Source organism: Pyrus communis, chromosome 8 (genome assembly GCF_963583255.1).
Source record: "Pyrus communis chromosome 8, drPyrComm1.1, whole genome shotgun sequence".
NCBI lineage: Eukaryota > Viridiplantae > Streptophyta > Magnoliopsida > Rosales > Rosaceae > Pyrus > Pyrus communis.
In genome coordinates this window covers 26,856,502-27,144,859 of record NC_084810.1, presented here as the reverse complement: position 1 = coordinate 27,144,859, position 288,358 = coordinate 26,856,502, and the positions used below count along the sequence as shown (strand labels likewise).

General features: G+C 36.2%; 16 protein-coding genes, 2 long non-coding RNA genes, 3 other non-coding genes and 4 pseudogenes across 41 annotated transcripts; 11 read left to right on the top strand and 14 right to left on the bottom strand.

The window, feature by feature from the left end:
- Positions 1-741: 741 nt before the first annotated feature.
- On the bottom strand, positions 742-813 carry TRNAG-UCC (transfer RNA glycine (anticodon UCC)). Its single transcript has one exon. It is a non-coding gene; the product is annotated as a tRNA-Gly (tRNA).
- A 1,165-nt stretch (positions 814-1,978) lies between these two features.
- LOC137741960 (probable polyamine transporter At3g13620) lies at positions 1,979-3,506 on the top strand. The gene has a single exon (XM_068481666.1). The coding sequence runs from the start codon at positions 2,012-2,014 to the stop codon at positions 3,440-3,442; it is 1,431 nt and encodes a 476-aa protein (XP_068337767.1). The 5' UTR covers positions 1,979-2,011; the 3' UTR covers positions 3,443-3,506.
- A 536-nt stretch (positions 3,507-4,042) lies between these two features.
- Positions 4,043-5,741, bottom strand: LOC137741961 (probable polyamine transporter At3g13620). Its single transcript, XM_068481667.1, has one exon. It carries the CDS (start codon positions 5,670-5,672, stop codon positions 4,293-4,295), a length of 1,380 nt encoding a protein of 459 aa, XP_068337768.1. The 5' UTR covers positions 5,673-5,741; the 3' UTR covers positions 4,043-4,292.
- A 2,633-nt stretch (positions 5,742-8,374) lies between these two features.
- Positions 8,375-8,446, bottom strand: TRNAG-UCC (transfer RNA glycine (anticodon UCC)). Its single transcript has one exon. It is a non-coding gene; the product is annotated as a tRNA-Gly (tRNA).
- A 1,018-nt stretch (positions 8,447-9,464) lies between these two features.
- Positions 9,465-11,698, top strand: LOC137743775 (phytoene synthase 2, chloroplastic-like; annotated as a pseudogene).
- Positions 11,699-12,099: 401 nt separating this feature from the next.
- On the bottom strand, positions 12,100-12,171 carry TRNAG-UCC (transfer RNA glycine (anticodon UCC)). Its single transcript has one exon. It is a non-coding gene; the product is annotated as a tRNA-Gly (tRNA).
- A 992-nt stretch (positions 12,172-13,163) lies between these two features.
- On the top strand, positions 13,164-14,219 carry LOC137743260 (uncharacterized). Its single transcript, XM_068483130.1, has 2 exons — positions 13,164-13,335; positions 13,570-14,219. Exons 1-2 carry the CDS (start codon positions 13,164-13,166, stop codon positions 14,217-14,219), a joined length of 822 nt encoding a protein of 273 aa, XP_068339231.1.
- Positions 14,220-15,582: 1,363 nt separating this feature from the next.
- On the bottom strand, positions 15,583-18,476 carry LOC137743902 (uncharacterized). Of its 2 annotated transcripts, XR_011069545.1 has the most exons (6): positions 18,339-18,467; positions 17,241-17,310; positions 17,103-17,142; positions 16,358-16,424; positions 16,203-16,283; positions 15,583-15,772 (listed from the first exon to the last, which is right to left on the bottom strand). It is a non-coding gene; the product is annotated as an uncharacterized lncRNA (long non-coding RNA). The 2 variants fall into 2 exon arrangements; XR_011069544.1 differs by lacking the exon at positions 17,241-17,310 and having other exon boundaries at positions 15,584-15,772; positions 18,339-18,476.
- A 1,190-nt stretch (positions 18,477-19,666) lies between these two features.
- LOC137743258 (phytoene synthase 2, chloroplastic-like) lies at positions 19,667-22,073 on the top strand. Its single transcript, XM_068483129.1, has 6 exons — positions 19,667-19,997; positions 20,159-20,209; positions 20,486-20,658; positions 20,756-20,991; positions 21,148-21,340; positions 21,897-22,073. Exons 1-6 carry the CDS (start codon positions 19,667-19,669, stop codon positions 22,071-22,073), a joined length of 1,161 nt encoding a protein of 386 aa, XP_068339230.1.
- Positions 22,074-22,839: 766 nt separating this feature from the next.
- LOC137741653 (serine/threonine-protein phosphatase PP2A catalytic subunit) lies at positions 22,840-27,999 on the bottom strand. 2 transcript variants are annotated; one of them, XR_011069322.1, is made up of 12 exons: positions 27,729-27,999; positions 26,519-26,575; positions 26,304-26,387; positions 26,057-26,128; positions 25,396-25,467; positions 25,160-25,200; positions 24,522-24,588; positions 23,944-24,135; positions 23,734-23,823; positions 23,544-23,651; positions 23,211-23,342; positions 22,840-23,128 (listed from the first exon to the last, which is right to left on the bottom strand). XR_011069322.1 is itself a non-coding variant. In XM_068481346.1 (11 exons), the coding sequence occupies exons 1-11, from the start codon at positions 27,813-27,815 to the stop codon at positions 23,277-23,279; spliced, it is 936 nt and encodes a 311-aa protein (XP_068337447.1). In that variant the 5' UTR covers positions 27,816-27,999; the 3' UTR covers positions 22,840-23,276. The 2 variants fall into 2 exon arrangements, 1 of the variants encoding a protein (XP_068337447.1); XM_068481346.1 differs by having other exon boundaries at positions 22,840-23,342.
- A 4,567-nt stretch (positions 28,000-32,566) lies between these two features.
- Positions 32,567-37,854, top strand: LOC137742564 (DEAD-box ATP-dependent RNA helicase 37-like). Its single transcript, XM_068482469.1, has 7 exons — positions 32,567-32,702; positions 33,085-33,980; positions 34,068-34,151; positions 35,085-35,327; positions 35,455-35,622; positions 35,802-35,915; positions 36,695-37,854. Exons 2-7 carry the CDS (start codon positions 33,231-33,233, stop codon positions 37,193-37,195), a joined length of 1,860 nt encoding a protein of 619 aa, XP_068338570.1. The 5' UTR covers positions 32,567-32,702; positions 33,085-33,230; the 3' UTR covers positions 37,196-37,854.
- Positions 37,855-39,800: 1,946 nt separating this feature from the next.
- LOC137742433 (F-box/kelch-repeat protein At1g55270-like) lies at positions 39,801-43,455 on the top strand. The gene is made up of 2 exons (XM_068482299.1): positions 39,801-40,152; positions 41,833-43,455. The coding sequence occupies exons 1-2, from the start codon at positions 40,090-40,092 to the stop codon at positions 43,081-43,083; spliced, it is 1,314 nt and encodes a 437-aa protein (XP_068338400.1). The 5' UTR covers positions 39,801-40,089; the 3' UTR covers positions 43,084-43,455.
- Positions 43,456-49,212: 5,757 nt separating this feature from the next.
- On the bottom strand, positions 49,213-52,094 carry LOC137742119 (uncharacterized protein At5g01610-like). Its single transcript, XM_068481876.1, has 2 exons — positions 51,453-52,094; positions 49,213-49,577 (listed from the first exon to the last, which is right to left on the bottom strand). The coding sequence occupies exons 1-2, from the start codon at positions 51,945-51,947 to the stop codon at positions 49,533-49,535; spliced, it is 540 nt and encodes a 179-aa protein (XP_068337977.1). The 5' UTR covers positions 51,948-52,094; the 3' UTR covers positions 49,213-49,532.
- Positions 52,095-53,715: 1,621 nt separating this feature from the next.
- On the bottom strand, positions 53,716-55,632 carry LOC137742292 (non-specific lipid transfer protein GPI-anchored 6-like). Of its 3 annotated transcripts, none has more exons than XM_068482121.1 (4): positions 55,179-55,629; positions 54,960-55,061; positions 54,657-54,832; positions 53,716-54,111 (listed from the first exon to the last, which is right to left on the bottom strand). In XM_068482121.1, exons 1-3 carry the CDS (start codon positions 55,519-55,521, stop codon positions 54,696-54,698), a joined length of 582 nt encoding a protein of 193 aa, XP_068338222.1. In that variant the 5' UTR covers positions 55,522-55,629; the 3' UTR covers positions 53,716-54,111; positions 54,657-54,695. The 3 variants fall into 3 exon arrangements, 2 of the variants coding, with proteins under 2 accessions (XP_068338222.1, XP_068338223.1); XR_011069379.1 differs by having other exon boundaries at positions 53,933-54,111; positions 54,657-54,816; positions 55,179-55,632; XM_068482122.1 differs by lacking the exon at positions 53,716-54,111 and having other exon boundaries at positions 54,636-54,816; positions 55,179-55,632.
- A 2,500-nt stretch (positions 55,633-58,132) lies between these two features.
- On the top strand, positions 58,133-60,855 carry LOC137742517 (uncharacterized). Of its 3 annotated transcripts, XR_011069415.1 has the most exons (4): positions 58,133-58,733; positions 59,031-59,145; positions 59,507-59,878; positions 60,148-60,855. XR_011069415.1 is itself a non-coding variant. In XM_068482405.1 (3 exons), exons 1-3 carry the CDS (start codon positions 58,376-58,378, stop codon positions 59,598-59,600), a joined length of 567 nt encoding a protein of 188 aa, XP_068338506.1. In that variant the 5' UTR covers positions 58,133-58,375; the 3' UTR covers positions 59,601-60,131. The 3 variants fall into 3 exon arrangements, 1 of the variants encoding a protein (XP_068338506.1); XR_011069416.1 differs by lacking the exon at positions 59,031-59,145; XM_068482405.1 differs by lacking the exon at positions 60,148-60,855 and having other exon boundaries at positions 59,507-60,131.
- Positions 60,856-61,450: 595 nt separating this feature from the next.
- On the top strand, positions 61,451-63,734 carry LOC137743257 (protein transport protein SEC31-like; annotated as a pseudogene).
- A 1,017-nt stretch (positions 63,735-64,751) lies between these two features.
- On the bottom strand, positions 64,752-70,275 carry LOC137741877 (putative disease resistance RPP13-like protein 1). The gene is made up of 4 exons (XM_068481578.1): positions 70,086-70,275; positions 69,826-69,964; positions 65,247-69,563; positions 64,752-65,028 (listed from the first exon to the last, which is right to left on the bottom strand). Exon 3 carries the CDS (start codon positions 69,497-69,499, stop codon positions 65,255-65,257), a length of 4,245 nt encoding a protein of 1,414 aa, XP_068337679.1. The 5' UTR covers positions 69,500-69,563; positions 69,826-69,964; positions 70,086-70,275; the 3' UTR covers positions 64,752-65,028; positions 65,247-65,254.
- Positions 70,276-74,666: 4,391 nt separating this feature from the next.
- On the bottom strand, positions 74,667-81,596 carry LOC137742223 (uncharacterized). 15 transcript variants are annotated; one of them, XM_068482025.1, is made up of 17 exons: positions 81,306-81,596; positions 81,143-81,198; positions 80,484-80,592; positions 80,346-80,413; positions 80,198-80,257; positions 79,585-79,657; positions 79,457-79,504; positions 79,216-79,337; positions 78,523-78,665; positions 78,312-78,376; positions 78,150-78,212; positions 77,479-77,519; positions 77,298-77,390; positions 76,995-77,125; positions 76,324-76,457; positions 76,021-76,193; positions 74,667-75,111 (listed from the first exon to the last, which is right to left on the bottom strand). In XM_068482025.1, exons 1-6 carry the CDS (start codon positions 81,364-81,366, stop codon positions 79,586-79,588), a joined length of 426 nt encoding a protein of 141 aa, XP_068338126.1. In that variant the 5' UTR covers positions 81,367-81,596; the 3' UTR covers positions 74,667-75,111; positions 76,021-76,193; positions 76,324-76,457; positions 76,995-77,125; positions 77,298-77,390; positions 77,479-77,519; positions 78,150-78,212; positions 78,312-78,376; positions 78,523-78,665; positions 79,216-79,337; positions 79,457-79,504; position 79,585. The 15 variants fall into 15 exon arrangements, with proteins under 15 accessions (XP_068338126.1, XP_068338121.1, XP_068338123.1 ...); XM_068482020.1 differs by having other exon boundaries at positions 76,995-77,092; XM_068482022.1 differs by having other exon boundaries at positions 76,021-76,177; positions 76,995-77,092.
- A 16,020-nt stretch (positions 81,597-97,616) lies between these two features.
- LOC137743770 (uncharacterized) lies at positions 97,617-98,939 on the bottom strand. Its single transcript, XM_068483711.1, has one exon. It carries the CDS (start codon positions 98,736-98,738, stop codon positions 97,788-97,790), a length of 951 nt encoding a protein of 316 aa, XP_068339812.1. The 5' UTR covers positions 98,739-98,939; the 3' UTR covers positions 97,617-97,787.
- A 6,892-nt stretch (positions 98,940-105,831) lies between these two features.
- On the top strand, positions 105,832-106,685 carry LOC137742553 (dirigent protein 22-like). Its single transcript, XM_068482455.1, has one exon. The coding sequence runs from the start codon at positions 105,878-105,880 to the stop codon at positions 106,457-106,459; it is 582 nt and encodes a 193-aa protein (XP_068338556.1). The 5' UTR covers positions 105,832-105,877; the 3' UTR covers positions 106,460-106,685.
- A 2,639-nt stretch (positions 106,686-109,324) lies between these two features.
- Positions 109,325-110,108, top strand: LOC137743542 (dirigent protein 22-like). The gene has a single exon (XM_068483457.1). It carries the CDS (start codon positions 109,353-109,355, stop codon positions 109,935-109,937), a length of 585 nt encoding a protein of 194 aa, XP_068339558.1. The 5' UTR covers positions 109,325-109,352; the 3' UTR covers positions 109,938-110,108.
- A 16,908-nt stretch (positions 110,109-127,016) lies between these two features.
- Positions 127,017-133,834, bottom strand: LOC137742238 (DNA (cytosine-5)-methyltransferase CMT3-like). Its single transcript, XM_068482053.1, has 21 exons — positions 132,981-133,834; positions 132,091-132,125; positions 131,866-131,956; positions 130,995-131,102; positions 130,750-130,866; positions 130,571-130,670; positions 130,267-130,466; positions 130,099-130,164; positions 129,720-130,007; positions 129,528-129,586; positions 129,353-129,419; positions 128,913-129,242; positions 128,769-128,837; positions 128,595-128,681; positions 128,414-128,501; positions 128,145-128,257; positions 127,924-128,028; positions 127,805-127,848; positions 127,651-127,720; positions 127,465-127,568; positions 127,017-127,346 (listed from the first exon to the last, which is right to left on the bottom strand). Exons 1-21 carry the CDS (start codon positions 133,740-133,742, stop codon positions 127,175-127,177), a joined length of 3,075 nt encoding a protein of 1,024 aa, XP_068338154.1. The 5' UTR covers positions 133,743-133,834; the 3' UTR covers positions 127,017-127,174.
- A 41,306-nt stretch (positions 133,835-175,140) lies between these two features.
- LOC137743256 (DNA (cytosine-5)-methyltransferase CMT3-like) lies at positions 175,141-270,914 on the bottom strand (annotated as a pseudogene).
- LOC137741677 (uncharacterized) lies at positions 178,712-179,552 on the bottom strand. The gene is made up of 3 exons (XR_011069324.1): positions 179,417-179,552; positions 179,137-179,208; positions 178,712-178,838 (listed from the first exon to the last, which is right to left on the bottom strand). It is a non-coding gene; the product is annotated as an uncharacterized lncRNA (long non-coding RNA).
- Positions 270,915-281,300: 10,386 nt separating the features above from the next.
- On the top strand, positions 281,301-281,935 carry LOC137741533 (mRNA cap guanine-N7 methyltransferase 1-like; annotated as a pseudogene).
- The last annotated feature ends 6,423 nt before the right edge of the window (positions 281,936-288,358 follow it).

The window sequence follows — 288,358 nt, the reverse complement described above, 5'->3', positions numbered from 1 at the left end:
GAGTCAGCAGCTAGTTAACTAAATTTCACGTGGCAACAAAAACTCTGATATGTAATAAAACATACAGATACAAACTCCGACCTCCTTTAACCTTCGTGTCACTCTTCTTGTACTGATAATGCAGCTTCTTTCTTGGAAATTTCTTCAGCTCCTAAACGACGAAAGTAACTTTAGATTCCTAAAATTATCTTACATATTTTTCGTGTACGAAACTGCAAGCCCCCTTCCATAAATTTAACAGATTTAAAATTGTTGATCTGAAACTTTCTCTGAGCTATCTAATGCCATCACATATACTTCTCAAACTAATTAACCATGAACTCGTCTTTTTTTGAACTTTCTCTTTGTAGTTGTTAATATGGTGTGATGACTGTGGCTCAAATTCTTGGTAAAAAAAAAAACATTAATTAGACAGTAACAATACCATCCAACTCCGACCACTGTCATCCTAACTGGTATGTTGTTTCCGAATCAATAGTGATCCCCAAAGATCGAAAATGGAGGCGGAATCAAACAGAGAGAAGGAATGGGTTTGTATGAATTGTATACTTCTCCAACTAAAGTACCAAAGGTTTGAAAGATGATGTTATTTGTAAGCAGAGATTATCTGCATATTCATATTGTTGGCGCGCGGTTCCCTTGGAATCAATTAGGTGCTTCATTTGGATGATATGGTTTATGTGAATGGTGCGTAATTCATGAACCCCGAATAAAAAATAAAAAAAATTAGAAAAAAAATAATGCGTTTGCCGGGAGTCGAACCCGGGTCTATTGCTTGGAAGGCAATTATCCTAACCTTTGGACTACAAACGCTCGGTTGTTTAGCTTACTAGATTATTATTCAAGACTGTAAAGTTTTATGACCATAATGCTTGACCCAAATAATAATTCTCTTAGAGCAAGTGGTGTTTTAAGAGATGCTGATGATAAATGGATTTTTGGGTTTTGCACCAATTTTGGGCAAATGTGAGATTCCCACTGCTAAGCAATGAGGCCTTTATTTGGGATTACAATTGCCATGGAGATTACAGATTGATAAATTATTGGTGGAATCAAAATCTACACTCACAATTCATTTGGTGCTGCAAGCTGCTGGCAATAATCATTCTTCAGTTCCTTGGCTTGTCGAGAGTTGCTTTCAAGGTCATGGTAATACGAAACTTCGACATGTCTATAGAGAAAAAAATTTGTGGCAGATAGTTTATCGACCTATAATCTTGATTTGGATTTTTAGACAACTTTTACTTTAACAATCCTCCTTCTTATTCAATAGTTTTGTTCTTGAGGATCGTCTCGAAATGTCTCTGTATAGATTTATTATTGATTAGTTTTGTTTGGGCTTTTGTGTTAGCACCGTTTTTCAACCCAAAAAAAAAAAAAAGGTTGATCCAAAGATTCAATCATGATCCTTTAGCAATTAACTCAAATCTCAACAAGAAGCAAATCATGATCCTCAAATAGCCCTATTTCGTCTAGGACCACTCCATCACCACTACACTATAAGGCCGACACCCGCAGTCTCCCTTCTGGGCCGACTTCTAACAACTTGGCCTAAAAATGGATTTCAGACCCAAAAGCTACTTTAACAAGAAATGAAGTGCCGTTCAATAATTAACAACACAATTGTCAAATGTCAAATATTTACACATTTACACATGCATATATATATATATATATATAAAGGAAAATTAATGAAAAAAGTTGAAAATTTTAAATTTTAACGATAAAAACAAAATAAAAGATAAAATAAATAATATCAGAATTGATTTTTAATATAAAAATATGATTTTTTGTTAAAAAAATAATATCATAAACATTTCGTTAAAATTCCTTATATAAGTGACCACATGATCAATGGCAATGCCCTTTCTTTGATTTTACCCAACCACTTTTCAAAATCTTGGGGTCCCCCAAGACCCACCAACAGGAGAGGAATGCCAAACCATCAAAACCCCATGTGAAATATGTGATCATTGAATCTGATTAATTCCCAACAGTTGAGAGGCTCAGCATGAGCGCCTCGGAATCTTCTCCAAGCTCCCAAATTTCCCAACCCCTTCTGGACCAACAAGAAACCGAATCACAACCCCAAATCAGCCCCAAAAACCCCAAGAAACTAGCCCTTCTCCCACTAGTCTTCCTCATCTACTTTGAAGTCTCTGGAGGTCCTTATGGTGAAGAATCAGCTGTGGGGGCAGCTGGCCCTCTCTTTGCTATCCTTGGCTTCCTCATCTTCCCCTTCATTTGGAGCATCCCTGAGGCCCTTGTCACCGCCGAGCTCTCCACCACCTTCCCCGGAAATGGCGGTTTCGTCATCTGGGCACACCAGGCATTTGGCCCCTTCTGGGGATCCCTCATGGGATCTTGGAAATTCCTCAGTGGTGTCATCAACTTAGCTTCATACCCAATTCTTTGTGTGGACTATCTCAAGCTGGTAATCCCCATTTTTGCTTCCGGCTTACCGCGATTTTTCGCCACACTTATCTCTACTTTAGTTCTATCTTTTCTCAACTACTCTGGTTTGAGCATTGTCGGATACACTGCAGTAGGTTTAGGAATTGTTTCACTTTGCCCGTTTATCTTGATGTCTTTGATTGCAATTCCAAAAATTCATCCAAGCAGATGGATCAGTTTGGGTGAAAAGGGTGTGAAAAAAGATTGGACTTTATTTATCAACACCCTATTTTGGAACTTGAATTTTTGGGACAATGCTAGTACTCTAGCCGGAGAAGTAGAGCAACCCCAAAAGCTTTTCCCAAAAGCACTTTTTTCAGCTGGGATTCTCACATGTTTGGGCTACATAATCCCTCTCCTGGCTGCAACTGGGGCTATTCCACTTGACCAAGAGAGTTGGGTTGATGGATATTTAGCTTCTGCTGGAGAAATGATTGCTGGGAAATGGTTGAAATTCTGGATTGAAATTGGTGCAGTTTTATCTATTATTGGACTTTTTGAGGCACAATTGAGCAGCAGTGCATACCAGCTTTTGGGTATGGCAAACTTGGGGTTTTTACCGAAGATTTTCGGGGCACGGTCCAAATGGTTCAACACCCCCTGGCTAGGGATTCTAATTTCAACAGTGATTGCACTTGCTGTTTCTTTCTTGGATTTCACAGACATCATATCTTCTGCAAATTTCTTGTACAGTTTGGGAATGCTGTTGGAATTCGCTTCTTTTATTTGGTTGCGAGTGAAATTTCCAGCTCTGAAGAGGCCATTCAAAGTTCCAATGGGATTGCTAGGGTTGGTGGTTATGTGCTTGATTCCATCTGTGTTTTTGGTGTATGTTTTGGCTGTCGGCACCAAAGCTGTTTATTTGGTTAGTGCATTGATGACTCTTTTTGGTGTTGGCTGGTACTTTTTGATGAATCTCAGCAAATCAAAGATGTGGTTTGAGTTCAATTTGGGGGAAAAAAAATTGGACTACGAGGAAAGAAACTAGGCTGTTTAATGTTATGATTGTGTACATCTGGTTTTCTTAAGGAAATTTTATATATGATTTTTTCTGTTCTTGGTAATTTTAACAATAGAATGGTACCAATGTTTGAGCCTTTCATCTCGTAATTCGGTATGAACATTGCTTGGTTCCTTACTTGTAAGAAGCCATTTCGCCTTAATTTGCAAATCACAAGTAGACGCATATATTGAAGTGACTCACTCAAATCACAAAATGAAGAGTTTACGCGTTTCAAACTGAGTTGTCTATAAAGAGAAAATGTTCATACGTATGCTGAAGCGACTCACTAAAACCTCAAAGAGACACACTGAAACAACTCACTAAAACCTCAAAGACAAGAGTCCTTGCAAATGTATGTCAAATTATGAGTTGTGTATATCGAGGAAATACTGTGTACTTGTAAGGAGCCGAGTATTTTTCCCACTAGTATGGCATATTGAGTTAAAATGAAGCATGAAAAACCTATGTTCATGTCAGATACGGTACCAATATGCCGTAAAAATTGTGTGAACTGTGAATCTTGTTTGAAAGCAGGCGAGAGAGTGGAATAGGGACAGAAAATTGTAGAGTTCCATGAACAGAGTGTTGTATGTTTATAATTTACTTGGGAAATTATCATAAGATCGAAACAAGTTACAGCAGCAAAACCATACAACTTCATGTCATTTGACATTTTTCTTCGATTTTAATAGAACTGAATATAAACAAATTGTACTTTGATCAATCGTATCTCGATTTCTTTATCACAAAAGAGATTCAATCACGTAAAATCTTCCCTATTCCATGCCATTCGAAATGGTTCACAACTAACAGTCTAACAAGCAATTTCTGGTTGTCATCCTTCTTCAACTTCAATAGTACTGAACACACAAAATTTCTTCGACTTGCAAAATTTCATTAAAAAGTACCATCCGATCCCCGCCACGGTCATCAAACCGCTGATCAAGTACACAGTCTTGGTAGCAATAGCCATAATGAAGACCAAAAACCCAGATGGAATCAAGCACATGATCACCAAACCTGGCATCCTCATCGGAACTCGAAAAGGCCTCTTCAATGTCGGCGACTTCCTCCTCAACCAAAGAAAAGCTGAAAATTCCAATAGCATTCCCAAACTATACAAGAAATTTGCAGATGATACAATATCTGTAAAGTTCATGAAGGAAACTCCAAGAGTGATCACTGTGGAAAGTAAAATTCCGACCCACGGGGTGTTAAACCTCTTGGACCGAAGAGCGAAAAACTTAGGCAAGAACCCTATATCCGCCATACCGAGAAGTTGGTAACCACAACTGCTTAGTTGTGCTTCAAAAAGTCCAATCCCTGATAACACTGCACCAACTTCAATCCAATACTTCAACCATTTTCCAGCGATCATTTCAGCAGCCTCGGCATGAAATCCAGAACCCCATCTAGTTTGATCCACATTAACCGAACCAATCACAGCGAAAAGTGGGAACAAGTACGCCAAGCAAGTAAAGATCACCGCCACGAAAAGAGCCACCGGAAAAGTTTTCTGGGGGTTATCTACTTCCCCAGCTAAAGTACTCACGTTGTCCCAAAAATTTAAATTCCAAAAGAGGGTGTTGAAGAACAAGTTCCAATCTTTCTTCACACCCTTCTGCCCGAGACTCAACCAACGGTGAGGATGAATCTTCGGAATGGCAATCAAACACATCAAAATAAAAGGTGAAAGCGAAGCGATAGCGAGAAGAACAGCAGCATATCCAACAATAGTTAAACCGGTATAGTTTACGAAAGAAAGAATCAGAGTTGAAACAGAGATTGCAAGATACCTAGGCCAACCGGATTCGAAAGCAGGGATTATCTTGTCCATGTAATCAATGCAAAGAACCGGAAATGCTGCGATGTTGATGACTCCGCTGAGAAACTTCCAGGTTCCCATCAAAGAGCCCCAGAAAGGGCCGAAAGCGCGGTCTGCCCAGATGACAAAACCACCATTTCCAGGGAAGGCGGTGGAGAGCTCGGCAGTGATGAGAGCTTCCGGGACACTCCAGATGAATGGGAAGATGAGGAAGCCGAGAATGGCGAAAAGGGGTCCGCCGGCTTTGACTGCAGGCTCTTCCCCATAAGGGCCACCGGCGACTTCGAAGTAGATGAGAAAGATAAGAGGGATGAGGGTGAGTTTCTTTCGGTTTGTGGCGGCGGTTGTGGTCGTTGCGGCGGTGGTGATGGGAAGGTCTTGATGAACCATTGGAGTTTTTGGAGGAGAAGGTTCCACAGTGAACTCTTGGTTTTGTGGCTCGTGTGACAGTTTGCTGAGTCAAAGTCTTCGGCCTGTATTTAACTTAAAAGAAGGTAGAGTCCTATTGGGGATCTTTTTTATTTTTTATTTTTTTGGGTCATTCAAATACGGATGCAGTTGGATTTTGATGAGACGTCAGGCACCCGTCTAGTTCGTTCAAACACACTTAGACACTTGTCTAGATTGCAATTCAGTTAAACATAAAATATATAATTTTTGTTTTTTATTATTTTTTTAATAAATTATAAGAAACTTGTTGTATGCTAAAATGAACACAAATTATATACTTGTTCCCTATATTTTCATTATATTTTAATACTTCATAATATATATGTCATTCTATTTTGTAATTTATGATGTAATTATATATATTTTAAGTATAAACAAACACTTATTTACACGATATTTAATTAAATCTGTCTAGGCCCGGTCTAGGCGCTAGACCGCAGCCCACCATCCGACTAGCGCTTAGTATTTTTTAGAATCTTGATTTATTCAGATTTAATACATGTATTCTTTTTACATTGGATAATACATGTATCTTTCTCATTAAAAACACAAATAACTAGATTTAACCGCACAAATTCTACATTTTATTAATTAAATATTAGAAGATTTACTTTCCCAGCTGAATTCTATCATTTTCACACTCTTTACTGCATAACTACAAGAACCAAGTACCGAGAGAAAGAGTTATACCTGAGCTGATTTTTAGTTTTTTTATTAAAGCGCTCAAATTTTAATTAAACTGCTTTAACTTTATCAACTGTATTATAATTAGTGCTGGATTTTTTTAATGGTTAGGTCTTTCCTCTTTACCTACTGCATCGATCACATTTTTTTTTTTTCATTTTTTTGAGTGCAGGGTAGTATAAAATAACATTTATACTTAAAAACCTATATACATCAACTCTATTGTCTGCTCATAATATATTAATAAGTGTATCAACAAATCACAAAAAAAGCTGATCGTGGTACTAAAAAATTTGCACCAAAATATTGTAGCAAATCTTATTAGGGTTGACAGTCAAAGAAGGCAGCTGCCGTTTGCATAAAAAGAAAGAAGACAGCTGATATTTTCACTGGGGAAGTAAGGTCCATATCAAATTTACGCATATAACAAAGCATGCATTTTTCATATTGTTCGTGTGGGGATTGACATGTCACATGAGCCATGAGCCTATGATAGATTGATACAAGGCCATTCGTGTATTCCATTAAAAATAAAAATACAAAGTCAATAATTCATGCAAGTTGAGAAATTAAGATATGTTTTCCTTGGCAAGTGAATGATTTGTTTTTGTATTTTTTGTGTTGGATTTAGCAAAATTTTCCGGCTATTATTGTCCTTTATAATGGCTTCTAGTTCATGGTGGTGGAGTCAATAGAAATTGGATCCCATCATGATTCACTTTGTGGGGATCTTAGGGATCATCACATCTTAATCATTCATCGTGTATCTTACGATCAGAAATTATTTAACTTTTTAATTTAAATTAAACAAAAATATAATCTGACGAAAACTGGCCGCATAATGTACAATGAACGGTTAGGATATGGAGATCCCTAGGATCCCCACAAAGTGGATATGGAGAAAATCCTCTTCCAACTCAATATCCATCTTGAATGATTGAAAAAAACTAGGAGACATAACTTTTCTTTGGATTAAAGTTTCCCTTTCTTAATGCAACTACGATTTACAAGTGGGTAGGTGGAACACAAGTAACTATTTTTATTTTCTTGTTTTGTTAAAGGAGAAATAAAGTGCAAAATCGAGAACAGTGACATATTAAGATTCATACAATCGATTTCATTTAGTAATATAAGGTTTTGTTGTTGTCGTTGAACGAGAATTCAAACTTGAATACAAAATAATAGAGCATGTTGTACCTTAACCCTAGTGTAGGATTGCAGTTCTTATTAACAAGATGAGAATACAATTCGCATGAGAAGAGCTCAGCACAAATACTGCTAATATATAAGCGAATCCCAAAATCCCGACCACAATTTGAGGCCTAATAAACTAACAACCAAAACCACTAGAACAGACTAACAACTGTTAGTTAAAGACTGACCAATACAAAGAATAAAATGAACTAATATAGTGTCATTAGATAAAATCTTAACATAAAGAGACAGAAATACTATCACGATCAACTGATCTAACTTAAACATGAAAGGGGATGTTTGAATTGTAAACCTCACACCCCAAACTTCAGAGAGAAAAAGCTAAATTCATCTTTGTATTTGAACTTGTTAGACCAAAACTGGAGATCACATTGACCAAGAAAGAAAAAAAAAAAAAAAATATATATATATATATATATATATATTTACCAGACTTGATTTGTAAGGTATTTTGATTATAAAAAAAATTCATTATATATATTTACCAATACAAGATAGAAATGTATCTTCATTTTTTTTTAACACGAAATACTATATATTATCTAATAAAAGAAAAAACATAGAAAAATTAAACAATGTGGTTGTGTTTTGTGAGTATCTTGTATTACTCGTTAAAAAAAATGACAATGGGATTTTTAATTTTTTTTGTTCCATCGCTCCTTGTTTTCTATTTTTAAACTTTTATTTTCTTTGCATCAGTAAAAAAAATAAAAAAAATAAAAAAAGTATAAATAAATAAATGATGCGTTTGCCGGGAGTCGAACCCGGGTCTATTGCTTGGAAGGCAATTATCCTAACCGTTGGACTACAAACGCCCAGATGTTGATAAATCAAGAACATATATCTATTCTTTCATATAAATTTCCAGACTTTCAGATACCATATTGGTTCTCACATCTAAAAATACTGACAAGTTCGTTAATGGCTCCTAGCTACATATTGTGCAATAATGGCACAATTTAGGGTTTATGCTAAGTGCCTAGAATGTTCTTTAAACTCTCTAAAGCCAGGTCAATGAATGTGCAAAAATATTGGTTTGACCGTTATTTTTTATATTAAAATTATATATATCATGCATGGTGAACTTCTTCCTAGTATGCAATGGACCGTCATAATCAACATGATCTTGCCAGTCGTGCGCCTTTCCTTCAACAGAACGCAAAAAACATGATATATATATATATATATATATATATATGTGTGTGTGTGTGTGTGTTGATAAGGTTAAGGTCACCTAGCAGACATTTCTCATATTTCAACCAGACCTTGCTTTGTGTAATTTAAATTGATACACTCGGAAAATGAAAATATAATGTAAGCACGTTTTCCATGTGATATAAAATAAAGACAGATCACATCAACGGCAGATTTTGTTTCACACCTGTCAAGATTTTCGTTGCTGTTTTTTATTACTACTACTATTTTGTATAATTTATTCTACCTAGTACATTGTGACAATGACCGGGTAGACAGTACGTAAGATATGTAAAATATGCAATTCAAATGAGATTCTCTCCCATTATATTTTCTCTTGTTTCCTTTCCCTTTTTCACATTTTATTTTTTGTCTTTACTTTTTTATAAAAAGTTTGATGCATATTGTTGATGTGGTTTAACTATAACTGTTTAGATAAGAGAAAAGAAAAAAAGAGATTAAAAGGACAGAGAATCTTACTATTTTCCTCACCATATAAGATTAATTTATCATATTTTTAAGTTTTTAATTAAACAGTAAAATGTCTAGAAGATGTTGTGTTCATATGTTTAAGACCCATCTCATGTTTCAATCTGTATATATTAACGACGAAGTTTTGAGAAGAAGTGTAATTGTACAATGTGCTCAATATTTTCTCTTGCAACAAAGGCATGCATGAGAGACAGCAATGGAAAATTGCCGCCCCGAAAATATATGGTCTCAGCAAGAAGGGGTGAAGTGGTAAGAGCAGCCAAGCAAATTATAAGCATGCCTGTTTTTCCGGAATTATCGATACAAGGCATTCCCTCTTTTGCTGATTTACAAGTTCAAGAAATCATTCAGAGGCAGTCTCAGACGTGTAATACGGCCACAGAAGGCGGCCGCAGAAAACCACGGTTGGAGCCTGGCTGTGTTGAAGAATCATATGAAAGATGCAGGAAGATTTGTGAAGAATATGGCAAGACGTACTATCTAGGTCCACTGTCCAACTTCATTCTTTTATTTCCCATCAAAACTTGTTAACTATATGTTGCATTACATGATCTTTGCTCGCCAATCTATTTGTCACATTTGCATGACTACTGGTGCATGGTCTTGATTCAGGCACGTTATTGATGACAGAGGAGCGCCGAAAAGCTTTATGGGTTCTCTATGATAATTAACAATTTAACTCTCTATGGTCATATATATAGTAACAAGAAGTTTTTCTCTGGACATAATAGACTATTGATATAGTGTCAATAAGCTGTTGATAAAATTTCAATAATATAAACGTCTCAAAGTATTTTCATCCTTTGTTGATATAAAAATTTATTTTTTAACAAAATCCGAAAGTCCTGCACAAAGAATTTCTATAATAAGTGATGGTGTACATATATAATTTTCAAATCAAGATGAAAGAGGAAGTTTTTATGGGTGGGGGACTCACGGTATGTCCTCAGTCGTTTGGATGTGTGCATTGTATACCGTTATTAAGAAATTAATCTCGCGTGATCCTTTTCTATAAAAACATATTTTTGGGTTATATGCAAAATAATCAACTATACGTTTAAGATCTTGCATCCACTAGAAGTCGTTAGTAGATAAATTTTTTTATTTTATTTTAAATTCTTGTCAAATCGAAATGCATGCAGCTTGGGGCAGGAGGATAGGTGACATTGTGGATGGCCCCGGTTCTGTCTACATGAGCTCGGACGTTCTTGCTATGTGGGAAGAGAGACTGCAAGACATTTTTGAAGGACGCCCGCACGACAAAATCGATATCGCACTGGCTCATACCGTTTTCAGTTTCTCCTTAGACATCAAGGTATTTAATTATCTATTAATGCTACTAATCGTGCTTGGATATTCTTTTCCAAACATGCAATTAATGTATATATTCCATTAGTTTCATAAAAATTATTTACATGATTCTACTCATATACAATATTCTTGTTTGATCATAGCCGTTTAAAGATTTGATCGAGGGAATGCGAATGGACACAAGAAAAAATTCCACTATTGGAATTTTCAAGAGCTATATTTTTACAGCTACTACGAGGGTGGAACTTTTGGCTTAATGAGTGTTCCTGTAATTGGAATTGTACCAGATTCTCTGATTCCTGTTCAAAGTGTATATGAAGGGGCAATTCATTTTGGCACTGCAAATCAACTGACCAACATCCTTAGAGACGTTGGGGAGGAGTAAGCTTCTTTAATATTCATATACATCGTGTTGAGAGTTGTCCAGCGTCGAAAAATGAAGCTTTGCCTGAGTAGTTTATATCATATTGAGCCTCTCTTATTATTGTCAATCATTTTTGGGTTGGATGCTGATGTTCTAAAACACACGTTGGTTTTAATTTCTTTACTCGCTCTATTTATCTCTCCGAGCAATGTCCCTTTTTTTGTTATTTTTTATAGTACTACGCTTGACAGAGTTTATCTTCCCCAAGACGAGCTTGCACATTTTGGGTTATCCAATAACGATATTTTTGCAAGAAAGGTAACTGATTAGTGGAGAGAGTTCATGAAAGAACAGATTCAGAGGAGGGAGTTTCTCAGCTTGACAAGGCTAGCCGTTGACTAGTATATACATATACATAACACTACAAATTTACAATGAATGTATTTGCAGCATTGCATTTGTTACTTGAATTCAAGTAACACACACACACACACACACACACACACACACACACACACACATATCGACTTCCTGTGATGATGTGCAGTACTAATTTTGCAGATATGGTCAGCGTACGTTATTGCTATATCGTGGCATCTTGGATGCTATTGAAGACAACGACTACGATAACTTCACAAGGAGAGCATATGTAAGGAGAGTCAGGAAACTTCTCATGTTACCTTTGGCTTACAAAAGATCTCTATAAAACGGAGCACCAGAACTCACATTCACATCTTGTTGAAATGGAAAGTTATATGTAAATTTGGCTTTTACGTCTCGAATTTATATATAAATCAATCATCAAGCAATTAGTGAGAAATCATATAAAAGTCCTTTTGATAAACAAGCTGAAATTATATGTCAAATTACCAGAATGTGTTTTGTGTATAATATCTGAAGAAAAAATAATATGTTTCGTGTGTATGGAGAATGAAGACATATACTCAAGTTTTTCACCTTGATCGTTCATTTCAGTTTTTAAAACTGAACTTCAAAGCAACCATGAATGTCCTTAACCAACTAAACTACAATAACCACGCATCGTTCTTTTATTCATTCACAACTTACCTTTTGTGTGCTGCTTAACTCAGAAAATAAATAAAAAAATGCGTTTGCCGGGAGTCGAACCCGGGTCTATTGCTTGGAAGGCAATTATCCTAACCGTTGGACTACAAACGCGCAGATGTTCAGTAATCTTAAAAACTTATTTTTGTATTAGTACGAACTCTAATTTGTTCTGCTACGCAACTTGCGTCGGGCTCTGAAACTGCCAGCCATGGAGTCGATTCCTTTGAGGCATGCAGTCTCTGCAACCAATCAGAGCTTTCTACTAAGAAGACAAAGTAACCCAGAGAACCAATTTCAGAGCAGCAGCCAAAGGTTTCACCTTCACACCCCAACTCGGCGTTTTCAAATTCATTCCAAACTCTCTGGTTTTCACTGTAAACAAACACCCACCAAATCCTTTTCCACTCACTGGGATTTCCTTCATTTGAAGAGAGATAAATTCTTTGTTTGGTTTCTGAGAAAACTCAGGAAAATTTGTAAATTTTGGGATTGGCTTTAATGCTTTATTTGTTTGTTTAGAAGTTAAAGACAAAAGGGTTTGAAATGTTATTAGATTTCATTAACTTGATTTTGGATTTTCTTCTGTTTTTTGGAGGCCATTTACTTGTGTGTGTTCGTTTGTGTGTGTGTGTGTGTGTGTGTGTGAGTGAGAGAGAGAGAAAGATAGAGAGAATTGAGATTAATCGGAGGATATGTATAGAATCCAATACAAATATCAAAAGTTTGAATTTTTGGATGCCTTGCCTTTGAAATCTTTGAATTTCTATACTTTTGTCAAATATGTAGCGTTAAACAAACAACATTGGGGGAGGGCCAAATGAAGCGCGGGACATTAGACGTTTCACGTATGCAACTTCTATCAAATCTTCCGTGTACTAAATTTTCCTCTTTTATTCAGATTCCAAGGGCTATGCAAAGCCTTCGCGTCTCTTGCCATCTACAGAAGTGAAAATCTGCACAGATAACTCAGTGGAAAAGCTTTTCTCGGCGATGACGGATCTCAGCCTCTATACAAGTTTAAGTTAGGTACCGCACTAGTAATGTTTATGGCTCAGGTCTCTCTGACTTGAATGCTGGAATCCTCCTTTGCGTGATAGACGAAAATGGTGACTCAATATTACAGAGGATACCGTCGAGTGTTGAGTGTCGTAACAGACCATGCTACAGATTCGAAGGATGGCGTGCTTCACTTTCAAAGAGGTTCTGTTGATCCGTTCACCTTTGAGGGAACTAAGCTTGGAAAAATTGAAGCTGTTTGGATCAGTCTTGAATCAGGTTAGACTTACTAGAATTCGTTTAGCATCCATAGGCTAAGTATAAAACGATGAATGTGCACACCGAAAATTTACTGCTAGCAGATTCACTATATGTACTCTTGTCTCTGGTGTATGCGAACTAGTTGAATTTATATAGGATCAAAAACTGATTTAGAAAACTGTCATTACGCATGTTTTACCAAATCATGCTAACAATTGTTAGACTTTCCAAAATCAGGTTAATGGCGGTTAGGAAGTGTGAGCTTGATCGTTATCTGTGGGCGCCAAAGTTCGTTGGAAGAAAAGGATGAAAATAAAATACTGGTTTTAGTTACAACTTTAAGGCTGAGGATACCTTGCTGGGGGAGGGAAGTGACAGCTCCATGGTACAACTTAGACCTTGTCACCAAGCTATCCGGGGTTGACCCCGTCACCATCTTCACCAAAAGCCTCCCTGAATCAACTCTACCTGTGAGTGGGATATCAAACGGGGAAACCATGAGAGAATACGAGGATTTGAAACTGTCTTTGCTGCTTTACGATGCCATGCTGATCTTTGTTGGTACATCAGTCGCATCCTTCTCAGCTGCGGAAAACATACGCTTTGCATTTTTAACAGGTGGGATGGGCGGCTTCTTTTATCTCCTGCTACTGCAAAGGTCGGTTGATGGATTGCCCGCTGCAGAATTGACTTCCACGAACACAGGACAGACCAACCAAACCTTCGGAGGATCTAAGGTTCCAATATTTGTCCTTGCATTGGCAATTGGTTTCACTTTACTCACAGTGAAGTATGGCTCGGGGGACGTCCCAATCGTATTCACGCCGAAAGAACTCATAGCTGGGATGATTGGATTTCTTGCATGTAAAGTTTCTGTGGTCTTGGCAGCAGTTAAGCCCTAGCCAATAAGTCTAAAGATAAACGAGTGATATATCTTCTGTGTAGACAAGATATAATGGCCTGGATCGTCTTCAACGCATGTCGTTCAAGATAACTCATACTTATCCCAGGCTGTGGGGTTAGGTTTTTTTTTGTGGGATTCGGCACCTGATTTTGGATTCGTTTGGAAATACTTTCAAAATAACTAAAAACGTTTTTTATGAAAATATTTTTTATACCAATTCTTAACAAAAATACAAGTGAATCTCGAAAAAAATACTTGAAGTGCTCATATACTTTTGGAAACCAAAAACATTTTCTCTAAAAACGATTTCATTCATTTTAAAAACACTTCTAAACGAACTATTTATGTCATCTTTTGTTAGAGACTAGTGGGAGTCGGACATGCCCAATTACTGTTTCTTATTGCCCTTTCTGCTTTGGGGGTTGTTTCTGCTTGCCTAAACCTTCATTACCCTCGACGTTGTCATTAAAGCAACAAAAATAACCGTTGTATAATTGAAAAAATCACAAACCCGTAAAAGCTTTGTAGCTCAAGTAATTAAGACATTTACTCACTCTATACATCTGAGATTCCATGTCCGAATCTCCTCCCTCCCTTGATATCTTGTTTCCGGAAGAAAAAAAAAATTGAAGTGAATGCATGTCATGTAAAAGCACGATGTCCATGTTAGTACTTTTGTCTTCATTTTTTTTTTTTAAAAGAACGATTTCCATGTTAGGATTAAGATAATAGATGAACATGCCTAGAAGATGTGTGTCATGAGTCAAAGATTGAATTTGATTATTTTATCATATTTTATTTATATGTTACTTAGTCAGCATACAATAGTGCTGCTATATATGCTTCAACCTACTTACTAATTAATCCAGAAATCTCTGGATCAACCCATGGCATCTTCCATGTGTGAATGCAGTAATATACTTTGATAATTGGACAAAAGTTTGAGTTCCAACATGTCATTTTATACATGATATTCAAGTTCCAAAAAATTTTATTCCTCTGGCAGGATATTGTCAACAAATGTGTCCCCTCCCACCCAACCACCCCTGACCCGCCTTGTAGCAAACCAAAATTTTATTAATCTGTCTCAATAGTGTCCACAAAAGTGGAGAGAACTGAAAGCGATGGAACTTCGCTCATTCTATCCTCTTAAAATATAGCGAGATTCGAAATGATAAGTTTACTCCGTGATTAATTCATCTTGTATTTTCAATTTAGACAATATTTAAAAGTTAAATTTATTTACTTCTTCATTGTATGTTGAATCCACAATTTTATCCAATCGAATCCGACCATAAACATCAAACGAGACCATAGGTCACATTTGGTGCCTAAAAATAAATTAGTTAACTCGCTAAAATTAAACGTATTGAAGTAAGAAATGAACGACAATTTATAAATTATCCAAGTTAAAAAAGTTAGATAGTTTAGTTATAAAGTATTGACATCCTATCATTTTGTGGGGAATTAAAAGGTAGATTTTTGTCATGATTAATTCATCTTCTACCTTGAACCGTCGACTCATAGCCGCTTGCAATGCCGGTGAAATTCCTAAACAAACAACAAGAAACAAAAATATTCAATACGAATATTGAATCCAAAGTGCTTAATAATTAAGTACTTCCCTCGCCGACTTTAGTTTCCACTAGAAAGTTTTGCCCGCACGTTGTTGCGGGATTAGAAATTGTGTGGAAAATTATGTTTCAAAGGTATAAACACATCAACATATATCACATCTAATTAAATTATTGCAACAACATATTGACGCACTTAATATGGAAATTCATAAACTATTTGACAATACGAAACCAAGCAATCTCTAAACATGAGAAATGGATCTTAGAAAGTATAAATTCTACCTCATATATATTAACACAATTAACAAATTCTCAATGCATGATCACAAAAAGGTATAGAAAAGTAATTCAATTTCTAAATTTCAAAAAATGGAAAAGATAAAAAAAATGGTCTAAGTTCTCACCATATTGAAAATTATGTATCGTTTTAACATGAGCTTGGGTTGATTTCAGTTACCACCATTAATAAAGCTAGTGACTTCAACCTGTGCAAGCAAACGACTGAATTAGACGCAAGCCAACTTCGATTTAACCAAATCAAAAAAGAAATCAAACTAACCTCTCTTCTTCCAATACGTAGAAGCTGTCTTTTGTTTTGCCTTTGTGAACAGTGCACTTTTCACTCTCTACACACAAAAAGAACGCACTCAAAATGCTCAACAACATTATAAAAGTTAATAAATTATACGTATAAAATACTATATATGTATTTGAACATAAAGTATAAAAATTTACTAACAGAATCAAGCTTAAATTTAACAAAAGAAGTAATTATGAATTGAAATCAAATGATATTATAGTTGTTAAAAAAAAATACCTAACCAATTTTTACAAATACCATCATAAATTGTTAAAAAAATAACAGCATTGAAAAATCTAATTACTCAAATCTGTAATTCAATTAAAACACATCACTGAAAACCCCAAGGAGAGAGGTGCATATTCCTAACCTTGCACAGTTAAAATTGCATTTTGTTTGAGGAGGAGAAAAATGGTCAAACTAATAAGTCAATACTTAAATAGGTTTACTCTGGTGTCCATTATTTTTTAACACACATATAATGCCGTATGTTTAAATCAACACTGATTCTTGCATACCTTTGGTTATATAATGTTTGGAGTTCAATGTATATATACCCAAATGGGAATTATTCTTTATCCAAAATTTAGAACAAACCAACTCATCCAAGAACGCAATGAAATTTAACTGCAACTCCAATATAATCAATGTAAATTATTATAGTGAAACAATGTGATCAAACTTAAACAAAACTCCAAATCCACCAAAAGTATAAATTTCTTACCTTGCGTACAGAGGGCTTCAGAAAACGACAACGTTCTAGCCTGGAAATAAAACCCCCAAAATCAGAAAAATGAAATTTGCACAGAATTTACAGTTCTAAACACAAAATTACCCACCCCAAATCGGCTAAAGAACTTACCCTCTAAACTCAAACAAAATCAACTCCAAACTTAATTAAATTTGTTTTCTTTTCCAAAACTTGTCTCAATCTGCAACATAATGACCAGCTTGTTACATAACTAAAGATCCAAATGATATAAGGTCTTAAAAATGGTTTATTTCGTAGGACATTAATTAGTCATGACTCGTGCTTGTGCATACGATGCCTCACTTGACTCAATAGGAACAGATAGATGCTCAAGTTTTTCTTGGTATAGATACTCATATTGTGCATAATTAGCATCACACATCATGACATTAAAATTCTAATCATGTTAGACCTATGCCATGTAGTTAAAAGCATAAATAAGCTAAACAAAAACACGAAAAATAAGTTTTACGTTTATTATTTATACATGCACTCCTCTAAACTATTTCAGGCTACATCAATTTAGTCCTCACATTCCTACAAACTGGATGACAATATATTCCCTCACGATATGGAGAACTGTTATTACAGAACTCCTACAGTGGACATTTACATGCATGTATCATCACAAAAAGAAATGGATAAGAAAAATGAAAAAAAAAATTTAAATCCACCAAAACTTGAACAAAATCAACCCCAAGGAACAACCAAATTCAACTCCAATATAATAAAACTTAAACAAAACTTTAAATTGCTTACCCCCAAAATAAAAGGCGTTCAAGTTTGAAAACAAAACCCCCAAAATAAAAAAGGGAAATTTGCAAAGAAAACTCATTTTGAAATTCAAATATACAGTTCTAAACACAGAATATTCAAATCACATAATTATCAACCCCAAATCGGCCGGAAAACTCACCAGGGAACGCAGCTTTTTCTGGGCTTAAAATTTTCTTCGAATCGGGACCAAATTCACGGTTTTTTTTTTTTTTTTTTTTTCTTTCTGATTTGAATTTCTGGGTTGTCTCCCAATCTCAAAAGTATTTCGAACCAACCAGAAAAAACCAATCGAAGTGTACAAAAACTGAATAAAAAGCTTGAGTAAGGCAGTAGTACATAGTTAAGGAAGCATGATTGCCATAAGAGATATTCAACAAAAGTAGTGTGATTGTAAACTCTACAGAAGTATCTCAACATGTAGCATCTGCATACCTTCGCTTTCTTCAAACTCCTTTCCTTAAATTCATTTTAATTTTCATCAAATTCACGAACCTATGCAAGCCAAACAGTGTTGTTGGTGCTTTCTGAGAGAGAGAAGGCAATGTTTCTGAGAGAGAAGACGAAATGGAAGCAAAAGTGGAGTTTGTTTCGAAGCAGACCCAATTCAGCTAACCTTCACAATGATCGACAAGTGGACAATGGGGGTAAACATGTAATTTCATTGTGCTGAACACAAAAAACAACGAGCCATGGTGATCAAAAGAGGGGCATTTCGGTCAAATCACATGTAATGAACAGTATTCATCAACTGAATTTTAATATATATAATTTCATACAAGATGACAACAGTTTAATCTGTTTCCTCGTTGTTTCAGTCATGCTTTATTTAATCGCTATAGGAATCTTTTTCCTTCAAAGTTAATTTCCACTTGGAGCCCCAAAATATTGAAACTGAAACATCACTCCATGACAAAACACTAAAAAATGATTCAAAAAGCTAAAAATGATTCAAAAAGCTCAAAGGAGCATCATATTTTGATATTTTCAGAAAGATTCTGTCGATGAGATTGCAGAAAGATTCTATCGATGAGATTGCAGAAGAAAACAGCCTTTGCAACAACGTTTGAGTAGATAAGCTAAAAACAACACAACACAACAGCATCTTTGTAATTCACGTCACCTCCTACACAACAAGGGTTTTGTACTCAAGTGTGTGTATTTGTTAGTTGACACCGTATAATCTACAGAAATATGCCCAAATAAAACCAGTTACAAAATTTTAATTAGAATAATGGACAATAAGCCATTCATATAACATGTTTTGGATCAAGACGGATTGGGTAAAATTCTAAAGGAAGACCCAATTCACCAAGACAGTTCACTACTTGCTACATAACATGACTTAGAGTCTTTTTTTTTTATTTGTTTAGTGCCCTCTAATTCTATTTTTAAAAATATTCTATTTCATTAGAGGGCACTAAACCAACAATAAAATAGCACTAAAACATATTTTACCGCATGTTTAGTGTCCTTATAGTGCAAACCATGACAAAAACGTTTTGGATTTTCAATTTACTACAAACAAGAAGCGTTTGGGAAGAAAGTGAGGTGAAAATGTCTTGGACTTTTAATCCAAGATTTGGCTTGTTTTACCCGTGGGCATTTTCTGCAGTACATCCAACGTCGTAAAAAATCCTAGCTACAGTGATATTACATCATGAAAGAGCGAAGGGTATCTATTTAAATGCAGAGGATGTCTTCCATTTCACATTTCTATCTTACTCTCTAGACCCTTTTGAAAAGAACTGAAAAACTTCCAAATGTGTTCCACATTTTCCTTCGCAGGAAAGACTTACATTGGAGAGAGCAATGGAAGAATTCGGTGTCGAAAATCTATGGTCACAGCAGCAAAAGCTCAAGTGATTACAGCTCCCAAGCATAGAAGCAGGCCTGTTTTTCCTCAGCTTTCAATTCAAGGCATTCCTCTTGCTGATTTACAAGTGCAAGAAGTCGTTCAAAGGCAGTCTCAGACTTATAGTGTGGACGGGGAAGGCGGCCGGAGCAGTCCGCAGTTTAACCCTAGCTTCCTTGAAGAAGCATATGAGAGGTGCAAGAACCTTTGTGCAGAATATGCCAAGACATTCTATCTAGGTTCAGCTTCATCACCCTTGTTTCTTTCTCCATCAAATTTTTTAACTGCATTCCAAAGCATTAACTTCATGATATTTTGCTTGCCACGCTACTGAATTCAAAATAATGATCAATTTTTTCATGACTATGGGATTTAATTCTGGTACACTCTCTTGGTGCAGGCACTTTACTTATGACAGAAGAACGTCAAAAGGCGATATGGGCAATCTATGGTGAGAATTCAACTCTCTATGTTCATGTAGTATCACCTGGTAGATGTTATTTAGGCCAATTGATCAAAGCAATATGTCATTTGCAATCAAGCTTGAATTCTCGTCTTGCAGATTAGATCATTTTAGAGTAGCACTTTGTTAACAAAAAAGTGGTGTTGTACAACTCAACATAATTGGAAGAAAAATCATGTTCATAAAGTTGCCACACAAGAAATCATTCTTTGTCCAAATAAATTTTGAATGATTATAATGTGATTTTTGAAAAATGAAATGCAGTTTGGTGTAGGAGGACAGATGAACTGGTGGACGGCCCGAATTCTGGCTACATGACCTCAGAAGTTCTTGATAGATGGGAACAAAGATTGGAAGACATTTTCGAAGGACGGCCTTATGACATGCTTGATGTTGCACTAACTCATACTGTTTCCAATTTCCCTTTAGACATCAAGGTGCTTATAAAATGTATCATTTAGTTCATTAAACTTATGATCATTTGGTGCTTGTCAAATTTTTCATCTCATGATCTCCCCTTCTTGTGACCAAAAGCCTTTTCGGGACATGATCGAGGGTATGCGAACAGACACAATAAAATGCCGATACCAAAATTTCCAAGAGCTCTATCTTTATTGCTACTACGTGGCAGGGACAGTCGGCCTAATGAGTGTTCCTGTAATGGGAATTGCACCAGATTCTCTGATTTCTGCACAACGTACATATGATTCTGCATTATATTTGGGCATAGGAAACCAACTCACAAACATCCTTAGAGATGTTGGAGAGGAGTAAGTTTCTTTGATATGCACTAATTGCTCATTTCTAAGTTCCTCACTGTCAAACATTAATTAGGCTAGTTGACTAGGGTAATATGTCTGATCTCTCACACACAAGTTTGAGCGCTCATCGCATTTGATCTGATTTTTTTTCTATTGTTTTTTTAGTGCAATGAGAGGGAGAGTTTATCTTCCCCAAGACGAGCTTGCACAGTTTGGGTTGTGTGATAACGATGTTTTTTCAAGAAAGGTGACTGATCAATGGAGAGCGTTCATGAAAGAACAAATTGCAAGAGCAAGGTTTTATTTCAACCTAGCAGAAGAAGGAGCTTCTCAGCTTGATAAGGCTAGCCGTTGGCCGGTATATACCTCTTTGCAAAATTTTATTAAGTGATTTTGTTCCATTACCAGCATCATTGATGTCAGGAACGAAAAAGAAAACAATCCATCGCTTGTTTGAGACTTTTTTGGAATGGCTAAAAGCGTTTTCTAACAATCAAAAGTGTTTTTGATTATATTTTGTAAAAAAACTTAAAAGTGCTTTTGTTCATAGAAGAGCTTTGTGGGTCTTAAAATTGTTAGGTGAGTCTTTAGATAGCACTTTTCGGTATTTATCTAGGAAGCACTAAGACTTTTAATTATGAATTTAAAGTGTTTCTAACATAGAACTTCTAACAAAAGTGCTGCCTACAGAAGCAATTCCAAATTGTTAGAAAACAAAACATTCTACTTCATAGGATAAATAAACTAATAGAATATTCAAATACAAACAACAATACGAATCTGTTGTTGTTGTTGTTGTCCCTTTGTTGCAGTTTTACCTGTTTATTCATCAACCATGCACGTTCTTGCCATTCATGATAGTTCAGAGATTGTCTCCCTTTTTCTTTGTCTAATTATCTGCTGTAATTTTGCAGGTATGGTCATCGTTACTGATATATCGAAACATATTGGACGCAATCGAAGACAACGATTACGATAACTTGACAAAAAGAGCATACGTAAAGAGTGCCAAGAAACTTCTCATGCTGCCTTTGGCATACACAAGATCTCTATCAACACATTTCTTTGATGTCCCAATAACAAAAACATGAAGTTATACATCAAATTACTTAGACATGTTTTGCGCGTGTTCAAGCTGTGTATAAATCGTGTACATTTTTGCTCGATATAAATTTCAGGAGACTTATAGCTCAAGCAGTTAAGAGCGTTTACTGTATGTAGGCTGTATCAATTGAAGAATTTACTTTCATAACAAAAATGCAAATAATGATTGTTGGAACTTTCTTTCTCTTTGTACCTCATCTCGATAGAATCTCTCTCGTCCAAAGCAAATGACATTAAACTTTTAGCCTCCAAATAGACTTTGGTTTTCTTGTCTAAAACAACAAACTAAGTCTCTCTCATGTCTAAAGCGAAGAATATAGTAACCAATATGCTAGAGCAAAAAGTAATATAGAATATTATCTGTACTAATAAACTGAGGCATTCTCTTGTCGAAAGAAAAGAATAGCTCATCTAAGAACTTGTTTAAATGGAGGATTTTTAGTCAAAATAGTTCCTGAAATTATCATAATTCCTCACTTTATTATATGAAAAAATTCCATTAAATTGAAGAAACCACCTCCACTTTAGTTCAAGTGGAGGGTTATGCTAACTCAAGACCGTCAATCATTTTAAATCTCAAGACCAAAGTAAGAAGTTTAACCAATCTCTGAAATCATTTTAACCGAAAAGCCTAAACTGTATTGATTGCAATATCTTTTAGCATCTATTGGAACATTGACAAAAAATAGATTCGTGTACGGGAAACCAACAAGACTACCAAATGGACTATGAAAAAAAAAATTTAAATAAACCTATTGGAACATTGAGAATTCATTGATTAAGGGAGAACTTATAAAAAATTAAAAATTAAAAAAGCACCCATCGTAGGAAGCGAGCTCATCATCCCTCTACAAAATCACCAACCCCCCAAAAATACCATCCTTCTACAGAAAAGTTAAATTTAAAAATAAAAATAAAGATTGACAAATCAGAACAGAAGATGCCACATTGTTTGCTGGAAATGGTACATATGCTGCAACAGTGTCGCCACTTCCACGGCTTCCTTTCACAGAGACTCGTGCGCCATCCAAGGAAGCCTCACCTGCCAATCCTACATGATTTTTTTCCCAAACCGACCACCACCACTGTTGTGTAATTCATAATCTTAAATTTAAAGAAGAGACCTTGACACGGAGACCTTGCAGGCAGCAGCAGCAGCAGGTAATTCAGCAACTGATTCATCAGTTTCATTATAGGAAGTAATCAGGTGTTCTTCGGGTCACATCCGGTTCTCCCCTCCTTGGAGCTGGCTCAAACTGAAATACAACATAACAAAGTTTCAAGCATTTCCATGCAATTTGTGCAGGCATGCAACTGAATAGATCACGTGAACCCATATGAATAACCATTCAGTGAACTATAACATATCACTTGTACTATTTGGCCAGCATGTGTTTGCGATAGCAGAGAGAGTTGAGGAAGAGGAAGGGGAGTTTGGAGAGAAAGTAATGACCAACCTGAATGAATGTGTGACCTTTGCAGTCATCGACTTCCAGGATGGATGCCATATTTCCACAGCGATAACAATAATTGGGTGCACTAAATATAGTGACCACTTTTTGTTCCTGCCAAAAGGTAAACAAATTAACTACACAAAACTTTCCTTCACAAAATAAACACAGCCAAAGAATGAGGATAAATACTCACATGACCCCAGTTGTATCCTTCCATGACCAGCTGATGTGCTCTAGCAATCAACTTTAAGTTATTTGTATGATTAAACTGCTCGGATATGTCCTGTTAAAAACAACAAAAAGGAAGCAAATCAGCCTACTCAGTCAGGAATCTAGAAGACCGGCCAACTGATTCAAACTATCAACCACAACAGAAAGTGAAATGAATAAATAGGTAAAGTACCTGGCCAAATGTATATCCAGCACCCCTCGGAGAGATACCCCAACCACAGCGATCATCAGGATCAGACCATAAAAGATCACACATGGGACCCTCATGAGGAACCTCTTGTACACGGTCAAAATTACGTATGTTATCGAGGGTTTCAATGGATGGAGACAGCCCTCCATGCAGGCAGAATATTTCAGATTCAACCTTCAAACAAATAAAAGAATATATGTCAATACTTGGAAACAGAACTATTCACCCACACCTAAGACTATCAACAATGGATGTATAACAAATGATGCAGGGCAGATCAATGCATCACGTGGTGGTACAAGTAATAGCTACAGTCATGCTGCAGCGCAACATGATTGACGAAGGCATTTAGAAACGGAACTAGGTACTCATGCAATTAACTGGCAGCAATGCACTAGAAGGTTGCACCCAGAAATTTTGAGGGTACTTATTTTCAATAGAAACAATAAAAAGAATGTTCATGGTCATGCAGATGGCTAACTTAAACAAAGTGCAGGCACTGGTGATATCTACAAAGACCATTTAAGCATCATAATTATGTCACGTATAGCTATACTAACCAATGCTGTGAGCGGGAAATAGTCAAATAAATCTGTAAAGATCTTCCAAACATTGGCATTACCATACCTGCAAAGCGAAAAAGAACGGGTCACTTTACAAGCTTGACCAAGACGATAAATCAGGGAATGAGAAGTGTGAAGCAGGAAGACAAAAACTAGATAACTGATCACCAGTAAATGCAAGGGCATAAACAAATAATCAAGAGCATAATAAGCATACTGAAAAACCATCACATGAATGTGAATATGATATGTGCAGATTATGTTGTAGAATAGCAATTGCAGCTGCAAATATACTAATATACATGCGTTCATGAATATGCATACCTACATTCATGCGTGTACAAATATATGAACACAATAGCTCACCGGCCACTCATACAATATCCATCGAACCTAAAAGGCAACAATGTCCACAGGTGCAATTAATGTTTTTCTTCAATTGAAGCACACTGACTTCTATATACTGACAATTTTCTAAGGAAAACTAAACATAAAGAACACCTTTACATGTATATATTTTTTAGGCCTGAGCAAAGGAAAATGAAAAATGGAGTTCTTCCAGAAGTCACAAGCCACACATAAATCTTAGTTGTATCAAAATTGACCCACAAAACAAATAATGTTTAGAAACTCACTTCCGTAGGCACTCGTCATAAAAACCATAAACTTGAGTAATCTGCATAGGGGTAACATAAAGCCACAATCAAATACCACACATGCAAGTAGTACCAAACTGATATGAACAATAATGCAATAACTAACGTAGGGAGGGTGAGTGATGCAGGAGCATCTACAAGGCTCTCCAATACTAATTGGCAATCCTAGTAGAAGCTACTGCATCAGGGAGAGAGAGACTAGAAGTTAAAAATACCTGACGGCTTTCATGGTTTCCTCTTAGGATAGTAATACGCTGATGATAACGCACCTTCAAGGCCACAAGGAGCTGAATAAAAATAATAAATAAGTTAGTATCATAAGGATATATATAAATAGTGCCAAAAGGGAAGATGAAGCATCCTCTTTTTTCCCCCAAAATTCCCATCATAAGAACATTAAGTAGTAAAGCACAATATAGCTTACACCCAATCTCATTATCTTTATGCGTACTACCCTTTTTTCAGTCTCCCCTGCTAGCAAAAAATCAAGGGATCTCACAGGTTGAGACAAATCAGGTTTCGAGTATTTTACTACCCCACCTGACCTAATCAAGTTGCAAAGCATATCAACCAAAACGGGCTCACAATAGGTTTGATATACAACCTTGGAAGCTTGCAAGCTCTAACATATGCCGGCCAAACTATTTCATTATGGCTCATGTTCAACATGTATCCAACTCTCAAAAGTAAAACTTTAAGATCTTTCATTAGGAATTGAAAATTTAATTGCCTTGATCAAAACCCTAAATAATCAAACCAAATCATTGCCCAGAGTTTCCAAAATACCTTTTATCTTAGTGCCAGAAGGAGAACCCTAAAATTCTAGCTTAACTAATTGAAAGATAAGAAGTAGAAATAAAAATACTCAATACTTACAGTCACTGTTTCAACTGAATAATAGCCACGGTCCACATAATCTCCCATAAACAAATAGTTTGTATCTGGGCACTGCAAAAAAAATTGCAACGGGAAATTAATGTTATTTTTGGAAAGTGAAACATCCAACAGAACAAACCAGAAAACTACAAATTAAGAAAGAGAAAACATCACCAATAAGTAGCAAACAATTAACAACCTTGAAGAACACATACGATAAATTAAATAGCCCAAATCAGAACAATACCTTTCCTCCAATGCGGAAAAGCTCCGCTAGATCATGGAATTGTCCATGAATATCACCACAGATAGTTACAGGGCTTTTTACAGGCTGCAATACATAAAACCCAAAATGGTTATTCATTTACCTCATGACATGCCCAAATCATTATAGGTCCAAAACCTGTATGAAACAATACAAAGAAAGAGATGAAACAGAAACTTGCAACTAAAATGGCCCACCTGGACATTGCTTTCTTCCATTAATATTTCCTTGGCCTTCTCACAGAGCACCCTTACCTATATTAAACAAACAAATTAGGATGAAAAATTATTTACATCATTGAATAAAAAGAAACTCCCAAGAAACCATAATAAAAAAAGGCCCTTTAACAAACATTAAATTGAACATGCTTGCATTTTTAATAACAAATTTCTGTTTTCTTGCTCATTAGCGCTTTCAAAAAGCGAATATTTTGGTCTTATTACATAGGCTGGTGTACCATAGAACATAGCCAATGTTCGGAAATCCAAGAAGCACCATAGCAACTCAGTTTCGAAGCTCACACTCTTATAAAGTACGCTATCAGCCTAGCATACCCACACAACCCTTCATCCATCCCCAAGAAATATCGATATGCTTACATGCACTATAAAGCATATACGCAGCCGGCAGATTATTTGGCAAATCAAAAGTTGTATAGAGTTTCCTCCAACAACGGAACGTAAACTAAGGAGGTTTAACATTACTGATTTCAGTACTGTCCAAATAAGGGAGAATTCAAGGTATCTCCTTAACAATGTATTACAATGTACACATTTAGCCAAAACCAGACTCAAATACTGCGCTCCATGAAGTCTCTGTTAATCACAACTCCGCAAAAATCTGTTGAAAGATTCAGTTTTTATGGCCTTGGACTCAGACACCCAAAATTTGTTTTTTCTGTTCACAAATCCCAAAGGCGGAAACCCGCAGTGTCACAGAAAATGGGATCTGACCACATTGCCAATACCCAATCCTAACAGCAGAACAAATCAGTATAAACACCAAGTTCATGCATTTCTTTAGAATTTTTAACCCAGTGGTAAATCCAATAAAAGATAAAAAATCCACATCAGTGAAATCAAAAAATTCATCAATGGATCCCCAAACTATATGAAATCACAGCCTTGGATCGGCCCCACACGAACCCTAATTCAGCTAAATTCAATTTACAGATCACGCACACAGTTGCAAACAAAGAAATGCACCAAATTTCTCGATCTACCCCACTCAAGCCATAACATTTCAGAACCCGATCCGTCTCATTTCCCAAAATTCAACACAAAATCTTCCCAAAAATACATTCAAACAAAAATTAAATTAAAAAGAAAAAAGAAAAGAAAAGAAAAAGAAATGGACTAAATTTAAAATTAAAATAAATAAAACTGAAAAGTTAAAGGCTTTGGTTACCTCTTGCTCGGACAAGGGCTTGCACTGCATGAGTTGAGCAATCTGCTCATCCAGATTCCCATGGGAGTTCGAAGGGACCGAATCCATCCTCTTCCTCTTCCTCTTCCTCTTCCCCCAAAACGCACCGTGTTTCGCAGATCAAGATGCCCCTCCGAAACCCTGACCCTAGATCTGCAGGAAACCCTAGATTCCTCCTCTTCTTCTTCGTTTTCTTTAAGCCACTCAGAGATAGAGAAAGAAAGAGAGAGAGAGAGAGAGGGGGGGGGGCGGTGGTGGAGAAATCAGAGGTTTTTAAGTTATTTTGAATTTTTCTTTTTTCTTTTGGTTTTTTTTATTTATTATTATTTTTTTTTGGTGTTGGGAGTTTAAAACGATAAAATAGGGAGGATGGAGTGGTACGCGCGTGGGATGATTGGACCCGTGCATGGCTTTTGCACCGGGCGTTGGAGGTTTTTGATTGGGCGGTCGTAACACTTGGTTTTAAGAGCGCGTGAGAAACAAAGGTATTTGTGTTGTTATTTGAGATTGTGGATGTAAATAATGGATCGCCAATGGTTCGATATGTTTTCTAACAAATTATGAGAGTGAGACTCTAACACTCAATTCAAATTTGTTGGTATGTATGAAATCTTGTTGACGTAGATGGCGAGTTTAATTTAAAATTAATCTGGTTAACATATTATGAATAATGTGTTGAGGAATCAATGATCGATCGAAAAAAAATACTATGGTGTTAATTATCATTGACCTTTGTTATTACAGATGACATCGAATGTTGAACAACTTAATTTTTCATTTTCAATTTTCATGCATTTTGTTTTGTTTCAGTCCTACAAATTGTAATGAAGTAGCTCATCAAATGGTTATATATGCTTTAAGCATGATATTGTACGGAAGTAGAGCTAAATGGAGGAAGACAGATTTTTTAGAGTGTCGATAATAAGGCTCGATAGACTGAAATTTTTCTTGAGAAAGGGGCTCTCTCATTGCTTACGAGTTAATCTTTGTATTTGATCTAATTTATTCTATCTAATAAGAAGAAAAAAAAAGGTTTGAGACGCATCTAGGAGTTATATGCACATACTTTGTAAATTTCATATTCAAAGGGCTAAATTTTAAGGAAAACTAATGAAAATTGTTTGAAAACTTTGAGTTTTAACGATAAGGACAAAATAATGGGTGAAGTGAATGGTACAAGGATTGACTTTTTGGTGTAAAAATATGATTTTTCGTTAAAGTAAACAAGATCGCGGGTTTTTCGTTAAAACTCTCTAAATTTTATCTCTTTACATAAACTAAGAGCACTCCCACTGTAAGAAGGCCCCCATGACAATTGACAATTGAATCCCCTCCACTGAATAGTAACTGTCTTTAATGAACAGTAATTACATTTTGCATCTCCACCCCTAAATTGAATAGTCATGGCAATAGACAATAAAATATTTTTATTTTTATTTTATAAAATAATAAAAATAATAATTTAAATTTAAATTTCGAATAAGATTTTTAACCGATCTCGTCACGCCACGTGTCATTATCCGAAAATACAATTTTTGTGAATAGATTTCAATAAAAATTTTAACCAATTTCATCACGCGACATGTCCTTACTTATTTAGAATCGTTGAAAATATTGAAATGTGGTGTAATAAAATGGTAAGGTATTTATATAAAAATATTATATATATATATATATTATATATTTTTTTTTTAAATTTTTGGAATTTTTAATTAGTTTTTAAAAAATATTAATTTAATTAATCTGGACCGTTGGATTACAAAAAATTTGAAATCCAACAGTCCAAAATAAGACACGTGGCCCACCCAAACATTTCTGATTTTTTTTTCTTTTTCTAAAAAAATTTTAACTGAAAAAACTGGATCGTTGATCTAGATATCAAATGGTCTAGATTCAAAGTGACTGAGTGGGGCTAACACGCAAGCCCCATCGTCTGAAAATATGACCGAGATGCGCCCTTGTGACATCCCACATCGCCCAGGGGAGTGATCCTTATATGTATATTCCTATCCATATCTAGTACGAGGCCTTTTGGGAGCTCACTGGCTTCGGGTTCCATCGGTACTCCGAAGTTAAGCGAGTAGCGTGTGAGAGCAATCCCATTATGGGTGACCCACTGGGAAGTTCTCGTGTGAGTTCCCATAAACAAAACCGTGAGGGTGTGCTAGGGGCCCAAAGCGAACAATATCGTGCTACGGTAGAGTTGGACGAAGGAAGTGGTCCCGTCCAGGTCAGGATGTAACAGCCCCCACGCAAGTGTGTTGCCCACGCGCTTGACGCAATTTTTTTTTTAACGTGGCTGACATCAGCCTTGCATCAGTCTCCCTCAGGCACTCGAGCCTTGGACTCTCGTCTGCTCTTTCCCACGGCCCCCCTTAGCCCAAATACCTGAATGGGTTGGAGCTAGTTTAGGAAGGGATTGGGTTGCAAATGAAGTTGGTCCCCTTGGCGTTTAACCACGCTGGACTTGCTCTAAGGAAGTCAAATTTATAATCCTCGTGGCTTGAGATGTTCAGTTGATATATTTGACTTTGAGCTCAAAATTAAGCATGAGACTTGTGACATAGATCAGGGAAGCCAAATATAAGATCCAAAACTTAAGATTTGAGTAATGCTATTTATACCATGTTTGTGTACCATATTTTCATACCATATTAGATGGCATTTGATGTGGGCAGCCACATCATTTGAATTAATCAATTTTTTAAATTTAGTTTATTATTTAATAAACTAGTTAATTAAATGATGATTGTGGTATACAAAGAGTCTTTCTCCTTCCTTTCCTTGGGTTTTGCAAATTTTTCAAATGATGTAGCTGTTTATATCAGATGCCACCTAAGATGGTATAGAAATGTGGTATAAAAACATGGTATGAATATCATTACTCCTTAAGACCTTTATGTGAAATTCAATGGCTTAACCCTAAACCCTTAAAGCAACGATGAATCTAGTCTTTCATATTTTAGAGTCCCCAGAAATTAAAGTTTTACAACACAATAAGTTTCATACATGATACATACTCCAAAGAAGGTTTTCGAGTAAGGAATGACACGCCCATAAACTCGATCCCAATCGAGATGCACTGTTTCGACGCCAAAGGTGTTTCCCTAATGTTTTAAGTTTCAAAAACAATTTCATATATATCACCAAAACACATACCAATATGAGAAATACTAACAATACAATCTAGATTTAGGGACGTATCATGATGTAAAATGACCTATTCTTTTTTAATTGAAGACTTTACTCTTCACAACTAATCCACATTGCTATTTACGAATATTGACAAATGACTGAGTTCGGTTTCATGCATTATGGTAATAGCTATTGTGATATTTGTATTAGAAATTTGAAGTGTTAGATAAGATTAGATCATGGATGGTTCTTGCGTTGGGTCTTCGAGTTCAATCTCGAGCATAAAGTTCTTTACGTCTAGTCGTAGGCGTTGGGGCTCCGTCTTGCTCGTTGGTTACTTATGGGCGCATGTCTATGAGGTCATTTGCCAGCATTAGGTCACCAAGTCCAATCCAGGGTGAGAATTGAGCTCTCATGGCACACATTGATCCCTGCGTTGTAGGTGCCATGTCTCCAAGTCCTACGCATCAGGTTAGAGGGTCGTTAGGTTTGATTCACCACCCCAAGAGTCAAATCACAGGCCACGAATCTTCGGGTCTAAATTTGTGAGAGAGAGCTAGATTTAAAGTTCGTTTGAAAATATTTGAAAATGGTTGAACACGCTTTTAGTGAAATTATTTTTTGAACTATTATTTAGTAAAAATGTAAGTAAATGTTTTCTCTAAAAATATTTTTAGTCATTTTAAAAATAATTCTAAATGAGCTTTTATATGTTCAATTTCAAGCACCAAAGTCAATCGAGTATCGATGTTAGGTGGCCGAGTCACAAGCTCCTATGCACCGGGGCGGGGTTCGAATTGTCTGAATCCCGATGCCGGATCAATTGTATTAGTTTTGGCTTAAATCATTTATTATAGTTGAATTTTGAAGTTCCCTTACCTACAACACTTAGATGAAATGACAAAAGGCCCATATGCAATTTCCAATACGCATGTAATTACAAAGATTCGCGCAAAAAATGACCAGAAATAAGGGATAAGTTGTGAGGTGAGGTGAATGAAAATAGGATTGAATTGATAGATATTAGGAATTAGGATAGATGGTGAAGATATTAAGACCTCTCATTCCAATTCACCACCAACACTCCAGCCGCAATACTTGTTGGATATTCGGCTTCTCCTTCTCTTCTCCCCTTTTATTTTCCTCCTAGTTTCAAAAATAATTAAAAAAAGCCTCCTCCTCCTTTTAAAAAAGCAATAAAATAGGAAGTAATAATTAAAAATCATTATGATATGCCACTGAATACTACAGTCTGATGATATTCTTCACTTGAAAGTGAAAGGTCTTAGGTTCGAATCTTGTGGATGACAATTTCGATACCAAATTAGGTTGCTTATTATGTGGCTTAACCAAACTCCCCTCCCCCAATATCGATGTACTAAAAAAAAATCACTATAAGATGGCTTAATAGTTGTAGACGAATTTCAAAGGCTTAATAATTGTGGACGAATTTCAAACTCGTATTTCACACGGCACGCCTTAAGTTTGATTCTTGATCCATTTTTTTTGTCAAACTTAACCCTTATGAATAACACGATAGTGGTGGTTGAAATAACTTTGTGAGTCTTTATTTCATGTGAAAGAGTAAACTGTCATTGTAAAGTTACTTCTAAAAAAAATTGAAAAATAAAAAATAAATTTTTTTATTTTTTAGAGAGAGAGAAAGGAAACGGCTTTGGGTTGAGATATTTTTGTCTGCGTGCTGCACCAACAAAACATTAGGGTTTTCTTCTCTCACAGATCTTTTTCCTTATTCTCCTTCTTCCAACCTCCCGTCGTCTTCACGTCCGCGCTACTTCTACAGGGTTTTGCATCGTACAGGTCTCTCTCTCTCCCTATCTCTCTCTATATATATTTCTCTCTCTACTGTGCATGTCAATCTCTTGCCTTGCATTAGCATCGATTCTGCGGCTCTGCTGTTTTCATTGCATTATAGATCGGGGATTGTTCGTCTCCAATTGCTTTTGATTCGGTTCTGTTTGGTTGCCGGGAAAATTTTATCAAAAGGGGAAGAGAAAGTGAGGGAAAATTTTATTAATTAGGTTGAGTGGTGAAATGGGTTTTCTTTTTTGGTGATTTTGGGTGCATTCTTGTTGGGTTGTTGGTTTTGTGTTTGGTGATTATTCCTTTTGCATATTTGAATTGATAATTCTGTAAAGTTTTTTGCTTGTTAATGTTTTCTTACTTGTGTTTACTTGTTCAGGGTTTTGTCGTCTGCGTTGATTGGACTTTGTTGGAACTGTAATTGAATTAGTGATTCAATTGGTGGAAATTTTTGAAGTGGGTTCAAAGATTATATATTTTTTAAGGCTATTTTGGAGTGATAATTTTGTCCTAGTTGTATCAACTATGCGCACTTCTTGGGCAGATTTGGCTGCAAATTCTGCAGCTGAGAATGTAGGTTCTGGCTCGTCTGGCAATGCTGGTTCAGGAAACTCTGCTGCTTCTGCTCCTAATCGATCCACCTACGTCCCCCCACATCTCCGTAACCGTCCACCTTCCTCGGACCTACCTGCTCCAAGCTACACTGGGCCTGCCAATGATCGAGGTGGCCCAGGTGCGCTCAGTGCACCTCGTTGGGGTGGTCCCAGAAATGACAACAGTCGAACTGGATATGGTGGCAATCCTGGTCGCGGTGGTGGTTGGGGAAGCAGAAGTGGTGGTTGGGATGGGAGGGCACGAGAAGTGAACCCCTTTGGAGATGATGACGAAACAGTGCAGCCGTTTAGTGAGCAAGATAACAGTGGTATTAACTTTGATGCGTATGAAGATATACCGGTTGAGACAAGTGGAGACAATGTTCCCCCTCCTGTGAATACCTTTGCAGATATTGACTTGGGTGACGCACTTAATAAAAATATTCAGAGGTGCAAATATGTGAAACCCACACCTGTGCAGCGTCATGCCATTCCTATCTCCCTTGCAGGCCGAGACTTGATGGCATGCGCCCAAACTGGTTCTGGAAAGACAGCTGCTTTCTGTTTCCCAATCATCAGTGGAATCATGAAGGGACAACCTGCACAGAGACCACCCCGCGGTGCACATACAGTCTATCCGCTTGCTCTCATTCTATCTCCTACTAGGGAGCTTTCAATTCAAGTATGTATAAAAAAATTGTTTTCTTACTTTTATATATGTCCTTGCAGGCCACATGATCAAGATTGAAAATTTCTCTTTGTATTTCAGATTCATGAGGAAGCTCGAAAATTTTCATATCAAACAGGTGTTAGGGTGGTTGTTGCGTATGGAGGAGCACCAATTAACCAGCAGGTGTGTCATCCTTTTATTTTCTTCTGTTGACTTGGTTTTTTTCCCCACGTTGGATTGGCTTTGCCCTCATGTACTGTTCTGTAATTGTTGACTTTATGTTGCTAATACATGTGAGAATGGTGTTTATATTGTCTAACTTATGAACTTTACAGTTTAGAACCTATGGTCTTATTTGCTTACAACTTTATTTACAAACTATGATTGCACCTTCTTCCTTTTTTTTTTCTTTTTTTTTTTTTCGTTTAAATGATAATTGAAAGAAATCACATGAAGTTCAATTTTGTTATGCCATATCCGAGGTAAAGTAGGAGTAGCCAAAATTGAAGGAAAGATGAGAGAAAATCGGTTACGGTGGTTTGGACACATGCAAAGAAGGCCTACTGATGCTCCGGTTAGAAGATGTGACTACGGGACAGAGGTCCAAGGCTGAAGGGGTAGAGGAAGACCTAGGAAAACTTTGGAAGAGACTCTAAGAAAAGACTTAAGAGTACTTGGATCTAACGGAGGACATGACACAGAACCAAGCGCAATGGCGTTCTAGGATTCATATAGCCGACCCCACTTAGTGGGAAAAGGCTTTGTTGTTGTTATTGTTGTATACTATGAAGGTTTCTGTTTTGCATTTTGTAGTTGGGATTATATACATGCATGAAAAATATTATAGCTTCACAGACTATGGATTTTGGACTGAACAGCGAGCTCAAGTGTTCTTTGTTGATTGTATTTTATGTTGCATTGGGTTTATATATGCATTTAAATTCAATAAGCAAAGTACTGTTTAGGCCTGCTTGGGAAATTTCTTTGTAGATATGGTTTTGGAGTTGGACTGAGACTGTTTTACTGGATCTTATTGCATCTTAATTTTTTTGTTTACTGAACCGGATTGTTATTTTTGAGATATATAGAAGATCTTGATGATGTATTTTTGGACAGCTACGGGAGCTTGAAAGAGGTGTTGATATTCTTGTCGCAACTCCTGGAAGACTGGTGGATATGCTGGAGAGAGCTAGGGTTTCGTTGCAGATGATTAGATATTTAGCCCTTGATGAGGCTGATCGAATGCTGGATATGGGTTTTGAACCACAAATAAGGAAAATTGTGCAGCAAATGGACATGCCTCCACCAGGTATGCGACAGACTATGCTATTCAGTGCCACTTTTCCGAAGGAAATACAGGTAATTTTTCTTTTTTGTGGGAAAAAGTTTATAAATGCAAGACTTTCTTCATAGTTTTTGCAGACATTTTGCAAACTAAAACAGTATCACACTTTGTGTTTCACTTGAAACTTTGTTTTGCGTGCAGAGACTGGCCTCTGATTTTCTTGCAAAGTACATCTTTCTGGCAGTTGGAAGGGTGGGTTCTAGTACTGATTTGATTGTTCAAAGGGTGGAATTTGTTCATGAATCTGATAAAAGAAGTCACCTCATGGACCTTCTTCATGCACAGAGGGCCAATGGTGCACAGGGCAAGGTATTCTGGTGGTACTTCTTTTGAACTTTTTATATGCCTTTGATATGTTTGTGGGGTTGTCATGTAGCTCTTTTCACTTAAGCTATTAAAGTGAAAACTTTTACCAATTGGAAAATCCAAATTTGTGCGGTCCTGGATCTTCTCCATCCCCCTGCTTACCTTGTTTTTTGATTTTGCAGCAAGCTCTGACATTAGTTTTTGTGGAGACAAAGAAGGGAGCTGATTCTCTTGAACATTGGCTGTGTATGAATGGTTTTCCTGCAACTACTATTCACGGTGACAGATCACAGCAGGTACATGGCTTTTGCTATCTGGTTTCTGTCATTCCAGGGGTACATGTCTTGATATACTGTTATGTATTTAACTTTAAGGGGAGTTACCTTGGTGTGGTTTTGTAATTGGTGCTATCACACCTCACTAATATGGTTGGATAATATTTATCAGACCCCGGCATCTTGTCATAGTAGAACAAACATGGACATTCTTACTCAGATTTTTTGAGTTAGTAGATTGTTCATGCTTGGGAATGTTGTGTTTATGGTTCTCCTTCCTGGACATTGAGATTCCAGTGAACATGAAGTAGCATGTTAGCTAATAATGGCAAGGTACATAACAAGTAGAGAACAAGAGGACTGTGAAATGCCTTGTTTGAATATCATCTTTTCCAGTGAACTTGGGCTTGTTGGTGTTTATAAGCATGCATTGGTCCTTTTATTTTGGTATTGATCCATGTCACATCACATTGTAGCACATGAGTTTTGGGTTTGGGACTTTTGTTGGTTTGTTGTCAAGTTCACACTGGGCAGTGATTGGAGATGCATTCTTCCTTATATATGTTGATATATGAAATATGAATTGGGTGATAAAGCGGTGTGGAAAAGCTGTTATTAGGATATACACTGTTTAAATTTTCGGCTTAGAGGCCAACTTAATAATTTATATAATCAGTTTGAGACTTAGGATTGGATGTTATGCCTGGGGCTTGAGGTCATGTAGTAGTTACATTGTTATAAGATTAATGTTTAAATTCTACCTTTTGTTTATATATTTGTTTATCTGTACTTTTGTGCAGGAAAGGGAACAAGCATTGAGGTCATTTAAAAGTGGCAATACTCCGATCTTGGTGGCTACTGATGTGGCTGCACGTGGGCTTGATATCCCTCATGTTGCGCATGTTGTCAACTTTGATCTTCCAAATGACATTGATGATTATGTCCACCGCATTGGTCGTACTGGACGAGCTGGGAAGTCTGGTTTGGCCACTGCCTTCTTTAATGAGAACAATTCGTCGCTCGCTAGGTCTTTGGCAGAATTGATGCAAGAATCAAATCAAGAAGTACCTGCTTGGCTGTCCCGGTACGCAGCTCGAGCTTCATTTGGTGGTGGGAGGAACCGTCGTTCTGGGGGAGGCCGGTTTGGTGGCCGTGACTTCCGAAGGGATTCCTCTTTCAGCAGAGGTGGCAATGATTACTATAGTGGAGGCGGTGGAGGCAGCAGTGGTGGATATGGGGGTGCTTATGGTGGGTACAGTGGAGGAGGATATGGTGCAGGGGTGGCCAGTGCGTGGGACTAACCGCTAACTCCTCAAAGCAGTTACAGTGTCTTAGGTAATGGATGCACACTTCTTTATAAGGTCATATTTTTGTTTCTGTAACGTTTGGTCTAAACAACCAATGTTTTATACTGTCGGAAACACTCATCAATGTTTGAGGGAGGGGGGACTTATCTTTGGTATTGGTGCCACAGGAATAGAAGGTTTGTGTAATGTTAGTAGGTGTCGATTTAAAAGGTGCTAACAGATTAGGGATTACTGTCATTTTAGTTTATCTAGTCTCTTATTATATACTCTGGCGCGTGAGTTTGGATGGGTTGTAGAATATGTAGCGCGAGAGGGGAGAGGGTTTCTTTTCGGCCGCATCTTTGTTTATCTCATAGGCATGTTCGTTTCAACCCAGTTTATGGGGTTTATAGTGTTAGAGGGTTCTTCTGTTCCTGCCATTTCTTTCCTCCTCTCACGGAGTTGAATACGCGGAGTTATAGGGCTTTTGTAATGTTTTGGTACTGACTGAAATAAATACAAGGCTCTTGGAAAACCAGATTTCTCCGATTTGAATGGGACCTTTCGGTACCAATCGGACAGGATTAGTCTTAGTTGCCAGTCATTGTTGAACGCGAAACGTTTGTTATTTTTATGCAAGCTATGTTAATTCAGAAAGTCTAAAAGTTTTTTCAGATCGATCTTCTGTTGTTTTGGATGCTTAGCCTCATATTGTACCTTAAGTTAACATCGATTTAATTTTGATGTGGGATTGAATGACAATTTAAAATAGCTATATATGGTGTGTGAGGGATTGATAGTTCAGTTGGTTAACAACATTTGCCTTTGTATCATACTCTTGAGGACCCATGTTCTACTTCTCTCTTTGCTGACATCGTTTCTAATATTATAAAAAATGGGTACAGAATGTATTAAAAAATTTGCAAATGTGTGTTGGGCCAGTTGACTATAGCAACTTGCTTGTGTTTTGCGAGCTCAACCCTCTTTGGATATTAGAGTAGTTTAGAGTGTCGCATTGTCGAAGTCTAACCCCAAAGAGAGAGACACTTTGATTTTTATTTTTGGCGTGCGGGACATGGAGAGGTGAGTGTCCATCAGCAACTCGAAATAAGTGGTTAATTACGTAGGAAATAAAAGGTCTCGACTCCCTTTTGAGTCTTTTGACATATCAAGACATAAACCAAGCCTTCATCTCTTTTGACATGCGCATGTGAGCCAAAAGAGCAAGTACACATTTTATCTTATCTTTCTCACATCCAAATCAAAATGTTGGATATCTCCTCTTTCTTTTCTTTGTTGATTTTTATATTCTCCTTTTCCCCTTTCTTTTTCTTATTTTTTCAAATTTTCTTTAATCCGTGAGTAGTCTGAAAAATAAACCGTGGAACTTTGACACTAAGAAATTAAATGGGTGAATGTTTAAAAAATCAGACGACTTGGTAGGCTGGACTACCAAAGACAAACCCTTTATTTTCATTTGGTAATGTTTCTAATCAGTATCAACGCGACTAACATAATGAAAATTGGTCTAGCAGTGCAAAGTCTTCAATTTATCGAACTTGTTGGATTAAGTCATGAGTTCAGATCTCATGAGCCACGTTAAAAATAATCGATTTCAATTGATTCATATCCAATAGAAACAATTGGACACCAAACTTTGAGAAAAGGATAAGAGAGAGAGTTGGGTGGAAGTAAGAAACAGAAAATGAAATTTCATTAAACAGTAGCCAATGGATAGGTAAGCTCATTAAAGAGTGATGGAGGTGAGCTATTAATATTTTGTGAGTCCAAAAGCAATATCCAACCCTTCCCAATGTCTTGTCTGTCTCCCTCACTTTGTTATTTGTCCTCTCCCCTAAATTGGGGTTTTGACATGGGCTCTATCACCCATGTTGGAGTTGAAGTTAAAATCAAACATCTAAGAAGGGGGTTAAACACCATTTTAGTCCCTCTATTTTGCTTGCATTTTGTTTGATTCATTATGTTTTACATTTAACTTTCAAATTGCGTTACGCTTTAGTGGTATTCTTATTCGCTTGTAAGTGAGAAAATTCAGGTTCGATTTGAATGAATGATGAGTTTTATATCTATTTATGCTGATTAATTATGCATTTAATCCAAAATTACCTTCCAATTTCATTGTGTATACAAATTTGTGTTTTGAGTTAGGTCATTCCGTTACGGCTTAGTGACATTCTTGGTCACTTGTTTGATTTCAATGAATGACGAGTTCAATACCTATTTATACTGATTAATTATGCACTTTAAGCCAAAATCACATTCAAATTTTGTTGTATAAACAAATTTGTGTGTTTGAATTTAACTAATTAGGTCATTGTATTTCATCCCGTCAATGGCAACGCTGGTCCATCTTATTTAATTTGACGTTAATTTATATATGCGAGTCTTTGCATTTGTGCAACGTGTTAGAGTAACGCTCTAATTAAATGGAAAGAACAAAAAGCTTTAACCATTTTAGTTTTTCAGCCTATACGTACAGAAATTACTTATCAAAATACAAAATCAGATGTTGGTGAGCCCATGGTCCAGCTGTACTCTTTGGTCTAGAGAGATAAAGAAACAAGAGACTGCAAGCAAGTCTTCTCTTCTAGAGAGAGAGAGAGAGAGAGTGAAAGAGAGAGAAGATGTGCCCTCACATTTTGATGTTGTTCTAAGTATAACTTCTCAGTTGGTGGAGGCAGACTTCTATTTTTTTATTTTCTGCATTTTTTTGTTTGCATTTGCAGTGATAAAAAGGAAAAACAAACCTCCCCAGAAGAAAACAGAAGGCTTCCAGTTCATTTATGCTATCTGCTGGATCGGATTCAAGAAATTGAAATTCCAGCTCCGAAGTGGCTTCTCGATCCAAGCTTCCTCCAACCATTTTTCTATGAGCTTGTGATTCGCAGATGGACCAGAACACTGAACAGTCTTCCAATGCTCAGAGGGGCTTCAGAGTTCAAGCTCCACTGGTTAGTCTCCTCGCTGATATCTGAACCCAATTTCCTTTTTATGTTTTTATAATTTTTTCATGGCATTTGGGAGATACCCAGATGAAAGTTTAGCTAAATTGTGAAAAATTGTGAAGAAATTTTGGATTTTTCTTTTCGGTTTGTGTTTTCTTAAGATTGTAGAGGTGCTCAGCAAGTATTTTTGTTGAATGTGTGATTCTTTGGGGAAAGGTTTTGAATTTTTATTGTATGAGGCTTCTTCCCAAATGGATCTTCCTACATCTATGTATAAACGCTGGTATACCAAGAATACGCAAGAAAGGTACTTTGAATTGTTAATTCATCGCCAGAGACGGCTTAGAACCAATAGTTCATTATCTAACGGACTTTTCCATAGGGGATGGGGAAATGTTTGACTTTGATTCTTATGAGAATTTAGCTGAATTATGCAAAATTTTTGAGAAAAGATTGGACATTTGGTTGTGAGCTTGCGTGTTTGAGGTTATCTGGTTCTTCGTGCTTTGCATTGTCCTTTTGCTTCTTCTGTTTTCATGAGCTTTTATGGAACTTTGGAATTATTTTTTGAGCATACAGGTTCTGGAAATGCTAAAGCTTAACTTCTTTCTTTTGTGATTTATTTCATGGGGGTTATGGTGATCTAAGGATTAAATCCTAGTGCTTTATTAACAGAGTGAACTTTTTCGAAGAAGGAATTTGATGATCATTTGTTAGGATTGTTCTCACTCCGCAAGCTGCGGATTTTTGCTTCTTGAGTACTCTAATAAATGCCCTTGAGGTGCCTGTTCTGATTTCGTGGTGTTGGGATTGTGTTGGCTGCTAATCAATGATGATCAAGTTGGAACCTAAGATCTCTCTCTCTCGGTTTAATTATAAAGTGTGTTCTTCCCAAATGTCCGCATTAAAGAACAAAGTTAGAGAAAGGAGGTCATTCATGTTATCCTGTCCTAGCTTTTTGTTGCTAAGAAATTAGTGTTTTTTCACAATTAGCTGCCTTCAACATGAGTTTCAATTATGTTCTTGTAACATTTACAAGTTTTTTTGGATGAAATTACTGCATTTACTTTTCAGTACTTCGAGGGTTATTCAAGCCATTTCTATCTTGTTCTCTGGTGTGCATTTGGATGAGGGACTTGGGCCAAATTTATTAGGAATGCACTACAAAAATTAGAAAGAGGATCTCGAAATGACTAGATGCAATGCGTTTGAGAGAACTTTCAAATGACTCCTTAGAGTTCCGTAAAGTTGTCATATGAAAGTCCTGTGTTTAGTGTCTTTGTAGTGTATTTTAGTAATAGCTTTGTAGTGCTTGAGTAGTTCATTTGTTGGGCAACCATATCATTCTTTTTGCATGATAAATTATATGTAGATAAATACATACATCCTTTAACTCCTCCACCTCTTTCGTGCTGTGGAAAAGGATTCAATTGCTACTATCATTTTTTTGTATTTTATACTTTTGTTACCATCCCAGATTTGTTTTTTTATTTTGGTGGTGTAATTCATGTTATTAACCTAAGCAGTACCATATAATGTCACCAACTCTGTGCCTACCGTATATCTATTGTCATAAGCACGTCAAATTATATGTCACGGACTTGTGGCCACTAGCTTCCCCTCGGTGTTTCTAACTTACCTTTTACTTTTGTTATCTCATGCATCCTGACATGCCTTGGTTTGCAGGTTGACTCCGTATCATGCTATTGTAAAGTAGATGCGGGCTTAAAAACAGTTGCAGGAGCAAGAAAGTTTGTCCCAGGATCAAAAATTTGCATCCAGCCTGATATCAATCCTAATGCGCACAGGGGAAAAAACTTGCGCAGGGAAAGGACGAGAATCCAGCCACCCCTCCTGCCTGGTCTACCTGATGATCTTGCAATTGCTTGTTTAATCAGAGTACCCCGTGTTGAACATAGAAAACTCCGTCTAGTTTGCAAAAGGTGGTATCGCCTTCTAGCTGGAAACTTCTTTTATTCGCTTAGAAAAAGTCTTGGAATGGCAGAAGAATGGGTTTATGTTATCAAAAGAGACCGTGATGGAAGGATCTCTTGGCATGCTTTTGATCCTACATACCAGCTCTGGCAGCCGCTTCCACCCGTTCCTGGTGAGTATTCTGCCGCGCTTGGTTTTGGTTGTGCTGTCCTTAGCGGTTGTCACCTGTACTTGTTTGGAGGAAAAGATCCATTGAAGGGATCTATGAGAAGGGTTATTTTTTACAGTGCTCGGACAAATAAATGGCACAGGGCACCAGATATGCTTCGGAAACGCCATTTCTTTGGCTCTTGTGTTATTAATAATTGTCTTTATGTAGCCGGTGGGGAGTGTGAAGGAATTCAAAGGACTCTTCGTTCTGCTGAAATTTATGATCCGAACAAAAATCGGTGGAGCTTTATTTCCGATATGAGCACAGCTATGGTGCCCTTTATTGGGGTGGTTCATGATGGAATGTGGTTCCTAAAAGGACTTGGGTCACACCGTGAGGTAATGAGTGAAGCCTATACTCCCGAAGCCAATACCTGGACCCCTATTAGTGACGGGATGGTTGCTGGGTGGCGCAACCCGAGTATTTCTTTAAATGGGCAGCTCTATGCTCTGGACTGCCGTGATGGGTGCAAGCTTAGGGTCTATGATCGAGTATCAGATTCATGGATCAAATTTATAGATAGCAAGCTTCATCTAGGGAGTTCTCGTGCTTTGGAGGCTGCTGCACTTGTTCCCCTTAACGGGAAGCTTTGCATTATTCGTAATAACATGAGCATCAGTTTAGTTGATGTTTCAAGTCCGGATAAACATGTCGAAAGCAACCCTCAGCTTTGGGAAAATATCGCCGGTAAAGGTCATTTCAGAACTCTGGTCTCCAATTTATGGTCAAGTATAGCAGGCCGAACTGGTTTGAAGAGTCACATTGTACACTGTCAAGTGCTCCAAGCATGACAAGCTGAGAACTGGCGTCGGTGTTGCTTGTGCTTTGTGTTAAGGAAGAGTAGAGATGAGAAGCATTGTTGGTGCATCTGTAGAGCCAAGGCGGTCATCTCTTGCAAGAGATCTGGTATGTGACTGGAGATACTGGTTTCGGAAATAGAATTTCGATGTTGTTGGCCTCGGAAAAAGATTTATGAGGCCATTTCTTTACATTCATGATCAAGAGAGAGCAGATAAATGTGCAAATCTAGTTATATTGGTCTAGGCCTTTTTGTCTTGTGCTATGGGGATTTTATGTTTAGTAGCATGTAATCTTAGAGATGCTTTTGTGAATATACGTGTCATTAGAGATCATTCAATATATTTTTTTCATTAGAATAATGCTTGGCTACTCAAAGCTTTTTGCTTCTAATTCATATGCTTTCGTGTTTTTTATTAGAACTGTATAAATCACTATAAAGATGATGTCTGCAAAAAAAATCAATTAAAACTAAGGTGGTTTAGTTATCGAATTGTATAATCACAAATGGACGAAAATGGTAGAAGTATGCAAAGTGATTTATAATATGAACTGTTCCGATTATAAGCGCAAAGTAACGAGTAACAACAGACATATTTCAAACTCCACGAGCAATCATATCCTGAAACCGTTTGAACGACTCTTCCCTTTGAATCTTGAGCTGGTTTCTGAACTTTATGATGAAGGCATCAGCCATTTCATTGACGTCGCCTTCCTGATCATCTGCCGCATTCCTCCGGCTCACCATCTGTTTCTTCTTAGTATTCTCCTTTTCCTTCTGAATCCTTTTGCTCCCGCCGGCAGCAGCAACCTCTCGACAAACATCCATCGCAGCAGCTTGCTCGGAAAGTTCAATACCCTAAAGGGTTTGATCAATTTCTTGACGTCGGATTCGGCAAGGGATTGAAGAGAAACGTGCCCCAAAACTCAAAGTCGATTTACGTTGTTTGGATTGAGCACGATGAATGTATTTATAGCTTCAAACGTTTCTAAAAACTTAAAAGCATGGATTGAAGCGAAGGAAAGGAAAGGAAAGAAAGAGCAAAGAAGTTACAAAAGAGTAACAAAATTATGCTTACCCATAGTGAAAAAGCATTTTTATAATTTTATGCATGTCAAATAGGTCAAAGATTGTATATAAATATATAATTACTATTCTATTGGCAAGTTGGTGAAAAAAATTAAGTAAAATATTTGGAACAAAGCTTGGCTACTCCTACTCTCTCCCAATAACAAGTTGACCAGTGTCCAAGTTGTTAGTTCATGTTTTAATTTTTTAATTTTTTTGGATACTTGTCAAGTTGTTATTGGGTGAGAATAGAAGCTCGTGCTTGTTTTAAAGCAGCCAAGCTTTGTTCAAATATTTGGATGGATAATTGAGACCCTAATCATTAATTAATTAGGCTGATCTTAGATGACCTAATCATAGACTAATAGTGCATGCCGATTGTTATGGTAATATTTATTTTTTAATTTAAATATATTAGCCATTATTGATTGCAAGATTCAACCCTCCAAGACTTTAAAATTGGTGTTATTTGTAGAGTTCACATTGGATTTGGTTCTAAAATACATGATTAAATATGATTAATTAAGTCTTCGGTTTCTAAACAAATCTAATTACATAATAATAGTTGACCACAAGGATTTGGTTCTAGTTCATACTTCATTGTACAGACATTAACCAATCTCTCTAGGAGAGTTTTTACCTTTGCTTTCAGTATGGATCTGCCACTTTACGCCGTTACATGGTCGATCTGTATTGTGCGTTGTGGCTCGAGTAGGTTTTACGAGGCTTTGGTGGTTGAATCTGAAGTTCTTTTGTGTTTGCATGTTTCTCTTTAGATCATTTCATCTTTGCATTCGGATTCGTCACAGAAATGACGTCGAATGGTTTACTAGAGAAACAGCTTTGCCTTCGGATTCGTTATATGAAAGCCAAGAATACGTCAGAAAGGTAAATTTTAGAATATGTATGAAAGCCAAGCAGCAGGGACAATGGGAGACTCAATCCCTATCCACTGCATACTGTTTCACTTGTAGAAACAGCTTAATGCTGCTGTATCTTTTCCCTTACAAATTTAGGAAGAAAAGAAGAAAGAAGGTCCACCAAATAATTTATTGACAAGCATGAAATTTTTATACGTATACACACACACACACACACACACACACTCATTAATCACAAGGTTTACAACAGAGCAACCCCTCTCTTGCGCTCTCTCTCTCTCTCTGCTACGAAGAATTCATATGCACATTTATTTGCTTCTCCTGGCCACCTTGTTCAAGCATACAGATGACTGCAAGAGATCGATGGAAAGATCTGCAGATGGTTTCCTTCTTCCATGCAGTGATTGCATTGTACTTTTTCTACCTGCAACAATATCGGGGCAGCTTCATTAGTCCTCCCAAGATTACCCTAATTTTCGATTTTAGCAAGTAAAGCCTACATTAGGCCAATGCCCATGAAGCCAATTTAATGAAGCAAGTTAGTTATACTTTTGCTTAAGAAATCTAGACAGAAACTTTTTACTTTTAAATAGAATCAAATCCTCCCTCTTTCAATAATTGGTGAAAATTTGGGTTTAAAATGTTGTCTTTCGAACATAAAACATACAGCCGGGAAGCTGCACAATGTTGTCCAGCTTCCCAGCTGTATGATTAGTGCTTCACATATGAAGGTTTTAGGGCTTCAACAATACAAATTTGGTTTTGATTTTGGATTTGTTTTTATAGTAACCTAGAAAGCCTTTTCATCATGCAGCATCACTATAAACTTCTTTTTGAATGATCCCTGCAGAAAACTTGAAGAGATTACAAGATTTTCACCAGCATAGCTCCACCAAATCTCGTTAAATGGAGAAATGATAATGCAATGCCGCCCTTAACGATAAACAGATTTAGAGACACGTTAGTACAAATTGCTAAATGACACATCGGAACTGAACCAGCTCATTAAGTACTGAGAACTTCCTGCATCAGAAATTAAGAAAATAAGGTCCAAGATGGGGTTGATAAAGTTGATCTTTCGACCTGAGACCTGAACCTCCAATATTTGAACACTATCTATAGGAGAAAACTAAGCAATGCCCCAAAGAGTCAGAGCATGGATAGTAGTGAAACAAAGCGAAACAAGATTGGAACAAAATTTGCATTTCTGATGTCCAGTGCCTATATGGAAGTAAAGAATGCGAGATTCCAAATTTTGGTGATTCAAATGTCAAGTGCCTATATTATCACCCGAATATTATTGAAATCCTTGATCTTTCTTGAGCATGATCACAACATTCTACATTCAGATCGAACAAGTCGTTAATCAGAAAAAAAAAGAAAAACACACACACACACAACTTCACTGTTTATCATAGGTCCTGAAGAGAAATCAAAGCCAAAGACAGATATATTCCTTTCAATCTGTCTGCAATAAATCTTTTGATCTTCTGTTGGTCTAATAATCTAATCTGCCGAGACAAACAATCAACAAACATTCAGTTTCCTCCGGTTTGATTCGATTATTTTTTTTTCAATAGCCTAGCCTACAATTAATCTTACAAATATCAAACTCAGAGGAAAAATATAAAGGGCTGAACTTCCTGAAAAATCCAAATGCTTCTGTGGATTTTTTGTTTTGTTTTGTTTTGTTGCTACAAGCGTTATTAGATAGGTGGATTTACACAAACCCGAAGTGCACGAGTAAACGCTCATAACCACTTGAGCTACACGCAAAAACCAGTAACAAAAAATTCTAGTCTTTCCCATTTAATCCAACAAAAAACAAATAAAACCAATAATTCTGTATTTTCTAGAAGGAAAGAATAATACCTCAGATTGACTCAACAGAACCACTTCCGACACCATGGCAAGCCTTGTTCTTACACTCAGGAATATCTTCAAACTGTTTCGCCGGCAGCTTCTCCGACAAGGCACCAACGTAAAACTCAACGGAATCCGATCCTTTGTCACGGTGAATCCCGGTAACAGAAACCCAAATAAAAAGCTTCTTGGCTTGAATCCCAGACACATCAGAAACTGCCCCATAACTCAGCTTCCCTTTAATATGCTTGTTGTAGTAAACCAACTGATCAAAGTGTACATAACACGGGCTTCCGAGGAAGATCTCAAAGCTTCCATCTTCTGCGAGAGTGTAGGATTTTACGTTGTTGGGTAAGAGACCCTTTGGGAGGCCGTACTTGGGGAGGAGGTCGTGGACGTCTGCGATTGATACGGAGGTGTTGGATGGACCGTTGGGATTGGGTTTGAGGTATCTGAGGGATAGAGTTAGATCGGTTTTTGAGAAAAGGATTAGGAGGAGAAGGTAGAGAGAGATCTGAGCGGTGCCTGGTGCCATTGTTGCCTCCGAGGAAGAAAGGTGAGAGTTTGACTTGGGGAAGAACAGAGGAGGGAGAGAGATGGAAGTTTAGGAGAATGCTGAGGGGTAATATAGGAAGAAAAATTTGTTCTATGATTGGGCTGGATGGTTGTTGGTAGGTATCTTTAGTTGGAGGGAAAGTCCAATGCAATTCTTTGTTACGAGGGCAAGTTAATGACATTTTTAACCATGTTCAATTATTCCAAATTGTAACATCCATTCCCAAGGACAAATGTGAAAGTCCAATACAAGATGATTATATTTCCCCACCCACTTTGTACTACGGTTTAATATTATTTCTCTTCACTTTAAGTGATAGGTCTTAGGTTTGAATTTTAAAAATAATGAGTTGGCAATCAATTTATTCCTCCATCCTCTTATTATAAATATATTGATTTCGGTATTTAAAAAAATGGTTATGTTGTTGATTACATATGTTATATGGATATATATATAAATTTTTGGTAACGTGAACGACACTCATAAAGCAAATTGATGGCGTTATGGAACAAGAAAATGATAACGTAAGATAAAAAGTACATGTTGTCAAAAGAAGAAAGCAAACACAATCAAATTTCTAAGCGCTCCCTGCATCCTGGTCATCCACACGGTTATCATCACACAGCCTATCATTTACATTGTCTAGGAATCGGAAATCTGAATATCGCCATGTCTTCTTAACCATCAAAGGACCACAAACTCCCCAAAATCCTACGATGAACCCAAGTACAACGAAAATACGAAACCATGGAATTTGATCCCGATTGTTCTTATTAGCCGTGTCATGCTGTCATCAACACCATTGATCTGTCTGCATTCATTTGGAAGTGGAGTGCCACAAAGTTTTGGATTCCCCTCAAATGCAGAAGAACTGAAGCCTTGGAGCGGAGTGCTTTACGGTGTTGGTCCTTCAAGAGTATTGTATGAGCAGTCAAAATCATTCAAGAAACTGAGGCTCGCCGATGACACCATGTGATATTTGTCAAGCTACTCACACTTCAGAGCTCATCACAGTGGCTGGCAGGCTCTACTCTGTTCCACCGCAAACAAATGTATCTACGACTGCAGGATGTTCTACAGCTTCTGCTGTTATTTTCCTGACGTGTTATAGAATGCGATGCAGCCTCTCTGAGCACTCACGATCTGTTATTCGAATGTACTGCTGCTGCCAGTTTGAGATTCTGTTATTTCAAGCTCGTAAATTTGATTCACCACATACTAACTCGACTGGTGTCTTGCCAATGAGCCTTTCCTCCAAGAAAGTCCTCGAAAGCAATCTGCGACTGGGTCACTGAGCTCTAACAATATAGAGGAAAACCTGAGATTCTTTCCTTGAAATCCTTGTCCTTCCTCTCCCTCGATGGCAGCAAATCGACCTATGTATATCGACTTGTTACAAATGTCTTGTATTTCTATCCCTTCCCCATTCAATCAATTCTTTGGGCGAGCAAATTCCAGCCAGCTGTTTATGGCTTGGTTGAGTTCGATGGATTCCGAAATCTTCAACGTCCCGATCATCAAATTTCAACATGCATGCTTTAGGGTTTGAATTCGATTGCGGTTCATCATGCATACTTCGATTAATTGGCATAATCTTCAGCTAACAACATTAATATGTTGCCTTCGTGTTATGTTTCCAGATTAGTCTGTCAAGTAAAGTAAAACGAACATTCATTTCAGAAGGATGTCAAAGAGAGGAGATAGTTTGCCTCCGATTTCCACCGACACTCACGACAACGCTAACAAGGTAATATCACCAAGATGCACACATATCCATTTCAACTTTCACCCTTGATATTAACGGGTAGAAGTAACAGTCTTGAGTTTTAACATCCAGCTTAATATATACAAGATTTGATTACGTCATACACGATATTTGACGATAATGCAGTCTGCAGATACAAACTACGCAGTTCGAACGAGTAACACTAGTAAATTCCCTTATGGAGTACATAACACTGATTTCTTCTAAAACCAAACTCGACGGCTTTGTGAGTCTGGAAGTGTGAACTACTTCTTGGAGAGCCCCTTTGCTCAGCCACTCCATCGTACAGCATAACCACTTGGTGGTGTCTATTCGGTAATTAGCATCTCAATTTCTTCCACCGGGGTTGGAAGCTGCAAATCACCACAGGAAAAGAACATGTTACATACATATCGGTAGGGTGAAGCACAACGAGTACGGATTCCAATTTGAACACAGCATAAAAAATTTCAGGAAGATAAACTTTTAACCTCAAAGCTCACTTAATGCAGAGATTAAGACAACCTATAGCAAAGGTTTAGTCACTTGTAATCATGTGATTCTAAGGTTCTTATCTGTGCCAAGGTTCCCAACAGAGCAAAAATGACTTAAGAATTAACTAAACCCTATGGCATCTTTAATAACTCTGAAACTGTGGTCGCTCATTGTCAGTGTAAAAATATAACCCAAAAATAAAAAATAAAAAAATAAAAACCAAATGGAGGTACTAATTTTCGTGTGATTGAAGAGTTCCATGAAATCCACTTGTTTGATTTTCAGAGATCTCTAGAGAACATTCCTTGTCCTTTAACTCCCAAGTTAACATTAAGAAGCCACAGATACAACAATCTCATCCTCACAAGACACAAGCCTATGCAAATGCTTACTCCCAAAACTCAAGATTTCTCACATTTTCAAAAGAGAGATAACAATCAATAAATCCCAACACACCCTTCTTCCCCATGGTGGGACCACCCAATTTCCTATCGTTCATTTAATATCGTAGATTCTAGATCAATCTTTAAGGTGCAACACGCACACACCAGTTTGAACTGATAATGTTATGCATGAGAAACATATTGAGCATCCACAACCCCCCATCCCAGTTCCAACCCACATATTGAAACCCTTTTATGATATCAAACCAACCGTAAACCACAAAACAGAAACGGCCTCATAGTATCTAACCCGACAAACTAGCAGAGGATGAGAGGATAAAAATTACGCATGAATAGTCCCTTTCTTTCATGAAGAACTTTCAGTGTACTTACCTTCCAATAAAATGCTCCTAAATTTTGGTGACTTGGTTTTCATGATACACCCACACTAGACTTTAATTCAATTTCCATTAGACTTAAAAACATGATCTCATTCCCTACGAATTCAACCATTCAATGAAACCGACCATAGCTTCACTCAACAAATAAACATGCCAGTACAGTCTAATTCAATGTAATGCATAAGCTTCGCATAAGACAAGTTTGCAGACTCTGCACACTGTGTCGTTTGTTACGCATGTCGTCAGGTTGTAGACAGAATAATTTGCTGTCCAAGCTGTTATATGCTCATGCCTTTCGCATGCAGCCGCCCAACTGTCCCAGTAGTTTATTAGGGACACCTAACACTCTTTCTGGTCTTATAAGCAAGCTGATGATTAAGGAAGTTCTTGAGGAGCTTTCCTCAATAGGACCACTCAACTCTATGCATTTTTGTTGTTTTCCATTTCAGTTCGAATCAATTACTTCCACAAATTCAAATAACTTAACTACCTGCTCAACTACAAGGAAAAACAATGATAATCCAGAAATTGAATTAAACTTCTCAATATAATCACACACAAAACCTTTACAAACAAAATTGATTTGTTTTTGTTGTTTTCCATTTCGGTTCGTATCGATTACATCCACAGATTCAAATAACTTAACTACCTCCCCAATTACCAGGAAAAATAATGACAATTCAGAAAGTGAATTAAACTTCTCATATAATCACACACAAAACACAATCTTTACAAACAAAATTAATTCTTTTTAACAAAGATGACCACTTCAAGGATTCAATTTATACTTTAATTATCTAATTTAGCTCTAAAATTACAAACCCAGAAGCATAAAGTTGCAAGAATTCAAAACTCAAAAATCCAATTTACACACAATAATTCAATAAAAAAACATAAAATTATAAAACCCCAAAAGCAATCAAGAAGCGATAAATAAACAGTTACTTAAGTAATCAAATAAATAAAATACCTGAATGCCCCGTTTGAACAACCCGACGCAAGAACCCGATAACCCGTCACGGCAAGACCGGACATTTTCAAACTGATCGACGTCGAGCTTCTTGTTGATGATCCCAACAGTGAAGTAAATGCTATCCGAGGGCGGCAAATCGACCCTGATCTCGTCGACGTCGAACCAGAACAAGAACCTCTGGACCTGAATCCCCTTCAAGTCCGTGATCGCCCCGTATGTGAGCTTGCCCGTTACGGTCTTTTCGTAGTAGACCAAGTAATCGAACTGAATGTAGCAGGTCTTGGGCAAAACGACGACGAATCGGCCGTCGTCGGAGAGCGTGTAGTTGGAGACCGACGACGGTAAGAGGCCGCGGGGGAGGCCGTATTCGGGTAAAATGTCGAAGACTGCGGGTGGGGAGTTAGAGAGAGAAAGAGAGAGACTTGGGAGGACGGAGAGAGAGAAGAGGAGGATCGGGATCAGACCCAGATGGGGTTTCGGGTTCTGTGCCATATTCGGGTCGGGTGCTACAGAGAGTGTGTGTGGGTTTTGACAAAGTTCTGTGCTTTTCGGGTTCTTGAGTATCCTTTGCAGGTTGGACTTTCCGGGAAAGATTTTTGGGTGTATATATTGAGGACGTGAGGGGTTTAGAGGAGTCTGTACCGTTGGATTTGAGAGGCTTGGACGGTTTGGATTTGTTTTGAGGTTGGTGTGGTATTTATGGGAAATCATGGGTTTTTCTTGAAGTCCAGGTTGGTTGGTGGCAGAAGAATCAGATAATGGATAATGCCTTATTGGTTAAAAACGAAAAGAAAAGGATATTATGACTTGTACACAATGTTGGGTTACGATATCTCGGAGTATGAGATATTCGTTCTAATTTAAAGTATTTAGATATGTCATACTTTAGGTTACGGTAAAAATATTATCATGCCAGATCCAAAAAAATACCATTTTATATATTAAAAAAAAACCCCAAAAATTACCTCTTGATTTCACCTTATCCAATGAATTTCTCAATTAAGGGGAAAAAAAAAACACAAGAACAGTTAAGATGGATGAGTCACTATTGATAAAAAAAATATATATGGATGAGTCACTATTGATAAAAAAAATATATATGGATGAGTCACTACTATAACCAAAAAGAGGGAAGAAGATATAAATAGAAAGGTACACCAAAGCATGGGTTACATTTCATGATTCGTCAACCACAATTAGAATTTGAGTCTAAAAAAGACGTAATAATTTCTTGAACGACTTATTAATCTGACACGAAATGATATGAAAGTAATAATTTTTTAATCAACTTGTTAATGAGTTGGGTCATTATCAGATCACACGTTAAGAACTCGTTAACGAATCAAGTCGTTATTAGATCACCTATTAAGATAATGGATATGACACATAAATGACACAAATACAATTTGTTTGTTTGGTGTAGACATTAGGCATGACAATTTCTTGCACGATCCATTAATCTGACTCGAAACGACACGTTAGCGAGTCAGATTATTGTTGAGTCACCTCTTAAGAACCCATTAAGATAATGAGTTTGATACGAAACGATTTGTTAATATAAAAGGTTTGACACAGAAGTGACACGAATACTACATGAAGTTTCTAGCATTTTTATATGCTAAGGAATATGTTTCGTTAAGTTTAGATCGTCTGCACATACGTAATTTTTTTTTTCTTCAAGAGGATCAGCTAATGGTTTTATCACGATAATTTCTGGTGGCTCACAGCTGGTGGCGATGCATATTGTTAAATTTTACGCATGAGCATACTTATGATATTGTCTTTCAATGCAAGGCCGGTATAGAAGCTTGAAGCCCATGTGGCTTTGTAATGTACCATGGCCATAGCTTTGGGCTTGAATTGGAGATGACGAACAATAATGAAAAAGGGTTTGTGCTTTACGAACAAAAATGAAAAAGAGACGACAAAGTGACTGTTTTCTATTGTAATTAAAAATTGCTACATATTTTAGCTTTTTCGCATCGAGTCTCATGATTTGTATAAGGTCGTGAAAGAGGCACTTCGTCGTGAAAGAGGGATAGCTAGCCACTAGCTCTAGCTCCTCTCAAGAGGCACTTCTTTCTCTTTAATATTAAGGAAGTGAGGAAAATTTGATCATTTGCCAAAACATTAACATCCCAATGAGATATTTCAGGACTGTGAAAACAGTGAGGTCTACTAACATTCTTGACTGTGTCTACAAACTAGAGTTTTAGATTGACAGTTTACTAACCCAATGTATCAGATTGTCTGAAAAACGAGCCCGCGAAACATTCACCAAAATTTCATTTTCTTCAAATTTTGTGGGTTACCAAAAAGAAAGAAGAGAAACTGAAGATATATAGTGTTAAGAATATAAACTTGAGACTAGGTGATCCGGCATTGGCTATCTGAAACCAATTGATATAAACTTGAGAATTCTGTTGGAGTAATGAATTGATATGGATTAGGAAAATATAAGTTGTTTTCCATAAGGATTCTAATAGGGAGTCCTCATTCCATTATGAGAAGGGATATGTGTATGAACATATAGCGACCTCTCCTCTCACAAGAACACGCTTTTTTGGAACTGAGTTCTGTTCTTAGTTTGAGCAATAAGCATCGTGACAGAGAGAAGAAGAGCAGCTGCATTCAGGTTGATCATGAATAACCATGGCTGCATCCAATGAAAGTTTTTCAGGTTAGTATGCTTCAACCTTATATGAATTGGTGTTTTGTATTTTGTTCGGTTGTGATTTGAGTAACTGAATCTTGTTTGTGGTTTAGTGTTAACATATAGGACATAAAAGTGATCAATATTCATCGTGATAGAGAGAAGAAGTGCAGCTGCATTCAGGTTGATCGTGAATAACCATGGTTGCATCCAATGAAAGTTCTTCAGGTTAGTATGCTTCAACCTTATATGAATTGGTGTTTTGTATTTTGTTCAGTTGTGATTCGAGTAACTGAATCTTGCTTGTGGTTTAGTGTTAACATATAGGACATAAAAGTGATCAATATTTGTTGCCAAAAGTGACCATTTTAGTTGCAGGCTATAATTTTGTTAACATTTGTCATTACAAATTACAAAACATGATATAAAGGGTTCGAATGATCCCAATTGATCCATACACGCCCCATAATAATATCCAATTGATTAATATATAATTAGAGAGATAAGTGCAGATGATGTGAGAGAGAGAGAGAGAGAGAGATCATTACACACAAAACGATCAGCAGTAAGGACAAGGCAGTCTTGTATCAAGCATAAAACACCAAGTGTGAAATATAAAACACCAGCAGAGTCCCAAATAGCATCTCTATTCCCATCAATCTTTTTTCCAGCCTCCCACCATCACTCTTTGCTTGAGCAACTGTACCACTGCTTGTAGAATTCACTATAACAATTAACATAAAACCAAGTAAATTAAACATTTATTACTAGATAAAAAACTATTAAATTGTAATTAAATTAATTACCATTCATAGTATGCTAAAATTCTAGGAGTAAATTTGTTAGAATACCGCTGGATAAAGGGGCAGTAGTGTTGCTTCTCGCTTCAGTCTGGTTTTCAAAATCCCGGAACATCTTCGCGTCCGGAGAGTTTGATGGCAAATTCAAGAGATCTGAATCCATCAACAACGTTGAAAATGATCAAACTAGTGATATATATAATCATGTCCATTTCTAGAGAAATTAAACTAATTAGAATATACTTCAGTTGATTATATATATGTACTTACCAATACATGTTGATATGTTGACAGGTACATGACAGGAACTAGGAAGGTTCAAAGCAAGAGTGGAATTGATCTTGAGGCCGAGTTTCGGATCGTCGCGGTCCTTGATTAGGATACAGAGGCATTTCTTGCTCTTCTGCACCACTTCTTTAATTCCACTGCAACAATCTAAGGTTGGAGTTTTGGCATCACCGCCGACGTACGGAAGACACGGGGCAAGCCCTACTAGCTGGTCTGTACATTCTGCCCTATCCTGGTCTATGTTGCAGCTGCCAAAACCAACTAGAAATATCAACACCAAGGCGCATGTGAGTGCCTGCACACTCACATCCTTTGAGTTACTCATGGTAGTGCAGAAAGAAAGGAGAGATGGGGGCCGGGAGAGAGAGAAGAAATGGGTTTTTTTATTTATTTTTTTTTGTGTGTGGTTTTTCTGCTTTTTCTTGGCTGCCCTTTTGGTTTTTATGCCATTTTGAAGGTAGTTGGGTGGTGGAGTGGCAATAATTGTGCAAGCATCTTCGTATAGTTTCATTGGAGGCTTCACATGTGAAAGGACATGTTTTATCTTGAAATCGCGGGTGCCTGTCACATAGTGCACCAAAATATCACATCTGAAACTAGAAGAAATAATGGACTCATCTGCTGTAGTGCCCTCGTTTGCGCAAACCCTGAATGAACTGAAATACTGTCCTTTTTGCAACAGCAACACCCCCACCCAAAAAAAAAAGGGGAATAAAGGGACACCGGTGTGGTAACTTCTCTTTCCCTTGATTGTACATAAAACTTGGCTTAAGGTGTTTGTACGTATCAAAAGTATTCAATTAGTAAGACTTTCGAAATAAAGATGCACCAATGTGATAATTTATATAACTCTTAATCATATATATGATGTGAATTACAATGATTGTATGAATCAAAATTGTTCAATTAGTAAGACTTCCTCAGTAAAGAGACACCGGTGCAATAACTTATATGTAACTCTTAATCATACACTACGTATGAGGTTTCACAATCGTTGAATTAGTACATACTACTTAAAAGTACATTAATATTGTAATGTTTTTCTTCTGTTTTTTCCACACATAGAGGACAGTTGGGGGATCTTTCAGTTGGCCTGAAGGATGAGTTCTGTAATGGCATAAACAAAGGGGCACTTCATTGTATTGTGTTGTATGGTATCTTTTGTTTCAGTATTAATCTCAAAACCAGAAGCAGAAAACACAAAATTTAAAATATTTCTCTAATTTGTTTCACTCAAGATCATTTTCTACGTATCTAGTTTTGGAAACTCGTGGTTATCTGGATTAAAATCTCGAACCTGTGACCATTTTCATTCATCCGTGATTAGATAATACTTACTTTATATCTCTGATAATCTTTGGAGGCAGACAAATCTGCCTTACAATGATGCTGGTGAACAAGGAAGTCGTAAAGAAGCTTTGGACTTGTTTTGCTTTTAGAAACTAGGGGTTAACTTCTTCCCCATGTGATCAAATGCTCTACTGTTTAGAACTTTGTTTCCATGTTCTCATGATGCTATAAAATTGGTTTTCTTTCCAACTTCCAACAGAGCAATATAAAGTACAGTAAGGTTGTTTCCAGAATTAATGTTTTAGACAGACAGAAGAAACACTTTCTTAAACAAAATCGAATGACATAAATTTGAACACTATTTCTGGCCGCTTCTTTTAATTTTTGTAAGTATCTTTGAAGAATGAATAAAGAATTATCATACACAATACTGAGATGAATGAACACGATAATCTTTTCTTTTAAAGATATTTATAAGTAGCGACACGGGACGAGATGAACATCAAATTCAATAACTTATCATATACAAATTTCATTTATTTAAACAAATAATGTATGGATATAGATTTCTTGTTCAAGTTAGATAAGTGGACCACTCTCTCTATCAATATTTAGGTCATTTGAGGATCACAGAAACAGGCCAGGAAAAGGAAACCACGTAATCAGATCACACCAGCACATAGGTGTTAGTTATAAATCACACCCTCATATTTAAAGCCCTTTTCCTGCTTAAACCTGTTTTTTAAGATCGGTACCTTCTAACAACTTCACGTCGATCGATCACATTACGATCACTAGTGTCCATCTTCATTAATAGGACGGTTATAACCATTTGTTTGGTTTCAATCTCGAGTTTTTGTTTTCATCTGATCTTCTTTATTTCTATCTTCTACCTTTAACCATCTTTCTTCTTCATTATTCACATGTCATGTATGCGTTTAAATCTTCTGAACCGAAAATTTGCATGTTCTACGGTTCTAAACGAAGAAAGTAGTTCTAAACGAAGAAATTTGGAATTCCAACATAAAATTAATTAGCAATATAAGGAATAGTTTAATCTCTTATAATCTCATGCAAGGTCCCTCATCTCATGAATACCATGAAAAACGTTAAGGTTCCACCATAAAACTAATTGACAACATGAGGAGTATTCCAACTTTTTATAAGCTCCAATTTTCTATTGGACCCATTCCCAACGCTAAACACTGTTAAACCTTGAGAAAAAAACAAAAAGGCTAATCTTTCTTGTAAACACTGTTAAACACTTCATTTCCTTGTGGCCCATCTACCTCGGCAAATCCGAACGACCCGCCAAGAAGACGACGCCGGCGACGAAAAAAAAGGAAACCGATACGCAGAAGGTCGAGTTCTCAGGCAATCAGCTGGTATTGCGCCAATCCCCAACCACATCTGGGTGAGAGTTCTCAGGCAAAAATCCAACATTTCTGATCAGATTTGCAATTTCAGGTCAGTTTTCTCATCTGGGGTTTTCTCAGAATTCAATTTTCTCATCTGGGCCGCATGCAATGCTTTTACTCAATTCGTTTTAGCTACATCTTTTGTAATAAATCTCAAAAATGCCTGCTTTTTGTAGAATTATAAAAAAGTTATGTGCTTTCTGGTTATTTTGCAGGGATATTTGGGTCATTGGGAAATCCAGAGAAAGAGGATTCATACTTATTTGAATTCGATTTTTGAGGATGGAGAATTCCTACTTGTTTAACACTACGAGGAGTTCTTGGTTCTTTATCTTGTTTTTCTTTTCCAAAGAGTTAACGCCGTTTATAATTTGAAGTTAGTGTGGACACGTGTCAAAATCTGGTTATGTCACAGAGAGACCACAGTGAAATTTTGGCGCAGAAGATTTGAACTCCTGAAACTCATCCTCCATGCATCCCGTTCCCATTGTTTCCGGTCTCTTCGACGAATTCCTCACCGAGACTCCACCACGAAACCAGAGTTATCAGATCAGCAATCCAGTCCAGACTCCTAGTCCTGACTCTAAACTTCCTATGGCGGATTCTCTTGTCTCCTTAATACACCTCCGCCCCCATCAACCCCAATTGCCTATCCACCAACCCCTCACAACAAAAGGTTCTCTTCCTTCTCTGATCTCCGCTATCGAGTCCAGCATTGTGTGGGACAGTGTCTACTTCGTTCGGATTTCAGAGTGTGGCTATGAGTACGAGCAGACCTACGCTTTCTTCCCGCTTCTTCCTCTTTGCATGTCGATGTTATCCCGCACAGGTTAGGCTCGGATTAGCAGTTTTTAGTAATACCAATTGGTAAATTTTTTAGTTTCTGGATTTTTGAGCAGTACCCAATTTGCAATTTATGGCTTTGAGCTTTCCCAATTGGCAATTTGTGAACTTTGAGGTTATCCAATTGAAAATTTGTGAACTTTGAGCTTACCCACTTGGCAACTTGTAAACTTTGAGATTACCCAATTGGCAATTAGTGAACTTTGAGCTTACCCAATTGGCAATCTCTGAACTTTGGATAAGTGCTTTTTTACAACTAGGCAGTGGTGCCTTGTGGTTTCAGTTTTGGCACCATTGGTTCCGGTCATTGGGCAGAGAGCTGTGTTAGGATTATCTGGCTATGTGATCGACAACATTGGCTTCGTGTTTGCAGTGTTTGCAGCTGTTTATCTATACAGGTGAGCTGGTTCGGTTAGGATTTTTAGAAGCTCAATTTGATTAGGCAAACTTTATCCGGTGTATAACTACTTGGTAGCTTCAAGTGTGTTTCTTTTCCAACAATAGTTAGAGCTTTACTTGCACCATTTTACAAATGAAAGTAAATACCTTTCCTTAATGAGACCCTATTCCTCTGAAATTGGATTTTGTCGACAATCAAGGGGAAATAATGTGGAAATATATAAGAATGAAGTTTCGAGAATGGGGAACTATAATATTTATGAACCTGGATTCAATTGGCTGCCCTTGATTATTTTGACATTGACTTTTTATTTGGTTTAAAACTTTTGATTAGTTATCTTCCCTTTGTCACTTTAACAGGCTTTCAGTTGTTATTTTGGACCATGAAGCAGCAGTGAGGGCTTCGATCTTGTTTTGCTTCAATCCAGCTTCCATATTCTATTCATCAATGTAGTTTTCCTGTTTTCATCTGCTTTATATTGTTGGTACCTATGATATTGCATCAGGCTGGGGTTTTCATCTGCTTTATACTGCAAATATTCAGAGACATTGTTCACCCTTTTTTCTGTTGGAGGATTGTATCATCTAATATCTGGAAAAGATGTTATTGCTGTTCTTTGGCTTGCCCTCTCTGGATTTTCAAGGTCCAATGGAGTGCTTAATGCTGGTTATTTCTGTTTTCAGACTATGCATCAGACCTATGATGCTGTTTTCTTGAGGAAGCGTCCTTTTGTAGGTTTCAATTTTTTATTTTATTTATGATTTTTAAATTTGTATATATGAAAGATTAAGGGTCAGTATCATGATTATCAATAATTTATTTTGCCTACCCAGTTCCATGAAAGTAGACTTTCATTCAGCAATACTATGGGGATGCAGTTAGAATATTCTTGTACCGTATCTAAGAAAAAAAGGAACATGTCAATTATGTAGCAGAAAGCAATTGTTGATTTATACTTGTGAAGAAGATGATCACTTAATAATTTTCATTTCTGTTGCAGTTGGCATTGCAGGCTGTTGTTGGTGGAGCTCTGCGTTGTATATGCATTTTTGTCCCTTTTGTTGCATTTCAAGCATATGGATACAACAATATTTGTCTTGGACATCTTCCATCCAATATGAGACCCTGGTGCAAAGCAAGAATACCGTTGCTGTACAATTATATTCAAAGTCATTATTGGTATGCGATCTTTTACCACCAAGGCTTGTTCATCAGGCTACCACTTTCTCTTTTCTTCTTTAGATAAAGGTTCACAATCATTACTGTCAATTGTTGCTGAAGAGCAATGTTACAGAAAGGGTCCTTGTTTGGCTGATTATTGGAAAATCATCAATAAATAGTATTTGATTTTGCAAGGAATGGTAATTGGACTGGCTCCATATATATCTGTATAGTTTCAGCTTTTTATACTTATACTGTGCAAATAATACTGTCAAATATATAAAATTGGAATAAAATAGAAATTATGTATGGTTGATGGTTTACCTTGATGCCACGGGAGTAGGTTTCTTGAGATACTTCCAAGTTAAACGGTTGCCAAACTTTCTACTGTTCTCTGGCACTTTGCTCAATTGTCCATTATGCGAACTCAAAGCCTGAAACTTTCTTCTCTTTGGGTTTCCGTGCTCCTCCTGAGGATAAAGATTCTGCTGCTGTGCTCTTTTCTCTAGCGGAATACTCCTCCAGAAGTCAGGGTATTACTTTTAAACAGGCAATGGTTTATGATGACATATTGTTAATTTATTGCTATCATTCGCTTAAGTTATTGAAGTGTGCCCAAAGGGATTGATTAACCTTTATTATTCCACGTTAGTATCTTTTACCGTTTTACCTGTATAATGGCTCCTAACTAATGTGTTTGCTTACATCCAATTGTTTTATAGTGTTCAGCTAGGAGTCTCAGATGAGAGCTTTTCAAAGTTTGTGCCTTTCTCACAGTCCCAGATTGAATTTCTTGTATACTGAAGGATATTCTTCTATTGTTTGGGGAGTTCCACTGCTTAATATCTTTAGTTGCTTGCCTATGTATATAAGCATTGCGTGACTGTCTCCTGAAAAGGTGACAATTTTGTTCTTTTCTGCATGTTATATATAGTTTTCAAAAAGATCCACTTTGATCCATGTCCTTTCAATTTCATCGAATTTAGTCCTAGTTTATTCAAGGACACACATATACAAGAGTAATATTCAACAGTGCAATTTAATTATGTCTCCTCTCTCGAACACTTTCATCTTGGTGTTGTTTTAATTCTTGCCGGCTATATTGGTGACAAAATAGTATTACAAGGCCTGAGGCCACATAGATGACAGAGGCAGCACACTTGAACCAGAGAGGCAATGGGATTGTGATGGAAACGAAGAAGGTGGAGCCAAGATTCAAATCTATGATACCAAAGCAGGGATAGAACCGAAGGTACTTATCAGTAAATAATATAGAACGGTTCTTATTATCGGTTTTACCCATTTTCATCTTTTCTTCAACATATCAATTGGTTGCTTCGAGATGTGACATAATGCCCATACATACATGTATTGACTTTTCCCTCTTTTATTCTTCAACTTATTTGCAGGCTGAAATAAAACCATCTGATAGGAGTGAAATCCAGGGTGAATATGAAAACTTATACGTTCATATATCAGCTGACACATTTGATAAAGTAGTTGCAGCGGTTGCTATAATTAAACTGCTAGTCACCTCTGTATCAGTGAGTTTCGTTTTATGTTTAAACATCAAGCTTTACATCCAACAGTTTCTTATACTTTATTCTTTCATGCTATTTATTACGATTTCTACAGTTGTTTTCTCACTATCGTTACTTGAATTACTTCCATATAGGGAAATCTGGTAGCGGTTACCGGTACAGGTGCTTCAGTTTCTGGTGATAATGCTCATGGTCCTAGTCAAGTCCAGGACGGTACCACCTCTAATATGGTTCCGTCAACTGTGGTAAATCAGGGAATGGTGCAACCACTGGCAGGACCTGCACAAACTCACTGAATGGGCAGTTTCAGTACCCTGGTCCATTTTTTCTTGACGGGCGCATCTTCCGCTCCTGTGAATATGCCTGGCTTCAATCCGCTGAATTCTTCAAGACCAATTCTCAACAATCCATCCCGACCAATTCTCAACAGTCCATCCCATCTGTCAACATCACCTTTCAACCCCACAGACCTGCCTTCATCATTTGGGCTTCCTTGATCTCTTGTTTCCCCTAGACAACATCTCTTGTTTCCCCTATACCAAACCCACCAAGAACACAAATTTTGCCGCATACATATATGGCTTCTCAGGCTGAATCAGTTTAAAATAATGTTTCAGTTCCCCCTCACATTCATGGGAAACCGACCCCCACAAATTTTGCACCTTCATTTCTGCAATATATGTCTATTAATTGTCCTGGATAACTGCCTGCTGGGAGCTCTACTGGATGGTCAAGCGGTCCACCAGCTCCACAACCAGGTGTTGCATCCATGCCGCCACCTCCAAATATATCAACGGCGAATATGGTATCTTCTATAAACCATTCTATTGCAGCACCAAGCTTTACTTTTATTCCACGACCTCAAGCGGGACTTCCTTATACTTCTCTGCAAGCAAGAGTTCCAAGTTCTGTTTCTGGAAGTGTTCCAAGTTTTGCTCCCTTAGAACCATCAATGATGACGGCTCCAAGCCCTGGCATTTTAACTTTTCAGCCTCACGGACCACAGAATCCATCCTTCCAAACGGTTCCCCAGTCAAGCAGTCACTTCTCACCACAGAATGCTTCTCTCGCCAGACCAATGTTGCCACCTGCAGCACCTCAGGCACCTGTCTTGCCAGTTTCCTTAGCCAGGCAGTCTAGGTGTTATTAAGACCACAGACCACAGCTCGGTGACGACATTGGGTCAGCATCCATCTGCTTATATATCTACTGCTCCCTACGCCAGAAATTCAACTGCCATCTCAGTTCCTCCCAGACTCGCAACCTTTATAGACTCCAGTACCGTTCTACCTCGGACACCAGTCGCCAATGAGACCAGCTAACTTCAATCCACCTCACCAGATTCCCAATTTGCCCAGTCCTCTGCCTCCAAGGCCAGGAAATCATATTCAAATTCAACAAAACTATCCTGCTCCCTCAACTCAACCTGAGATCCCACGTCCTCCAAATCAACAGTTCAGCAACAATCTCGCATTTGCCTCTGGCAAGTCCGCGTCTGGTCCTAGAGGAGGACAGCAACTTTTTGATCCATTCTCGCCCACTGCTGCGAATCAACAGCGTGGTGGTAATCCAGGAAAGATGTGAAAGCAAGCGAATGATCTATACTAATTGGATTTGATTCCGTTGGTTGGAGTTATACAACTTAGGATTTGGCGAAAAAGGTCACAAAAATGGAATTTGGTTTTTGTAGTCTATAGGTCATGTGTTGCTGTAATCTAATTTCTGATAGGACAATACTTCTTCGTTAAACACAGTTCTTCACTTTATCAGGTGAGATTCGACCATATAACTTCAGGTGCAAGGGTAAAAACGCTCTTACCCACTTGAGCAACAAGCCCCTTGGCTTTCCCATTCCTCTTTAATGGCATTATTCTCGACACATTAAATTAAAGGGTATATTATCAATTTCCCCCCTAAACTTGTGACCATTAGCCAATTTCCCCCCTCAACTTTAATTTTGGCCAATTTCCCCCCTGAACTCTCATGATTAGTCAATTTCCCCCCTCAACTCTAATTTAGCCAATTTCCCCCCTCAACTCTTATAATTAGTCAATTTGCACCCTACTGTTAAATTTTTAATTTGATCATAATTAAACAAGTGTGTGTAAGAAACTAAATAAGATGTATGTTAATCATGTTCCTATATCTTTATCCTATTACAAATAGATTAAAATTTAGAATTTTACAATTTATCATAGATAGTATTATTAGTCATAATAAATCAGTATGGAGTAATTTTATTTGATTTTTGACTATACAAAATTGATAACAAAAAGGATTGATGTGTAAATTTTTGTATGTGAATACAATTTTCTTTATAAAAGTGAAAGCTAAGTTCAAGTAAATTGCAGAGAATCGAGCTTTAGTAAAAAAAATGGCTAGTCTATTCATAATTTTCGACTCCTTATTAAGAATAACCTATTTTATTGAAATAGGTTTGATCCATGAGTTTAGGATTATTATTTCTTTTTGTTATTATTTCTTCTTCTACATGCTTTAAACCCGATTCATAACTTTTTCTTATAATCAACCCGTCACATACTAACTGTATTATGTTTTTGTACATTTTACCCTATATTATGCAGGTGAGTTTATGTTAATTTTAGTACTTTGTTGGAAGCAATTAGAAAGATTGAAAATTAAGAAAAGAATAGATGGAAAATTAAAAAAAAAAAAAATTAACAGTAGGGTGCAAATTGACTAATTTTGAGAGTTGAGGGGGGAAATTGGCCAAATTAAAGTTCAGGGGGGGAATTGACTAATTATGAGAGTTGAGGGGGGAAATTGGCCAAAATTAAAGTTCAGGGGGGAAATTGGCCAATGGTCACAAGTTCAGGGGGGAAATTGATAATATACCCTAAATTAAATGCATTACTAGCTTCACAAGTCACAATCATTCAGGAGGAATTACAAATGATTAGGATTAAATGACCTCGTTCAAATCTTGCTCGGAGAAAACCCAGTGGGAAAAACTCCAAACTTGGGAGAAAGAGTAGCACACTTGTATTACAAATCAATGTTGCCCGGAGAAAACCCAGTGAGAAAAACTCAAAACTTGGGAGAAGAAAGCTTGGCCTAGAAACAGCCATTGCTGTCGTCAAAGAATCGCTCCCAGACCAGGACAGAACCAGCTGTACTGTGTCAGCCACTGGACTCCCAAAGCGAAGAAGCATCCAATGCTGAAACAGTGAAACCCCAAAATCTTGAGGACATAAGTAAAATGCCAAAAAGATTTTAACTTCTTCTCTATTTGCCTTTGGATATATTATTTGGGCATGATATCATGATCCCACAAAATATTGTGGACATGATGCCAAGATCCAACCAAAGATGCTTAACAATAATAATGAATATAATATTAATAATAATAATAAAACATTTCTTGATACGATGATACCTCTAAAATTATATCGCGATGTGAGGAATGTGGGATATTTTGTGCCAGTAGCGTCCTTTCCCTGGTTGGCATCTCTCTTCTAGCACTGGACACCCTTCGATGACTAATTTCTCTAGTGAAGCAGGTAGACCCTCCTCTGGAATGGATGCTAGCTTTGGACAATGCCTGAGTGTAAGAAATTGAAGGGAGGTGAGGAATTGAAAGCCCTTGCTGCTCAGTTTCTTCAGATTCGGGAAGCCACCTATTTCGAGTTGAGTGAGAGATTTGGGGAGGAGCGTCTCCATCCGGACCAAGTCGGGTGGAAACGACACCGCATCCGGGTCTTTACCGTAGATAATTAACCCTCTAAGAGAGGTGAGTCTGTGCAACCCCCACTCCAACTCCCACAATGACTTACAGCTCTTGACCTTGTTAATTTCAAGAAACGTGAGGTTGGGAGGAAAAGTCAAACCTTCACGGTAGTCGATCCTCAATTTCTCAAGAGAGTTGAGATTGTGCATGTCTTCGGGCCACGCCTCCAATTTGTCGCATCCCATGATGCAGAGCGTTCTCAGGTTGGAGGGTCTTCTCCCCCCACTCAGTCTCGGGAAAGAAACAAGACTTCCACAATACCCAATAATTAGAGTTTGAAGATTGCTGAGGTGGCATAAGCCATCCGGTAAGGATTTCAGATTTTGGCACTTCCAGATCTTAATATATTCAAGATAATAATTGGTGTTGTCACGGAAGAACCCGTCCTCTGCGATTAGCTCCAGCTGTTCACAATCAAATATCTGAAGGTGTTTAAGTGTCCTGAGAAGCCGGCCACTTAATGATAACGACGTCAGAGATTGACAATTCCGGATAATCAAGTGCTCAAGACAAGAAGACGACCAAGAACTAACATCCTCCTCATTTACTAGTGATTTCAAACTTTTGCAATTACTTATCTCTATTCTTCTGAGATTTTGGGGAAACTGAAAATTTGCCAAATATATCAACGAATGACACTTGGTAATCTCGATGTCTTTAAGAGAAGGTGGCAGACCAACATTTGGAAAAGAAGCTAGACGTGAACATTTGTGTAAGCGAAGCTCTTGAAGAGACGACAACTGATTTAACCCCTTTGGTAGCTTCAAAAGATTTTCGCACTTGATTAACTCCAGACATTCAATCCTGCACTCCAATATTTGTGACTCCTCTGCTTCTTTTCCCAATTCTTCAACTAGAGGAGAGTTGTCTTCGATCTTCAAACGGCCAAGAGAAGTCAACTGCTGCAATAATCCTGCCTCATTCTTCAATGAAGACTTCAGCTCCTTACATCCATTAATCTTCAATTCTCTAACCTTGGTTAATCCCTTTCTGCACAATTCCCCTGTTTGCAGAGACGTCAACTCCGAAATGTTTGAAAGACACAAGGACTCTAATAACTCAAACTCAACCTTAGCAGCTGTATGCACCAACGCTTTACAACCGTCAATGTTTATTTGACGAAGTTGTTTGTAGTTGGCAATCGAAACCACCAATTCCTCGCATTTAAAAATTTCAAGCTTGGCTAACATATCAAGGTTCTCTGGCAGCTTACCTTCCAACTTAGAACATCCAAATATTGAAAGCCTTTTCAGGCAAGGGAAAACACCACTTCCGTGATCCATTTGGAAAGGAAGCCATTTCTTCCAATGCTGCATATCCACAAACTCAAGAATCTCTAATAGCGGAAACGGCAAGATACACTCTCCATAAAACTCAGCACCAACACTTCCCACTTCATTCATTCCTTCAATATAAAGTTCTTTGAGATGAGGCAATTGTCCGAGGGGTGGCAACGATAAACATTTGTTACATTCCTCTAAGCGCACAAGCACCATATTAGAGAACAAAGGACATCCCACCCATGATGAAAATTTCATTCCGGCATATCTCTTGATGGTGAGCTCCTTGATCTTTGTATGAGGCTGTAACATGTCAAGCACATCGGATTCCGTTTTTCTTGCGTCGCTTGAATGAGACCATTCTAGGACCAACGAATCAAGCCTCTCCTTGCATTTTAAGTTTGCCCTCCGAGCGTCCTCGACATCAGTCACATTCTCCAATCCTGAGAGGCACAATGTCCCCCGAAGATGCATCAGGAACTCTATCTCTCTTATCCCTGATTGATTACCACCACCACTCACCACAAAATTAGGCAAAGATTGGAGATTCACCAATTTACCTAGTTTTGGAGGCATTCCTTTCAACCGAGATGCACCTGAGTTGTTGAGATGGCGCAAATTAATTAGATTACTCATGTCTGCAGGCAATGAATTCAACTTACGACAGCATTCCAATATCAATGTCTGCAGGTTGTAAAGGGTGCTTGTTGATTTAGGTAAACTGGTAATGGGCGTGTAAGAAAGGTCGAGATACCGAAGATACCTTAAATCACCGACTGAGTTTGGCAGCTCAGTTATTTTATAGCTATTAAAAGAGAGCACCCGCAAGTATTGCAATTTTCGCAATAAATCAAAAGGAACCTGATGACTTAAATAACCCCAAACATAATCCTTTCTTAGTGGCAGGAAGGTTCGCAAACATTTCACTTCAGAAAATGCCTCAAATCTTTTAACTCCATCATAATCACCTGTGATGTAAGACGAGTGGCGTGCCTTTGGAAAACATCTAAGTTGTACACCATCATTGTTTTGCTTATCCTCCAATCTAAAACAAATTGCTCCAGCTGCCCATCGTGCTAAATCACCAATGAGGTCATGCATCACATATTTTGAAGTATTTTCGGTTGACGTTTGAAACAATGACCTAGATACGAGCTCCCGAAAATAATCAGCACCTAAATCTTCAATTTGTTTATTATCTTCTGGTCGGGGAAGAATAAAGCCCTCGGCCATCCATAGAAGGATCATTTGCTTCTCTTCGAATTCATAGTCATTTGGAAGTATTGAGCAATAGGCAAAGCATCTTTTCAAATGTGAAGGAAGATAAAAGTAGGTTAATCTCAACACTGGAAGTATGTCAGGCTCATTTGATAGACTCCAGAGTTTGTTGTTCAATATTTCTTCCCATTCGTATGTTTCTTTACGAAGTAGAACACCACCGAGAGTCCTCGCGGCCAAAGGCAATCCCCTACACTTTGCAACAATTTTCTCCTTCAGTAACTCGTAATTTGGTGGTTTGTCGTTGTTAGAATTTAAGAATGCATGCTGCTCAAATACTTGCAAACAAACATCATTTTCCATGGGCTCCAAATTGTGAACCAGCTTGGCAGCTCCCATCATTTTTGAAACATCTGTATCACGTGTTGTCACAATTATCTTGCTTCCTTGTGCTCCATCACGAAAAGGGGACTGCAGCTTCATCCAATCACCGTAGCTACACGTTTTCCAAACGTCGTCTAAAACAATTAAAAACTTCTTCCCCACTAACTCCTTATGCAGATCATCTTGAACCTTATTGTAATCTTCTGTGGCACATTGCCGAGATGTGATTGATTCAAGAATTTGCTTTGTCACTCTTCCAAGGTTGAAGTCGTCAGATACGCACACCCAAACGGCTGGTTGAAACGTTTGGGCTGCAACCATATCTTTGAGTACTTGTCCAGCAAGTGTTGTCTTTCCGACTCCAGCCATACCAGCAATTGCAATTACATCGAAATTGGCAGCACGATGCTCTTGTTTCGACAGTAGCTCAACAATCTGCCTTTTGTCCTCATCCCTTCCAATCACAGGACCATCTGGTTGACTGGAACTAGGGGATATGTTTTGGCGTGCCGTAATAGTCGACGTCACAGTATCAATTCTCAAACCAAGCTGGTCTTTTCGATCGGATATCTCTTGTAATCGCTCGGTAATCTTCTGTATTTCCGAGTTCATTTTGAAGTTGGAAATACGATTAGGAATTGATATCCCTGCTTTGCTTGTTGTTTTGAATTTGGAAACACGATTAGGAATTGATTTCCATGCTTTGCTTGTTGTGCTGGAATGAGCATGTTGTATCTGACGTTTCAACATTTTAGCATGACATTTATCCAACACGTCTTCCGCATCAAAAGCCAAGTCCCTGAGATCATCGAGCCAGAGCTTCAGTGCGCTGCTCTCAGCCATCAGTTGCCTTTCCTCCGCGTCATGCAGAACCGCTCCAATTGCAGACAAGGTGGCACTCCATTTCTTCAGATTTTTATCAACGCCCTTTACGCGTCCACAGTACTTGATGACCTCGCGCTGCGCCAACTTGCTAACCAACACTCGAAGAAATGCCACAAGAAAAGCCTCTGCCGCCATAGTTTCTTGAACTGGAAGTCTGATCCGTTGACCAATACCAATTAAGATTCACAAGTAGTCACAGCTGCACAATTAAAACAGATGAAACTAATTATTGTATACAAAATTTATTCAATTCCATAACGGTCCTACCGGCTACACAGGGGCTTAATTACGTTTTACTGAAAATTGCTTAATTTGAAAGACAAAGCACAAAAGAAAAATTCGAGATTAAAAATCATATGTATTTTACATTTTAAAATAGCACTACTAATTTTTGGGACGCGACAAGTTACACAAATCGAAATTCGCATAAATATGGGATCGGATATATGGCAATAACTTACATGGAAGTCGTCAGATCTTGAGGACACTTGCTTCCGAGGATCAGGTTTCAGTTGAGGTTAACTTTAATCCAATTAAGATTAAGGAGTAGTTCCCTGGAAGCTTGAGCTCTCGAGCTTAAAACTGCACAAAGTGTTGAACCTGAAACCATATATGGTATAGCTGGTTATTGATGAAAAAAATTCAGTATATAAACTTGAATAAAATGAAATAATTAATCAATAAAAAATAGATTTCCCATATATTTTCAAGAAGAACTTACTGCATCAATTGAAGTTTTCAGATGATCATGAAGATGAAGGAACTTGTTTCCGTTGATCTGATCGCTTATGAAAATCAACAAATTCAGATTCTTGGCGACAAAGACTTTAGTGCTCTTCAATAATTCAATTGGCTATAATATCTCTCCCTCTTTGTCCTGAGCCACACAACACAAAGCAAAAGAAAACAAAGTTGACAGTTTGGCAGAAGGAAAACGCATGGCAACCCCCCCGGGCTCTTTATCATCTCGACACTAGATTTTACCAAAGTTACCATGCATCCTGCTTCAGCCTTACCATCGTTTAGTAACAAGGGCTGTAACTAATCTCCACACTTTAATTTGTGTAAAAAGTTAAAATAAATTTATTTTAGATTTCATTTTGAAGTCTTGAAGATGAAGAGAAATGTGTTTTATAAGAATATCCTGGAATCGATGTTTAAGGAAGGAAAATTGAGCAAGATCTTCATGATGGAGTGAACTTATTACACATGGTGAATTGTCCTTGAAATATGGTTTTTCTTTTTAACCCACTATATCTTGGGTTCAAATTCTTTCGATCTGATAATTTATATGAATTTATTGTAGATTATCTGTCGTTTGTCATTTTTTTAAAACCACAGTGATACAATGGAATTTTATTGATATGAAAAAAGAAGTTATAAAGAGGATATAAACCTTGTCTCTCATGAAATAAGAAAAAAAATACAGGAAAAAAAGGAGGAAATAAATGTTACCCCTCTTGAAAAATAAAATACAAAGAAAAAAAATGAGACATAAAACCAAACCCTTTATAACAAAACCTAAAAGGTAAGAACTTACAAACAAATAAATTCCAAAAGAATTAGGTAAAAAAGAAAATTACACATTAAGAAGGGGTGACAAACCTATAGACTTGTATGCTCAAAAAATTTGAATACAAGAAAAGAAGAATGCCAAAAGATGGAGCTGCATGCCAAACAAGTAAAATTGTTTTCTTATGAAAAATTGAAGATTAAGCTCGGTTAACCGAATTTTAGTGCCAAATAATTTACTTGTGTCTTCACGATATAGTTTTACTTTTACTCATAACCCTCCTAGCAACTAGACCTTAATTCCACTATCCCAAAGCTGCAATATTCCATGAACAGCACATGCTAGAAAAGTTGAAAAGTTGTATTCTTTCTACGAGATTCACTTATCTATATTAGGTTCGTTATTGTGTCAGTACTTCAAATAAATAATGCAATAACGTGTGAAGAGAAACTTAACGTTTAATAGACAAAGAAAAAAAAACTGATATTATGTTTTGAATGATTCATTCATATGTCTAATCTAAAATGTAGAGGTCGTGAATAATTTTCATAGAACGAGTACCATCACTAAGATATATATATATATATCACATTGCTCGAATAATATAAAGGCAATTAGCCACAATAAATACGTTTTGACAAATTGGTGCAGTTTTGATCACAATTTTTTAAAATATCGCTTTTAATCAATTTTATCATTGAAAAATTAATATTGTCCTTCATTAATCAAAAAGGGTTCAGGCATACGGATACAACAACAATAGTTGTGTTGGACATCCTCCATCCGACATGAGGCCCTGGTGCAAAAGCAAGAGCTAGCAACAATATTGTCTTCAACGGCCAATGCTTTTTCATCAGGCTATCATCTTGTTTAAGCTAAAGGTTCACAATCGTTACGGTCTTGTTGCTGCGGATTATTGGAAAATCATCAGAATACAGTTTCGAGAATGGGGAGCTATAATACAGTTTGCAAGGCAATTTGCTGCCCTTGATTATTTTTACATAGTTTGGGCATACTCTTATTTCATTAGTCATGAGACAGAATATATAGCTTGCCTACAACTCCGCTGGCTATTCAATTTGTTTCCTTTAATCTATTTCTAACTTTAAGAATTAGAGTTTACTTCTCAACATTCCCTCTCAGTTCATAGATTCGTGGTCAATGCACGAAATTTCGAGTTTATGATCGGAATCGTTAATATTATAAATCAATTTCCAAAGATTATTTTTACAAAAAAACAAACATATGTAAACTAGGATTAAATACAAGTTGGATATAAGTTTTAGAGTAATGCTACACATACCACACTTTTGTAGGTTTAAAGGAACAATACCAAATTCAAGAAAAACTACCAAACTCAACCCATTCTATTTAGATTAAGCCACAATTTGTAGGCCATGACATTTATATTCATAGGTGATAGGACCATTTACATTCCCCCTGCACACAGCTCGCTGGTCTCCGTGCGCCAGTGTCGGATCTCGTTTCGGCCACCATCATTGGTGCCGAAAAATTTGAAGTCATTGTTCTACATTACATAAAAAATAGCAATAAGTTCAACCTTTTATCTTCAATTATGTTTATTTTCCAAGTTTATTATTTCTTCACATGTATACAAAATAAAATCAAAGAACTTAATTAAGAGAAAATCCATCGCTTTACATGTATTTATGAAAGTCACTATTGAATAGCTACCTTTAGACTAGAAAAATTGATTAGCCAGTTGCCAGAAAAATTGATCGGAATCGACCATTAATACAAGTTGGTTAGTCGGAAAACATGGTAGGATTGAGTGACAATCTTGTAATTATTTTGAAATATAATAATTTTGTAGAATTGTTTTAGTTGACTTTTCCATTGGTGCCTAAACTAAAATATGGTATTAATTTTAGCAAAAAAACTAGACTTTGAATTTGGTTAACCCATCCAGCCTAATCAGTGATCACAAAAGACAATTATTATATAATCCCACAATTGGGTCTAGTGGTCCTCCTTTTTTGTTTTTTTCTTATTTGTTCTTTTTAGGGAAATGTTAACTAACTTTTTCAAAAGTGAGGTTTTTTATAGTCCATCTACTATTTTTGTTTTCATAATATTTTATAATGTTAGTATATAAATTGATATTAAACGTTAAGATGATAAAAAGTTCATTTCATTTTTGAGATAATACCCTTAGCATTTCTCTTCTTTTTAACATGTGACGGGACAGCGACTAGTCACATGTATAACTCAACGACAACCAGTACCAGTTCGAACTAACTTTCCACGAAGAATCTTTGCCACAAATGTGAATCGGATAAGTCAGGGAGAAAATGCTACCAACGATCTGAAGAAGATGGAAAAAAAAAAAAGCATCTTTGGTGTCATGAGACTATTATGGTGTGAATCTTCCAAATGCCTTTCTTTTAGTGAATTATCTCGTGCCTCATTATTGTTAATAAAATATTTCAAGTGATTATATTTTCCAATCATATAAACTGATTGTACGCATTTGATGGTTTTTTATTTTTTTTATATTTTAAGAATGTATCTCACATTAATAAATAAATAAAAAAAAATTGCATTGACTTAAATGTTGGGTTATTTTTTATTTTGTCAATTGATTTTACGGTGAAACCTCAACTTTTTTCATGGTATCATAGTAGGTTGTCTCACGTGTGAAGCCTAATGGCCACACATGCTACACGACTGCTTTGTGTTGTTCATGTGCTATTATTAAAAAATTAATTTAAAATACTTTTCATATTACTAATTAGTTTTATAGTTGATCTTCAACTTCCTTTATTTTTATTATATTAATTGATTATAATGGACAAATTATTAGCATGGCAAGAAATATGACCTTTAGAATTACTCTTGTAGTTGTCTTTGATTTTTCTTGGAAACTCCTCGTCTATATCAAAGACATGTGGATAGAATTTTCTTGGTGTACATGTTTCGTGGAAAGTTAGTTTTAAAGAATCGTAGGACTTAACTTCATACATTTGTCTTTGAACAAAATAACAAACTTCATACTTTGTCAATACATTTGTCTTTGAACAAAATAACAAACTTCATACTTTGTCAATACATTGACTTTGCAGTCAGCTACCAGAGCTATTGCTATCTTACTAATCATACCAGTTCAAACCCCTTTGGATATTGGTCGTAAGAGTAATGCTAGACATACTAAATATTTAAACTAAATTGGCAAACTAAATAAATGTCATTCACTCACTAATTAGAAATAAACATGTTAATCAATATTTAAGTAATAATCAAATCAACACTCACATCATTTAGTTTACAAAATTTAATTTAGAGATTTAATCTCCCTAACATTATAAATGTGAATGATTGTACCCCCTTGGATGGATTTTGAAATGTAGTTTTCCAGCTTTCGTTTTGTTTTGTTTTTTTTTTTTTTTTGTCTTTTTAGCTAAAAAAATTCTTGAGACTGACATAATTCCTCATTTTGATCTCTAACAATGAAAATTGATAGAACTTCCCTAAGTTTGTCTATCATAAATCATTTTGATATTTCCGTTCAAAACTTATCAAATATCCTTGTTAAGTTGTCACGTGAACGACTAAATGACCACCATTTTAAGGGTATTTTTGTTAAACCAACCCCTCCACTTAACAAAGACATTGGAGATTTTCCTTGTTTTTTCCTAACATTTTGGTGTTTTTCAACATGTTTTGCAGATTTAGACCTACTAAGTTTTGGTTTAGAGGGGTTAGGAATTAGGTTTTACTAGCAACTGGTGCCCAAGCGTTGCTGCGGGTTTTAAAATCATATAAAGCATGTCTGAAATACTATGTTAGCACATGTGATTGATGTCTCATTGTTCATTAACAATAAGCAATACTATTTACATACATGTGGAATGTAGGAACGAAATTACTGACCTTTTGTTCTAAATCAAAAAGAACACTAACTAGTAGAAACCAAAAAAGAACACTAATTCGAAATACAATTTGACAAAAAACCCTTTCCAAACAGTTGAACATCAAGAAGAACGCTAATTCTAAAATACAAATTCAATTTCTCTCCATGTTCAAAAGCATGCAAGCAGAGAGTAATTTCTATTACCAGTATGATTAGCTTGTAATGACTTGTCCACTGTGATAAAAAGCATCAAATTTCTCATTTTGTCTCCAATTTCCATCACTTCAGTTGCCCCTTTTGCAGATTTTTTTTCTTTCTTCCATTGACGCCAATGTTTTGCCTCGCGCTTTGATACAGCCTCATCTAGATAATGTAAATATAAATTTATCACATATACATATAACATATGTGCCATCTAACTGTTTATAACATATGCTAACAATACAAAATGCAGACATTGTATATGGTATTCTGCATAAATGCTAACCACACAATGCAAAAATACTCACTGACAGAAAAACAAAACACCAATTGCTCATCTAGATAATTTAAATACAAAAAAATAAACTTTACACCAAACACAACAGACCTCTCTCTCCTTTACAGTTCCTGAAAGAAGTGAATTCATAAAAAAAAAAACTTGGTTATGCCAACATACTTCTTACAAATTATATTCATTTCAAAAAAGAACCAAACAAAAAATGCACATAAAAGCTTACTGAAGGGCCAAATTTGAACAATTTGGGCAATTGGGTATCCTCAAAACAATTCAAAGAGCAACAAATGAGCGTGAAAGCAGCAGAAAAACAAAAGAAAGACAAAAAAAAGGGGGATATCGAGATTCAAAAAAGTAGCAGATAACATGACCAGAAGAGGTGTTTTTCACTCAGAATGTCCAAAAGGACAGTCCCAAAGTTGAACATAACACTTTCTAGTCACACTATTAATTACACTGAGAGTTTAGTCTTAATGATGGATTTGCAATGCATAGAACTCATTTTGCAAAGTTCAAAATTGCATTGTGACTTTAGTCTTAGTGTAAAGCACATGATGGCAATAATTGGCACACTGATCTCAACTCATCATTCTCAAGTATTCTTAATCTCGCAGGATGAGGGTATAGCAGGAATATTCAGCAGATTATACAACATAGCTCCTTATTCATATAATCTTACTCATTGACTCAGTCAGAAATTCAGTTTATCCCTCAGAAAGGTGTATAAAAAATGGTATAATAAATAATAATTATGATTAAGGGAAATAGGCAATTACCATTTCTTAGATATTCAGGAGGTGTGTGCAAGATTAGTGCTGTAACTTTTTTCATCCCTACTGTTTTTCATCAATCCAAAAGTCGAAGGCGGAGGATTGCCATTCTTGCAACACCATCCATGAAATTACCACTTTGATCTCATATAAATCCATGTAGCTGTCAAATAAAAAGTCTTTAACAGAGCAAAAAAAATGTCTACTTATCAAAAAAAGGTCCACAATGATATGTGATCAAAATCATCTCACTTGTAAAAATTGAAAAACTAAATAAACAAATTTGGGAAAGGAAATTGGAGACATCACCTCATCAAAGAGAACCATATATGAATTTAAGTCATGGTACAATGGGCGGCCTTCAATACTGCCGTAATCCAATACTTCGGCAATTTTCAGAGCAACTCTTAGTCTCATAGCCCACTCAAAGGTCTGATTCTCCCCTATCAAGAACATGTGAGATGAATTTATACATGAAGCATTTTGAATAGCTATAAGCAATAAATTTCAGTGACCAATTGTCAAGAATATGAGAATGGGAAAAGCAAAATGGGAGTCGCAAATTGAAATGAAAATGGCACATATTGCAGATAATGAATCAGCTTAATTTGCGAAAGTGGTTTGAGATGACAATATTGCTCATGTGGAACAAATGCATTCTTTAAAGCAATTAACGCCCCAAGAAATCAATATCTTATGTAAAAGAAGAGAAAATTATGTCTTTGTAGGACTCATCAAATCTAGATTGAAATTTTTTTAAGTTTCAATCGCATGGCTTTTCACATTACAAATAGACAAGTAGATGCAACCATTTCATATTCGTATTCATTGAAACGCAGTGCAACTTTCAAGTAAAGGGTGTTCCTCCTCATATTTCAAGCAATGTGTCAAACATGTTCCCATATCTTGTGCAGAAAAGAAAGGCCAAAAATTGTATAAAAAACAAATTCATTGAATATCTGAATATAGGAGGCACATACAGTTGAAGAGATGTTTGGCAAGTGTATCATGATGCATGTACTCCACCACCAGCAACTTCTTGTCGTCGTCGCAGCAATACCCAATCATGAAGAAATACCTTTTTGAAAAAGAAAAAAAAACATTGCATAGACTGCACAGAGAAATTAAAACTACTTGACACTTTTCCAAAAATCAAACTAGCAACTTTAAGAAATACTTGGACCAATTTGAAATTTGCCCTCTTCGTTAACATGAAGAAAATAATATTAACTTCGGCAAACCATGTAACCATCTCATTGAGTAAAAAAAAATGCATCTCATACCTTAATCATTTTATATACAAAATGGATTGAGCATGCATAACCAAGTAGGTTCTACATATGACCACTCGAGGTTCGAGAATAAGCAGGAACCTCCTGTCAAGTAATATCAATTTAAGTTTATATGCCTTCAAAATTCAGTATACATAATTTGGAAATAGAAAAAACAGAAAGATAATTATACCTGGAGAGCGATGGCAAAGGTATTTCATTAGCCAGAAAAACCTGCAAAGACAAAAAATTTCACAAAATCAGTATATTAGCACTCATAATTTAACCTCTATCATGAATAATAAATTCATAAAGTAAACTTTTAACATTCATCATAACATTAACAATTTGATTAACCAATACTCATCGCTAATTTTCCAATACTGTTTAAACTGAAATGAATACATTTTTAGCTTGTAGATACGAATAATTTAATATGTGCTATATTATAACAGCAACAATTTTAATCAAAAATATTAACGGCATCTCTAACCCTCCAATAGTGCCTAAACCGAAACAAACACATTTTTTGTTTCTATACACTAATAACTTAACGCCCGCCATGAAAAATGAATATATAATTCACACTTCAAATCCAGCAATGTTAAACCCTCAAATCCTACAAAAGAAAAAACTATGAACACACCCACAATCCAAACACATAGAGAAAACTACACCAAATTAGGAAAACAAAATAAATAAATAAATAAAATCTAACGCATTTATATACACTATGAAGTATGAACCAACTCACAACACAAACACGGACAGAAAACCTTTCCAAATTAGCAAAACAAAATTAAAAAAAAAAAAAAAAACAAGCGCAAGCAAAACAAGGGAAAATAAATTAAAACACATCCATACCTTTAACACAGAGAGCTTGGAAAATCGAAATCCAAAATCCCAAATTTTCAAAGGCACCGTTTCCTGAAATTGAAAATCGATTTGCATCAGACATTTACAAAAACTATCGAACCAAACACAGAAAATCGAAACCATATAGACTGATAAACATGCAAAACTTACCTGGAAACGCTGGATTAGACCAGCCCAAACCAATTTCCAATCGAATAAAAAATGGGTAAAAATCCCTGAAATCGAAAACCAAACGGCATCAGACATGCAAAAAAACTATGCGAGCAACCAGGTAGAAATTAAGAACTTTGATGAGTAATCAAAGAACAACATCGCTAGAAACCGACGAATCAGCAGAACGACAGAAAACAAAATCACATACGAAGAGGGCGAAAAACCAACGAAGTCGAGGTATCCCAGAGAAGAAAGTGAAAAAGCAAAGAAAGATCTAGAATAACTGTCATTCACTGTGCAAAACACACACGATGACGGACAGGTGGAACGAAAGGGCATAACTGTCATTTCCTGTGCAACACAGATAGAAAGAGAAGTGGTCAAAAACTTTGGAGGGCATTTTTGACATTTTACTATTAATAAACAGTAGCATTTAGTTCGGGTTTTAGTATATATAAACTAGAATTTGTACTCGCGTGTTACTATAGGATTGAAAACTATTTGAATGATTCAATCGAAAAGTGCTATTGGCACTTCAAAAATCTCATTCAACACTCCTCACAAGTGTATTTTTCTTTCCTAATATAGAAAGTTTGAAGTGTAGAATGAGATTTTTGAAGTGCTAATAACAATTCCCTTTCAATCTTCATAAACAATGTTTGAGTCAAAAACTGAGTTACCAATGCCAATGCAAATTATACACAACCTCATCCTGAATGAATTTAAATATCAAAAGAGAAACCTATATCGTGTATTAAAAATGTTGTTTACTGCAACATTAAAAGTTGTCCTCTGCTATGTTGGTCATTAAGGAAGCATCCCAGGCAAGGGAAAAAAATTGAAATAAATTTATAGACAGTGGAATTATATCATGAACAAACTAAGGATAATAAGTGTTTACCTAGTGTTTTTGTGTGCAAAAAGAAGTCTGATTTTGAAAGAAATGGAGATGACCTTCTCTGGCAATTATATTGGACGCGATCAAACTTTTGTGCGTTTCCAACTTGCATTGCAACCAAGTTTCTACAAAAACAGATCGAATTCAAGAAAGTAATTAGACCAAGGTAAGTTTAAGAGTTAGCTAATAATTAACGGCATCATAATTAAGAGTTAGCTAATAATAAATATACAAATCTGTTAACCTTTAGTTGACCCTCGACATGTGCTCGGAATAGGGCTCTTTCAACATCCTGAAATCATGTCAAGTGCTAAAAAGGAGCAAGAAAAAACTAATGTAAGAGGTCTGTAAATTTGAGACAGAGCATATTACCTTATAGGGCCTCTTTAGAATCAGGTGGACCAAGTTCTATTGCCATGGTTTCATCATCCAATTTGTCAACCATCTGAAAAATGAAGAGAGAGTATCTACATATGTAAAATTTGAAAAGTAATAGCAAAAAATGAGTCAGTTGTTTAAAACAACGATCTAGCTAAGACAACATCCATACCTGCATATACTTCACAACTTCTGAGACAGAATAGTGTAATAAAGAATTTCCACCAAGTTCCTTTTCAGAGATCCACCAGTCCTTCTCAAAAATCTCACTTCAATGAAAAGGAAGTTAGGCCACACTATAAAATGCACTACTCCAACTTTTTTTCAAAAATGATATTCTAAGAAGTTAAATGGTTAAAGAACCTAAGAAGAAGATAACATATAAATTTATATTAAATTGGAATATTAAATCTACATATACTAAAGTAAAGTTATCGTAAATGCCCAAAAATAAATCTAAACGAAAACTTGAAACTAAAAACCAAATGGTTATTAGACGACTCCTAAAGGATTACATATTCTGGATTTATTAAATGGAGTTTTTCAAGACCTTCAACTAATTGAAACTAATATACAAACACTAAAGAATAATATCGCATAGCCTTACCTCAATCTTCTCAAAATTGATCATGACACACCCTTTTGTACCACATGGAATATCTCTTACCTACAATGTTGCTAACAGAAGCTTTCAAAACTATAATGAATGGAAAGACAGAATCCTCAATCTTCCAAACATGGATTACCAAAGTTACCTGATTAGTCTGCAGGGTCACTTGAATGGGTTCAAAATGGGTGACAATAGGCAGCTTGAGATGAAAACCTGAAATTTGAAATAATGAGAAGCAGGCAAAGTTAAGGCCCTATGCAAGCAACTTCTCAATGCACATCACCTAGATCTGTAATTGTCTTCAGAAGAGCGCATCCTCTCCAATATACCCCAACATGACCTTTTGGGACTTGGTGCAAAATTGATATAGTTGATGATGTTGGAAGAACCGTCTGGAAACATCAAGACGTCCCAGTTTTAAGAATTTAGCATACTAATCAAAGTTCCCCAACTCGCATATCATAGTATTTAGCAAAAATACAATCCAAGTCTATTGCAACTATCATTACAAAAAAACGAAAATTTCCAAGAAAGCCCTTCAATTCAATGCGTTATTGGGAAATTGCATGACTCTAATTCTCAATCAACTAATACAAATATTATATACAGGATTAATTAAGTCACCAGATGCATTTTATTGCACATGATCATGCTTAGCAAACATATGATCATTAATGACATGACAAAAGAAGAATGCATTGCGAAATTGTAAAAAATCGAAAATTAATACTTTAACACAAATACATGCATTCAGTGGAAATCAAGAACAGATACATGATACTCAAAATAGAGGAATTACTTACCATAATAAAACCTAAAAGTGAAACAAATTGACGAACAACTGAGTTAGTACTGCATATCAAGTGATGGATTAAGCTCGAAGATAAAATGCGATAAGCAATACTTGCTATTTGTATTAGTTGTAAATTTAAGGCCTTTCACTTCAGATCGTCGCCCCAAAGCAGCAGCAAGGAAGTTGTATGCAAAGATAACAGCTGCTTTAGAACACCCATTTCAGAAAAAATTCAATCAGAGGCCATAGAGATTCAGCGGAACAGAGAGAAAAAGATAATCCTAAACAACATTCTAGAGAGATAAGAGTTACCTTCAATTCTTAGCCAGTTAAAGAATTTTCTTTGAATCAGGAGAACCGGGAATGGATTCATGTTTTGCTTCCTGGAAAACTGTCGAGAGAGAATTGGGGCTGGGTTGGAAGAACGTATTGGAAGCAAAAGGAAGAGCCCAGTTTCGCTTAACTAAGAAACCTAATTCAGTCCTTGATTAGAACACATAGCATAGGCTAATAAAATATCTCACCAAAGCACAAAATGCAAAACAATCGAACGGAAATTAGTGGAGAAAAAGTGAAAAGCAACAGAAGCAAAAAGAGTGAAAAGCAAAGGGAAGAAGCTAGAAGACGTAGCGATGGTCAACAGGTGGAGCGGAAGGGCATAACTGCATTTTCACTGTAGAAAAGCTGAAATAAAGCACAGCTAGATAAAAATTTGGAGGGCATTTTCGCCACTCCACTGTCCACGAACAGTAACCGGGAGTTTTGGGTTTTGGCATAAATAAATGTGTTAGAATAGGTATTTAAACTAAAAAAACCCAAAAAAAGCATTCAAATATGAGATCATTTAGTCATCAAACTATATAAAAACAATTACACATATTCGATACAAGCATTATGAACCGTCTATCTATTTGTTACATTCGATTGACTAAATGATCTTAGTTTTGATATTTTGTAGAGATAATCTATACAAATTGATTTATAATATAAATGATTTCAATTATACACACAAAATTTTGTGAACAGTCACGAAGTCAATTGAGAGTAACTCCTCCTCAATCTTAAAGAACTCATCCACTGACTAGGCTTCCATGCCATATCTTAATGTGATGACTCATTATATACATATATATGTTCAATACATAATTTACGCTTTATTATTATAATTACTTGTTTACAACAATATATTAGAGGGAAAGAATAAATTGATTTCAAACTCATATTCGAACTGCAAGTCGGCCATTTTGATGATGGGAGTTTTAACAAAACACTTACGGTACTGTTCACTTTAACGAAAAACCACATTTTTACTCTAAAAAATCATTTAGGATACTATTCACTTACAACACCTTTTTGTCATTTTCGTTAAAATTCATAATTTTCAAATCATTTTATTAGTTGTCTTTTTCGTTATATATGATTGAACTGGTTTGAGAGAAAGAGAGAGAGAAACTGGGAAGAGACAAGAAACTGATTTTTCATATACCATTATCTCCATGGTAAGGTTCCCTCACATCACCAACTAGCCTTCTAAATAAAAGTAATAAAAAACATAAGTACGTACATTATGTGCATAGAAATCATGAAAACTGGCGTTCTTTGCTTCACGAAAAGAAAAGTTTAAGGGTAAATAGCTTTACGCATTGTTGAAGTTGTCAAAGAGTCTAGCTGATAGGTTTCCTTGTTTCTAGGGTTCATTCCCTGGACGTGCTAATAACCCTCCTATACTTGAGGGACAAGTTTGTTATCTGTTTTGAATTAGTCGTTTACCACGATTCTAGGGTTGTTGTTATCATGGGCTGTTATTCCTTTATTGATGTAAAGCTATTTAATAGCTGGTTGAAGTCTTTTAGTTCAATAAGAATGCTTCTGAGTTTTCAAGACTAAAATACTTTGTGTTCATATTCATACAAACTTCACGTAAACCTAGTTCAGTTTTAACATCTGGTATCAGAGCCCCATCACAGGGGCCTGACCAAAACCAGCAAACACAGTTGCTTACGTGAAAGAACAAGAATATGACGTCCGAGAACAGTTTTGTGCAACCGGCCATTCCAAGGCTCGACGGGCACTACGATCACTGGAGCATGCTTATGGAAAACTTTCTGCGTTCCAAGGAGTATTGGAACCTGGTGGAGACGGGGATCACTGCAGTCGCAGGAGGAGCACTCGAGTGATTCACAGAAGAAGGCACAGGAGGAACTGAAGTTGAAAGATCTTAAGGCCAAGAACTATCTGTTTCAGGCCATTGATCGTTCTATCCTTGAAACGATCTTGAAGAAGGACACGGCAAAGGACATATGGGACTCTTTGAAGCAGAAGTACCAAGGGACTGCACGTGTGAAGCGAGCTCAGTTGCAAGCACTTCGAAAGGAGTTCGAAATATTGCATATGAAGGCTGGAGAAACCGTCAATGATTATTTTGGGAGGACACTCATTATAGCTAATAAGATGAGGGTACATGGCGAAAGAATGGAGGATATAGTGATCATTGAGAAAGTTTTGAGGTCTATGACGTCAAAATTCGATTATGTGGTCTGTTCGATTGAGGAGTCGAATGATTTGGATACTTTATCCATTGATGAACTTCAAAGCAGTTTGCTTGTGCATGAACAAAGGATGGGTCAACATGTGATGGATGAACAAGCTCTCCAAATCACCACTGGTTTCCAACAAGGAGGAAGGAGTGGTGGCCGTGGCTCCTATCGGGGAAGAGGTAGAGGAAGGGGTAGATTTGGGTTCGACAAATCTATCATAGAATGCTACAATTGTCACGAATTAGGACACTTTCAGTGGGAATGTCCTAAGAAGACTAGGGACTCCAATGCTCACTTTGCAGAAACAAGTGAGGAAATGCTGCTAATGGCGTTGGTGGATGACAAGGAAACTCAAACGGAGCAGATTTGGTTTCTTGACTCAGGATGTAGCAATCACATGTGTGGCAGAAAGGAAGCATTTGTCGAAATAGATGCTAATTTTCGAGAGTCAGTCAAGCTGGGAAAGAACTTCAGTCTCAGTGTGCAAGGAAAGGGAAAAGTACGAATGGAGGTGCATGGGATCGTGCATGTGATCACAGACGTTTTCTTTGTCCCTGAATTAAAGAATAACTTGTTGAGTATTGGTCAACTGCAAGAGAGGGGACTCGCAGTGCTCATGCAACATGGAAAGTGTAAGATTTTTCACCCTGAGAAAGGTCTCATTCTCGAAACTGAGATGACATATAACAGGATGTTTGCCTTGAATGCTCGCTGCCCAGGAAATGAACAAAGTTGTCTCTCCATGACAACCACAGATCAAGCTGATCGCTGGCATCGTCGATATGGACATTTAAGTTGGAGTGGTCTGAAGGTGTTACAACAAAAGAACATGGTTAAGGGGCTGCCAAAGCTCAAAGCTTCTCAGAACGTGTGTGAAGGCTGCCTTGTGGGGAAGCAACATCGTGAATCTTTTCCTAAGGAAAGTACATGGAGAGCCTCAAAGATCCTACAATTGATACACGCTGACATCTGTGGTCCCATAAACCCAATCTCAAACAGTAAGAAGAGATATTTCATCACTTTTACTGATGACTATAGTAGAAGAACTTGGGTTTATTTCCTGGTGGAGAAATCAGAAGCTTTCACCGTGTTCAAAACATACAAAGCCAAAATGGAGAAGGAAACGGGATCATTCATAAGAGGTTTGAGGACAGATCGAGGTGGTGAGTTCACATCAAATGAATTCACAGATTTCTGCAATGAGAATGGGGTTCAAAGGCAGTTAACAGCTGCTTATACGCCCCAACAGAACGGGGTTGCTGAACGGAAGAATCGAACCATCATGAATATGGTTCGATGTATGCTATCAGAGAAGCGAATTCCAAAGACCTTCTGGCCTGAAGCAGTGAACTGGGCTGTCCACGTGCTAAATCGAAGTCCAACCCTTGCAGTAAAGAGCAAAACACTTGAGGAAGCATGGAGTGGGCGCAAACCCTCAGTAGAGCACTTTAGGGTTTTTGGTTGCATTTCTCATGTGCACGTACCAGATAGCAAGAGATTGAAGCTTGATGACAAAAGCCTCAAATGTATACTGTTAGGGGTAAGTGAGGAGTCCAAAGCTTATAGACTGTTTGACCCTATTTCAAATAAAATCATTATAAGTCGAGATGTAGTGTTTGAAGAAGATCAACTATGGAATTGGGATAACAGTCATGAGCAAGATATTTTAGCTGATCTTGATGAAGAAGCAGGTACTGAAGATGAAGGAAATGAAGAAGAAACTATTGTTCATGGGTCAGATGACAATAATTCGTTTGAATCAGAAGAAGATGCCATAATTGAAGGCAGTGCACCTCCAGAGGGACGGACTCGAAGGCCACCAAGTTGGATGAGAGACTATGACACTGGTGAAGGTCTCTTTGATGAAGAAGGTATGAACTTGGCTCACTTAGCTTTGTTTACAAATGGTGATCCTACTAGCTATTGTGAAGCTGTGAAAAGTGAGAAGTGGAAACAAGCAATGGATAGAGAGATAGAAGCAATAGAGAAGAATCATACATGGGAATTGACTGACCTACCAACAGGAGGAAAAACCATTGGAGTCAAATGGATTTTCAAGACAAAATTGAATGAAAATGGGGAGGTGAACAAGTATAAGGCCCGGCTTGTTGCAAAGGGATATTGCCAACGATATGGAGTGGATTTTTCTGAAGTATTTGCACCAGTGGCACGAATGGATACAATTCGAATGGTAATATCCATTGCTGCACAAAGGAGCTGGAAAATTTACCAACTCGACGTCAAAGCAGCTTTCTTGCATGGAGAGATCAATGAAGAGGTTTTCGTTGAACAACCACCTGGATATGAACAGAAGGGAAGGGAATGCAAGGTTTATCGTCTCAAGAAGGCACTATATGGGCTCAAGCAGGCTCCACGAGCATGGTATAGTCGAATAGAGGCATATTTTATCAAAGAGGGATTCAACAAATGTCCCTTTGAACACACACTGTTTGTCAAGACAGCCAGTGAAGGTAAAATTTTGATTGTATGCCTATATGTTGATGATCTCATTTTTACTAGAAATGATAGTGTGTTGTTTGAGAAGTTTAAGAGATCCATGATGACAGAATTTGATATGACTGATCTCGGGAGTATGAGATTCTTTCTTGGCATTGAAGTAACACAGAAACCAGATGGCATTTTTATAAGTCAGCGTAAATATGCACAGGAAGTGTTAGACAGGTTCAACATGGGTCAGTGCAACTCAGTGCACAACCCTGTTGTACCTGGATTCAAACTCACTCGTGATGAAGGGGGAGCAAAAGTAGATAGCACGCTGTATAAGCAAATGGTTGGGAGTCTTATGTATTTAACAGCTACACGACCTGATCTTATGTACGCTGTAAGTCTAATTAGCAGGTATATGGAGAATCCCACAGAGACACATTTGTTGGCAGTCAAAAGGATCTTAAGATACGTGAAGGGAACTGGTGACTTTGGGGTATTTTACAAGAAGGGAGGAAATGAAGAACTCATTGGCTATACAGACAGCGATTATGCTGGTGATCAAGATGACAGAAAGAGTACTTCAGGTTATGTATTTATGATGAATTCAGGAGCAGTTTCATGGTCCTCGAAGAAGCAACCAGTGGTCACACTTTCTACTACTGAAGCAGAATTCATTGCAGCTGCTTCAAGTTCATGTCAAGTGGTGTGGATAAGAAGAATTTTGAGTTGCTTGACTCTGAGGCAAACTGGTCCAACAAAGGTTTACTGTGATAATGGATCAACCATTAAGCTGCCAAAGAATCCAGTAATGCATGGTCGCAGTAAACATATAGATGTAAGGTTTCATTTTCTTCGAGATCTTGTCAAGGATGAAGTAGTGGAGCTGCTGCAGTGTTCTACTCAGGAGCAGATTGCAGATGTGATGACAAAGCCACTGAAACTTGAAGTATTTCAGAAACTGCGAGACCAAATGGGTGTATGCAGATGGCCTGGAATAAACTGAATCAACAGTATTCAGTTTAAGGGAGGAAATGTTGAAGTTGTCAAAGAGTCTAGCTGATAGGTTTCCTTGTTTCTAGGGTTCATTCCCTGGACGTGCTAATAACCCTCCTATACTTGAGGGACAAGTTTGCTATCTGTTTTGAATTAGTCGTTTACCACGATTCTAGGGTTGTTGTTATCGTGGGCTGTTATTCCTTTATTGATGTAAAGCTATTTAATAGCTGGTTGAAGTCTTTTAGTTCAATAAGAATGCTTCTGAGTTTTCAAGACTAAAATACTTTGTGTTCATATTCATACAAACTTCACGTAAACCTAGTTCAGTTTTAACACGCATCTTACAGGAAGGAGCTCAGGTCTGAAAGTAGCCATTTTTTGTCTTCTTGCATGCGTGATGCGTCTAATGAGAAACAAAATAGCGGGGGTGCTATTCACACGCTTATTTTTATCTCTTAATTTTTGGTCGTTGATGTTAAGCAATGTTCTAAAAAAAGGGCCTAGGCGCTAGGCAGTGGTGACCCGAGACGTTTTCTTGCAAATCGGTTGGGCTCCAGGCGGGTGATGTGGCCCTAGGCGGGCGAGGCGGCTCTAAGTGGCACCTAGGCGGTGCTAGGCGGCTAGGAGTTTTTTTTTTTTTTTTTTTTTTTTTTTTTTTTTTGAAATTAGAAAAAAAAAAATCTTATCTACATTACTATATTTCCTTATTTTCCTCATATTTTGCATTTTGTGTGGTTTAAAATTGGGAACTTATTGTACATGTGTTATCCTACAATACTCCTCACTATGGTTCTATGACATATATGTTTAATGTGTTTTTAAATTTTGGACTTGTTGGATACTCTTTTTGCATTTATTATTCTTTTATTACCTTATCCATGGATTTCATACAAGTTTAATTTTTTGTAAGTATCAATATGCACTTATTTACAAGATATACAAGGAATTTACCTAAATCCGCCTAGGCTGCCCAGGCGTCCGCCTAAACCCCGCCTAGGCGCTAGGCGTCAGCCCGCCGCTCAACTAATGCCTAGCGTTTTTTAAAACCTTGATGTTAAGCATACAAGCTAATGATGCAGAAATGTAATGTAAATCAAGAACAGAGATTTAGAGAAAGAAAGAAAGAGAGATTGAATCAAGAAAGAGAAAGCTGTATATTTCGCTTAAATGAAGAAGGAGATGCAATTTGTTCACTTTACACGAAGATAGCTCTCAACAGACTTAGCTATTCTAACTAACTTCATAACAACCACTGCCATCTGTTTATACTAGACTAACAGACAATCCTAACAGCTAGTGACACTTGTCTCAATCTTATACATCTAACAGTCAAATCGAATGAATTGAAAAAAAAAAAATTCAAAGTATGAATCAAAATAAAGTGTGTGGAAGATAAAAATAATTGTATGAATAACACCAAAGAAATAAACATGTGTGGATAGCACCACTCATATACGAAATAGACACCAACCGATCAATGGAATTATTTTGCGGAGGTTTAGTTTCATGTTTTAATCTCTGGAGCTTTTCGTATGAGAAAACACATTTTTGTTTGGAAGCCCAGTCCCTGTGCTTAAGACTAGCTCTAATCTACATTAGTCATAACCAAGATCCCTATGCAAAAGCCACGTCCAAAAATTACATATTTTATATTTTCACAAAAATTGTGAATAATTCGTGATTTTTAAATGAAGCAAAGTTGTAATAACCGTCATAACCAAGACCCCTATCCTTTTTTATTTTCTAGTGAAAACAAATGTGCAGTGAATGCATATTTTGTGTTTTACATTAAACTATATGAGTTGTAACTCATGGTTTTCAATTGGTTTAGCAAAGTTCTGAAAATCTTCTTGCTACAAGCTTTTTAAAAATTCACGTTAGACATTTGGAAGATGCTTTACCCCTCGAAAAGCTGATATATGGGTCTTGTTAATGTTATTTTATTCAATTGTTATTCTTTGTAGCTTACAAAACTAAAACAAACACTAATTAACGATTTTGTGAAATCGCAAATTTCACAAAAATCATGAGTTGTAACTCACATTTTCGCCACACCATAAATTATCTCGTGCCATTTTCGCCACGCCTTAAACTTTTGAAATTTCATGCAAAACATCCAAATATGTTCAAGACCCCAATATATTATGGGAAAGAGGATTCTTTCCCTCTTAATCTCTCTCCCTTTCCCTTTCCTCTTACTTGAACGATTACGATTAAGTCACGTCAATGTCTTATATTGATTTTTTAATAAAGACAATAAGATAAAAAGCAAAATGTAAAAGAAGAGAAGAGAAGAGAATGAAAATACTAAGAAAGAGAATTATACTCCCTATTTTGGAACCCTTAAGAATGTTCTATCGGTTTCTCGGTTTTCCACGTTAATAGTTCAGTAAAATCAGTTGAGACTTTATAGGAGCTTTGCACTTGCTTGTCAAACTCAAACACAAAATGCGTATAAAACTTATTGGTTTTAGGGTTTTTCTAATTTCTTTTTTTTAATTATTGGTTATTTAGATTGTTTTTAATTGAATAAAAAGTATGATTAATTTAAATGATGTGACTTTCTAGATATTACAATGGTAAGAATAGTATTATTAAAAACCATAAATATTAGTTTCGCAACCGAAATCTTCGTTGTATCATTTCTTTATTCATTACAAATATTGTAGTATTAGCTAAGACTAATTTTCCCATTTATTAACTTATTATATCAGAGCTGACGTTGTTTGCATAAATAACATATTTGAGTCCAAGGCAAGGAGCCATGGATGGTAATGATTTGGAGCCAAGTCTTTAAGATTAAACTGATCTTTATGAGCTTAAACAGTGTCTTCCAGTGAATATTTTAAAGTTTTTTGTTTAATGATGGTTAAGTTTAAAATAATGGGATCCTTAAAGAGCGTCTTTAATCTTCTACAAGTACACATCATAAAGAATTCATTTCCTTTAAGTAGAGCCTCCCATGATTAAGTAGAGCTCCAAATACTTTAATTTGGAGGTGGGAAACCAGGTTGGAGCTGTGTGGGAGTTTGGTTGGTTAAGATGGAGTTTGATGTGATTAAAAAGGTGCCATAATCCAATGAGAAGAAACCCAAAGGCCGGTGCAGCGGTGCTACATGGCCAACTAAAGAACCCAATTCCAACTGCTTTGGTTTGTGTTGAGGAGGAGGAGGAGGAGGAGGAGGAGGAGGAGGAGGAGGAGGAGGAGGAGGAGGAGGAGGAGGAGGAGGAGGAGGAGGAGGAGGAGGAGGAGGAGGAGGCTTGTTTACGATGGTGGTTAAGCTTAAAATCATCTTTGATAACGGGCTAAAAGCTAGGCTAAATTTTACCCCTCCCGCGAGGGGGGGCTTGTTTACGGTGGTGGTTAAGCTTAAGATCATCTTTAATAACGGGTTAAAAGCTAAATGTTAAAGCTAGGCCAAATTTCACCCCCCCCCCCCCCCGCGAGTGGACTCGTTGGCACTTGGGCCAGTCTCGACTCGCCCACACGCCAACGCGCCCCATGCAGTGGGCTTGCAAGGGTTTCCCGACAAGGTGGGCCCCACTGTTAGGGCGTGTGTCGGCCACCCAATTATTCCCAACGGCTATAATTCACATCCAAGGGCTGGGCTTTAAGGGCCGTTGGTCCAAATTCAAATTTCATTTTTTTAGAATATGTTATTTTAAAATACATTGAATTCAACGGTTGAGATTGAATATAATCAAATCTAACAGTAAAAAAAGATCTAACGGCCCAAATTTAAATCCAACGGCTAAAATAATTAAAAAAATTATTTAACTCAAAATTCACCCTAAAACTCTATAAATACCTATGTATTTGTTCAAACATCCACACAAAACTCAATTTTCTCCTACAATTCTTTCAATTTATCTTTCTACCATTTCTTTCCATTTCCAAATTGTTCAACATGGCAAGAGAGCATATTAGAGGTCGTCATTGGACATGTGAGGAAGATGTTGAACGGTTGGTGAAAGTTGAAAGTTTGGTGTTGAATAGTTGGTGAATTGAAAATTTGGTGTTGAACGGTTAGTGAATTGAAAGTTAGCCCAGAGTTGAAAGATTGGTGAAAGTTGAAGGCTTGATTTGTGGAAAATTTAGTGATTTTTCAATATTTATTGGAATTTAAATATTTTTAGATTAAAATGTTCATAAAATTAATTTAAGATTGACACACCCCGACCGAGATCGGAGCGTGCTGGCCGTCACACAAAGGTGACGTAGGCATGTGCACGTGCGGAAGCTAATAAGTAGTAATATAAAAGTACGAATAATTAAAAAATAGCATACAAGTACTAGAATGAGTGCTAGTTAGTGCGATACAAATTCAGAGCAGGTCTATAGCAGTCCAAATAAAACGACAACAGTAGTACGCCCGAAGGCGACCCTACAATGTGGAGTGTCTGTCAGAACGCCGAAAAGCTCACAAGGGAAACCACCGCAACGGCTAAGCAACTAGAACCTGGAGGGGCGCAAAACAAAAGCGTGAGTGGGCAAAAACAATTCTTTCTAAAACCATTTACAAAATACTTTCTAACCCCTCGCCGTAAAACCTGTATACTTCCCAGAAAGATAACATATGTACGTATGTATAGACATGCAAAACATGCTCAAGGGTATACCAATCATGCTCAAGATATGCCATGCCACAATCTCAAAGTGATATGCAAGTGCCCAGGTATAACCATATCAATATCATGTAATCTGGCAGCCGGAGTCACCTAACGTGACCTGTACGGCTGCATCTAGAGCTCAAATCTCAATCTCAATATCTAAACCTGCCCACGAGTCGGAACCACCTAAAGTGGTCTGTACGACAAGCCTGGGTGTAACATATATATACGCTCTAGTGCTACGATCACGTGAAGGCTGTGCGAATAATCGCGGGTCACCTACGAGTCGGAACCACCTATTGTGGTCTGTACGACAGGCCTATGCACCTAGCTTGGATCCAAGTTGAGCGTATGTTGCGGGAGGTGAACAACACGTGAAGGACTGTGCCCTACTCTGGGCGGGAGCACTAACACCGGGGGTGCAGGTTATGAGCTCTCTAAACATCTCTAACCACTAATTAATGCAATCGTTAATTAACGCTTACCTGGCACTTACCTATGCCTCCACAGCACCCACATATAAATATGTATATGCATGCCACTACTAATAAATGTGATGATGCATAAACGATAATAATAACATGCATGGCATAAGGCAAATAACCCTTTTTAAATCAATTTCTGGGAATATAAATGTATATAGGTATATACGGAAAACAAAAGCCCACTCACTGGTATGTAGAAGGGTCGTAGCCCCCCTGCCTCGCGTGTGCACGCTCGTCCTCTGGGTACGTGTCACCTAAATGCGAAACAACTATAAAAACGTTAACTTTAAAGCACATAACCCGTTTCTCGTAATAACTTCTCATACATTGCTCAAAATGGACAAATGAATATACCAACGTGCTCTACACAACCTCAGGATCACAACCATATTTTTAAAATAATTTTTGGACCCCGCACGCGCCCCCACGCGCCAGCACAGGCACGGACCTACGCGCCCCCCACGCGCGGCCACGTGCCAGGCACACTGACGGTGTCAACAGACGCCGTCAGGAATATTCCGTTAAACTGACGGAATATTCCGTCAAATCTAACCGGATACCGTCACTGCCGTTAGGAATATTCCGTCAAACTTGACGGAATATTCCCCTTTCTTCTCCGGCCTACCCTCGCCGGACTCCGGTCGCCGGAAACTGGGAAAAACTTTAAACTTACTAATCTCCTTCGTTTCTCAACCATTTTCTATAATTCTTGGACCAAAAGAAAGCCCTAGACTAGAAGAATCACGTTGGACCACTTTTAAAGGCTAAAAATTACGAAATCTTACCTGTGCAAACAACCAAAACCGGCCAACTTCGAGTAGGACGATCCCGACGTCCAATTTCGTCCAACGAAGCACTCCGAGGCTCCTTGGGACACCACCAAGCTACCTATGAGCTTAGAAATCCCAAAAACTCAACGTATAAATTTTGCATGAACAGTACATAAATCGGGGCTTGTGAATTCGACGTGAAAACGTTGAGGTTCCTACCTGAAAATGGTATGGTTGTGCTCGCCTCGACCTCACGAGTTGAATGGTGTCCTTAGTTTCCTCGATCTGTCACGGTTTGAGGGGTATGTGTGTTGGTCCGTACGTTTTTAGGAAGAAGAAGAAGGATAGAGGACTCGGGAGAGAGAGAAGACAGAGGGAGAGAGAGAAGGATAGTGTCTGTGTGTGTGTGGGAGTGTGTGAGGTTCCAAACACATGCCACAACACAACAAACAACCAAAACGTGACGAAAGCACACTAGGGGTAAAATTGTAATTTCATACGTACATTTCGGTATTTCCGGGACGGGATGTCACAAAGATAGTCTACATATTTATTTTAAAAAAAATATTAATTTAAGAAAAGAAATAGCCTGAGTTCATTTTTTAATAATACCGGGCTAAAATTTTAGACCAAAAGGATTGGAGCAGAAAAGCTATTTTTAGGCTAAAAGCTAAATTTTTCGAACTAAAAAATTTAGCTTTTAGCCCAACAGTTGGAGGTGGTTTAAAAAGAGGGAGTGATGGAGAAGGGTGGCAAATGAGAGGGAAAAATTTAGCTTTTAACCCAACAGTTGGAGGTGGTTTAAAAAGAGGGAGTGATGGAGAAGGGTGGCAAATGAGAGGGAATTTAAAGCTTTGTGTTTTCCACTTAATCCACATTTAAAATGACAAAAGCACCCCTGTTTTAATTTGTGATAAACTGGTTTATTAGTCTGTAACTTTTTTATGCTTTTTTAGCTTGTCAATAAGAGATCCACCTGATGAGTGATGAGTAAAAAAGCAGTCAATGAAAAGAGTGCTCAGTTGAAAGAAGCCTGCGAGAAAGTCGTCTTTCATTCTTTCTTATAAAGTAGAACATAACCGTATATAATACATTATATCAAGGGCATTGTAGTCATTACAAGTGAGCGACAAGTTATCCATGTTAATGTCTGTTTGGCACTTTGGCTATCCAAAAGCAAGGGACAGATCATTGAGAACTTCCGTAGCATTTTGGGTTCACATGTTTTGGTCATTTTCTTCTTCTTGCACGAAACTACGAAATTTCTTCGTGACCTATTGACTATTTTGGTATGTATATGTACATATATACTCTACAGCCTACAGAAAACTTGAGGTAGAGAAGGGGGAAAAAAACCCCTAGCAGATTGTCCACGTACTTAAGCATTTTTTATTTCTTTTATTACAAGCGATATTTTATACTCATCAACATTAAAAGAACGAGAGAGGGTTTAAACTTGATACATAATGAGTTAAAGAAGAATCCACACCTTGCATTAAGCAAAATTTAAGTCTAAATAAAAGTAGTAAGAAAAATAAGTATGTACTTTATGTTGGAGAATAATTCAGAAATAAACAAAAATAACAGAAATAAACAGAACTTGAAATTCTAATATTTTATTAATAAAAAATACTTGATTTGCATAATGAAATTATATAATAAATACAGAAACTAATATAAGAATATCAATGATACTAACTTGATCACAGAAGGTAGAGGCTAGTGTAAATGCTATGTTCTTCGAACAGTATTTTCATCCCACTTTTGTGCTTGTGGTTCTACAACGTCTGCTCGACCAAGATTCAACTACTTAATTCTATAACCCGCACTGGATTCTAGAATTCTAGCAAATTTGCTTTGTGTGTTTACTCTCTGGAAATTTCGTACGGAAGAAAAAGAGGAAGAAAAAATGATACAACTCTTTCTAATAGCTGTGTCTTTTAATCAAAACTTATACAAGCCTAATTGTATTTAGGCTATATTATATTCAAGCTTAATCCACACAACCATAAGGCCCAAGCCTTCAATCTATTTTCAAATGGTCCAAGTTCTAATTACTAAGAAAAAAGAATAAGCCTATATAAAAGCTAGTGAACAAATATTATTACCAATGTAGAACAAAAGGGTTTTAAACTCCCACACTTTATGTGCATAGTAATCATGAAAAGTGGCGTTCTTTGCTTCACGAAAAAAAAAGGTTTAAGGGTAATCAGCTTTACGCATCATCCAGGAAGGAGCTCAAGCCTAGAAATAGCCGTACATTGTCTTCTTGCGTGATGTGCCTGTAATGAGAAGCCAATTTCAGTACGTATAAATATACAAAACCGAACCTAGCATTCAAGTTAATTTACGGAGGCTTAATTTCTTGTTTTAATCTTTTGAGCTTTTCTTTTCCATACGGGAAAGGATAATGCTAGGGAGAATAATTTTGTAGACAAAATTTTGTAAATCAAATGATATCGAAGTAGATGATTGAATTAGTACTTAGGGTAATGCTAGGGAGACTAAATTTGCAAACTAAATGATGTGTCTCCAATAAGAATGAACAAGTTTATCAACGCTTAAGTAATAAACCAATCATCAACTTCAATGTCCTTTAGTTTTCAAAATTTAGTTTATAAATTTAATCTCCCTAGCATTACAGTATTACTTAATAAGTAATGTTAGAAAGACTAAATTTGTAGACTAAATTTTGTAAACTAAATAACATGGAAGTTAATGATTGAATTATTATTTAAGTTTTAATAAACGTACTCATTCATGTTGGTGACACATTATTTAATTTGTAAATCTTATCTATAAATTTAATCTTCTAACATTACTCTTATTTAATAATTAATTAACATACTTATTTCATACCATTTTTGTTTGGAAGCCCAGTCCTTGTGAGTAAGACTAGCTAATCTACATTCTTCAGGAGGGGGCAAGTTTTTGTTACCTCTGCTGATAAGGATTTTGTCCCTCCTATCCTTTTCTCCGTACCACCGAAGTACTAAAAAAGAAAACCAAGATTCTTACCCTTTCTCTATTTCCCTGTGCAAAAGCCATGCAACAAATACATATTTTATATTTTCACAAGAATGTTAGTAACTCGTGATTTTTAATGTTTGCCAAGTTGTAAATAACTGCCATAACCAAGATCCCAACCCTTTTTTATTTCCTAGTGAAAACAAATGTGCAATGTATATGTATTTTGTGTTTCACATAAAACTACATGAGTTGTAACTCATGGTTATCAATTGGTTTAGCAAAGTTCAAAAAAGTCTTCTTAAAAATGGTTTCGTGTCAGTTACGTTGCACTACAAGTTACTAAAATTCACGTTAGACATTTGGAAGATGTTTTAGCTTCGGAAAAGCTTATATGAGTCTTGCTAACGTTATTTATTGATTGTTATCCTTTCCAGCTTAAAAATCAAAACAAACACAAATGATGTGATGAAAACTCAACAGTAAATTCACAAAATTTATGAGTTGTAACTCACATTTTCTCTACACCTAATACTATCTCGTGCCATTTTTGGCACACATTTTCTCAACCATCATATTTTCACAAAGAAAATATCATATAACTCAGGGTTTATAAGCGATTAAATTTCAAGCAAGACATTTGAGAGATGTTCTAGCCGCCAAAAATCTACTTTGAGTCAGCTAGTAATTTGATTTTATAGATTTTTAAATATTCTATCTTAAAAAAATAAAAAATGGTAATTTATACTGTATGTGTACGTAAAAGATCATGCAAATTAAGCTCAACAATAGCAATTCTAACAAAAATTGTACAATTTTGTGAATTTCTACTAAAACTATCATTAAAAAATATTTTGTTTTCATTTTGCACCATAACATTAGACAATTCCAAAGATCACCCGAAAATTTTAATTAGTTATGTTTGTTTAATTTTATTGGTAATTAGATTTAGATCCTACTAGTGTGTTTTGTATGGGGGTCCCCTACAACTCTTTAGACTTTAGGACGGAACTAATGATTGCGTTATGTATGAGCAGTGGCCAACAATATCAAATGTATTTTATCCTCCTTATGCGGTTGAGGAGCTTTGCACTTGCTTGTCAAACTCAAACACAAAGTGGGTATAAAACATTAAAATTTATGATTAATTTAAATGATATGGATGTCCACGTTAAATGATATCATGGTGAGAATAACATTATATATTGAAAACCATAAATATTAGTTTCACAACCCATCGTCTTATCATTTTTTTTTAACAAATGATATTATGTACACTAAAGGAACTAAACCTCATAATGCGCCAGTCATAATAATGTGGTTCAAATTCACTTTTAGCGGGAATCGAACAGGCCTCTCACTTACAAGTGAAAATAAATACCACTAGACCATGACTAAGTGGCTTGTCTTGTCATTTATTTATTCATTACGACTATTTAGTATTACACTAATTTTCCCATTTATTAACTTATTATATCAGAGCAGACGTTGTTTAGATAAATAACATATTTGAGTCCAAGGCAATGAATAACCATGGATGGTAATGATTTAGTGACAAGTCTTTAAGCCTAATCTTATCTTTATGAACTTAAACAATGTCTTCCTGTGAATATTTTAAAGTTTTTTGTTTAATGATGCTTAAGTTTAAAATAATGAGATCCTTAAACGGCGTCTTTAATCTACTACACAAGTACATATCATAAAGAATTCATTAAAACAAGGTACAAGGAAAACTCCTTTCAAATTTTTATCTTCATATAAAAGGAGTTGAAGAATATCAAATGCTAAAATTAAAAAGAGGTCCGTGAGAAGTAAAAATGGCATATATACATTGACAGTCCACAAATCCCTCTTTTAATAAATTAAGCCAACATTATGGTTGGTTTAATCAAATATAAAATGGCATATATCCCACAACTTAATTAATTTGTACACACATACCAAATCCCATATCTTCATTATAGCTTGCACTTTTTCCTACTACCTTTCAATGTCTATGGACGCAAAAGCTGTTTTTCCCATATGATTAACAAAACTCTTCGAGTCTTCACGCTTGCTTGTCTTTTGATATTCAACATCATGATCCGGATCCTCTTCATCTTCTTCGCTTAGTCTGGTCAATGAAAAATACTCAACCTTTTCGCCATAAACCTTAACCAAAACCAAATAGAAGGACACCCCAAAAATGGCAACTCCCAACAAGAACCAACTAAACTGAAGGTTCACTAAGGACTTGGCTCTGTGAAGTGCCTCATCTCCATGGCACCTAACCACTTTGTGACCCTCCTCTAAGTTCATGGAACAACCTTTTGGCATCAAATCAGGTGTCCAAAGCATGAACCCCATGACCATAAGCCAAACACCTTGGAAAAATATGCTTAGTGACCTCACAAAGCTGACCAAAAAACTCTCAGGCAAACCAATTCCCATAAGGGTTGTGGTCAAAGAAACAAGAACCACAAGCTGTAGAAGCATGTGGTATTGACCTTCAGGTCCCATGTGATCAGCAGAGTGAAGGTGAAAGAGAAGAAGCTGCTGCCCAAACGCTATGGCTCCAAGGAGTTGGGTCAAACCATGTTGTGCTTTTGGGGAAATTTTGTCAAGAACGATGGCAAAAGCTGCATAGACCAAGAAAGTCATGGAGATTGAAGAGTGCTCGAAGTTGTGGAGATGGTTGGTGGGGATCGTTCCATCGTCATCGAGCGGTTGGTGTTTCTGTGGACCTATGAAGAGTTCCATGGCAATGGAGGCAGATGAGCCTCCCATGATTAAGAAGAGCTCCAAATACTTGAATTTGGAGGTGGGAAACCAGGATGGAGCTGTGTAGGTGTTTGGTTGGTTAAGATGGAGTTTGATGTGATTAAAGAGGTGCCATAATCCAATGAGAAGAAACCCAAAGCCCGGTGCTACATGCCCAACTAAAGTGCCCATTTCCAACTGCTTGGTTTGTGTTGAGAGAGAATAGAGAGAGAGAGAGAGGTTGTTTATGTTGTTGGTGGTGTTGTTTAAGCCTAGAGGAAGAAAGGGAAGGAGTGATGGATAAGGGTGGCAAATGAGAGGGATTTTAAAGTTTTGGGGGAGGGGAAAGGGGTTGAAATTCTAAGGAGTCCAGAGGCTTCCAAGCCAAGGAGGTTATGAATTTTTATTTGAAATGTTTGTTTGGTGGCTTGAAGTGCAAGGTTTTCTAGAATGATATGAGCACAACTTTGAGTTGACAACCACATTAGTTGACAATTGACCATAATCAAGCTTTTCTAGAATGATAGGAGCAGAACTTTGAGTTGCCTTACTAGAATGATAGGGGCACAACTTTGAGTTTTTCACTTAATCCACATTTGAAATGACAAATTCACCCCATTTTTAGTTTGTAAAAAACTGTTCTATTAGTCACTAATTTTTTATGCTCGTTTAGCTTGTTAATGATTAGGGATCCATCTGATGAGGGGAAAAAACTAGTCAATGAAAGGACTGATCAGGTGAAAGAAGCCTGCGATGAAAGTCTTCTTTAACATATGAATTCATTTTCTACAACATAAATGTATATAATACATTATATCACGGGCATTTTAGTCATTACAAGTGAGAGTGACAGAATCAAAGAATAGATCATTCTGGTTTATGTTTCTTAGCATTTTGGATTCCCATGTTTTGCTCATTTTCTTCTTCTTGCACGAAACTACGAAATTTCTTCATGATCTATTGACTATTTTGGTATGTATATATGTGAATATAGAAGGGGAAAAAAACTAGCAAACTTTTTGTTTTGCTTTTTTATTATAAGCTTTATACTTATTTACTTGAAAAAGATGAAGAAGAGTTTAAACTCGAAATACAATAAGTTGAAAAAAAATATCATAACCACCTAGCAATTCACCACTTACATTGAGCAAAGTTTAAGTCTCAATATCGATTAGTAAACCAACTATTAAAAAAAAAAAAAAACCAATGAGTGTGTCATTCACATATTAATATATGTATATGTCACTTAATCTTCCAATATATTTTACCGCAAAAAAAAAAAATTAAAAAGATGTGTCATCGCATGTGTCATTTCTCAACATATATAAATAGGGGATCTCTCCATTTTCCCGTACTGAAAGTTTATCCACCTTGCGTGCGCCGTGCCACTACCGCAGAATTAATTATGACAATTGTTCATGTCCTTCTATTTTGTCCCGAATAAACATATTTTCTCTTTCTCATCCGTATATGAAGTTGGTAGATGAGGGTGTTGGACTTCTTGTGTCTCGTCAAAGATAATCCCCAACGCCTCTAAACCATTTTTTTCAAGAAGATGTTTTATGGGGTCGTTGATTTTGATTGTGAAAAAGGTCAATTTTCGTGTGTATCATGAAACACTTTATGTAAAAAATACATACGTTATAATTAAAGTGATTTAGTAACTACATATCCGTATTTTAGATATACCAGGGAAGGAGGAAAGTTCCTTTTTTTGTGAAGAAGAAGGAAAGTTCCTAATTATTGTTTTATTTGATTTAATGAGGAATGCTAAGGGGAATCTCTCTAGACTCTATCTCACCTTACAGTTTAACGTTAATTCATAATATAAAATATTGTGCTAAAAATATGAGATGAAAGAGAGTTATAAAGAGTCCAATTTTGAGGCAGTGGTAGTTCTCTTAATCTAAAATGAATGATAGATATAAAGATTGTAGCTGTACAGTCGAAACTTGATACAAGTTTCAATGGCGGCTATATTGAGATTCTTGGGAGTCAAGTTTTCTGATGACACACATAGCTGATCATTTATTAATTAAATTTTTTAGGAAAGACAATATTATATTATTGGATAAAATAAATTTTTTAATACTAATAAAAAAATATTAAAACTTAACATATTCAAGATACGGCGAAGGATTAGGCGAAATAAATTACTAAGACTTTACCATGACCTTGTTTATATTGGATAATGGAACACATGATCAGCATCAACTGCTTCTCTAACAAAATTGATGGCAAATGGCTAATGAAAAAGACATATATGCAATTAAGGGTGTAGCTTAGGACATCTAATTTATATAAATTCCTTACGTATGTAACTTCTAGTAAGAAGCTAATTAGACACTTGGGCTTTCTAAATGTGTAGGATTGAAAGGGACAAACATGAGAACCATGTTAAAAAACAAATATAAAAAGAGAATTAGGTCCACTCCGAATTTTAGTGTCCAGTGGCTCCTTTAATTTGTGTATTAAAAAAAATCAGAGTTGTTTGTTTGTGTGAAGTGGGCCAATGGGATGAGTTAATGAGAATCAGTCGGATTCAATTTGTGTGGTCCAAATTTTTTCGTCTCTAGGCTCTAGACACTAAGGTTTGGGAGTGGATCATATTCTTATAAAAAGAACAATCCTTCAAATATGCTTTTTTTTTTCCTTTTTTTTTTTTCAGATCATCATTTAAAATTCTCAACTTATTTCTTGCGTAGCATATTTGAAAAATAAAAAATTCAATTACTTGTATTATTACGCTTGGAGTATCAGACTGTATTTTCGAATATTGAGAAATTTCTCGTGTGAACCCTAGCGACAATAATTACAAAGTTTGTAACAACCCACATGAGACAAAGAAAGTTTGTAACAACCCACTGAAAAAATTCCCGTATGCGGATGTCTTCTTCGTTATTTTTATGCGTGTGAATCTCACAAAGAGTTAGAACTATAATATTATGTCCATATTGTTCGTGCATAAGTATATGCTGGTGTAGGGAAATCCCCATATGTATCTATGTACGTCATGGTGGCTTGGATTCGAAGGGGTTTTGCCTAAGCTAACCTGGTATGGCCGTTACCATATGCATTTGCATCACCAATGACGTTGGGCCAACCTCAAAGATCACATGCATGCATTTTATAATTAAATGAAAATCACGTTTTCAATAATTTATCGAACTTTCCCATCCAATATCGGTACACATATGCTTTGATTTGATTTGTCGCCATTACTAATGGATATTCTTAAAAATTCTCATTATGCCTTGTAAAATCAAACTATACATTCCACCTTTAAATTATTTGATAACAGAAAACTGACAACGAAATCGAAATAATGATAAACGATCTCTAAAATTTAACAGTCTTGAAATTATTTAGCAAAATGGGTGCTTTAATAATTATAATTCGAAGGGATTGAAGTGAGCTTTGGCTGCCTCATATGGATCAGTGTACACAATATGGTTGTATCTTTGAGCAGGTTTTGGCTCCCAGAACCGAAGACTGCAGGTGGGCTGATGAGAAACTGCTAATTTTTGCACTGAAGGGTCTTAGCAGAGGCCAGAGGGCTACAATTAAAGGGCAAAATGGAATTACATGACACAAGTTTTGAAGGTATAATTATTAGTATGGTATTTGTGATTCGAATTGTGCAAGATATCAGCACAAAACGTGTCATTTTAGTAGTTTTTTTCCTCTCATTCTTACCACAAAAGCTTGCAATTGGTTCACTTTTTTTGCTTCTGCAGTTTTGCAGCTCTAAGGGGAAAAGTCACGAAAGGTCATATGTGATTATAATCTCCAAAGGTGAGTTTCGAAGTGTTTGGTTGTAATATGCTCTACACCCGTATGCATTTAGTCAAATGTTTAACACCGATAGATACATATTAGGGCTTTTGTTTGATTTCTAGGATTATATTAGAATAAATAACCCTCTGAATTGACAGTAAATTGGAAATAAAAGAGAATTACTTTTCTTAAGACTTTCGCGATCAATGTTTAGGTTGAAATCCCACTTTGAAATTTTTTTTTCTCTATAATTTTTTTTTTCTTTTCACAACAAAAACAGTTAAATTAAAGGCCATCCCTGTATAGGGTTCTTTTTCTTAACGAAACTCTTCTGTTTAGTCCTAATGTGTTAGCCAAAACGATGATGAAAGTCTTAAGAAAAGTAATTCTCCTTCATCTAAAGTATAGGGCTCTTTTTCTTAACGAAACTCTTCTATTTAGATGTGTTAGCCAAAACGATGATGAAATCACAATTTTGGTCAATTATCATGTCAAGCTCTGAATCACGATAAATACATATGGACACAACCTATTGCAATATTTTCTGAACATAGTAGTGATAAGTTTGTGACCAAAGTGGTGCGACCATGATCAAAATACCTCACCTCTTGGCTAGCCAAGTCATAGTTCTGTCGCCTTTTTTCATCATTTTGGACCAAGGAAAAAACCCAGGCGTTGTGAGTAAAGAAAGTTGAAGTTCCACTATAAAACTAATTGGTAATATAGGGAGTAGCCCAACCTCTTGTAAGCCCATGCAAGTTCTCTTCTCCCATCAATGTGAGATTAATTCTCAACACACCCCCTCACGTGTAGCGACAACCTACTCTGATACCATGAAGAAAGTTGGGGCATAAAACCAATTGGCAATATGAGGGAGTAGCCCAACCTTTTATAAGCCCATGCAAGTTCTCTTCTCCCATCAATGTGGGATTAATTCTCAACACACCCCCTCACGTGTAGCAAATTTTTAAGCCTAACGTGTAAACAATAAAACGGGGTGATGTGGAACACTTGTGGCCGTTTGACTTCACACGTGGGACAACCTGCTGTGATATCATGAAGAAAATTGGGGTTCCACCATAAAACCAATTGGCAATATGAGGGAGTAGCCCAACCTCTTAGAAGCCCATGCAAGATCTCTACTCCATTCAATGTGGGATTAATTCTCAACAGTGAGAACAAAGCTTTTGGGGCTGAAAAAAAAGAAGAAAAACTTAGCCACTTTTGGTTGGATTGGCACGACATTGTTAGCGGTACAAATCCCAGTTCAGTTTCAGTGGTGCAACGGTCTCCAATACATCAACAGGGTTTGGTTTTATTAGCATGATTGATGATCCACTCACTGAAGGGCCTGAATTGAGCCCAAAATTGCTAGGAAGGGCTCAAGGGTTTAAATTGCTAGGAGGGCTCAAGGGTTTTATGGATCTGCCTCACAAAAAGATGTTGGCCCATTGATGGCCATGAATTTTGCTTTCTTACAGGGTTCCAGTCTTACGAGTCACGACTGGGGATGCTATAGTTGTGTATAATGTCTATGTGCTGCATTACTGATCATGCTTATTTTCTTGGCACACTTAATTTTTCCTTTACTTGTCTAGCTTGGTTTGTTCTTGTAATAAGTATATGCTGATTTTTCATCATGTTGTCCCTTCTAATGATGAACTTTTTCTAGTACAAAACCATACAACTTAAATTGGTAATTAACCAATTTATTATGTCCAAGTGTGCAAGAAATCATCTAGACAGGTACCATTTTGCTTGTGATTTCGGGATGTCCCTGACTGTGCAATAATTACTAGTTTTTCCCTCTCAAATTTTCCCACAAAAAGATGTCCCGTGGTTCACTCGTTTGCTATATATAGTTGCAGCTTTTGGGGAAAAATAAGTCACAATTAAATTAAAAGACCATCCTTGTGCTAAGTAAGATTAAGAATATATTATGCCGTGTAACCGAAATGTATATTTTTGTATATACAGACGATGAGAGATGTGTATACAATAAGTTATATGGGGTGTTGTAGGAATGATTCTCTGGCTTCCTTCACTTTCACTCCAAGTTAGGTACGAATACCACTGAAATTTTTCCTATATAACTTTGACTAGAGTAAAAAGAATACAGCACCTTTCACATAGACAAACAGATGAAGTAAGGCTTTGGGTTAGCGGAACATATATATCCGATATTGTGTTTTGTAGAGGAGCATATATAGTCAGTATGCTCACGGATGATGTATATACTACGAAAAAGGGGTGGGTGGGTGGGTGAGTGGGTGCGGGGTTTCCAAAATGGCTCACGGCGTTATTCGTGGAGGAGTTGACGTACCCAATTTCTAAGATTTGATGGATCAGAATTCTCTCCTGAGTTAAGGATGAGGATTCTTCTAACCAAACTCATCAGATTGTTAAAATTTTATTCAACGGTTACAATTATTACAACTTTAAAGAGACCTTCTATTTGTAATCGTTATATAAAATTTCAACGATCTAATGAGCTTAATTAAGAGGATCCTCATTCTTAGGTTAGAAGAGGATCCTAATCTGATTTGTTTGATAAATAAAATGCATCTTTTGTACGAAAAGACAAAAGGACTTAGGTCCACCAAAACGGAGAGATCAAAAGTAGATCGTCTCTAGTCAGGGCTATGATTGTAACCCAAAAATTATTTTTCTAAAGAATAGTGCTTGGTTATATTTTTACAGTAGATTCTTATCTTCTTTCATTTTCTTTTCTTACATATTGTTTTTTGTCTTATTAAATTTATATAAAAAAATTAATACAAGATGTTAATGTAATTTAAACATAACTGTTTAAATATGAGGAAATGAAAAGAAAGAGAGATTAAGAGGAGAGACGATCATTCTCCTATATCTTTAGTCTACGGCTGAGGATGGCCTTAGGTCCACCGAACTGATTGAAGTGTATAGAAATTTAGTATGCAAGTATGTGAGTGTGGTGTTAAATACACGTATTATAATTTGAAATAAAAATTAATTAATTTTTTTATGCATGGATTTAAAGTTTATAATTATTAAAAACTATGCACTATAATTATTAACACCCAGTCGTCTCATCATAGTGTTGCATGTTAGTCATGAAAAACTATGCACTATTTAAAAAAAAAAAAAAAAAAAAAAAAACCTATGCACTATGATTCCAGAAGCCTGGAATTATTTCAACCCCTTCAGTACTTTACCTAAAAGATCATTCTTTCCTTTTCTTTGACAACTTTACCAAACCCTTCTCATAATAACCTCAACACAATTTCCTGCAAAGACAGCACGCCATATACCAATTAGTTGTCTAGTCGTTTTAGAAAATTAATTAAGACCCAATTGGATTAACTTGTGAACAGTTAAGTTAATTATGCAATGCGACAACCTGACCCAAAAGAAACGGAACAAAGAAAATGTTGGCAGCCTGTGGTTGGTGGTCACCATGATGAAAAAAACCCCAACTTGGTCAAGCTCTGACTCATTCCACACTATATATGTGGACACAAAGCTACTCCAATTTCCAAACCAAAGTAGTGACTTTAAGTTATAGAGCTTCAACCATGGCTACAACACCTCAAATCTTGGCTACTCAGTTCATAATTCTCTCACTTCTATTTTCTTTTGCCCTAATTCTTGTCCAAGGAGAAGATCAAGATTTTGTTAGAGCCTTGGACCGCAAGCTTCTGGGTCTCAAGAAAGAGAAGTTCAGCCACTTTAAGATGTACTGGCATGATATCTACAGCGGTAAAAATCCAAGTGCAGTAGGAGTGGTGAATCCACCCATCAATTCATCAACCCTATTTGGTTCTGTTAGCATGATTGATGATCCTCTCACTGAAGGCCCTGAGTCGAGCTCAAAATTGCTGGGAAAGGCTCAAGGGTTCTATGCGTCTGCCTCACAGAAAGAAGTTGGCCTGCTGATGGCCATGAATTTTCACTTTAACCAAGGGAAGTACAATGGCAGCACTATAACGATTCTAGGAAGGAACCAGGTGTTCAACAAGGTGAGGGAGATGCCTGTCATTGGAGGCAGTGGGCTTTTCAGGTTTGCAAGAGGTTATGTTCAAGCAAGTACTCATACATTCAATCCAACCACAGGAGATGCCGTTGTTGAGTATAATATTTATGTGCTGCATTATTGATGAAGGTCTTTTTTTTCTTTTTTTCTTGATGGCTTTTGCTTTGTTCCTTTTTTTCTTTGGAGGTTGTAGATTCTAAATATGTTGGCCACCCACCATTTCATTTCTTTTCATTTTAGCGGGCGTGGTTGAGTTTACTTTATCAAGTATTGGCCGGCTATATGCATTTGGTTGGTGTCAATAACTCCACAGAGGACGGATAAATGAAAATAAAATAAATTATGGTTCATTGGATGGGAATTGGAATAACTACATAAAGAAGTTGGCTTATTTTTTGCTATGCTTCATGGAATTTCATTTTGATTTCATTTTGTTCTCTGTAACTCTAAAGTCATCATTTTACTCTTTAGAACTCAAAATTTATTTCATTTGACTTGTGAACTCTCTTTTCTCCCTGAAACTTATAAGGCGCCTCCTAAAATATATGTGGGACCAACACTTAATAAGACTATGTCACATGTACAAAAAATTTGATTATAAATCTCTATTGCACGTTAACATTCAACAATAAGGGAATATTAAGTTTCAAAGAAATTGAAGAGATGAAAAAAATAAAAAAGAAATTGATTAGCCTGACGCACCCTAATTGAACTCCCATAAGAAATTAACAAATCTAAGGTAATATGGATAGAATTTTGAGTTTTATAGAGACAACTTTTATGTTTCAGAGAGCAAAATAAGGTCGAAATCGAGTTTAAGGGACAAAGTGAAGCAAACTTTGAGTTTCAGGTAGTAAAGTGATGACTTTTGAGTTACAGAGAGCAAAGTGCGATTAAAATCAAGTTTCAGTGGGCATAGCCAAAATAAGCTTAAAGATGTTGACGTTCCACCATAACATTAATTGACAATATGGAAAGTAACTGAAATTACTTACATGCCCAAATAAGGTCCCTCCTCTCAATGTAGCATGCTCACCCACGTGTGGAGAATTTTGAAGTCTAACACATGAACAACACGAATAGGGTGACGTGAAGCACGTGTGGCTATTGGTCTTTACATGTTGGACTGTTAAATTTTAGGTAGACGGACCATGGTCCCACTCCAACAACATCGATACTGTCCCCACTTGGCCACCTGCTTAATCTGTCATGTGTGGGGTTTTAATACAAAAGGCCTCGGTGATAGTTAGAGTGAGGTAATTCTATTTAAAGGGCTTGCTCTCAAGTCTTTTGGCCGATGTGGGACAAAGGAATTCTAACATGGACAACCTGCTTTAATACCATAAAGAAGTTGAGGTTCCACCATAAAATTAATTGGCAATATGAAGATTATATCAACTTACTTATAAGCTCATGCAAAATCATTCATCTCATTGATAGTAAGATTCGGGAGATTCGGATAATGATAGAAAGATCAAAATTTTTAAATCAAATGATATAGTTGTAGATGATTGAATTATTAATTAAGTATCGATTAACGTGCTTGTTTATTATTGATGACAAATCATTTGATTTGCAATTTGATGTAAAAATTCTAATCTCCCTAACATTATTCATCTCTCAACAATATCTGGTATTCTTTCTCTAGCTCTCCCTCATTGGATGGTTAAAAATGTGAAGAGAGAGAGAGAGAGAGAGAGAGAGAGAAATTAATAAAGAGGGGCATACAACATATTGTATGGTGAAAATGCCACGAGAGATAAATTAAGGCCATCTCCAATTGATAGCTGGTCAGATGGCTCGTTTTAGCCCTCTGGCCCTTCAAGATATTAACATTTTAATAAACAGTACACGGTCATATTTGCCTCCATCTCCAACCGAGGGTCATAGGACTTGTTTTAGCCCTGTCACAAAAAACCGTCTCCAACTTAGGGCCAAACATAATTTATTATTTAAATTTAAAAACTACAACAACTTAAATTTAAAAACTACAACTTAAATTTAGGAATGGTGAATGAATGGTTTAGGTATTTATAGGAAAAAAAAATTAGAATTTTTAAGAATTAAAAAAAAGGCCAAAATTTTGAATCCAACAATAATTGGCGTCAACTAGTCGTTGGATTCAATTTTTTGTTTAAGCATTCATGTCTGTTATATCCGACAAGATTGTTGGAATTTCTGGCCAACCTCGGGCTGACTGGCTAGCTACGTGCGGCCAGCCCTTTGGTCCTTTCAGATTTTGTGGGGCCCATAAGCCCTCTGACCTAGCCCTCGGTTGGAAACGATTTTCGAACTATTTTCGATCTTCTGGTCTTCTAGCCTATGCACCATTAACACAAAAATAACCAAATTGTCAACTTTTCTACAAAATTTTATTTAATTCATATAACTCCTCTCCCATCAGAATAATAAGAAATGGGTTAGGTGAGATCAACCCACCAACCCCAAATTATTCTGTCCACTCGTACACCGGCCTCCTCCTAGAATATTAATCCCAACATTACAGATGCAGGTGGCGGTACATCCATATTGGGGTGACTTAACCCATGATTAATGGGAACAGTCAAGAAAATGAGACATGCCAACTTGTTGGGCTATACAATGAAATTATAACCTTGCAACAAAACTTGCTTAATTGTTAATTGGATCTGGGAAATATTTCTTATTCTCTATAAGATCATATTGTAATTAAACTACCTTAATTCATCGAACGGAAATTAAAGTTATGTGCAAAAAGCAGATACATTGCTATTTTAACTAACCTAACACACCAGAGTATTATTATTCTTTTGTCAAGTGTTCATTACTAATTACACTAAATAATTGATTATGAACCAAATTAGCAAATGACTCCACGATTTATATCACAACTCATTCCTTCTTATTATTCCATTCCAGTCAATAAAGGCAAGTCGCATCATTTGAAAAAGACTTTTGCTTAACGCGGTATCATTGTCCTTCAGTGTACATAAACCCTACAAAACAATCAAAAGCCTTGAAGACATACCAGCAATACCATGGCTAGGCTGTCTCAAATGTCAGCTTTCCAATTCACAATTTTCTCCCTCCTCTCTTCCTTTACCTTGATCTTAGTTTCTGGAGAAAATTTAGGGTTTCACAGCACCGTGGACCGTAAGCTTCTCGGGCTGCAGAAAGAAAAGCTCACCCACGTTCGCTTATACTGGCATGACATTGTTGGTGGGTCCCATCCCTCTGCCATAGAGGTTGTCCCGGCACCCTCCAATAAGTCCCAGACGAATTTTGGGTTAGTGAGAATGTTTGATAATGCACTAACTGAAGGTCCTGAGTTGAGCTCAAAATTGGTGGCTAGGGCTCAAGGGTTTTACGGATTTGCAGGGCAGGTGGAGCTCAGCCTCCTGATGGCACAGAACTTTGCTTTTGTTGCAGGTGAGTTTAATGGAAGCACCATAACTTTGCTAGGAAGAAATTCAATATTAAACAAGGTGAGGGAGCTACCTGTGATTGGTGGAAGTGGGGCTTTCAGGTTTGCTAGGGGTTATGCTGAATTGAGAACTCACACTTTTAATCTCACCTCAAGTGATGCTATCGTGGAGTATAATATTTACGTGTTGCATTATTGATCATGGGTTTTGGAATTTGATTTGGCCATTGCTTGGTTGTAATTGAATTGTGACAAGTTTTTATGTTTTAATGGAATGCTTTTCGATCAAGACTGACTTGGATATCTCTTATTGATATGTTAGTTTCATAGACGGCAGTATTGAATAAAAAGAATTTATTTTGTATGTGATGGAAGGCGGCACTTGAACAAAGCATTTTCCTTTTGAGAAAAACCACTATGTCCCCTTTGTATGCAGTATATTGTATATAGGATATGCCATTTTCTCTCTGGCGATATGAGACACCAGAGTTTTGACGGAAAACCTGACCTATAGAGAGAAACAAATAATTTCAAACTCACTTTAAATAAATATATATATAGACTCACATGTCACATACAATTTTGGCCATTATAGAGTGAACTTGTTGACCGTCAAACTACTAAGCCTACGTGGCGCACATGCCGATTAACTAATGAGCTGACTACATCATTATGGTGAATGAGAGCACGCCAAACTTGAAGTAGTGTTGTTAATCCAAACTGTAGAACTTCTCGACTGCCTGATTCTACGGTTCCAGTGCTGTTAATCTAAATTGAAAGTGTTGTTGGTTTTCAACACAATGATGTTACTCCAAACTGAAGATGTGGTGACGGAGTTAGGACAATTAGTAATTTTTCAGAGTGTGTGAAGAATTCGCGTAGAGTGAGGTCTTGCGAGGGTTTGTGTGTTGAGTTGAAAGTCCTCTCTACGTTGCAAATACCTTATATTCATAGAGACGAATTCCTTGATGCCAAAGTCTACCGAATAGTACAATTCTGATTATATTCTGATTCTTCGGCATATTCTTAGAATAAACTTGGAATTATTCTCGACCAAAAATCTATCTCCGCCTCGCCTTCTTCAACTCAAACAAGGATTTTGAACCTAATCTTATTATACAGTTAATTCAAACTCCATCCAAATGCCAATCATGATCCTCAAGCACTTTCAATATAATTGTCAATCACCCATCAGATAATACTATGATTATCAAAAGCATAATAACATCTAATAAGTTACCTAAAATCATCTTGACCTTTTAATTTTGCGGCTCCAAACTTATTGGCCAAGTACAAAATCGCGTACAAACAGAACTTCTACGAAATCCATCATAAAACTTATTTCCATTCACGTTCCGCCGCACCATAATTTTCTTAACAAACATGTGGGGAATCTTGAAGAATTTTAGTACCCCGGATATCAATTTAGAGCCCATGTAGTATTTCTCTATCATTTATTCTAATTTATAGATTAAAAAAATTATCGTAAACAATATTTTGGGAACTTAATAAATGCTGAGAACATTTCTAAAAGGCTTACAACATTTTCCATAAAGCTCATGAAAAAGTCTCTTGATAAAACTCAATGATGATACTTTTCACGAAAAATGTGAGCAAACGGTAACCAATTTTTTAGGGCATATTTGGTACTTTACTTGAATTCAACTTTTTAAACTCAAAAATAATTTTCAAGTTTTGGACCTTAAAAACTTGTTTGATATGACTATTTTCAAAAACTGAATTTAAGACTAACTCAAAAATATAGTATATTATCTAAAACATAAAAAATGAGTTTTTAGAGTTTTTAAACTTAAACTCGCTCATTTCTTTTCTCTCACTCCTCCCTTCTCACTTCAAATCTTTTTTTTTTCTTCTTTCTCTTTCCTCTTTTTTTTTTCTTACCTTTTTTGTCTCTTCTTCAATCCACTTTCTTCATTCTCTTGGTTTTTCTCACCCTCTTTCTCTCTATCTCATCCGATCCTCTCCCTTCTTTCTCTTTCCTTCAATCTCTCCTACGACCCCCTTTTTTTAGATCTCTTTGTCTAGTTTAAGTTATAAGATTTAAAATTTTTAAATACCAAACCAATCAATTTTTTGAGTATTAAAGAAATTTGTTTTCAATAAATATTCTTAAGAAATGTTTTGAGAAATGATAAAAAATTTCAAATATGATATCAAACAGGCTCTTAATGTTTTTGCGAATTTTTACAAAAACATCATGAAATATATTTTCACCAAGTTCCACCACGCAAATTATTTTATAAATGGTATTATATTTCAAGATAATTATGTAATTGCCACTTAATTCTACCAATTTTCCGGCCACTTTTCCGATTGCCAATCAACTTTATGAAAACCGGTCATCTTTTCGAGGACTTTTTCATCAGTTAGGTGAATGGCCTGAGAACTTTTTCAAAAAATCATGCAAACTCAAAAAAATCTCTTTTTAATTGTATATAATGTGAACAATAGTAATGTTGAAACCAATTTTGCCCATAAACACCCATAATGGGTGAATTTAAAATCATGTAGGACATTTTGATGATTTTTAGGTGCTTCAAAGTGTGTCTAAATTCTACTAGTGTTTTCAGAAATGAGTATGGAGAGTGGACCAACATAAAATGGAAATTTGGTGTAAAGATCATTGGATGGGTCCACCGTCCATCACATATGTGCTGACGCTTAATAGGACACCACATATACTTTGATTCTTTTTAACCAAAAAACTTTGATTTTTTTTTTTTTTTGGTATTAAAAACTTTGATTTTAGACATCAAGATGCTGCCAAGTGCCAAGTGATTTCAAATGGAAAATGATCTTCTCTGGATCTTTTTTTCTAATCTATCAAATTTAGAGATCCGAGCCGTTGAAATTTAATTCAAAGACTAAAGTTATTATAACTTTTAAAATGGATTTCTATTTGTAATCGTTGGATCAAATTTTAACGGTCTAGATCCCCAAACTTAGTAGATTAAGAGGAAGAGATGCGGAAATAATCTTTATATTTCAAATTGCTCGATAGTAGTAGGCCCCCTTCCAAATTTTTAACCACAAACCAGATTGAGTATATATTTAGATAAACCCGGTTAATTATGAACGGGACTCCGAACGATTTTCAGCGGCTTGTGCATGTGTGGTTTCTAAGCCTTGGAGAAGTCTTGACCATTTTCAACGGCCACACAACAGTTCATGCATGTGAGTCATATTCTCCTACAGCTTAAGGTTTTAAAAAAATTATGATCACTCACCGTTCGATTTTAATTTAATAAAATGAAAATCAGAAAAAAAAATTATGTCAAAATGTATGTAAATATTAATAAATTTGATTGTTATATGTATAAATGAGATTGCATTTTGTGCGACATAAATAACTATTTAACTAATAATACATAACTGGTCGATCGCGTGCTAAAGGTTACTTTGCTTCTAAAGTTTCTGTATACACCTAATATACATATTCATGTACATGTGTTGATGATTTTATATATGTTCCGATTAAAATTGAAGAAAGCATTCAGTTGCACATAAAGAAAAGTGATGTACAAAAACCAAGAACATACATCTTCTCCCTTTCATTAGTTTCCTTTAATTAGCAGCTTAAAATATACATAAAGCATGCAAAGGTGACTTGGACCACCATTCTGGCACAACTTTCGTTCCCCTTCCAACTTTGCCGTCACTGAAACAAAACCCCCCCTTTTTTTTTCAAATATTGTTCTTCTCATCTTCCCACGTTGCTGTCCATGGTAGTCCATGGTCGGTCGTACGTGGTATTTTCTCATTGGCTGGCACCTCCATTAACGAATCTCAACCATGCATGGCTCCCACCGTCACTTGGAATTATCCCGATGGATCTTGCAAGAAAAAGAAGAATCCCGATAATACAAGTAAAGAAAGCTACATAAACCCAAAAAAGATAAAGTTACTCGAACCATTTAGAAAAATGAAAAAATAAAGGACAGAACACAGTTGTTTACATGAGTAAGTAATAAAATTTGAAATAAGAAATATGAGAATAATATATACAGATATATAATATATAAATTCATAATTCCCTATATAATCCATGTTCGTTCTACACAGAAGGCCGTCGCACAAAAAACCTTCACTGAAACCCCATATTCAAATTTCAAAACCCTAACATGGCTAGGGACTACAACTATTATTCTTACTGGGACTACTTCTCCATCCCTCTCCACCTTTGTTTCTTCATTTCCATCCTCGTCTTCATCTTGGGGTTCACATGGTACATAAACTACGAGTCCATGTTTGAGGACTTGATGACACAAGTAAAACTCTTCCTCATGATCGTTCCAATCATTCTGCTACTCATCGTCCACTGCTTATCGGGTGGGTTGTCGTTTTTCTTGCCGCTGCCGGAGCAGGATTCCCTTCATAGAGCCGGAGGGTCTCCATGGGGCGTTGGACTCGTGCTTGTGTTCCTTTTGATCTTGATCTCTTACCAGTCTTCTTTCCAGGAACGTTGGTTTCCCTTACTGAGTAGATGATGATGTGGTTTTGTTAGGTATATATATACAAATGGATGTTCATGTAATATGAATTTGTAATAGTACTAAAGCTTTGGCTTTGGTCTGTTGATCGTTTTGGCATACACAAAACTGCCTATACCTAAATAGTACCTGTTGTTTTGAGATCTGTATGCAACTTGGTGTTGTGATATTCCTTTATCTTTTTGTCAGGCCCGTTATCACGACTTCATTATTTATATATGCATGAATTCTGACCATTAATCATTGAGTATTCATCACATAAAAATTGTTTGTTATCCGATAAATACAATTTTATCAAGCATCATATTGTTTAATTCTCCTATTTAGTTTGGCCATAATTTTTCTTCTGATGATGGCATTATATATCTCAATGGTTTCTTTAATGTGGTGGTGCTAGTGGGATGCAAAAATGTGATCTTATAACATTTTGTACATTATATATGTATCATATCTCTAATAGATGTAACTTACTTATATTATCACGACTTATATGTATCATATATTACAGAAATAGTACAAACTAGAAATCAATGCCCGCGCGTTGCTGCGGGATTAAAAATTGTATGTAAGATTGTATTCCAAACATATGAAAGATTGTAAGATAGAAGATTAATACTATTTACATTCAAATTGTTAGAAAAAATTTATATACAAAATATTTAACAAATACAATCCACATACAACAAATCGTAGATTTTTTTAATATATTTCATGCATTATGTTTGATATATAGACAATACCTAACCTAAGTTCCAGATATAAAATGTGTATATCGAATCTAAATGGATCTTAATCTGTTAATCCTTATAATAATTGGGGTTACTAATATAGTGTCAAGAAATCATTGGACAGAAGAACATGGGTAAACCTGTGACAAAAGACATACTTACAATAATTCAGCCATCAATCTTAAGGTCTTTCGGATCGGAGAGCTGAATCTTAATGCAAGCTTTCTGCAATTTTCCAGAAATACAAATAAAAAGTTAAAATCCACGTCTAAAAATTAACTGATATCCCAACTTTCTAATAAATTGTGATGACAAAATCAACAAAATAGAATGAAAACATGACTTACACATTTAAGGCATGCTTGAATCTTGATCTAAAGTTGGTGATGAGTCGATTGGTTGTCACCAACTCTAAATGAGAATTCATCAGAACCTAGAAATTTAAATAAAGAATTTTACAAAATCAATATTTACTAAAACCCAATTATTTTGTTTATAATGTATTATGGCTTGCCAAAGACTGAAAAAAAAAAATAAATAAATAAATAAAAAGCACAACAAAGAGTCAAAACTCAAAGTCAAAAATCCATCTTCAAAGTACTATTAAATGCCAGCATTTACCCAATTTTAAGAAATTGAATTGTTAAAATTTAAATACCATGATCAATTCACCTTCCTTAATATTTTCTAAAGTTTCCTCGCACCCCTCTTTAACCGCTGCACCACAAAAAAAAAAAAAAAAAAAACCATATTACTCTTTAAATACTAAAATTGAAGATCCTAAATTCATAAATTATCCAAGACTTAATAAGGTCGTCAAAATAAGCATCCATCATAACAATAGCACTCAAATCGTGCTCCTTTGTTTCCCAACATTTTCTCATCAACCAAGCAGAGGAAAATTGTGTTCAACTAAATAGGTCGCAGTTGTGAGTTGGGTTTCACCTCTTTAAATTCATAATATTTTTAACATGCATGTCCATCATTATTTCTTTAATTTGCTTTCGAAATGGGGCAAGATCATGTTAGTTTAAAACTACTGTTAACATGTTATCATTCAATATAGTATAACATGGATCAAACAATTAACGTTCGTAAACCCCAAATAAAAAAATAAAAAAATAAAAACAAAAAGAAAAAAAAAGATGAGAAATTAATGGAAAAATTATTAGTCTGACATGATCAGTTGCAAAACCTACATCACCAAATCGTTTTCGCTCAATGCTAATAAAAGCCTAACATGACTAAGTTGTAGTGCCAAGAATTTTAAGTCTCTGACTCCCTTGAATGATGAAAATGCTTATAATCACAAAGTTCTCTGAATTTGCAGAAGATATATACCACATAATTAGACTAAAAAAACTGATTTTCAAATACATACCAAAGTTGAACTCTTTCTCCAACCAGTATCCGATGACTAAAAGGCTCAACATATTAGCCAATAAATAGAAAACACCCCATGTAACCAATTGCAAATGATGAGAAGCCACCCCTGGTGCCTGTCACCACCTTCTTTAAATCCAAAGCCCCCATCTTCTGCAACCTAAACCAACCAAAATCCAACACAACACCATGTTATACTTGTAATCTCTGTCAACTAACAAACTTCAGAGCAAAAAGAGTCTTCTCCAATTAGGACTAAAAACATCCACCAAATGATTTCAGATCAGTCCCCAAACTTGTAAAACATGTTTTTCTGCAAATAGGACAACGAAAAGTACGAAAAACTTAAAACCAACCAAGTGGTTTTCTTAAAGCAAGAAATTGGAGCTACCACAAACAGAATGTATCAAGTTAACAATATGCAATCAATGAACTATTTCATAACAAAAATAGCTAAAGGCTTAGACCCAAATGAGATTAAATGTTAGGAATTCAAAAAACAAATTGAAAAATCTAATTCCAAAATTCCAAACACCCACCAAATGGTTTCGGATAAAGTTCTAAAGTTGAATACATGTTACCCATACATAAGGGTACATAAGAATGAGAAGTAAAGTATGAAAATTTTAAAACAAAGGGCCAATCGTGCTCTTTGGCAAATTACATTTTGAGTTTGGCTGTTTTTCAGTTTCACTCTACTCTTAGATTTGTTCTTCTTTATGAGTAGACCTTCCAACCCAACATCTATTCACATATATAATTGCCCCTAGCTACACCAACACGAATCGAAAATCACATATATTCTCTAATGTAAACTAATTCATAGCTAATTAACATGTTCAAATCCTAATTTTCTCATATGATTATGTACCAATAGGAATAGGCGAATCTGAAGAAACCCAAAATTTCCAGTCAAAGGAAAATTAATACAACCTCTGGAAAAAATAATCAGGAGATAAAAACTCAAATACCAAAAAATAGAATCAGTAAAATAATCATATAAATTGTGATTTAGATGAAAATATAGGAGGAGGGTAAAGATTGGAAATGCACAGAGAGGGAGGCCTTGTATTTCTGCCAATCTGAAATCCAATCCTCCTTGTCCCATTGGCGCTTAACAAACTTCTTCGATTACCACCTACACAAAGAGACAATTATCTCTTGAACCCTTTTCAGAAAATGAAAAATGGATTTGAGAGAGAGAGAGAGAGGAGAGAGAGAAATTAGGGTTTAAGAGCTAATTAAAGGAGATTGCACTGTGTTCATTTTTTCTTTTGTTTTTGTTTTAAAACTCACTCTTAATCAGGATTTCCTCTTTATCGTGTTTATAGTCTTTATTGTATATTATGCCTACATTATATCCCCATTTCAGTAAGAAACTGAAATCGGAATCAATATGCTTTTTGAGTAAACATGGTGTTTTCATTACATCTTTTTCATTAAATCTTCCATAGATTAATACACCCATGATCAAAATGGTCCACACGAATAGCCAAAGATTGACACAATTCACGTCCTCTCTCTAGCTAAAGAAAAACCTCTATATTTTTCTTTTAAAAGCTCCAATCACATTATCAAAAACAATACGTAAAAAAAATAGAAAGAAAAAAATTCCAAAATGAATACAGGTGAACCACAAAAATAAAAACTGAAATTCAAATACTTAGAAACAATGAACTACATCCCCCATTCATGAACATAATCCACTTCTCTCTTTATCTTCCCATCTGTCAGACTAAACCAAAACCCTCAATCTCTTTTCAATACTGCAATAACATAACTCAACATAACATGGAATGAAAATCATTTACAACTTAGAACAAAAGAGACTAACTTATGCAACACCACCTAAAACACATAAAAAAAGGAAACAACATTCTCCAAATACACAAAAAAAAAATTAAGAACAAATGGATTTGCACAGATTCAACGTTCACAATATACAAAATTCAACCTCCACAATATACAAAAAGTAAAAAAAATTTTACACAAAATCCTCAAAGGAAGATACTAAATTATTTACCTTGTGCACAAAGGGCTTCGAAGTCTATACACCAAAGCCCAAAAACAAACAGCAAGGTCTCCTGATCATACACCCAAGCTGGATCTGACAATATAAACAAACTCTCAAAATCACAGAATCAAAATTGAAACAGAAAAACCATCTGTAAATTCAAAACAACATGCAAAATCACAAATACAAAACTCAAACAAAAAACCCATGTGGACATTGAAAACCACATAAACAAAATTCGAAACAGCCACACGGAGAAGTCACGAAACTCACCAGAACATGCTAGATTTCGTGGGTAAAAAACCGATCCTGATCGAATCGAAAAATTGATGAAATCTGTAGCCACCGAGAGGTTTTAAAATCACAAAAATTTGAACACATAAAAGAAAACTCAAAAACAATAAGCTGGAGAACTCACCAGGAAACCCAAGGTTTCTGCAGGATTGACGATTTCCTGAAAACCATGCTTTTCTAGGTTTAAACTTTCTTCCCGAAGGCAACGGACCTAACATTATTTGGAAAGAAAATTCGATCACGAATTGAAAAAAAAAATTTGAGAGAGAGAGAGAGACGAACCTGAGCTCGAGAGAGATCGAGAAATCCGTGGAAGCAAATGGAAGATCCCTGATTTTCCATCTTTCTTCCGTTCTTGGATGAGCAACACGTGTATAGCAGGAAGAAAATCCAACAAAAAGGCACACGGATGAGGACGCGTGGGCAACGCTGTGCACAGAGAAACAAAAAGCAGAAAAGCGAACGAAGAAGGCGGAGCAATGAGGGACGCATAGGCAAATGAGGGCAAAACAGTCACTGCACTGCACAAAAGGGCAAGCAGCAAGGGAAACCAAGAAAAAATCCAGGGGCAAAACCGTCCGCCCACTGGTCATCCACAGTGCTCAACCCTTACGGGTTTTAGTATATATGATATATTATACAAAATGTGAAGTGTAACATCACTCTAACGGGATGTAATTGGCCCGTTGATCTTACAATACAACTACCTCACAAGATATATCCCACATTGCTGAGTTCTTTTGTATTATATTACTTTGCTAGGAAAATTGGATCAACTCTTCACAAATTAAGTCCATCAAAACTAACCATGTCATGGTAAAAAACAACTGACATTAGTTATTGTACTATAAGTTAGATTTTGTATTTCACTGTGTTGTTTCTGTAAGTATTTCTTATTAACATTACATAGTGACGGGATTATTCCGTAAGTTGTGTGGGAGAAATATTAAATACATATAATATATGGTGCATAAATAATCTTCTCTTCCTCAATCATGGCTGTGGTTGTTCATGGAAAACATATATTAATCCTTGGTTGCCTGTGGTTGGTAAAGTGTACGTGCCTATGCAAGCAATAAAGGGTGTGTTGACCCTGGGAAGCTAATGATGTTAATTGCAAACGAAATGAGGGTGCCATTTGGCGTTTTGGCTCTATTTTTTGGGAAATTGATCATCTTCGAATTCTTTCCTCCTAATTCATCAAATCAGAAGATCTCAATCATTGAAATTTGATTCAATGATTACAAATAAGGGCATACTTTAAAATTATAATAAATTTAGTCGTTAGATCAAATTTTAATAGTTCAAATCTCCTAATTTAATGAAGTAAAAAAAAAGTATCCAGAGAAAATCCCTTTCCCATTTTTTGTAATGTATAGCTGGAATTGGCATTCGAATCACATCACCAAATAGAATCAGTTGGACTAAATTGCTAAACAGCTAGACTGCTAAATTGGTTTAGGAATATTTTTACGGGTCTAAAACTTTAACTAGCTAGTAGTCTCGAGTACTTTAGTTACAGTTTAAAATGTCCCTTAATTATTTTGTATTAGTTTTTTATTTTTATTTTTACAATAATTAAAGAAAGAAGAAAGATCGACCAAAAGAAGATAGTGAAAATACATGAGAGAAATAAATTATATAAAAGCGGGAAGGAAAGTTGGGAGAGACGTATACGCAAGGTAAAAGGTGTCCAAGATGAAGGGTAATAATAAAGTTCTTTTTCTTTTATAAAATGGTCAACTAGTGACTTTGTTATGACAATTTACCTTTTCATGTATCCAAAAGATTCAAGAAGCATTTCAGCCTCATTTGATCATCATGATTGATGCCTCTCCTAGCCACCATTGTTATGATTCATCAGCGGAATAAATTGAACGCAGACGTCCCGTGTGAATATGAACTTAAAATTCGTCCGCAATAAGTAATCACGCATAACTCTAAAAATAATTATAATTATATCAAGGGAAATTTAACGAAAAGCTCATAGTATTGTTTAATTTAACGAAAAATCATATTTTTACATTAAAAAATCAATATTGGTATTATTCATTTTACCCTTTATTTTGTCCTTATCGTTAAAACTCAAAGTTTTCAAGCTATTTTCATTAGTTTTCCTTTGTATCAATCGTCCACTCAAAGTTCAGATGGGACTCATGTGGAAAACAGTACCATACTTTTACCAGCAATAGCTCACCGTGGAACTGGAATCCATACTTCAGAGGCAAGAGGATTTGAAAAAATGGTCGGAAAAATAAGAAAAGGTTTTATCTCTTTTCTTGAATGAAACGCTGAATAAGAAATTTAATTTATGAGCTATTAAGCACTTCCCAATATAAATGAGAGACAATATAACGCAGTCAGCGAGATGGACGAGGGCCCTAGATCACGTGTCAGAGGCGTCAGTATCACGTGACTCTTGACATGAAGCAGTGGAGCCCTACCGCCCACAGGGTCCGTACGGACGGCCAGGTCCGACTCACAAAACTTCAACACTGATTGTAACCAAACTTCACAAAAAACTGCAGCAGGCAGAGCACACCAGAGCATATATATGGTTGTCTAAACCCAATATTCGAAATGTCAAATATAAATGGCCATATGATTTACCTTTACCCAACAGTGACTTAAATAATATGAGAAGGATAGCAATTAACCAAAACATACTTGAGTTTTAGGAGGAGCTCAAATCATCAACCGCAGGTTCCAGCATTGCTTGAGGGGTCTCTACAGGGCTCGAAGTTGAACAATGCTCAAGGGGCTCGAGTGAGACAAACCTACCTATCATTTCAATCCTATGGTTACTGTATCTCAATCCAATCACTTCCGCGTGACAACGTGTAATTAGTCAATGATATTGCCCTCGCATACCAAGTGTATTGAAAGTTCTTCTCAGCGGACCTAGAGTGGCTATATTTCAAAAACTGACTCAAATCTAAATTGTTTTAAAGAAAAAGATGTTCAAATCTTTGATTACATATGCAGAGGATCACTTAGAACCATATACGGTTGGTCCATATCCTTTGTATAAAGCCTCTATTCATTAGGGTGGGGGATCAGGTCTAAACTTGGCTTACTGAAACTAATTGGTCGATAATTAACGGTTTAGATTTCTAATTAGAAAGTGGTCCATTCCCAAGTTGCACCGGCTCTCCCATTGGAATGCTCGTAGTACACTCAAGTAAACAATAACACTTTTTCAGATTGGCTTTTGCATAATTTCATTTCCCCATTAATCAAACAGAATAAAGTCAGCAATATGTCATTTGTTTTCCAACTGCTCCTTTCTTGGGCAGAAGATATCAATAAAGAAACGATGTGGCTGAAGGAACCAAAAATGGCAGATAATTAATGATATTGCTTGGGAGACTATCTATTTAATATATTTTGTAAATTATACGACGTGGTTGTTGATGATTGAATTATTATTTGTGTTGATTAACATACTTAATTGACACATCTCATGATTTACAAATATGGTCTAAAAATTTGACATACCTAGCATTACTTGATAATTAAACGTAAATTAGCAGTAAGGCATATGGAACTGGATTAGTCTGAATTTTTTCATGATAACGGGTTCTAAGATCTAACAGCTACCACACAGAAATATTGTGATACAGAATTTTGAAACATTATAGAAAGTATCAAATTCGAAGTTGGAATTAAGAAAGAAGAATTCATCTCCCATGAGAGTATCAAAATTTGTTTTAACTTTGTTACTTTTAGTACTTTTTTTCTTCCGAATTTAAAAAATTTTAACCACTCGAGAGGGTTCAAGCACTGCTCGAGCGGTCTCGAGGAATCTTGAGAAAGTACCAAAGTTGAGAAGAAGTAGCAAATGCTTAATTAGAATTACATACAAATTACTACTATTGTCTCTCCACACAATAATTTTCCATAGAGAAAAGACAGTCACAAAAGATACTCAAATCATACAAAGGAGAAGCGGACATTACATATTCATACTTACCCCTTGAAAAGAGAGGCATAAATTAAACTAGAAAAGAAGGCCATACAAGGAAGGCTGGTAAGATATGAGAAAGAAGAGCAGAGATAGTAGAAAGGCCACGCCCCAAGGCGATCCTCCGGCTCTGTGGATGGCTTCGGGCTCCGACCCCGGAATGCTGATGCTAACTTGGCTGCCTGTGGAGAGCCAATGAACTACAATGACTATAAGCAAAGGGGAAATTACCAGCAAACGTTGCAGCAGCTCGGACACGGTGGCCATCACAGCGTCGTAAACAGCGTAACCAACAAATCCGCAAACGAGTATTATAGTAGCCATCGGGAGCCAATTCTCCGAGAGACTGGAAAGCCAAGAGCTTGATCTAGGAGCTGAAGCCATGAGCAAATGGTGAAGTGTGCAGAGAGCGAAGGCCTTCTTGTAGTTACTCTGGTGGAGTGTAGTGCGTACAATGTACTGCTCGGAAGGAAAAATAATTGAGACTTGCAATGCGGTAACTTTTGTACCATTTTGTATTTTATTACACAGGGTAATTTGTAAAATAAATTTACCGAGTCTAAATTAGAATTTTTAGTATGTGTGAAACACAAGTACATACATTATACAAGTAAAATTACAGGTAAATTTTTTTTTCTTTTATATAATAAAATATGGCACATCACTATGTTCTACAGCTCAAATTAGAAGCTGTAAATAAGAATGTCACTGTCAAGGGACTTTCGGTTCCCACCATAAGTCTCCCACAATAATAGCAGGTGGTGCGATGCTAAGTATGTTTGAATTACCCCAAGGAGTAATATTAGTGGCTTGAGCAATTAAAGTGCTGACAATGTACAGTCATATCCAACTCAAGTGATTCACCAGAATTACTACTGCTTTTAGAAAATGATTCTCGTTGGATTCTTTTTCTAAGAATTTTAAGTATCTTGTAATCGTGATTATTTATCATATATCATACGATCAGTTTTTATTAAGTGTTATTTATATTTAATTTTTAATTTTCAATTCTAAAATAATTTCTGACCGCACGATGTACGATGAACGATCACGATCACGGAATTCCTAAGATCCCCAGGAAATGGATCCGATGAGGATCCTTTTCCCTCAACATAGGAACTCTCCTTTCAAAATCCAGTGATCAAATGATCTGGACCTTTAAAATTTGATCCAATGGCTAGAAACAAAGAAATTAGTAAAAACTTTTAAAAGATATAATAATTTTTAGCCATTTGATTAAATTTTAAAGGTTCAAATCACTTGATCTCTGGGTTTTGGAGAGAGAGATCTGGAGAGGATCTCTTTCCATTTGGATGTATCATGCATGGATTGAAATAAAAGAACTTATTTAAAAGTGCTTTTATAATATAAAAAATGTTGTAAAATTAACAGTGTATGCAATGGAATAAATAAACAAGACACAAAATTTACGAGATTCCTCTACAGTCAGTGTGACCAGAGTATGTCCTCAGGGCAGTAGTGGTGCTTTCATTATAATCTAAAATAATAAGATTACAAATATAACTCTCTCTATTCTCCCCTCTCTTTTTCCTCTCTCTGCCATGAGCCTTCTATCTTCTTTCATCCGTTTTTCTTCTATATTTTTATTCTCTTCGTAGCTCCTTTGATTTATAGGCAAAGCAGGAGCACCAAAAGCAAGCAGTGGCAGCTCCTAGTGGAAGGACATGTAGAGTGGGATGAGTGGGATGAGTGGGATGTAGTGGGTTGGCCATCCACACATTGAATGGCTCATAATATTATAACAAAAAAAAAAAAACTTTTAGTACGCATATGGCTACGTCTGATAGAATAGATTAAAAATATGGAACTTTAACGAAAAGCACTTGTTACTGTTCACTTTAACAAAAAATCACATTTTTACACTAAAAAGTCAATCCTGATACCACTGTTCTAAAAATCCCAGCCTAGCGCCGCCTAGGCGTTAGGCGGTTGGCCACTGTCCCGATTAATGCCTAGGCATTTGAAAATTAAAAAATGGTGCTTAGACCTATTGAGGTGCCTGCCTAGATCGCATAGGCACCCACCTAACCCGCCCATACCCATCTAGACTTCTACCTAGGTTGCGACTCACTTAGACAGAAAATAGATAACTTTCATTTTGCATTTTATTTTTCAATAAATTGTAAGAGACTTGTTGAATACTTAAAAGAACACACATTATATACTTGTTCCTCATGTTTTCATTATGTTCCAATAGCTCATAATATACGTGTCATTCCATTTTGTAGTTTATGATGAAATCATATATATTTTAAGTATAAACAGGCACTTATTTACACGAAATACAATAGATTTAATTAAATCCGCCTTGACCCCGCTTAACCGTCTAGGTGCTAGGCTCCAGCCCGCCGCTCGACTAGCGCCTAGTATCTTTTAGAACTGCCTGGTACTATTCATTTTACCTTTTATTTTGTCCTTATAGTTAAAACTCAAAGTTTTTAAATCATTTTTATTAGTTTTTTTTTTTGAAATGGCGCTACTTTTTCAAGTAATACTTGCATTTTTATTGAAAGTTTGAACGTACTCCTGCTAAAGGTGCTACCAATAAAAAAATTTATGCACTTTACTGTTAGTGTATGAACTTCCACAATTGATAACATGAAGCATTCTTCTTTGGTTTGCAGTCCGAAGGTTGAATGGTATCACTTACAGCAGATCAGGAAGCAAATTCCGAGATTTTCAAAGAGAAGTATTATTGGCACTCCAAAAATCTCATTTTACACTCCTCACAAATGTATTTTTCTTTCCTAAATAGAAAGTTTAGAGTGTAGAATGAGATTTTTGAAGTGCTAATAACAATTCCCTTTTCAAATATTGGTTATTGCACATGCACTTTGGAGGCCTTGGATCGTATTTGTTCCTTAACCGATCAAAAAACTTCTAAAAGTGCACTCCTAAACTGAAATTTACAGCACCATCTGGGAAAAAATTTAGACTGTGGTAATGGTTCAGGCTCCAATTCAATTGACGATTGCGTTTAGAGTTGTGTCAGCGGAAACAAACGATGAGCAGATAGCAGCAAGTCTTCTATTGTATTCATGAAACTTCCTTCTAGTGTGTAGCTCTAGTAATTAAGTTGGCTTTACGTCAGTCTCGTTTGTACATGTTTGATTATAGTGGATTGTCTCTAACCGGCACCTTTATTCTGCAGAGACCAGTCCAAGAGTTCCAACCTTCGTTCGAAGCCAAATTATTATTGCTTGCTCGTGTGGATAATATTGTATGTATACAAAAAAAATGATGAATTGTTCTAGTGATTAGGATCTTTTTATTCAACATATTATGTTCTACGTTTAAACATTCCTCATTTTCAACTTTTTAATACTCCACTTGTTCGTATGCTTTTTGAATATTACATGACTAGCCGGCTAGCCTGACCAACCAATAACAATAAATACATCGATCCGTTACAGATTATCAACATGTGGTCTATATTATTAACATTATTGATACTTTAACTACATAGTTAACGCAATATGATTGTCAGTGAAGTCCACCTTACAAATAACTAATAACGTTGAGTCATTTATTGATTGGTCGGACTAGCTAAGTGATCAAACAAATGTGTAAGGATCGTTCTATAAAAAAGGAAAAGAAAATTTTATTGATATTGGACCACTTGGTATCCAAATTCATATGTCATGCCGTTTGGGTAAAATATATGGGCTCTAAAAAGCCCATACTTTTGCTCACAACTCCACCATTCGACAAGGAAAATAGCGCCGCCGTCGTGTTAGAGGGAGAAGCAAAATTCCTGAGAGAGAGAAGAAACAATAAGACGCTCAGGCGACACCAGCAGCAGCAACGACAAGTCTACAAAGCCTCCTTACTTTCATTCCAGCCAAAGACGACACCAAACCAGTTCTCCAAACAATGGCTGTGCTTCGCTAGCCGCCATTCCCAACTGCCAGATCAACAAATCCTCATCCCAACATGTGTTGAACTCTTTGTTATCTCGGTTGAGGCGATATTCTAAACTACTCTTCCAAGTGACGGCATATGAGATTCGAACTCAGACGTAACATTGATGGATGTTTTTATATTTTGTGAATGAGAATGATGATTGTACGATGAACATTAGATGGTTCAACATTTCACCTTTTGGCACATCTCAATTTCTTGTTTGTGTTTCATTTGATTCTGGAGTTCCCTATCATTTTCGTAGTAGAAACTATCAAAAGATGCAAGTGTTTCAGGAAAAGCGATACTTTCAGTAATCTAAAAGCGCTTAAGTTACTTGTAAAAGCTCTTCCAAACAAGCCCAAAGTAAAATGAGAACAAAATTCATACTGACTAGATGTTACTCGAGCCCAAAATCTAGAAGGATTTAAAATCTCAAAATGAACAGAAAGGTTCAAATTATCATTTCGGAGTAATCAAAGAACATTGTTCATCCGAGCAATAGCTCTATAAGATCAAGAACTAATACATTTCTGAATTAATATGTTCTCCCAATGTCAGTACTAAAACAATAGAGTTACAACAGCAATGAATAAATCATATTGTAACGGCAACAGTGAATCAATCTGCTTCTTCAGATGACACCGAATGAACCTGATCCTGAATGTTTGGGAAACTTTCAGGCAATATGAACACGGGATCAGCACCAGCAGAACGTCTAAGAGCAAGACCTAATGCATAGCCCAGTGCACGCGCAACCGGAACAGCGACAGCATTTCCAACTTGCATGTACCTGAAATGGTTCCAAAAATAATTACTTGGCGGTTAATCGAGTGATGTCTCAAATTCTAACTCCTTTAGCCTGATTGACAAAAAATACAGAGAACAGACAGTTTAAATAAATACGATACCTTTCTTTTACTGGCCCGCTGAGCCTGTAAAAATCTGGAAAGCCCTGTAGCCTGGCATTCTCACGAATTGTCAGCACCCTATCTTGCTCGGGATGCATAATTGCCTGAAAAGAAAGACAGGAAATTGTGAGCAGATGATTGTCTTTCTACGTCTGAAAATAATTGTCAAATTACATTAGAGTATACCTGGTTATGTGGTTCAGCTCTTGTCACAACTGTTGGCACAGTTTCGTCCCACCACAAGCGGGCAAAAGGTCTGCATAATTTCATTCAAAAATCATATTAAGCAACTGAACCACACTAAGTTTCAAATTTTGAATAAAACAACACTAACTCTTACTTTGATGAAGACCCCTTCACGAAACTCATAGCATAATCTGGGACCTACCATTACAATGTAATTAGAATCACACAAAGTTGCAGGAAAACTAAATCAGTAGAAAACAGATAGATTTTTACCAATGGTTTCCCAGAAGCCAAATACACCCTGGGTACTTCCGGATCCCACTCAACCTTGTTATCACCGCGCACACGAACACCTGGAAAATCTCTGAAGCATGCACCCTAGTTTCCAAGAAACAAAAGTACACATAAATTGTTATCGAGAGCATAGGATTCTGTCAAGGAACTGTTTAAATGGCAAAGCAATGTGATCATGCATTCAATGATTAAGAATGGACCTTTCTCTTGGGAACTTCACAAACACGTGCATAATCATCAGGATTCAACTGCAGAGGGCGATGATCATAAAGAACCTTTTGTAAAGACTTGTCCCTAGAAGTCCCCATTAGGTCTGCATCAAACAAATGTTAATCAACTTCTGTACGATATGACAGTTGTAAGACACATAAGCATTTACAAAGCAGCATGAAAATCAATATATTCAACCAGTACTTGCAATTCCAAAGATTCAACTATCACGAATTTCAAAAGCAATAGAGCATCTTACATTCTTTGCTTAGTCGTATAAGCCTCTGAAACTCTGTCTTAGGTGGGCCCCCATATGGCATCTCATTTCTTTCTTCATTATTTTCAACCTATATCAGAAGACAGATAGAAATAAGAATGAAGGACTGTTAAAGGGAAAAAATAACATAATACTCAAAAGGAAAAATTTTAGAAGACATTACAGCAGGCAGATCGGAAATCGCATCCTCCAAATAAAGACTTTTTGCTAGTTGAGTCTTCTGACCTTCATCATAAGCAACAGCATTACCCTGCATTTTCATACACTGTTTTAGTACAAAATCTTTAAAAATATATATATAAAATAAAAAAGTCAACACTAGCACTTGAACTCGTACCTCAAATTGTGTAGGAATAACACCCCTTGAAATAACATCATGTGTAGGAAGAGGGTACTGGGGCAAGATCTGCAAAAGTCATAACAATTAGACTATGAGATTAAACCTGCACTACGGTAAAACTTGATAATTTATTCATCATACCTCAGTAGGACGGGCCCCCCACAAAAAAACTCGCATACGGAACTGTGGAAGCCCATAGGCACCAGCTGCCATCATTCCCATCCTCGCCTGATAGTTCATATCTACAAGGCGTCCCAAGGCATATCGTCCAAGGAATCCATCGGCAAATTTTAAAATATCGACAACATTTTCCATCAAAACAAACTTTGGCTTAAGGTACTGAACTATGTCCATGTACACCTCTAACTGTTGGTTTTTCTCATCGGCTAATGGACTTTCTGTGTTCCTAAACCTGTTGAAACCACTTACTCCTTGGCAAGGGGGTCCCCCACACACCACATCAACATCACCCTACAGCAAGATATCAGAAAATGTCCAAAACAATATTAAATGACAATAGTCTATACTCAAGCATCGACGAATTCCAATTCAAGGTTACAGTGAAAATTTCATTTACTTACAGGTAAAGGCAATTTTTTCAATCTGTAACCTTCAGTAATAAAGCCTTTGATAGCCTTCTTACAATGCCTGTTTGACAGAAAAACATGAGCTTCAGTTTTACAACATCACAGTACATAAATGATTTAAAACATGCAACAGATAATACTGCAAGCATAAATAAGAATAGTTGCATACTCCAATTCATTCATTGGCTCCCAGGTGTCTTCCTCAGGCCCGTAGCCCTTCCAATGAATCTACATACATCAAAGGGCAATCAAATTTTGCATGAGGAACTAATGAATATAGATGTGCATTAACCATTCACTCACATACTATATCGTTATAAATATTTAAAGAACATGCATTTATAAATTTCGAAGTTGATACCTTAAAGTATATTCCCTTCTTTTCATTTTTTTTTGGGTCACCAAAACATACTCCTACTACGCAATCAACTTCAAAAACTTCAGAATCATCATTCTCATTTCCACTAACATCTTCTTCCTCTTCTTCTTCCTCATCTTCCTCTTCATCATCTTCCCTTCTAAAGAATTCAAGCATACTCTTCTCTACATCCTCCTCTAAATTGTCAGTCTCAACCAACTTTAAGCACATGCACAATTTTCTCCATTCCTTGAGCATTGTGAGAAAATCTTCAGCAGCTTCATTTCGAACCTGATGTGTGAATTAGACACTAAATTATGCAAATAAATAAACTAAAGCATCACATCAAGGGTGAGGAAAACAGTAAGATACAAATACAAACCTCTGTCTCTGGATGGTTTTGTTCTAGACTCTTACAAGCGTATTCATTGTAGTCAACAGCCCATCTCTAAAAGACATGAACAGGAAAACAATATCAAGCTCTCCCTTCACGTCTATTCGATTGATGTCAAAAGATTAACAAAAAATAAATTAAGAAATAGGAACTTACTGTAACAAGATTGACATTGGCCAAATGTGCACCAAGGCACAGGCCAGTAGACATCGCTCCACAACCAGAATATAGGTCCAGGAGCCTTACTTCTGATTTGGCACACAGTCCATTTGACAGCTTTGAATCAACCTCACTATCCAAACAAACATCATCCTCAACAGAGATAGTTGAGTCATCACTTCCAGACTGCATATTTTCTGAAATTTCAAAACCAGAAATAACATGTGAACACATTGGAGCCTTCCAAATGAAAGAAAGAAAAAACCAGCATCATGACAGTAAGTAGAAAGAGAACAATAACCTGTTGGCAGATTGACAAAAGTAGAATATGGTAGTAAATACTTGGTGTCGCAATAGTAATTGCACACTGGAATTGATTTACTCTTCACATCTTGATCAACCTGAAAGAAAAAGGATAACTCATTCATGTTGGACTTCATGAACAACAAAAAAAGCATGAATATGGAAACTCAAGCATACATTTAGTGTCAGCCTAACAATATGAAGTTTTTCAACAAGACAATCCAGAGGGTTGTCATCTCGGACATCTGAAAAGAATACACGCTCACAAGCAACAGTAGCACAGTGCTTTATGACCTGCAAGAAAGCAAAAAGCTAATAATTCAGCTCCCAATAGCAGGATTCTTACTTTTTAACGTAACAAGACCATGAAACAAAGTATTTGGAAAGAAAATCATGAAAAGGTTTCTTTTGAAATATCTTACAGTGTCTCGTGATCTGTAGTACCATTGTGCAGTAAAATATAATAGCCCACCAATTGCCTCAAACATTTCCACAATTTTACAAATGAAGGGTTCTTCTTTTGTCTCTCCCTAAACATAAAAATGAATGGGAAACATCGTCAAAACTCAAATCACATAATAGGCAAATAAAAACAAAAGTACATAAAAACATTCTGTGCACATGAAGACTCACTACAACCAAAATTTCAGTTGAGTATGTTTCTACTTTGAAATATAGCACATCAAATTTTATAAATATAACCCTTATGTTGTGGAAAAGAACCATTTATGTGAAATTTGCAATGAATTGGCATGTCAGGAATCATACAATTTGGGGATTCCAACAATCATGGAGATTACCAAATGGATTGATAAGCAGAAAATTGGTCAAAAAGTTATTTTGATATTAGCAATCAACACTTAAGTAATAATCCAATCATTAACAACAACATAATATGGTTTACAGAATAAGGTTTAAATAGATAGCATCCCTAACATCACCCTTTATGTCAATATAGTCTTCTGTCAAAGTTAATAAGTTAAAGCACTCAAAACAAAAAGGCTACAAAAAATGGACATCACTTTTGTATCCCACCCATACGGCTAAATGGTAAAGTTAGTTTTCTAAGAAGGGAAGAAACAGTCAACTTGGGATACAAATGCAATAAAACATTACTGTGATCAAAACTAAATCTTCAAATTATCTATTTTGCTAATTTTTGTAATGATGCAAAAGGGAAACAATTATGATTATACAATCAAATAATGGAGTAAACCGATTATCTAGTCTTACTTTTCACTTGTACGTGTTCCTATATTTATTACTGCTAAACAACTAATCATGAAAACTCACTTGCACATGGGCATCATCATAGAGATCATAAGTGATTCCATCCACCAACGCCTTTGTGTAGTGACAACGAGCTTGAATGATATCTTCATCACTGTTTTCAATTATTTTGAATATTAAAATCCATTCAGAAAACAAACAAACAGTAACCAACCTGTTGAAACAAAGAAGGACTACTTGGAGTAAGCTGACAAAAAAATATACAGATGAAGTAGAACTAAAACTTACTCGTTGGAGTTGTTTTGCCCATTCCTCTTTGGCTTCTGCACCAATGCAAGGATCAAGGTCAAAACTAGACAAGGGCAAAAAATCAAAAAGCATTCCACAAACATATATCAAGCTAATACCATTGGTTGACACTCAAGTTCAATATCTTCAGCATGTATTTCATGAAGCAAATACAGTGGTAGATGAATCACCTTCACCTCTTTTGGTCATAATAACTAACCTAATGTATCAGTTTGCTTCTCAAGTTTTCCTATAACCAAAGGGGAATACTCTTTGTAGTTGTCCTTTCATAACATTTCTTCCTTTCTTTTCATGACCCAATGAATAACATAGAACACTCACAATTGATTACTAGCAATGCATAATTGTATGTGACAATATTACAACTGAAAGAATTTATCCTGCTTCTACACATTTTATTGGGACAGGAGGCAGACAGGAGGGAGGGAGGTTTTCACACCCCACCGTGCCACCACCACAAGATTCATCCCTCATGTTCCCATCACAACCACTAAACACTTTGTAAATTCAACTACTTTAACATTGTGCAAATCCAACAAAGAACTGTAAAATCAAGGTTGAAAGCCTAAAACCCAAAAATTCTTGAAACCAAAGCTTCGATACCATGTTAGACGACACCAAGAGTTAAAAATCATACAAATTTAGGAAATGGGTAAAGAATTAATCCTACCACAAATGCTACAGCTACACTAACGCTTGGACACACAAAGATTCTAAAACCCATCATTTGTCTTATCATTTACCATTTATCCACGAAGTTCACAGTGATCATCTATTACCCCTAAATCTCCAACATTTTCACAAAATACAACTAAATTCTTTAAAAAAAATAATAATAAAAAAAATAAAAAAATCCCAAAATCTATCACCTCTCCCGCATATCGCTTGGGGTATTGCTTACGAGCCTCCTCATCTTCCATCGATTTGCCAATAAACCTTGATTCCTCTCCGTCTTCATCAGCCGCAGCTACCTCCTGAGTCACTGGCTTCCTCAGTGGAGAAGCAGCTTTTTCCACACTCATTGCTGCCTCCTCTTCAACTGTCGCCTTATTGGTTTGCCTCGGATTCTTCAATTTCATCGGAGAAGCAGCTATTTCCACACTCGTCGCTACCTCCTCTTCAACTCTCGCATTTTTTGTTTGCCTCGGCTTCTTCGATTTTGGAGAACAAGTAGATTTTTCCACACTCGCCGCTACCTCCTCTTCAACTCCTCCCTCCTTGGTTTGCCTCGTCTTCTTTGATTTCAGCGGAGAAGCAGCTTTTTCAACACTCGTAGCTACCTCCTCTTCAACTCTTGTCTTCCTGGTTTGCCTCGTGTTCTTTGATTTCGGAGGACAAGCAGCTTTTTCCACACTCGTTGCAACCTCCTCCTCAACTCTCGCACTCCTGGTTAGCCTCGGGCTCTTCGATTTCAGCGGAGAAGTAGATTTTTCCACACTCGTTGCTACCTCCTCTTCAACTCTCTTCTTCTTGGTTTGCCTGGTCTTCTTCGATTTCGGCGGAGAAGTAGCTTTTTCCACACTTGTGGCTACCTCCTCCTCAACTCTGGCCTTCTTGGTTTGCCTTGGCCTCTTCGATTTCGGCGGAGAACCTGAAGAGGTTCCGGCCTTCGACTTCCGCTTGCACGCCATTCTGCCTACGGCGGAGAGAGGGTGAATCGCCGGAGAAGACGGTGGATCTTAGAGAGAGAAAGAGAGGGGAGGAAAGAGAGAGAGAAATGGGGGATAGGGTTTTTTTAGGGCGTGAGTGATTGGATTGGGGTTTATGTTTTATAGTGGGCCGTGAAATTATGGAGTGGGGAGTGCGCGGCGTGTGGGCGGGAAAACGGGAAATTTGGAAAGTGGGGTTTGAATTTTGAGGTGACGTTTGGTTTTGGAGCCTAAGGACTTTGGGGGGTGTTTGGTTGCGGGGGTTAACTTTTCGGTGTGTTTGGCTCTATTTTTGTTTACGTTTTGACTTTTTTCCGATTTGTATAATATTAATTACCAAATTTAACATAAATGTGTATTATAGTTGTGTAAACGTAAACAAGCGATGAATGCATGATGACAGTTAATAGAGAGTTGTAATACGAGAGAGACAACGTATTAATTTCGTAAATATTATATGGTGTAATGTTAAGTATTATTAATTGTTGACGATAGCTCACATGTATGATAATCGATATTTTTATTATTATTTTCATAAATTATAACTTATTGTGTATAACAAAAATAAAAAAGAATTAAGAAAGTTCAATAACTCAAAAAGAGAAATCAATTTCGTGTAAGTGTACTAATGGTCGCTACCTACTACTTAGACGTATGTGGGTTCTTTAATCTTTTGGTTCATGAAAGTGGTTTTACTTCGAAAAAAATAATGATTTCTATGTTATTTTTTGCTCTATTTTTGTGTCTTTTTTGCTTTTAATTTTTGTTTCTTTACCTATTTCATTTGAAATTTTTTTTATTTGGACTTGCAAAATTATGTTTTTATAGAATATACAGATATATAAAGTCACTTATATCAAAAAACCAAAATGTAAATAAATATGTATAAATAACCCAAGGCCAAAGTTGGGCTTCACTCTGAAGTCTCGACCTACACAACACAAGAATCGGCCCAAATTTACAATTATGGACTTCTCTTAACTTATTAAATATTAAAAAAAAACTAAGGCTCGTTTGTAAATATTTTTAAAATAATTAAAAGTGTTTTTGGTGAAACTAATTTTAGGCTCCAAAAATACTTAAAGTTCTTTTTAGAAGAAGCATCATATATGTATTTCTTACAGGAAGCAGCAAATATATGCTTCTTGCATGAAGCAATTAAAGTGTTTTTTCTGAATCTACTTAAATTTTTACTAATAAATGGTTTCAAAAACATTTTCACAAAAAATCTTCCAGTTAATTTAAAAATACTCCCAAACGAGCCCTTAACCGTTTTAGTTTTGACAATTTGGATGGTTAAAATGCATCACGATGTTATAGACAATGAATGGTGGATACAAGTACTTTCACTAAAAGGAATATATAGAATTAACAAATTAATTAACTAGATTTGATGAAACATAGCATTAGTAAGAGACTGCAAATAAGTAAACTCCAAACAGAATAAACAACAGTTGACATTTGAAAAACCTACGACAAATATAAGGGAGTCACCAGTATATATACATATATACATCCTCGTTACATAAGAGCTTTTCACATCACTTAATACTATTGGTGCATTCTTGATCATCAATGGTGCTAGTACTGCGTCGACATGATCCTACAGTAGCATCAATGGTGGTTTTTGAAATTGAATTGTTTGGGGTAGGATATTTAAAACCATGAGGCTTGCAATATTTATTGAAGTGAAGATTGCAGAGAAGTTCAAGGAGGAATGCGGTGCCCTAGATAGAATAGGCAGCACATTTGAACCACGGAGGAAATGGGATGGTGATGGATATAAAAAAGGTTGTGACTCCAAAGAAAAGGCCAAAATGATGGAAAATCGAGGGGATTGTTATTCCGCCAAGACAGTAGCTGAAATGAATACATCTGCTAACCAAGATACAAGTGAAGGCAAGTAAGACTGATGGTCCAAGAAAGTTGAAGATTTTAGGGAGAGGGAGCTGGCTGGAGGGAATTTGGAAGAGGAGAAGCGCTAGTCCAATAGCCGTTGTCAAGCAAAACACGAGGATTATACTTGCCCAATCTAAGTTGTTGTTGTTGTGGGACTTATAGTTAGTCCTCCAATCCGAAACTTGCTGCATTGCGGCTTCTGGGTTTGGTTCGCGATCACGATCGACTGGACTAATTAGGAGAAGTCCGAGTAGTTGGATTGTCTTTGCAATAACTGCAAGGAGAAAAGGCTTTAAGTTTCGATACCAAGCAGTATTAACAACACAATTTATTCTGCACAAAGATTGGTGTCTTAGAGATAGTTGTTAGTAACAAGATTAGTTAATGGTTAATGTTGGTTTGTTTATATACAACCTGTGGTATAACTTCCGGGTGATTTCATTAATGACAGCGCAAAGTCGGTTCTCGAAAGAGTTAAATATATTAGAATTTGTGTAAGAGAAATTTTATTTAAACTTATATAATATCTCTTTCCACCCATCTTAAATATTATATGTGAATTGTCCTTTTTAACTTATGACATAATTAACAAACAATGAAATTAAAATTCATTAATAAATTTACTCAAGAATCAAACTTTGTCATCACATCAAATCATATCATCGCATAATTTTTAGTTACACAATGGACAACCTAATTTGGTATCGAATTTCCCATTCACGAGATTCGAATATAAAACCTTTCACTTACAAGTGAAGATGAATACCACCAAAATATGGTATTAAGTGGCCAAAAGACTTTAAGTTAACTTCATTGATTTAGTCAACTTCGGTTTCCATAAGATCTCATGTACAATATTATAAGGCAAAAATTCTTGTAACCAAAGCTTCGATACCATATTAGACAACACCCAAAGGTAAAAATCATATGAATTTAGGAAATGGGTAAAGTATTAATCCTACCACAAATGTTACAGCTACATTAACGTTTAGACACACAAATATTCTAAAGCCCATTTATTTGTCTTAACATGTACCACTTTTTTTTTTTAATAGAAAAGTACGATATTTATTAATATAAGATAAAAATATACAAAGTGGAGGATAGTATGCTTAAATGAGCCTTGACAAAAATCTTGTTGGGGCTTTTAACCCAATCGAAGGGAAACAAAGCGTTATGCACGAACAACTAACTTTACTTATCCTCACACCAAGAGAGAGAAACAAGCAAAATTATAAAGAGTTGTCTTCCATAAGAGTATCCAGCAATAGCTCATAAGCAGTCCCCCTCCATTGAAATTCATCAATCCTGCTAATCCCAGATCGAGCAAGTCGATGGGCAGCAGGATTGGCCTCATTTCGAACATGATTAAGCTTAACATGGGCAAGTTCCAGCAAAAACAAGCGGATGTCATTCATAATAGGGCCCAATATCAAAGTGTCATCCCCTGTATTCCTCATAGCAGCCAACGTGATTAATGAGGCTCCTTCAAACACCACTCGAACATCGCGGGAGCAAACTTGAATTACAAAACAAATAGCCCTACAAGCTGCAATCATTTTAGCATGCAGGGGTTGAAGTCACTGATTCAAAACTCCCTGAACATGCTCCAATAAAACCACCATTGTAGTTACATAAGACTACCCAACACCTCCAATTCATGTTCTTTCGTTCCACGCCCCATCGAAGTTGCACTTGATCCATCCCCCCTCCGGTTTGTGCCATCGTTACTTCTGCACAGTTTTTGAAATCTTGGGAGGTAGATGCCAATTCTGAAAAGCTTCCAGCCATTCCACAGCTCGCAAAGCGACCACTTGGCGACGTTTGCATTCAAAGCAGTTATATCAGATGAAACATCATGATCTTGAGAACTAGATAAAATAAGAGAAGACTGGCCTTGATTTACAGAAGCTTGAAAATCTGGAGGAACTTGTGGAGTAGTGACAGAAACCCCTTGATAACCAGAAAGGTCAGGAAACTGAACTGGAGATGGAACAACAGGATACTGGAACTGAGAAGGATAATCTTGAAAAGCATAGTTTGCACTGAGGGAAGGAGGAGGAGGAGCCCCTTGGTAAGCATAGTTACCCCTGTGTCGACAATCAATGGCAATATGGCCCCTCTTACCACAAATCTGACATTCTTGCACAACCGGAGGAGTTTCATTTCTGTACAGACAAGTCACTGCCGTATGTCATTTCCTTGAACAAATCTGACATTCAGGAACTACAGTCTGTCTAGTTGTAGTGTTACCTGACCAGTAATTACCAGAGCGATTACCATTGAACTTAGGTCGATAGCCACTGTTCCCTTTGCCTTTGTAACCATTACCGCCAAATGAATTGCCATAGTTAGGACCAGAAGAATTAGAACCACTATGACCAGACTAAGTACTATAGGTATTGCCAAAAGAAGTATGGCCAGTATTATGACCAAAAGGCCTAGGTCCCTGATTACCAAAATTATTTCTAGGCCCATTAAAAACATTGGCACTAGGAGGATGAAACGGCTGACAAGTTTGAGAAGCTGAGCCACCAGAAGTAGAGTAATCAGGAGCAACAAGACCAAAGCCAACATTGGATGAAAGTGGCACCGTAGAATCAGAACCAGTAGAAGGACTGGATGCATGTAAAACTGATTGATATGCAGAATTACCACCAGAGGAAAATGGAACAGAACCATTACCATACATAGCTGCCATGCTGTGAGCAAGAGACTGCATCCGAGCTTCTATAATCTTTTCAGCCCCTAAGAGTTGAGCCCTGAATTCTTTCAACGAAATATGTGTATCTCTTGCCAATACCACAGTTCTGATCGTATCAAAGTCAGCAGGTAAACCAGTCAATGCAGCAATAACCAAATCATTGTCTGTAATCTTTTCACCAGCTGCAATAAGTTTGTCTTTAATTGTCTTCAACCTCAACAAAAACTTATCAACATTATCACTTCCTTTCTGAATAGTGTGTAACTCAGCTTTCAAATGATTCACAGTAGCACTCGAGACAAACATATATCTATCTTGTAAGGCAGTCCAAGCTTCATGAGTAGTTTTACAACCAACAACATATTCCATGGCATCATCACTCAAAGTGGCAATAAGAAGACTCAAAAGAGCCATATCAGTTTTAACCCAAGCTTTATAGGCAGTACTAATTTCATTGGTAACCCCCGATTCAGGAGTAATAAGAAATTTGGGAGGACAAACTGATGCACCAGTAAAATGATCAAACAAATCATACCCACGAAGAACAGAACAGAATTGAAAGTTCCACATCATTCAACTTAATAGTCAACATTCCCAAAAGATTTTCAAGTTTAACCGAGTCAGTCATCATGCGTGAGTAGAAATGAACACCACACAGAAATGGGAACAAAAAAACCCAGAGAAATCGTCTTCGAAAACACAGAATTTAACAACAAGAATCTACAATCTTGATGAACAATTGGTTATCGACCTTAGTTCATCAACCAATATGAAATTAATTGGCATCGGCCTTCAAGAAAACAATCAAATCTTCAACTAAAAAACACAATCTGTGATGATTCATCTAGGCATCGGCCTTTAACACAAATGAATCCAAGAAATCCGAAAAAAAAAAATCCCCAAATTTTCTTCACAACAGAAATCCGAAATCGAGAGAAAAAATCAAGAAAATCTCACTGAGCAGCGGAAAGAACACAACCAGAATCAATCGCGCAAGCATATCTGGCTCTCGATACCATCTTAACATTCTTGTATGAGCTGAAGAATCTGTGAGAAAAATAAACCCTAGTAATCTTGTAGAGGAAGAAAGAAAGCTGAATTGTATTTCTCTGATATTCTGTTCTTACACATAGCACTGATTCTACCGAAAATGAAAGACTATCAAGCCTATTTATACCACATATTAAAAGTAGCTTATCTCTAAAGCTAGTGCTAACGTGGCAATTGCCTTATGTGGCACATGTATATCCAATAGATGCCAATTCTGAAAAGCTTCCAGCCATTCCATAGCTCGCAAAGAGACCACTTGGCGACGTTTGATTTCCAATCCATAGCAGGTCATTTCTAGCACGCCAAATACTCCACAGCAGCATCAAAATTAACTCAAAGGTAGCCTTCGTAGCAATATGAGCTAACCCAGCCAACCAATCAAGCAAATTTACATTACTACCATCCTTGAAGTTCACAGTGCTTGATCATCTATAACCCCTAAATCTCCAACATTTTCACAAAATACAAACTAAATTTAAATATATATATATATATATATATATATTGAAACAAAATCTCTCACCTCTCCCACATTTCTCTTGGGGTATTGCTTACGAGCCTCCTCATCTTCCATCGGTTTGCGAATAAACCTCGAGTCCTCTCCGTCTTCGTCAGCCGCAACTACCTCCTGAGTCACTGGCTTCCTCGGCAGAGAAGCAACTTTTTCCACACTCGTTGCTACCTCCTCTTCATCTCTCACCTTATTGGTTTGCCTCAGATTCTTTGATTTAGGTGGAGAAGCAAATTTTTCCACACTCGTTGCTACCTCCTCTTCAACTCTTGCATTTTTGGTTTGCCTCAGCTTCTTCGATGTGTGCGAATAAGCAATTTATTTTTTCCACACTCGTTGCTTCCTCCTCAGCAACTCTCGCCTCCCTGGTTTGCCTCGCGTTCTTCAATTTCGGTGGAGAGGCAACTTCTTCCACACTCGTTGCTACCTCCTCTTCATCTCTCGCCAGAGAAGCCAGCAAATAACCAAGAATAAGAAGTAAGAGGAGTCATGTAAGTAAGTAGTCTTTGCAATAAGTGTGCTAAAAAGTGAAAGAGTGTCATAACTTTTAAAATTTTCTTTGAAAGATTGTGTTTTGTAATATTTATGAGTGTAATACAAGTAATTTATTTACTTGTTTTGTCTTCCAAAAAAAATTCTGAAAATCGTTGCGAAATTTGTACTTGAATATTAAATTTAATTGATGTTGAGCAGGGGCCTAATTGGACTATTTGAGGAGGTTCAAGCATGCACTCACTGCCTTCGTGTTCACAGGGAGAAAGTTCGTGGTCCAGAGTTGAATCACGTGTTTTTTCCGACTCAAGACATAAAAGAGCAGAAAACGACAGTCTCCATATACACGAAAGATGAACTAATGGATTCCCGCACATTCAACTTTCACAATACACAAAAATTACAAATTAATCAAAGCCGAAAGGAACACTGATGTTGGTTGACTATGGACAACGGAACAGGGTGAATTAAGTGCCGAAGATAGTAATTTTTGCCTCGTCTAGTTTGATTCAGTTTATATCATGACATTGTTAACTGTTCTGAAGAGTTTATCGCGTTTTGGTGTTCAATGCAATGCACAATGTAGCAAATTAAGCTAAAAATGTGTTTCGTTTATATAGATAGACCTGGAATGATTTAAGTTTTGAATCTCTCTATGTTTCATAACAGGATGAATGAGAATTGACTCGAGAGAAATGCAGTGAGTTCTGCATTGAAATATCAACACTTTATATATAGATATCCGGATTGTTGAGTGACCAAAACATTGTGAGGTTCTTATAAATATTACGTTCTGGTCTATTTTGCAACAGCGATGGTGGTAATCATGAACTTGTTAATTACTACCTGCCCAATTCATCAGGTCTGGAGTTTTTGTCACAAAAGGCCTGAGTATTAGTTAGAGTAAGATAATCCTATTGAAAGTCATTGCTTTTTTTTTTTACCCCCACTGATGTGGGACTGCCAACACGCCCCCTCACGTGTAAGCTCATTTAAAAGTGGTTCACACGTGGAGATCCACACATCGGCAATTGAAACTCAGAGGTCGGCTCCAATGAAGTTCATACTTGTTTTCAATCTTTTCAAGAAATACTTCTTAAGAACTTAGAGGCTATGTTAAGAATCCAGGCTTGTTTTCAAGCTTATACTTCTTGGTGACAAGCCTTTGACTTGTATGGACCCGTAACCGTGAAATCTGATACCATGTTGAATTCTTTCAAGGTGTTCGACAGATTGTTGCCTTCTATGTGAGGTAGTATATAGGGTAAAGTACAAAAAATTACCTCAACTATTGGTGTCACGACACTTTCATACCTCATCTTTTAAAATTAACAATGTCATACCTCATCTTACGAATTTGTGTCAATGTTATACCTTCCGTTAGCTTGGGCGTTTATTTCTTAGTTAAATACTGACGTGGCTTGATCCGGGACCCATTTTTTATTAAAAAATTATTAAAAACTAAAAAAAATCATTTAATATTTTTTAAATATTAAAATAATAATAAAAAAAGTTATTAAAAAAAAAAATCAACATCAGTTCGTCCCTTCCCCCCTCTCTCCCTTCTCCCCATCTTCATCTTCTTCCCCTTTCTGCAACTGCAACCCAGAAACAAAAAGAAGAGAGAGAAAAAAAAAAACCAATTTGTTTTCCCTGCTCCCTACCCCCTCTTCTCCCCGCACCCACACACCCAACCTCCCCACCTTCGCACCCCACCATCTGCACCCAACCTCGCACCCACTACCTACTATTGAGTATATGTGACATGTCAGCAATTGTCACATCAGCATAGCTTTTATGTTAGCTTATGTGATACGCCTAGTAGTTATAGAAGTAGATATATAAGACATTTTTCCCTCTCTGTATTTCAAGATTCATTCAGTGTTAATCAAATAGATATAAAGATTTCAAGTCTTCTTCTTCTACAAGCTTTGTTCGTATACTTTTTTCTTCTTCAATGGTTAAAGTTGGTGATTGATTTCATCTGTTAATATGGTATCTCAGAGCCTTTTTTGCTCGCGCAATTGATCTTGGACGGATTTCCGCTGCTTCGTTTCTCGAGGTTTTCTCTGATCTTTGCTGTTTCAAGAATTTTGTGAAGTTGAATTTCTGGGTATTTTTTTTGGAATCAGTATCATAGTTCTGTCTGTTACAATCTTGATTTCTGTAATGATGAAGGCCGATGCCAAACTTGCTTCGTTTGATGATGATAGTGTTTTTGAGTTGATAATAATTTGTTCTGAAGGCCGATGTCGTTTGATGAATTAAGGTCGATAACTATTGTGTTCATCAAGATCTGACAGTTTTGATTGAAGAATTTTCCGATTTCAAGATTTTTTGTAAAGTTTTTCATCTGGGTTATTTTGGTTCCATCTGGGTCTTTCTGTAATTGTCTCTTTCCTACCAAATCATGTATGAATCGGTGAAGTTGGAGAGTCTTTTAGGGATGTTGACTATCAAACTGAATGATGATAATTTCATCAAATGGAACTTTCAGTTTTGTTCTGTACTTCATGGGTATGATTTGTTTGATCACTTCACTGGTGATTCTGTTTGCCCTCCTAAATATGTTTTGACTCCTGAGTTAGGTGTTACCAAGGAAATTAATACTGCCTATAGAGATTGGATTAAGGCCGATATGGCTTTGTTAAGTCTTCTCATTGCTACACTTAGTGATGATGCTATGAAGCATGTAGTTAGTTGTAAAACTTCTCATGAGGCTTGGGTTGCATTACAAGACAGATATATGGTTGTTTCTAGTGCTAGTATTAATCATTTGAAGGCTGAGTTGCACACTATTCAGAAAGGTGGTGATAGTGTAGACAAGTTTTTGTTGCGGTTGAAGGTCATTAAAGATAAACTTGTTGCTGCTGGTGAGAAAGTCTCAGATCATGATATTGTTATAGCGGCGTTGACCGGTCTTCCACCTGATTTTGACATGATTCGAACAGTAATTCTAGCAAGAGAAACACCAATCACACTGAAGGAATTTCGGGCACAATTGTTAGGGGCTGAAAAGAATCTTGAGACTCGGATGCAGTCTTTTGTTCATACTATGGCTGCAATGTATGGTAATGCTGGTTTGCCTACATTTAATCCTATGACGAGTTCTTCTGGTTCTTCTAGTGTTTCAGGGTCTGCAGTTCAGTTTCCTCAAAATTATGGATATGGTTTTGTAGCTCCTGGTTCTTCCAGTGTTGGGTTTTCTCAGTCTCCTAGTTTCTCACAACCTACTGGTTTTTCTCAGCAATCTGGTTTTTCTCATACGTCTAATGGGCCTCATGGAAATAATTTTCAACCTAATGGGAACACTTTTGGTGGTCAAGGCAATCGGTCCTATGGCAATACTACAGGTTATAAAGGCAGAGGTTCAGGGGGTTTTAAACCCAAGTTTAATGGTTTTAAAAATGGCAATGTTTGGTCTGGCAATACATCAAATAGGTAAGAGGTTATTCCTGAGTGTCAGATTTGCTCAAGGAAAGGACATACTGCAGTCACTTGTTTGTATCGAAATGACAATACTCAACCACCTCAGGAGTGCCAGATTTGTGAAAAAAGGGGTCACATTGCAGTTGACTGTAGACACAGGGGGAACTTTTCCTATCAAGGGGCTCCTCCACCTCCTTCTCTCAGTGCCAATTATGCTTATCAGGATTTAAGCTTCGTCTTTCAGTATCCTCCTTCGGGGCCTTCTCCTGCATATCATATTCCTTATGGTCTTCCAGGCAACACTTCTGCGCAGTCTTATTCTTCAGGTTTTTCACCAGCTTCTGCCTTTATGACTCAGGCTTCACAGTCTAATATGTTCTCTGACATTCCTGGAGTTCCTATGTCGTCAAATGTGCCTGATTTACCTACACAATCTGCTTCTGAGGGTGAGTGTTGGATAGTGGACACTGGGGCTTCACATCATATGAGTCCTGATATTAATCTATTAGAATCTGCTGTTCCTTATAATGGAGATAAGAAGATTATTGTTGGGAATGGTACAGGTTTGGATGTTCAAAATATTGGCACTGTGACTATTCAAAATCCACCTAATAATCTTTATCTTCGTAATGTTTTACATGTTCCCATGTTGACCGTTAATTTTCTTTCTGTAAAACAGTTGTGCAAAGATAATCACAGTTGGTTTATCTGTGATGATTTAAACTTCTTTGTGCAGGACAAGGCCACAGGGGTGGTACTTTACCAAGGAAAGAGTAGCCATAATGAATTGTTTCGGATTCCTGTGCATGTGTTCCCCAAGCTACTGACTCCAGGTATTCTTTGTTCTTCTGCGTTATTAGGAAAAGCTGTTAAGTCTTCATTGTGGCATCATCGGTTGGGCCACCCTTCTAATGACATTCTAGCAGCCATGTTACAGAGTTCTCAGGTTTTAGTAGCTAGTGATGTAACTACTCATGTTTGTTCTGATTGTCTTAGTGGCAAGATGAGTAAATTGCCCTTTTCAGAAAAGATAGATAGAGTTGATATTCCATTTCATAAAGTGCATTGTGATATCTGGGGACCTTCACCTGTTACTTCTCTTGAGGGTTTTCGATACTATGTGTCATTTGTAGATGAGGCTACTCGATTTGTATGGATATTCCCTTTAATGAATAAATCAGAAACTTTTGGTCTTTTTGTTCGATTTTGTGCTTATGTTGAGAATCAATTTAATATTAAGATCAAAGTTCTTCAAACTGATGGTGGTGGTGAGTTCTTGAGTAATGTTTTTAAAGACTATATTCATACTCATGGTATCCTACACTTTATTTCTTGTCCTTACACCCCACAACAAAATGGTTTAGTGGAAATGAAGCATAGGCATGTTGTCGAGACTGCCCTTACTATGATGACTGCTGCAAAATTGCCTCTCAAGTTCTGGTATCATGCTGTTGCGCATGTTGTGTTTCTGATTAATCGAATGCCAGCTAACATTCTTGGGATGAAGTCTCCTTTTAGCATTTTGTTCCACAAGACACCTGACATCTCTTTTATAAGAATTTTTGGTTCAGCTATCTATCCTTATCTTAGACCTTACAATGCTCATAAGCTTCAACCTCGATCTTCTCAATGTGTATTTTTGGGCTATTGTTTTGGATACAAAGGTGCTATCTGTTACAATCTTGTTACAGGCAAGCTTTTAATATTTAGGCATGTCATTCATGATGAGGACTGTTTTCATTTTGCTAGTACTTCAGTTTCTTCACAGTGTGACAATTCTGGGCTTGTTAATAATACCAATGTGTCTACACGGCCTATTGTTGTGAATTTAGTCTCTTCTTCTCCGAGACAAGGACCTGCTTCTTCTAGTACTGATATTCCACATGTCTCTGCACCATCTCCTACATCGGTTGGTACTCCAACTTCCAGTCAATCTCCTTCTGAACACAATGTACAAGATTCCCCTTTAGATGATACTCTTTCACATTCCCCTGTGGTGCCTATCCATTCTTCTCGACGGTTGGAAGTGGTGGTACCAGCTACTGTTCCTTTGGGTTCTGAAGCTTTATCACCTGATTCCATTCCTCACGGTATTCAAACAAGGTTAAAGACTGGTACTATAACCCGGAAAGATTATAGTGTTCTTGCTACAATGTTTCCTCACATTCAATCCTTGGAATTACATGACAGTAATCATTTTTCTGGAGGGTTTACATTTCTTGTAGACATTGTCGATGTCTTTGAGCCTTCAAATTTCAGAATTGCTTCTCAAATTCCTCAATGGCAGAAAGCAATGCAAGAGGAGTTTGATGCTTTACAAGCTCAAGGTACATTGACTCTTGTTCCTTCTCCTTTCGATAAGAACATTATTGGCTGCAAGTGGGTATATAAAATCAAAAGAAATCCTGATGGGACTATTTCTAGATATAAAGCTAGATTAGTAGCCCAAGGTTTTAGTCAAGAAAAAGGTTTAGATTACACAGAAACCTTTAGTCTTGTGGTTCGGCATACCACCGTGAGGATTATTCTTGCTTTGGCAGCTACAAATCGTTGGTCCCTTAGGCAACTTGATGTTAAAAACGCTTTCTTACATGGGGAATTACATGAGGAGGTATATATGAAACAACCTCAAGGTTTCGTAGACTCTGAGTATCCTTCACATGTATGTAAACTTGTCAAGTCTTTATATGGATTAAAGCAAGCTCAAACTTGTCAAGTCTTTATATGGATTAAAGCAAGCTCCACAGGCATGGAATGCCAAATTCACAAGCTATTTGACTGTTCTTGGTTTTCGAATGTCACTCTCAGATTCCAGCATGTTTGTTAAAGAAGTGAATACAGATGTAGTCATTCTTTTACTTTATGTTGATGATATTATCATCACAGGTTCAAATTCAGTTTTCATTCAATCTGTGATAGATGATTTGGCTGGGGTGTTTGATCTTAAGGATTTGGGTTAGCTTACATACTTTCTAGGTTTACAAATCCACTATAAATCTAATGGTGATATCTTTGTGAATCAAGAAAAGTATATCACAGATCTGATACATAAGACTGGTATGGACAATTGTAGGCCTTGTTCTACACCCTGTCAGCCACATAACTCTGTCCTTGTTGCTGAAGGGAAATTATTATCTGATCCTACACTCTTTCGCAGTCTTGTTGGAGCTTTACAGTACTTGACATTTACCAGACCGGATATAGCTTTTGCTGTCAGCAATGTCTGTCAATTCATGAGTGCTCCAACAGATGTACATTTTGGTTTGGTTAAGCGAATATTGCGCTTTCTTCAGGGGACTATGACCTGTGGCTTGACCTTTACTGCTGGAACTGATATGCAAATCAAGGGTTATAGTGATTTTGATTGGGCAGCTGATGTTAATACACGGAGGTCCATTACTGGTTATGTCATTTTCTTGGGTGCTAATCCTGTGTCCTGGCAGTCTAAGAAACAACATTCAGTTTCTCGGAATTTCACAGAAGCTGAATACAAGGCCTTATCTCATGCAGCTGCTGATATTGCTTGGCTCAGGTTGATTTTAAAGGATTTGTGTGTTGTTCTGCCTAATCCTCCTCTGTTATATTGTGACAATCAGTCAGCAATTGCCCTTAGTTTAAATCCAGTGCAGCATTCCAGAATTAAACATTTAGAAACAGATTTTCATTTCATTCGTGAACGTGTCCAACGGGGTGATTTGATAGTTCAATATGTTTCTACCAAAGATCAGGTTGCAGATGTTCTCACTAAAGGCTTACATGGTCCTGATTTTCTTCAACACACTGGCAATCTCAAACTGGGACTTCCCAGTTACGATTGAGGGGGGGGGGTATTGAGTATATGTGACATGTTAGCAATTGCCACATCAGCATAGCTTTTATGTTAGCTTATGTGATACGCCTAGTAGTTTTAGAAGTAGATATATAAGACATTTTTCCCTATCTGTATTTCAAGATTCATTCAGTGTTAATCAAATAGATATAAAGATTTCAAGTCTTCTTCTTCTACAAGCTTTCTTCGTATACTCTTTTCTTCTTCAATTGTTAAAGTTGGTGATTGATTTCATCTGTTCATACCTACAACCCAAAAAAACATTCGCCAAACCTATTCTCTTGGGTGAGGAGAAAATTTGGGGGGGGGGGGGGGTGCGGCCGGACGAACTGGGTATTTTTTTTTTCTTCTCTCTTCTTCTTCTTCTTTTGCAGGTTGGGTCCCGTTGTTATTTTTTTTTTCCTTCTCTCTTCTTCTGCTTACCTCTTCTTCTTCTTCTTTTGCAGGTTGGGTGGGTGGGACGAACTGGGTTTCCCGTTGTTTTTTTTTTTTTTTTTCTTTTCTTCTTCTTCTTCCTCTTCTTCTTTCTTCTTCTTCTTCTTTTTTCTTCTTCCCTCTTCTTCTTCCTCCTTCGGGTTAGGTTGGGATTTTTTTTTTTTCCTTCTTCTTCCTCCTCATTTCTAGGTTGCAGGGGGTTGGGTTTGTGGTGGGGGGAGAGGGGATGAACTGGGTTTGGTTTGGTTTGGGTTTTTTTTTTTTTTTTTCTCTTCTTCTTCTTGTTCTTCTTCTTTCTCCATCTTTTTTTTTGGGTTGCAGGAAGATGATGGGGAAGAGAGAGAGGGGAGATGCACGAAATGAGAGGTTTTTTTTAAAATTTTTTTATGTACTTTTTTATTATTATTTTAATATTTAAATAATATTAAATGATTTTTTTTGTTTTTAATAATTTTTTAATAAAAAAGGGTCCCGGATCAAGCCACGTTAGAATTTAAATGAGAAACTAACGGCCAAGCTAACGGAATGTATAACATTGACACAAATTCGTAAGATGAGGTATGACATTGTCAATTTTAAACGATGAGGTGTGAAAGTGTCGTGACACCAATAGTTGAGGTAATTTTTTGTACTTTACCCTAGTATATACTATAGAAAATTCTTTATGTAACTTTTGAGTGCCTATAGAACTCGTTGCACCAATGCATCATAAAGTAGCATGATGCCGAAAAGTATAGCAATCAATTGAAGCAAAATTATATGTATTGAATCATTTGGGCTTCAAAAAGATTGCATAGAAATTCGGAAGAAGATGAACAAATTGAAACAAAATTATATGTACTGGGCAATTGAGACTCACCTAAAACTGTTATATATTGAGCTATCTTGCACGGAATAACGGACTTTGTCAAAATCAAATGCAAGTCCCGATCGCCAAATTAAAAAAAAAAAAAGATACGACGATAAAGATTTAGAGAAAGAGAGAGAGAAAGAAAGAATCAAAAACAAAATCCTACAAAGATATCCGAAATAAGCTATGAAACATTGCCCTTGATTGTTAAACATATTTGCTTTTATAATAGAAACTAGCTTATGGGTACACACAAAATGTGTGATTTTTGTTTTTGAGATAGAAAGAGAGAGGAAGAGAGTTATAGAGAATGTGGGAGTGGGAATTTGTGTTTTTTTTTTTTTTTAAATTTAATTTAATTAGAGATATGTTATGATTACATGTATGTGAGACTTTGAAAAAAAAAAAGAGCAAAATTGGTTGTGTGAAATTACATTTCTACCCCATATTTATTATTTATGTTCTGTTTTAATTAGAGAGTTAAACTAGTAATTTCATAGAGTTTTGGTTGACAATGAGTGTTTTATTAATTAGTAGAGATGATGATGATAGGAATGTTTTTAAGCATATATAGCCTTACAGGATGAAAACATATGCACTAAAAGGTTGAGTACATATGAAATTTGAGGATCGAGTTTTCTCAACGTCTACGTTTTGAACCCTCCCCCCTCTTCCGTTAATAATAATAAATTTTTTAAAAAATAGCTTTAAATTTGCACATCAATATATATCAAAATTGCAAAGTTTAAAATTGTTTCAAAATGAAAAAAAAAAAAAAAAATCTAACTGGCTTCTTTGGTTGGGCGATCAATCCTTTTCTTTATCCTAAAGCAATACTCTAGTTCTTTTATATCATAAAACTTCGAACATTATTACAAATGGAAGAGCATGCAAATCTATTCACTTTTGATTACCTAAGCTCTACAAATGTGCCCCATTTTAATGCATGACGTTTTCATCACCAAAGAAGGTTAGGTATTTGCTTTTTCATTTCCTTTAATAGGATAGAGGTGGAAAAGACAAGGAAGAGAGGTAGGTCCAATGACTCCAATTGGTTAAAGTTGTGACACCCATAAATACATAATGGTTAACTTTTTGACTTTTTTTCTTGGACAGAAATGTTATACTTTTTGACTACCAAGAAAAGCAAATTAAAGATATAGTTTGAAGAGCATTACATGATACATTTGATGATCTGTTATTAGAGATTAGTGGAATTTATTTCAAAATTCACAGTATGGTCTACTCTAACGTTATGTTTGGATTAAGAAATTTAAGATTATTAAGAATTTTAAAATGACGAAAATTAAAATGACAAGATTTTACTTTCTAGAATCTGTGTATTTTCTTATTTGATTAACCTAAAAGAACAATAGAATTGAATACGAGATTTGTTAGTTTTAAACTCTCAATCATAAAAATTAGGAAATGACACATATTTACATGTAATTTAAACTTGAGAATTGGAGGTCCCAAATTTCAAGTTTTTTTTTTTTTTCCGCGGAAACTCTAAATTTCTATGTTTATAAATCTAAACAAGAGAATTGGTACATGTCAATTTATAAATTCTGACTTTATCCGAATTCTAATTTTATTTCTTTCATCCAAATATAATGTAGAAAATCCTCACTGTGATCGTTGAGTTAAAAAAAAAAATTAAGTTGGAAACTATCTGGTTATCAAGTAAATATAAACCAAATAATTATGAATTTACCTAATTTTTTTTATGAAAATTTTGTTAAAAGAAGATGAAAAATGGAAAAGTCCGCATATAATTCTATTATAATAATGCCACTCCAGAAAATTATTGGCGTATAATGACCTTTTTTTAGGTGAAATGATGACGATTTATTTGATACTAATTGAAAATATTGATACAAACATAAAAAGAAACATTCGAACTAAAATTTAAGAGTTCCTGAATTCAAAGAGGTTGCAATAAAATTTAAGAGTTCCTGAAAATAACTCTTAAGATGGTACATTTTTTTGAACAACTAACGATGGTACATTCAAATATAAACCAGAGACATTTTGGGAACCATGTAGATTCTAATTGCTGGAAGATACTGTATTAAAAGCCAATATGAGAAATGCTAATGTGACTCTCTTAGACTCAAGTTTAACGTTATTTTCTGTGCCAATATATAAAATACTGTACAAAAAATATGAAATGACAGGAAGTCCATAAAATGTCTTATTTTTAAGAGAATCCCCTTAGTATTTTTCAAGCAAATATTGAACAACTAAGATTGCAGCCATGCGAGTTGGTTTGCTGTATGCCGTGGAGTGCAGGCTTCAAAACTGAATTCTCTCACGTGTTTTTGTATGGTAGGGATGCGAGTTGGTTTGCTGTATTCCACGTTTTCTCTCTGTTTGGACGACTTTTTATTTTTATTTTTTAAGAAATATGTAGAAGTTCGATAACTCTAAACACTTACGAATGGTGGACACAAATACTTTCACTAAAAGAAATATATAGAAGTAGCAAATTAATTAACTAGATTTGTTGAAACATAGCATCAGTGAGAGGCTTGAGACAACTAAACCCCAAATAGAATAAACAATGGTTGACATTTCAAAAACCTATGACAAATATGAGGAAGCCACTAGTACTTCAGTGCACTAATCAGTATGTGTGTGTGTGTACACACGTATCCTTATTAGATGATAGTATTTTCATGTCACTCAATACTACTGGTGCATGCTTGATCATCAATGGTGCTAGCACTGCCTCCGCATGATTTTGCCTTAGGATCAATGGCGCGGGTAGGGTACCTAAAACCATGATTTTTGTAATATTTATTGAAGTGAAGATTGCAGAGAACTACAAGGAGGAAGGTGACGACGTAGATAGACAAGGCAGCACATTTGAACCATGAAGGAAATGGTATGGAGATGGATATGTAGAAGGCTGTGACCCCAAAGAAGACACCAAATTGATGGAAAATCGGGGCGATTGTTATTCCAGCGAGACAGTAGCTGAAGTGAATAAACTTGCTTACCAAGATACAAGTGAAGGCAAGTAAGATTGAGAGTCCAAGAAAGTAAAAGATTATAGGGAGATGGAGCTCACTGGAGGGAACTTGGAAGGGGAGAAGTGCTATTCCGCAAAACATTACGATTATTGTTGCCCAATCTAAGTTGTTGTTGTCGTACTTATTGTTAGTCCTCCCGTCTGCAACTTCTTGCCTTGCAGCTTCTAGATTACGATCGGAATAGCGATCTCGATCAATGAGACCAATTATCAGAAGTTTGAGCCGTTGGGTTGGCGTTACTGTAATTGCAAGGAGAAAAAGCTTTAAATACTGATCCCAAGCAGCATTAACAACATAACTCATTTTATTCTGCACAAAGGTAGGTAGAGATGGAGATATATCGGGAGGTAGAGGTACTTGATGATGATATGGTTTGTGAGATTTGATGGTTTGAATGGAAGAGGTATTTGAATGCTCAGGAAATAGTGTGCATGCAGATATATAGACAGGCAAAGAGAGAAAAATGTCAGAAGTCTGGGAACTTACCTAGTAATTTAAAAAAGCAAACTTATGCTTGCTTTCATAATTTTTATTTTTTTTAAGTTTAACGATATATTTTTATACTACACGAAGGGAGAATTTAGCTAAATCATACAATAAGCAATTTAAGTTAGAATCGAAAGTTTAGTTAAGCTACACAATGTGCAACCAAATTTAGTATCGAATTCATTATCCATGATATTCAAACCTAAGACCTCTCACTTTTAAGTGAAAACAAAATACCACCAAACTATAGTAATGAGTAGCTTAATGTCTTCTTTACAATATTATAATTGAACTAATAAGGTCAACAATATAATATGTTTGCTACCATATTATAATTGACTAAGTAGTTCAACAATATAATATGTTTAATATCGACTAATTAGTAATATAATATGTTTGCTATCATATTATAATTGACCTAATACGGTCACTCATATTTTTAGAATAATTTTTAGTTTTCAACGTGTTTATACGTTGGCTAAATCACGTGAAGGAAACTTCGGATACGAAAGAATTAATTGTTTATAAAATTGATTTTGCAACAAGACAAACTTCAAAATTTAGAAACTTCAGATAACAAAGATGGTGGAAACCAAACCACTAACTACGGTCACTATCAAAGACGATGATATTCAAAGATGGTGATAATCAAGATATTCAAAGACGATGATATTCAAGACAATGATATTCAAGGGTGATGTCAATATAGGACAAGAAACTTCAGATAACAAAGTATCAGCACTATACTTCTTAGTTCTTTTCTTTCCATGGGTGTAGGAACTTACCTGGTAATTAATATAAGCAAACCCAATAATTAATTAATTATTTCTAACACCATTTTCAAAGACATGTTTTCTTCAAAAACTTTTCAAAGTAACGATGGTTAAAAAAGTAGGTTGAAATATTCGCAAAATGGATGATGCCAAACATGCACAAACCAATTGGAAACCAACTGGAATTACCACTGAAAACCGGACGGAATTTGGAAGGTACGTCCAAATTCTAAACGACATAAATAAGAAAACAATATCAAGCTTTGCCTTCACGTCTATTCAGTTGATGTCAAAAGATTAACATAAAATAAATTAAGAAAGAGGAACTTACTTCTGATTTCGTACACATTCCATATGACAGCTTTGAATCAACCTCACTATCCAAACAAAACATCATCCTCAATAGAGATAGTCGAGTCATCACTTCCAGACTGCATATTTTCTGAAATTTCAAAACCAGAAATAACATGTGAACACATAGGAGCCTTCCGAATGAAAGAAAGAAAAAACCTGCATCATGACAGTAAGTAGAAAGAGAACAACCTGAGAGAAAAAGGATAACTCAGAAGTAAGTTCCGAATGAAAGAGGAACTTACTTCTGATTTCTCACTTGGAAACTGTTATTGCAAATATATAAGTTGTTTCGCATCCTTTCAAATACCTATTTAGCATATTTGAAAGTACACAACTCTTTCTAAGAGTTGTCTTTTAATCAAAACGTTTTTAATTAATAAATTAATTAAAAACTTAATCCGAAATTAAAATTAATGAATCTGATTAATTTTAAATATTAATTGTATTTAGGCTATATTAGCCAAGCCTAATCCATACCAATCATAAGACCTAATCCTTCAATTCATTTCCAAATGGTCCAAGTTCTAATTACTAGAACAAATGACTAGGCCTATATAAATGGCAGTGGGAACTAAAGGTTCCCGATGTGGGACACCAAAAGTCTCAAAACTCTTACAGCATTTAGTGTCAGCCTAACAATATGAAGTTTTTAAACAAGACAATCCAAAGGGTTGTCGTCTCAGACATCTGAAAAAAATACACGCCCACAAGCAACACTAGCACAGTGCTTTATGACCTGCAAGAAAGCAAAAAACTAATAATTCAGCGCCCAATAGCAGGATGCAGAAAAGGAGAGGGTGACAGTACTATATGGGAAGGGAGATACAGCTAAAGTTTTGAGATTTTTGGATTATATAAGCGAGGGTACAATTAATTAATGAAATAGAAACTCAACAAGATTCCTTTGTTGAAAATAGAAATTAGGGTTCGTTTATGCGGTCAAGACCTTTTTCCTGGTGATTTAATAATGAAAGTGATGTCACTTTAGTACTACAGTTTAATGATATTCTTCTTCACTTATAAGTAAGAGGTCTTAAATTCGATTTTCACCAAAAGCAAATTTGAACCAACTTATTGCTGTTCCTTTGTAAAACTAAACTCATCTCCTTTTTTTAGGATAAATAATATTATCGTTTTTTAAAATAAAAAAATAATGAAGGTAAGAACTAGAAAATTGCCCACTAAAAGCAAAGTGAGAACTTGAAAGTTGCCTGCTAAAAGCAATCGATGTTGAACGTGATTCTGAGCAATCGATGTTGAACGTGATTCCAAGCCATAAGCACGTCTATCTCGATAAAAAAAAAAAAAAAAAAAAAAAAACCAAAGATCTAATCAGTTCACTTTGCTGAACTCTTTCTTTTTGCTAATTCTTAGTCTCCTTGAGCTAATTGTTACATACAACGTATGGAAGTCACCCACAGAATTAAAAATAATAAAAATGATCATGAAAATCTCAAAGTCGCAGAACACATTAATTCATGCAAGCGCTTAATAAATGACCTGATTGTCTGCCCTCTACATTCTATATCATTTTCATCTCTTCCTGTTTATGTGATAATTGTTAGGCAATATCAACATTTTATATTAATTTTTTATAAAAATAATAAGACAAAAAGTAATGAGAATATAAAATGTTGACGTGGTTTAATCGTGACCACAAAAATAAGAGAAAATGGAAAGGGGATGAGATGAGAGAGGGCAGACAATCCAGATCCTTAATAAAAACAAAACCAAAAAATTTACCAAGGAGATCTTAAATGTTCACTCTAGTATCAGAGGATACCCATTAAACTTGCTTTCTTTTTTATTTTACCCAATAAACTTTGATACCCATCAGCTCTATACTCATTCAGGGGATGCTCAGATTAGACATACATGGCCTTTATTATGACACAACACCAACAAAACAAGAGCACGGTACCATTCAGCACATTTTTTTTTTTTGGTTGATTATTGAAATTATTTTCATGTAGTTACAATTTTCATTAACATAATTTCCTTTTTCTTTTATTTGTTAAGCTTACTTAGAGGTGGATATGTGCTTGGCAACTCACAGACATCTTCCAAAGATTTCACCTTTTTTTCAAAGGTACATTTTATTGTATTTTACCTTATAATTATGTACAGTAAATAATTAATATGAAAAATTAGTATGTCCAATGATTGTTCTTGTTGTAATTTTCAAGTGTCGAATCCATGTGCGGATAGAAATAGAGACATATTTAATTGATGTATGTTTTTCATCATGTACCATTAAAATTTTGAAATGTTAAAGAAATTATGAATTGCTAGATACTTTTACCATACATTTTTTTAATTTAGAAATGATTGAGAGTTTATTACTTTTGCCCTTGTAACGTTGCCAATGTTATACATGAGCAGCTCAATTTGTAAGAAAAAGTAAAATTTGGCATGTCGAATAAAATAAAACTGAGGGGTAATAAAGTTTAAAGGGTAAAATGGTTAGCCATGTGGATTTAACTTGATTATATAGTACATCAGCTAATGGTTCCGTGTTGACATCATGAAGCAGCAACAACGCATCCTACCACCGTGGCTTAGAACAATAAATTAATAATAATAATAATAATAATAAGGAAGAGAAGTCTGGCTAGATTCACATTCCATTGCATCTTCTCAACAAGCTAGGATCCACATAATTAAAAAATAATATAAATGGCATAACTGAAATTCTCTCTCTTTCTATTTTCATTATCTTTTATTCTTTCCTCTTACACTCTTTATTTTTTCTTTATTTTTTTATAAAAAATTAATATAAAATGTTCACGTATTGATCTGCGTAAATCTAGAATCTTCTGAATATGATATTTTTCAAAGAATTTGAACCGACAATCGAAAATTAAAAAAATTAAAAATTTAAAAGACTTACTGAATATTTATATAAATGCTAATTGTATGCTTGTTTTCTATATTTTTTCACTATATTTCAATATTTTATAATCTATCTATCGTTTTATTTTAAATATTAAAATTTTGTGCATCACCATACAGTTACTTTTTTTTTAAAAGAGTTGTTCCTTTTAAATCCCCATTAAGTCTACATCAAAAAAGAATGTTAACCAACTTCTGTTAAGTATAGTTATTGTAACAATATTTTCAACCAATATGACGGTTGCAACCAAAGTTATAGATCCAAAAAGTATCTTTAGATTATATTTAATATTTGGGTTAAAATCTAAAATTTAGATTTTAAACTAACCAGCCACTTAGTACTACGGTCTAGTAGTATTCCGCTATACTTGTAAGTGAAAGATCTTAAGTTCGATTCTAGCAAAAAGCAAATTTGAACCATATTATTGTTAGCTTAATGTAGATAAATTTTGGGTTAAGCTAAAATTTGGACAATTTTATCCTAGAATTTAGATCTGGGTTAAAAAACCGACCCACCAAAATCTAAGTTTTAAACTAACCAAATCATTCTCCAATGATTGGATCTAAAATAATTTTTGAGTTAAAGTAACCAAATCATACAGATTCCATCAACCAACGCCTTTGTGTAGCGACGACGAGCTTGAATTATATCTTCATCACTGTTTTCAATTATTTTGAACATAAAAATCCAATCAAAAAACAAACAAACAACCAGTAACTAACCTGTTAAAACACAAGAGGACTACTTGGAGTAAGCCAACGAAAAAATATACAGATGAAGTGGAAACTAAAACTTACTCGTTGGAGTAGTTTTGCCCATTCCTCTTTGGCTTCTGCCCCAATGCAAGGATCAAAGTCCAAACTAGATAAGGGCAAAAAACATATACCATTGGTTGACACTCAAGTTCAATATCTTCAGCATGTATTTCGTGAAGCAAATACAGTGGCAGATGAATCACCTTCACTTCTTTTGGTCATAACTAACCTAATGTATCAGTGTGCTTCTCAAACTTTCTTATTACCAAAGGGGGATACTCTCTGTAATTGTCCCTTCATAACATTTCTTTCTTTTCGTGACCTAGTGAATAACATAGAACACTCACAACTCGTTACTAGCAATGCATAATTCTACATGACAAAATTTACAAAAGAAAGAATTCTTCCCGCTTCATATACATTTTTATTGGGACACGAGGCAAATAGGAGGGAGGGAGGGTTTCACACCCTGCCCTGTCACCACAACAAGATTCGTCCCTCGCGTTAACATTATGCAAATCCAACAAAGGACTGTAAAATCAAGGTTTTTTTTAACATTATGCATATCCAACAAAGAACTGTTGAAGTTGTTGGAACTTCCTAGCCGTTAGGGTTAGGGTTCCTTGTTTTTAGGGTTTTTAGTCACGTAGAGTTTAATAATCCCTTTACTTGTGGGACAAGTTTGTTTTCTGTTTTGACATCGTCATGTACCATGATTATAGGACCTGTAAAATCATGGGCTGTTATTTCCCTTCCAGTTTCAGTGTAAGGCCATTTATTAGCTACAACAGTTATTTCATTTATTTAAAACCCAAAAATTATTGAAACCAAAGCTTCAATACCATATAAACAACACCGAGAGGTAAAAACCATACAAATTTAGGAAATGGGTAAAGAATTAATCTTACCACAAATGTTACAGCTACATTAACGCTTGGAAACACAAAGATTCTAAAGCCCATTTATTTGTCTTTTCATATACCACTTACCCTTGAAGTTCACAGTATCTATAACCCCTAAATCTCCAACATTTTCACAAAATACAAACTAAATTCTTTAAAAAAAACAAAATCTCTCACCTCTCCCACATATCGCTTGGGGTATTGCTTACGAGCATCCTTATCTTCCATCGGTTTGCCAATAAACCTCGATTCCTCTCCGTCTTCATCAGCCGCAGCTAACTCCTGAGTCACTGGCTTCCTCAGCGGAGAAGTAGCTTTTTCCACACTCGTTGCTACCCCCTCGTCAACTCTCGTCTTATTGGTTTGCCTCGGATTCTTCAACTTCAGCGGAGAAGCAAATTTTTCCAAACTCGTTGCTACCTCCTCTTCAACTCTCCTCCTTGGTTTGCCTCATCTTCTTCAACTTCGGCGGAGAAGCAGCTTTTTCCACACTCGTTGCTACCTCCTCTTCAACTCTCGCCTTCCTGGTTTGACTCGGGCTCTTCGATTTTGGCGGAGAAGTAGCTTTTTCCACACTCGTTGCTACCTCCTCTTCAACTGCGGCCTTCTTGGTTTGCCTCGTATTCTATGATTTCGGCGGAGAAGTGGCTTTTTCCACACTTGTTGCTACCTCCTCCTCAACTCTCGCCTTCTTGGTTTGCCTTGGGTTCTTCGATTTCGGCGGAGAACCTGAAGAAGTTCCGGCATTCGACTTCCGCTTGCACGCCATTCTGCTTACGGCGGAGAGAGACTGAATAGCCAGAGAAGACGGTGGATCTTAGAGTGAGAGAGAGAGAGAGAGAGAAATGGGCGATAGGGTTTTTTTTGAGTGCGTGGGGGATTGGATTGGGGTTTATGTTTTATAGTGGGCCGTGAAATTATGGAGTGGGGAGTGCGCGGCGTGTGGGCGGGAAAACGGAAATTTGGAAAGTGGGGTTTGAATTTTGAGGTGACGTTTGGTTGTGGATCATAAGGACTTTGGGGGGTGTTTGGTTGCGGGGGTTAACTTTTCCGTGTATTTGGCTGTATTTTTGTTTACATTTTGACATTTTTTCCGATTTGTATAATATTAATTACCAAATTTACCATAAATGTGTGTTATAGTTGTGTAAACGTAAACAAACGATGAATGCATGTTGAGAGTTAACAGAAAGTTGTAATAAGTGAGAGACAACGTGTTAATTTCGTAAATATAATCCGGTGTAATGTTAAGTACTATTAATCGTTGGCGAAAGCTCACATGCATGATGATCAACATTTTTAGTATTTTTTTTTCATAAATTATAACTCATTGTGTATAATAGCGATAAAAAAAGACTTAAGAAAGTTCAATAACTCAAAAAGAAAAATCAATTTCATGTAAATGTACTAATTGTTGTTGCCTATTACTTAGACGTATGTCGGTTCTTTAATCTTTTGTTTCAAGAAAGTGGTTTTAATTCGAGAAAATAATGATTATGTTATTTTTGCTCTATTTTTGTGTTCTTTTTGTTTTCAAATTTTTGTTTCCATACCCATTTTTTTTGGACTTGCAAAATTATGTTTTTACATAATATACAGATATATAAAGTCACTTGTATCATTTTCAGTTACACAAAAACCAAAATGTAAATAAATATGTATAAGTAACCCAATGCCCAAGTTGGGCTTCACTCTCAAGTCTCAACCCACACAACACAAGAACCGGCCCAAATTTACAATTATGGACTTCCCTTAACTTTTTGTTCTAATGTATTTTATTAAAAGTATTTTTGGGAAAACTAATTTTTGGTTCCAAACACTTAAAGTGTTTTTTGAATGAAGCACCGGATATGTGTTTGTATGATCCAAACGTCTTGTTCTCCAATTGTATATTCGATCGGTCACTTGCAAAGACAAAACATATTCGTTTATATCAAATATCCCTACCTCATGTTATATTAACATTAATACTAGGCAAACGGAAATCCTAGATTAATTAGGGTTTCTTTTCTTTTTTCGTAGTAAGAAAGCAGTACGGAAGCAGTTTTTTAGTACAATTGTTATAATATTATGTAATGGTGTAATCTATCCACATTTTAAATCACGTTGTATTAGTAATGTTATACTTGAATTATAAACCAGTTGGTAAATGCATGAATGTCTTATTGGTTACTTCATCAAAAACAATAGAAAATTTAAAGTAATTGACATTTCATCCCTAACAAATGTACTTGACAGATTATGACTGTAATACTGAATGTATCATTGCTTCCTTCAAAAAATTAACACTTCAATCACCCCTTGGAGGCATGCATTTAAAATGAATTAGACCAATAAAATTGACAATTATTATCACAAAAACATAAATATCACATCTCTATTTCAACTATGCAAAAGTCTTTCAAATGTATGTTAGTGGGAGAAATGCATTCACAATAATAGATGATGCCCATAATAATAAAACTATTTTAAATAAAATTCAAATGATATATAACAAAGTAATGCATAAATCAAATAAGTACATAGATAGTGCAAATTAAAATCATCATTATTAATTCACCAAAATATCATTTTAATTCAAGAAATGGGAAGTTGGGAAAGGGACATGTCATCCTCAAGAGATTCAATTTGGCCCACAGAGAATTTCGAAAATCCGTTGGAAAAAATATTTTATTTTGAAAATAGAAAAAATATCGTGTAGTTGGTGCTTACGTGGCGGAGAATGCTGACATGGATGTGTAAGCAGTTTGCTCACGTGGAGGGGAGTAGCCAAGTTCCTGTTGGGGGCTGAAAACGGACCCCAAATGGCCCACAATGTCCACTCCGACAACCGGTTTCCGCACCACGCTAGCGGGTTCCCTGGCTTCCACATTTGTCCATCTCATTTGTTTGAGATGCGATGATAATATTATTTTAATTACTTGTTGTAGGAAGCAATATATATATATATATATATATATATATATGCTTCTTGCAGGTAATCAAAATGAATAGAGTTGTATGCTCTTCCATTTGTAATAGTGTTCGAAGTTTTATAATTTAAAAGAATTAGAGTATTGTTTTGGGAAAAAAGAAAAGGATTGATTGCGATTGGCCAACCAAAGAAGCCAATTAGATTTTGTTTTTCATCTTAAAATGGGGACAACTAGTGGCAAGCCACAGTTATCCACCTCTTTCGAGGGTCGGGAAGACTCATATAGACATTTCAGTCTCCTCCTAGCCACAAGTATGCCTTCTACACCAGCAGCAACGGGTTTCGAACCCAAGACGTCTAGTTGTTAAGCGATTAGACCTTTGATAACTTGTATTTTTGAAAGTGATCAAAGTATGGAGAGATTTTTCAGTGTGACTAGAACACGAGGTGGTACAATACGTGTCACTATACAAATTGTGGGACATGTGTGTTGAAAAGTTAATAACTTAAAAATTAAAATGTTCCACCACTTATATAATCACATGTGTACCACCTGTGTTCCGGTCATAATGAAAAATTTCTCTAGAGTATGAAAATTAGTATAAATGTATTTGATAAATTTTAATGTCAAAATGAGATAATTGTATACAATAAAAAAAGTGGACATGATAGTAAGGGTGGTGGCGACAACAGCGGTAGTGAGGATAGTGGTGGTGATGGCAGTGACAATGGTGGGGATATGGTGGTGTAGTCAATAATAAGGCGTGGTGGTTGAGGTGAAAAGGTAGCAGTGGTTGTAACAACAATGATGACTATTGTGGTGGTGATGACATCGTCGGTGGTGATGATATTGTTGGTGGCAATGGTGGTGACAACCATGCTGATTATGAAATCTCGTTCCTGGATTTCACTATTGTAATTTATGTATTTTGTATTTGAGGGATTTTATAGTATTTTTGCGAATTTAAATTAATTTTAGATTTTAATTACTTGGTTACAAAGTTCGAATTTTTAGAAATAATTATTTAAATCCGTAGACCTTCCGGGGGGGGGGGGTCACTCTTAATGTTTTTGAATTATGTTCGATCCTATAAATGTGTAGGGGAAAACCGTTCGTAAATCGGAGTTGAAACGAAGAAATTAGAGGCATTTTAGTTGTTAAAAAAAAACTGAAAGCTGTCAGATGGCAGTGGGAGAGATGGAGAAAATGAGAGAAAATAGGGAGGAAGAGCGAGGAATCAGGAAAGAGAAATGAGGAAAATGAGAGAAGGGGAGGAACTAGCCAAACATGGACCTCCTTTCGACCCGCCGACCCAACTTGATTGTATCTCCCTATTTCGGCCACTGTTGACGACGAGACTGGTGCCATAATGTTCCTCACTTTCGATCCTGGTTGAGCCCTTACCTTAATTCTACCTGTGGATTACTATATTTGACGAACGAAGCACGAGAAACTCATGGCTCGCCAAAAACCCTAGGGCAATTATCTCCCTTTTCAGCATTGATCACAGTGGCGCACCACCTGGGCTTGGTAACCATCCCTTGCATGAGTAAAACTTGACAATAATCACTGTCATCGGACCTCCGACGGAGGAGCGGCAAAGGCTCGATAATTTTTAACCACCCGGGCTTTTCGAGGTGTTTTCAGGTGTTTCTTGGCCGAAATAGACTTCGGCCCAAATATGAAAGTTGTTCCCCTTGTTGTGTTCTACAATTTTGCAAAATTTGGTAATTTTTTGAGTTAGTTGGAAAATTGGGTTTCTGTTCATCGGTAATTGCCGCATGCGGTGGCGAGTGGTCAGTGGGCTAATTTTGTCTTTCTAGGCTAAATTCAATATTCTAAATACAATTTTTGACAGTTGTTTTGATGTGATTTTATTGTTTAAGCCTAGTTTCATAGATTGTCATTCCTTGACCTTTGTAGTAAACGATGAACCGACCGTTAGATTGTCGCTAAATTTTAGTAAGGATTTGTACGTATTATTTGAGGACCTTAGCAACTTACAGATTGGAAATCCAGTGATGGATCTTACTGATTGATTTACTAGCGTTAATTTTGATCAAAATGTTCTTATTCATTCTTAAATACTAAAATTAATATTCTAGAGATTATGTAGAGCTTAGTGGGCCTATATTGGTTAGTGAGTTATCCTATATATTATGTACCTCGGTTTACCTGTATGGGACGCCTTATTGTGAGATATATATATATATATATATATATATATATATATATATATATATATATATATATATATATATATAAGCTCTACAAATGTGATCCATTTTAATGCATGACATATTCATCACCAAAGAAGGTTAGGCATTTGCTTTTTCATTTCCTTTAATTGTAGAGAGGTGGAAAAGACAAGGAAGAGAGGCTCCGTCCAATTGGCTTAAAGTTGTGACACCCATAAATACATAATGGTGAACTTTTTGACTTTTTTTCTTGGGCAGAAATGTTATACTTTTTGACTACCAAGAAAAGCAAATTAAAGATATAGTTTGAAGAGCATTACATGATATATTTGATGATCTGTTATTAGAGGTTAGTGGAATTTATTTCAAAATTCATAGTATGATCTACTCTAACGTTATGTTTGGATAAAGAAATTTAAGATTACTAAGGATTTTAAAATGACGAAAATTGAAATGACAAGATTTTATTTTTTAGAATTTGTGAATTTTCTTGTTTGGTTCACCTAAAAGAACAATAAAATTGAATATGAAATTTGTTAGTTTTAAACTCTCAATTATAGAAATTGGGAAATGACATCTATTTACATGAAATTTAAACTTGAGAATTGGAGGTCCCAAATTCCAAGTTTTTTTTTTTCCCACGAAGAAACTCTAAATTTCTATGTTTATGAATCCAAACAAGGAAATTGGTGTATGTCAATTTATAAATTCTGACTTTATCCGAATTCTAATTTTATTTCCCTAATCCTAACATAGTGTAGAAAATCCTCACCGTGATCGTTGAGTTAAAAAAAAAATTAAGTTGGAAACTATCTGGTTATCAAGTAAATATAAACCAAATAATTATGAATTTACCTATTTTTTTATGAAAATTCTGTTAAAAGAAGATGAAAAATGGAAAAGCCCACATATACACAACAATGCTATTATAATAATGCCACTCTAGAAAATTATTGGCGTATAATTGAAAATGAAATGATGACGATTTATTTGATCCTAATTGAAAATATTGATACAAACATTAAAAAAAAAAAAAAAAAAAAAGCATTTGAACTAAAATTTAAGAGTTGCTGAATTCAAAGAGGTTGCAAAAAAATTTAAGAGTTCCCGAAAATAACTCTTAAGATGGTACATTTTTTTTAACAACTAGCGATGGTACATTCAAATATAAACCACAGACATTTTGGGAACCATGTACATTCTAATTGCTGGAAGATATCGTATTAAAAGCTAATATGAGAAACACTAATAGAACTCTCGTAGATTCAAGTTTAACGTTATTTTTTGTGCTAATATATAAAATATTGTGCAAAAAATATGAAATGATAGGGAAACTATAAAGTTTCTTATTTTTAAAAAAATCCCCTTAATATTTCTCAAGCAAATATTGAGCAACTAAGATTACAGCCATGCGAGTTGGTTTGCTGTTTGCCATGGAGTGCAGGCTTCAACACTGAATTCTCTCACGTGTTTTTGTATTGTAGGGATGCGAGTTGGTTTGCTGTATTCCACGTTTTCCCTCTGTTTGGACGACCTTTTTTCTTTCTTCTTTTTTTATTTTTTTATAATTATTTTTTAAGAAAGCTCTACTTGGACGACTTTAGAACTCTTCAGAATATTTTTCTATACCGTTCCACGTTTTTTCTTGTTCCTCGTTAGATTTTGATTTTTTTTCTTAGATTCGATGTAAAGATAAATTTACATATTTTATTGAAGTTTTGTGAGAATAGTTTAAAGAATAAATTTGGATTTAAAAAAAATATTGATAGTTTAATTAAAAATAATATAGATGTAGAAAGTAAGTTGAGCGTAGACAAATTGTAGGAGTTCAAATAAAAGAAATATACAGAAGTAACAAATTAATTAACTAGATTAGATGAAACCCCAAACATAACTGCAAGGAGAAGAGGCTTTAAGTGGTGATCACAAGTAGTAAAAAGAAATATATACAAGTTCGATAACTCTTAACACTTATGAATGGTGGACACAAATACTTTCACTAAAAGAAATATATAGAAGCAACAAATTAATTAACTAGATTTGTTGAAACATAGCATTAGTGAGAGGCTTGAGACAACTAAACCCTAAACAGAATAAACGGTTGACATTTGAAAAACCTACGACAAATATGAGGAAGCCACTAGTACTGCAGTGCACTAATCAGTATATGTGTGTGTGTGTGTTGTGTATACTTACACACACATCCTCGTTACATGACAGTTTTTTCACGTCATACTATTGGTGCATGCTTGATCATCAATGTTGTGTATACTTACACACACATCCTCGTTACATGACAGTTTTTTCACGTCATACTATTGGTGCATGCTTGATCATCAATGGTACTAGCACTGCCTCCGCATGATTCTGCCGTAGGATCAATGGCAGGGGTAGGGTACTTAAAACCATGAATTTTGTAATATTTATTGAAGTGAAGATTGCAAAGAACTACAAGGAGGAAGGTGACGACGTAGATAGACAAGGCAGCACATTTGAACCACAAAGGAAATGGTATGGAGATGGATATGAAGAAGGCTGTGACGCCAAAGAAGAGGCCAAATTGATGGAAAATCGGGGCGATTGTTATTCCGCCGGGACAGTAGTTGAAGTGAATAAACTTGCTTACCAAGATACAAGTGAAGGCAAGTATGACTGAGAGTCCAAGAAAGTAAAATATTACAGGGAGATGGAGCTGGTCAGAGGGACCTTGGAATGGGAGAAGTGCTATTCCAATTGCCGTTGTCAAGCAAAACACTACGATTATCGTTGCCCAGTCTAAGTTGTTGTTGTCGTACTTACTGTTAGTCCTCCCGTCTACAACTTGTTGTCTTGCGGCTTCTAGATCATGATGGGAATTGCGATCTCGATCGATGGGACCAATTATCAAAAGTTTGAGCCGTTGGGTTGGCGATACTATAACTGCAACGAGAAAAGGCTTTAAGTACCGATCCCAAGCAGTATTAACAACAGAACTCATTTTATTCTGCACAAAGGTAGGTAGAGATGGAGATATATCGGGATGTAGAGGTACTTGATGGTGATATAGTTTGTGAGATTTGATGGTTTGAATGGAAGTGGTATTTGAATGCTCAGGAAATGGTTTGCATGCAGATATATAGACAGGCAAAAATAGAGAAATGGAAGATGTCTGGGTAGAGAGAGAAATGGTAGATGTCTGGGAACTTACCTAGTAATTTAAAAAAAGCAAATTCTATATTTAATTAGGGTCACTTTGTGATGCATGGCATTGACATGTCTTGGAATCTTGACACTGGATATTGTTGTGAGTTAGCCATTTATTTTAATTTGACAAATTAGTCAATTTTACAATAAATGAAAGGGTAATTTTATTATATCGTATATCTATACCCAATTTAAATTATTAATATAAATTCTCTTTTTAGCCTATTATGCAATTATCTTAAAGGATAAAATGCGATTAAAATTTTAATGCATCAATACACCATTGTGATATACAGAGAATTTGAAGGAATTAAACAGCCCCCAAATTACATACACGTACGCCATGATTAGAGTTCTTGCTCAATACCCTAGACATTTTGTCATGTGATTGAGTCTCTTAGTTCATTTGGATGGTAGATGCATTTTCTATGATCAAACTTCATTCGAACAAAAAAAATATTCAATCGCTTCACTTTAAATATGGATCTATTCGGTGAGGCATATTTAGAAATTAAGAAAGATTTTCGTTTATTTGTTCACACAAACAATCATAAATCATATATATATGTAAATATATATTTTCAGGTTACATTTAATTTTTGCCGGCTCCAATTATATACATAAATATATGATTTGTGGTTGCAATCATATATATTTAATATTTGCCGGCAACCATCATATATTCTTTTTTGCTTTGTTTAGGTTTTTTCCATAAGCAACCACAAATAAATTAAAAATTAAGGACTTTGCTTACGTGAATCATAATCATTAAGGGTTTAGGTGAGTAAGGTCATTGTGGAGGAGGCAGAGTCAAATTTTCAGTTCTTTAGATTTTATCGTATTTTCATTAATATATTGTGTGACAGCTCACAATTGTGAAATATTCTCAAAGACAATTCCTCGAAATAGAAGCGGCGATTGAAGCGGTAGATGGTGCGTGAAGTATTACATCGCCTATATAGTGCGTGAAATGCCAATCAACTGACCCGCTTTCCTTGGCTAAAGTAAAAGGGATCGATCCCATACGAGAATGAACTTCTCTGTAATCTAATAGAAGAGTCACAGTCTCTTCTTCATTATGTCGCCTAGATAATGCGTGCAACATGGTGATGAAATATTATCATTACTGTCACTCATATATTTAGAATAGTTTATAGTTTTTAACATGTTTATCCGTTGGCTAAATCGCACGAAGGAAACGATAGTTTATAGTTTTTACCAAACGATAGTATTTATATTAAGTGGAGAGAATGTGCATAACCTCACAATGGACAAGCAATAATATGATTTAAATTCGTCTTTAACGAGAGTCGAATCTAAGATATCTTACTTATAAGTAAAAAAAAAAAAATCATTAAACCATAATATTAAGTGGTAAAAAGATTTTTGAAGTTGATTTCACACCACTGCAAATTAATTATTTGTAACTTTTTTGGAAGTTGATTTGGAAACCACTGACTACAGCAGAAACCAGAAAACGTCCAAAACAATATTAAATGAAAATTGATGACGTTGCCAAGCAGTACTTGCAATTCCGGTGAATCATATATCACGAACTTGAAAAGCAAATTGCTTTTTAGTCGGATAGGCCTATGAAACACTGTCTTGGTGTATGACATCATTGGAGATGCAGACTGAGGCCTAATTTGGTACTAAGGTGATTCTAAAAAAAATAGTTATAAAAAAAAGCTCCTAACTTTTTTATGTTCGGTAAACATTCATCTTTAGCTTTTTTTTCATAGTTTTGGGTGAAAAAGAAGCCAAAAACACAAAGATGCAAAACCTAGTTTTGAAAAACTAGTTTTTTTCACATCTGTTTTACATAAAAGTTTATCAAACACTATAATACTACTTTTTTTTTTTTTCAAAAGTACTTTTACAAAAAAAAGTTTACTAAATACTCTGCTTCATTATTTCACAGCTGCTTATTCTCAAAGCACAGCAGAAATTTTTTTCTTTCTTCAAAATACAATAATATCAAATCAGCCTTGAATCATGCATCATACTTCTTTCCATGTGTGTAGGAACTTACCTGGTAATTAATATAATTAATTAATTATTTCTAACAACCAAGGACATATTTTCAGTTATTAGGGTTTTAAGAGAGATTATGTAGGATCCCTCAAAATTGAAATATTTTCGAAGACAACCCCAGAATTGAACGGGAGAGGGAATTAGTTCAATTACTGTAAGAAAAAGGTATGTAGGCTGAAAAGCGTATTTGTTATTGATACGTGAATGATATTATATACAATTACATGCCTTGCATAGCAAGGAAAAATCCTTACAAATTAGGAATACAACTACAATTAGGACTACAATTACACAAGGACTCCAACTATATTCCTTATTTGTCTAACACTCCCCCTCAAGTTGGAGAGTGGATGTCAAGAACTCCCAACTTGCGTAACATACTCGAAAACTTTTCTTTTCCAAGAGGTTTGGTAAATAAGTCTGCCAACTGTTGTGCCGTACCCACATGCTTGGTCTCTATTGTGCCATCTACAATCTTATCTCGTATAAAGTGACAATCCATCTCAATGTGACGAGTTCGTTCATGAAAAACAGGATTGGCAGCTATATGTAACGCTGCTTGATTATCACAAAATAAAATGGAAGGACCAACCAAAGGAATGTTCAAATCCTTCAACAAAAAACGAAGCCAAACTATCTCGCAACAAGCACCTGCCATAGCCTTATATTCTGCCTTTGCTGAAGAGAGCGAAACATTTTTCTGCCGTTTCGTCCGCCATGAAATCAAAGAACTGCCCAAGAATACACAATACCCAGTAGTCGAACGGCGAGTGATAGGACAACCTGCCCAATCAGAATCACAAAACGCAGTTAACTTGGTCTGGTTGTCAGAACGAAATAATAAACCTTGACCTGGAGTAGCCTTCAAATAACGAACAATACGTAGCGCAACATCCATATGAGATATCCTTGGCTCGTGCATAAAACGGCTTAGAACATGCACAGAATAGGTGATATCCGGCCGAGTTATAGTGAGATATATTAACCGACCTACTAATCGTCGATACCTTTCAGGATCCTTGAGAAGTTCTCCTTTATCAGATAATTTTGTGTCATCCATAGGAAAAGTAATGGGTCGTGCTCCCAAAAAACCATAGTCCTTGAGAATCTCTAATGCATACTTGCGTTGAGAAATATAAACCCCTTGTTTGGAACGAGAAACCTCAATACCCAAAAAATATTTTAAATCACCAAGGTCTTTTATCCGAAAATGATCACGGAGAAAGGACTTCAGAGAATTAATGGCACTAGCATCATTGCCTGTAATCACAATATCATCCACATAAATGAGCAAAGCTGTGAAAGAAATACCAGACTTTTTAGTGAACAATGAATAGTCAGCTTTGGATTGTTGAAAACCAGCAGAAATGATGGCACTAGTGAATTTGGCAAACCATTGGTGAGAAGCCTGCTTAAGACCATAAAGTGACTTGTGAAGGCGACACACAAGATTCTCCCCCTGTCGCCGAAGACCAGGAGGAGGAGACATATAGAGTTCTTCATGTAAGTCACCATGTAAGAAAGCATTATTAACATCAAGCTGATGAAGAGACCAAGACTGACTAGCAGCAAGAGCAAGAAGACAACGCACCGTAATCATCTTAGCAGTAGGAGAAAAAGTGTCATGATAATCAATACCTTCAGCCTGAGTGAAGCCTTTAGCAACTAAACGAGCTTTGTAGCGCTCAATAGAGCCGTCGGAGTTGTACTTGAGTTTGTACACCCATTTACAACCAATGGGAATTTTGCCAGGGGGCAAGGAAGTTAAAGTCCAAATACCATTAGCATGTAAAGCTTGAAGCTCCTCAGTCATAGCAAGTTGCCAATTGGGGTCAGTGGCAGCCTCGGCAAAGGAGGAAGGCTCCACAGTCCGACTGACAGAGTTAATATATGAAAAATGCCTGGGAGAGTAACGGGGATAAGAAAGAAAATTACAAAATGGATATCGCGTACCTTGTGTAGAACCGAGTTGCGAATTTGAAGATTGGTGGGATGGTAGAATCACTTGCGAGCAAACGTAGTCTTTTAAATAGGATGGAGGTTTATGGGCAAGGGAAGAGGTGCGGGAAATGGGAGGATTGGTAGGAAGTGGGAGGGAGGGGGGTAGGGATGTCCGTGGGTAAATGGGTGAAAGGTAAGGAAGTAGTGGTGGGGGAAGGAGGGGATGCCGAGAGGGCAGGGGCATGGGGAGGAACGGGTAAGGGGGCAGCAAGGGAATCTGTGGGAGGCGTGGAAGTGGATGAAGTGGTAGGAGGGTGAGGTGTCGGGGCAGGGATGGGTAGCGTAGGCGAAGGGAATGGGATATGAGGGTTAGGAACGGCATAAGGGAAAGTAGCTTCGTGAAAGACGACATCTCGACTAGTGAAAATGCGGTGATGGTCGAGATCGTAAAGGGTATAGGTTTTTTGTCCATGAGGGTAACCGAGAAAAATGCAACGATGAGCCCAAGGGGAAAATTTGGTGGTGGGAGTGACAGAGGTGGCATAGGCCAGACAACCAAAGACGCGGAAGTGGTCATAAGATGGGGTTTTCGAAAAGAGAACCTCAAAGGGGGATTTATGATGGAGAAGACGGGTTGGGAGACGATTGATGAGATAAGTAGCGGTAAGGACACATTCACCCCAAAATTTGAGAGGAATATGGGATTGAAAACGAAGTGCGCGAGCGGTTTCAAGAAGATGACGATGTTTGCGTTCAACAACGCCATTTTGTTGGGGGGTATAAACACAAGAAGTTTGTAAAAGCACCCCATGATCAGAAAAAAAAAACTACGAAGAGATAAAAATTCACCGCCATTGTCAGTACGAATGCATTGGATTGTAATGCGGAATTGGGTATTGACATAAGCAAAAAAATCCTTAATTAATTGTTGAGTGTCGGATTTATGTTTCATGAGGAAGACCCACGTAAATCGAGAAAAATCATCCACAATGGTTAAAAAATAATGAGCACCAGAAAGAGAAGATTGACGATTCGGACCCTAAATATCACAATGAATTAAAGCAAAAGGGAAAGTTGATGAAATGGAACTTAAAAGAAAAGGTTGACGAGTTTGTTTTGCCAAAGGGCAAACATCAGAAATATGACTAGAATCAAAAGAACAATTAAGAGAGCTAGATGCTAAAGCTTGCAAACGAGTGGAGGAGGGGTGACCAAGACGCCTATGCCAGAGGGAGAAGGGGATGGTAATGATGTTGCAGAGAGGTTGACGGGTGGGGATAGAAGAGGCAAGGGCCACAAGGTAATACAGATCGCCACGTCGCTTACCCACACCAATCATCGCCTTCGAAACCAAGTCCTGCAAAACACACCAAGAAGGAAAAAATGTTATGGAACACGATAATCCATCTGTAAGTTTACCAACCGATAAAAGGTCCACTTTGAAATTAGGGACACATAAAACATCCTTCAAAGTAACTGATGAATTTAAATGAAGAGTGCCGGTAAAAGTAATAGGAGCGAAGGCACCACTAGGCTAAGAAACAGGCAGCAAATGTGAAGGAGAAGTATTAACCAAACATGAAGCGGAAGAAGTAATATGATCCGTAGCACCACTGTCAAGAATCCATTGACCATGACGAGAGGTGACAGGTAACAAACCTTAGGCAAAATCAGTATTGAACACGGCATTGGCCTGAGGAGGGTCGGTGTTGTCACGTAGAGCAGCTAGAACACGAGAGTGCTGCTCGGCAGAGAGATCAGGCATGGCAAGCTGCAAGTCATGCAAAGTGAGCTGGGCCCCGTGCACTTGGTGGGGCGCTGGAGAAGAAGTGGAGGTGCGGGCCTGGGTGCCTTGCACGTGATGGGCCTGGGTGTAATTATTGGGCCGGGAAACAGAAGGCCGTGGCATACGGGGAGGACTGGAAGACGCATGGCTGCGGGAAGAACCAGAACTGGAAGCAGCTGCACGGCGCGGTGGTCGCCACGGTTGGCCATGGAGGGGATGGCCAACGGGATAGCCATGAAGTTTATCGCAGGTGTCTCGGGTATGATAATCAAAATTGCAGTAGGTGCAGTGGAGGGGAGGGCGAGCAGAGGGGGGACGAGATGAGCCACGAACAGCCATGGCGGCAGGTTGATCGACAGAACGAATGACGCCCAGGGATCGCTGTTTTTCAGCTTGAGACACCGAGGAACAGGCCTGACGAACAGTGGGAAAGGGATTCATCAAAAGGATCTGGTCACGAACGGCAGCAAATGATTCGTTGAGGCCCATTAAAAATTGCATGAGTTGTTGACGGTCAGGCTTGGTGTTGCAAGAGCACGTGCAGCCATCATTATAAGAAACAAGCTCATCCCAGAGAGCTTTCAAGGGAGTAAAATAGGCTGAGACAGAAGAAGAACCTTGAGAAATTATAGCAAGCTCCCGGTTGAGTTGGAAGATGCGAGGAGCGTTACTCTGAGAGAAGCGTTCGCGAAGATCGTCCCACACATCCTGGACAGAGGTGGAAAAAAGCACAGATTCTTGAAGGTCAGGTTCCAAGGAATGAAGAAGCCAAGAGAGAATCATGTCATTGCAACGACGCCAAGCCGCGTGAGCATCGGGATCGTCGGAGGAAGAAGGCTCTTAGACATCGCCAGTGATGAAACCAAGTTTATTCTTGGCACTCAAGGAAAGCTGCATGCCACGGGCCTAGGATGTGTAGTTATCACCATTCAACTTCTTGGATACAAGGACAAGATTCGGGTGGTCTGAATGATGAAGGGAAAAAGCACCATCGGGAGAAGAAGAATCAGCCATGGGAACGGCAGAGAAAGCTGCCAAAAAAAAAGGGAAAATTAGGGCTAGGGTTTTAAACCTGCTCTGTATACCATGTAAGAAAAAGGTATGTAGCAAAAGCATATTTGTTATTGATACGTGAATGATATTATATACAATTACATGCCTTGCATAGCAAGGAAAAATCCCTACAAATTAGGAATACAACTACAATTAGGACTACAATTACACAAGGACTCCAACCATATTCCTTATTTGTCTAACAATTACAAAATATGATGGTGGATGAAATATTATATTGGCGTCCGAAGAACCGGAGGTGAATCAAATACTATAACATTTTCTTCACAAAGTTTTCAAAGTAATGATGCTTAAAAAGTAGAGAGTTTTAACAAAAAAAAACTCACAGTATTATTCACTTTAACGAAAAATCATATTTTTGCACTAAAAAATCAATCTTAGTACTATTCACTTTACCCTTTATTTTGTCCTTGTCGTTAAAACTCAAAGTTTTCAAGCCTTTTTCATTAGTTTTCCTTAAAAAGTAGGATGACAGATGAAGTATTGGCAAAATGGATGATGCAAAACATGCACAAACCAATTGGAAACCACTGAAAACCGCACGGAATTTGGAATGTACGTAGCTCAACATGTGTTAAAAAAGGGTCCATTTCAAAAGAAAACTGTTATCAGCACTTCAAAAATTTCATTTTAAACTTCTCGCGGGTGTATTTTTCTTTCTAATTATAGAAAGTTTGGAGTGCCAAATGAGATTTTTGGAATGCTAATAACAATTCCCTTTCAAAAAATCAAACTAAGATTCCCTAGGTCAAATATTACAAGGAAAGCTAATGAAAATGACTTGAAAACTGACTTTTAACGATAAGGACAAAATAAAGGGTAAAGTGAATAGTACCAGGACTGATTTTTTAGTGTTGAAATGTGGTTTTTTTGTTAAAATGAACAGTACTGTGAGTTTTTTGTTAAAATTTCCAATATTATAAGAATTGAACGGGACAAAGTTGAATTGTGATTGGGGAGAATATTTCCACCTGGGGTATTCTTTCTTTTGGTTTGATAACTTCCACCTGGTTTAGGAGGACAAGAGCAATGACATTTAAATTGACCTTATTATTCACTTTAAAATAGTACTTGTTTTTGTGCAACTTCACATGTTAGGTGAGGCGATTCCTATTCACATATATATTTTTTTTCTTTCCATTTTTTCATGTTTGGTCCGCGATGTGCCTTGGATCTACTTGAGGAATTGTGCATGAATCTCTTCCACGTTTGGAGCGCCATCATCTCATTTTTATTGACCAAGTCATGTGTAACATGCACCCAACACTCAAGCAAATTACTTCTCTAATCGACCAATTGTCTTCTCACTTATTTTTTTCTGGTAAAAAAGACTTGAAAATTTGAAAATTAACATAGTGTTGCAAGACATTTATGCCAGTCCACTAATTTGACATAACTATTGGAACCTTTAAGCTATGGATTCTTCAAATGAATCTGTCATTTTTCTTACTAGATCATGCATTTGATTCTCCCTATTGAATTAGGAGGATTTGTGTAATTTGCCAAGATAGTTGCCTCACTACAATATAAAGATGATTATGCCTCTCACTATAAACTCTCAAATAAAATTCACTCATTCTCTCAAATTGTTTTCATATGTAACACATTATTAGTACTTTTGCTCTAACCAAATCAAAACATGCAATTTGATATTTTTTTTCCAACCATTTTAGGAACAAATTTCAATTTCTCTGAATATGAAAGTAGGATCATTTTTGCATTTTGAAGTAAATTATTCATTTTATGACTTCAACTTTAAGTCAAACCCGTAATTATATGTTCAATAATACCAGGAAGCATAAAACTTTCACGATACGAAAAATAACCACGGTGCATGATAAACATGTGTATATCATATGTAACCTTCAGTAATAAAGTCTTCGATAGCCTGCTTACAATGCCTGTTTGACAGAAAACCATGAGCTTTAGTTTACAACATCACAGTACATAAATGATACAAAACATGCAACGGATAATACTGCAAGCATAAATAAGAATAGTTGCAGACTCCAATTCATTCATTGGCTCCCAGGTGTCTTCGTCAGGCCTGTAGCCCTTCCAATAAATCTACATACATCACAAGGGGCAAGCAAATTTTGCATGACGAACTAATGAATTTAGATTTGCATTAACCATTTACTCGCATACTATATCGTTATAAATATTTAAAGAACATGCATTTATAAATTTCGAAGTTCATACCTTTAAGTGTATTCCTTTCTCATTTTTTTTCGGGGTCACCAAAACATACTCGTCCTACGCAATCAACTTCAAAAATTTCAGAATCATCCTTAACATTCCTCTAACATTTTCTTCCTCTTCTTCCTCTTCATCATCTTCCTTCCGAAAGAATTCAAGCATACTCTTCTCGACATCCACCTCTAAATTGCCAGTCTCAACCAACTTTAAACAGATGCACAACTTTCTCCATTCCTTGAGCATTTTGAGGAAATCTTCAGCAGCTTCATTTCGGACCTGATGTGTGAATTGGACAATAAATTATACAAAAAGAAAAATTAAAGCACCACATCAAGGGTGAGGAAAATGGTAGGATACAAACACAAACCTCTGTCTCTGGATGGTTCTGTACTTCTGTTCTAGACTCTTAGAAGCGTATCCATTGTAGTCAACAGCCCATATCTAAACGACATAAACAAGAAACAATATCAAGCTTTGCCTTCACGTCTATTCAATCGATGTCAAAAGATTAACATAAAATAAATTAAGAAAGAGGAACTTACTGTAACAACATTGATATTGGCCAAATGCGCACCAAGCCACAGGTCAGTAGACATCGCTCCACAACGCCCAAATATAGGTCCAGGAGCCTTACTTCTGATTTCGTACACACTCCATTTGGCAGCTTTGAATCAACCTCACTATCCAAACAAAACATCATCCTCAACAGCGATAGTTGAGTCATCGCTTCCAGACTATATTTTCTGAAATTTCAAAACCAGAAATAACATGTGAACACATAGGAACCTTGCAAATGAAAGAAAGAAAAAACCAGCATCATGACAGTAAGGGCTGGCTTGGTATTGCTGTGCTTTGAAAAAAAGCTACTTCTGCTGTGCTGTGAGAATAAGCAGCTGTGAAATAAAGCAGGAGAGTGTTTGGTAAACTTTTTTGTAAAAGTGCTTTTGAAAAAAAAAAACAGTATTATAGTGTTTTGTAAACTTTTATGTAAAATAGATATGAAAAAAAGCCGGTTTTTCAAAGCTGGGTTTTGCAACTTCTTGTTTTTGGCTTTTTTTCACCCAAAATTGTGAAAAAAAAACTGAAGCTAAATGTTTACCAAACACAAAAACAGCTTCCAGCTTTTTTCAGAATCACCTCAGTACCAAATTAGGCCTAAGTAGAAAAAGAACAATATCCTGTTCGCAAATTGACAAAAGTAGAATACGGTAGCAAATACTTGGTGTCGCAATAGTAATCGCACACTGGAATTGATTTACTCTTCGCATCTTGATCAACCTGAGAGAAAAAGGATAACTCATTCATGTTGGACTTCATGAACAACTAAAAAAGCATGAATATGGAAACTTCAAGCATACATTTAGTGTCAGCCTAACAATATGAAGTTTTTCAACAAGACAATCCAGAGGGTTGTCGTCTCGGACGTCTGAAACAAATACACGTCCACAAGCAACACTAGCACAGTGCTTTATGACATACAAGAAAGCAAAAAACTAATAATTCAGCACCCCCAATAGCAGGATTCTTACTTTTTAACGTAACATGAAAAGGTTTCTTTCAAAATATCTTACAGTGTCTCGTGACCTATAGTACCGTTGTGCAGTAAAATATAATAGCCCACCAATTGCTTCAAACATTTCCACAATCTTACAAATGTAGGGTTCTTCTTTCGTCTCTCCCTAAACATAAAAATGAATGGGAAACATTGTCAAATCACATGATAGGCAAATAAAACAAAAGTACATAAAAACATTCTGTGCACATGAATCACTCACTACAACCAAAATTTCAGTTGAGTATGTTTCTACTTTGAAATATATCACGTCAAATTACATAAATATAACCCTTAAGTTGTGGAAAATAGCCATTTATGTGAAATTTCAATGAATTGGCATGTCAAATTCAACTTATCTTGGGAGGTTCCAACTAGACCCTTTTGGCGTTGCGCTTTCATATTCTATTTGTACCACGAGTCTAAAGCCTAATATAAAGTTCAACTTATGCTTAAATATTCCAGTTGCAGGGACGGAGGGACCCAAACTCAATCTCCTACTCTGAAACAATCAATAAGTTTGTTGGTTTAACCACCATTCGCAAGAGCTTAAGTCGTTAGGATTTGGGATAATCGCACCAAAGGCTCCCGGAAATTCTACATATTACACACATATATGGTTGTAAAGCTCGTGTTTACAAACTCACACATCATATATTTGCTAATATGATTCGGTCATTGCAAACGAAATATGATTATCAAACAAACAACAGTGGATTGAAACCAACCTTTCTCATCGAAGATATGAACGACTTGTTTACAATGCCAACCTGAAACACAAGGTATGCAAAAGTAGGAGTCAGACAACTGAGCATCACTGAATCTTCTACCGTGGAATTGAATTCATATTGACTTCCATCTCACATACAACGCAATTCGATTTTGGAAATCTAATTTGACAAATTCTTGCCATATGCATAACTAAAAATTATAATAGAAAAAGGAAAAAAAGTATAGATGTTATGTTTAAGGGCATAATTAACAAGCAGCAGACACAGATTGCATACAGCAACATCACCAACATCTGAGCGAGAGAATACAAAACAGAAGATGCAGCAGATGGAGAATAGAGAAAATAAGAGAGAACGGAGATTGAGGAAGAGAATGAAGAAAATAAAATACGAGGTTCAGAGGGAAACAAAACAAGAGGGAGAAAACGAAGACATCAAAACTTTTTAAACTGTGAACTTATGAATGGACCATGATGATCTGTGCTCTTATCAGCATTTTGTCTTTGCCTTTTGGTTTCTATTTTGTCTCTTCCTTCACAATCTCTCCCGAAACCACATAAATTTGTACCAGGCCAGTCATTGCCCCATATCAAATGATCACAATTTGGATCTCAAGTGAACGTAATGAAAAACATATTTGGACATATTGACACAGTGCTGGAGAAGGTGCAAGTGCAACATGAACAATCATCATCCACTGCAGAAAACATGGTATAAAATTGACGAATGATCTTACTGTTTCACTGTTAAACGCACGCATCAAATAACGATGTCTGATTTACTTGCAAACTCGTGGATATCTTCATGGACACACTTCTCATCGACCAAATTCTCGGTGGAACAATTTTGAACTGAAAATTCAGAACATATAACCAGTGATTTATATGGCTGTATGCTTCAATATCACAATTCAGTGTTCTAGCTTATGCCTCCGCACATACCATTTGATTGGCAAGAATACTGTGACTCTGTGGCCCACCTCCGTTTGGAGGCAATAATTTTCACACCAAACGGTCTCAAGCGCTTTGCCAATTCAATTCCAATGTTCCCATATCCTAAAATGAAAACCTGCATGCATTAGCTAAGAAATTCCAGTTTAAAAACTGACTTGAACATGAGTAAACCAACAATTCAAGTTGCAAAGCGCTAGGCATAACCTCCAGATCTTCTCAATCTGTAAAGTGTCTAAACTTTCGAGCAGAAGAGCATACTCATAAGAAAAATAATAAGAGTAAAAAGAAAAAAATCTAGAACTGCAATCTGCATTCTAGAAAGTTTCTATCTGAAAACCGCTAAAAGAGAAAAAAAAAACCGGGGGGGGGGGGGGGGGGGGGGGGGGGGGGGAGAGAGAGAGAGAGAGATTCACTGTTTTTCCAAGTAGTGTTTCACCAATTGGATCCCCAACCTTCCTCAGCCTTACAGAAATTTGCATCTCATTCTACAATGGTAGAAAAATTACAGATAAAATGAACAAGAATATAAAAATAAAATAGAATAAAAAAACTAAATTCAACAGAGCCACTGAGTATACTTTTGATAGGGAACAACAAATGTTTATTAAATAAAATAGGAAGTAAATTGCAAGAAAAGCCAGAAATATTGCAATATATACATGACTAGCATCTTATAGCTCACAACCAAATTACCAATCAAGATGAGTGTGAACAGAAGAGAATATTTCATAAAATTCCGTCTGAACATAATAGATCTCATGACATGAAGATGCCAAAAGATAGTGTGCGAAGATGAATTTCATAAAATTATTTATATACTTAAATCCATCCAAAATGTTAATTTTCAAGAAATAGTCTGAGAAGCAATGATGCATGGATACGGACACGGATACGGGGATACGACACGGCGACACGTGAAATTTCTAAAAATGAGGACACGATACGTCAAGGATACGGCAATTAAAAAAAAAAATATATATATACACACACACACACACACACATATCTAAAACATTATAAAATAAGCATTCAAATTTATTTCAATAAACTCTAAACATTTAGAAAGATAGTTCATCCAATAAGCAATTAGTCTTAAAACTTGAAAAAGTAAAAAGATCATCCAAACGAAATTAAAATAAAAAATAAAAAAAAAGTCTCATTCAACTTCCACGTTCATGATGTCTCCTCCAGTAATCAAAGTAGTCTCCAATGACGGTTCATCAAGTGAAAGGTTAGCAATATCAAGCATCCCGACACTTTCTTCACCCAAGTTTTCAAAGCCATCTCCTCCAACATCCCACAATTGAGTAATACCTTCTTTGTAGGTTGAGCTATTCCTTGATAAAAGACGAAGATTATTATGCACAAATACCAAATCCTCCGCTCTTTGTGGTGTAATCTTGTTCCTTCTTAGAGAGTGAATAAAACTATAAGTGCTCCAATTTCTTTCACAACAAGAGGAGGAACAAGGTTGTCCAAGTAGCTTCAACGCTATGGATTGGAGACTAGGTGTAGAAGCTCCATGGACAATCCACCACATCACTGGTTCCAAATGAAACCTATCATTCATAGAATCAATAGCTCCAAAGTCATTCAAGCACATAGAGAAAGAGGCATACTCCACATTGATACTTCTTCTAATTTCCTCATTGGAAAAGTATCTCTCAAAGCACTTTTTCCTTTCAGTTGTAAGCTCAACATCTCGGTGTGGAGCAACCCGACTAGGGTCTTCTTGGAGCCATTCTGAACTATAATACCTAAAATAAAAGAAATAGCACTTTAAAAATATAATCATAAAGCTAAAGATTAATTTATAAGAGTTTATAAGGATATTAGCAAAATCATTACCTTGGATTTAATGAATGCGCCAAACAATGAAGTGGTGTGCTACTTTTAGTCCATCGCTCCAATAAAATGCGATACACCGCATCAAAAAAGCTGCTTTTTTCATGTAATGCCTTGCGCTCATTCCTGTAGATAGCAGCTTTCACCTTTTCAATCATAGTATCCCACCACTCATACACCAAGTGAAGACAAGGTTTATCTGTATCAGCCATTCTAATAACCTCATATATTGGAGCTGTAAAGAAAAGAATATAATCAATCTTCTCCCAAAAGTACTCATCCAATATTTTTTGCTTCACCGACATTGCTTTAACCAAATCATCTTCTTTGTACAAAGCCCAATTCGGGCTAATCACCATTTGTTGTAAACCTTCCTTTACTTCCTTAAATCTTCTAAGCATCACAAGTGTGGAAGCAAATCTAAAAAATTTTAAAATTAGGATAGCTTATAATTGAATAAGAAAAAAAAAAAAAAAAGTGGAGAAAACAAACCTTGTTTCGGCAATGGAGAGCAACTTTAGTTTGCAATGTTCATTAAACATGGACAATCTCATGCTATGGTTCATAATAAAATTTTTTATGGACCAAACATCACTAGCAATAGTTGAAATCCAATTGCAGTCATCGTACGAAACATCTGTTTGTTTCGGAGAGCATATACTCTTCAAAGCAAGATTAAGAGTGTGAACAACACAGGGTGTCCAAAAGATATGGGGATAGTGAGCCTCAATAAGTAACCCAGCAGCTCTACAGACAGGAGCATTGTCAGTGATCACTTGAACAACATTTTCATGACCAATTTCTTTGATAGCTTCTGTGAGAAAGTTGGCAATACAATGCTTGTCTTTATATTCACCTTCACAATTAATTGCCCTCAAGAACATAGGCCCGCTTTCACAAGTTGCCATAATATTAATTAGTGGTCTCCTTTGTGCATCTGTCCACCCATCACTGCACAAACTTACACCTTTAGTGCTCCATGTGCGTTTGATTGGTTGGAGGCATTGTTCAATGTGACTCTTCTCTTGTTGCAGAAGAGTGGTTCTTAGTGCATTGTAACCTGGTGGAACATACCCTGGAAGTGTAGAAGCACGAACATATGAGTTTCGATAGTGCGGATTTCTTACAAGGTTAAATGATAAGCCACCTGTATAAAACATCCTTGCAACCTCGGCATCACATTGATCTCGAGCTTCCTTGTTAAAAGCTTTACTGAGAGGCCCACTTGTTCCTTTTCTCTTCTTTGGATCAAGATTCACTTCAGGTAGATCATAACAGAAAGAACCAGTATTGGGCAAAGACACATTCTTAAGAGCAGAACTCTTCAGCTTATATTCACACTCTCGAATTAACTTTTTCATTTATGCAAGATTTTCATTAGTAACCTTGCTGCAAGGCGCGATCTCGTTTCCAGCCATTTTTAACAAATGATACTTGACCCTAGGGTAGGATCCTTTATAAGTTTTCTGACAATAATTGCATTTAAATTCAGTATTTCCTCCTCCTTGATTTCCCACTTTTTCGAGCTTTTTGACATACTTCCACAACGGAGTGTGATAATTTTCAACAATCTCATCCGGATTAGCATTATCATCCAGATTAGTATTATCATTCGCATGATTATCAGGATGATTCATTTTCCTAAATCAACAAACATATAAAGTTATAAACAGTAAGAGTTAATCCATCATGAAAGCATATACATAAAAAAACACATCATGAAAGCATATACATAAAATTATTATAATCTAAATATTCATACCACTACACAATAATATATTATAATATGCAAAATATAAGAATATTATAATAATACAAAAAGTTAAAAACAGAAAAGCAACAAGCTTCATCAGAAAATATTATAATAATACAAAAATTTAAAAACAGAAAAGCAACAAGCTTCATCAGAAGAATATTATAATAATACAAAAAGTTAAAAACAGAAAAGCAAACAGAAAAGCAACAAGTTTCATCAGAAGAATATTATAATAATACAAAAAATTACAAACAGAAGAAAAGTAAAAAACCTTCATCAGATTCGAAAGGTAATGGTATTATAATATATTACAAACAGAAAAGTAAAAAACCTTCATCAGAAAAGTAAAGAATATTATAATATATTATTGTGGGTAGTGGTAGTGGTATTATAATATATTATTTTGGGTAGTGGTATTATAATATATTATTGCTTGGAAAAGCAAGTGGCTTTACGTTTTATAATCTGTTAAAGCCTTGGACAACCAGAATCTGACGGTGTACATTCAACAAGAGGAGGAAAAAGGCTTAAAGCTTTTTGTTTCTTTCAAACTTTCAGTACTCACCTGGAGTTGCAGACAGCGAAGGAGACGACAGAGCACTTGTAGACGGAGAAGATGGAGACGACGGCGCAGTTGCAGATGAAGACGATGGAACGGTTGCAGATGACGGTCTGATTCGTGAAAGTCTCCCAACAAGAGTGATTTATGTTATGAGGTTCGAGTAAATCTGAGTTTTATTTTATTTTTTCTAATTATCCTCCGATTTTAGAGTGATTTCAGTTAGCTAGCTTCGATCAATCACGATTCTATGCGGATTTATTGTGATTTTTTTTTTCTTTCTGACTATCCTTTTATTTTAGTTTCTAACGTATCTGAAACGTAGGATACGGGTATCTGGACGATACGATACGCGTATCTTAGCAGTCCTAAACGTATCTCTTCATTCTGATACGTATCGGGCGCGTATCCGTATCCTCAGCGTGTCAGATACGGGATACGATGGATTTCTCCCGTGTCTATGCATCGTAGCTGAGAAGAATCAAAGGAAGCAATGTTGGAAATTCAACTCAAAACAGGCTATAAAAGGTTGCTGATGGCTGTTAGTTTCTTTACAGGTTGTATCCACACATGCTGCAACTTTAAAGACTAAAGTTTCCTCCATGTGCTAGCCGAAAGGTTGTGATTACAACCTGGAATGATGCAAGACATGTGTGTGCCAACTATCCAAAGTTGCTGCATGTGTTTGAACGGGTGGAACACCATCTCTTATTGCATGTGTTGTCTTATTGTTTGTTAATTTCTGTTTTGTATAAATAGGCCTTTCTTACTAGGCTTTAGGCATGATCCGAATCCCATTTTCTGATTGTATTCTCTCAGGTTCATAAGCTTGTAAGCTTCTGTCTTTTTTTCATCAGTTTGTAAACTGCCTTTTATTTCATATATCAAGAAAGTGTGTTTCGTGGAAGCTTGTTATTTCCTATCCCTTCTCCATTTGTTAGTCCAATTTTATTGAGAGAGAAATGAGAGGTGTGATAGAGTTTGTAAACTTATCACCCACATATCTTGGTATTGAGTTAGTAAACTCTTGTCAAAACCAACAATTGGTATCAGAGCCAGAATACCTTTCTGGCAAGTGCAGCGGCTATGGCGTCAAATCTAGTGCAACTCCAAGTTCCCGTATTGAAGAAAGAAAATTATGAAAGATGGTGTATCCAATTCAAAGCTTTGTTTGGATCACAAGAGTTGTGGGAAGTTGTCAGTGGTGGGTATGTTGTACCCACTGCCGCGCAAGAAGCTGCATATACTGCAGAACAAAGTAGCACTCTCAGGGACTTACGGAAGAAGGACCAAAAGGCGTTGTATCTTCTATATCAAGGATTAGAAGATTCAACGTTCGAAAAGGTTGAAGAAGCAACAACGAGCAAGCAAGTATGGGACACACTCAGTACAATCTACAAAGGAGTAGATCGGGTCAAGAAAGTGAGATTACAGTCACTTCGAGCAGATTTTGAAACTGCTCACATGAATGAAGGAGAGAGCATCTCCGACTATCACTCAAGGCTCATTGTGATAGTAAATCAGATGAGGAGAAATGGCGAGAGACTCGATGAAGTACAAGTTGTGGAGAAGATACTCCGGTTACTCACATCTAAGTTTGAGCATGTGGTGACTGCCATTGAGGAATCCAAGGATTTGGAGGTGATGAGCGCAGAGGAGCTACTAGGATCCCTCCTAGTTCACGAGCAACGCATTCAGAAGAATGCAAACCCCACAACGCTAGAGCAAGCTTTGGAGTCAAAGTTGAATATTGACAAACCAAATGGAGGTCGTGGGCAGTGGAACTCACGTCGTGGGAGTTCATCTAACCGTAGCCGAGGACGAGCTCGAGGAAGAGGTCGAGGCTATGCACAAAATCGAGGTCAGTCTCAAGAGTGGAGATCTACTCGAGGAAAGGCGCATATCCAGTGTCACAGTTGCAAGCAGTATGGACATTATGCAAATGAATGTTCATATAAAAATGGTGAGCATGTCAACATGGCAGAATCAAGTGGAAATGCTGGTGAAGAACTTACAGTCTTACTAGCACATCATGATTCCAGTAGCCAACAAGATGTTTGGTATTTGGACTCTGGTGCAAGCAATCACATGTGTGGAAAGAATGAGTTTTTTGCCGAACTAAAAGATGAGGCCTATGGATCTGTAAGTCTTGGTGACTCCTCAAAGTTGCCAGTTGAAGGCAAAGGGAAGATCAAGATCATCCAGAAGGATGGTAAAGAAGAATACATCTCCGATACCTACTACATACCAGGTATGAAGAGCAACATTCTAAGCATTGGTCAACTGCTCCAGAAAGGGTACATTATACATATGGAGAATATGTTTCTCACTCTCAGGAATGCAAGGAGAAGACTTATTGCACGTGTTCAAATGTCAAAGAACCGAATGTTCCCGTTGAAGTTGAACACAAAGATTAGGAGTTGCAACATCGGTGTGATGGAAGATGAGTCATGGAAATGGCATCTTCTATTTGGCCATCTTCATTTCAATGGCCTAAAGTTATTGTCAAGTGAAGGAATGGTTCGTGGTTTACCCCAGATTGAAGCCACACGCCAAGTATGTGAAGGTTGTGTGCTTGGCAAGCAAGCACGACTATCGTTCCCTGTTGGTGATACATGGAGAGCAAAGGCACCACTGCAGTTGGTGCACACAGATATATGTGGTCCATTGGATCCCATGTCTTATGGAGGTAATAGGTATTTTATTACCTTCATTGATGATTTCAGTAGAAAGACTTGGGTCTATTTTCTCAAGGAGAAGTCAACTGCCCTAAAAATTTTCAAGGAGTTCAAGGCACTCACAGAGGCTGAAAGCAACCACAAGCTTGTGGCTGTGAGATCAGATAGAGGAGGAGACTACACCTCCAATGCTTTCCAAGCATACTGCAAGGAGCAAGGAATTAGGCATCAACTTACTGCTGCCTATACCCCACAGCAAAATGGGATAGCCGAAAGAAAGAATCGAACCATCCTTGACATGACAAGGTCCATGCTTAAGGAGAAGAATTTGCCAAAAGAGTTATGGGCAGAAGCTGTAGCTTGTTCGATTTATTTGTTGAATCGATGTCCAACAAAGAGTGTCAAGAGGATGTCACCACAAGAGGCTTGGAGTGGATACAAGCCGAATGTTACACACCTAAGAATTTTTGGGTGTGTTGCATATACTCAAGTTCCAGAAGCCAAGAGGAGGAAACTTGATGATAGAGGTGAGAAGTGTGTGTTTGTGGACTATAGTGAAGAGTCCAAGGCATACAAGCTCTACAACCCACTAACTGGCAAACTAGTGGTTAGTAGAGATGTCATCTTCAGTGAGGAAGAGACATGGAAGTGGAACAACAAAGAAGTCAGTAAAGAGAAGATCGTTTCCACTGATTTTGAAGAACCAGAAGTTGTACCACCTATTGAGCAAAAGCCTGCTCAAACAATCACAACAACTCCAGTGCACAGAATTGCAAGGAGTGGTCCTACATCTAGTGAGGAAAGCAGCTCCTCAACTCCAATGAGGTTAAGGAGTCTCACAGAGATTTATGGACAAGAAGAAGAAGAAACCAATTTTTTCTGCTTCTATGCAGACCATGAGCCTCTCTCATTCAATGAAGCTGTGGAAGAAAATTGTTGGAAGAAAGCCATGGAAGAAGAGATCCATGCCATCGAGAAGAATGACACTTGGGAGCTGACAAAGCTCCCACCAAATCAAAAGACTATTGGTGTCAAGTGGGTTTACAAGATCAAATGCATTGCAGATGGAAGTGTGGATCGATACAAATCAAGGCTTGTAGCAAAGGGCTACAAACAGAAGTATGGAGTGGACTATGATGAAGTCTATGCTCCAGTTGCAAGACTTGACACGGTAATATTACTAATCTCTCTTGCCGCTCAGCATAACTGGAAAATTTATCAATTAGATGTCAAGTCAGCCTTCCTTAATGGAGTTCTTGAGGAAGAAGTGTACGTGGAACAACCAGAAGGCTTCCAAGTACAAGGAAAAGAAGATAAGGTGTATCGTTTGAAGAAAGCTTTGTATGGCCTCAAGCAAGCACCACGAGCTTGGAACTCAAGGGTTGACAACTACCTTCACCAAAATGGATTTCAGAAATGTCCATACGAGCATTCAGTTTACATGAAGAACGGTGAAAAAGGGGAGTTCTTAATTATTTGTCTCTATGTAGATGACTTGTTGTTTACAGGAAACAATGAAGCAATGTTCTATGAGTTCAAGCAATCCATGTTCAGTGAATTCGAGATGACTGACAATGGATTAATGTCATACTTTCTTGGCATAGAGGTGAAGCAAGAAAGTGACGGTATCTACATCTCTCAACAAAAGTACATGAGAGATATATTGGAGAAATTCAATATGGACAAGAGCAATATTGTCAACGCTCCAGTTGCAACTGGATTGAAGCTGTCCAAGGAAGGAGAAGGTGAGTTTGTAAACTCAACCGTGTACAAAAGCTTGGTTGGAAGCCTAAGGTACCTTACAATCACAAGACCTGATATAGTTTATGGTGTTGGACTCGTGAGTCGATACATGGAAACACCAAGGGAGTCTCATTGGCTGGCCGCCAAGAGAATTTTGAGGTACATAAGAGGTACTCTAAACTATGGTCTATTTTATAATTTTGGTGAAGAAGCAAAATTATTTGGTTATTCAGATAGTGATTGGGGAGGTGACCAAGATGAAAGGAAAAGCACAACTGGCTATGTGTTTTTTCTAGGATCAACAGCTTTCTCATGGACTTCAAAGAAGCAATCAATTGTTGCTTTGTCATCATGTGAAGCCGAGTATGTAGCTGTAGCCTCAACTGTGTGTGAGGCAATATGGTTAAGGAATCTGTTGAAATCAGTGTGTCATTCACAAGAAGAATCGACCTTGATTCATGTGCATAATATATCTGCAATCAAACTTGCAAAGAATCCAGTTCAACATGGAAGGAGCAAGCACATTGATACTAGGTTCCATTTTCTAAGGGATCATGTGAAACAAAAGACAATTGAGCTTGTCTATTGTCACACAAAGGAACAAGTGGCTGACAGCTTCACTAAGCCACTGCCAGTTGAACCATTCAGGTTATTGCGTGAAATGCTAGGCATGAAGGCGTTTTGATTTGAGGGGGCGTGTTGGAAATTCAACTCAAAACAGGCTGTAAAAGGTTGCTGATGGCTGTTAGTTTCTTTACATGTTGTATCCACACATGCTGCAACTTTAAAGACTAAAGTTTCCTCCATGTGCTAGCCGAAAGGTTGTGATTACAACCTGGAATGATGCAAGACATGTGTGTGCCAACTATCCAAAGTTGCTGCATGTGTTTGAACGGGTGGAACACCATCTCTTATTGCATGTGTTGTCTTATTGTTTATTAATTTCTGTTTTGTATAATTAGGCCTTTCTTGCTAGGCTTTAGGCATGATCCGAATCCCATTTTCTGATTGTATTCTCTCAGGTTCATAAGCTTGTAAGCTTCTGTCTTTTTTTCATCAGTTTGTAAACTGCCTTTTATTTCATATATCAAGAAAGTGTGTTTCGTGGAAGCTTGTTATTTCCTATCCCTTCTCCATTTGTTAGTCCAATTTTATTGAGAGAGAAAGGAGAGGTGTGATAGAGTTTGTAAACTTATCACCCACATATCTTGGTATTGAGTTAGTAAACTCTTGTCAATACCAACAAGCAAGACAGCACAACCGCATTATGATTAGAAGGAATCATCACCTTACCAGACATCCCTCCAAAGATAGATAATTGAGAATAATAACAAGAAATAGGGCAATATTTCAAAGGATAATAAAACGAACCTTTCTACGAAATCCGAGAATTCTACTGATTATATTGCACTCAAAACTTACTCTCAAACTGGAAAGAATTGTGCTCCAAGGTTAATCTCAACAACCATTTTCCTAACAAAGCTTCATTAATTTAAATAAATTTGCTTGTGGAGAAGAAAATGGTCAAAATAATGTAGACTTCTTGTGTGATGGCTATTGTCTGGCTAATATGGAGTGGAGGGAAAGAAAAAAGACGGTTTAGGAAGATCTTTAGGAGGTGGAATTGGAAGCGTTATGGGATACACAGTTAGATTTGGGATATCACTGTAGGTATCAATATCGTTGGAATTTCAGGAAGTACATGCAAATAGGAAGGCGGCACTCTCTTAGATTTTCTCATGCCTATTTAATAGTTTTGGACTGTACTTTGATGTTTAGTACTGGTGGGTTAATTGTATCATAATTCATAGTCAACTATGTCTATATTCTTCGTATTGCTAGCTGTAGGATTACTTCCTTTATGTAAATTCTTTAAGTTTAGCTACCGCTTGGCAACTCTTACAACTGTTTAAACCCTCCTTAAGAGACGAATACAAACACAGAAATTCACAACTTTGTACAGAAAGCGATGACCAAATTCAAAGGAAAAAATTGGTGAGGCCCCTTGAATGATCAAATTGAAAGGATATGACACGATGAAAGCATTCAACAGAATCAACACTATGATGCCTAGAAAAAAAATTTGAAATATCATAAGGGTAATAAAAATTTAAATAAAAAAGTTTATTAAAAATAAATTTAAGCCTAACTTGCTTTCGTAGGAGGGCCAACATCAGATAAATGGCCGTTTTGGCACATGAGGCTGCATTTCCAGTTACATGGCTCGGAATTCTAGCAACTTTGATTTCAAACTTAGTTGCAGAATCAGTGTCAACGCCTACAGCAAATAAATTTAAATTGTAAATATAGACACCTAAGACAAACGCTCTTTTTATAACAATTTGAAACACATGAAAATGACCTTCCATGCCGACACCATACTGCATTACAAGCTTCATCTTTTCTGCACGGGAGAGAAGATCTGAATCTAACTTCATGATCTTCACTATACACATATTGTAATTCTGGATAACACCAGGCACATCTTTAAGGGGAACATCATCTACCTACAATAGTGAAAATTGAAATACTGAAGGAGCACTGGAAATCGATGATGGAACATATACAGGAAGGAGCACCAAGATAGATAGTGGAACATATGCAGAATAATCACGGGAGATTGATAGATGGATACATAGATGCAGAATAAACACGGGAGATTGATAGATGGATACATAGATAGATTATAAGTTACAATTTGCTTGAGAAAACTTTACATCTATAATATTTATATTATGTGTACAGAAGTTTACTCAAGCATATATCAACGTTTTAGACGTAATTCTGGGGACTGGCTTGATTATAGATAGATGTACTAATTTAATCAAGCATATTTATTTATAATTCACACATGATCAAGTTGTTATATTCCTTTTATTTAAGCCATTTGATAAGGACTGATTGCAAGGGAGTGAGGGCTTCATTGACTGGTGTTCATAGCTCTGACAATTGACAGTCAAACAGTTCAATAACTAAAAAATAATTCAAAGCGCAAACAACACAATCCACATTGAAAACAAGAACACAAAAACAGCAAGATATATACTTCTTTGGCCACATCCACCATGACACACTGAAACCCTCGCAATACAAACGGTCAGACTTCTTCATAGGTTCACAATGAGCCAACACATGCCTCACTCCAACAAGAAATCTTACCAATCTTCATACGCCCTGAATTACTGTCTACTTTAAGCCAAAGTCATATTTGTTTTAGAAGGGCTAGTGTGTATTTCAATAAGCATCTCGATACAATGTTAACAGTAACATTAATAGCAAGAACAAAAAGCTATTTCACAGCAACAAAAGAACTAGGCGTCCACCACTTGATACAGATGTGATAGGCTCTCCAAAACCAAATGGGGAGGAGATTCATCCTCATTACATTGTCTTGACTGGCCAACATATTTTGGTCAACCAAGGGCGCCTCAAATTGTTAGATCCCATATCGTCCATGAGAGTGATCCTTATATGTATATTCTCATCCCTACCTAGCACGAGGCATTTTGGGAGCTCACTGGCTTTGGGTTCTATGAGAACTCCAAAGTTAAGCGAGCAGCGTACAAGAGCACTCCCATGATGGGTGACCCACTGGGAAGTTCTCGTTTGAATTCCCAAAAACAAAACCGTGAGGACGTGGTCGAGGCCCAAAGCGGATAATATTGTGCTACGGTAGTGGAGCGGACCTGGGATGTGGTGGGCCCCGGGTCGGGATGTGACACAGATAGCCTCAATGGACCAGAGTCTGTATTGGTTAGAGAGGTTGGTCTACCAGTATAAATTTTCAAATGTCCATAATACTATTTCCCATCTTTTTGACTCAGTATCTACTCAAATTCGAATTATTTCTAAGAATTCTGGCCATGTCCCTGATGCACAACCAGTAACGAGAAGCAGAAGAGTGAGAGAAAGAAAGAAAGAGGAATGGAGATAGAGACTAATATTCTTCTTAATCCATCATTTCTAAATCAAGTTTAAACTATCCTAAACCTTGTAGACACCCCCTACCCTACCTGAAGTAGTACAAAGATGGGACAATGTCTTGATGTTTGGTCATCTTTTCTGCACCTTAACCTTGACTCTTCCTGTATCCTGATGCTCTTGAGCTCCAATTTGCCTTTATTTCTTGGCAGTTTCGTTAACATATGTGACCTCTGAATTTGGATTTAATCCTTCAAGTACAAGCACATCGTGCCACCTGATAAACAGAGTAGTAACAGCAAAGCTAGCATGCAGCGGGGATAAGGAAATTGAAGGTAATTGCCGATAGCTAGAGAGAGAAGGAAAAACCTTAACAGGGCAATAGCAGCGTATGCAGTAGGCGGGTGTAAATCAGTAAAGCCCTAAATAACTTTGCAGGATCTAGTCCTCCAATTAAGCAAACTATTCTAACATACACAAATAAAATCTAGTATCGTAATATCTTAATTAACTTGCGTGAATGAGGGATTTTGATTGGCTTTTCGAACAACTAAGATTACCCTCAACCCAAGACGGCCCGTCGAAAAAGTTTGTTAGGATAATCAGTATCAGTATCAGTATCCGCCGGTTTAAAACATTGCGATGATTATTTCATAACAAGTGACTGCTTCTTCAAATCTGATAAGATTAGTAAATGAGATTGATTATAGCTATGGTATAATACAAGATGAGCAACAGAAACGATGAGGCAGCTGTTGAGAATAAGTCTTATATTGATGGGAGGAGGGATCTTGCATAGACATATAAGAGGTTGGGTTACTCGTCATATTGCCAATTGGTTTTATGGTGGAACCTCAACTTTCTTCATGGTATCGGAGCTGGTTGTCCTACGTGTGAAGCCAAACGGCCACATATGCTTCACGTTACCCCATTGTGTTGTCCACTTGTTAGGCTCGAAAATTCGTCACAGGTGAGGGATATGTTGAGAATGAATCTCACATTGATGGGAAGAGAGACATTGCATAGACTTATAAGAGGTTTGCCTACTCTCCATATAGTCTCAATCTCGATGGCACCATTCAAATTCTAATTGAAATTGAAATTCAAGCCTCGAACGAGATGAGACGTGGCTGAGAGGAGATAACTACTCACTCATTCACTCCCCACGCGCACCAACTCGATGATGAGGACTAACTGGTCTGGCTGACCGAGGAGGTGGTGGAGGAGGAGACCTCAACCCGAGAGTTCAAACTTCAAACTACCACAGACACATTTTTGTAAAATAAAATTGTAGTAACAAGTGGCAAATTGCCACCGCATTTAGGCCCCTTTTGGTATTTTTCATAACCAAAAGCTGATTCACTTTAAATTTAGGCAATAAAAAGTGTTTGATAAAAATAAAAATATTATGTTTATTTTAAAAGTAACGGCCTACATGCAGCAACTTTTAAAAGCATCACGTAAGTTGCTTTCATAAAAAGCATAGTGAGCTTTTAATAAATATTTTAAAAAATGGGTTATGCTAAGTAAAACAAAATTTCTAAATATACAAATCAAATGATGTATCACCAACAGAAATAAGCACGTTAATCAATATTTAAGTAATAATTTAATCATTAACAACCAAATCATTTGATTTACAATATTTAATTTAAAATTTTGAACTCCCTAACATTACACTTTAAATTTATGTAGTACTCCCATTAATCTTTGAAACTGATGTTACTTATCATTTTACATACATTTTCACTGTTGAAGAACCACCACCTACCACTCACTAACCTTACACCACCACCACCACCACCGTTACCACTAACATCGTTGCCACAACCACAATTGCCACCATTGCTACCACCACCACAATCAAAACCACCATCACCACTGTCGTCACCAGCTCAATTACCACCACCACCATCAACAACACCACCAGTTATGACGGCAAGCACCAACCTTACACAACTCCATCCATCACCATCAGCATGGTTGTCACCACCGTGGCCAACGACAATGTCATCACCACCACAATAGTCATCATTGTTGTTGCCACCACTGCTACCTTTTCACCTCAACCACCATGCCCTATTATTGACTCTACCACCATATCCCCACCATTGCCACTACCATCACCACCGTTGTCGTCACCACCACCCTTACTATCATGTCCACTTTTTTTGTTGTATACAATTATATCATTTTGACATTAAAATTTATCAAATACATTTATACTAACTTTCATATTCTGGAGAAATTTTTCTTTGAGACCGGAACACCGGTGGTACACGTGTGTTTATATAAGTGGTGGAAATTTTTAATTTTTAAGTTATTAACTTTTCAACACACATATCCCGTCATTTGTATAGTGACACATATTGTGCCACCCATATTCCAGTCACACTGAAAAATCTTTCCATACTTTGATCACTTTCAGAAATACAAGTTATCAAACATTGAACCGCTTAACCACGAGCTGGTGGCCTAGTGGTAAAGAGCGGATTGCAAGGCTTCCTTCAAATTAAAAACTGAAGGTCTCAGGTTCAAAGCCCGCTGCTGGTGTGGAAGCCATACTTGTAGCTAGGGGGAGGTTGAAATGCCTCTATGAGTCTTCCCAACTCCCAAAAGAGGTGGATAACTGTGGCTTGGCACCAATTGTCCCTCTTTTAAGAAGAAAAAAAAAATCTAATTGGCTTCTTTGGTTGGCCAATCAATCCTTTTCTTTTTCCCAAAGCAATACTCTAATTCTTTTAAGTTAAAAACTTCGAACATTATTACAAATGGAAGAGTATACAACTCTATTCATTTTGATTACCTAAGCTCTACAAATGTGCCCCATTTTAATGCATTACATTTTCATCTCCCTGTGAGAGTTCTTCCCTCTGTTTGAGGGTGCTTCTCACCTTCTTGTGTGAGTGATCCTGATCGTGCTTCCGTTTGCTAATGCTGGTCCTAGCTGCGGCTGGGATTGATGGGTAGTTTTTTGTTTTTGTTTTTTTTATCTTCTTCTCCCCTTCCATGTGCTGCTAGTTCTTCCAATTTCCCTCTATGGCTTTCCCAATTCTTCAACCCTCATGGGTATCCCTTTTCATGGGCCTTCCTTGCTTCGTTTTTCAGCCATGGTTTCTGTTAAGTTCGTGTGTAGAGTTCCATTGTTGTATCCGGCTCAGGTGTCTCCCACACCACCACGTTCTCCTTGTTGTCTGCCATTTCCGGCGGTGTCGCTCGGGAATTTCTTGGAGCTTCTTTCTGATTGTTGGCTTCTCTCTCGCCGGTTGTCTCTTGTTGATGGCTGTGTGCAAGTGACGCCTGTGGAGGGGATGATATGCGGTGGACGGAGGATCGGGTGGCTGGTTGATTCTCGGATCGGCGATGACGACCACAATGGATGGTTCTCGATTGTTCATTTTCGTTTGGGCTTCATTGTTGTTGGGCTCTTTTTCTATGTTTTCTTTGTTTTTCGGCCCATTCTTTGTTTGTTTCTTGGAATAATTTGGGTCTTTGTTTGGTTTGTAAGTGTGTGTTTGTTTTAATAAAAGTTCCTCATTGGCGATCATTTTGGATCCCACTTTCCAAAAAAAAAAAAAAAAAAAAAAAAAGGTTAGGCATTTGCTTTTTCATTTCCTTTAGTGGAGATAGGTGGAAAAGACAAGGAAGAGAGGCTCGGTCCAATTGGCTTAAAGTTGTGACACCCATACATAATGGTTAACTTTTTGACATTTTTTTCTTGGGCAGAAATGTTATACTTTTTGACTATCAAGAAAAGCAAATTAAAGATATAGTTTGAAGAGCATTACATGATATATTTGATGATCTGTTATTAGAGATTAGTGGAATTTATTTCAAAACTCACAGTATGATCTACTCTAGTATTCTGTTTGAACGAAGAAATTTAAAATTACTAAGGATTTTAAAATGACGGAAAATAAAATGACAAGATTTTATTTTCTAGAATTTGTGAATTTTCTTGTTTGATTAACCTAAAAGAACAATAGAATTGAATACGGAATTTGTTAGTTATAAACTCTCAATCATATAAATTGGGAAATGACACCTATTTACAAGGAATTTAAACTTGAGAATTGGAGGTCCCAAATTCTAAGGTTTTTTTTTTTGTATTCAATTGGGATTTTAAAATAGTTTATTAAAATCCTTAGAAATCCGGGTATATTCAATTAGGATTTTAAAGAAGTTTATAACATTCTAGGTGTATTCAATTAGAAATTGATTTTAAAGAATTTGAGAAAGTTGAGGAATTAGAGGAAATTGGAGACATTTTGTAGTGTATTTTAAGCATCCACAAATCTCATCTCTCCCCATGAGGTTTCGAAGGAATTGAATCAAAATTTTATATGGAATCTCTACAAATCAATTAAACTCCATAAAAATTCATGGATTTATAAATCCATTAAAGTCTCTCAAATTCTCAATTGAATACACCCTCCTAAGTTTCTATGTTTATGAATTCAAACAAGGGAATTGGTGCATGTCAATGTATAAATTCTGACTTTATCTGAGTTCTAATTTTATTTCCCTCATCCAAATATAGTGTAAGAAAATCCTCATTGTGATTGTTGAGTTAAAAAAAAAAAAAATTAAGTTGGAAACTATCTGGTTATCAAGTAAATATAAACCAAATAATTATGAATTTCCTTTTATGAAAATTTTGTTAAAAGAAGATGAAAAATGGAAAAGTTCACGTATACACAACAATGCTATTATAATAATGCCACTCTAGAAAATTATTGGCGTATAATGACCTTTTTTAGGTGAAATGATGACGATGTATTTGATACTAATTGAAAATATTGATACAAACATAAAAAATAAAAAAAACATTTGAACTAAAATTTAAAAGTTTCTGAATTCAAAGAGGTTGAAATAAAATTTAAGAGTTCCTGAAAATAACTCTTAAGATGGTACATTTTTTTGAACAACTAACGATGGTACATTCAAATATAAACCACAGACATTTCGGGAACCATGTACATTCTAAATGCTCGAAAAAAAATTGTATTAAAAGTCAATATGAGAAATGCTAATGGGACTCTCTTAAACTCAAATTTAACGTCATTTATATTGTGCTAAAAATATAAAGTGACAGAGAATCCATAGAGTGTCTCATTTTTATGAAAATCCCCTTGGTATTTCTCAAGCAAATATTGAGCAACTAAGATTGCAGCCATGCGAGTTGGTTTGCTGTTTGCCATGGAGTGCAGGCTTCAAAACTGAATTATCTCACGTGTTTTTCTATTGTAGGGATGCGAGTTGGTTTGCTGTATTCCACGTTTTCTCTCTGTTTGCACGACTTTTTTTTTTTTTTTTTTTTTCAAGAAAGCTCTACTTGGACGACTTTAGAACTCTTCGGAATATTTTTCTATACCGTTCCACGTTTTTTCTTGTTCCAAATTAGATTTTGGTTTTCTTTTTTTAATTGGGTGTAAAGATAAATTTACATATTATATTGAAGGTTTGTGAGAATAGTTTAGAAAATAAATTTAGATTTAAAAAAATATTGATAATTTAATTAAAAATAATATAAATGTAGAAAGTAAGTTGAGTGTAAACAAATTGTACGAGTTCAAATAAAAGAAAATATACATAAGTAACAAATTAATTAACTAGATTAGATGAAACCCCCAAACATAGCTGCAAGGAGAAAAGGCTTTAAGTAGTGATCACAAGCAGTAAAAAGAAAGATAGAAGTTCGATAACCCTAAACACTTACGAATGGTGGACACAAATACTTTCACTAAAAGAAATATATAGAAATAACAAACCTCAAACAGAATAAACAACGGTTGACATTTGAAAAACCTACGACAAATATGAGGAAGCCACTAGGACTGCAGTGCACTAATCAGTATATGTGTGTACACACACACACACACACACACACACACATCCTCGTTACATGACAATTTCTTTCACATCACTCCATATTACTGGTGCATGCTTGATCATCAATGGTGCTAGCACTGCCTCCGCATGATTCTGTCGCAGGATCAATGGCGGGGGTTGGGTACTTAAAACCATGAGTTTTGTAATATTTATTGAAGTGAAGATTGCAGAGAACTACAAGGAAGAAGGTGACGACGTAGATTGACAAGGCAGCACATTTGAACCATAATGGAAATGGGATGGAGATGGATATGAAGAAGGCTGTGAACCCAAAGAAGAGGCCAAATTGATGGAAAATCGGGGCAATTGTTATTCCGCCAGGACAGTAGTTGAAGTGAATAAACTTGCTTACCAAGATACAACTGAAGGCAAGTAAGACTGAGAGTCCAAGAAAGTAAAAGATTACAGGGAGATGGAGTTGACCGGAGGGACCTTGGAAGGGGAGAAGTGATATTCCAATCGCCGTTGTCAAGCAAAACGCTACGATTATCGTTGCCCAGTCTAAGTTGTTGTTGTCGTACTTACTGTTAGTCATCCCGTCTGCAACTTGCCTTGCGGCTTCTAGGTCACGATGGGAAGCACGATCTCGATCAATGGGACCAATTATCAGAAGTTTGAGCCGTTGGGTTGGCGTTACTGTAACTGCAAGGAGAAAAGGCTTCAAGTACTGATCCCAAGCAGTACTAACAACAGAACTCATTTTATTCTGCACAAAGGTTGGTAGAGATGGAGATATATTTGGAGGCAGTGGTACTTGATGAGGATATGGTTTGTGAGATTTGATGGTTTGAATGGAAGAGATATTTGATGGTCAAGAAATGTTTGCATGCATATATATATAAACTGGCAAAGAGAGAGAAATGGCAGATGTCTTGGCAGATGTTTGGGAACTTAACCTGGTAGTAATTTAAAAAAGCAAATTCTATAATAAATTAAGGAGAAATTAGATTCTCATCCTTCTTTTTTCAACGTTCCTTTTTAATTTTTAATCAAAGTTCCTTGATTTTAATAAAGGAAAAATTACAAATAGAGTATACTTTTAAGGGAACTTTCATGAAAAGTATTTGAACTAAGTTTATTTTAATAACAAACCATGCTATAATTTTATTTAATTAAAAAGATTTAAATTTTAATGAAAAACCCTTAAATTTTAATAAAAATAACAAAAGAACTTAAATTTTAATGAAAATGACATAATTATAATATTAAAAAAATATATCTGACACGCAGACCCATGCAAATTCTCACACAAATTGTTTATGAAATTTTCTCCACTATTTATGAAACTTAAGATACTGGTTATGAAAACTTACGATACTATTTATAAAATTTAACAACATTGTTTATACAAATATACACATATATTTATCATTTTGTTGCAAACGTAAGCGTGATGATGTATTCGTACTGTGTACACAAATTTCTCCTATTCACATGTCCATGTTCAATGCATAAAAAATCATAGCCAAGAATTGAAGCACTGAAATGAAAACCAAACAAAAATTTGTCTGCCATATAAGAAAAAACAGAGGCAATTTGCTGATAGTTGGTTAGGAGTAGTTGGGCCCACCACCAATCCAAAATTTCAATTTTTCACCATTAATAATATCAAATATGCCACCAGAAGATGAAGAAGACGGAGGAGAAAGAAAGGGGACTTATGGTGCAGCAGCCGTGCCGGAGACAAACGCCCAGCGGAGGGAGCAAAATTGCAATCAAAATCTCACAGCGACTCGGAATCTTTGTTTCTCAGATTATTATTTTTTTTTTCTAGAGAGAGAGAGAGAGAGAGAGAGAGAGAGAGAGTTGAGCTCTTGAAATAGAATGAGAGAGATGAGGTTGGGCGGTGTGGCTTGGGGGACGTGAAGTTGTGAGGGACGCGTGGTGCGGTCAGCAATCAGCAATCAGCATGATTTGGATTTTTTTTAATTTTTTTTGTCCTTATCATTAAATAAAATTAGTGTATAATTTTTCATTAAAATGTAAAAATTTGAAACCTTTTTCATTAAATTACTTTACTTTTAATACTTAATTTTATATTAAGATAATACTCGTTAAATATTTGAAAGAAATACAAAAATTAACACATATAAAAGATGACATCATTAGTCTTTCTTCTCTAGAATTTAAGTTACAAAAATACCGTTTTACTGTAGCACACGTGGTGCGGTCGAACTTTAGGGATGATTATGTCCTACCACCTTTCCAGTTCACGACACGAGACAATTACATCCCTGATTATATCCTACTACCTTTCCAAGGCAATTAAAAGAAATTGCAAGCAAAAGCAAAATTGTCCCAAGGAACACACGAGAGTGGTGAGGAATCTCTCTGGTCTCCTCCAACAGGTGGAAGCATTGACCAATGGGTTCTGTCTCTTTGGGTTTTAAGAGATATTATGTAGGATCCCTCAAAATTGAAATATTTTCAAAACAACCCCAGAATTGAACGAGTGAGGGAATTAGTTCAAAAGGTTTTCAAAGTAACGATGCTTAAAAAGTAGGATGACGAACGAAATATTGGCAAAATGGATGATGCGAAACATGCAAAAACCAATTGGAAACCACTGAAAACCGGATGGAATTTGGAAGGAACGTAACTCAACGTGTGTTAAAAAAGGGTCCAGTTTCAAAAAATCAAACTGAGGTTCCCTTGGGTCAAATATTATTAAAATTGAACGGGATAAAGTTGAATTGTGATTGGGGAGAAAATTTCCAGCTGGGGTTTTTTTCTTCTTTTGGTTTGATCACTTCCAGCTGGTTTAGGAGGACAAGACTAATGACATTTAAATTGACCTTATTATCCACTTTAATTGACCTTATTATTCACATTTTTTTTTCTTTTCATTTTTTCATGTTCGGTCCTGGATATACCTTGGATCTACTTGTACATGAATCTCTTCCACATTTGGAGCACCATCATCTCATTTTTCTTGACCAAGTCATGAGTAACACACACCCAACACTCGAGCAAAATAACTTCTCCAATTGACCAATTTGTCTTCTCACTCATTTTTTCTGGTAAAAAAAAAAAAATAAAAAGTCAAAAATTAATATGGTGTTGCAAGACATTTATGTTCGTCCACTAATTTGGTGTAACTGTTGGAACCATTAAGCTATGGATTCTTCAAATGAATTTGTTATTTTCCTTACTAGATCATGCAATTGATTCTCCCTTGCCTCACTACAACATAAAAGTAATTATGCCTCCCACTATAACACACTAAGAAACTCTCAAATAAAATTCACTCATTCTCTCAAATTGTTTTCATCGTACTTTTGCTCTAACCGAATCAAAACATGCAGTTTGATTTTTTTCTCACCATTTTAGGAACAAAATTTCAATTTCTCTGAATATTGAAAGTAGGATCATTTTTGCGTTTTCAAGTAAATATTTCATTTTATGATTTCAACTTTATGTCAAACCCGTAATTATATGTTCAATAATACCAGGAAGCATAAAACTTTCACGATACGAAAAATAACCACGGTGCATGATAAACATGTGTATATCATATGTAACCTTCAGTAATAAAGTCTTCGATAGCCTGCTTACAATGCCTGTTTGACAGAAAACCATGAGCTTTAGTTTACAACATCACAGTACATAAATGATACAAAACATGCAACGGATAATACTGCAAGCATAAATAAGAATAGTTGCAGACTCCAATTCATTCATTGGCTACCAGGTGTCTTCGTCAGGCCTGTAGCCCTTCCAATAAATCTACATACATCACAAGGCAAGCATAATTTTGCATGAGGAACTAATGAATTTAGATTTGCATTTACCATTTACTCGCATACTATATCGTTATAAATATTTAAAGAACATGCATTTATAAATTTCGAAGTTCATACCTTTTAAGTTTATAAAAACATACTCCTCCAACGCAAACAACTTCAAAAATTTCAGAATCATCCATCTCGACATACGCCTCTAAATTGCTAGTCTCAACCAACTTCAAGCAGATGCACGATTTTCTCCGTTCCTTGAGCATTTTGAGGAAATCTTCAGCAGCTTCATTTCGGACCTGATGTGTGAATTGGACAATAAATTATGCAAAAGGAAAAATTAAAGCACCACATCAAAGGTGAGAAAAACGGTAGGATACAAACACAAACCTCTGTCTCTGGATGGTTGTGTACTTCTGTTCTAGACTCTTACAGGTGTATCCATTGTAGTCAATAGCCCATATCTAAAAGACATAAACAAAAAAACAATATCAAGCTTTGCCTTCACGTCTATTCAATTGATGTCAAAAGATTAACATAAAATAAATTAAGAAATAGGAACTTACTGTTACAAGATTGACACTGCCCAAATGTCAACCAAGGCACAAGCCAGTGGACATTTGACAGCTTTGAATCAACCTCACTATCCAAACAACACATCATCCTCAACAGAGATAGTTGAGTCATCACTTCCAGACTGCATATTTTCTGAAATTTCAAAACCAGAAATAACATGTGAACTCATAGGAACCTTGCAAATGAAAGAAAGAAAAAACCAGCATCATGACAGTAAATAGAAAGAGAACACTATCCTGTTCACAGATTGACAAAAGTAGAATACGGTAGCATACTTGGTGTCACAATAGTAATTGCACACTGGAATTGATTTACTCTTCACATCTTGATCAACCTGAGAGAAAAAGGATAACTCATTCATGTTGGACTTCATGAACAACAAAAAAAAATCATGAATATGGAAACTTCAAGCATACGTTTAGTGTCAGCGGACATCTGAAATAAATACACGCCCACAAGCAACACAAGCACAGTGCTTTATGACCTACAAGAAAGCAAAAAACTAATAATTCAGCACCCAATAGAAGGATTCATACTTTTAACGTAACAAAACCATGAAACAAAGTATTTGGAAAGAGAATCATGAAAAGGTTTCTTTCAAAATATCTTACAGTGTCTTGTGATCTATAGTATCATTGCACAGTAAAATATAATCGCCCACCAATTGCCTCAAACATTTCCCAATCTTACAAATGTAGGGTTCTTCTTTCGTCTTCCCTAAACATAAAAATGAATGGGAAACATTGTCAAATCACATAATAGCAAATAAAAACAAAAGTACATAAAAACATTCTGTGCACATGAATCACTCATTACAACCAAAATTTCAGTTATCTTTACTTTGAAATATAGCACGTCAAATTATATAAATATAACCCTTCTGTTGTGGAAAAGAACCATTTATGTGAAATTTGCAATGAATTGGCATGTCAGAATCATATAATTTGGGGATTCCAACAATCATGGAGATAAGCAGATGGATTGATAAGCAGCAAATTGGTCAAAAAGTTATTTTGATATTAGCGATCAACACTTCAATAATAATCCAATCATTAACAACTACATAATATGGTTTAGAAAATAAGGTTTGAATAGATAGTCTCCCTAACATCACCGTTTATTTAAATTTAGTTTTCTGTCAAAGTTAAGAAGTCAAAACACTCAAAACAAAGAGGTTATAAAAAATGTACATCACTTTTGTATTCCATCCATACAGCTAAATGGTAAAGTTAGTTTTCTAAGAAGGGAAAAATCAGTCGACTTGTGACATAAATCCAACAAAACATTACAGTGATCAAAACTAAATCTTCAAATTATCGATTTTGCTAATTTTTGTAGTGTTGCAAAAGAGAAACAATTATGATTATACAATCACATAATGGAGTGGACCAATTATCTAGTCTTACTTTTCACTTGTGAGTGTTTCTATATTTATTGCTGCTAAACAACTAATCATGAAAACTCACTTGCACAAGGGCATCATCATAGAGATCATAAGTGATTCCATCAACGCCTTTGTGTAGTGATGACGAACTTGAATTATATCTTCATCACTGTTTTCAATTATTTTGAACATAAAAATCCAATCAGAAAACAAACAAACAAACAAACAACCAGTAACCAACCTGTAAAAACACAAAAGGACTACTTGGAGTAAGCCAACGAAAAAATATACAGATGAAGTAGAAACTAAAACTTACTCGTTGGAATTGCTTTGCCCATTCCTCTTTGCCTTCTGCACCAATGCAAGGATCAAAGTCAAAACTCGATAAGGGCAAAAAATCATAGAGCATTCCACAAACATATATCAAGCTAATGCCATTGGTTGACACTCAAGTTCAATATCTTCAGGATGTATTTCATGAAGCAAATACAGTGGCAGATGAATCACATTCACTTCTTTTGGTCATAACTAACCTAATGTATCAGTTTGCTTCTCAAGTTTTCCTATTACCAAAGGGCGATACTCTTTGTAATTGTCCTTTCATAACATTTCTTCCTTTCTTTTCGTGACCCAGTGAATAACATAGAACACTGACAACTGATTGCTAGCAATGCATAATTCTACATGACAAATTTACAACAGAAAGAATTTATCCCACTTCATATTTTATTGGGACGGGAGGCAACAGGAGGGAGGGAGAGAGTTTCACACCCCATCTGCCACCACCACAAGATTCATCCCTCATGTTCCCATCACAACCACAAAAAACTTTGCAAATTCAACAACTTTGACATTATGCAAATCCAACAAAGAACTGTAAAATCAAGGTTGAAAGCTTAAAACCCAAAAATTCTTGAAACCAAAGCTTCAATACCACATTAGACAACACCGAGAGGTAAAAATCATACAAATTTAGGAAATGGGTAAAGTATTAATCCTACCACAAATGTTACAGCTACATTAACGCTTGGACACACAAATATTCTAAAACCCATTTATTTGTCTTATCATGTACCACTTATCATTGAAGTTCACAGTATGATCATCTATTACCCCTAAATCTCCAACATTTTCACAAAATACAAACTAAATTTAAAAAACAAAAAAACAAAACAAAACAAAATCTTGAAACAAAATCTCTCACCTCTCCCACATATCTCTTGGGATATTGCTTACGAGCCTTCTCATCTTCCATCGGTTTGCCAATAAATCTCGATTCCTCTCCGTCTTCATCAGACGCAGCGACCTCTTGAGTCACTGGCTTCCTCAGCGGAGAAGCAACTTTTTCTACACTCGTTGCTACCTCCTCTTCAACTCTCGCATTTTTGGCTTGCCACGGCTTCTTCGATTTTGGCGAAGAAGCAGCTTTTTCCACACTCGTTGCTACCTCCTCATCAACCCTCGCCTTCTTGGTTTGTCTCGGATTCTTTGATTGCGGCGGAGAAGCAGATTTTCCACACTTGTTGCTACCTCCTCTTCAACTCTCGCCTTCCTGGTTAGCCTCGCGTTCTTCAATTTCGGTGGAGAGGCAACTTCTTCCACACTTGTTGCCACCTCCTCTTCATCGCTCGCCTTCTTGGTTTGCCTCGTCTTCTTCGATATTGGCGGAGAAGTAGCTTTTTCCACACTCGTTGCTACCTCCTCCTCAACCCTCGCCTTCTTGGTTTGCCTTGTGCTCTTCGACTTCGGCTGAGAACCTGAAGAGGTTCCGGCCTTCGACTTCCGCTTGCACGCCATTCTTCTTACGGTGCAGAGAGGCTGAGTTGCCGGAGAAGACGGTGGATCTTTTACAGAGAGAGTGGAGCGGAGAGAGAGTGGAGCGGAGAGAGATGGGCGATAGGGTTTTTAGTCCGTGAGTAATTGGATTGGGATGCCGTTTGGTTTTGGAGCGTAAGGACTTTGGGGGGTGTTTGGTTTCGGGGGTGACTTTTCGATCTGTTTGGCTCTATTTTTGTTTGCATTTTGACTTGTTTTCCTATTTGTTTAATTTTAATTACCAATTTACCATAAATAAGTGTTATAGTTGTGTAAACATACAATGAATGTATGATGAGAATTCATAGAGAGACAATGTATTAATTTCGTGAATATTATATGGCGTAATATTACGTATTATTAGTAATTGACAAGGAGTTCACATTTATAATGATCGAAATGTTTATTGTTTTTTTTATAATATATATTCAAAAATAGAAATTAATTTTATGTAAGTGTAATAATTGTCGTTGCCTACTAACAACTTGGACGTATGTGGATTCTTTATTTTTTTGGTACATGAAAGTGCTTTTACTTGGAGAAAATAATTATTTCTATGCTATTTTTAATCAATTTTCTTGTTATTTACTTATTTTTGCTTTTGAATTTTTGTTTCCATACCTATTTTATATGGAATTTTTTTATTTGGACTGGCAAAATTATGTTGTACAAGATCATTGCCATTTGCTGCTAACAAAATGTTTTGTAGACATGCTAAGATTCCAACCCATATACCATTCCTTATTATGAACGTAATGCAATATGTTGTAGAAAAGAATGCAAGAGTTGCCATGAAATTATTGGCCACCACATCTCTAAGAGAGAGATTTTTCAGTGTGATCGAAACACAGGGTGGTACACCATATGTCACTATACAAATGATGGGATATGTGTGTTAAAAAGTTAATAACCTAAAAAATACAATTTCCCACCACTTATATAAAAACAAGTGGTATACCACCTCTTATATAAAAACAAATGGTATACCACCTGTGTTCTAGTCATAAGAAAAAAAATTTCCTGGTGGACATGCACAGGGTCATAAGAAAAAATTTCTCCTGGTGGACATGCTTGTTGAGTTAATCAAGACAACCTACGAGCCAATCAAAGTTTGAAATTCATGAGCATTTTTTCCCATCATACGATGCATGTTCACCATACACTTAATTAATTGACACGTAATCTTTTACCTAATCATATGACACGTGTTATTTTACTTAATTTTAGTTAAATTTGACATTAAATGTTATTTTTTTAAATTTTAATAAAATTAAGTGAAAAAAACACATATCAATTAATTAAGTATATAATAAACATATAACATAATTTATAACGGTGAGCAAAAATACTCCCTTAAAATTCCCGTTATTGTCGTCCTAGTGAGAAAATAAACAAGTCGGTTGGCTACTAGCGAATCTGGTCTCTCTCATGGAAGGAATCAAAGTTGGATATGATCACTTACATTTCTAATTATACGTTTCTTTTTGGGTTTAATTAATTTAACAGCGATTCAACAGAAAAAATTCGCGTGAAGTTGTCACAAAATAATTATTTTCTTGCGTTAATCTTAATTTACTACTTTAAAGTTTTATGACTTTTAACATTTCATACATCAAGTATTTTTCTTCCCAATCTAATACCTAATGTCATAATTTTAGACATTTTCATATATCCGTTAAGTTTTATGTTAAATTATCAATTAACTAATAACGTGACATCCAAGTGTACAATAATTGGACGTCCTATGTCAATATGAATCCCCAAGAAAAAGAGAAAAAAAAAAAAAAAAAAAAAAAAAACCTCTGGAAGTGCCATTCCAGAACCGCTTCACCCTTTTCTTCTACATTTTCGGTCAAATCCCAACTTTTTTTCAACATTTTCGATCAAAACCCAACACTTTTTCAACATTTTCGATCAAAACCCAACCTTTTTTTTCAACATTTTCGATCAAAACCCCAATGGCTTTTCTTAAAGTTTCAGAGACACATGTCCAAATCAATTAAGGATTCTAAAAAGTGCAATTGGTTTCCCAAAAGAAAAGCAAAAACAAAAGGAGTGCAAAGAGTCCAATTGCTCTTTCCCAACACTTTCGTCATCAGCCGATATATGTGTCGATACTTTAGTCATCAGCCTATATATGTGTTGAGCGTGAACCTCAGTTTCTCATCAACAAGAACAACAAACACCGTACATAACATTCTCAGTTTCTCATCAAACTAGATTATTTTACATTCTCTCCGTAAATCCTTTGGAATTTCTTTGGAATTTCTGTTGCTATTTCACCAGCCAAGAACAGGATCTCGAAGCCACAATGCAAGAAGTTCCAGATGGGAGGACGAACTATAAGTACCCAACCAACAACTTAGATTTGGCAATGATAATCATTGGGTTTTGCTTGACAACAGCAACAGGACTAGCGCTTATCCGCTTACAAATTCCCTCTGGCCAGCTCCCTCTCCCTGTAATCTTTGACTTTCTTGGACTATTAGTCTGTCTTGCCTTCACTTGCTTCTTGGTAAGCAAATGTATTCACATCAGTTATTGTCCTGCCAGAGTACCAATCGCCCGCCTTTTTCGTTGTTTTGGCCTCTTCTTTGGAGTCACAGCCATCTACATGACCATCACCGTCCCATTTCCTTCACGGTTCAAATGTGCTGCCTATTCTATTTACGGCACGGCCTTCCTCATTGTACTTTTCAGCAATATTCACTTCTATATATGTTACAAAGCTCATGGTTTAAAGCACCCAACCCCAAACAATTCAATTTCTAAAACCACCATCGATCCTGTGGTAGAATCATGCTGCGGCGGCACTAGTTCAGTTGATCCAGCATGCACCAATCGTAATGAGGATGTATCTATCTATATATCCTGACTAGTGCCCTGCAGTACTGGTGACTAAATATGTACAACTACTATATATAGAATCGCAAGATTTACTCCTCAGATATGGGAATCTCATGTTTGTTGTAAGTTTCAGTGTCCAACTGAATTTCTGTTGTTTGGGGTTATTTGGCTGCAGCCTCTCTCACTAATGCTATGTTTCATCAATTCTAGTCAATCAATTTGCTACTTCTATATATTTCTCCTTTCATTGAGCATTTTGAGGAAATCTTCAGCAGCTTCATTTCGGACCTGATGTGTGAATTAGATAATAAATTATGCAAATAAAAAAAATTAAAGCATCAAAGTTGAGGAAAATGGTTAGATACAAACGCAAACCTCTGTCTATGGATGGTTTTGTTCTAGACTCTTACAAGAGTATTCTTTATGGTCAACAGCCCATCTCTAAACGATATAAACAAGAAAACAATATCAAGCTTTGCCTTCATGTCTATTCAATCGATATCAAAAGATTAACAAAAAATAAATTAAGAAAGAGGAACTTACTGTAACTAGATTGTCATTGGCCAAATGGGCAGCAAGGCACAGGCCAGTGGACATCGCTCCACAACCAGAATATAGGTCCAGGAGCCTTACTTCTGATTTGGCAGACTCCATTTGACAGCTTTGAATCAACCTCACTATCCAAACAAACATCATCCTCAACAGAGATAGTTGAGTCATCACTTCCAGACTGCATATTTTCTGAAATTTCAAAACCAGAAATAACTTGTGAACACATAGGAGCCTGCCAAGTGAAAGAAGGAAAAAAACCAGCATCATGACAGTAATTGCACACTGGAATACAGTTGCGAATACTTGGTGTCGCAATAGTAACTGCACACTGGAATTGGTTTACTCTTCACATCTTGATCAACCTGAGAGAAAAAGGATGACTCAATCATGTTGGACAGCGGAAAAGAATACATGCCCACAAGCAACAGTAGCACAGTGCTTTATGACCTGCAAGAAAGCAAAAAGCTAATAATTCAGTGCCCAATAGCAGGATTCTTACTTTTTAATGTAACAAAACCATGAAACATAGTATTTGGAAATAGAATCATGAAAAGGTTTCTTTCGAAATATCTTACAATGTCTCGTGATCTATAGTACCATTGTGCAGTAAAATAAAATAGCCCACCAATTACCTCAAACATTTCCTAAATCTTACAAATGTAGGGTTCTTCTTTCCTTCCTCTCTAAACATATAAATGAATGGGAACCATTGTCAAATCACATAATAGGCAAATAAAACAAAAGTACTAAAAACATTCTATGCACATGAATCACTCACTACAACCAACGACCAAAATTTCAGTTGAGTATGTTTCTACCTTGAAATATAGCGCGTCAAATTACATAAATATAACCCTTATGTTGTGGAAAAGAACCAGTTATGTGAAATTTGCAATGAATTGGCATGTCAGGAATCATATAATCTGGGGATTCCAACAATCATGGAGATAAGCAGATGGATTGATGAGCAGAAAATTGGTCAAAAAGTTATTTTGATATTAGCAAGTAATAGTTCAATCCACATGGGCATCATCCTAGATATCATAATTGATTCCATCCACCAGCGCCTTTGTGTAGTGACGACAAGCTTGAATTATATCTTCGTCACTGTTTTCAATTATTTTGAACATTAAAATCCATTCAGAAAACAAACAAACAGTAACCAACCTGTCGAAACACAGAAGGACTACTTCGATTTCGACGGAGAAGTAGCTTTTTCCACACTCGTGGCTACCTCCTCCTCAACTCTGGCCTTCCTGGTTTGCCTTGGGCTCTTCGATTTCGGCAGAGAACCTGAAGAGGTTCCGGCTTTCGACTTCCGCTTGCACGCCATTCTGCTTACGGCGGAGAGAGGGTGAATCGCCGGAGAAGACGGTGGATCTTAGAGAGAGAAAGAGAGGGCAGGAGACAGAGAGAGATGGGCAATAGGGTTGTTTTAGTGCGTGAGTGATTGGATTGGGTTGTGTTTTATAGTGGGCCGTGAAATTATGGGGAGTGCGCGGCGTGTGGGCGGGAAAACGGGAAATTTGGAAAGTGGGGTTTGAATTTTGAGGTGACGTTTGGTTTTGGAGCGCAAGGACTTTGGGGCCGTTTGGTTGCGGGGGTGACTTTTCGGTGTGTTTGGATCTAATTTTGGTTGCCTTTTGAGGTTTTTTTTTTTTAGGAAAACTAATGAAAATGGTTTGAAAACTTTAAGTTTTAATGATAAGGATAAAATAAAGGGTAAAGTGAATAGTACCAAGTTTGACTTTTTAGTGTAAAAATGTGATTTTTCGTTAAAGTGAACAATACCGCGGACTTTTCTTTAAAACTTCCTCTTCTTTTTTTTTTGCTCCCTATTTGTATAATCTTAATTACCAATTTACCATAAATAAGTGTTATAGTTGTGCAAACATACGCCGAATGTATGTTGAGAATTAATAGAAAGTTGTAATAGGAGAGACAACGTATTAATTTCGTGAATATTATATGGTGTAATATTACGTATTACTACTGACAACTTAGAGGTATGTGGATTCTTTATCTTTTTGGTTCATGAAAGTGGTTTTACTATGAGAAAATACTGATTTCCATGCTATTTTTGCTCTATTTTCGTGTCATTTACTTGTTTTTGTTTTTGAATTTTTGTTTCCATACCTTTTTTTATATGGAGATTCTATATTTGGACTTGTAAAATTATGTTTTTATTGCCTTACAAAGAGACTTGTCTCAATAATGCTAGTAGTATCGAATATCTATATATATAAAGTGAGAAGGCCAGTTTGGTGAAGCTTTCAAAAATGCCAAGAAAGCCCCTTTGTTTTCTTCACAATCCAAATCCATAAAAATCGGAAAATGGGGACAAACTGGTAAAAAACCATCACTGAAAAAAGATAAATCATCATAACCGTAAAGTTTTGCTGAATGAAGAATTAGAACCGTGACATGGGATTCAACCACCCTCCCACGTTCTACAAACTACCAACTAGATCAAAAACGTCCACTCCCTCACTTTCCATCCTCTCATTCTCTTCCAACAAGCTCACTGGTCTCTCTCTCTCTCTCTCTCTCTCTCTCTCTCTCTCTCTCTTCACTCTCTCTCTCTCGCTCGATTGCTCGCTCTCTCTAAAATCCAAAATTGACAGGAAATTGACGACGTGTTTGTGATTCTCCATCTTCTATGTAAATATTCTAATGACTGTCCACTATTCATCAAATTCTTTTTAATTTCCTTCCGTTTTCATGCATGATTGTTGATTATTTTCTTTTGAGTGAAAAACTGGATTTGTTTCTTCTCCATGTAAGTGCCCATTGGTGAGTTTCTTATGCTTACAAGGAAACTATTGGCTCTGGGGAGTTTTTGTTTATATTAATCCATTTTCCGATTATTTATCAGGCTTTTTCCATTAGGTTTTCAAATCATTTGCATTCGGTGCAGGCAGTGAAGTTAAATGTGATATGGTGTATGTGTGAGCGAGACATTGTGAGGAATGACAAAAACGTGGGAAGCAGAAAAAGATGAGGAAAGAAATTAGAACGTGAAGAAGGAAAAACTGTTATATGCAGTTGTCAGTAGTCTCCCAGGTTTCAAACTGCTATGGGCAGTTGCCATTTGATTCCACATTTAATTGATCGCCAATCTCTCAGGTATTTGCTTCCACCCTTTTCTTCTCTTTTGTCTTCTTTGGCATTTGATTTCTATCTCCCTTTTTATCCTGCGTTTTAATTTTAGATTCTGGGATTGCTTCTATTTATCCATTATTTTTCCCAATCTATTTCCTGTTTATTCCCGTGCAAAGTGCATTGCAGGAAGGCGAAGCATCATATGGCCATTTTTAAAGGTAACGCCCCAGAATCTATTGCTTAATTTAAATTTTTCTTCAGGTAAGGTTTGTTTGATCGTTTTTATGCAGTTTTCTCTCCTTTTGCAGAAAATCGAAGCCATCGTTTACGTATTTCGTCTACACTTTTGGTTTCTCCAATATTCTCTTTTTCTACTATTATATCCACAAAGTGAATTGTCAGATAATTTAGAACGCAGGAACAAAGAAGGAAGGAAAACAGGAAATCCTTCATGTTAGTTTTCTTTTACAGGAAGACCCATTTCACTCACCGTGATCAACAACTGCAGCTTCTTGAAGTAGCCTTTCACTCACCATAAACGACAAGTGCGGCTTCTTTAGCAGTATGTTTATTAGTCTCTTTTCAAATCAAATTCACTGCCATTAATTAACTGTTTATCATCGATCATTCATTTATGATCATATTGATGCTATTTGATTATTCATAGATCTGCCAAATATGATATATAGTATAGAGTTGTGCTATGTATTTCTAATTTGGTTTCCATGCAAGAGAATAATATCATATTTGCATATCACTGTATTAGTTTACAAAGTGTTTGCGAAAACGTCTCAAAGTGTGTTTTGATTTCTGGTTTGCTTAATCTATATCTATATCTATATATATAAAGGGAGAAGGCCAGTTTGGTGAAGCATTCAGAAATGCCAAAAATGTCCTCATTTCATACACAAGGCTAATGGATAACTGCTCATAAAAATAGGGTTAAAAACGTAAAAATATGGAATTACATCTCAATAATGATTCCGACCATTGGATCAAATCACCAGACTTTCTATATATATATAAAGGGAGAAGGCCATATAAAGGGAGAAGGTCAGTTTGGTGAAGCATTCAGAAATGCCAAAAATGTCCTCATTTCATACACAAGGCTAATGGATAACTGCTCATAAAAATAGGGTTAAAAACGTAAAAATATGGAATTACATCTCAATAATGATTCCGACCATTGGATCAAATCACCAGACTTTCAATTAAATTTCACCCATTAGATTAAGCATACAGTTACTGTTCCAGATGAAAAAAACGATAATCGACCACAACTACTCCAGATGGAATCGAAGCACTCCATATCAACAATTGCACATACTAAAGATGGAACCGCCCTCCATCGCACGTTCTATCTCTAATATTAGAAAGCCAGAAGTCAAGTTTGGTGTCTCAAGGCTTCATCAAAAATAATTGGACTAAAAAGCCCTTTAAACAAAAAAATCTAAAACTGAATGAAAATAATAGAAACAAATTTACAAGGGCAATTTTGTCACAAAAAAAATAGAAAATCTCTAATATTAGCAACAAATTATTTAAAAAGCTGAAAAAAAGTAAAAAAAAAGAGACGTGAGTGAAAAAAATAAACATGGTGTTCATCATTTTCAACCGTATTAATCCCCCACTTTCTCAGTTACCTCCCACAATTAACCGGCTATTCCCTCCAGGGTGTTGTGCTCCTCATAGACTGCCAAGAAAGCCCCTTTATTTTCTTACAATCAAACCTTTAAAAGTTCAAAAAGCTAGGACAAATTGGTAAAAAAAACCATAACCGAACAAAAAAACTGTATTGGAAAATAATAAACTTCAGGAAAAAAAAAACATTATAATTATCCTCTAAAATTTAGCAGTATTGCGGTTTTGACAGTAAAACAAAGAAAAAAGTGTGTCCAGTTCCTCATTTTCTTTTAAGACCCTAAAATACAACATTTTAATTAAAAACAAAAATCAACACTTTAATAAAAACAAATCAATTAAAAAATAAAGTGGAGAACACCATTTTAGGAGAGAAATATTAAAAAATAAAGTGAAAAAAAGGCCACATGGTGAATAACTGCTCTCCATTTTAGGAGAGAGATATTAAACAGAAAAATTAAAATTTGTTATGTTGGGAAAAAAAAAAAAAAAAAAAAACAAAACAAAACAGGAATGGAATAACTTCTCCTCCATTTTAGGAGAAAATATTAATATCTATATTTAAAAAGGTATCTAATACATTATACTAACATATGCATATGGTCCAACTAATTTAGAATGTCTCCAACAAATTTCTATCCATAGGACATACTAATATCTTATAAAATGATATATAGAGTAAAAAATAAATAAATAAATAAAAAAATGAAACCAACGTGGGAGAAAGAAAGGGGTAGAGGTTGCCGTGGGTTTTCAAAAAACCGTGAAGCTTGCCCACTACAAGCACTAACTTCCCCATTCGTATAACCCCATTTTTTCCGTACAACATCAAAAGGGTTATAATCTACAAGGACATTTTGATACAAAAACATATCAGATAATCAAAGGAAAAAAGATAAAATAATTAGATAAAATTGAAATAAAAAAATAAAAAATAAAATAAAGAAAAGAGATAAGATAAAATTAAAAAATTAAAATAATGTGGGAGGAAGAATCACCACGTTCTGCATGTTTAATTTTCAAACTGCATAGCAGTTCCCGTTCAGTTTTTAAACTCTCACAGCCTTTCATCATCACTTCCCGTTCTAAGTTAAAAGATTACAGGAAAAAGGAGATAATTGCCAACGGAAACCAACCCACCCACGTCTATCTTCTATTCCCCCATTTTCTGATCAAACTTCTTCCTCACACAAACCTCTCTATACAATCGATCATTCAAGAGACTCTGTAACCTCCCACAATTCCACGTACAACTCTATTCATTCTGTTTTCTAACTGCAGCCTACCACTTCATATTCTCTCCTTCTTTCACTACTATTTCTCTACAGGTTTCAGTTCTCACCCATTTGCATGCTAAGAATGTACACAAATCGGTAAGTCTCTCTCCCACGCATTTTCTTTAAATTCGGTTTGGTTTTCTATAATTTGATAATTTTTGGGTTTTTATTTTATTGTAAAATGTAAAATCTGATCTTGGGCGTTTGAAATTCTTTCAGGTAGAAAGAACTGCTTTCTTTTGTTTGTTTTGCTTTGCGTTACAGAGTACTGCTTTCTTTTGTTTGTTTTGCTTGCTTCTGTTTTCTCTACTAATAAATTTATTTGTATTTTTAGGATGCCAAGTTTGGTAGAAAGAAAGCGCCAGAGCCGCAGCAAAACGTGCAGTCCATTGATGGTGTTGTGACTAATGGGAGTAGTTCATGTGAAGAGAACAGGTAATGGATTTGATCTTATCATTTGCTATATTGAATTTGTAGAGTTGGGCTCAATTGTTCTTCATTTTTGTCTGTTTTTCAAGCAAAAATTTACATTGAACAGTATTATAGTTCAAAAACATCTGTTATACAAGCACTAACTTCCCCGTTCGTATAATCCCATTTTTTCCGTTCCTACTTATTTTCCCATATCCAAATTCAAATGTTAATTTTCCCCTCAATTATACAACTGCTATCAACAGTTGTTCCTTGGTTTTACAGACTCTCACACTCCAACGTAGGATAAAACGGGTATTAAGCAACGCCCGAGTCATCATTCTTCTTAATTTCAATTTTTTCGCTTTTTTGTTTTGCCATTCTTCTCCCACTCCCTCTCCCCAGGCGTAAAAAGGAAATTAATCTAGGTGTAAGCTTCTTTTTTTCACTTTTTTTCCTGCATCGTTGTACTCATTTTACACATTTTCATGTAAGCATAATATGTAATTGTATGAATATCCAGGTTTAGCTTCATATGGGTTCTTTTAACTTCTTCCTTTGAAATCTTCATTGTGTGTTTTTTAAAATTTTGGTCAGATTATGAGTTTCACTTTTGATTATCTTAATGTGCTATACGTGTGCTATGGTAATTTTAAAAATTATTTGTTTTCATTCTTAGGATATTTACAAGAATACCCACAAAAAATGAAGAAGGAACCTATTGATAAGATCTCAAACAGACGTGTCTCTATTTTTACACCTGGTTGGGAGATATATGTCGGAGTAAAAACTACTGATTTAAGCCAACTGATTCTCAAAGAGTGGAAAAAGAAGAAGCATGAGCAGTATGTATCCTAAATTATATACAAATTTGTTACAAGAAATCTAACATTATATATACCTTCAATGTATAGGTGGCGCATGAAAAAGGCTGTGGAAGAATTAAAACCTTCAACAACTCCTCAGATCATATGTATTTGGAATAAAGTCCAACAAATAAGGTACAACACCATTTCTTACCTATTTATTTTTAATGGCATTCTCTATATCATTCTACAAATTAATTATCTCAAATTATAAAATAAAATAAAACAATGTATGGGTGCAGAAAAAAGATTAACAGTGGCCAAACAACTTTTCTAAATACGGTAAGTCTTCTCTTATTTTCATACAAAAGTATACTATAAATTCAAATTGCATTCAATTTTCAAATATAAATAAAATTGCATTTTTTGTCAGTTTTACAAGCATCACACCCGTCTCAAAGTACAAAGGTTGAAGTACAAGATTAAGGTAATATTTCTTATTATTTAATTTTTTTTAAATATGGTTACAATTTGTTACCTCAAACTTGACAAATATATTTATCTTTCAGTATTCTACAAGTAACTGGAGTAAAAGTATTGCCATGAGAAAATTGTCAAACTTAAAGGTATTTAGGTTAAGTTGCTTACAATCTTTATAGTTAGGATTGTGCATTATAGTTAGACTTCTTATTTTATCATCATTGCTTGCAGATTAACCATGAAAATCTAAAGCATCAAGTGCAAGCAAATGGGTGGCAAACATGGCTTTGATTTCACACGTAGGCGCTAGGTTTACATATGTACATGTTGTCCATATTTTACTTTGCTTCATATATTAGGAGTTCATCCCTAGCTAGCATATAACTTTGATTGAAAACTTATGAATCTGAAACATTTTGATTTAAGGACATTAAGTGTTGTCAATATGTATTTAGAAATCAAATTACATGTCATATTTTCATATTTTTTTATTTATAAATAGTATATGTTTTCCCATTTTATCTTCGTTGTTGTTTTAAAGAAAAAATAGTAAAAAATGTATGAGAGATTACTCACATATGTGCAAATTGGATGAAATATATGCTCCTAAATTATTCAACAAATGTGGCAATATGACAATATGGCATGCGATAACACCATTATCACTTTGGAATGATGGGATGATTGTACGGTAACACCATTATCTCATCAACCTTTCTTCAACTCAAGCAATTGGAACTACGTAGCCTGGCCCATGCTTTAATGTTAAACATCTCAATCCCAACCCAAAATGGCACACCCATAATTATGTACTCACTCCTCTAACTGTATCAACTATCCCATTCATAAATTTCATTTTTGGGTACAATGGGCAGGTGCAACAAGACTAAGTTAGATGATTGAACATAATAAAAAATTGAAAATAATAAGAAATTGTTGTGATGGACACAAACACAATTTATAAAATAATCACTTAAGAAATATAAGAATATCTAAAATAACACATCTTTGGGGCGCGTAGCGCCCGTGATGCAAAAATGCCTCTCGCACGCACGTTAGTGCGTGCAGAGAGGCTAGTATAGATATAAAGCCACTTGTATCATAGTAGTTACATAAAAATCAAAATGTAAATACACATGTATAAATAACCCAATGCCTAATTTAGGCATCACTCTCAAGTCTCAACCCAAACAATACAACAACGCGCCCAAATCACAATTATGGACTTCCCTTAACTTTTTGTTCTCATGTGTTTTATTAAATATTTAAAAAAAAATTAATGACGGTTAGAAAGTGTTTTTAGTAAAATTGATTTTGGACCAAAAGTATTAAAGTGCTTTTTCTGGATTCACTTAATTTTAATTAAAAAAATAGTTTCAAAAATATTTTTCACCAAGAACGTTTTTACTTATTTAAAGGCCAAATCGGATAAATGATCATTGTGGTCATAAGGTATTCATAAGATAACCCATGTGCTAAAAAAACTTGGATTTAAACCCCTATGGTGTACTCCGTTAGCAAATTTAGTCCAAAAGTGATTTTTTCCGTTAACTATCTGTTAATACATGGGTAAAATTGTACTTTACAACTCTACCAAGTTATAATGAAACCATCTTTAATTTTTACAACTCTACCAAGTGTTAATTTCTCACGGCTACTTTACCCATGTATTAACAGATAGTTAACGGAAAAATCACATTTGGACCAAATTTGCTAACGGAGTACACCACAGGGGTTTAAATCTGAGTTTTTTTTAGCACATGAGCTATCTTCCGAATACCTTATGACTACAAGGATCATTTATCTGATTTGGCCTTATTTAAAAGGTATTCTCAAACAAACATTTAACCTTTCAATTTTGGCATTCTAATAGTTAAAATACATCACAATGTTATGGACAATCAATGGTGGATACAATTACTTTCACTAAATGAAAGTGATATATGTACAAGTAACAAATGGATTAAATACGATTGATACAACATAGCAGTAGTGAGAGGCTGCAGGCAACTAAAGCCCAAAACAACGAAATTACACTTGGATATTGAAACTTACAACAAATATGAGATCCCCATATATTTTGATTTTCAATGATGAGAACCCCTTTTTTTTTTCCCCCCACGATGAGATCCCCATATCTGAGGAGTATATCTTGCTATTCTATATATAGCAGTTGTACATATTTGGTCACCTGTACTGCAGGGCACGAGTCTGGATATATTTATAGATAGATGCATCCTTGTTACATGAGAGAGTTCTTTCAAGTCAAACGATACTACTGGTGCATGCTTGATCATCAACAGTACTAGTACCACCTCGGTTTGATTCTACCGCAGGATCAATAGCGGTTGTAGGAATTGAATTGTTTGGGGTAGGGTACTCAAAACCACGAGGTTTGTAATATTTAGTGAAGTGAAGATAGCAGAAAACTAAAAGGAGGAAGGTGGTGACGTAGATAGAATAGGCAGCACATTTGAACCACAAAGGAAATGGAATGGTCATGGATATGAAGAAGGTTGTGACCCCAAAGAAAATGCTAGAATGATGAGAAAGGCCGACTATTGTTATTCCGGCGAGAAAGTACCCGAAGTGAATGGATTTGCTCACCAAGATACAAGTGAAGGCAAGTAAGATTGATAGTCCAAAAATGTCAAAGGTCATAGGGAGAGAGAGCTTGCCGGGAGGAATTTGGAAGCGGATAAGCGCTAGTCTGATTGCTGCTGTCAAGCAAAATCTGACGATTATTTTTGCCCAATCTAAGTTGTTGGTTGGGAACTTATCGTACTTCCTCCGATCTAGAACTTGCGGCACAACGGCTTCTAGGTCTGGTTCGCCATCAAGATGATCACGATCGACGAGACTGATTATCAGAGCATTGAGGAGTTGGATTATCTTTGCACAAAAACAGTTCATTTTGTTATGCAGAAAAGGAGGGAGAGATAGTGTATGGAGGGCGAGATACAGCTACAGGTTTGATGGATTATATAAGCAAGCTTACAATTATTTAATGAAATAGAACCTAGATTCTTTTGTCGACAATAGAAATTAGGGTTTGTTTACGTGGTCCAGACCTTTTTCTTGGTAATTTAATAATAAAAGTTGTGTCATTTAGTACTACGGTTTAATGATATTTCTCTTCACTTGTAAATAAAAGGTTTTAGATTTGATTTTCACCGACGGTGAATTTGAACCAAATTATTGGTAACCCATTGTGAAACTAAGTTCATTGACTAGATTGTATGAATCCTCTCTTACTTTGCATGTTAGATGCATGGCATATACATAAAACTTATATTTGTAGGTGCAACCTAGCATGGCATATACTCAGATTTAGCACCTAGAAACTCATTAAGAACGAAGAGGATTATGAACATTACATGAACCCTGGAACATGGCATTTATCCTAGAACTTCATGGAATCAATTTACATGATTAATTCTGAACCTAACCACATGTTACTAATGAATGAAAGAAGATATGACAGTCATCCTTATCATTCTCAACAAAAAGCAAACATAAACAAGGTAGCTAAGCTTTCATGTTTGCTTAAAAATAATAATAATAATAATAATAATGAACAGCACAATCCACGTTGAATGTAATTTTAAGCCGCTAGCACGTGTTACCATATCCTTGCACAGTTGCACTTGGCTTCATTTGAATCGAAAGCTAAAGTTGAGTTTCGTGTGAATTATGAAATGAGACTTACTCCAAGACAAAAGTTCGACTCACCACTCGCATCACTGTTTAAATTAAAAAAGTAGCCCAAGGTGGATCGTGGATGAATCAACTGTACGAATAGAAAGGATAATTTGGACAATCTAGTTTGTATTCAGGTACAGTTTTCTTCGTGTTGTGAGCGTCGAAGGGACTGTTAGTTGTAAGCCGTTCAACTTGATGAATATTTTAAATATAGTTTTTATTTTTCAACACGTTTATCCATTGGCTAAATCCAGAAGGAAACCTAAGTCGGATCAAAGTGGTGTCTTCTGGTCTGCGCAGTATATCTTGCCATTCTATATTTATCCATTGGCTAAATCCAGAAGTAACAAATGGATTAAATACGATTTATACAACAAAAGCCCAAACAACAAAATTACACTTGGATATTGAAACCTACAACAAATATGAGATCCCCATATATTTTTATTTTCAACGATGAGAACCCCTTTTTTTTTCCCCACGAGATCCCCATATCTGAGGAGTATATCTCGCTATTCTATATTTTTTGGTCCTTTCAAGTCAAACAATACTGCTGGGGCATGCTTGATCATCAACAGTACTAGTACCACCTCGGCTTGATTCTACCGCAGGATCAATGGCGGTTGTAGGAATTGAATTGTTTGGGGTAGGGTGCTCAAAACCACGAGGTTTGTAATATTTCTTGAAATGAAGATTGCAGAAAACTACAAAGAGAAAGGCAGCAACGTAGATAGAAAAGGCAGCACATTTGAACCACAAACGAAATGGGATGGTGATGGATATGAAGAAGGCTGTGACCCCAAAAAAGACGCCAAAATGATGACAAAGGCCAGCAATTGATATTTCAGCGAGAGAGTACCTGAAGTGAATGGATTTGCTCACCAAGATACAAGTAAAGGCAAGTAAGACTGATAGTCCAAGAAAGTCAAAGGTTACAGGGAGAGGGAGCTGACCAGGAGGAATTTGGAAGCGAATAAGCGCTAATCCGATCGCTGCTGTCAAGCAAAACCCGACAATTATCTTTGCCCAATCTAAGTTGTTGGTTGGGAACTTATCGTACTTCCTTCGATCTGGAACTTGCGGCACTGCGGCTTCTAGGTCTGGTTCGCCATCGGGATGATCACGATCGTCCGGACTGATTATCAGAGCATTGAGTTGTTGGATTTGCTTTGTAATAAAACGGTTCATTTTGTTATGCAGAAAAAGGCGGTTGCTGTGTATTTTTATTCTGCTTGAATGGTCGTCCTACCCTTATACCCTTATATATACAGTGAGGAAAAGCAAAATATGGCATACGTGAAAAGAAAACATGGCATCTGGGAAAAGCAAAACATCCTTTCATTTTGTTATGCAGAAAAAGGCGGTTGCTGTGTATTTTTATTGTGCTTGAATGGTCGTCCTACCCTTGTACCCGTATATATACAGTGAGGAAAAGCAAAATATGGCATACGTGAAAAGAAAACATGGCATCTGGGAAAAGCAAAACATCCTTTCATTTTGTTATGCAGAAAAAGGCGGTTGCTGTGTATTTTTATTGTGCTTGAATGGTCGTCCTACCCTTGTACCCGTATATATACAGTGAGGAAAAGCAAAACACGGCATTTGGGAAAAGCAAAATATGGCATTGCCTGGAATCTTCTGAATAGTCGACCAAAAATATATCACTGATTTCAACTATATTGACCACAAAAATCCAAGCAAAAAAACAAACGAAAAGGACTGCCCACCAAAACCTATGCAAATTCGACTGACAAAAAAACTTTGAAAATTCGACAACTTTAACATGCAAATCCAACAAAGAACTGTAAAATCAAGGTTGAAAGCTTAAAACCCAAAAATTCTTGAAACCAAAGTTTCAATATCATATTAGATAACACCGGAAGGTAAAAATCATACGAATTTAGGAAATGGGTAAAGTATTAATCCTACCACAAATGCTACAGTTATATTAACGCTTGGACACACAAATATTCTAAAACCCATTTATTTGTCTTATCATGTACCACTTATCCTTGAAGTTCAGAGTACTTGGTCATCTATAACCCCTAAATCTCCAACATTTTCACAAAATACAAACTAAATTTAAAAAAAAAAAAAAAAAAAAAAAAAAAAAAAAACTTGAAACGAAATCTCTCACCTCTCCCACACATTTCTTGGGATATTGCTTACGAGCCTCCTCATCTTCCACCGGTTTGCTAATAAACCTCAATTCCTTTCCGTCTTCATCAGCCAGCTACCTCCTGAGTCACTGGCTTCCTCGGCAGAGAAGCAGTTTTTTCTGCACTCGTTGCTACTTCCTCTTTATCTCTCGCTTTATTGATTTGCCTCCGATTCTTTGATTTAGGTGTAGAAGCAGATTTTTCCACACTCGTTCTCTTCAACTCTTGCATTTTTGGTTTGCCTCAGCTTCTTCGATGTGGCAAAGAAGCAGTTCTTTCCACACTCATTGCTACCTCCTCATCAACTCTCGCCTTCTTGGTTTGTCTCCGATTCTTCGAGTGCAGCGGAGAAGCAGATTTTTCCACAATTGTTGCTACCTCCTTCTCAACCCTCGCCTTCCTGGTTTGCTTCGCGTTCTTCAATTTCGGTGGAGAGGCCACTTCTTCCACACTTGTTGCTACCTCCTCTTCATCTCTCGCCTTCTTGGTTTGCCTCGTCATCTTCAATTCTGGCGGAGAAGTAGCTTTTTCCACACTCGTTGCTACCTCCTCCTCAACTCTCGCCTTCTTGGTTTGCCTTGGGTTCTTCGACTTCGGCGGAGAACCTGAACAGGTTACGGCCTTCGACTTCCGCTTGCAGGCCATTCTGCTTACGGCGGAGAGAGGCTGAATCGCCAGAGAAACGGTGGATCTTTTAGAGAGAGAGAGAGAGAGAGAGAGAGAGAGAGAGATGGGCGATAGGGTTTTTTTAGCGCGCGAGTGATTGGATTGGGGTTCTGTTTTATAGTGGGCCGCGAAATTAATGGAGTGGGGAGTGCGCGGCGTGTGGGCGGGAAAACGGGAAATTTTGAAAAGTGGGATTTGAACTTTGAGGCGACGTTTGGTTTTGGAGCGTAAGGGCTTTGGGGGCTGTTTGGCTCTATTTTTGTTTATATTTTGACTTTTTTTTTCCGGATCAAGATTCTCTCCGGAGCAAAGAGTGAGGATCCTCCTGATCAAGCCCATCGGGCCGTTGAAATTTTATCTCACAGTTACAAACATGGGTCTCTTTAAAATTTATAATAATTGTAGCCGTTAGATAAAATTTCAACGATCCAATGAGCTTGGTCTGGAAGATCCTCACCTTTTGCGAGGATCCTGATCCTTTTTTTTCTTATTTACCATAAATCATTGCTATAGTGTGCAAATATACGACGAATGTATGATGAGAATTGGAATTAGATTTGATTCGGATTCAAATTGTGGGGATCTTAGGAATCCGCATATTTTAGCCAATTATCGTGTATCGTGTGGTCAGAAATTATTTGACTTTTTTATTTAAAATTAAATACAAATAATACCTTAAAAAAACTGATCGTACGATATACAATGAACGATTAAAATGTAAACATTATTTATGATCCCCACAAAGTGAATCATGAGAGGATCCTTTTTCATGAGAATTAATAGAATGTTGTCATAAGAGAGACAACTGATTTAAGTTCGTGAATATTATATATTAGTACATTATTACCGTGTTATTCTTAGAAAGGGCAATGATTTCTACTTTATTTTTGCTCCATTACCGTGTTATTTTTGCTTTTTTGACTTTTTGTTTCTATACCTCAATGAAACTTCTCTCAATTATATTATAATACCTAAATTAGCTATGAATGGAATTCTGGTTGTCAACTAAAATTTTATGAAATTTCTATTCTAATTCTATAATTAAAACTGAATGGGTTGCAAAGTTTAGCTACAACGCTGGCTGCTCTAGCTAATTGTCACATCTCCTTCCACCATTACCGTGTTATATTGTATGTTTAGGTATGGATGTTGGATCTTCACATCTCCCTCCACCAAATTTTCAATATTTAATAATAAAATAATTAATTAAATAACCTTGATTATTTGCTAATTACTTATAGTTTACAAAAATATTCTTCTTATTATCTATTTATATCATCATTTGTACTATTTTTTTAATAAAAATAAAACATACATGTTTTGATGTGTCATATATCTATTGAGTGGTACAAATAGATAATAAATGTAGCGTTGTTCTATCGTTCATAAATATTTAAATATGTTAAGTCATACCCCATTTGATTCCCAGCCGTGCAAAGCAATCCAATAATCTAGTGGATATCTCAAGTGTCAGTCGAAATTAAAAATATATATATGTACCCAGTAGTAAGGAGAGCTAAAAGGAAAGATTGATCACTAAAATGGTACCTTTATTGACAAAAACATACAAATGTATATAACTTTTTCTTTTTAGCTTAGCCTTATATCTTTCTAAGCTTGCCCTAATGCATTTCCATCAAAACCACAGCTAAACCCTCTACAAGAATATCTCTATTTTACTTTAATTCCATCCTCAGTGGGATGAGGATCCCATCTGGATCCAAATGGTGATGATCTTAGAGATTCTCACATCCTAATCGTTCATCGTATATCATACGGGCAATTTTCGTCATATACTATTTGTTTATAATTTGAAATAAAAGAATTCAAATGATTTACGATGAACTGTTTGGATTTGAGAATCCATAAGATCCCCATCATTTGAATCCGGATGGATCCAAATCCTCGTCAGTGGAGGGGTGGAGGCAACATGCATGGCACTTTTAAGTGGCTGACATAATTTGCTTTTTTTGTTATCCTATTAGGCAAAAATGCAATTAAAAATGACTTCTTTCGGGGACAAACTGAAGTCAGTTTTGCGGTTTAGCTAGTGCATTTGACAAAAAAATTAAAATAATGCTCTTTGTATTGTTTTTCGGCATATTGTTGACCACTTTTAACCAATAATTTAGTCTAAAGAAAAATACTAAGAAGATACTCTTAAAATGAGATTATTTATGAATTTTCTGTCATCTCATATTTTAATGTTAATTTTCATATTAATATTGTAAAATATTGTGCAAAAAATATGAGGTGACAGAGAGTTCATGAAAAATTCCACTTATATATATATAATTAAATTTGACAACCTATGTGGCACTTAGACATCTTTTAAAGTTTGGCTTTTTACCCGATATGTCAAATTAAATTATTAATTTATTACATTAAATTTTATATAAAATATTTTAAAACAAAAAATGTGACAACCCGTTCCAAATTTTACGTTTTTATTTTATTTTAAAAGCGTGAATTTACTAAATTACCCTAGAGGCAAGGACTTTGACTTCCGTTGACCATCGACTTGAGAGATGTGGGACTTTTTCTTTAAGCATATCCTCGTAGTACTCTTTGGTACGAACGTATAGGCGAAAGCCGTTTGCGCGTCCGGATTATAACGGTATAGTTACGGACGTTCGAAATTGGTTATTCAAGGTTTAATGTGTATTTAAATTAAACCCCCACTTTGTGGGAGAAGCCCAAAATCAGAAACGGAGGGAGGAAAGACGAAAAAAAAAAAAAAAAAAAAAAAAAAAAAAAAAAAAAAGGGAAGAGAGCTTCCCGTGCACCCATACCCGCGCCACCACGAGACCATCTTCCAAGGCCGATTCCGGCCAACTCCGGTGGATTTTTTCGATGCCACCACCACCATCTTGAAGCTCTCATTCCCCTCTACAAAACCCACCCAAGAACCACCTTGATTGACCATGGTATGAGGCTGTTTGAGGCCACGAAAGTTGACGAAAATCAATGGTGCTCCGGCCACCCTTTTCGATTTTCCGGCAAATCGGCAAAGCAATGGCCGATTCCACCACTTGGGCTTTGTAGCCCATCATCCCAGGAGCAAAACCCAACCAACCTTGACCCCGTTGGACCACCGTAGACGACGAATCGACGTCGGGAAGTTTTAGGCATCCGCCGGCTTCGTGGGCAAAATTGACCATCTTCCGTCCACTTTTGGACTTCGTGGCAGGTATGAAAGTTGTTCCACTCACTGAGATCTTCATTTCTGTGAAGTTTGAGAATTTTTGGAAATAGTTGGATTTTCCGGCGAGTCGGGGCGGCCGACCGCCACCCGCGGCGGCGCGTGGCCAGTGGGCCGCCAATGCTATTTTTAGGCTATGTCAAATGTCTTGAATTCAGTTTTGTCATTTGAATGACGTAGGTTGATAGTTGGAACCTAAATTCGTTACGATACGTTACTTGATAAAAATGTGAATCGATGATCCGACCGTTGGATCGTCACCAAAATGGGATATATTATAATACGTAATATTTAAAGATTATAGGAATTTACAGATCGGGAATCCGACTTACGGATCTTCCTGAATTGGATTTGTAAGTTAGTAAAATAAATGTCCATGGCCACTTGTTTTAGGCAATTGGCGGAGATCTGACCGTTGGATCGTAATGAAATTTTAGTATGTTATTCTTGAAACATATTGTGGATCGTTGGGAGTTGCGGATTGGAAATCTGATATGCGGATCTTCCGGGTCAAGTTATACAGGGTTGTAAACCCTACCGTCGATCTTTGATCGACGGTTGACTTGTGGTCAATGGGTATCAAACTATTTTAGAATGTCGTTGAGGTTGTGTTCTATGTGAATTACGTACTCTTCGGATAAGAGTTCTGAGATGTGATTTGATAATTGGTCACAGAGACCAATCATTCAGGACGCCTCGATGTGTGCGCTAGAGAATCATAGCATGGACTCCAAGTAAGTGGATCTTTTCCTTTTTATCGTACATATTATTGAGAGTTCTATCGACACTTTTAAATTGATTAGGTATATTACTTTCATATATAATTATTGTGAATGCTTGAAGTACGATATGAACTACGAATGGCTTGATCCCTATTTAGGGTACGTAGGCAGTCTAACGAGACGTTAGATGCAGCCATAAAATATTTGAGACCAAAGCCTTACTTGGGAAATTGAGTAAGGCGAAGGAAATTGGTAAAGGCAAGTTTTAGTTTTATGAATTAGTTAGCTAAATTAGTGTTAATTGGGTCGTCATGGATAATTATCCCTGAAAATAAGTAGTTTGGGAGTAATGCGTTATTGATTGTACACTTCTCACTGTATTGTTTATAATTGAACATGCTACGACATGGTTGAGTATTAGATTGCATCATAGTATATCAATATGTATATTACTTGCATATAATTATTGGGAATGCTTTCAAGTGCAAAGGTGAACTCAGGACACCCTGGTAAGTTCAGGTGAGTTTATGGTACTAGTTGAATCGATTGCGTTATAGCACGACTACAGTTATGTGTTAGGCAACTTCGATACTGTCGTACTGGTTGCCATGAGTTACACATGTTATATTGAGATGCATTGAGAGCTCATAAACCTGCACCCCGGTGTTAGTGCTCCCGCCCGTGGCCAGGGCACAGTCCTTCACGTGATGTTCACCTCCCGCACCTTATGCTCACCTTGGATTCAAGGTAGGTGCACAGTCCTGTTGTACAGACCACTTTAGGTGGTTCCGACTCGTAGGTGACCCGCGATTATTCGCCCAGTCTTCACGTGATCGTAGCACTTGAGCTTATTTATTTACACCCAGTCCTGTCGTACAGACCACTTTAGGTGGTTCCGACTCGTGTGCAGGTATACTTATTGAGCTATATGCTAGCCAGGATTGATAAGATATAGATAAGTCGTACAGGTCACTATAGGTGACTCCGACTTATATGCTAGCCAGGATTGATAAGATATGGATAAGTCGTACAGGTCACTATAGGTGACTCCGACTTATATGCTAGCCAGGATTGATAAGATATGGATAAGTCGTACAGGTCACTATAGGTGACTCCGACTTATATGCTAGCCAGGATTGATGAGATATGGATAAGTCGTACAGGTCACTAGAGGTGACTCCGACTTATATGCTAGCCAGGATTGATAAGATATGGATAAGTCGTACAGGTCACTATAGGTGACTCCGACTTATATGCTAGCCAGGATTGATGAGATATGGATAAGTCGTACAGGTCACTATAGGTGACTCCGACTTATATGCTAGCCAGGATTGATAAGATATGGATAAGTCATACAGGTCACTAGAGGTGACTCCGACTTATATGCTAGCCATGATTGATGAGATACGGATAAGTTGTACATGTCATTTTAGATGACTCTGACTGATATATCACTTTGTATTGATTTAGTTTATTTGGCCTACTTATTAATGTATGGTGGAGTTAATGGCAAACCGTGGTTTTGGTCATTTCTGAGTATGGTTTGGATATATGTATATATGTTGTACTGTCTTATGGAAAACAATACGGGTTTTACATTAGGGCATTACTTTTAGAGAGGTAATAACTTTGGGAAGCTTGGTTTTATTGCTTACTCACACCTTCTGTTTGGTGCCCTCCAGGTTTTAGCTGCTGAGTTCGTATTGACAACAATCTGTGGTGAATCTTAGTATTAATGGATATTTTTGAGGGTATGATTCTTACCCATACTACTGTACCTTACTTATGCTCTGACATCGCGTGTGAAAATGGGTTCGCTCCCACTCGTAGCGCACTCTGGTACTTAGACACTTTTAGATTCAAATTTATTCACTTTTTGTACACTATCACATTTTATGGCTTCGTCACCTTCCAGGTGTCGGCCAGCACGGCTCGATTCAGGGTCCAAGTGGACTTTCTGGGTCGGGGTGTGTCAAAAAATAATAATAAATATTTTTAATAATCAATTTTTAAAAAAATTTGAAGTTGTCAATTTTGGCAACAAGGATCAGGGCTGACAATTCATAGCATACCATATCAAATTTGGATATTTTGACATCTTCTTTAGAAATGCTCTTAACATTTCTCATAATCTAAATAGCAGCACTCATTCTGAAAATCATCATGCAAGAGAGAGGTGTTAGAGAAGCCAGCAAATAACCAAGAATAAGAAGTAAGAGGGGTCATGTAAGTAAGTAGTCTTTGTGAAGAGTACTCGTGCTTTAGAGTTTGTCTCTAAAAATGAAAAAGTGTCATAATTTCTAAAATTATCTTTAAAAATTTTTGTTTTGTAATTTTTGTGAGTGTAATACAATTCATTTATTTCCATATCTTGTCTTCCCAAAAAAATTCTGAAAATCGTTGTGAAATTTGTTCTTGCATATTAGTTGATGTTGAGGCTTAATTGGTCTCAAGTTTGGTTTCCTAGGGATTTGCTTGCTTGGGCTCATCTTTGTTATACTAACTTTGTTGGGCTTTGATTTTTATTTCGTTTACTCAGTTGTGCGACCCCTTTTTGAGCTCTCAGTGGTATTCTTCTTGTTGCAAATATACAAATTTACAAATATCTTTGAGATAAAAAAAATTCAAATTTCAACCAGTGGAGATATTTTTTGGAATTTGTACTATTCGAGGAGGTTCAAGCATGCTTTCACCACCTTCGTGTTCATAGGGAGAAATTTCATGGTCCAGAGGTTGAATCAAGTGTTTTTTCCGGCTCATGGCATAAAAGAGCAGAAAATAACATTCAACTTTCAAATGAAAGGGGGGAAAAAATGAAGAAATATCACTCATAGCTCACGTTTCCGGCTCAAGATATAGGTATTGGGATTGTTAAGTGACCCAAACATTGTGAGGTTCTTATAAATATTACATTCTGATCTATTTTGCAACAACGATCGTATGTACGTTCGTGTTAATGGACACTTGAATTCTTTCAAGGTGTTCGATAGATTGTTGCTTTCTCTGTGAGGTACTATAAACTATAGAAAACTTCCTTTCTTTATATAACTTCGAGTGCCTACAGAACTCGTTGCGCCAATATTGCATCATAAAGTAGTATCATGCCGAAAAGTATAGCAACCAATTGGAGCAAAATTATATGTATTGAATCATTTGGACTTAAAAAAAAAATGCATAGAAATTCGGAAAAAGATGAACAAATTAAAGCAAAATTATATGTGCTGGGCAATTGAGACTCGCCCAAAAATGTTATCGAGCTCTGCTGCACGGAATAGTGGACTTCGTCAAAATCACAGGGTCGATCGCTAAAATTTTTAAACAACACATGGTGATAAAGATTGAGCGGAAAAGAGAGAGAAAATGAGAGAATCCCAAACAAGATCATAGAAAGATATCCGAAATGATGATGATAAGAATGTTTTTAAGCATATATAGCTTTACAAGCTGAACACATCTGACACTAAAATGTTGAGTGCTTGTGAACGTTGAGGATCGAATTTTCTCAACTTCTACAGAGATCTAACTTGACATACAATAAGGTAATCCTAACCCATTTACAACAGCATTGCATGGCAATCAATTGAAACAGTTTCTCTCAACTGAACAATGAAATAATCCAAAACAAAATATATGCACTGAAAATTAAAAACTGAAAAAGCTTTAAATGCCTACATCAATATATATCAAAATACCACGTAGTTAATTTGAAATTGTTCAAAAATGAAAAGAAAAAAACAAATCAAACTGGCTTCTTTGGTTGGTCAATCAATCCTTTTCTTTTTCACAAAGCAATACTCTAATCATTTTAAATCATAAAACTTCGAACATTATTGCAAATGGAAGAGCATACAACTCTAATCATTTTGATTACACTAAGTTCTACAAATGTGCCCAATTTGAATGCATGAAATTTCCTCACCGAAGAAGGTTAGGCATTTTTGGAAATAACTGGAGAGAGATGGAAAAGACAGAGAGAGAGAGAGAGACTTGGTCCGCTTGGAATAAAGTTGTGACATAGTATTTTAACATTTCTCCTATAAAATACATAACGTTTAACTTTTTGACTTTTTGTTGGGCATAAATGTTATACGTTTTACTATCAAGAAAAGCAAATTATTTAGTTGATATAGTCTGAAGAGCCCGACATGATATAACCGTTGATCTGTTGTTAGAGATTTGTGTAATTTACTTCAAAATTCACAGTATGATCTACCTTAAGAACATCCTCACCGTGATCGTTGAGGGGAAACAAAAAAGTTGGAAACTATTTCGTTATCAAATCCCTAATTTTTTTTTAAAAAAATATATCGATATTTTTATACTAAGGAAAGGAAGAGTTCGGCTAAGCCGCAACCTAATTTGATATTGAATTCGCCATCCATGAAATTTGAACCTTAGACCTCTCACTTCCAAATGAAGAGTACCGAGTAGCATCAAATCCCTAATTAGGAGGGGTCATGTAAGTAAGGGCTCCAAGTCTTCTGAAAATAATGTCTCATTTATGTCTCCTTATCCATTTTTTTGATAATTGTCATTCCACCTAATTCTAGCTTAACTTTGTTATTTTTTAATAATTAAAATAAATAAATATTAAAAAGTAAAAAATCCCTAAGGGGTAGAGTCATACGAGAAAATTTTAATTGTGACAGGACCACGGATGGTATAGCACATGTTTTTATGTAAGTAAGGAGAACTTTTATTTTTTAAATCATTAACTTTTTAACACACATATCTTACCATTTATATAATGACACGTGATGTATCATCCTGTGTGACGATCACACTGAAAAATCCCTCATCCAAACCCTTCAAAACAAAATGTTCCCCAATGATCATCTGACAAAAAACCTTAGGGCTTTTGCAGGAGAAGATGCATCGCGGCGACGGTGGCGGTTTCCCACTGCCACTTCCAGATTCACAAGTAAGGTAGGGTAGGGGGGGTGGGGACTGGGGAATTTTGTTTCTTCTTCCCGTCAACCTTTTCCAGATTCACGAAATCCCTCTCGGTTTTTCTGGGTTGCCGATGGTCCCAGGATCGAACTGGTTCCAGATATAAATAAATAAAATAAAATAAAATAAAAAGAAGGTGAAATATATAGAAGTAACAACTGGATTAAATACGATTGATGCAACATAGCAGTAGCGAGAGGCTGCAGAAAACTAAAGCCCAAACAACAAAATTACACTTGGATATTGAAACTTACAAAAAACATGAGATCCCCATACATTTTTATTTTCAACGATGAGATCCCCATACATTTTTAATTTCAACAATGAGATCCCCATATCTGAGGAGTATATCTTGCTATTCTATGCAGTAGTTCGTTCTTTCCCCCGACGAGATCCCTATATACATCCTTGGTACATGACAGAGTTCTTTCAAGTCAGACAATATTGCTGGTGCATGCTTGATCATCAACAGTACTAATAGCACCTCGGCTTGATTCTACCACAGGATCAATGACGGTTGTAGGAATTGAATTGTCTGGGGTAGGGTACTCAAAACCGCGAGGTTTGTAATATTTATTGAAGTGAAGATTGCAGAAAGCTACAAGAAGGAAGGCAGCGACGTAGATAGAATAGGCAGCACATTTGAACCACAAAGGAAATGAGATGCTGATGGATATGAAGAAGGCTGTGACCCCAAAGAAGATGCCAAAATGATGAGAAAGGCCGGCTATTGATATTCCAGCGAGAGAGTAGCTGGAGTGAATGGATTTGCTCATCAGGATACAAGTGAAGGCAAATAAGACTAATAGTCCAAGAAGGTCAAAGATCACTGGGAGAGGGAGCTGGCCAGGAGGAATTTGGAAGCGGATAAGCGCTAGTCCGATTGCTGATGTGAAGCAAAACCCAACAATTATCCTTGAATCTAAGTTGTTGGTTGGGAACTTAATCATACTTCCTCTGATCTGGAACTTGCAGCACCGGGGCTTCTAGGTCTGGTTCGCCATAGGGATGATCACGATCAACGGGACTGATTATTAGACCATCGAGCAGTTGAAATATCGTTGCAATAAAACGTTTCATTTTGCTATGCAGAAAAGGAGAGAGTGATACCATAAGGAGAGAGGTTGTTGTGATTATATATACAGCAAAAGGTCTTTTTAGGATTTTTGGATTGAGATTTTGGATTATGTGTGCCGGTGCAGTTAATTAATAAAATAGTTCAAGTTTCTTTTGTTGAAAATAGAAATAAGGTTCGTTTATGGAGTGCATTTTTACTCATCACACTATTTATCATCGTTAGATGAATTTGAATTTTAAGATTTGTGCTTATTCACTACACAAATCTCGAAATTTAAACTCTTCTAACGGTAATAAATAGGGTGGTGAGCAAAAATGCTCTCTTGTTTATGTGGTGGAGATCTTTTTCCTGGTAATTTAATGATGGAAGTGGTGTCACTTAGTACTATTTTTTAGTGGTATTCATTTTCACTTATAAGTGAAAGGTTTTAGATTCGATTTTTGTCAAAGATAAATTTGAACCAAATTATTATTAGTCCATTATGAAATTAAGCTCAACTCCTCTCTTTCAAGATAGAAAATATTATAATTTGTTTAAATATAAAAAAATAATGAAGGTCAGAAATTGATAGTTGCCAGTGCCACGGAGGAAGGACAATCCATGTTGAACGTGATGTCGAACCACGGAGGAAGCGCAACCCCTCTCGTGCATTTTTGAATTTGCTCATCAAGATACAAGTGATGTCGAACGTGATTCTAGGGTTTAGACAATCGTTGTCTACTGGTTTGGCTTCATATATCCATTCGACAATCGATGGATCCACCACTGGACTTGGTTCACTCCGCTATCTCATCGGTCATCTTGTTTTTTTTTCTTTTCGTTTTACCCTTTTAAACTTTGATACCCATCAGGTCCATATTCATTCAGAGGATGCTCAGATTAGACATATGACACAACACCAACAAAACAAGAGCACGGCATCATTCAGCAATTTTTGTTCTTTTTGGTTGATTATAGAAATGGGGGATGTGATATTCACACACCCCATTTTATTTTTCACATATTTTTTTAATTTTCGATCGTCGAATCGGATAAATTAAAAAAGATTAACAGACATAAAATATCAAGGAGTGTGTAAGAAGTAAAATATGGTGTGTGGAGAGCACATCCCTATTGAAATTATTTTCCATGAAGTTACAATTTTCATTAACTCACAAACATGTTGCAGGGATTTCACCTGTTTTTTTTTAAGGTGCATTTTACTGTATTTTAGCTTATAATTATGTATAGTAAATAATTAATATGAAAAATTGGAGTGTCTAATGACTGTTCTTTTTGTAATTTTCAAATGTCAAATGCATGAACAAATAGAAATAGAGACATATTTAATTGATACACGTTATTTATCATGTACTATTGAAACTTTCAAATGCTAGAGAATTTATAAATTGTTAGATATTTTTACCATGCACATTTTAATTTAGGAATAATGGGTACTAAAGTTTAAAAGGTGAAATGGTTTGGTAAACGTGCGGGGCCTTCGAACGGAACAAAATAATAATATAATCCCAAAGGGAAGTCTTATCTGGGACCCTCTCTGAACTCTTTCATTTTGCAGACTCCTAGTTACACCGAAGACTGACTAGATCCGTATCCATCATCGCAAAATGCTAAGGACCTTTTCACCCCATTATCATCTGTTCTCTCGCACGCCGTATCTTCTGAGTTGTGTGAATCAAAACAGAAAAAGTAAATTGTAGCAATAGTTTTTTAACTAACAATTCTTTACTATTGGTTTCTTAATTTATTCAAATGTGTTGTTATAATCATTTTCATCAATTTTTCAAAATTTTGTCAAAATAAGTTATGTTGAGATAACCATTTATATAGTAAGGGTCCATCAACTCATCATGTGTAATTATGGTCATTTTTGTCAACTACGTCAAATTTTTTGGCAAAACGAGTTATGTTAGAAGAACCATTGCTACAACTGAGTTAGAGTTAATGAACCATTTCTTCAGTTGAATTAAAGTTGAGAAACTAATGGTAATGGATTTTTAGTTGAATGATCATTGCTCTAATTGAGTTAAAATCAAGAAACTATTAACTACAATTTACTCAAACGGAAAGTATAAGTACTTGAAAAGTTAGAAGATGTAGGAAAATATCATGAATTAATCATTGGCAATTGATATTTTTCAAAAAAAATTGAACCAACAATCGAAAACTAAAAGAACAGAAAATGTTAAAAACTTATTGAATATTTATATAAACACTAATTGTATGCGCGTTTTCTATATTTTTTAATGTATTATAATATTTTATAATCTAAATGAAGTCCTATTTTAAAATTTAAAATTTTATGCATCACCGTACAGTTACTTAAAAAAAAAAAAAAATAGAGTTGTTCTTTCAAATCCCCATTAGGATTGCACGAAAAAAGAATGTTAACCAACTTCTGTAAAGTATAATTATCGTAACAATATTTTCAACCAATATGACGGTTGCAACCAAAGTTAGAGACCCATTTTGAAAGAATCTCTTTAGATTATATTTAAACGTTGGGTTAAAATCTAAAATTTAGATTTTAAACTAATCATCTACTTAGCATTACGATTAAATGGTGTTCCGCTACACTTGCAAATGAGTGGTCTTAAGTTTAATTCTCATCAAATGCGAATTCAAATCACGTTATTGCTAATTTATTATGAAGCTAAGCTCAACCCCTCCCCCTTATTGTAGATAAATTTTGGGTTAAACTAAAATTTGGGCAATTTTATCATAAAATTTAGGTCTAGGTTAAAAAAAGGCCACCAAATTTTAGGTTTTAAACTAACCAAATCTGTGACAACCCGTTCCAAATTTTACGTTTTTATTTTATTTTAAAAGCGTGAATTTACGAAATTGCCCTAGAGGTAAGGACTTTGACTTCCGTTGATCATCGACTTGAGAGATGTGAGACTTATTCTTTTAGCATATCCTCGTTGGTACGAACGTATAGGCGAAAGCCGTTTGTGAGTCCGGATTATAACGGTACAGTTACGGCCGTTCGAAATTGGTTATTCAAGGTTTAGTGTTAATTAAATTAAATCCCCATTTTGTGGGGTGAAGCCAAATCAGAAATGAGGAAAGAAAGAAAAGAACCAAAAAAAAAAAAAAAAAAAAAAAAAAAAGGGAAGCGGCTTTCCCGTCCACCCACAGCCACCACAAGTTCCCATTTCCCAAGGCCGATTCCAGCCAACTCCGGTGGAGTTTTTCGACGCCACCACCACCATCTTGAAGCTCTCATTTCCCTCTACAAAACCCACCCAAGAACCATCTTGATTAGCCATGGTATGTGGCGATTTGAGGCCATGAAAGTCGACGAAAATCAACGGTGCTCCGGCCACTCTTTTTGATTTTCCGCCAAATTGGTAATGTGATGGCCGATGCCACCACTTGGGCTTTATAGCCCATCATCCCAGGAGAAAAACCCAACCAACCTTGACCCCGTTGGATCACTGTAGAAGACGAATCGACATCTGGAAGTTTTAGGCACCCATCAGCTTTGTGGGCAAAATTAACCATATTCCATTCACTTTTGGATTTCGTGGTAGGTATGAAAGTTGCTCTATTCACTGAGATCTTCATTTCTATGAAGTTTGAGAATTTTTGGAAATAGTTGGATTTTCCAGCGAGTCGGGAAGGCCAATCGCCACCCGCGGCGGCGTGTGGCCAATGGACCGCCAATGCTATTTGTAGGCTATGTCGAATGTCTTGAATTCAGTTTTGTTATTTGAATGACATAGGTTGATCGTTAGAACCCAAATTTGTTACGATACTTTACCTGATGAAAATGTGAATCGACGATCAGACTATTGGATCGTCACCAAACTTGGATACATTATAATACGTAATATTTAAAGATCATAGGAATTTATGGATCGGGAATCCGATGTACGGATCTTGCTGAATTGAATTTGTAAGTTAGTAAAATAAATATTCACGTTCACTTGGTTTTGGGCAAATGGCAGAAATCCAAACGTTGGATCGTAATGAGAAATTTTAATATGTTATTCTAGAAACATATTGTGGATCGTTGGGGTTGTGGATTGGGAATTTGATATACTGATCTTCCAAATCAAGCTATACAGGGTTGTAGACCCTACCGTCGATCTTTGATCGACGGTTGACTTTTGGTCAATGGGTCTCAAATTATTCTTGAAAGTCCTTGAGGATATGTTTTTATGTAAATTATGTATTCTATCGGTAAAAACTTTGAGACGTGATTTGATAATTGGTCACAGGCGACGATAGATCGTGATGTCTCGATGTGCGTGCAAGATAATCATAGCGTGGACTCCAGGTGAGTGGGCCTTTTTCTTTCATAGGCATATAATTGATAGTTCCACAAGCACTCCTATAGTGATCTATGCTTGTTACCTACAATTAATCATTTCAAACTACGAATGGCTTGATCCCTGTTTAGGGTACGTAGGCAGTCTAATAAGACGTTAGATGCATCCATATAATAAATGAGATTAAATAATTGAGACAATAGCTTTGTTTAGTGAATTAAGCAATGTGAAGGACATTGGTGGGAAGTGTGAGATTTAGCTTTATGATTTGACGATTAATGTTGATCATGAATCAATGCGTGAAGAATCAAGAAATTGAAGTAAGGAAAGGTAAGTAATAATAGTTAATGTAACTAGGGTTTAATTGGGCTTAACACTGATGATTACTCTCAAAAGTAAATAGTTTGGGAGTATGGTGTTATTGATTGTACAAGTTACGCCGTATTATATATTTTGGGAATATCATGAAATGTTTGGATATAGATTGCATCATGGCATATTCATATGGATATTACTTGAACCTAACTATTGTGAATGCTTTGAAGTGTTATATGACGCCGCGGACGCCCAGGTAAGCTTAGGTGAGTACATGTTGATGTTAGTGATGGTAGTGAGTACGATTGTGCTGAGATATAATATAGCTCATAAACCTGCACCCCGGTGTTAGTGCTCCCGCCCGTGGCCACGGCACAGTCCTTCACGTGATGTTCACCTCCCGCACCTTACGCTCACCTTGGAACCAAAGTAGGTGCACAGTCCTGTCATACAGACCACTTTAAGTGGTTCCTACTCGTAGGTGACCCGCGATTATTCGCATAGTCTTCACATGATCGTAGCACTTGAGCGTATTTATTTACACCCAGTCCTGTCGTATAGACCACTTTAGGTGCTTCCGACTCGTGTGCAGGTATACTTATAGAGTTATTGGCTAGCCATGATTGATGAGATATGGATAAGTCGTACAGGTCACTATACGTGACTCCGACTTATATGCTAGTCATGATTGATGAGATATGGATAAGTCGTACAGGTCACTATAAATTACTCCAACTTATATGCTAGCCATGATTGATGAGATATGGATAAGTTGTACATATCATTTTAGATGACTCTGACTGATATATCATTTTGTATTGATTAAGTTCATTTGGCCTACTTATTAATATATGGTGGAGTTAATGGCAAACCGTGGTTTTGGTCATTTCTAAGTATGATTTGGATATATGTATATATGTTGTACTATCCTATAGAAAACGATAAGGGAATTACAGTGAGGGGTTATTACTGTTAGAAAGGTAATAGTTTTGGGAAACTTGGTTTTATTGCTTACTCACTTTATGTTTTGTACCCCTTCAGGTTTTAACTGCTGAGTTCGTATCAACGAGGATATATAGCTAATCTTAGTATTGGTAACTACTTTTAAGGGTATGATTCTCACCGACACTATTGTACTTTACTTATACTCTGACATCGCGTGTGAAATGGATTCGCTCTCACTCGTAGCGCACTATGGTATTTAGACACTTTTAAATTCAAATTTATTCACTTTTTATACACTATCACATCTTATGGCTTCATCACCTTCCAGGTGTCGGCCAACACAGCTCGATTTGAGGTCCTAGTAGACATTCTGGGTCGGGATGTGTCAAAATCATTCTCCAATAGTTGGATTTAAAGTAAGTTTTACGGTATAAGCTAAAATTTAGTCAATTTTAAATACATTAAATCCAATGACTACGATCAAATATAATCAAATCTAACAATAAAAAAAAAATTAAAAAAAAAGGAGCTCAAAATTAAATCCAACTCCGAAAACAATTAAACATATAATTAAATCAATATTCACCCAAAAACATTAAAATACAAGTTTTTTGGAGTCATTTTAGTGAATTTTTAAATTTTCTCAGAATTTAAATATTTTATAGTTCAAATATTTATAAAATGAATTATTATAATCTACGTAAATTTTACTTTGAAAAAAATAGGTTAAAAACTTTTAGCATAAATTTATTATTTAATAATCTTAAACTAATATTTTAACCTATAACTATTAGAGTGTAAAAAAAAAAAAAATTTATTTCTCAGTTAAAAAATAAATTTTCTAAAGTAAAAATATTTAATCTCAGAGTTGAAGATAGCCTTAGCGTTCCTCAAATAAGAATGCAGGAATATTTGGCGAAAAAATAACGTAAGACAAAAAGGTAAAAACATTAGAAGACATTACCGCACTCACATCAGCTGAATTATTAGCTTTTTACTTTCTTGCACGTCATAAAACACTGCTACTGTTGCTTGTGAGCCTGTGTTCTTTTCAGATGTCCGAGATGACAACCCTCTGGATTGTCTTGTTGTACAAGTTCAATTATACATTTAGTGTCAGACTAACTATATGAACTTTCCATATTCATGCTTTTTTTGTTGTTCATGAAGTCTGACATGAATGAGTTGTAAAAATATAACCCTTACGTTGTGGAAAATAACCATTTATGTGAAATTTGCAATGAATAGGCATGTCAGGAATCATATACTTTGAGGGTTCCAGCAATCATGGAGATAAAGAGATGGATTGATAAACAGAAAATTGATCAAAAAATTATTTTGATATTAGCAATCAACACTTAAATAATCTATCATTAACAATCACATAATATAGTTTACAAAAATAATATTTGAATATATAATCTCCCTAACATCATCCTTTATTTTAATTTAGTTTTCTATCAAAATTAAGAAGTCAAAGAACTCATAACAAAGAGGTTATAAAAAATGTACATAACTTTTATATTCCATCCATACGGCTAAATGATAAATTTAGTTTTCTAAGAAGGAAAAAAAATCTGTCGACTTGTGACATAAATCCAACAAAACATTACTTGATCAAAACTAAATCTTCAAAGTAACGATTTTGCTAATTTTTGTAAAGTTCCAAAAGGGAAACAAATATGATTATACAATCACATACTGGAGTAGACCAATTATCTAGTCTTACTTTTCACTTGTGAGTGTTTCTATATGTATCAGTTTGCTTCTCCAGTTTTCCTATTGCCAAAGGGCGATACTCTTTGTAATTGTCCTTTCATAACATTTCTTCCTTTCTTTTTGTGACCAAGTGAATAACATAGAACACTCACAACTGATCGCTAGCAATTCATAATTCTACATGACAAATTCACAGCAGAAGGAATTTATCCCACTTCATATTTTATTGGGACGGGAGGCGACAAGATTCATCCCTCATGTTCCCATCACAACCCCAAAACACTATGCAAATTCGACAACTTTAACAATATGCAAATCCAACAAAGAACTGTAAAATCAAGGTTGAAAGCTTAAAACCCAAAAATTCTTGAAACCAAAGCTTCAATACCATATTAGACAACACCGAGAGGTAAAAATCATACAAATTTAGGAAATGGGTAAAGTATTATTCCGACCACAAATGTTACAGCTACATTAACGCTTGGACACACAAATATTCTAAAACCCATTTATTTGTCTTATCATGTACCACTTATCCGTGAAGTTCAGAGTACTTGGTCATCTATAACCCCTAAATCACCAACATTTTCACAAAATACAAACTAAATTTAAAAAACGAAAAACAAAAAACAAAATCTTGAAACAAAATCTCTCACCTCTCTCACATCTCTTGGGGTATTGCTTACGAGCCTCCTCTTCTTCCATTGGTTTGCCAATAAACCTCAATTCCTCTCTGTCTTCATCAGCCGCAGCTACCTCCTGAGTCACTGGCTTCCTCGGCAGAGAAGCTGCTTTTTCCACACTCGTTGCTACTTCCTCTTCATCTCTCGCGTTATTGGTTTGCCTCGGATTCTTTGATTTAGGTGTAGAAGCAGATTTTGCCACACTCGTTCTCTTCAACTCTTGCATTTTTGGTTTGCCTCAGCTTCTTCGATTTGGGCAAAAAGCAGTTCTTTCCACACTCGTTGCTACCTCCTCATCAACTCTCGCCTTCTTGGCTTATCTCCGATTCTTCGATTGCAGCGGAGAAGCAGATGTTTCCACAATTGTTGCTACCTCCTCCTCAACCCTCGCCTTCCCGGTTTGCCTCGCGTTCTTCAATTTCGGTGGAGAGGCCACTTCTTCCACACTTGTTGCTACCTCCTCTTCATCTCTCGCCTTCTTGGTTTGCCTCGTCTTCTTCGATTTTGGCGGAGAAGTAGCTTTTTCCACACTCGTTGCTACCTCCTCCTCAACTCTCGCCTTCTTGGTTTGCATTGGGTTCTTCGAATTCGGCGGAGAACCTGAAGAGGTTCCGGCCTTCGACATCCGCTTGCACGCCATTCTGCTTACGGCGGAGAGAGGCTGAATCGCCGGAGAAGACGGTGGATCTTTTAGAGAGAGAAATGGGCGATAGGGTGTTTTTAGTGTGCGAGTGATTGGATTGGGGTTTTGTTTTATAGTGAGCCGCGAAATTAATGGAGTGGGGAGTGCGCGGCGTGTGGGCGGGAAAACGGGAAATTTTGAAAAGTGGGATTTGAACTTTGAGGCGACGTTTGGTTTTGGAGCGTAAAGGGTGACATGTAGGTATGTTTGGCTTTATTTTTGTTTATATTTTGACTTTTTTTTTTTCCTATTTGCCATAAATCAATGCTACAGTGTGCAAATATACGACGAATGTACGATGAGAATTGGAATTGGATTCGGTTGGATTCAAATGGTGGGATTTTAGGAATCTGCATATTTTAGTCATTTATTATGTATCGTACGATCATAAATTATTTAATATTTTTATTTATAATTAAATACAGATGATGATACGTTATGGACATTTCACATGTTAAACTAATCTAGTTTAATATTAAGGGCAAACATTATTGTTTGAGCCGTCTCGTATAAATGTTATATGCTTAAACGATAAGTCCAAGGAATATGTGATTGGAAGAATGCGATCTAAAGAAGTTAGATTCATGAGACCATTCTTTCGTTGACACATCCTAAACGTTCCTGATCATAGGATTGTCAATTGGGCATTGACAGTCCGTTAAGATCAGTACGTGCTATGTCTTCTCTCAGGGAGAGTGACTAGTCTCGAGTCATTGGTGTGTGTGACATCAAGACAAGCATGTAGGTGCTCAATAGAGAATGAGTTCACTGAACACGATCAACGAGGGGTTCTCATATTCATGTCACATGAGAACTCATGGTTGGGATAATGCAAAGTAGTCCTTTGACCTGAGGCATCACAGCTGTCTTGTGGTTAGGTCCTTAATCTTTGATTATGTCAAAGTCACTCCATCAGGAGGGTGTCCATGGCATCGTCGGGGTTAAGCCACTTAGCCATGGAGGCAAGTGAATGCGCAACAAGGGATCTCTAACCTTCAAACTGTTTGAGGGAGAATACTCTATGATATGATTTAGAATCTCTGGCCAGAGTATGAATGAGATGTTGGAATGCGTTCCAAATCACATTCAAGGTAATCATATAAGCACAAGACTCACATTGGATAGTAGACATGAATAAACTATCAAACCAAACAATGTGGTTAAGAGTATTGTATTAGAGAAAGACCGTATTGCATTTGTAATCCTAAAACTGAATAGGTTCTCCACCTCTTCTGATTAGCTTGGGTAACCATGACATGCTGCTAGGCGTCAACCATGGTTTGTGGAAGCCCTAAAAGTGTATTATCACTAACGGGAGAATTGAAAGTAAGTTTCAATTCACAATCGATTTGAAAGAGTTTGAATCGCCCACTGCCTCGCTAAAAGGAACCTAATGGATCGTACACCGTGTAAGGTAGAGATTGAAGATTCAACGGAGATGAGTAAGAATAATTAAATGGTTTAATTATTTATGGCAAGGATTAATTAATATGATTATTAATCAAACGAATAAGTTCGTTAAAAGACCACGGGATAGTTTTGGACCTTAAGGCCCAATGGGCTTCGAACGTCAAGTCCATTGACTTAAGTTGTGTGACAACTTAATGAATAATGATTCACAAAGGCCCAAATAGCCCAATAAATCCCATGTTAAAGAAGGAGTGGTTTTGGACTTATTTACAAGTTTGCCACTCAAATGAATTAAGGAATAAGTATGACTTTATAACCAAAATTCATAAATGGTAATTTTTGGGGAAAGGATGAGAACACAAGCTCTCCTTTCTCTCTAAAATTTCAACCACCTTGAAGGGATCATCTAGCAATCAAACTCCTCCAAGGTCACTCATTTCTTCTACAATATGCCTTGGTGTGGAGACTTAGAGGTTTTCAATTTTGGGAACTTGGAGAAACCTTTTCATCCATCCAAATCCATGGATCTAAGATGCAAGGAATGAAGGCCCTCTCTTTGGGTGATTAGCCTTTGCTTATGCAAAGAGGAATCTACAAAGGTATTGATTTCTCAACTCACTTTGTTTTGAGTTGAGTCTTGGTTCACCTATCTACTAGGCTTTGAAGTTCATGGGTTAAGTTTTGTTTTTGAGTGCATATAAACATGATTCCGCCTTTTAATTGTTAATTGCATGTTGTTGATGTTGCTCAAATGAACTTGTTTTACACAAATCGGCCTTCAAGTGGTATCAGAGCCTAAGTCTAGTAGTTGGTGAATCCTTTTGGGTTTTGTAGTTCATAGTTTGTGATTTGAATGTTGTAATTGTTACAAGCTTTATTCTTGCTTCTTTGAATGTAAATTTTGTTAGAAAATTTGCCATCTCAAATGTTGTAGATGTAGTTTATATGAGCATGAATTTTGGAGCTAAAATTTGGTGCCATGTTTTTGGGGAAATTCGGCCAAATCCAAAGGGTGAAATTTTGGGTTCTTGTTTGACTTGTTAAAAAGTGTTTTAAAGTGACTTTTGGAACCCCTATGTACCCTAGTATGGTTGTATGTTATTTCCCTTAAGTTTGAGTGGTTTTGGTATGTTTTTGGGTGAAGAATGTTCATGGAGCTCTTATGGGTTTTCATGGATGTTCTTCATTGTTCTTGATATGTTCTTGCCAAGAACAAAAGGTTTGGTGTTTTGATTCAAAGTTTTGATTTATTTCATAAAGTTTTTGTTTTGAAATATTTCTTATGTTTAAATATATTAGATATTTATTTTGAAAGATTAAAGAAATTTTAGTGGGTAGGTGTGTAATGATTTATTCCATTTCACCCACCCCACTTACAAAAACTTTGAAATTTTTTTTATTACTTTGCTTCAATGGCCGGCCACCCTACTCAATTAGGGTCCTTTTGGGGCTTTTATGTAATTACATAAAGTTTTGATACTTTTGTGTATTTGTAATTTGACCCAAAAGTTTACGTTTTTACGTAAAGGTCCAAAATCACTAAAAGGACAAATTGTTTTGCTCCTTTAATGAAGTTTTAGCTTTTGTGGAAATTTTTGGGTTATAGTTGTAATTAAATGAAGTAGTGGACTTTTGTGTTTTTACAAAGTGACCCCAAAAGTTTAAGTTTTGCAAAATGGCCCAAAAGTTGAGGTCATAGCATTTTGGCCCAAATTAGGTAGAGAACAAAATTGTTTTGTCTCTTTAAATGAGAATTGGATTTTCATTTCATTTAGCTCCATTTAAATCAATTCTATGGATACAAAAACCAAATGAAAATGTTGCATTCAAGTTTAATTAGTTAAAGCGTTAATTAATTAAAGAAAGGGTGATTATGAACCTAAGCTTACGATAATTGAGCTATGTGAATGACCGTTTCAAATTTGTTTGAACCATGGGAATGAGTAGATTAAATTTTGGTTGTAATTTGATATGATCAATTGTTGTAAAAGAGTATAAGCTCTTCTTTACTTTAAAGTAATTTGATTTGATCAATTGTTGTAAAAGAGCATAAGCTCTTATTTACTTTGAAGTACTCCTTTCTTGTTTTATTCGATATGCATGAAATTGGAGTAGTTGGGTCCAACGCCCAATAAGACAACACGCCTTAATGTGATTAAACGCGTAACTAAAATCAATCACCATCCCTAGACCGAGATTCAACACTAGGCTCGTGTTGAATCGAATCAAAGGTTCATAGTCATCCTAAGGCCCTAAGGCAACTATATAGTCCATCAATGAATGCAAATCTTATGTTAGTAGTACCATATAGTCTTGCTTTAAAAACCGTTTTAAAAGCATAGTGGGAGTATTATATACTACTAAATCAATCATATGGACCAATAGTTGTAATATGACCAAAATGTTTTAATTGGATTAAAATGTATGTTTATATGTGATGAGACCTAAAACCCTCAACAAACCATTATTAAGTTGATAAGCGAGAGATGCTTTGAATATCTCTTCGTGGCCTTCCACCGTGGTGGGCTCTAATCGTTTGTGACTTGTACACCGGCTTCACCCTATCATGGGGGAGTACAAAGTGCATGCTTACACTCAGGAGGAGTCCATAAACATATGATGAGGTAAGTGTAGGCAACGAGGATGGCCGATATCATATCATTGTGAGGCTATTCTTGAACCCCTTCATGAATTAAGCATGGTGGGAATAACTTAACTAAGTGCAATGGTGCCGATATCGTATCATCGTGAGGCCACATTTTCTAGAGGCCAAACTAGATGGTTAATTACAAGAGTTGTAAATGACTAAAGTGTTATTCTCTCATCATTATTTTTGCTAACCAACATGATATAATTCTGAGGTGGGCTTGGTAATGGTGAGTCTCCCATACCCCGCTAAGAGTTCAACAAAACTCTCGAATTCCGATGAGGGATATGGAATTTGCTAAAAATAGTGGGTGGTGCTATTTTGATTTAAAGACCCGGATCAAATAGCTTAAAATCAATCAATTTATATTCGTTATGTATTTGTTTACCAATATATTTGCAAACGCTATCCAAAACTTGACAAAGAAAAACCGAACGCTTTAGTTTCCGAACTTGGTACCACAATCCCATAGATTGTCTTGAATGGATTGTAAAAGTGCCTAAGTAGTCTCATCCTCACAATCTTCCTATTGATAATGTATCAATGGAAGAACATGTTAGATAAGTCTACCATGAAGAGGACAATGCAAACTCTAGTGTTTGTCTCTTTGTTACACGAACAAGGAACTTGAGAAGTAAGCACAAGGGCATGGACACTTTATGTGCCATGATTCTTCACTTACAAATTGTTGTATGAAGAAATGAGAGTTGCCTTGAACAACTCTTGAAAGTTTGTTATTATGTTTAGAACATAATGGTTGGTTGACAAAAATAGTCCATCAACATGGACTTATGATGATTTTGAATCATTGAATGTTGAAGTGTCAAAACACTTAACGAGACGGAAACTAGGCAAGGACTTCACCTTTGTGTCCCTATCCTAATGGTTCATTAAGTTTATTGTAAACTATATAGTGAACAATAACCGCACGCTATCCAAATCGTTTGATATGTATAACACATATGAAATAAGTTTCAAGAGAGATAGTGGGAGTTTAGGGACCATGACTATTGTAGTCAAAAGGGAAGTCAAATGAAGAAGGCAAAATAACTCCAAGGGAACAAACTTTCTTTATGAAAGGATGGACATTGGAAGGGGTATTTGCAAGAAATGTCTTGCAAGTGTCAAGAACACACCTTTCGAAGGTGTTGTAAAATGTTCTTGAATAATTCAAAACAGTTGGTTCTTCTACTTGAATACATGATTCTGTATTAGCAACTATGTTTTACAATCGTTGTAAAAGTGTGGCTAATAAGAAGTAGAAGATAAATGAGAGAAGAGAAAGTACTTCACATTCGAAACGTGAATCAAATATAGATCTCTGCGAAAGCGGATTGTACTTACTTCCTCATATGAACTACCAAAGAAATTGGAAAAACCGAAGATTGTCTTTACGTCCCAATTTTAAGAAACTTAATTCCGTCACTATTGTAGAGATGGATGAATGTTTTGTTTGACAAAACATTGTTCTTTATTAATGAATGATTAGATTATGGTAATCTAATTAATTGTCTCTATAGTAGAGATGATGTGGTAATGTTAACTGTTTAAGAATATAACGATGCTTAAAACCCAAAAGGTTGCAAGGTAGTGACTAATCCCAACTGAGTTGTGATACCTCTAAAACATAAATTACGAGTTGGTAATAGATGGATGCATTGGATCGTTAGACCCGGATCCAATACCTTCTTGTTATATTGTATAGAGGCGAAATGTTCGAATCTTTATTCTTTTGGAAAGAAGAAAGAATCACAAAGTTGTTAAGGAAAATTCACTTAGATGTTAGTGGCACTTGTCCACAACATAATACTACTCATGTTGTATGACATTCACCGAAGATCACTCTCGGTTGGACTATAGTTTACTTTGAATAAACACAAGTCCGAATAATTTGCAAAAGGTTTCAAAGAATTCAAGAAATGTAAGTTGATGAGTAAGACGTCTAAAGAATTTACCTTCTTAGATTTGATTCAAGGAAAAGTAACACTTTAGATGAGTTTCCTTGAAAGATATCAAGGAAAATAGCATCATAAGATAATGTATTTCTCCATTAGGAGAAGAACGAACTTGAATAAGATTTAGTTCGTTGGATGTTATCTATTACCCATATATAGGATATATATACTTCTAAAACAATATGATTGTCAATTAGAAGATCTTCCAAAATTTTCATAACTCCATAAGATGTAGTTGGAAAGAAGGACAAATCTTAAACATGTTAAGATTTGGGGTTGTGTGCTAATAAGCAATATTTGTTTGATATGATCAACAAATATAACAACCTAGTTCCTACACCACAAGCTCCAAGGTAGTCGAGAAGGATTTATAAATCGTCTCAGTTGAATGGTTTGAACTTTATGACTATGTCATAGAGTTACACCTCTTAATTCGAAAGAAATAAGAATGAAAATCCTTATGACTACACTTAGTGGGAGCTATAAGCATCTTATGAGAAAAAGGATCAAATCGTTTGATTTCTCATAAAGATGTAAATGAATCTTTTGTTTACTAGGTTTACAAAAGATTAGTGGGAGTTAATCATATTCCTAAATTTGAATATATATACATGATATATATTAATTTTGAAAATGAAAGGAATTCTTCATCGTTAAAGTTATGACTTTAAACATTCTATAATGATAGAATGTATATGGGAGACATAGTCTATATACATGGGATGAAAATCTATAATGATAGATTTCAAAATATAATTGGATTATATCAATCCCTAAAATAGACAAGAGATGCTAGGAAGTTTCTCATATGATGATAAACTTCAATTAGAATGACAATTCTAGTGAGACTAGGAAGTTGTTCTTCTCAAAGGGAATGTACCCTTTGACTCCCAAAGAAATAAATAGAATCCTTTATGCATACGCAGAAAGGTGATTTATGTATTTCATATTGTATGAAAACATTGATATAAGTTGTACCTAGAACGGTACAAGATGATATCAGTGCAAGCCCGGGATCAGAACCATGGCAACTGTCAAGTGAATCCTTAGGTATTTAAGAAATACTAAGGATGGATTCCTTAAGAATGAGGAAGAATTAGAGTAACGTAATGGAAGCGTAAATGTATTAGATTATGAATCTAATCCATCATAGAATATCTCTTCATTATGAATGAAGTGATAATGAGATATCTCTTTATTATGACTAAAGAGATATTTAGGTGGAAACGTTAAAAGTAATGACTTTAATGTGTTCCATCATGTATGCAAAATATATTGCCATATAGAAGCTTACAACATTGTTGTTTGGATGGGAAAGTTCATTTATGAACTCTCCATTCGGTTCCAACCAGAAAGTGTATGACACTAATGGGGCGATAGCTCAAGCCAGGGAATCAAGGTCTCATCAAGGTTCGAACTCAAATGAGAGACTGAACCACATGATTGAGAATCATGTATAATGGTGACGTCGTTATTCTCAAGGTTGCTTCTATGGATAACATATAGATATCCATTGTCTAGGTCTACTACTCAGCCATTTATGAAATGACTACAGAAGAGGTATCATCACTGATGACTAAGCTGATTGGCTCTAGTGCAAGTGGGAGATTGTTGGAAATGTGCCCTAAAACCAATCATATGATGATACTTTATGGACATTTCACATGTTAAACTAATCTAGTTTAATATTAAGGGCAAACATTATTGTTTGAGCCGTCTCGTATAAATGTTATATGCTTAAACGATAAGTCCAAGGAATATGTGATTGGAAGAATGCGATCTAAAGAAGTTAGATTCATGAGACCATTCTTTCGTTGACACATCCTAAACGTTCCTGATCATAGGATTGTCAATTGGGCATTGACAGTCCGTTAAGATCAGTACGTGCTATGTCTTCTCTCAGGGAGAGTGACTAGTCTCGAGTCATTGGTGTGTGTGACATCAAGACAAGCATGTAGGTGCTCAATAGAGAATGAGTTCACTGAACACGATCAACGAGGGGTTCTCATATTCATGTCACATGAGAACTCATGGTTGGGATAATGCAAAGTAGTCCTTTGACCTGAGGCATCACAACTGTCTTGTGTTTAGGTCCTTAATCTTTGATTATGTCAAAGTCACTCCATCAGGAGGGTGTCCACGGCATCGTCGGGGTTAAGCCACTTAGCCATGGAGGCAAGTGAATGCGCAACAAGGGATCTCTAACCTTCAAACTGTTTGAGGGAGAATACTCTATGATATGATTTAGAATCTCTGGCCAGAGTATGAATGAGATGTTGGAATGCGTTCCAAATCACATTCAAGGTAATCATATAAGCACAAGACTCACATTGGATAGTAGACATGAATAAACTATCAAACCAAATAATGTGGTTAAGAGTATTGTATTAGAGAAAGACCGTATTGCATTTGTAATCCTAAAACTGAATAGGTTCTCCACCTCTTCTGATTAGCTTGGGTAACCATGACATGCTGCTAGGCGTCAACCATGGTTTGTGGAAGCCCTAAAAGTGTATTATCACTAACGGGAGAATTGAAAGTAAGTTTCAATTCACAATCGATTTGAAAGAGTTTGAATCGCCCACTGCCTCGCTAAAAGGAACCTAATGGATCGTACACCGTGTAAGGTAGAGATTGAAGATTCAACGGAGATGAGTAAGAATAATTAAATGGTTTAATTATTTATGGCAAGGATTAATTAATATGATTATTAATCAAACGAATAAGTTCGTTAAAAGACCACGGGATAGTTTTGGACCTTAAGGTCCAATGGGCTTCGAACGTCAAGTTCATTGACTTAAGTTGTGTGACAACTTAATGAATAATGATTCACAAAGGCCCAAATAGCCCAATAAATCCCATGTTAAAGAAGGAGTGGTTTTGGACTTATTTACAAGTTTGCCACTCAAATGAATTAAGGAATAAGTATGACTTTATAGCCAAAATTCATAAATGGTAATTTTTGGGGAAAGGATGAGAACACAAGCTCTCCTTTCTCTCTAAAATTTCAGCCACCTTGGAGGGATCATCTAGCAATCAAACTCCTCCAAGGTCACTCATTTCTTCTACAATATGCCTTGGTGTGGAGACTTAGAGGTTTTCAATTTTGGGAACTTGGAGAAACCTTTTCATCCATCCAAATCCATGGATCTAAGATGCAAGGAATGAAGGCCCTCTCTTTGGGTGATTAGCCTTTGCTTATGCAAAGAGGAATCTACAAAGGTATTGATTTCTCAACTCACTTTGTTTTGAGTTGAGTCTTGGTTCACCTATCTACTAGGCTTTGAAGTTCATGGGTTAAGTTTTGTTTTTGAGTGCATATAAACATGATTCCGCCTTTTAATTGTTAATTTCATGTTGTTGATGTTGCTCAAATGAACTTGTTTTTCACAAATTTTCCTTCAGGAACTCACATGAGAACTTCCCAATAGGTCACCCATCATGGAAGTGCTTTCGCGTAAACTCGTTTAACTTCAAAGTTCCCATGGAACCTGAAGCTAGTGAGCTCCCAAAATGCCTCGTGCTAGGTAGAGATGATAATATACATATAAGGCTTATAGGATCCACTCCCCTGAATGATGTGGGATGTTACAGAACTCCTGAAAACCAAAATTAGCCTCCTTATGATTACTCATCTCTAAATACTGGTGGTATGCAAGTGATTAGTGTTGAATCTCCCACCAAACTCAGATCATGGAAATCTTTGGAGGAGAAAATTGCCCACTACTGCTTAGCAGTTTGAGAGGCTTAAGCACGTCTACTTGTTTTTGTTTTGTTTTTTTTATTTTATATTTTCTTTCTACTGTAACCTTTTTATACTTCTTTTTTACATATATGGTAAAGGTATCATTTTTTTAATTTGTGTTTTTAAACTGCCCGCTACTGCTTAGCAGTTTGTGAGGGTTAACTATTAAGCAAGTTTGTTTGTAGATTTTTTTTATTTTTCTGTTCAATTATGGTGTTTTTACGAATTTGTCCTCATTTTCTCAACTTTTGTGGTTTTTTATTATGAACGAAGCAAAGGGTAATATTGGGTTTATTGAATGCTTCACCAAACTGAGGCTCTCACTTTATATATACTAGCATACGGGCACACACACACTAAGTGTGTGAGAAATTTTTTTTTTTTTTTGAAATAGAAGGAGAGAGGAAGAGAGTGATAGAGAATGTGGAACTAGGAAGTTTTTTTTTTTTTTTAATTTTTTAATTTTTATTTTATTTTTTTAGAGATATGTTAGGATTAAATGTAGGTGATGCTTTGAAAAAATACAACAAAATTTGGTTGTATGAAATTACATTTCTGCCTCATATTTCTTATTCATGTTCTGCTTTAGTTAGAGGGTTAAACTAGTAATTTTATAGAGTTTTGGTTGACAATGAGTGTTTTATTAATTAGTAGAGATGAATGACAAATAAATGTTTAGTAAATAGTACCAAGAAAAAGATAAAAATGAATAGTACCGGAAGTGTTTCGTTAAAACTTCATAAATTTAATTAATGTTGAGTACGGGCTTGATTGGTCTCAGGTTTGGTTTCCTATGGGATTTGCTTGTTTGGGCTCATCTTTGTCATACTAACTTTGTTGGGCTTTGCTTTTTATTCCGTTTACTTAGTTCTGCGAGCCCATTTTGAGCTCCCAGTGGTATTCTTGTTGTTGCAGATATACAAAATTTACAAATATCTTTTGAGGAAAGAAATTCAAATTTCAACAAGTGGAGAAATATCACTTACTCTAGTTTGATTTTTTTTGGAATTTGGACTATTTGAGGAGGTTCAAGCATGCATTCACTACCTTCGTGTTCACAGGAAGAAATTTCATGGTCCAGAAGTTGAATCACGTATTTTTTTTGACTCAAGACATAAAAGAGCAGAAAACGACACTCTCCATATACATGAAAGATGAAGAACTAATGGATTCCCCCACATTCAACTTTCGCAATACACAAAAATTACAAATTAATCAAAGCCGAAAGGAACACTGATGTTGGTTGACTATGGACAACGGAATAGGGCGAATTAAATGCCGAAGATAGTAATTTTTGCCTTGTCCATTAGTTTTTGCCTTGGTCAGTTTGATTCAGTTGATATCATGACATTGTTAACCGTTCTAAAGAGTTTATCGTGTTTTGGTGTTCAATGCAACGCACAATGTAGCAAATTAAGCTAAAAATGTGTTTCGTTTATATAGAAATTTGGAAGAAGATGAACAAATTGATGCAAAATTATATGTATTGGGCAATTGAAACGCACCTAAAACTGCTATCGAGCTCTCTTGCATGGAATAGTGGACTTTGTCAAAATCAAACGCAAGTCCCCATCGCCAAATTAAAAAATATATATACATACGACAATAAAGAGAGAGAGAGAGAGAGAGAGAGAGAGAGAGAGAGAGAGAGAGAGAGAGGGGGGAAAGAATCCAAAATAAAATCCTACAAAGATGTCTGAAATAAGCTATCAAACATTGCCCTTGATTGTTAAACATATTTGGCTTTATAATAGAAATGATGATGATAGGAATGTTTTTAAGCATATATAGCCTTACAGGATGAACACATATGGACCTAAAATGTCGAGTAAATATGAAATTTGAGGATCGCGTTTTCTCGACGTCTACGTTTTGGACCCTTCCCCTCCTGTTAATAATAATAATTAAAAAAAAAAAGCTTTAAATTTGTACATCAATATATATCAAAATTGCATAGTTTAAAATTGTTCCAAAATGAAGAAAAATCTAACTGACTTCTTTGGTTGGCCGATCAATCCTTTTCTTTTTCCCAAAGCAATACTATAATTCTTTTATATCATAAAACTTCGAACATTATTACAAATGGAAGAGCATCTAACTCTATTCATTTTGATTACCCTAAGCTCTACAAATGTGCCCAATTTTAATGCATGGAATTTTCATCACCAGAGAAGGTTAAGGCATTTGCTTTTTCCTTTTCTTTCGGAAATTATTTGAGAGAGGTGGAAAAGACAAAGAAGAGAGACTTGGTCCAATTGGCTTAAAGTTGTGACATAGTTTTTTTAACATTTTTTCATGCTTTTCCTTGAGGTTCTTCTTGACCCTAACCATTATGGATCCATATTAATTAATGGCACAAAATGTAGCTTCAGGATCTTACTCGTCGCCACAAACATGACCAAGTTGAGATCAAATAGTAAGAGCGACTCTCCGAATTGATGATCACAGGTTGCAATCATTGCCGTGTCCATAACTGAGGACGACGGTCACAGTGCTGTAGAAGAAAGGGACTGGGGTCACCGGAGAAGAGAGGGGTTGCGGGTACGTTGCCGGAGAAGAGAGGATTCAGTGTTCGATTCAATGGGGGAGAAGAAGAATGTTTGGTTTGCAGAATAAGTAGTGTTTGGTTGTATGATAAGAAACTTAAAAATTGACATGTGTCTTTATTTTATTGGGTTATTAGGAGGTCAGTAGTGTACCCAAAATTTACTGACTCCAATAAATGAAAGATTGCAGCCATGCGAATGGGTTTGCTGTTTGCCATGGAGTGCAGGCTTCAAAACTGGATTTGGACGACCTTTTTTCTTCTTTTTTTTCTTTTCTTTTCTGAGAGAGCTCTACTTGGAGTCTTGGATGACTTTACTACTCTTGAGAATATTTTTCTATACCGTTCCACGTTTTTTCTTGTTTCACGTTAGATTTTGCTTTTTCTTTTTTAATTAGGTGTAAAAATAGATTTACATATTATATTGAAAGTTTGTGAAGATTGTTTAGGTAATAAATTCGGGTTTAAAAAAACATTGATAGTTTAATTAAAATTAATATAGATGTAAAAAATAAGTTGAGTGTATAGATAGATTGTACGGGTTCAAATAAAAGAAATATATAGAAGTAACAACTGATTTAACTAGATTAGATGAAACCCCAAACATAACTGCAAGGAGAAAAGGCTTTAAGTAGTGATCACAAGCAGTAAAAAGAAATATATAGAGGTTCCATAATTACAGACACTTATCAATGGTGGACACAATTACTTTCACTAAAAGAAATATTAGAAGTAACAAATTAATTAACCAGACCAGATCAAACATAGCATTACTGAGAAGCTGCACACAACCATACATCAAACATAACAAGAAACAGTTGAAACTGAAACTTACGACAAATATGAGATCCCCATCTGAGGAATAGATATAGCTAGTCTGTCTATATATAGTAGTCTGGAACTTAGATCCTCCATCTTAGTCTATTAATTTACGCATATAAATACATTTAAAACGTGTAAGTTGTACGTAACACGCCATGTTCAAAAAATGTCACGTGTTTACATGAAGGCTAGTAGATATATAAAGCCACTTGTATCATACTTGTTACATAAAAATCAAACTGTAAAATACACATGTATAAATAACCCAATGCATAATTTGGGCTTCATTCTCAAGTCTCAACCCAAACAACACAACAACCCGCCCAAATCACAATTATGGACTTCCCTTAACTTTTTATTGTCACGTGTTTTATTAAATATTTTAAAAAATTAATGATGGTTTGAAAGTGTTTTAAAATGATTAAAAATATTTTTAGTGAAATTAATTTGCACCAAAAGCATTAAAGTGGTTTTTCTAGATCCACTTAAAAACAAGCATTTAATCGTTTCAATTTTAGCATTTGAATAGTTAAAATACATCACAATGTTATGAACAATCAATGGTGGACACAATTACTTTCACTAAAAGAAAGTGAAATATATAGAAGTAACAAATGGATTAAATACGATTGATACAACATACCAGTAGTGAGGGGCTGCAGACAGGGAAAGCCCAAAACAAAATTACATTTGGATATTGAAACTTACAACATATATGAGATCCCCATATATTTTTATTTTCAACGACGAGAACCCCATTATTTCTTTTTTCCAACGATAGGATCCCCATATCCGAGGAGTATATCTTGCTATACTATATATAGTAGTTGTACATATTTGGTCACCAGTACTGCAAAGCACGAGTCTGGATATATATATATATAGATGCATGCTTGTTACCTGATACCTGATAGAGTTCTTTCAAGTCAAACAGTACTGCTGGTGCATGCTTGATCATCAACAATATTAGTACCACCTCGGCTTGATTCTACCGCAGGATTAATGGCGGTTGGAGGAATTGAATTGTTTGGGGTAAGGTGCTCAGAAACAAGAGGTTTGTAATATTTATTGAAGTGAAGATTGAAGAGAAGTACAAGGATGAAGGCGGCGACGTAGATAGAATAGGTAGCACATTTGAACCAGAAAGGAAATGGGATGCTGACGGATACGAAGAAGGCTGTGACCCCAAAGAAGAGGCCAAAATGATGAGAAAGGCCCGCTATTGATATTCCGACGAGAGAGTACCCAAAGTGAATGGATTTGCTCACCAAGATACAAGTGAAAGCAAGTAAGACTGATAGCCCAAGAAAATCAAAGGTCACAGGGAGAGGGAGCTGACCGGGAGGAATTTGGAAGCGAATAAACGCTAGTCCGATCGCTGTTGTGAAGCAAAACTCGACGATTATCTTTGCCCAATCTAAGTTGTTGGCTGGGAACTTATCGTACTTCCTCCGATCTGGAACTTGCGGCACTGCGGCTTCTAGGTCTGGTTTGCCTTCGGGATGATCACGATCGACGGGACTGATTATCAGAGCATTGAGGAGTTGGATTATCTTTGCGCAAAAACGGTTCATTTTGTTATGCGGAAAAGGAGAGAGCGAGTTTATGGAGAGTGAGATTCACCTAAAGGTTTAGAGTTTTTGGATTATATAAGCATGAAATAGAACAAGATCCTTTTTGCGAAAATAGAAATTAGGGTTTTTTACGTCGAGACCTTTTTCTTGGTAATTTAATAATGAAAGTGTTGCAACTAATTACTACAATTTAATGGTATTCCTCTTCACTTGTAAGTGAAAGATTTTAAATTTGATTTTCGCCAAAGACGAATTTGAACCAAATTATTGCTAGCCCATTGTGAAGTTAAGACTATTTTCTCTCTTTTATGATAGACAATATTATCGTTTGTTGAAAAATAACTAATAAGAATAAAAAAATAGTAAAGGTTAGAACTTGAAATTTGACCGCAAAGGAAGGACAGTCGAAGTTGCCTCTGATACCATGGTGGACACCCATATATCCTGGTTAACAATCGATGTTGAATATGATACCATGGTGGACCCCCATATATCCTTGTTGTTCCATATATCCTGGTTAACAATCGATGTTGAATATGATATCATGGTGCTAAACCCCCATATATCCTTGTTAACAATCGATGTTGGATATGATACCATGGTGCTAAACCCCATGTATCCTGGTTAGTCACTTGAGACGTCTATTTCGATAGAAAAGCAAAGAACTAATAATTAATAAGTCCAAATTCTTTTGTCGACAATAGAAATTAGGGTTTGTTTTCGTGGTCCAGACCCCCCATATATCCTGGTTAACAATCGATGTTGAATATGACACCATGGTAGACCCCCAAGTATCCTGGTTAGTCACTTGAACGTCTATTTCGATAGAAAAGCAAAGAACTATTAATAAGTCCAAATTCTTTTGTCAACAATAGAAATTAGGGTTTGTTTACGTGGTCCAGACCTTTTTCTTGGTAATTTAATAAAAAAAGTGATGTCATTTAGTGCTACGATTTAGTGGTATTCTTTTTCATTTGTAAGTACGAGGTTTTAGATTCGATTTTCATCAAAAGCGTATTTGAACTAAATTATTGATAACCAATTGTATTAAGCTCATTCCTTCTCTTTTATAATAGATAATTTATCGTTTATTAAAAAAAAAAAAAATTAATAATGAAGAGCAGAATCAGCATTGAATGTAATTTTAAGCCGTAAGCACGTGCTACCATATCCTTGCACGAGGTTATCATTATGAAATGAAGACTGAAAATTATTGTTATTTTGAAAGCCAAACGATAAAATAAGTCTTCTTTGGCTTCATTTGAAAGCCAAAGAATCAAAATTATTGTTATTTTGGTTGTCAGACAATAACGAGGTTATCATTATCCCTCACCTTCAAACCAAAACCCTAGATTGTCTGCTTCTCGTAGAGAAAATTAGAGTAATGTTCCTAAATTTTAGCGAAATTGAAGCTTTGGCTAAATAAAAAATTGGTGAGTATTAATCCTGAATTTATTATAAGGTGGAGCAATGGTCTTTTCGCTAACTTTGTTATAACTTTCTCTAGAATAAAGGGTTTAAAGAGGCAAAAGATGGATAAAAGTTCTAACATAATTAACCAAAATGACTATTGTTTTACATCATTAAAAATTCATGGACTAATATTCATGAATTTTTAGTTCTGAGACTAAAATTATAATTGAGTTAAAATTGAAAAATCATTGTTTTCACTTATCTCTTAATCGAATATATACGTTGATTTTCCTTCTTTTTTTTTTTAACCAATATATGTGTTGATATCTAATTTTTGAAGATTTGTCTTGAGCTTCTAGTCCATCTTATTCCTTCTCACAAAAATCCAAAAAATTGGAATCGAAATAAAACCAATTTAAAATTTCAAACAAAAACAATTGCTTCAACAATAATTGGGCTTGGCATAACACGTATAAGATGAATGAATAATTTAGAATATAGCGTGATTAGAAGAAAAAAATTTATATTCATAACAAGAGTTGAGATTTAAAACTAAAAAAAAAAAAAAAAAAAAAAAAAAAAAAAAAAAAAAACCAGTATACCTTGTAATTGGTGGTAAAAGGGAAGCAATATGAGTCTTACGTGCGCCAATCAAACCTTTAAATAAGTTTAACTTCGAACAAAAAACAGAAATTTTAATTGAAAATGAAGACGATTGATAAATAAGAGACGAGTGTCCAAGTTAATTGTCTTCCTGTCAAATACCCCATTTGACCAATGGGAGTTTACAAACAAATAGATAGATAAGAGACTGAGACACGTGAGAACTTTAATATTCGTGTCAAAAATCTGTTTACCATCGGAGGGAAAAAAGGTTAGAAGTGGAAATTGGTTCGTACAATAAATTTACATATGACTTGATTAGATAGCAGATCAGCTGATTCGAGGAATCATCAAATGCAAAGAAACTCGAGCTGCCGTGCTGCCATCGTGGCTTCGAACAAAAAATTAACAATAATTTGAAGCACTTCTTTATTTTATACACTATTTTGAAAATCCAAGAACTCAATCATATAGATATGTAAAATACAGAATTTCCAGTTCTAATTGGAAAAGAAAATAAAAAGGAAGAGAAGTTTATGTAGATTGGATAAAAATTAATAAAAATGTTCTTGAAAAACTCAAAATGGCATAGATTTAAATTCTTTCCCCTCATCTTTTAATCTCTTTCTCTTCCTTTCTCTCACTCTTTATTTTCTCGTTATCTTTATATAAAAAATTAATATAAATGGTGACATATTGATCTATGTAAATCTGGAATCCCTTGAATAGTGTGAATCGTAACAAAAATATTGGTGCTTGAAAAGTTCAAAGTGTAGGAAAATATCATGAATTAATCTTTGGCAATTGACATTTTTCAAAAAAAATTTGAACCGATAGACGAAAATTAAAAGAGATAAAGATTTAAAAGACTTAATGAATATTTATATAAACACTAATTGCATGCTCATTTCCTGTCTTTAAAAAACAAAAACATAATAATTATCCTCTTAAACTCAATTATGCAGTTAACTACTCGGCGGACACGATTACAAGAACAATGCAGAGGTTGTAAAGAGCGGAGGACAATGGAAACCACCTTAGACGCGTTATAGAGATGAGAATGGTTAATCAATTACAACACACTCATTCCTACTGCTTGCATACCCATTTTCCTTCTCAATATTATCTCTCTCTCACTATACCTTCAGAGTCTCCCGAGCATATTGATAATTGCAATTTGACCAATTTATGTTGTTTGATTTCGTGTCTCTATGTGTTATTTTTGGTACCTTTTTATTTAATCTATCGGCACATTAGTTTACTCCAAACCAATAAGAGATAAAGTCAATTGGTCAAGTGTGGTGACATGAATGCATGTAGTAATTAGCAAATTTGTTAGCCAAAATTGAATAAATGTTTTTCCACCATGGTGTTTATGTTTTTCCGGATTGATTATGGTGGATCTCAATTGTTTTATTCTTTGATAGTATATAGTCCTCATACTGATAGTAGATGCCCTGATAGGAATAAATTTTGCTACTATTTTTTAAATTTTATATTTTCATGCTAAATATCTTCGCTTCACTTGCAAAGTGAGTTTTCTAATGATTTTGTGCCTATTGATGGTGTTTGGTTACTCATGGTGCAGTACATTTAAAAGTGACGCATTAATGGTGTTAAGACCTCTTAATTTAGATGATTGTATTCAATCAAAAGCCATGGGTAAAGAATTGTTCTATATATTTTCTACAACCTGAATTTGATGAACCATTCATAATGGCACCTGATGCAACTATTTGTCATGGCCCTTGAGTTTATATATATGGATGCATGAATTGTTCTATATATTTTGTACGACCTGAATTTGATGGACCATTTATAATGGCAACTGATGCAACTATTTGTAATGTCCCTTGAGTTTATATATATGGATGCATGAATTGTTCTATATATTTTCTACGATCTGAATTGGATTGCATACATTACGATATTACATTATACTTTGTATTCCATTTGTAGAGTTTATATTGTTTCATGGTGTGTGTTTGTAAACCATGCTTACAAGAAATCCCTTCATTTGAACTGACTTGCACTTTTTCTATACCATTTAATTTATTTTTATTTTTTTGTTTTTCTTAGTACCAAACTTTTGATGAAACTTACTGTTTTTTTAATTGATTCTAGAATGTTAATTATGTTGTTTCCTTAATTCCTAAAGTTAGGCTTTGGTAATCTCATTGCGTTTAGGTGTTCAAATTTTCAAAAAAAAAAAAAAGAAGCAAACCGATGATGGTTTGGATGCAAATTTCTGCCATCTTCCACTTTGAAGAAAATGTACTTGCAAAATAATAACAACTAAAATTAAAGCCAAATGCCTCATGTGCCCATGAAGAATGGGGAGGGCTTTGGCAGAAGAATCTTCGATGCCAAAGTTAGAATTCTTAAAAAAAAAAAAAAAAAAAAAGTATTTTTGGAGTTTATGAATAGCAAATGGCTTAGCATTTTAGTTGGATTAAAGAAGTATTTATAAGAGGGTGGCCGATCCTTAGGGTGGAGAATGGCCGGCCATATATGGTGGAATTTGGAGAATAATTGCAAGATATTATGTGAAATAATATCTTGCAATTAACATGGTAATTACTCCTAAATTAAATAAGAAGTTATGGGAGTTACCTTTTGAATAAAATCATTAAAGGATTGATAAGGAGTGATGAGAGAAATTTGAATAAATATCATATTGATCACCTTTGGCTCTTCCTTAATTGAGCAGCTATTGTCTGTTGCATGCGCGAGAGGATCCTAGTATGCCTCGAAGGTAATCTTGTCTTTTTATCAAAAATCCACATGTCACCACCATAAATTTTTTATCTTTGATTTTTATTTTGCTCCACTGATCAATTATACGAGGTTATAGAAGAAAAAGGTTGTAGTTTTGAAGCAACACTTATGACGAATGGTTAGAATTGTTTGTTTTTATTTGATTTTTTTAAGTTGTTGCTAACCATTTTAATCCATTTAAAATGTTTTTGCTTTGATTTAGGTGTTATCACGATACTTTTAAAGTATTAGTGTTAGGTATGCTTTAAATGATTTCATTTGCTTCTCTTTACATTAATTATTTTGGACTTTTACTTTCATTGTATTACTGAAAGCTTGATTACTAAGTTATTTTGCAGACAGAGAGTTTCCAAGAGCCAATAGGATACTAAGGAGCAAAAAATTACGACATGCATAATGACTTAAAATAGTCTTACTATTATTTTCTTTTGTTTCTCTTCCATGTTTTGTTGTATGTATTGAACCATTATTTTGTGTTTCAAATGCACTAAATATGAAACTACAAGTTTAATTTAGTTTTATGAACAATTAATTCATAAAGGAGAGGTTCCTGCAATAACACATAATGCAATATGCTAATTTAAGTGTAGTAGATTTGAGTTGCTTCGGGACCTCAAGTGTGAGAGTTTCAGGACTACGAAAGGATGTCAACAATTCAAAGTATAAAAATGAATTATTAAATCGTTAATGTCCAAAAGTGATATTTAAGTCAATAATTTTGGATTAATTATCATATTAATGGACTACATATCAGTTTTAATTTATTCAATAGATCGAGACCAAACGGGGTCGATTGTGGAAGCAAAATAATGACATACGAGTCATATTAGCTTTAGTTGGTGATATACCAAAAGATAATTAAATTAGAATTAATTAGCGTAAACCAAAGTACCCCAAAATATATTTGGGCATGATTTATAATGCAGGGATGCCAAAAATTGGCATGGGTTCGAAAAAATTAATGCAGGGATAGACCCTACAGTTCGGTTGCAGGCTATTAGGCCTCGAGAAGGGCTGCAGGCCTCAGGCTGTGTAGTCTGGGTAAGCCCAACAACAAAAGCTGCTGGTTTGCGCCAAAACAGCCGAAGGCTGGGGTGTGGGTTGGCGCTCTCAAAGCCCAGTCGAAGTTGGGTTCGGGTTTTAGGACAGGGCAATAGCATAAGGCTGCTAGCGAATGGGCCGAGGCATAGGCAAAACCCAGCAAGGGATACAAGCTTGCTACAAGTGGGCCAAAGACACAGAACCAGGCCCAGCAACACACTGGTTGCTTGGGATAGGCTATGAGTGCGAGGGCAGATACCAACAAATGAGTTACTGATAGATAGGTTAAAGTTACTAGCCCAATCCAAACCAAACCTAGGCCAAGGAAGTCAGGTTGTCTTTTTTCACGATAAGCTCAAAGAGCTGCAACCATGGGTTAAATGTCAAAACGACATCATCATGGTGGCGTGCTCCACGCGACTTAGTTGCAAGCCAGCGCAATGGTGCTAACGACGGCTCTATGGCGACGCGATGGCCGTGCCGTATAATTCCCATAATTTTTTTTTGACATGTTTAAGGAATAGAGAGGGGGAGATTAGGGGCAATAAAAGAGAGAAGAGAAAGATTTAATTGTGAGGTATATGATGTATCACCCATTATGTGTTTATTTATAGTAGGAGGATAAGTTAAATCCTTACCTTTTTAGGATTACAACTCTAATAAGATATTAACTAATAGGAATATTAAAAAATATCCCTATATGAACTAAGATTTACACAATCACATTCCTATTCTAAATATAACTGCAACAATAAATACATGTTTGGACTCAGTAATTTTCAATTTTCTCATAATTTAAATATTTTTACTTTAAAATATTCAAAAAATAAATTATTAATAATCTATGTTAATTTTATTTAAAAAAAAGATAGGTAAAACTTTAGAAGACATTACCGCAGGCACATCAACAATCTCATCCTCCACAAAAAGACTATTGGCTGATTGTTGTCATAACGAAAGAGGATCCACTTTGCAAGGATTCTAAGGATCACATCATAATTGTTCATCGTATATCATGTGGTCAGTTTTTTTCGCAGGTACTATTTGTGTTTAATTTTAAATAAAAAAATTAAATAATTTCTGATCGCACAATACACGATAAATAATTAAGATTTAAGAATTCCTATAATTCTCACAATTTGAATTCGGATAGGATCCAATTCCATAAGCAACACCATTACCCTGCATTTTTCACAAATTGTTTTATAAAATATTTATAAAAAAAGTCTACACTACACCAGCACTTGAACTCGTGCCTCAAATTGTGTGGGAGTAACACCCCTTGAAACAAAATCGTGCGTAGGAACAGCGTACTGGGGCAAGATTTGCAAAACTCAAAACTATATGAAGTTTTGCAACAAGACAATCCTGAGGGTCGTCGTCTAGGACATCTGAAAAGAATACACGCCCACAAGCAACAGTAGCACAGAGCTTTATGACCTGCAAGAAAGCAAAAAGCTAATAATTCAACGCCCAACGGCAGGATTCTTATTATTATTATTTTTTGTGAAAGCTGCAGGATTCTTACTTTTTAACGTAACAAAACTATGAAACAAAGTATTTGGAAAGAGAATCAAGAAAAGGTTTCTTTCGAAATATCTTACAGTGTCGCGTGATCTGTAGTACCATTGTGCAGTAAAATATAATAGCCCACCAATTGCCTCAAATATTTCCACATTCTTACAAATGTAGGCTTCTTCTTTCGTCCGTCCCTAAACATAAAAATGAATGGGAAACATTGTCAAATCACAAAATGGGCAAATATAACAAAAGTACATGAAAACATTCTGTGCACATGAATCACTCACTACATCCAAGATCCAACATTTCAGTTGAGTATGTTTCTACTTTGAAATATAGCACGTCTAATTATATAAAATTATAAATATAAACCTTACGTTGTGGAAAAGAACCATTTATGTGAAATTTGCAATGAATTGGCATGTCAGGAATCATATAATTTGGGCATTACAATATGGAGATAAGCAGATGGATTGATGAGAAGAAAATTGGTGAAAAAGTTATTTTGATATTAGTAATCAACACTTAAGTAATAATCAAATCATCAATAACTATGTCATCTGATTCGCAAAATATGATTTAAATAGATGACCTTCCTACCATTACATTTTATTTCAATTTAGTTTCTTTTTCTGTCAAAGTTAAGATGTCAAAGCACTCAAAACAACTAAGAGGTTACAAAAAATGTACATCACTTTTGTATTCCATCCATACGGGTAAAGTCAGCTTTCTAAGAAGGCAAAAATCAGATGCCATGTTATATAAATCCAATAAAACATTATTGTGAGCAAAACTAAATCTTCGAATTATTGATTGTGCTACTTTTTGTGTTGTTGCAATAAGTAAACAATTATGATTATAGAATCACATAATGTAGACGACCAATTAATCTAATCTTACTTCTCACTTGTGAGTGTTTCTATATGTATTACTGCTAAACAACTAATCATGAATACTCATTTGCACATGGGCATCATCATACAGATCATAAGTGATTCCATCAACCAACGCCTTTGTGTAGTGACGTCGAGCTTGAAACACAAAAGGACTACCTGGAGTAAGCCAAGAAAAAATATACAGATGAAGTAGAAACTAAAACTCACTCGTTGGAGTTGTTTTACCCATTCCTCTTTGGCTTCTGCACCAATGCAAGGATCAAAGTCAAAACTAGATAAGGGCAAAAAATCGTAGAGCATTTCACAAACATATATCAAGCTAATACCATTGGTTGACACGCAAGTTCAATATCTTCAGCATGTATTTCATGAAGCAAATACAGTAGCAGATGAATCACCTTCACTTCTTTTGGTCATAACTAACCTAAAGTATCAGTGTGCTTCTCAAATTTTCTTGTTACCAAAGGGGGATACTCTTTGTAATTGTCCCTTCATAACATTTCTTCCTTTCTGTTTGTGACCTAGTGAATAACATAGAACACTCACAACTGATTACTAGCAATGCATAATTCTACATGACAAAATTTACAAAAGAAAGAATTTTTCCCACTTCATATACATTTTATTGGGACAAGAGGCGGATAGGAGGTAGGGAGGGAGGGTTTCACACCTCGCCCTGCCGCCACCACAAGATTCGTTCCTCGTGTTAACATTATGCAAATCCAACAAAGAACTGTAAAATCAAGGTTTCTTAACATTATGCATATCCAACAAAGAACTGTATAAAATCAAGGTTGAAATCTTAAAACCCAAAAATGATTGAAACCAAAGCTTCGATACCGTATTTATTGAAGTGAAGATTGCAGAAAACTACAAGGAGGAAGGAAGCGACGTAGATAGAATAGGTAGCACATTTGAACCACAAAGGAAATGAGATGGTGATGGATATGAAGAAAGCTGTGACCCCAAAGAAGAGGCCAAAGTGATGAGAAAGGCCGGCTATTGATATTCCGGTGAGAGAGTGGAGTGAATGGATTTGCTCACCAAAATACAAGTGAAGGCAAATAAGACTGATAGTCCAAGAAGTTCAAAAGTCACAGGGAGAGGGAGCTGGCCAGGAGGAATTTGTAAGCAGATAAGTGCTAGTCCGATCGTTGATATGAAGCAAAACCTGACGATTATCTTTGAATCTAAATTGTTGGTTGGGAACTTATAGTACTTCCTCCGATCTGGAACTTATGGCAATGGGGCTTCTAGGTTTGGTTCGCCATCGGGATGATCACGATCGACGAGACTGATTATCAGAGCATTGAGCAGTTGGATTATCGTTGCAATAAAACGTTTCATTTTGTTATGCAGAAAAAGAGAGTGATAGCATACGAAGAGAGATTGTTGTGATTATATATACAGCAAAAGGTCTTTTTAGGATTTTTGGATTTTGAGTTTTTGGATTATGTGTACCGGTACAATTAATTAATAAAATAGTTCAAGTTTCTTTTGTTGAAAATAGAAATTAGGGTTTGTTTATGTGGTGGAGGCAAATTTTTTCCTTGTGACCGGAACACAAATGGTACATCACGTGTTTAAAATTAGCAGCAGGAGATAATAGCACTCTAATTGAATTCATTTTTGCAACGGGAGCAAACGTCTCCTGAAAACCAACCCCAAAGGTTTTCGTAAATCCCTTTGCCACTAACCTTGCCTTGTACCTATCAATCGTTTCATCTGCCTTCTATTTGATAGTGAACACCCATTTGCATCCCACTGGTTTTTTCTCATCGGGCAGTGTAACTACACTCCATATATTATTCTTTTGTAACGCATCCATCTCAATTTGCATTGCCTCTGTCCATTTTGGATCTTTTAAGGCTTCTTCCATTCTAGTTGGTATTTTAATGGTTTCCATTTGCTGAACAAGTGCACAGTATCTCGATGAGAGTCGATAAGTGGAGACATAGTTTGCAATGGAGTAACACACCTTCCTTTCTAGAGAGTACCTATCTGGTGGTTTTCCTCAATTCTGTCGAGGAGGTAACACATAAAGTGGTTCAATAATTTTCGAGTGAGTACTTACCTCGAGAATATTTGTTGAAGTATGAGGGAGTTTGTTACTATCTACTAACTCACTGGAACTATTACTCGAATTTGGGGCAGTTATCACCCTTGAAGGCCCACTCGGACCAACAACACAATTTCTATTTGGCCCACTTGGATTGGCAGCTGCAGACGGGCAGACAGCAACAACAACGTCATAATTTGGGTTGTAGATAGCAGCGTCAACATGCGACCTATCATTTTTTTCACTGGGTACAACATGCGTCCCACTTGGGCAAACATCAGACAGTCCTAGCCCATTCTCTCTGCCATGGTCAGCACACCCATTAGGGCAGTCATAGTCAGCTTCATCTGGGCCAGTTTGGCCAGTAGCATCTGGGCCGATTTGATCTAAAGGCCTATTTGGGCTATTTACAAAAACAGTAGGCATAATATCAAACTAGCCATAACCTTCACCTGAGGTTGTCTCCCCCTGAGGAGTATGGCTGGGAGGAAAAAATAATTCGTTTTCAGAGAAGGTAACATCCATGGTGACGTGCGAGTGGATGGATGATAACATCTGTAGCCTTTTTGTTGAGGATTAAAGCCGATGAACACACACTGCACATCACATGGATCAAGCTTGCTTCTTTGATTTTTTGTGAAGATGAACATATACCACACAACCAAAAACCCGGGGTTCGAGATAAAGAGTGAAAGGGAGCAAAACATGATCAGCAAGCATGGCTAAATGGGTTCTAAAAGAGAGAACATGTGATGGCATTCGGTTCATGATATAAATAGCATAAGTGACTGCATCAGGCCAATATGTCTTAGGAGCACATCTACCAATAAGAAGGGCAGGGTAATCTCAAGGATGTGCCAATTTTTTCATTCGGCAACTCTATTTTGTTGTGGGGTCTGAGGACACATAGTTTCATGAAGAACTTTTCCGTAAAAAACTGAGAAAGATCCTGATTAAGATACTCATCACTGTTGTCTGATTGAAGTACTTTAACAAGTGAATACTGAGTATAGACCATGTGAGACGTCACCCACATCACTTTTATTTTTCATGAGGTACAACCAAGTCATCCTAGTGCAATCATTAACAAATGTTACAAACCAATGCACAACATGCTGAGTAGCAATCGGAGATGGCCCCCATACATCAGAATGAATTAACTCAAACGGAATTGTTCTTTTATTCAAACTTGGAGAATAAGAAGCTCGATGACTTTTAGCTAATGTGCAAACATCACATTTTAACGAGGACTCTAGAATATTATTAAATAATGATGGAAGGAATTTTCGCAAATAACCAAAGGAGGCATGACCTAGCCGACAATGCCACAACTGAACAGTCTTCAATTTTCCATTTCCACAACCTTGAACTTGATGAACACGCCCCTATGCAACATCATCAACATAGTACAACCCTCTCCTCTTAGTACCACACCCAATGATTTCTTGAGTCTGAATATCTTGAAGTAAACAAAAAGACGGAAACATTTGCACAACACAATTTAATTGCTCAGTAACTTGTCCCACAGATAATAAGTGGCTAGAAAGTGTGGGAACAAGTAAGCAGTTGTGTAAGGAGAGAGTAGGAGTGAGTGTTATCGAACCCGCCCTTGTAACTTGGGCAACACCTCCATTAGCAGTGACAATACTATCCCGTCGTGGTGGTGTTGTAGAGCTAAATAAAGTATGATCATAAGTCATATGATCAATGGTTCCGGAGTCAATAATCCAGCCTCTATCAAAATCAACAGATACCATTAAAACAATGCCTGTGTTACCTGGATCATTGGATTTCTCTTGGGACGACATAAAGTTTAATAGGGATAGCTGCTGGCCCAAATTATCTATGTCCAAATCGGTGTCCAAGTTGCCTGCTGATGGGCTCGGTGAGCCCACATGAATGTTGTAACTGTTGACGTCGGCGCATGGCCCAGAACCTGCGATGTGCTTTCTGCACGCTGGCCTATTTCACCTTGGGCTTTAAACCCAGATAGCCCATCCCGCTGACATGGACATTTGTAAGGCTTGCTAGAGATAAGTGATCCCACAGTAGGAAAATAAACTTGTTCAACCATGGAAGCGGCTTTGTTTAATTTTTTTTGTTCTGGATTGAGATTACACGTGAAGGTTTCTTGCTTTGAAACCTTGGGCTTGAATGTAGTCATTGGTTGCAAATGGCTATTAGGCAGCCACCAATTAAATCCCAAGTCGGCAGTGAATGAATCTGACGGTTTAGAGGAAGAGATAGATCGAAACTTACTCTGATACCAAGATAAAACTAATTTTAGGGTTTCAATATTCTTCTCTATATTTATCTCATAGGAGGCAACACACACACACACACACACACACACACACACACACACACACACACACGCGCGAGCGCGCGCGCGCACGCACACACACACATACTCAATCCTTGTACTAGAAGGAATATTAAAGAGATAAAAGGAGAGTTATACCCAAACTAGGAAACACAATTACATTCCTATTGTATTATTGTTGACTCAAGCCAACACCATCTATCGAGTGTAAAGCATAAACAGATTAAACACCTTAATTGACTTCCTTACATGACAATGAGCAGGCCATAACGGATGTGATCGAAGGTATGAACGATTATAACCTCAACAACTGCATCATCACCATCAACAAGGCTCGGTCTGGCAGAAACGGTGGTGGCTGTGGTAGAGGAACCTACAACTATGAAGAGTGGTAGTGGCTATAAGAGAGAGAGAGAGAAGGGAGTAACACATGAAGGAGATATAAGTGTGAAAAGACTTTACCACTTTAAAGGATATTTTCGTAACTTACACTTCATAGAAAAAAAGACAATGATGTCATCTTCTACATGTATTAACTTTTATCTCTCCTTGTAATGTTTAAAAAATGTTGTCTCACCATATAATTAAGTATTAAAAATATATTTAAGGTGTAATTTTTCCAAAGATTTAAGCCCAACATGACTCGCCATCATTATTATTATTGATATTATTAATGTGGAGTTTTATCACAAAAACCTCAATGAATTTTTTATTATATTTCTGTGTTGCAGTTACACACACCCAACACCCCAAATCTACAATCATGGATTTCCTTTTATTTTTTATCCTATAATATCTCCAACAGTTTTGTTTAAATTTATGCTAGTTTTGTGGGTGAACAATATTGAAAAAGTAATTTTGCTAGGTTTTTTAACTTTTCATCTTCAACAAAACTTTCTATTCCAAAAACTTTGAACATTTTATTATTAATCATTTCCAAAAAAAAAAACAGTTGAAATTGAAACAGTGGTGGAAATGTGTTGAGCCTTTGCATGACGGTGTGGGTTCAAACTCTGTAATGGTTAATCTAACAAAATCTAGTTTTTGACCGAAAAAAAAAAAAAAAAAAACTCACGGATCCACCCTTGAATTTTATTAATTATTTAACATTTGGGAATTGAACAATGACTCTATAGAGTTAAAAATCAACTGTTGCTATTATATGGGGTCCTTTATAAGAGAGGTTCTTGGATAGGAAAACCGGATTAGGGTTGCTGTGTGAGAGAAGGAGGGACTAAAGTGGGGTAGAGTTAGCATGACAAATCAAAGAGGATGGGATATGTGGCGTGTTTTGTATGGGTATGCACGAGCACGTGGTGTGGTTGCCAGACCCTAAAATTTCTCTCTTTGTAGAGTCTCTTGGAGATGCAGCCTTATGTGTTTCATTTCATTAAACAAAAAAAATACTACTATTACCACATTTTTCATATATATCAACTCTCTAATAAAAATGTGATCAATATGTGTTAGTGAACTCTAACTTTATTAAAAATGTGATAAATGTAACATATTACTCATCATTACCATTCCAATTTTGACATTGGGATGCTTAGAAACGTCATGATGTTTATGGACAAAGAACAGTGGACACAAGTACTTTCACTAAAACAAATATATAAAAGTAACAAATTAATTAACTAGAATAGATGAAACATAGCATTAATAGTGAGAGGCTGCAGATAACTAAACTCCAAACATAAGGATTTTCTCCTCTCCTATTTCTATCTCCTTCTCTCTTCTCTTTACACACTTCAGTTTTTGTCTTTTTTATTTATTTATTTTTATTTTTATTATATATATATATATATATATATATAAATTCAAAACAAGATGTTGGCATGACTTAATCGTAATTGTTTAAGTATGAGAGGAGATGAGAGAATTCTACTCCAAAACAAAAACAGTTGACATTGAAACTTACCACAAATATGGGATCCCTATTTTGAGGAATAAATCTAGTTATTCTATTTATAGTCGGTATATAGTCACCAGTACTGCAGGGCACTAGTCTATATATATAAAATATGAGAGTTCTTTCACGTCACACAATACTATCGGTGCATGCTTGATCATCAACAGTACTAGTACCACCTCGGCATGATTCTACGGCAGTATCAATGGCGGTGTTAGAAATTGAATTCTTTGGGGTAGGGTATTTATGACCATGAGGTTTGTAATATTTATTGAAGTGAATATTACAGAGAGCTACAAGTAGGAAGGCGGCAACGTAGATAGAACAGGCAGCCCATTTGAACCACAAAGGAAATGGGACGGTGATGGATATGAAGAAGGCTGTGACTCCAAAGAAGAGGCCAAAATGATGGGAAATCCTAGCAATTGATATTCCAGCGGGACAGTAGTTGAAGTGAATGAACTTGCTTACCAAAATGCAAGTGAAGGCAAGTAAGACTGAGAGTCCAAAGAAGTAAAAGATTACAGGGAGATGAAGCTGGCTGGAGGGAATTTGGAAGGGGAGAAGTGCTAGTCCAATCGCCGCTGTCAAGCAAAACATGACGATTGTCTTTGCCCAATCTAAGTTGTTGTTGTGGTACTTATAGTTAGTAACTATCGTACCATCTGGAGCTTGTTGCCTTGCAGCTTCTAGGTCATGATCACAATCGTGATCGCGATCAACGGGACTAATTATTAGAAGTTTGAGCAGTTGGGTTGTCTTTGCAATAAGTGCAAGGAGAAAAGGCTTTAAGTACTGCTCACAAGCAGTATTAACAACACAATTCATTTTATTCTGCACAAAGGTAGGTAGAGATGGAGATATATAGGGAGGCAGAGATGGTTGGTAAGGAGAATGGTTTGAGAGATGTTGATTTATATATAATATAAGGAGGGAAGAATGAAAAAATATCAAATGCCATTACAGTCGGGTCGGTCGAATACAAAGTCTTTTCTCCTATGTAGTTTGAGTCAATGAGAAAGGTTTGAGATGGTGATTTATATATAATATAAGCGAGGGAAGAATGAGAGATATCAATTGCCATTAGAGTCGGGTCGGTCGACTACCAAAAGCTTTTTTCTCCTATGTACTTATATCTATGCACTTAATCAACGGTGACACTGACATAAGTGCTTAATCAAAGGTCGACTGCAAAAAGAAATAATTGACAGTCCCTCTCTGAATCCTGGGAACGAGCCGTACAAGAGTGCTGTTATGAATTGGGGAAGTTTCTCGAACAATAAAATGAGTTTTCCTTTATCTGAGTGATAGTCTAATCTAACTTTGTTCTAATATATATAATTTTAGGGTAAATTAGTATTTGTTGTGGCCTATTCTCGAGTGCGGCAAAGTTGAGAGAGGATTGAAAAATATTAGATGTGTGTATTTTCCATTGTATGTGCATTTATTTATAGTAAATCATGAGGAGAGAGAAATTTGCTCTCTAAAAAAGTAAACCATTTACCAAGGATTTATACAAGCATACTTGTACTATAATTTATATCCTAGCACTACCCCTTGAGTGTGTAAATACTTAGTTGATGAAATCATCAGTATAATGAGCGAATACGAGTCTCAAAACAAACCGAAAGAAATGAATAAAAGCTAAAATTCACAAAAGCTCGCTATGGTAAAAACCCATTGTAGGATAAAACTCATAGTCTAAGGAGAAACGTGAGAACTTGCATCAAGTCAAAACTAAATGTCTTCGAGATGATAGTAGGAGACACAATAGTATTACCAGTCCAGAATATGTGTCTCGTTAAAACCTGGTCAAGTAGCAAAAATCAAGAGGAAAAATAATTATAATCGTAAGGAAAAAGAGTACATTAAGATCAAGTAAGTATACTCTTGGATACTCCCCCTGAGTTTGACAAACTTCCAAATGAGAACTATTGAAATCAGACAATTTCTGGAAGATAGACTTCAACAGTGACTTTGTGAAGGTCGGCAGGTTGTCTTGAGGTCATATTTACTTGACTTCAAAATGCTCTTCCTGCCGATGTTAGAAGAAATTTTTTGGCTTAATATGTTTGGTCTTTTTCTTAATCTGGTCGTCACAAGCAGCATTATCTTCATAGGTTGTTGTAGGACGTCAACGACGAAAGAAAGACTACATGTGCTTTGAATATGCTCAACAACATCTCTCAGTCAAAAGCATTCATGCGTAGCTTTGTGTAGGGCGAGAATTTTAGCATGGTTTGAAGAAGTCGCAACTAAAGTCTACGTGGTTGACCTCCAAGACATTGGCGATGTTTCCAACAGTAAAGACATAACCCATTTGAAAACGTGCCTTGTATGGGTCATATAAGTAATCTGCATTAGCATAACAAAAAAGTCGAGAATAAACTCGAGAACCTAGGGGGCGGCGACACTCGATGATGTTTACAGATGCAATAAACTCAAATTCAAAGTACCCGTATGGTAAAGAATGATGTCTTTAACACCATTTCAATGTTTGGATGTAGGCGTGTTGCTATATCTTACGAAAAGATAAACATAGCTGCGTGCATAATTGAATAGCCCCAAACAGATTCCGAAAGTTTGGTGCGCATGACCAAGGAGTATTAACTACACAATTCATTTTATTCCGCACAAAGGTTGATAGAGATGGAGAGATACAAGGACTCTGACTATCAGACTTAGTGCGGCTTGGGAGGTCCATACATTTTTTTCACGGGAGGGAACTTCCTGGAAATTCAATATGAAAGTTGGAAGTAGAAGGAAGGAAATTTATAGTTAATCCCATTAATCTATTATAGCTAGCAACATTTGTTTACGCGTTCGTGGATGTGATTGCCATTGATATAGGATTGAATAAATATTAAGCAAAACAATAAGAGATAATGTATAAAAGATGAATAAGGTCATGTTTGTTAAATCTCTCTGAGTATTATGGTTTAGTGATATTTTTCTTAATTTGTAAGTGAAAGGTCTTATATTCGATTTTTGACAAAAGTGAAATTTAACCATATTATTATGATAAACCCATTTTATGAATTAATAAAAATTTCTCTATTCCTATAATGCCCCTTTAATTTTTCTTAATGACTTCATCTACCCCTATAAAAAACCCTAGCCTAGTCCGTGAATTTTTGCACAGCCTCACATCCATATCTCTTTGAGCTCTTTGGAGGTACGAACTCAAGTTTTGGATTTTATGGTTTTCTTACTAAAGAATTCATTTTTCTTGTTAGTGTGCTATTTTTTCCCTTTAGTGGTGATATTTATTTAAATTGCAGATCAATAAAAAATATAAAAATCTGCATAGAAAAGGAATTAGCCGTGACATGGAAGAGAAGCTAGATAAGATGTTTATGAATACCACCGTCACTGGTGATTATGCTTGAGCTGTTGGGCATCCTCATCTGGTGTACTTTCATTTGAAGATAATTATAAATCTGAAGTGAATGATAACATTCAAGTCGAAAGTAGTGATTCTGACGATGCTATCCCACTCAAATACACTCAAATTAATGAAAAATGTTTGGAAAGAAAGAAAAAAAGAACTCAACAATCTGATACACAAGTTAAAAAAGAGAGCAAGCAAAAAGGAGTTGCTACAAAGAAAGGGCAAGTGGGAGGTGCTGCAAACTAGGTTTCCACGACAGATTGACCGAATGGTTGATGTAATGGAGACTAGTAATACGTCAATTTCAAACATAAGGGTGAAAGTTCACAAGTGTACGATCACATTAGCATTCCTCAAAATTAAAAAACCGGTGACAATGACCTAAACTTGTACCTACTTAAGAGGTTTGAGTACAAAAGCAAATTCAGAGTCCCTCTTTTATATTATGGGGCCCTTTCTCGATCAAGAAAAGAGTTTTCCAATCTAGTATCATCATATGTAGTTGAATACTTGAAAAATATAATTTCAACCACTAACATGAATTTATGATGACACTTGGTGTACTAGGTTGAATTTCTGACATACTAAAAAATCTTTTCTTTTTAACTATGCTATTATAAATTTAAATCGTGTCAATCAATGATATATGACACATATAGCCTACATGTAAAATTGGTGGTTGAACTCGGGTTAAAGAGGGAAAATAACTTAAAGGGCCAGGTCCTGTTATGTTGCGCCCAAATAGGAGAGATAGAGAGAAGGGATGTGATATCCACACATCCTTTTTTACTTTTCACACCCTTCTAATTTTCGGCCATTAGATCAGATGAAATGAAGAAGATCAATGGATATAAATTAACAAGGGGTGTGTGAGAAGTAAAAAAATGTATGTGGATAGCACACCCCTTGAAAGAAGAAAGGGTTTCTCCATAGTCCATAGCAATAGCAATGCCAACAAAAGCACACATGCCACCGCACAAGGTGTGCAAAAGGTGCCATTGCACAGGGTGTGCAAAAGGTAAAAGTGCCACCGCACAGGGCTTTACATTCTAAAGTGTCCTCAAATTTTCATTACATGTACATAGATACACATAATATATATTAAAATGTGCAATAATACTAATTATAATTTCAGTGCCAGTGGTGTAGGACTTGTACCTTTTGGTGGATGTGCAGGTTCGAATCTTTGTGGTTTACCTCTAACGGTAGGAAACACTCCTTTGCCCAATCAAACTTATTTTTGATGAGCTAACTTGCAATATTTTAATTTTATAGATAACAAAATTGAAAAATAAAAAATAATAAAGAAAATACTTCACTGAAAAAGTTGAATTGCAAAAAGTTACATTGGTCCCATTAAAACTGTTTCTTTAAAAAATTGTACATATTAATGAATAATGCGTATCGATAAATGGTAGACGACGCAAATGGAAAATGCATATACATCGAAAGAGGGCATGGTGTAGGGTAGCAGCGGTTAATGATGTCACTAGTTATGTCTCTCCTGTTTTTTGGGTCATACACCATTGATGTCTCTAAGAATCATCTTTTTATAAGAAATGGCATAAATTTCATTCAATAAAACCACGAAAAGCTTACTCCGCCCAAGACAAGGAGATGTCATCCTCAAATAGATCGCAGATTACAATACAATGTTCATCTAATCAAATACAATCACCCCTTGTTGACCATAAAAGTTACAAAGCGTATGTGGTGTGCATGCCGAGTAACTATGTTCTTCTTGTGAGTGCGGACGTGCCAACTAGCGACCAAGCTCGGCCGAGCGAGTAGAATAGATGTGATGATGGTGCCGAATGCATTGACTTCTGCAGCCTGAGCGACTATGACCGTTGAAGGGACACCTCTCGGCCTAAGATTTAGGAAGATTACAAAAACCTAAAAGTAGGAAGGTGACGATGTAGATGGAAAAAGGCAGCACATCTAAACCAAAAAGGAAATGGGATAGTGATTGATATGAAGAAGGCGGTGATTCCAAAGAAAAGACAAATTATGAAAAAACTAGGGAATCAGTATTCCGACAAGACGGTAACTGAAGTGAACAAACTTGCTTACCAAGATACAAGTAAAGGCAAGCAAGAATGCGAATCCAAGAAAATAAAAGGTTTTAGGGAGCGTGGAGTCATGAAATTGGACGGGAATGAGTGGTAGTTCAATTGCAGTCGTGAAGCAAAACACCACCATTATTTTTGTCCAATCTAAGTAGTTATTGTTGCCGTGTTTACAGTAGTGATATTTTTTTTTTTTTTTTAAATTTGTAGAGACGGATTAGACGAGACTAACTCTTCATCATCAGTCGTATATAAGGCACCAACCTGTCCTGAAAGAGAAAGGATTGTTGCACCCAAAATACCCCCGCCTGTCCCCCTCAACTAGATTATATTAATATTATGAAGAGGAAAGGAAAAGCTACATAAGTGGGGTGACTAAGTTAATACATGCTAGAAATAATTGACAAAAAGGATAAGTTCTAGTTTAAGAATTCTTTAGCTTCAATCACCTGAAATTGTTTTTCCATAATTTTGCTACTCATATTTCACTGCCTATATCCACCTTCTCATCAACAACTTGCTCCTCATGACCTCAAACAGAAGAATGGAAGTCCGACACAATCTCTTCTAGACGCTCCAGCAAAATCAAGTACCAAGTCCCACCACATAAAATTACTATTCATTGCACCAAAATTAGCAAAAGCATCCGCCAAACAATTTTGTTCCATAGAGATTTAACGATGAATGAACAATCAGTGATATTTCTCTTTATTTATAAGTGAAAGGTCTTACGTTTAGCTCCTATTATTGATGAGTTTGATACTAAATTAGGGGGAGCGACTTCATGTCTCCCTATCATAATTCATTAATAATGTTTTTGAAATACAATTAAAAAGTTAAGTATAAAGTTTCTATGTACTTTAAAATCCCTATTGCAAACATAAAATTTTTTCTGCACGGGGAAGGACGGAGGAGAGACTAGGTGGACTTAGATACGATGAATTGATGTGGAAAAATGACCAATATAATGAACCAATTTGGAACGTTCGTTGTGGAATATAAACTTAGAATAATGCTATTTATATCACATATTATTAACAGTCGTGTTGACCACTCTTAATCAATAAATGTGGTCTATAATAGCACAGATTCAGAAACTCATAGTGAAGTTTGAACTTACATATTTGATTGATGTTGTCTAGGGGCTTGTTTGCTTACAAGCTTGTTGCCTAGGGGTTTGGTTGTTTGGGCTCATCTTTGTTATACTAAATTTGGTTGGGCTTCGAATTTTATTGGGTTTACTTAGTTGTGCGAGCCCATAGTGAGCTCGGAGTAGATTGTAATTTTCTGCGATATTCTCTTTTTGTTGCAAAAATTCAAATTTACAAATTTATATTGAGGAAAAAAAAAATTCAGATTTCAACAAGTGGAGAAAGATCACTTTAGTTTGAATAGTTTTTGAATTTGAACCAGAGGCAGCTCAAGCATGCACTCACTACCTTCATGTTCATACGACAAACATAGCAGATAACCCACAGGCATGCACTCACTGCAAACATAGCAGATAACCCAAGAGTAATCTCACCCAAATTTATCTCTCACACACAAATTGACTCTCACCAAATTACTAAACGAATGAGCAATGAATTTACCACACACTCATGACTTCAAACGGTGATCTCCACCCAAAACTGTAACATCCCACATCGTCCAGGGGAGTGATCCTTAAATGTATATTCCCATCCTTACCTAGCACGAGGCCTTTTGGGAGCTCACTGGCTTCGGGTTCCGTAGGAACTCCGAAGTTAAGCGAGAAGGGGGCTAGAGCAATCCCATGATGGGTGATCCACTGGGAAGTTGCTCGTGAGTTCCCAAAAACAAAACCGTGAGGGAATGGTAAGCCCAAAGCGGACAATATCGTGCTACGGTAGTGGAGTCGGGCCCGGGAAGTGGTCCCGCCCAGGCCGGGATGTGACAAATTGGTATCAGGGGGCTAGAGCAATCCCATGATGGGTGACCCACTGGGAAGTTGCTCGTGAGTTCCCAAAAACAAAACCGTGAGGGAATGGTAAGCCTAAAGCGGACAATATCGTGCTACGGTAGTGGAGTTGGGCCCGGGAAGTGGTCCCGCCCAGGCCGGGATGTGACAAATTGGTATCAGAGTCTAACCCTGGTCGCGTGTGTGCCGACGAGGACGTCGGGCCCCTAAGGGGGGTGGATTGTAACATCCCACATCGCCCAGGGGAGTGATCCTTAAATGTATATTCTCATCCTTACCTAGCACGAGGCCTTTTGGGAGCTCACTGGCTTCGGGTTCCGTAGGAACTCCGAAGTTAAGCGAGAAGGGGGCTAGAGCAATCCTATGATGGGTGACCTACTGGGAAGTTGCTCGTGAGTTCCCAAAAACAAAACCGTGAGGGAATGGTAAGCCCAAAGCGGACAATATCGTGCTACGGTAGTGGAGTCGGGCCCGAGAAGTGGTCCCGCCCGGGCCGGGATGTGACAAAAACTCAATGAGAGAACTTTCTAAACTAATGGTGTTGGCACACAAAATAAACTAACCCTAAGATCCTATTTATAGGCATAGGACTTAGGTTACAATGAGAATCCGAATCCTAATTAGAAGTAAATCCAAATCTTAATCAAATAGGTAATTAACAAAAAGGGAAAATTAGGTTCACATCCTTCTTTTTGTTACTCCATTGATTAAAATCCTATTCATTTTGAATTTTTGATCAAGGTCCTTGGGTATTAATAACATCATTAATTATTTGAATAATAAAATATTTTTATTTTTAAATATATTCCTTTAGTGTTAGAAATGTTACAATTAGTATATTTATATTTATGGTTAAATTTTTCATCATATATTTTTATTTTTAGTTTGTACCTATTTTTAATTTGTACCCATATATTAAGTTTTATTTGTGTTTGTACCCATGTGTATACCATCACGTGACATTGTATATTTAATCAATGATAGAAAAATTACATATGGTATATTTATGTTTTATGCCTAAACTTTGTATCATATATTTATATTTTTAGTTTGTACTCACTTTTAATTTGCAACATTTTATTTTTTTTAATTTGTAGTATTTTCTTTTTAGTTTTATTTTGTACCCATGTAATAATTTCTTTTAGCACCTATATTTTTAAAAATTCATTTCTACTCATAATTTTTAATCTTTTATATGTACCCATTCTTCTTTATTAATGTACCACTTTGTTATATGTGAAATGTACCAATTTTTTTGTAAAATGTACCAATTTTTTTTAATACTATGGATACATTCTTTTGCCATTTATTATTTCTTATTTTTACATAGTTTTTATCCATTTATTCAATCAAAATGTTTGAATTTTTTTATTGTAACCGTTTCTAATAGTATTATAATGAGGGATTTTAAATTCATAGGATTATAAATCTCATAAAATATCAAACAATTAATGTCAAAACTATAAAAATATAAATATTAATAGTAATATAATGAGGTGTACAAAGTCAAGGGACCTTGATCAAACTTTGAATACTATTAAGGTTTTAATCAAAGAATGTTAAGGATTAGGGACCACATCCAAAGTATCACTTAACAAAATCTCTCTACCAAACAAGGAATACAACCAAGAAATCAAACCCAAACCCAAATAGGACACTAAAATGAAACAGGTAATACAAACCTAATTTATGCATCATCCAAATTTTGAGCCGTAAATCACAACAATTCCACCCCAGTGAAAAATCATCAAACTTTCAAATTAATATAAAGGGTAAAGTACAAAAAACTACCTCAACTATTAATGTCACGACACTTTCATACCTCATCTTTTAAAATTGACAATGTCATACCTCATCTTTGGAATTTGTGCCAATGTTATACCTTCCGTTAGCTTGGCTGTTTATTTCTCAGTTAAATGCTGATGTGGCTGATCTAGACCCATTTTCTTAAAAAAAATTAATAAAAATTTATTAAAAACTAAAAAAAATCATTTAACAATTTTTAAATATTAAAATAATAAAGAAAAGTAAAAAATTAAAATTAAAAAAAAAAAACCCTCACGTCCCCTTCCCCCCCCCCACCCCGGGTCTTTCTCTCTTCTCCCCCATCTTATTCTTCTTCCCTTTCCAGCACCCTTCCTGCAACCCAGAAAAAAAAAACCAATTTATCTCCCCCCCCCCCAACTCACGATTTTCCCCGACCCCTCTTCCTTTATTCCTCTTCTTGTCTTCCCTAAACCCGCACCCACCCTCACACTCACTACCTGCAACCCAAAAAAAAAAACCCAGGAAAAAACCCAGTTCGTTCGTCCCCTATCCCCCCCCCCCCCACCCAACCTGCAGAAGAAGAGAGAGAAGGAAAAAAAAAAAAAAAAAAAGGAAACCCAGTTCGTCTGTCCCCCACCCCCCCCCCCCCGGCGCACCCACCCTATTCCCTCTACACCCATTCCCCCCATTTTCTCAACGCACAGGTTCTCAACCTTCGGAATCGGCCTGGCGAAGGTTTCCCGATTCCACCTCAATGGGATTTGGGTTTTTTTTTGGGTTGCAAGTAGTGGGTGCGAGGTTGGGTGCAGAGGGTGGGGAGGTTGGGTGCGGAGAGTGGGTGCGGGGAGAAGAAGGGGTGGGGAGCGGGGAAGACAAATTGTTTTTTTTTTTTCTCTTCTTTTTTCTGGGTTGCAGTTGCAGGAAGGGGTAAGAAGAGAGAGAGAGAGAGAAAGGGGCGAACAGAGTGTTGGTTTTTTTTTTTTTTTTTTTTTTTTTTTTGTAATAATTTTTAATAGAAAATGGGCCCTGGATCAAGCCACATCAGCATTTAACTGAGAAATTCACGCCAAGCTAACAGAAGGTATAACATTGGCACAAATTCGTAAGATGAGGTATGAAAGTGTCGAGACACGAATAGTTGAGGTAGTTTTTTGTACTTTACCCTAATATAAACTTCAAATTGGGATACCAAAATACGCACACCAAATTCTTTCAAAAACTGATCTGCACCACGAATCTAGCTAAAAATCCAAAAGTCTTCAAAACTTGAAAGTTCCTCCAACACCATCTCCAACAAATTCTGTTACAGAAAACTAACAAATACAAGCCAAAGAGTCTATGCAAAGCTCGAACAATCAAACAAAAAAAGTGCGAACACTTCACCGCTCGAACATCAAACTCCACCTTGACAAATGCAGAGTGAACAAATGTTGCCTCAAAGACTACCAAATGTGATGGGTAAACAAGCTTTCCAACTTGAGCCACTACTTTGATGGAAATTTGACATCAATAACAACAAGATTGCTCCAAGTGGTCATCTTTTCCCCTTAACACTTTCAGAAGTCCTTGTTGAACTAACGCACATCTTCAGTTGCCAAATACCAAAGTCATTCCTCCAGCCAAATTCTTTAAATATCAAAATTAGCCAATGACACATAAAGGTTCATCATGAACGGAAAATAAAAGCCAAAATCGAAATGTAGGGTTCTTATACCACTTGTTGAACAAAAAAAATACAACACAATTATGAGTTTCTCCAATATAGGAGTAACTCTCTACCAACAAATGCTTTACTGATTACCAACGGATACAAGAGAACTCACAAACTAATTTTAGCTCTCAAGTATGCAAATTTAAGCCTCTCTATTTATAGCTTTACACTCAAATCGAATTGAATACAAAAAACCAAATCCAAAACAAACTCTAGGAAGTTGTACCAATGATAGCTTGCACGCAAGCTATCCCAAACCTACTCCTTTCATTTTCATATATTGATTCTTGTTTTAGTTTAGGCACATGTTGATTTTATGCCAATTCCAACAGTCCGTATGGATAAAACTCTAGCCGAAGAAGCCGCCTTTGATATCGCCAGTTGTCAGTTTGCCTTGCATTATTCCTGAGGCGCGTGTGCAGCGAACGTTGGCTAATGTATCAGCTATTCTTGGTCCTGGCGGTACTTCCATTAGAACAATGGCGGAGCGAATGTGATTATCAAAAATCATAGAGAAGCTGATCAAGGGTTGAGCTTTGGTAACAGCGACAAATGGATACGTTTCGACGTAGATTTTTCTGAAAAGTGTTCAAGCCCCTTTGGTATAGAGTATAAGTTTCACCTGGAAGATGTTGATTGCCCGGAATGGATTGTTCCCTTTCATGTTTTCAAATCATTGGCAGCAGAGTACGATATGGAGCTAGTTTTCTGTAAGAACTCCCATGAATTCGTGCACGCGAGTATATAAAAATACAAGAATATCCGGAGCTAATGCGAACCATTTGTGCATCGTGCCATGGTAACCGAGACCAAAGCACGCTATCAGAAAATGAATGGGACGCAACGTATTTGTATGTCACATTTTGATTGAGGAAGCGAGAGAAACTTGATAAGACGCATCTAAATGGTAGACGACGCAAGGGGAAGATGCATATATCGAAAGAGAGCATCGTGCAGGTTAGCAGTGATTAAAATAATGGAACACGCCAATGATGTGTCAAAGAATCATTTTCGCACCAAAAGAGAACACTGATTTTGCTGCAAAGGAGTAGCCTGCGAGGCCGGATACGAAAGCAAAAGAGCTCAGGTCACCACATTGTTTACTCTCTACGGACTCGTTTGGATATGTTACTTTATAAATTATTTTACTCACTAGTGAGTTTTGTTTGTAGCACTTTTCAGTAACGCTTCTATGAGGAAGTAGTTTGTTGTTTGGCATGCAACCAAGTATTTTGTATTGTATAGAAACATTTTGGATATTAAATATAGTATTTGGTTGTCAAATGAAAAAGCGATTTCCTTCCCCCTCACCTCTCTCTCTCTCTCTCTCTCTCTCTCTCTCTCTCTCTCTCTCTCTCTCTCTCCATTTCTCTTTCTTAGCCCTAACCATTTCTCTCTCTAGCCACCTGCATATCCATGGAGGTGGTTGGATAGGATGAGATTTGAATGGCTAGTGGGAGGCGTGCTGGTCCTCGATGGAATTGAGGTCTCTGTAATTTCGTTAATTTGCAACGAGTTAGGGTTTTTGGAGGATGAGATTTGAATGGATTTTGAGCTTCTGCGATGGTAGGGATTGAGGTTGTTCGAGAGGGTGGTGTTGACAAGCTCGGGCAGGTCGCCGAGAGGGTGGTCCCGACGAGCTCTTGGTCCGGTCGATTGCCTTGGGTTTTGAGGACGGAACCAGTCTGGGAGAGGTGGAGACAGTGCGTTGAATGGCAGTGAGGACTTTGGGGTCGGAGAGGTGGGGCATCTAGGATGGGGGCTGGTCGGAGGTATAGGCTTCGGTACGTATGTTGCAGAGGTCGGGGAGGGAAAAGGAAAAAAAAATGAAGAAGGGAAAAAAAAAAAAAAAGGGAAAAAGGAAAACCGGAGAAAAATAAGGGAAAAAGAAAAGGAAAAAAGGTTTAAGTATTAGTTCACTTGTCAATCAGTAGGTTCCACACTTGCCACGTTAGTAATTGGTAGGGAAATTCTGACAGAGAAACTAAACGGATGTCTGATATTACAATGAATTCGTAAGATGAAGTATAAAATTATAATGTTTAAAAAATAAAATATGATATTGTGGTGCAATCCAAAATTGAGGTAGTTTTAGTACAATTTAACTTATTTTTATTATTTGAGTTTTAGGCCCAGCCCATAGGATTAGGTTTCCATTTCCTTGTTGATTAGGGATTAGAGTTAGTTTATTGCAAATAGAGAGCTTTGTTATTCATTAGTTAATAAATCAGTCACGATGTAGTCTCCAAGTATAGAAGTCTCAACAATCATGTTTCTTTGTTTATTCGTTAATCAAATAATATTCGTGGTATGTAAACCGTTTGTTTTATTTTCAACTCCCTTTGTATGTGAAAATGTTTTATTTGGACTTGCAAAACAATTTTTTTATTTTCATTGCTTATAAAGAAACTACTCTCAAATTCTCAATAATAGTATAAAATATGGAGGTCACTTAGTTCTACGGTCTAATGATATTCCTCTTCACTTATAAGTGAAAAGTTTTAGGTTCGATTCTCACCAAATGCAAATTGAACCAAATTATTGCTAACTCATTGTGAGCCTAAGCCCACCTCTCATTTTAATGTAGATAATATCGTTTGTTAAAAAAAAAAAAAATACACACACATATAGATATGTAAAGCGATTTATATCATGTTTGATTACATAAATCAAAATATAAATAATAAGCATAAACCCAACGTCTGAGTTGGGCTTCAATCTCAGCCCTCACAACCCCAAAAATCCACAATCACAGATTTCCTTTTATTTTTGCTCTTTTAGCATCTCCAACAGTTTTGTTAAATTTATGCTACTTTAGTAGGTGAATAGTATTGAAAAACTACTTTAACTAATCTTTTGAACTTTTCACTTTCAATAAAACTCTATATTTAACAAATTTTAAATATTTTAATATTAATCATTTCAAAAAATAAAAAACTCAACCTACTCATTTTCTAGAACCACTTTCTTTCTTCCTTTTATTCTTGGCTCACGAGTCCACCCTTAAGTTTAATTAATTTTTTAACATTTAGAAATTGAACAGAGACTCTATAAACTTAAAGAGCAATTGAACAGGGACTCTATAAACTTAAAGAGCAATTGTTGCTATCAAGGGCAGAGTCAACATTTTTTTATGGGTGGGCTAGCTAAACCCAAAAATCAAATGATATTTTTTTGCTCCATACGTATTGTATATAAAAATTTAAGTAACTTTTGTATTTGTATATTTTAAAATTTGCTTGGCATGAACTCAATAAGTTTTGCAATTGCAATCTGCAAAAATTATAGTAAATCATCCAGTTTCACATATATTTAGATGCAACACAAGAAGAATATGGAAAACTTGATACATAGACTATCTCAATTACAACCACACAACTAGCACAAAACAAAACAATGAAAGCAGAAGTAAATGCAATCTAAAAATAATTGATTGAAAATAATATAAAGCTCACTGAATCAAAATAGAATAATCTTGAACAAAATGACATTACAATTTTCATGGTAATTTTTATATTTTTAGTTGTTCTAAATGCTCGCTAGGTTAATTTCATTAAAAAATATTTCTTCTTGCACTTTTTTGTCTATTATATTAGGTTATAAACTAAAATATATTCCCACAAACCATTCCTTAACTATAGCCCACCATAGCCTTTAGTGTGGTTCGGCAGTTGGTTGCTATTATCTAGAGCTCTTTCTAGGAGAGGTTCTTGGGAAAGGATTTGGATCCTCTTCGGAGGCCAAGGAGAGGATCCTCCTGACCAACACACGTGGGCAGTTGGATTTTCATATTATAATCTTAAAGGGACCTCTTGTTTGTAGCCGTTGGATAAAAATTCAACGGCCCACGTGTGTTGGTCAGGAGGAACCTCTCCTTGGCCTCCAGAGAGGATCCAAATCCCTTGGGAAAAAGAAACTATATTGAGGTTGATGTGAGAGAGAAGACGAGACCAAAGTGTGGTAGGGTTAACATGACAAATCAGAGTGGGTGAGGTATGTGGTGTTTTTTGTATGGGTATGCACGGACACATGGTGTCCATGAACCCGTTGCCGAAACACGCAAATTTCTCTTTTATAGAGTCTCTTGGAGATGATTTTTATGAATTTTGCTCTTTAAATTAGCTTTCTATTGGTTTTTTTATTCTCTTGAAGATGCTCTTATGTGATTCATTAAATTTTAAGAAAATTAACTGTTCCAGTTTTGACATTTGAATGGTTAAAATACGTCACAATGTTATGAACAATAAATGGTAGACACAAGTACTTACACTAAAAGAAATGTAAAGAAGTAACAAATCAATTAACTAAGATTAGATGAAAAATAGCATTAGTGAGAGGCTGCAGACAAGTAAACTCCAAACAGAACAAACAACAGTTGACATTTCAAAAACCTACGACAAATATAGAGATCCCCATTCTGGGGAATAAATCTAGCTAAACTATAAATAGTAGTTGTACATATGTAGTCACTAGTACTACAGGGCACTAGTCAGGATATGTATATACATCCTTGTTACATGAGAGTATTTTTCACGTCACACAATAATATTGGTGCATGCTTGATCATCAGTGGTACTAGCACCGCCTCGGCATGATTCTCCCGTAGGATCAATGACGGTTTTCGAAATTGGGTTCCTTGGGGTAGGGTACATATAATCATGAGGTTTGTAATATTTATTGAAGTGAAGATTACAAAGAACTACAAGTAGGAAGGCGGCGACGTAGGTAGAACATGATCACAAAGGAAATAGGACAGTGATGGATATAAAGAAGATTGTGACTCCAAAGAAAAGGCTTTGTGGAAAAGGCGGGGGCTAATATTCCGACAAGACAGTAGCTGAAGTTAATAAACTTGCTTACCAAGATACAAGTGAAGGCAAGTAAGACTGATAGTCTAAGAAAGTAAAAGATTACAAGGAGAGCGAGCTGGCCGGAGGGAATTTGGAAGGGGATAAGCACTAGTCCAATCGCCGCTGTCAAGCAAAACATATGACGATTATCTTTTTGCCCAATCTAAGTTGTTGTGGTAGTTATTAGTTCTCCCATCTGGAACTTGTTGCATTGCGGCTTCTAGGTCACGATCGCAATCGCGATCGCCGCTGTCAAGCAAAACATATGACGATTATCTTTTTGCCCAATCTAAGTTGTTGTGGTAGTTATTAGTCCTTCCATCTGGAACTTGTTGCATTGCTAGGTCATGATCGCAATCGCGATCGCCATCAACGGGACTAACTATCAGAAGTTTGAGCAGTTGTATTGTCTTTGCAATTAGTGCAAGGAGAAAAGGCTTTAAGTAGTCGCCACAAGCAGTATTAACGACACAATTCATTTTCATTTTATTCCGCACAAAGGTGTATATAATATAAGGACTCTTTCTATCAGAATTAGTGCTGCTTGGGAGGTCCATACTTTTTTTTCACGGGAGGGAACTTCCTGGAAACTCAATATGAAAGTTGGAAGTAGAAGGAAGGAAATTTATAATTAATCTATTATAGCTAGCAACATTTGCTTCCGCGTGCGTTCCTGGATGTGATTGTGAGCCACTAATATAGGAGAATGATTTATGCACATCCTTTTTAGCGTACTTCTCTTTTTTTTTTTTTTTTATCCATTGGATTGAACAAATATCAAGTAAAACATTAAGAAAATAATTAGTTTTTAACCTAAAATAGTTTTTCTTTGCTCTAACCCTTTTAAGTTAAATTTTAGCCCGAGATGATTAAATTATAATTTAGGATAATTTTTTTTTCTTTAATTAACTTTAAAAAAATAATTACGTTGACTATTCTAATTTAATTTTATGGATATTTTAACTTAAAAATATTTGAATTCCGATAAGTATTGAAAAATACTAAACCGACACTATGAAACTCATGGAACAATATGAAAGAATATGAAATACATGGAAGAAGTTTTTTTTAAATATTTTAGCCATCAGATTTACATTGAGACCGTTAAATCTTTCTTTTTATCATTAGATTTGATCATATTAGATCTTAGCCGTTAAATTCAATGAATGTATAAATATAAAACTAAAAAAAATGCACATCAATGGTAGGCCAGTCCACTAACCCATGAGGAATTATGACCTAAATTTGCCCAAAAAATGAGTTTTGGGTTAAAGCCCAACAGTTGGAGCAAGTTAGGGTGGGTTTAGAATTTAAAATTTGAGTTTTACTCCAAGTGTTGGAGTAGGAAAACAAAAATCTAATTCTAAAGGGCTAGGCCCAGAACCCAAACAATGAAATAAACCTAAATATTAATAAGGGTGTGATATCCACACACCCTATTTTACTTCTCACACACTTTGTTAATTTTCAGCTGTCAGATCGGATGAATTGAAGAAGATCAACGGACAGAAATTATCAAGGAATGTGTGAGAAGTAAAATGAGATGTGTGGATAGCACATTCCTATTAATATTTTCCAATACTTCCATCAAACTCATAACAAACTGGCTTAGACGGACAGACAGACAGATTCCACTACGCAGTCACCCATGCGGGTCTCAAACCACCAGTGGCCTAACAAAAAACGCAGGTCCTACAAACATGCAAACTTTTCTTCTCCCTTTATTCTCCTTTTTTTTTATAGCAACACAAAAAACACGGTGCAGCACGTAGGACTTCTACGGATTTGCATGACTTCCATTCTAGTGTAGCTTCTGGGTTCTTCATGTCAGCGAGTAGCCCGGGTTCAGGTCAGACAGACGGGGGCATCGCACGGATTCAGGTGAGGGGTACTGGTCCGGCAGATTGCGCAGAAAGCAGCTAGGACGGAATTCTGATACTAGTGCGGGTTGTTGCAGGCGGGGTGTGGCGTGGCGGTTTTGCAGTTCTGATCAGATCGATTCAAGCAGACGGGTCGGACTCCACGGGATCGGATCGGGGGCGAGGCAGTGGCGTGAGACGGTTTGGTATGATTCCAGACCGCGAGTGGTGGCGGGTAGGGCTTTGGGTGGTTCTTACTAAGTCCACGACGTCGAAGTCAGGCGGCAGCAGTTTCTGGGTTCAGAGGGCAAGCGATCTGCGTACAACAGCTTCTAGTTGCGGCAACAACAATGGTATTGAGCGGCCCGGCGTGGCGACTCAGATTCAGATTTTTTACAACTAATGAAACGAACGACAAATTTTACTGAACAACGAAACCAACGATCATAAAAAACAAAAAGGAAGAAACGACAGGCAAACTGATACTAAATGAGCAGATTAAATTCAAAGGATTAAATCAGCTCTAATATCAAGTTGAAAATAAAATAAACCAATTACAAACTACGAATATTATTTATAATGAATAATACAGGAACATGATTGTCGAGACAACTAAACTTAAAACTACATTATGGCCTAATGATTAGGGACGAATTTTAGACTTGTATTCTACACGACACGTCCTG

What these genes read in the sequence shown, in the direction of transcription:
- LOC137741877 (XM_068481578.1), bottom strand. Translation starts at nt 69,499, where the DNA reads ATGGCGGCAGAGGCTTTTCTTGTGGCATTTCTTCGAGTGTTGGTTAGC.
- LOC137742553 (XM_068482455.1), top strand. Translation starts at nt 105,878, where the DNA reads ATGGCTACAACACCTCAAATCTTGGCTACTCAGTTCATAATTCTCTCA.
- LOC137742564 (XM_068482469.1), top strand. Translation starts at nt 33,231, where the DNA reads ATGCGCACTTCTTGGGCAGATTTGGCTGCAAATTCTGCAGCTGAGAAT. An exon ending in CTAGGGAGCTTTCAATTCAA is followed by an intron (nt 33,981 to 34,067) that starts GTATGTATAAAA and finishes TTTGTATTTCAG; the next exon opens with ATTCATGAGGAAGCTCGAAA. An exon ending in GAGCACCAATTAACCAGCAG is followed by an intron (nt 34,152 to 35,084) that starts GTGTGTCATCCT and finishes ATTTTTGGACAG; the next exon opens with CTACGGGAGCTTGAAAGAGG.
- LOC137741960 (XM_068481666.1), top strand. Translation starts at nt 2,012, where the DNA reads ATGAGCGCCTCGGAATCTTCTCCAAGCTCCCAAATTTCCCAACCCCTT.
- LOC137742433 (XM_068482299.1), top strand. Translation starts at nt 40,090, where the DNA reads ATGGACCAGAACACTGAACAGTCTTCCAATGCTCAGAGGGGCTTCAGA. An exon ending in TCAGAGTTCAAGCTCCACTG is followed by an intron (nt 40,153 to 41,832) that starts GTTAGTCTCCTC and finishes CTTGGTTTGCAG; the next exon opens with GTTGACTCCGTATCATGCTA.
- LOC137743258 (XM_068483129.1), top strand. Translation starts at nt 19,667, where the DNA reads ATGTGTTCCACATTTTCCTTCGCAGGAAAGACTTACATTGGAGAGAGC. An exon ending in ATTTCCCTTTAGACATCAAG is followed by an intron (nt 20,659 to 20,755) that starts GTGCTTATAAAA and finishes TGTGACCAAAAG; the next exon opens with CCTTTTCGGGACATGATCGA. An exon ending in ATAAGGCTAGCCGTTGGCCG is followed by an intron (nt 21,341 to 21,896) that starts GTATATACCTCT and finishes GTAATTTTGCAG; the next exon opens with GTATGGTCATCGTTACTGAT.
- LOC137741653 (XM_068481346.1), bottom strand. Translation starts at nt 27,815, where the DNA reads ATGGATTCGGTCCCTTCGAACTCCCATGGGAATCTGGATGAGCAGATT. An exon ending in ATTCAGTTGAAACAGTGACT is followed by an intron (nt 25,468 to 26,056) that starts GTAAGTATTGAG and finishes ATTTTTATTCAG; the next exon opens with CTCCTTGTGGCCTTGAAGGT. An exon ending in ATTTCCCGCTCACAGCATTG is followed by an intron (nt 24,136 to 24,521) that starts GTTAGTATAGCT and finishes ATTTGTTTGAAG; the next exon opens with GTTGAATCTGAAATATTCTG.
- LOC137743260 (XM_068483130.1), top strand. Translation starts at nt 13,164, where the DNA reads ATGGTGACTCAATATTACAGAGGATACCGTCGAGTGTTGAGTGTCGTA. An exon ending in TTGGATCAGTCTTGAATCAG is followed by an intron (nt 13,336 to 13,569) that starts GTTAGACTTACT and finishes AATGGCGGTTAG; the next exon opens with GAAGTGTGAGCTTGATCGTT.
- LOC137742517 (XM_068482405.1), top strand. Translation starts at nt 58,376, where the DNA reads ATGCATCCCGTTCCCATTGTTTCCGGTCTCTTCGACGAATTCCTCACC. An exon ending in GTCGATGTTATCCCGCACAG is followed by an intron (nt 58,734 to 59,030) that starts GTTAGGCTCGGA and finishes TTGTGGTTTCAG; the next exon opens with TTTTGGCACCATTGGTTCCG. An exon ending in GCAGCTGTTTATCTATACAG is followed by an intron (nt 59,146 to 59,506) that starts GTGAGCTGGTTC and finishes TCACTTTAACAG; the next exon opens with GCTTTCAGTTGTTATTTTGG.
- LOC137742238 (XM_068482053.1), bottom strand. Translation starts at nt 133,742, where the DNA reads ATGGCGTGCAAGCGGAAGTCGAAGGCCGGAACCTCTTCAGGTTCTCCG. An exon ending in CCAATGTCAATCTTGTTACA is followed by an intron (nt 130,165 to 130,266) that starts GTAAGTTCCTAT and finishes CATGTCTTTTAG; the next exon opens with AGATGGGCTGTTGACTACAA. An exon ending in GGGGGGCCCGTCCTACTGAG is followed by an intron (nt 128,838 to 128,912) that starts GTATGATGAATA and finishes TGACTTTTGCAG; the next exon opens with ATCTTGCCCCAGTACCCTCT.
- LOC137742223 (XM_068482025.1), bottom strand. Translation starts at nt 81,366, where the DNA reads ATGAATCCATTCCCGGTTCTCCTGATTCAAAGAAAATTCTTTAACTGG. An exon ending in CTTTGGGGCGACGATCTGAA is followed by an intron (nt 80,593 to 81,142) that starts GTGAAAGGCCTT and finishes TGATGTTTCCAG; the next exon opens with ACGGTTCTTCCAACATCATC. An exon ending in TGACCCTGCAGACTAATCAG is followed by an intron (nt 80,258 to 80,345) that starts GTAACTTTGGTA and finishes GCAACATTGTAG; the next exon opens with GTAAGAGATATTCCATGTGG.
- LOC137742119 (XM_068481876.1), bottom strand. Translation starts at nt 51,947, where the DNA reads ATGGCACAGAACCCGAAACCCCATCTGGGTCTGATCCCGATCCTCCTC. An exon ending in TGTTCAAACGGGGCATTCAG is followed by an intron (nt 49,578 to 51,452) that starts GTATTTTATTTA and finishes GGTGATTTGCAG; the next exon opens with CTTCCAACCCCGGTGGAAGA.
- LOC137743542 (XM_068483457.1), top strand. Translation starts at nt 109,353, where the DNA reads ATGGCTAGGCTGTCTCAAATGTCAGCTTTCCAATTCACAATTTTCTCC.
- LOC137741961 (XM_068481667.1), bottom strand. Translation starts at nt 5,672, where the DNA reads ATGGTTCATCAAGACCTTCCCATCACCACCGCCGCAACGACCACAACC.
- LOC137743770 (XM_068483711.1), bottom strand. Translation starts at nt 98,738, where the DNA reads ATGGGCACTTTAGTTGGGCATGTAGCACCGGGCTTTGGGTTTCTTCTC.
- LOC137742292 (XM_068482121.1), bottom strand. Translation starts at nt 55,521, where the DNA reads ATGAGTAACTCAAAGGATGTGAGTGTGCAGGCACTCACATGCGCCTTG. An exon ending in CAACATATCAACATGTATTG is followed by an intron (nt 55,062 to 55,178) that starts GTAAGTACATAT and finishes TGATGGATTCAG; the next exon opens with ATCTCTTGAATTTGCCATCA. An exon ending in TACTGCCCCTTTATCCAGCG is followed by an intron (nt 54,833 to 54,959) that starts GTATTCTAACAA and finishes TAATTGTTATAG; the next exon opens with TGAATTCTACAAGCAGTGGT.